General features: G+C 50.9%; 2 protein-coding genes and 1 pseudogene across 3 annotated transcripts; 2 read left to right on the forward strand and 1 right to left on the reverse strand.

The window, feature by feature from the left end:
* Positions 1-23,002: 23,002 nt before the first annotated feature.
* On the forward strand, positions 23,003-207,195 carry CACNA1B (calcium voltage-gated channel subunit alpha1 B). Of its 2 annotated transcripts, none has more exons than XM_059926165.1 (47): positions 23,003-23,286; positions 24,278-24,383; positions 27,808-27,947; positions 61,156-61,247; positions 63,002-63,154; positions 64,785-64,975; positions 77,973-78,076; positions 80,988-81,103; positions 81,442-81,498; positions 82,570-82,659; positions 91,279-91,488; positions 95,552-95,664; positions 100,472-100,584; positions 102,692-102,823; positions 103,008-103,080; positions 112,812-112,929; positions 114,834-114,901; positions 118,916-119,022; positions 125,740-126,558; positions 127,518-127,735; positions 151,668-151,794; positions 154,529-154,658; positions 154,894-154,953; positions 156,281-156,387; positions 160,825-160,921; positions 162,134-162,294; positions 163,644-163,781; positions 164,532-164,733; positions 164,940-165,104; positions 165,420-165,530; positions 165,891-165,974; positions 173,132-173,137; positions 176,649-176,765; positions 177,160-177,225; positions 178,570-178,661; positions 180,723-180,867; positions 185,992-186,119; positions 192,357-192,453; positions 195,294-195,402; positions 199,855-199,962; positions 200,460-200,572; positions 201,346-201,473; positions 203,911-204,046; positions 204,197-204,313; positions 205,576-205,783; positions 206,020-206,270; positions 206,659-207,195. In XM_059926165.1, the coding sequence occupies exons 1-47, from the start codon at positions 23,003-23,005 to the stop codon at positions 207,193-207,195; spliced, it is 7,044 nt and encodes a 2,347-aa protein (XP_059782148.1). The 2 variants fall into 2 exon arrangements, with proteins under 2 accessions (XP_059782148.1, XP_059782149.1); XM_059926166.1 differs by having other exon boundaries at positions 206,020-206,274; positions 206,826-207,115.
* Positions 49,056-50,885, reverse strand: LOC132367569 (ADP-ribosylation factor-binding protein GGA2-like). Its single transcript, XM_059926167.1, has one exon. The coding sequence runs from the start codon at positions 50,789-50,791 to the stop codon at positions 49,145-49,147; it is 1,647 nt and encodes a 548-aa protein (XP_059782150.1). The 5' UTR covers positions 50,792-50,885; the 3' UTR covers positions 49,056-49,144.
* Positions 207,196-213,165: 5,970 nt separating the features above from the next.
* On the forward strand, positions 213,166-213,974 carry LOC132368033 (phosphoethanolamine/phosphocholine phosphatase-like; annotated as a pseudogene).
* The last annotated feature ends 46,942 nt before the right edge of the window (positions 213,975-260,916 follow it).

The following is a 260,916-nucleotide window of genomic DNA, read 5'->3' on the forward strand; positions in this document are numbered from 1 at the left end:
GAGTCAGATCTGTGTCTGGACGTGGTGAGGCCGGGCCCTCTCCTCCTGCCGGACTCCAGCCCCAGAACTCATCGGGAGCCTCCGAGCACAAGAAGCAGCTTGAATGCTCTATTTTTTATACACAGACGTCATTCAGCTAGACATTTTCAGACATTTATCCAGAACCTGCATTTTGCAAACGGCGCAAACAGGGTGCCTTCTCTGTGGACGCGGATAAGGCCCGATGTGCGGAGCCAGGGGCCTGAGCTGTGACTGGTCCGCCCGAACAGCCCTTTCTTGCCAGAGGACTTGGGCTGGGTCCTCAGGGCTCGCTGCCTTTCTCTTCTGAGGGCAGCAGGACCACAGGAGGGGCTGTGCTGGCGGGGAGGGCCCACCTGCAGCTGGTTTTCAGGCCCTGAGACCCGCCAGCCCTGTGTGCCTTCCCCCAGCCCAGCCCTCGGGCTCCAAGCAGGGGACGAAGGTCCTTGTGTGTTGGCGGTCCGCCTGTTATGTGCTGGGCCAGTGTTGGTGTCCAAACAACTGTCTGTTGAATCAAGACAGTCTAGTTGCAAACCTTTAGGGTGCTGGGGAGGTCTGTGGGGTGAGGGGCCCCCACGAGGTGCTGTCTCGGCAGTGGGTGCTGGGCTGCTTCCTTTGTCAGCCTGTTCTGGGGGCTGGGTGGTGCCCCTCAGCGCCGGCAAGATGCTCCCCCACCAATCCTGCTGGCAGGCCTGGGGGATAGGCCTGGGTCTCTGCTCCGTGGGACGCTGACTGCAGATTCAAGGCTCTGAAGGGCTGGCTGGTGGGTGGGAGGCAGGCCAGAGGACTCCCACGGTGGCTGGGGCACACGTGGCTGCAGTGTGAGGGTCTCACCCGGCTGCACTTACTCCCCAAAGGCAAACCTGTCACAGCCTCCCGCCTGCCTGGGGGTGTCCCTGCCCCCGCCCCGCCAACTTTGGACAGTGGGCCCCTCCCACCCACTCTTCCCTGACAGCTGCGTCCGTTTCCACGGGGCTGGAAGGAAGAATCCTGAGCGTCTTTTTCTACTTGTGCGATTACCCTCTTAGAGAAGAGACCAAAGGGCACTGCAGAGCCACATTTTGGAACCTGTCGCCAAAACCCCATTCCTAAGACCTGCGCTGATTTCTGCCTCCTCGAAGAGGGTCAATTTCCCCACGTCCAGCACTGAGCACTGTCGGACTTCCTTTTCTAATGTCTAGAGGAAAAATGATCAGTGTGCTACTTCACACTTGTTTGGTTACTGATAAACGCGAATGTCTGTCTTATTTATTACAGGTGGGCCTTTCCTCCTGTGTGAATTGCCTTGTAAAATTTTATTGTGGTGTTTATATTTCTCTTATTGATTTGTATGGGCTCTTTATATATTGTAGCCTTTTACCCATGCTGAACCTAAATTTTTATGTGGTAAAATCTGTCTTGTGATTTCTGACTTTGTACTGTATTTAGAAAGACCTCCACCTCCAAATTATAAAAATATTCTCCAGTACAATTTCCTAGTATTTTATTTGCAAGTTTAGCTCTTGAGTCCAGGTGGAATTTATTTGGTATATAGTTTGAAATAATAAATATAAGATTTTTTTATTGAGGAATAATTTATATACCGTGAGATGCATGGCTCTTTTGCGTACAACTCAATAAGTTTTGACCAATGCCTTTGCCTGTGTAACCCATTCCTTAATCGAGACCCAGACTCTTCCCATCCCCCGGGAAATCTCTTCCCGTCCTTCCCAGCTGGTCCCTGCCTCCGAGACTCATTCCCTGTTCTAAACCTCATGTATGCGGGACATGTAGGTTACTCTTTCTGTCCAGCATCTCTTGCTTAGCTGTTTTTTTGTTCACATTTCGTAAAGCACCAGTTCATCCATCCTTTTTATTGCTGAGGAGCATTCCACAGTAGGAATATACCAAATCTGTTTATCCATTCTCCTGTGCATGCACATCTGTGTTGTCTCCAGTTTGGGGCTATTGTCAATAAAGCTGCTGCCAGCATCCTTGTACCAGTCTGTTTGTCTCAGGTAAATTCCTAGAAATGGACTTGCTGGGTCAGGTTGAGTGTTGGTCTTTTTAATCTGCCTGTCCTGGTGGCATCTCACTGTGGTTCTGATTTGCGTCCCTTGGTGACTCGTGCTGGGCACCTTTTAGAAGCTTTTTGTCCACCTGTGTGTCTTCCTTTTTGCCAAGTGCCTGTTAAGTCTTTTGTGTGTTTTTTAATTGGCCTATCTTTCCATTACTGAGTGTAGGAGTTCTTTATATGTTCTAGTGCACGTCCTTTGTCACATAGAAGTATTTAAATATTTTCTCTCATCTGTAACCTTTCGTTCATTTTCTTAGGAACAGTTTAAAATTTTGTGCACGTCCAATTTACATTTTTTCCTCCTTGACTAGTATTTTCTCTATCATCAAGTGTCTTTGCCTACCCCAACGCTGAGAAGATACTCTCTTGCTTTCTTCTAAAGCATGATAGTTTTAGGTTTAATATTTTGGCATATGACCCATCTTAAACTAATTTTCATCAGTAGAGTGAGGTAGATAGAGATAAATATTTGTTTTTTCCGATGTGGGTGTCTAGTTGTTTCAGCTTCAGCTGTTGATCTTTTGAGAAGATTTCCTTCTCCCGTTGAGTTGTGTCGGCTCCTTTGTAGACCATTACCTGCTGTGTGCATCTTTATTTCCGGGCTATTCTTTTCCATAGATCTGTTTGCCTGTCTTTATGCCAGCATCATACTGTCTTTATTACTGTAGCTTCATTTTAGGTATTAGAATCACGTGTAGTGTAAGGCCTCCCACTTTGTTCTTGTTCCTGAAGATGATTACAGTTGTCCCTCAGTGTCCTCGGGGCCTTGGTTGCAGGACCCCCTGTGGATACCAAAAATCCACAGACGCTCAGATCCCTTATGGTCGGCCCTCCATATCTATGGATGTGGAACCCGCGTGCACGAGGGCTGACTGTATTTCACTCTTTTGGCTCTTTCTATTTTTATATAAATTTTAGAATCGACATATCAATTCCTACAAAAAAGGCTGATGGGGGTTTTTAAGCTTTAAAAATCATCTTTATCGAGATAAAATTTACGTATCATAAAATGCACCCGTTTTGTTCCATGAGTTTTGGCAAATGTCTATACTCATGTAGCCACTGCCACAATCAAGACATAATGACCGTCTTCATTACCCCAGAATCCCCTGGTGCCCCTTTGTGGTCCACCCTGCCTGCCCCGGGAGATACTGATCTACCCTTGACACTATAGATGAACATCTCCTGTTCTAGAATTTTCTATAATTGGAATCACACAGCATACTCCATCGTATCTGGCCTCTTTGGCTTAACATAAACTTTTGAAATTTTGAAACAATCTCAGATTTACAGAAAACTGCAAGCACAGTACAGGCAACTTTTCTCTCTAAATCATTGGGGAACAAATTGCCGCCTTGATGCTCCATCATCCCTACAAGCAAGGCTGTTCTGCCGCATGACTGGATGCACCACCAGCTCCAGGACGACATTGCTCTGACCTGGCACTGACCCGCAGGTCCCAGGCGGCTCCTGCCCTCGGAGCATGTGGACCCGGTTCAGCCTGCTGTTCTGTGTGGTTATCGTGTCTTTCGTTGTTTCTGTCCGGAACAGGCCTGTCTGCCTGGTTTTCGTGGCCTCGGCGCGTGAAGATGACCGTCGGTTTTCTTGTAGAACGTCCTCAATTTGTGTTTCCTCAGGATCAGGTCTGGGGCTGCATCTTCGGCAGGAACATCGCGGAAGTGGTGCTGTGTCCTCCTGCGTCCTATCAGGTGGCTCACAAGTTGGGTTTGGTCCATTTATTGATAATGCAAACTTGAATCATTTGATTGAGATTCAGCCACCTTTCCCACCAGCTTTGGTTTTCTCATTGCAGGAAACGGATCCCATCCTTTTCATACTTTCCGGTTGCTTGTGGGAGTTACGGACTCATGACTTTCTACTTCAGCAGGTTATAGTCTGTTACTCTCATTATTCAGGTGCTGAAAATGTCAAAGGTTGGGCTGGTGGCACCTCCTTGAGATGGCTTCTTTTGCTCACCGAGCACATCTTACTTGATGGCACAAGACGTCCTGGGCTCTTTCCCTGCCCTTGTCCTGGAACAGCCGGGTTTTCTAAAATTTAAATCCACCATTTTGCTATTTTCTGCCTATCTCGTTTGTTCTTTGTTCCTTTTCCCCCTTCTTCTGCCGTCTTTTGTATTGAGTGTATTTGTGTAATCCATCGTTCCTACTGCGTTGGCTTATTAGCTCTACCCTTTTTGTTTTCGTTTTTTAGTAACTGCTATAGGATTTACATTCTGCATCTTCCGCTGACCGGTCTGCTCTCCCGAGGTGCTGACCATGTTACAGCGGATGTAAGAACTTCACAACAGAACAATCCCATTTCCCCAGTTGTCATACATTTTAGTCCCTATAGTTTATACCCCAAGTCGTTGTTATTGTTTTTGCTTTATTTAGCCAATTATTGTTGTTATTCTTAATTTGTACCTTGTGTACTCATTTTCTCACTGGTTTCCTTTTTTGTATTCAGTAACAGCTTTATTGAAATATAAGCCCATACCATACAATCCCATATCCTTTTACAGCTTACCATTCGGTGGTTTTTTAGCATGTTCACAATTACACGCAACCATCATCACAATCAAATTTAACGTTGTTGTGACCCCAGGAAGAACCCTGGGCCCATTAGCAGCCATTTCTCCCCTAGTCCCCCCTCCCCCCAGCCCCAGACAACCACTAATCTACTTTCTGTCTATGTAGATTTGCCTATTCTGGACATTTCATATAATACTGTGGTCTTCTGTGGCTTTTTCCACTGAGCATCATGTCTTTGAGATTCATCTGTGCTGTGCCATGTGCCGGTCCTTCCTTTTTCTGGCCAAATGATAAATATTCTGTTCTGTGGATGGGTTGTCAGTTGATGTGGATTGTTTCCACTCTTTGGCTCTTATGAGTAAAGCTGCTATACGCATTCATGTATTTGTTTTTGTGTAGATGTCTGTTGGATATATACCTAGGATTGAAAATGCTGGGTCGTGTGGAAACTCTCGTTTAACCTTTAAAAGAACTGCCAAGCTGTTATCCAAAACCGTTTTACAGTCCTCACCAGTAGTGTATGAAGGTTTTGATTTTTCCACATCCTCATCAACACTTGTTATCTGTAGTTTTTATTTGAACCGTCCCAGTGGGTGTGAAGTGGTACCTCACTGTGGTTTTGGTTTGCATTTCCCTGATGACTAGTGATGTCAAGCATTTTTCAGTGTTCTTATTATTGATCATTTGTATGTCTTCTTTGGAGAAACATGTATTCATAGCCTTTGCCCAGTTTTAAGTAGAGTTCTCTTTTTATTATTGAGTGGTAAGACTTTAAAAAAATATATATATATCCCAGATAGCGGTCACTTATCAGATATGTGATTTGCAAATATTTTCTCCCATTCAGTAGGTTGTCTTTTCACTTTTTTGGTGGTGTCTTTTGAAGCACAAAAGATTTTAATTTTGATGAAGTTCAATTCACCCATTTTTTTCTTTTGTTACTTGTTCTTTTGGTGCCATATTTAAGAAACTGTTGCCTAATCCAAGATCACAAAGATTTATACCTTGGTTTCCTTCTAAGAGTTTTATAGTTTTAGCTCTTACTATTTATGTCTTAGCTACTATTTAGTCTTTGACACATTTTGAGTTAATTTTTGTATAGGTGTGAGGTAGGGATCTCACCTCATTGTTTTGCAGATGGACATCCAGTTTTTCCAGCATTGTTTTTTTTATTTTTTTAAAATAAATTTATTTATGTATTTATTTTTGGCTGTGTTGGGTCTTCGTTGCTTGGCTCGGGCTTTCTTTTCTCGCTTTTTCTTTTTCTTTTCTCGGTCGGGCGAGCGGGGGCTACTCTTTGTTGTGGTGCATGGGCATCTCATTGTGGTGGCTTCTCTTTTTGCGGAGCACGGGCTCTAGGTGCGTGGGCTTCAGTAGTTGTGGCGCGCTGGCTTTAGTAGTTGTGGCCCACGGGCTCTAGAGCACAGGCTCAGTAGTTGTGGCGCATGGGCTTAGTTGCTCCGCGGCATGTGGGATCTTCCCAGATCAGGGCTCGAACCCCTGTCCCCTGCATTGGCAGGCAGATTCTCAACCACTGCGCCACCAGGGAAGCCCCCAGCACCGTTTGTTAAAGAGGCTATTCTTTCCCCGTGGAATGGTCTTGGCACCCTTGTCAAAGATCAATTGGCCGTAGATATTGGGTTAATTTCTGGACTCTAAATTCTATCCCATTGATCTATATGTCTGTTCTTGTGCCAATATCATACTGGTTTAATGAGTGTAGTTTTGTAGTGAGCTTTGAAATGGAGAAGTGTGAGTATTCCAGTTTTTTTCTTCTTTTGAAAGATTTTTTTGGCTATTCTAGGTCCTTTGAGTTTCCTTATGAACTTCAGGACCAGTTTATCAGTTTCTACAAAGAAGCCAGCTGTGATTCTGACAGGGATTGTGTTTAATCTGGCCAATTATCTTTTAAAAAATAGACTTTTTAAAGAATATTTTTAGATTTACAGAAAAATCGAGAAGATAGTGCAGAAGGTTTCCAAATACCCTGAACCAGTATCCCCTACTCTTAACATCTTATTAGCATATGGTATATTTGTTATAATTAATTAATTATTTAATATTGATACATTGTTATTGACTAACGTCCATAGTTTATTCAGATTTCCTTAAATTTTACCTAAGTTCTTTTTTACTTCCAGGATTCCTTCCATGATATCACATTGTGTTTAGTTGTCAGGTCTCCTTAGGCTCCTCTTGGTTGTGGCAGTTTTACTTGTTCCTGATGATCTTGACAGTTTAGAGGAGTACCGGTCAAGTGTTTCTTAGGATGTCCCACTATTGGAATCTGTCTAATGTTTTTCTTATGATACGACTGACGTTATGGGCTATTGGGAGGAAGACCACAGAGATAAGGGGCCATTTTTGTCCTGTCACATAAAAATAATCCTATCAACATGATTTATGACTTGATGTGGGCCTTGATCACCTCACTGAGGTGTGCTTGTCAGATTTCTGCCACTCTTTCCTCCCTTTCCATCCTGCTTCCTAGAAGGAGGGCTCTAGGCCCTGCCACACCTGAGGTCTGGGGTTAGGTCCCCTCTCCTTTGGGATAGAGTATCTACATAAATTATTTGGAATTCCTCTGCACTTGAGATTTGTCTCTTCTGGCTCATTTATTAATTTTTTTCAGTTATTTTTATCAATACGGGCTCATGGGTATTCATTTTATATTTTGGGTGTTTATTTATGTATTATCTGCTCAGATTGTTGCAGCTTTGGCCATTAGGAGCTCTTCATGTGGCTCCTGTTTACCACTGACACCCTCATCAACGTGGGTTGTGTTTGTGTGTGCCTCCAAGCACTTCCTTACTTTCTGGCACTGTGAGATGCTTCAGGCTCATTTTGTTTATTTTCTGCCTGAGTCCTAGACTTAGCCACTTCTCCATGGAGCCCTGATTCCTTTCATTGGGGGATGGTGTTAGAAACCGAGATCTGGGTGCTGGGGTGCTTGTTGCTACTGGAGTGTCTTTTCTGAAAGGCCCTCTCAGTTGACAGGGGAAAGAAAAATATATGTGTGTACATACACACAAATCTACAAATGTTTCTGTATGTGCCTATCTGTGTCTACATTAGGATAAACGTAAATTCACACTGACGTCTCCAAATGTAATTCCTTACAACATGGATCACCGTAGCCTCCTGTCCTTGCTTATCTGCAAGCTCCTGCTCCAGCCGTGAGAAACCCAGCTCTCTCCACCGTCTACTTACTTAGTTGTTCAGTTCCAGGATACATGCATAGCTGTATCAGAGTCGTTAACCAGTTCCCTATGGGAAACAACCTTATTGACCAGAGACAGTGTTCATGTGCAGCTCCATTTGCTTTACTCTTATGGACCCACTCATTTCCAAGGTTACTTAGGTTAGCCCCTTCTCCTACCCCTTCAGTGAGGTTGTTTCATACATTGTAATAGATTATCTTGTCACTGTCTGCATTCCTTCCTGGGGTCTTACGGCCTCATAAGTGACTTTTTTTTTTTTTATCAGCATGCATTAAGATTCATTTTTATGCTGTAAAATCAAGAAGTTCAGTTGTCTTTTAAAGAAGTTAAAGAATGAGAGAAAAGGTATTTTACATTTATATACATTTACAATTTCTGGTGCTCTTCATTCCTTTTTGTAGATAGAAATTTCCAACTACTGTCATTGAAAGAACTTAAATAAAAATTTTTAGCACAGATCTTTCTAGCAAAGAATTGTCTCATCTTTTGTTTGTTCAAAAGTATCTTCATTTCACCTTAATTTTAAAGGCTATTGCAGTGGGTCTAAAATTCTAAGTTACAAGTTTATTATCGCTTTTCAGCACTTTCAAGATGCAATCCCATTGCCTTCTGGACTGCTTTCTTTCTGATGAAAAATCAGTGGTTGTTCTGCAGTGTCACATCTTCTATTAAGCCCATCCAGTGAATTTTTCATTTTAGATACCATGATTTTCCGTTGTAGACATGCCATTTGGTTCTTTTATAGCTTCAATATCTCTTTTGAGATTCACTATCTGTTATCTCATTATATTCATGTTTTCCCTTAACTCTTTGAACATACTAATAATGGCTATTTTTAATCTCTGTATGTTAATTCTGTCATAACTGGTTTTATTTCTGTTGACTGATCTTTCTCCTAGTTCTGCCACCTTTCTACACTTCTTTTCATGTCTGATCAGTTTTAATTGGATGCTGGACAGTATGAATCTTGTGTTAAGTGTCTGGATTTTGTTTTCTTTCTCTGGAGAGTAGTGGGTTTTGTTCTGGCAAATAATTACTTTACTTTTAGATCAAGTTGATCATCTCAAGTCTTTTCTTTTAAAGCTTTTTTGAGGGAAGGTCTAAAGTAGCCTTTATTCTAGGACAAGTTTGACTCTACACATCTTATGATGTGGCCTTTCTGGGCCTCTGCTGAATTGCCAGAGTGTTCAGCAAGGTTTTCTACTCGTTAGGACTCGGATGACGCCTTGTCCTGTGTGAGTGTGGCATTTGTTCAGGTCACAGCTGCCCAGCATCCCTCCCGCCCCCATTTTGTGGGCTCTTACTGTGCACACGCACGGGTTCTTTTCAGCCAGAGACTCCAGGGCACTCCCGTATGGATTTCTGGAGCTCTTTCTCTGTTCAGTCCTTCATCTCTGGTGTCTGCCCCTCAAATTCCACCACCTTTGCTTCCCCGAACTCTGACCTCTGTCTTGTAATCTCGACAGGAGGACTTTGCTCTGCTTGGTGTCCTCACCTTTGTGCTACGATTGGAACATTGTCCCCTTCGGACAGGCCAGGGTGAGTGTGAACTAGTGTGCTTTGTGTTTTTCTTTTTCCAGGAATCTTTTTCCTGCACTTCCTGTTGTCTAATGTCTGAAAATGGTTTCATATATATATTTGCCCATTTTTACAGTTTTTATGACAGGATGGTTATCTAGTACCTGCTACTTCATTGTGGCCAGAAGCAAAAGAATAATAGAACTTTATTTTCTTCCAACTTGAAAGCCAATTATTCTAATACCATTTATTGACAAATCTTTCCTTTCCCACAAATCTTAAATCTCATCCACTACATTTAGGTATACACACACACACTCTTTTTTATTCTGTTGTACTATTCTATAGCTTTATTCTGTTCCTCTATGTATTCTATTTCCTTATGATTTTATGTTTTTAAATTTAAAAAGTCAATTGTAAATACAATACAGAAAGGAAAAAAGTTAAACCTCCACTCACTTCCAGTGTCTTCCTTAGATTAATCACTGTTTCATGAATATTCTCACATTTTATGTAAAAAAATATATCGATAAAAGAATAATATGTAATATTTTTAAAACTCTTACTGTTTTTTAACAAACGTAGTGTTTACCATATCCAGGTACTGTTCTAAAGTGCTTTACGTACATGATCATTTAATTCTCATGAAAATTCTGTATGGTGGGGGCTGTCCCCACCTTAATGGATGATAAAAAGAACACTAAGGACCTTGCCCAAGGTCACACAGCTCCGAGTGGCAGAGCCATGGTTGGGACCCCAGGCAGCGCAATTCAGAGTCCATACCCCCCCAGTGCTGTTTCCTCATTCTCATAAATAATCCCATTGGGTCCGTAAAGCTTCTAAGCCTTTGTTTGCTCACCTAAAATCCTGTCTTATTGCAAGTTCGTTCATGATTATCGGTGTCTTTCTCTGTGAGGCAACTTTACATGTCCTTTGCTTAGTTTCAGTGGAATTGTTAATCTTTTTATTATTGATCAGAAAGGGCTCTTTGGAAATAAAGAAAATTCATCCCTTGCCTTATGCACTGACAATATTTTCTAAATGTGTTTATTTACTTTGTTTATGATGGGTTATTTAAAAATATATATCAGCTTCTAGGTTCTTTTTTACTTCTGCCTTTCTAGAATTTCAAATTCTTCTGTAATCCAATTTGGCAACCTTTTCTGTTAAGCTGGTGGTTTTCAGCCCGTGTCCGTGTGGTGTTGTTGGCAAGACGTCCCAGGTGACTTCACTGTCAGCCACACGGAGCCTCCGGCCTTGGTGTCCCTACACTTTTAAGATTAAAAACCCTTTTTGCTCTCCTGAAATTTGACTTTGTATTCCCATCAGTATATCTAGAATTTCTTTCCCGGGTTGTATAGACTACACAATTTGATTTTTGTCTATTTTTATGTTGTTGGGGCTGTTCTTTTATTTGTCTCTATTTGTCCTCATCGTTTTATTTGCTCGTACTTCCAGATTAGCTTTTGTTACAAATTTGTCAATTTCCTTCCACTCATCTTTTTAAAAATCCCATTTCTCCTGGGGAAAATGTCTAGAAACAGATGGATCCTCAGGAGAGAAATCTGTACTGGAGATAAAGATTTGGGGACTACCAGGATAGCGCAGGGCCCTCACCTGGGGATGACTCTGCCCCCAGGGGACACTTGCAAGATCTGGGGACAGATTTGGTGTCACAGCTGAGGATGATGCTGAAGTCAGAGGTGTCCAGCAGGGCTGCTGCACAGCCCACAGTGCACAGGGCAGCACCCCAAGAGGAACGCCCTGTCTCCAGCCCTGGGATGGAGAAACACCTAAAGTGGGGGGAGGGGCAAGGTTGCTCTGAGGGGTCAGGGCAGTGGGGGCATCCTGGCCGGCAGGGAGTCACCAGTGAGGTGGCATCTGGCTGACATCTGAGGGGTGGACCCAGTTGTCCGGGCACAGGGACAGCACAGGGACAGCAGGTGGCACCTTTGAGGGACCTGCGGGCCAGCGGGGCTGGCGCTGAATGAGCAATGAGGCCAGAGCGGCAGGCAGGGCCGGCAGCCGTGAGAAAACCGCGAAGGGCCCCAGGCGGGCTGTGACATGGTCAAGGCTGCAGAGGAGGACAGGTGTGCGAGCGGGACAAGGCCCTGTGTTCACAAGGTGGCCACCACCACTGGCTGAACAACTTGGAAGGTGACCGCAGTGATGGAGAGTTAGAGGGGCCCAAATATCTTTATTTTTTAAAATTATTTACACTTTTTATTTAAATTTTTCTATTGAGGTAAAATTCACATAACATAAAATCCACCATTATAGTCATTTAAAAATGTACAATTCAGTGGCTTTTAATACACTCACAGTGTTGCTCACCCATCACCACTATCTAACTTCAGAAAATCTTCACCCTGAAAAGAAACCCCGTACCTATTACCAGTCACTCCCCACTCTCACCTCCTCCACTGGCACCACTAATCTCCTTTTGTCTTTGGATTTCCCTATTCTGGAAACATTTCATGAAGCAGAATCATGTATTAGGTGGCCTTCTATGTCTGGCTTCTTTTACTTAGCATGATGTTTTCACGGTTCATCCAAGATACAGATGGGATTAAATGTACCAGGATTTTATTAGATTTTATTATATGATGATGAATATACATTATTATTATTAGAAAAAAATTGGGAGGGAGTGAGGAAAGGCTGGCAGAGCTGTCAGACTATGATGCAGCTCTAACTTCTAGTGACGAGAACGGGACAGAAGGCCGGTGGGGACGTCCTGATCACCAAGCATCTACTCCGACTCGGTAAAGCCGCTGCAGAGTCCAGGACCCTCAGCACAGGAGCAGCGGTGGGCTCAGCACAGCAACAGGCCCTTTGCCAATCGTGCTGCAGGGCACATTTTCACGGCAACCACAACTGTCTAAAATAATAGTGTAGCGCGCACGCGCGCGCGTGTGTGTTTTTAAAGAAAGGCTCTAATTAATCATCCAACAGAGAAAGCAAATAAACCTAAAACAAAGGAGAGGGAATATAAAGAGCAGATATTAATGAATAGAAAACAAACATATGGGACTTCCCTGGTGGCACAGTGGATAAGAATCCGCCTGCCAATGCAGGGGACATGGGTTCGAGCCCTTGTCCAGGAAGATCCCACGTGCTGCAGAGCAACTAAGCCCGCGTGCCACACTGCTGAGCCTGCGCTCTAGAGCCTGCATGCCACAACTACTGAGCCTGTGCGCCACAACTGCTGAGCCCGGGCACCACAATGACTGAAGCCCATGCGCCTAGAGCCCGTGCTCCGCAACAAGAGAAGCCACCGCAATGAGAAGCCCGTGCACCGCAGCAAAGAGTAGCCCCCACTCGCCGCAACTAGAGCAAGCCCATGCAGCAATGAAGACCCAATGCAACAAAAAATAAATAAATAAATTTATTAAAAGAAAAAAGAAAACAAACATATGATACAGACAATCAGTGAAGCAAAAAATTGGTTCTTTGACAAGATTAACAAAATGGCAAACCTCGGCAAGATTGAGAGAGGGGGAGGGGGCAGAGAGGGAGGGAGGCGGGGGGAGAGAGGGAGAGAGAGCGAGAGAGAGGGAGGGGAAGAGAGAGAGGGAGAATACAAAGGGCATACAGCCACAGTACAACATAGATTAAAAAGATAGCATGAACAACTTTAGGCCAATACATTTCTAGAAAAGTATAACGGAACGAACACTGACCCAAGAGGAAATAGAAAACCTGAATAGTCTTATAATTCTTAAATAGTCAGCAATTAAAATCACAAAGAAAACATCAGGCCCAGTTAGTGAGTTCAGCTGAACTTTCAAAATACATATTCTCTATAGAAATGCTCCCCAAGGCAACCATAACCTTGATGCCAAAATCTGATAAAAATAGTGCAACAGAGGAAAACCACAGGATAATGTCATTCAGAGACCTACCTGCAACAACTCGACAGATTATTAGTAAACCAAATTTCAATAGTGTATAACAACAATAATCAGTCATGACCACATTTGATTTACCACAGGAATGAGAGGTTGGTTTAACTTTAGGAAATCAATTAGCATAAGCCACTACCTTAACATAAAGGAGAAAAATATGATCATCTCCAGTGCAGAAAAATGATTTGATAGAATTCTTCATCTATTCATGATAAAAGCTCCTAGACATTAAGACTAGAGGAGAATTTCTTAACCTGGTTAGGGGGTATCTATTTTTTTAAAAGAACATAGCAAACCTCATAATGGTGAAAGGTTGAAAGTATTTTATTTAACATGAGGAACAGGACAGGGTGCCCACTGTCCCATTTCTGGACTTCATTGTACCAGCTAGCACAGGAATATAAGAAAAAGAAACAAAACATCTAAGAATTGGAAAAGAAGAAATGAAACATTTTTCAATGTTATCTACATAGAAAACAAAGAAATCTAATGGTGAATTATTAATCAGAAAATTTAGCAGTATTGCTGTGTGCAGAGAACTGCACAGAATGTGAGCAACAGACAATGTAACTAGGTGGAGCCCTTCGTTATAGTGTGAAAACATGAAACACTAGGAATAAATCTCATATAAATGCGCAGGACCTTTATGGAGAAAATTATAAAACTTTACTGAAATAAACTAAATGAAGATACGTATTTTGCTCATGGGCTGGAAGTCTCAGTATCACAAAGGTGTAATTTGCCCCAAATTGACCTATTGATTCCATGCAACTCTTGTCAAAAGCCCACTGTGTGTGTTTGTATAATGCGACAAGTTGATTCTAAAAATTATACAGACGGGATTCCCTGGCAGTCCAGTGGGTAGGACCTGGTACTTTCACTGCCTTGGCCCAGGTTTGATCCCTTGGTCAGGGAACTAAGATCAGGCAAGCCACACAGCAGGGCCAAACAAATAAATAAATAAATAAAAATTATACAGACAAATAAAAGGTAAAGAATAGCAAAATTTCTCAAGAAGAAAACCAGGTAGGAATATTACCTTATTGTAAAGCTTTAGTAATTAACACAGTGTAGTATTGGCACAGAGATAGACAAATAGATCACCTGAGCAGAATTGAGAGCCCGGAAACCGACCCATATGTTTACAAAGTTTTGATATGTGACAGAGCTGACTTTGCAGTGGGGAAAGGATACCTTTCAAAAATGATGTTCTGACAGTTTAATTATATAAAAAAACAAAGTGGACTCCTGCCTGCCTCACTTCGTACAGAAAAATTAGTTGCATCTGGTTTAAAGTGCAAAAAGCCAAAAATGCAAATTTTAGAAGAGAAGGTAGGAGACTATATTCTCAACATTCCAACAGAATATACAAAAGGATATCTTCACAATGATAAATGAAGGAAGAATTTTCTATGATTCAAAAAGCACAAAACATAAAGGAAAATTTGAATATATTTAGATACATTATAATTAAGAACTTCTGCATATCAAAGAAGATTTTGCAACACACATATCTGACAAAGGTTCACACCAGAACATATAAGAACTGGTACAAGTGAATAAGAAAAAAATGATCCAGTTGGAAAGTGGACATAAGATTTGAACAGGCACTTTGACCAAGAGGAAGATTAGATAAGTAATAAATATATGAGAAGTTGCTCAGCTTCCTTAGTGATCAGGGGAATGCAGATTAAAAGCCATAGTGAGATGCTTTAAGTAGCCACCAGGTTGACAAAAATATCGATCACACCAGAGTGTTGGGAGAGTGAAGCCACTGGGACCTGTGAGGTGTTGGGGAGTGTGATCGGCCCACTGGCACTGATGGGGCAGCACCAGTCTCACCTGTGGCCCAGATACCAGGAGAACTAAATTAGATGTTCACCGCAGGACTGTTTGAAATAGCAGAAAATGTAAAGCAGCACAAACCTCCATCAAAGTAGAATGGACAAATAAATTGTCACACCAAAGACTAATATGTGTGGTGACAACAAATGATTCACATATGTGCAATGACGGACACACTGTTGAGGAAAAGCAAGTTGCAGAAGAATATCTACAACTCGGTTCTTTCTATGTATGTGAAGGTAAAAGTGTGTAAAACTGTACAGATATTGTGCAGGGGTACAATAGAGAGAGGATCGTGAGTACAGGATTCAGGACTGGGGAGGCCTCTGTGGGAAGTGGGGGTCTGGGAGGGGCACACGGGGGTTTTGCAGGATCTCCTGGGTCTGTTTCCTGGGCTGGTTGGTGGGTGCACAGGAGTTTGTGGTATTGTTATTCCTTAAGCCTTATACATATTTTATAATATGCATGTACTTATTGTTTGATTTTAAAAAGTAAATACGGAGGTGGGGGCCATTAGGTAGAGTGTCAGAAACAGGTGGCAGGCTGGAGAGGTGTATGGGGCCCTAATTCAGAAGGGAGGGGCTGCCCGGTGTTTGAACGCTGTGGGGATGCAGATAAGTTGGAAGTACAGGGGTCCCTCTCCTTCATGGAGCCATTCCTGGCCTCATGTACTACTTACCCTTATTGTTTTAAAAATTAAATGTCAATTCTATATGAAAATGAAAATTACTCCCAGTTTTCCCTCCCCAACTCTCCATGTGGGAACCCAACACCTAGTGGCAGAGGTGGGACTTAGAAAGGGAGGTATATCCCATTTACAATAACATCAAAAACAATAAAAAAATTTAGGAATAAATTCAACCCAGGTGAAAGAACTGTACCCTGAAAACTATGACACTAATGAAAGAAATTGAAGAAGATGTAAATAAATGGAAAGACACTGCACCCTCCCCCCCCCACTGACCTCCTGTTCATGGACTGGAAGAGTTAATATTGTCAAAATGTCAACTACCCAAAGCCATCTATAAATTCAACGTAATCCCTATAAAAAATTCCAATGGCATTTTTGGTAGAAATGGAAAAAACAGTCCTAAAATTCATATGGAACCACAAAAGACCTTAAATAGCTAAAGCAACCTTGAGGAAGAATAAAGCTGGAGGCATCACACTTCCTGATTTCAAGCTATACTACAAAGCTACAATAATCAAAGCAGTATGGCACTGGCATACAAGCAGACACAAAGACCAATGGAACCAAATCAAGAACCCAGAAATAAACCCATGTGTATATGGTCAGCTAATATTTGACAAGGGGAAAGGATACTTGAGTACTCAATGGGGAAAGGTTAGTCTCTTCAGTAAATGGTGTTGGAAAAACTGGATGTTGACATGCAAAAGAGTGAAAATGGGTCCCTATTTTATACCACTCACAAAAATTAACTTGAAATGAATTAAAGATTTAAATGTTAGACGTGAAACCTTAAAACTCCTGGAAGAAAACATAGGGGAAAAGTTCATTGACACTGGTCTTGGCAAAGATTTTTTGGACATGACACCAAAAGCACAAGCAACAAAGGCAAAAATGAACAAGTGGGACTACATCAAACTAAAAAGCTTCTGTACAGCAAGGGAAACCATCAACAAAATGAAAAGGCAGTCTATAGAGTGGCAGAAAATATTTGCAAACCACATATCTAATTAGGGGTTAATATCTAAAATATATAAGGAACTCACAACTTGGTAGCAAAAAACAAAAACAAAAACAAACAAACAAAAAAAACCCCAAGTAATCTAATTAAAAAATGGGCAAAGGACCTGGCAGACATTTTTCCAGAGATGATATACAAATAGCCAACAAGAACATCAAAAGATGCTCAGCATCACTAATCATCAGAGAAATGCACATCAAAACCACCGTGCAATATCTGCTAGAATAGCTGTCATCAGAGAACCTAAGTGTCCATTGACGGATAAATGGACAAAGAAGAAGTGAGATATGTATACACTGAAATATGTGAAGTACGTTCAGCCATAAAAAAAGAAGGCAATCCTGCCATTCGTGACAACATGGATGAACCTTGAGGGCATTGTGCTAAGTGAAGTAAGACAGAGAAAGACAAACACTCTATGATCTCACCTATATGTCAAATCTAAAAGAAAGCTGAACTCAGAAACAAAGCAGAATGGCGGTTGTCAGGGGCTGGGAGTGGGGGAAATGGGGAGATGCTGGTCAAAGGGTAATAACTTGCAGTTACAGGCTCTGAGGATCTTATGTACTGTGCGGGGTGACTATAGTTAATAATACTGTATCATGTACTTGAGAGTTAAGAGGGTAGATCTTAAGCCTTCTCCAAAAAAAAAAAAAAAAAACCAAAAGGTAAACTATGCGAGATGATGGATGATGGATGTGTTAAATGACCTTATTGAGTCGTCATTTCACAATATGTACACGTATCAGATCATCACATTGTGCACCTTCAGCTCATACAATGTTGTATGTCAACTGCATCTCAATAAAGCTGGGGAAAAAGGGGGAGGAGCTGAAGAGGTGCTGGAGGGGAAGGTGGGCCAGGGGCCGAGCTTCTAGGACACTGGAGCCTGGTTGCAGTGCCATTGCCAGCACGCAGCAGGACCAACTCAGGCCCCCTGAGGACTTCTGGGGGCACAGTGGGTGATACCCGTCTGCCTGGCGCGTGAACTTCTGCAGTGGCTGGAGCCTCGTGGGGGCGTCCCCGGGGGTTCGAGGTGAGTAGGACAGGGGGAGGGACCACGGACCCCTGCCAGCAGGGGTGGGGGGGGCAGGAGATGCTGAGGTCATGGGTGGGGAGCAAGCCCGCTGGAGGCCAGGGAGGAAGAGTAGTGTCACTGGGGCTGCCAGCTCAGCCCGGGTCCGTGCCCTGCACCCCCGCAGCTCCTCGCCCCCCTGGATGAGCCTTCACACCTGCTCCTCCTTCCGCCAACCTCGACGCCCCCGCTCCCTCTCAGCTCTGATCTTGCCTCTGATTTCAGTGAGAAAGTCACAATCCAGAGGTGGTCCTCCTCCCCCCATTAACCCACGTGTCTGCGGTCACGTCCTCCGACTGCCCTTCCGCTCAGCGAACAGGCTGTCTCATGTCCGACGGCCTCTGACCCAGACCGGGCAGCACATCCTTTCTCTCGCATCTGGAACCTGTCTTTCTATTGAGTCGTTCCAACTGGCACACAGAGTCCAGTGACATCCGCTTCCTTAAATAACCCACAAAACTCCCTTCATGCCCTGTGTCTCCAGCTATTGTTCCACGTGTCTGCTTCTTTGCAGGAAAACTCACCCAACAGGCTCTGTCCACCTGCTGTATGTACTTCCTCATGAGCCATTCTCTTTAATCCACTCGCCGCAGGCTGTTTCCCACTCCTCTATGGAAACTGCTTTTCTCAAGGGAACAGGCACGTCTGTCTTTCATGCCAGTGATTGAATGTCGGTCCTCATCTCACTGGATCTCTCCGCAGCGTTTGGCAGATGACTGACTTCTCTCTGGACACACGCCCCTCCCATGGCCCTGGAACACTGGACTCTTCTGTCCTCCCCTCTGAGGGCTCAGGCTGCTCCTCTGTCTCCCTGTCATCTACTCGGTCTTGCTGAGCACCCCAGGGGCCTCTTCTCTCTGTCTACACTTACTCCCTCAGTGATGATGACTGCTGATTCAGGCAGGGGTCTGGCACGTTCTAAGGGACTATCTACCTTGAATTGCGCAGGGCACAGTGAAACCTCGAGGGAGAGGACATTGCAGAAACAAGGGGAGGGGACAGAACCCTGGACCTGGAAGGAGAAAAAGGAGGGTGGAGAGGGCGCCTGACAGGAGCTGGGACCTTCATTTAGGGCTTACAGCCCACCCCAGGTGGTCAGTGGGAGGGGCTGGGGGATAAAGACCCTGACTTCGGTCTTTCCTCCCTCCAGGTGCTCGCCGTTGGCCCAGCAGAAGCGGGAGCCAGAGGTCAAGGGAATGAGCTATGTGGTCTACATGTAACCGGGCAGGACCCTGCGGGCTTTCCCAGGGACAGACCACCCTGTGTCCCCCGCCTCTTGTTTGTAGAAAAGCTTTAGCCTCCTAGGCCTTCTCCCATATCCAAAGAGCAAATTTAATCAGAGAAGTGAGAAAATGCAGAAACAAAGGAAAACAGACAATAATAATCATAGAACAAAGTCAAGGACCTTAGTTTCTCCTCAAGGGCTATAGATAACATCCTGAGACGTACCCTTGGGCTGTTTTGCAGCTACTAAAATCCCCAGCAGGTGGGAGAGGTTAACTGCATGCTGCCCACCAGCACAAAGACCCCAGATCCGCTGGAACCAGAAGGTTTATGATGCTAATTCTCAAAATGCCATCTGGTTACCTCACCACCAACCAATCAGAAGGACGAGCTGATCACGCACCCACCCTCTCCCTTTGCCTTGCCTTTAAAACCCCTTCCCGGAAAGCCTTTGGGGAGTTTGGGTCTTTTGAGCATGAGCTGCCCATTCTCCTTGCTTGGCCCCATGTTGGATGCCTTGGAACAAACGCTGCACTTTCCTTCGCCACAACCCGGTGGCGACAGATTGACTTTACTGCGTGCAGCCAGGCAGACCCAAGTTTGGTTCGGTAACAGGTCAGCACACGGCACAAAGTGGGAAGGGTGGAGAGGGTGGGAGGGTCAGACAGGAAGTATTCACACAGCTTCCAGATTCACGTCTTCAGCTGTGACCTCTCCTCTGAGCTTCCCTTGCGATATCCAACTGCCTACTCAACATCTCCACTTCTATGTTAAATGCAGAATCCTGTGACCAACAAGCTCTTCCCTCATCTCCTGTCTCAGTAAAGAGCATCAGTCCACAGTTGCTTAGGTAAAAAACTAAGAGCCTCCACTTTCTCTTTCACGTCTCACAACGGACACATCAGCACTTCAGTCAGCTCTACGATAGGGCCACTGTGCATCATGCCCCTGGTCCAAACCACACCATCTCTCTCTTGGGCTTCTGTTAAAATCTCCTAACCGGCCTCCCCATTTCTCTGTGTGACAGCCCTATTGGCAGCCTCCCCTGCAGTCTTCCCTTCCACTCCCAGCTAAGTGAGCCCTGATTTGGTTTGGAGCTACTGTTTGCCCACCTCCGCGGGTGATGGCACTCCTAGTCCTCTTTGCCATACGTTCACTTCCCCATCCTCCTGAAGCCAGGAGTGGTACATGGCCCAGGTCTGCCCAATGGAGTTTAAAGAGAAATGTGCCGGGGAGCCCCTGAGAAACCTTTCCTTTGTTATAAAACGATGTTGTATGTTTATTTTTTTAAATGGATGTCCTTACAGATGGCCAATAGGCACATGAAGAGATGCTCAGCATTGCTAATTATTAGAGAAATACAAATCAAAACTACAATGAGATACCACCTCACACCGGCCAGAATGGCCATCATTAAAAAGTCCACAAATAACAAATGCTGGAGAGGGTGTGGAGAAAAGGGAACCCTTCTACACTGTTGGTGGGAATGCAAATTGGTGCAGCCACTGTGGAAAACAGTATGTATGGAGCTTCCTCAAAAAACTGAGAATAGAGTCACCATTCAGCAGTGGGACTGCCAGCAGTCCCACTCCTGGGCATATATCCAGAGAAAACCATAGTTAGAAAAGATACACTTACCCCTATGTTCATAGCAGCATTATTTACAATAGCCAAGACATGGAAACAACCTAAATGTCCATCGACAGATGAATGGATAAAGAAGATGTGGTACATATATACAGTGGAATACTACTCTGTCATAAAAAAAGAATGAAATAGTGCTGCTTGCAGCAACATGGATGGTCCTAGAGATTATCATACTAAGTGAAGTAAGTCAGACAGAGAAACACAAATATCATATAATATCACTTATATGTGGAATCTAAAATATGACACAAATGAACTTATCTATGAAACAGAAACAAACTCACAGACAAAGAGAATAGACTTGTGGTTGCCAAGGGGGAGGGGGTTGGGGGAAGGATGGACTAGGAGTTTGGGATTAGCAGATGCAAACTATTACATACATATGTATAAATGAACCACTTTGCTCTATAGCAGAAACTAATACAACATTGTAAATCAACTATACTTCAATAAAATAAAATTAAAAAAATAGATGTCCTTTTTACACCTGCCTGTTCCTTCCTATCTGAGACGGTGGTGTAAAGACATGATGTCTCATGCTATGGCAGCCACCTTGGGCCATGAGGTGACAAGCATGAGGACAAAAAGTGCAGGTGGTGACCATAGGAGGGAAGAGGGATAGGAAGAGTCTGTGTTCCTGAAATGGCATACTTTATGACTTAGTAAGTGAGGTTAAAACTATTGTATCGTCACTGACACCTGGGAATTGGGTTGCTTACCTCTGAATACATCCTAGGTGATGCGCACACTGTACCCCTGCAGTCTGTTCCCCAGCAGCCAGAGGGATCCTTTTAGAACAGGAGTCAGGTGACCACCTGTCTGCTCAGAACTCTGCTCTGACTTCCCATCACACTGAAAACAGAAGCTGGAGCCCAGATCTTGGCCTGCATGGCCACCCCAGGGTCTCTGCACTCATTGTCCTGTCTCATTCTACAACGTTCAGGTCCACTCAAGGATCATTTCCTGAAAGTTGTCTTCCCTGACTGGGTAGTAGAAAAGCCGCCCCCTCTCCCCCCAACCCCGGCATCCTTATCTCCTTGTTCTGTTTTCACAGCGCTGCTACCTGGTGCTGCCGGCAGTATTGATTTGCTGTCCGCGTGCTGGTGGAAGGGACACTCGGCTTACCTCCTCTGCCACTGACTCGGGAAAGGCTTCTTATTTGGACGTTGTGAGGACCAGATGAGCAAATCATGTGTGAATCGAGTAGAACAGTGCCTGGCACAAAGTAAGCCCACTGTGAACATTGCCATTCCTTGTAGGAGAATGTCTGCTCCGTGAAGGCTGAGCTGGGAGCCTAGCGCCTGGCATCTAATAGGCGCTTGGTGGAGAGGCTGGTTGGCTGGCTGGATGAATAGCATACAACAGGCTCTCTTTAAATTTTTATCGAAGGAATGGTGGGACGCAGGAATCTCTGAATTGAGGTTTTGGAGCTGATTCAGTGTGTGGTGATGGGAAAGTCCAGGATACGACTGAGGGCGGAGGGGCCCCAGGACAGAGCTGTGCATCCTGAAAACCCAAGACCAGGGAGTTGAAAGCATCCTCTATACGGATGTCGAAGACCCCGAAAGGATGGCAGGAGAGGGCCGGGAGCCAACATCTTCTGGGAAGAGGCCGGTGTCCGCAGCGAGGGGGAGGGGAGTGGGCGATGTGGCCGCTGGGAGGAGTGAGGTGTGGAAAGAAACGTGGGGAGCTAGGGGCCTCACCCCCCCTTTGGGCTACAGCGTCTCGCCGATGGTGATGCCTCCTGGGGGGAAGGAGGGGTTCGTTTGTGCCGCTCAGCGAGCCGTCGAGGACTCCCAGCCCCGCCCAGCTCCTGGCCTGAGCCTCCCAGTTCAGCATCTGGCCAGCGGCCGGCCGGGCGCGAGGCGGGACGCGCGGAGGGCGCACGCTCACCGCTGCCGCCCAGCCCGGGCGCAGCCCAGGAGGAGCTGAGGGCCGAGGCGCAGCCCCCAGGGCCGGCGGCCGGACCCGGCAGGGGGACAGGGCGGGGGCGGCCGGCTGGGGGCGGGGCGGGCGGGAGCCAGGCAGGCGGGGCGGGCGCGGATTGGTCGGGCGCTGCCACGTGACCGGCCCCTTATAGGGCGTGGTGCGGGCGGCAGAGTCGGGTGCGGCGGCGGTCTGCCGGGCGAGGTCTCGTGTGGGTCCGGCGGCTCCGCGGCTGCTCCACTACGAGCGCCAGGCGCGCCCCGCGCCCTCCCATCTCCGCGGGGCCGCCGGGCCGGGGGATGCGCGCAGCGCCCGGGAGCCATGGTCCGTTTCGGGGACGAGCTGGGCGGCCGCTATGGGGGCGCCGGCGGCGGGGAGCGGGCCCGGGGCGGCGGGGCCGGCGGGGCGGGCGGCCCGGGCCCTGGGGGTCTGCAGCCGGGCCAGCGGGTCCTCTACAAGCAGTCGATCGCCCAGCGCGCGCGGACCATGGCGCTGTACAACCCCATCCCGGTCAAGCAGAACTGCTTCACCGTCAACCGCTCGCTCTTCGTTTTCAGCGAGGACAACGTCGTCCGCAAATACGCCAAGCGCATCACCGAGTGGCCATATCCTGCCGGGGGCCGGGCCGGGCGGGGACCGGGGGCCGCCCGAGGTCGCGGGGACGGCCACGGGTGCGGCGTCGGGCGTCCGCGCCTCGCCGGGTCTGGGAGGGGCGGCCTGGGCGGGGGGCCGGGGCGGGGGCCGGTCGCGTGCGGCGCCCAGTGGCCATCTTTCCCGGGGCTGGAGGAGGGTGCGCCCTGGGGAGAGGTGCATCGGGTCGGCTCGGCGAGGAGGGGGCGGGGCGGATTCCGGGCCCCCTCCGCGCGCAGCGTGTGCGTGCGTGTTTGTGTGTTTCTGTGTGTGTGTGTGTGTGTGTGTGTGTGGTCGTGGTGGCAGCGGCCGCGGGAGCGGGGTGGACGCTGGGCGGAGCCCCCTGCCCCTGGGCTCGTCCCTTCGCTTCCACGGTCTGGGCGCAGAGCGCGCGGCCAGCCTGGAGGGCACCCGAGGGCGAATCGGTGTCTGTGTAGGTGTGAGCACCCGGGGGACGCGAGCCCGTGCGCGCGCCTGGCTGCAGGTGCCTGCGTGTGTGCGGGCATAGCATGAACCCGGTGCTGCGCGTGCGTGCGTTCGGGACTCTCGGTACATGTATGCTCACGTGCCTGTGTAGGTACATGTGGCTGCGTGTGTCTTTAGGTGGGAGTGTGCGCCTGCGCGGGGTCCTTCCTCCAGCCGCGCGCTGGGGGCCCACAGCCCCCTCCCTCGGGGCGCGGGAGCCGGGCGGAGCCGCGGCGGAGGCGCTGTCCGCGGTGCTGACGGCCGCGGGGACGTGCTGAGGGGCTGGTGGCCGCGACTGCGGAGGCGTCCCTCGCGGCAGCCCCGAGGATGAGGGCGGGAAGGGCGGGGTGGACTCCGGACCCGGTCATTCTCAGCCCCTCCGGAGGCGGCCTGGCCCCGGCTGCTGCACTGCGCGCTGTCGGCCTTGGTCTCCTCGCTGTCGGCCTTGGTCTCCTCGCCTCTCCTCTTTGGCGCCTCCTGGCCAGTCCTTAACCCACGCACTCCGTTTGAGTACATGATTCTGGCCACCATCATCGCCAACTGTATCGTGCTGGCACTGGAGCAGCACCTCCCCGACGGAGACAAGACGCCCATGTCTGAGCGGCTGGTGAGTGCGGTGGCGGCCGGCCTGAGGGCGGGGCGTGGGGTGGCGGCAGCTTGTCTGATTCCACGACCCTTTAAGGATCCGTGATCGGGCACAGCTTCCTCGGGCAGGGTAGTCTGGGCAGCTGCCCCTCCTTCAGTGGAGGAAAAGGATAGAACCCGGGAAGCTAGCACTTCCCTGAAGGGCCAGGAGAGTGGGATAGCCAGCTCAGCCCCTGCTGGGGAAGGGTGGCTTGAGAGGGGCCATTTTAGCCGGCAGCTGCTCTGCCCAGTGCCACTAGCCACCCCTACACCTGTCCAGTCCACACGGACTAAGAAACTAAGAGCTAAAGCTGGGGTGTGGGAAGGGCGTTCATAATGGCCCAGGTTGAGGAGGGTCGGGCTCCGTGAGTGGGGGTGGGGCTAGCTGCCCACCCTTCCCTGCAGGGCTGTGATAATCTTCGGCCCCCGAGGTGCAGCCCTTGGTCTCAGGACTGTCAGCCTCTCCTTCAGAGCTGTCTTCCCTGGCTCTGCTTGGAGTTCCTTCCCTGTGGGCCCGCCGCTTCCCGTGGGAAGCACTCCTTCCCAGGCTTTCTTCCCAAACGTCCCGAATATCGCTTCCACCACTCTTGCCTGGAGCTCCCCAGACCCCTATGTTTTCCCGTGTTGGAGTACAGAACCCACAGGAGTCAGGATGCCAGGTCAAGGTGTCTGGAGGTGCTGGGGCAGGGGGAAGGGTGCTGCTTGAGGAGATGAGCCCCATTTCAAGGGTGAGGTTATGTCCCCTAGCCCCAGCCACCCCTGCTGCCCTGGCCCCTTTGCCTGGGCTTGGTGTGGGCTCCCAGGGGCCTGAGAGACCGAGCTTCAGAGCAGAGAGAAGGAAGAGCAGGTGCGGGGATTGGAGAGGGAGCCTGGGGCCTGGCTGGAGAGCTGCTGGAGGTCCTGAGGTCCCCGAGGAGGAGACACTTCTGGGGGCACCGGGCAGCCAGAGGCTGATCCCTCTTTTCCACACCCTGGCAAGTGACCGGTTCTGTCCAAGCTCCTTCCCTAACTTCAGTGGAGAAAAGCGTTGATGAAACAGGGCCTGTTCAGTGCTCTGCTCAGGCCTTGAACTCCAGGCCAAGGGGTGGGGAAGGGGAGACAGAGTAAGGCTGCCCTGGGGGTGCTCTCAGTTGGGTGGGCACCACGAGAAGGCAAGGAAGTGACAGCCTGGGTGGTCAGCCAGGAGATGGGGGATCACGGGGCAGTCGTTTCTCCAGGAGCAAGGACGGCCAGGAGGGGCTTCTGCTGTGGGGCTCGGGGGGAGGAGGAGTGTGAAAGACAGCACAGTCGGGCAGAGTGGGGTGTGGTCCCTGCGTGACTCTTGCCCAGGTGTGGAGCCGAACAGGGTCGCTCGCCTTCTTTGGGCCCCAGGTTCCTGCTGGTGTTGTGGGCCCCATGCCTGCCACATGCTTGGTGGTGGGGGTCCACTCTGGAGGCCGGAGAAGAGGGTGAAAGTGAGAGGGAACTGGGGTTTCCGGCAGGGAGCCTTGAACGCCAGGCCACAGGGCGTGGTCACATCTCTAAGGAAGTCCAACAGGGGTGGGGCCAGAGGGATACAGGCCGGGGTGGGGCGGGGGGCGGGGAGGCCAGTGTGCAAGCAGCCAGGCTCCGGCAGCAGGCTTGAGTAGGCCAGCCGTGTGTCCAGCCACGTCTGAGCTCCTGCCTCACAGGTGAGGGCGGGTTTGCTTTGTGGTGATGGGGGTCGGTATGCTTGTAGGAGGTGGGGGCTGAGCTGTGGGGAGAATAAGCAGAACGTGCCCCCCTGGAGGCCTGGAGGCCCCTGAGATGGATGGGAGTCCGGACGCAGCGGCCTGGGCGGGGGCCGTGTGGCACAGGGGCAGCCTGGCCTGGGGGTGGGGCTCCACAGCTCCCTGTCTCTGGGGGCTCCGCTTCCCACACACCCATCAACTTCCTGAGTGGCCTTCAGCTGGAGCCCTGGGCTTGCAGTCTCACCCCTGCCCTGAGCCAGCCCTCAGCCAAGTGTGATCAAGGGTGGGGCTGGGGGAAGAGCTGTGAGGGAAGGTCTGGGGAGGGGTCTGGGGAGGGGTCTGGGGAGGGGCCCCGCCCCGTCTCCTGGCGCTGGCTTGCTCTTCTTCTGTGAACATCTGTTTGCTGGGGCCCAGCTGTTAACCCAGGGCAGGTGGTCAGCGGCCTCTTCTCTCGGGGAGAGGGGACCCTCCAACTAAACCAGACCAGAAGCCTCCGGGGAATGATCCTTCGTGAGTCAGCATCAGGGTGGTAGGACAGGAGAACCGGGCCACGGTGGACGCCAGGCTGGGGGTTCACCAGGTCAGGTGGGAGAGCCCTGGAGGGCCAGGCTTCTCTGGGGAGGAAGGCTCAGGCTGCTGGTCCTGAGTGGGAACTGGCAACACCCACAGGGAACCAGTCCGGCCCTCCCCTCCCCTGCAGCCCCTGGAGGCTGGGCCCTGAGGCCCGAGCCCTCCCTGGCAGAGCAGCCTTCGGAGGACAAGTCCCCCCGTGGCTCCCATAGTCCTGAGGGCAGGACCTTCCCGCTGCCCCCTTGCCCACTTCTGTGTCCGTGGTCTGCACTCAGGCTGTTTGCCATGCTGACCCGCCCCCTGTGTCCCCTTGGTCCAGCTTGCGGGTCACCTGCACCGAGGCTCTGTCTGCCACCCTTCCCAAGTGCGTGACGCCCCTGGTCACTCTCCACCCCGTCTGTGTGTCTTCTCCCTGAGTGCACGCAGCTCGTCCCCACTGTGCTCGCCACCAGGGTCCCGGCCCGTGTCGGCCCTGCCCTCTCCTGTCCCCATTCTTTTGCTCACACTGTTCCCTCCGCCCGGAATTCCTTTCCTTTTCGCCCAGCTGGATGCCTCGCCCTCCAGAGGCTCCCTGAGGCCCGGCCATGCTTGCTCCCCCCAAGATGTACATGTTTTGCTTCTCCAGAAGGTGTGTGCTGAAGGGATGCGTGGATCCTGGGCTGTCCTCTCGGGAGTTGGGCCGTTGTCCCCGTAGCGGTTCGAGCCCAGGATCAGACCCAGGTCACCTCTGGGTTAGGATTTGTCTCTGCCTCTAGCGAGCTGTGAGTCTCCGGCCCAGTTCCTGACCTCTCTGTGCCTCAGTTTCCTCTAGGATGGGGATGAGAATAGTGCTGAATGCATGTGAGGTGTTATCATGAGGATTGTCCTAGTGATTGTGGGAAACCCCCCCCCCCCAATTTTGTCATTGTTGTTATTGCTTCCCCTGCTGCAGGGCTTCTGGGGGTGGGAGCCCCTTCCTACTGTGATCGGGTGTCGCTGGCTGCGGGGACAGGGCCACCTGCCCTGTTAGGGGAACTCAGCAGAGATCAAACAGGCCCGTGATGGAAGAGACGAGTCTGTGGGTGGTGGGGGGTTTCCTCGCCTGCCACACCCCGGGCGGTGGTGACCTTGCTCTGCGCTTCTCCTCAGGACGACACGGAGCCGTACTTCATCGGCATCTTCTGCTTCGAGGCCGGGATCAAGATCATCGCGCTGGGCTTCGTCCTGCACAAGGGCTCCTACCTGCGGAATGGCTGGAACGTCATGGACTTCGTGGTGGTCCTCACGGGGTGGGTGCTGGGCCCGGGGTGCCCTCTGTGAGGGGCAGGGTCGGGCACGCTGGAGGCCCCGGCTTCGTGATGGTCCTCACGGGGTGGGTGCTGGTGGGACGGGCATTGTTTCTCCCCAGGAGGTGCCTGGGCTGTGATCTTGGCTGAGGGGCCGTCGACGGTGCTCTGTCCTCGGGCGAGGCTTGCTTACAGAGCTGCTGGTGCCGTGGGCAGGTCACCAGGGCAGGGGAGGGCTCTGGGCCTTATTCTGTAAATCCTGGGCTCCAACCTTGCCTCTGTCGCCCCGTGACCTGGGGGGCACGTTTGTGTGTTTGGGTCTCCTGCCTGAAGGGTTCTCGGGCACGTCTTCCTGGAGCTGTGCTTGGATGAGCCCGTGCTGGTGTGTCGTCACAGTTTCTGGTTCCAGGAAGGCGCTTAATCAGTGTGTCCTGCCACCCACTGTCCTCCTCAGGTGGCCCTAACAATTGCCAGCTCGTGGTTTCCGAACAACCCAGGAGATCCAGAAAGTCAGCTTGGGCTGGGCTGCATTGGAGGGCGGGTAGAATGCCCTGCTCTTCATCATGGAGGCCCCAGCCTTCAGGGCCATAGTGTTTCCATCTGCCTGATGGGTGTTCAGGGCCTCTGCCCTGTTCCTCTGGCCAGTAGGCTGAGGCTGGGGCTGGGCTGGGGTTGGGGGTGAGCGGCTAGGTGTTTGCTCCACAGAGCCTGTTTGCACAGCCCAGGTCCCAGAGGCCCCGCCCTGGCGGACTGCAGCCGCTGCTTCTGGGACCTTGTGGTCCCAGGGAGGCTCGGAGCCCCACTGTGGCCCAGAACACTCCTTCCAAGGGACAGGAGGCTGCGGCCAGGTCTCTGTCCTGTGCCGCATGTGAGGACAAACAGACTTGGCTAAATGGCCTCTGGGCTCCCGAATGAGGCCCCCCTCACCCGCCCCATCCTGGGGGGCCTGCCCCGCTGTCTGCTCGAACTGCCGGTGGCTTGGCCCCAGAGGTGCCGGCAGCATGCCTGGCATGGGCCAGAGTTGAGGTGGCCTCGCCTTCAGAGGGTCTCTCCCTGGAGGTGACGGAGGGGCTGGTGGGCCTTGTGCCTCAGCTTCCCTTTCTGTCTTTGCACCTGTGGCACCAGCCTGTCACCGGCTGTGACGGGACGGGTGCCGCTGAAATCGGATATGATAGGCTTTCCGGGCATCTTGCTGTTTTCCTTTCATTTTTCCTAATGGCCGGGAAGGGAAGGGAGCGGGGAGCCGCGCGGTCCTGCGGTGCGGTGTGCGCCGCCCACACCCGCCTGCTGCCCTCGGTGGCGGTGGCAGCGGGGGCTTTTACAGAAAGCCCTCTGAGGTCCCACCGATGTTGCTGGTGGGGGTCTGGAGGTGGGCGTGGCCCCTCGGAGGGCAGGGTGCTCCCACAGTCCAGTGGGCACTGCGCGGGCTGGCGAGGAGCGTCGCTGGCTGTTTACATCTCTCTCTCCCTCTAGATGTGAGTCCCTGAGGATAAGAATGGCGTCTTATTTTTCTGGGTGTCCCCAGAGCCTAGCTCTGGGAGGGCCCCCAGGAGGGTCAGGGAGCATCTGCTGAAGTAATGGGCTATTGAAGCTAGGGTGCTCTGTGCTTGGGCCAGCTGGGAGCTGGGCGGGATGGTGGGACCCCGCCTCTGGGGATGCTCTCCATGGTGCTGAGTGTTTGGACTGCTGGGAGCAAGGCGGGGAGGCAGGAGCCCTCACCGACCCCTTGGCAGGACCCCTGGGTCTTCCAACAAACATGTCCTGATTCCAGGTCCAGGGAGCCCCGTCCCCCTGTGAGGGCTAGGAGAGACCTCCAAGGGTGGCTGTTCTCTCTTGCCATTGACGACACTCTCCGGGGCACAAGAGAGAAGAGGATGGGCTCACTTTCCTGGGAGCCCCAGCAGGGGGATCCCAAGGGTCCCGAGACCTTAACTCTGCCCCCAGCCCAGACTTGGAGATCCTGACCTCGGTCCATCTGTTTCTCCATCTCCTCTTTCCTACCTCTCCTCGCTTCTGTCTCTTCTTCTCGTGGGCCTCTCTCCTACCCCGCCAACCCTGTTTCTGTCTCTCTTTCCCTCCGTCCCTGTCTCCTTGTCTTACTCTCTTGGTCTTTGTCTCCCCATTTCTAATCTTCTCTGCCTCACTGACCCTTTATCTCTTCTTTGCCTTCTCGGTATTTCTTTGCCTCTCGACGTCTCTGTTTCTCTGTGTCTTTTTGCTTTTTCTCTCTCATTCTTTCTCTGTCTCTTTCTCTTTCTGCCTGTTCTGTGTCTCTCATCTGGGTCCTGGAGTCTCTGCTCTCGCTGTGAGTTGGCACCAATGGTTTCCAGGCCCCCTCTCTCTGCACCTTGTCCCCAGGGGTGGCGCTGGGTTGGGAGGGGAGCCCCCAGATGGGGAGGGTGATCTATGTCCCAGAGTCACGTGCGGGAGCTGCTCTGTTGCTCCTGCTTGCAGCACCCAGGGACTCGTGACCTGTGTGTGTACTCATGTATGCGTGCGCATGTGCGTCTGTGCACGTGTGTGCACCTGTATGTGTGTGTGCCTGTATGTATGTGCATGTGTGCACGTGTGTGTGTGTGTGTGGTGCGTGATGGAGGGAGGCCCTGGTCCATTTTGGGGTGAGTGCTTGCCCCAGGGAACCCAGGGAAGAACGCCTAACTCTAAGCCCTCCTGAGCTGAGGTCCCTGTGGGTAGCCATGGCGGGGGGGGAGGGACGTTATTTCTCCTTCCCTTTTTAAAAAATTAATTAATTTATTTATTTTTGGCTGCGTTGGGTCTTTGTTGCTGCACGCGGGCTTCCTCTAGTTGCGGCGAGCAGGGGCTACTCTTCCTTGCAGTGCGCGGGCTTCTCATTGCGGTAGCTTCTCTTGTTGCGGAGCACGGGCTCTAGGCGCCCGGGCTTCAGTAGTTGTGGCTCGCGGGCTCTAGAGCGCAGGCTCAGTAGTTGTGGCGCACGGGCTTAGTTGCTCCACGGCATGTGGGATCTTCCTGGACCAGGGCTCGAACCCGGGTCCCCTGCATTGGCAGGCAGATTCTTAGCCACTGCGCCACCAGGGAAGTTCCCTACTTTGTTGTTTTTAATTAGGGTTGACTTAATTGGTGCTCAGAGGGCCGGAGGCCCATGGTGGGGAGGGGAAGGGCTCTGGCCGGGGAGGCCCTGGTGCTGACTTGTCCCCAGAGACCAGCTGGGCTCCCTTCTACTTCTGAGGCTGGCACGCAGGTTGTGGGAGGGCCCTGATGGAACGAGGGCCGCTCCCTGCATCAGGGAAGCCTCTTAACCTCATGTCCTCACCTGTAAACTGCGCCTGGGTGCACGCTTGGCGTTGCAGGGGGCACAGCATCTAGTCCTGGCCACGGAGCCAGGTGAGGGGCTGCCCTGCCTGCCGCCCTCTGTCCTGCGTCCTGTCCACGCGTTTCCAGCTCCTCGAGCTGCCCCGCCCGGCACTGCCCCGCCCACTCACCGTCCCTTGATCACTCATTTATTCAGATTCAGTGAGCCTTTGCCTGGTGCTGAGGACACAGCAGTGAACAAGACCCCCAGGCGCCTGCCCCGTGGGCTGCGTTCTTGGGGGGCCCCGTCTCCCTGCCCCGCGCTGTGTCCTCTCTGTGCGCAGAGGCTCGGCAAGGGCAGGTCACGGCCGCATCACGGCGCCTGGGGGCAGGTGTGCCCTGGAGACCGCTCCTTCTGTGACGGTAGCGTGCTTCGTCTTCCCGTGTAGGAAGGGGCTCAAGGAGAACGCGGTGTGGACTGGGGGGCTGTTGCTTGGTGTCGGTGGTCAGAGGAGACTCACTAGTGAGGTGACTTTTGAGGGATGTGAGGGGATGAGCCATCTAGATACTTGGGGAGAGGGCTTGGCTGGCGGTGTCAATACCAGGACACAGGTGTATCTGTGGCCTTGAGAGCCTGAGACCGGACAGGATCCCCAGGGAGTGGGGAGTTTGGAGGAGAAGCTGCCCATGACTGAACCCCGGGACCCCAGAGCTGATACGTTGGTGAGGTGGGTGGGGACGGTGCCGAGGAGGCAGGAGCGAGAGGAGGATGGGCGGCTGAGCGCGGCGTTGGGCACCGTGCGGCTGATGGGGTCTCCCGAGAGCTTGCAGGGGAAGGTCCCGCGGGAATGGGAAGGGTGCGTGGTGAGCACCTGGGGCAGCTCTTCCACCTTTGAGGGAGTTTTACAGCAAAGCCGGCAGAGGACTGGGCCGTGGCAGTGGGGAGGGGAGGGGCGGAGGGTTTAATTAGGTGGGGGCCGGAGCCTGTGTGCAGACGGGCCAGGTCCGGGAGGCAGGGAGTAGCGGCGACGCAGCCAGAGCGCTGGACTCGTGTCCTGGGTGGACGAGGGGAGCCAGGGTCTTGCCACGCGGGGCGGTGGAGCAGGAGGCCGGGGCGGGGTGCGGTGAAGTTCCCCTTCACGGGGTCAGGGAAGGTCCCTAAGAAGGACCTTGAGCAGAGGTGTCCGGAGCCCGGGAGGGGGCGGAGGGTGAGGATGCAGGGAGGCCGCGGGGCCTGCTGGGGGGGCTCCGGGTGCAGGGGCCGGTCCTGGGCGGGGAGCAGTGCCCCAGGGAGGCGAGGGGGCTTGGACTGGGGTGGAGCTGCAGGAAGCACTGGTCTGGTTGATTGTCCTCAGGAAACCCGCTGGCACCCCCGAGTGTGGCACCCGCGTCCCCAGCCTGTCTGTAGCTGGTGTGTCCCCGCGTCACCACCTCCGCCCTCCCCATCCCGTCGGCAGCCCCCAGCCCACCCTGCGGTCCTGACAGGTTGATGGCAGCTGGGAGTAGGGGCAGCAACAGGGTCCCCTCAGAGCCCGGGGACCTCTTTGTGCTGGCAGAGGACCCCGAGGCCATGGGTGTCCCTGCCCCCGTCACAGCCCCAGCCCCAGCCTGGAGCCTTCCTCGGGGACAGCAGAGAAACGTGTCCCAGCTCAGACAGGTGACTCCCGAAGGGGACATTTCCAACCACAGCCTCTCATTTCAGTCCAAATTAAGCCGGGATTTCTCTCCAGGACCTGTAATTAGAGCTCAGGGTCCTCCCTCCCTGGCCTGGGCGTCCTGTGGCGCCGCTAGGGAGAGGCGTTTGCACTGGGCATGGACGCGAAGTTGGTCAGAGGGCGCGGGAGAGCGCTGTGGGGAGGCCGGGCCGCGGAGGACGTTGCCCTGGGTGAGGAGGGGCCAGCAGGTACGGGCCGAGGTGCACGGTGACCCTGTGTCCACGTGTGGCAGCCAGGGACGCTGTGCCCAGGTTTGAGGTGACTAGGGACACCGTGTCTGAGTGACCAGCGGCAGTGGGTTTGGACGTGGGCCGGCCCCAGGGCGTGTCCGAGCGCGGGCACTAGAGCTCGCATTCAGGGCTGGAGCCGCCGCCCGTGGGCTCCTCCTGCGTCCTGTGACTGTGGTCCTGCAGGCGGGGTCTGTGATGCCTGGTCAGGTTGGGGGTTTGCCGGACTTTCTCTCCCGTCCCCACCTGAGGCTGGAAGCGGTCGGGACAGAGGAGGGGCCTGAGGTCTGACAAGTGGCCCCTGGAGCGGCAGAAGGGAGCTGTCCGGCCCCCATTATTACGCTCCAGGCAGCGTCCCCGAGGCTTCACTGACGATTCAGAGCAGGCCCGGCCCCGGGCTCTGCAGGCCTCCTGTGCTGTGTGGCCGGGTCGGAGTTGGGGGGAGGCACCCTGTGCCCGGCCCCCAGGTGCCTGCCTCCTGCCAGTGGCCTCCCACGGGGCCTGTCAGTCCCTGGGGACAGGCCCGGAGCCCCGTGCTGGGCTGTGTGACCCCCGAGGCGGGCGGGTCGGGGGGGATCCCAGCCTCCCTCCTCGCGCTCGCCGCTGGGTGTTTACGGAGGAGCAGCTTACTCCCCTGCCTGTGTCTCTGCCCCCCGCCCCCCCGCCCCGTTCCTCCTCCCCCGTCTTCCTCTGATTTAGGGTTCTTGTCACTCTTCTGGGGGGTGTGGGGAGCCAGAGCCAGGCCCCTCCTGGCCGCTGCCTGCAGACCCCGCCCCATGTGTTGAGGGAGAGGCCCCACCGCCCAGCTCCAAGGGCCTGGGGGTCCTGGCAGGACAGGGAATGCAGGCTGCCCGGCCTCGGACCTGGAGCTCAGCCGCGCTGTGCCGCGCTGCCGGCTCTCGTCCCGGGTGCTGGGCCCCCTGGGGCTGCCGCCGCCTGGTGCCCACAGGATGCCAAGCCCCGAGTGCCTCTGAGAGGTGGCCCGGGGCAACTGCTCACCTATCCATGTATCCTGTGCCTGGTGCACCTGCAGAGGTCACAGGAGGTCAAGTTCATGCCTGGGGAGGGCGGGAGCATTTGCCCATGGGTGGTGGGTACACCTGCAGCTGTTTGGGTGGGTGGGGCAGTTGGGCCTTGGGCTCTGTCTTCCCGCTCAGCTCCAGGCGGCTCCCCTCACCCCCACTTCACACCGCTGAGCCCAGAGCTGCAGATTCACCTGGAGGTGAGAATGGTGGCTAATGTCTTCTTGGGTTACTAGGCCTGGAGCCAAAGCCGGTCCCTGGCCCGGGGAAGGGGACGGGAGAGCAAGTCCTTCTAGGGATGGGCAGGCCAGGCCTCATCTCCACCCAGGGCCTCCCCACCGCCTGCAGCCCATCTGCACTCACACGGACCTGGAACTCGCAGATCCCGCAGGTCACCTGTCACAGGCGCCTGGGTGTCCTGTTGCTCACGCAGCCAGCCGCCTCGCTGCTGCCCCACTGTGCCCCTCTTTCTCTGGGTCTCAGCCTCCCCCCGGGGGGCCACTCTCAGAGTCCCCGACACTACAGCCCCTCCTGGAGAGAAAGAGCCCGTGCGCACGGCTGGGCCCCCTGCTTCCTGTGGGATGGGCTGTGCGTCTGTCTTCTCTCAGCTCACCACCCACCCCCGTCCCCACCTGGCGGGCCTCTCTGCCCTTTCCTCGCCCCAAGGGGCTTCCCTACCGGCTGGCTCCGTGACAGCCCCTCCCTGCTGACGGACGTTCCCCCTGAGAGCTGTGTTAGTTCAGGCGCTGTAACAGAGGCCACAGACGGGGGTCAGGGGCTGAGACAGCAGACGTTCACCGTCTCACCGTCTGGACGCTGGACGCCCGAGATCAAGGTGCCCGCAGGGTTGCTTTAGGCGAGGCCCTCTTCCTGCCTGCAGGCGGTGGCCTTCCCACTGTGTCTTCACGGGACTGCTTCTCCGTGTGTGCAGAGGTCTCTGGGTTCTCTTCGTGTTCGGTTAGATTCATCCTATTAAATTAAAGCCCATCCTTTTGACCTTGTTTAAGCATTTACCTCCTAAGAGCCTCGTCTCCAAATACAGTCCCTCTGGGGGTTAGAGCTTCACACAGGAATTTGGGGCGGGGGGGACACAGTTTAGTCCATAATAGGCTGTGCTCAGACCCCAGGCTCCTCTGACGAGCGTCCGTTGGCCCCACTGCCTCGGTGCCCCGGTTCCCAGTGTGCAGCAAATACTGTGGGATTGGAATCCAGCTGGGAGAGCAGGGAGCCTGCCCCGGCCCCGATGGGCACAGGGTGCCATGTGACTGACCCCGGGCGATCGTGTGGCTCCAGGCCCGGCTGTGCTGTGGTTGCCATGTTGTGGGCCCGGGTGAGGCGGCTGTGGGGCCAGCGTCTTCCTCCCCACCTCACCTTCCGCTGGCCGTGGGCCCTTTCTCACTCCTCCAGGTCTGTTGTCAGCCTCCCGGGCCTGACAACACACCACAGCACCAGGCACTGAGGACGGGCTGAAGGCAGGGCTGCCCGCCCACCCTAGGACCCTCTCCAGCCTGGACCGGGGCAGGGGTCGGGGGGCGCTGCTGAGCCCGGGGGAGGTCCGGGGGTGTCCTGGGCGTGGTGAAGCCTCCAGTCTGAGGGTGGGAATCCCTGAGGGAGCCGCCAGCCCTGCCACCCCCTGTGTCTGCGGGCCCTGCACCTGCGATCTCGGGTCTGGGTTCTGAGAATGCAGTGATGGGGAGGGGACGGGCGTGAAGCAAGAGCTCCCTTCTTCCCGTCACCGAATCAATTCTGGGGCACAGTGTTTCCACTGGGGTACAGTCCAAGGCCGACCAGCCCTGCAACACACACTGATGCAAGGACACAGCAGAGGCACGTGCAAGACCCCTCCAGCCCTGTCCCTGCCCGCATGGCCTGGACTCAGTCTCCATGAGGGGCTCTTTCCAGGGCGTAAGACCCCTGGGGTGGTGCACTTACTTGTGCTTCTCTGGGTCCCCAGCCTGGGAGGTGGGCAGTGGGGGTGCAGAGCCCTCTGGTGAAAGCACCAGAGCAGGTGGGCAGAGGGAGGTGGGCAGCGTGAGCTCCTGAGACATGGAAGGGAGAACAAAAGGTACAAGCTGACTCTTCCATGAAGTTTCCTGCGTGCTGGCTGGTCTGCTAATGTAATCATCCTACAACCATCCTGGGCTAGATGCTGTTATTAACATCCCCTTTTAAAAAACTAAATATCTTATTTTGAGCTAATTGTAGATGCACAATATGCAGAGAGGGTTCTGAGGGTAATGTCCTGTGAAGCTGTAGCACAATTTCACAACCAAGATGTCGACAATGGCACAGTCAAGACACAGAAACTCCATCCCCACCGGGACCCCTCCTGTTGCCCTTTTGTATCTGCTCCCACTTTCCTCTGACCTCACTGCTTCTCAGTCCCTGACAGCCACAATCCAGTCTCCATGTCCATCATTTTGTCACTTTAAGAACATTATGCAAATGGAATGGTGCCTTTTGGGATTGGCTTTGTTCACTCAGGATGACTCGCTGAGGATGATTGAATCACGCTGTTGCATGTGTCTATACTTTGTTTCTCTTTACTGCCCATTGTCTCTTTAACTATTCACCTGTTGAAGGACATGTGGGTTGTTTCCAGTTTTTGAAATACCACCCACAAGGCTGCTCTGCACATCCATGCACAGGTTTTGTGTGAACATAAGTTTCCATTCCTCTGGGATGAACGCCCAGGAGTGCAATTACGGGGCTGTATTGCAGTTGCATATTTAGTTTTTTAACAAATTACCAAACTGTTATCCAGAGTGGCAGTACCATTTTACAGTTTTTTAAATTCCCACCAGGAATGTATGAGTGATCTAGTTTCTCCATATCCTCACAAGAGTTTGGTGTTGTCACTATTTTTTATTTTAGCTATTTTGATAGGTATGCAGTGATACATCATGGTGGTTTTGATTTGAATTTCCTTAATGGCCAATGATGTTGGACATCTTTTCATGGACTTATTTGCCATCTGTATCTCCATTTTGGGGAAGTGTCAGTTCATATATTCTGCTCAGGTTCTAATTGGATTGTTAGTTACTAGTCAGTTTTCTCCCAATCTGTAGCTTATTTTTTCATCCTCATAACAGGGACTTTTGCAGAGCAAAAGTTTTGAATCTTAATGAAGTCCAGCTTATCAGTTTTTCCTTTTATGGATAGGGCTTGTGGTTTTGAGTCTAAGAACTCTTTTCAGCCCTAGGTCATGATGATTTTCTCCTATTTTTCTTTTTTTCTGAAAGTTTTATCATTCTATATTTTATGTGTAAGTCTGGGATCCATTTTGAGTTAGTTTTGTATCAGGAGTGAGGCTTAAGTTGAGATTCTTTTCTGTTTGTTTTCTTCCTGTGCGTGGCTATCCAGTTGCTCCAGCACTTGCTGGAAAGGCTATACAGTGTATTTCCTCCACTGAAGTGTTTTGTGTCTCTGTCAGAAGTCAGCTGGGCATGTTTGTGTGGGTCTACTGCTGTTCCGTAGATCCGTGTGTCCATCCCTCTACCAGTTTCACGCTGTATTGATTACTGTAACTATTTAAGTCTCAAAATTGGGCAGACTCATTCCTCCCACTTTATTCTTTTTTTAAGAAAAGTGTTTAAGAGTAAATTTAAAAAAAAAAACTGTTTTAGCTATTCTAATTTCTTTGCTTCCATATAAATTTTGGAATAATCTTGTCAATGTATATGCAGAATCTTCACAGGAATTGTATAAAACCTGTGTGTTAATTTGTAGAGAATTGTTATCTTTACTATGTTGAGTCTTCCAATCTGTGGACATGGTACGTCTCTCCATTTATGTAGACCTTATTTGATTTCTTTTTTTTTTTGAATTTTATTTATTTATTTTTTATACAGCAGGTTCTTATTAGTCATCAATTTTATACACATCAGTGTATACATGTCAATCCCAATCTCCCAATTCATCCCACCCCCACCCCCACCCCCACCCCCCTCCGCTTCCCCCCTTGGTGTCCATACGTTTGTTCTCTACATCTGTGTCTCTATTTCTGCCCTGAAAACCGGTTCATCTGTACCATTTTTCTAGGTTCCACATCTATGTGTTAATATACGATATTTGTTTTTCTCTTTCTGACTTACTTCACTCTGTATGACAGTCTCTAAGTCCATCTACGTCTCTACAAATGGCCCAGTTTCATTCCTTTTTATGGCTGAGTAATATTCCATTGTATATATGTGCCGCATCTTCTTTATCCGTTCGTCTGTCGATGGACATTTAGGTTGCTTCCATGTCCTGGCTATTGTAAATAGTGCTGCAGTGAACATTGGGGTGCATGTGTCTTTTTGAGTTATGGTTTTCTCTGGGTATATGCCCAGTAGTGGGATTGCTGGGTCATATGGTAATTCTATTTTTAGTTTTTTAAGGAACCTCCATACTGTTCTCCATAGTGGCTGTATCAATTTACATTCCTACCAACAGTGCAAGAGGGTTCCCTTTTCTCCACACCCTCTCCAGCATTTGTTGCCTGTAGATTTTCTGATGATGCCCATTCTAATCGGTGTGAGGTGATACCTCATTGTCGTTTTGATTTGCATTTCTTTAATAATTAGTGATGTTCAGCAGCTTTTCATGTGCCTCTTGGCCATCTGTATGTCTTCTTTGGAGAAATGTCTATTTAGATCTTCTGCCCATTTTTTGATTGGGTTGTTTGTTTTTTTAATATTGAGCTGCATGAGCCGTTTATATATTTGGAGATTAATCCTTTGTCCATTGATTCGTTTGCAAATATTTTCTCCCATTCTGAGGGTTGTCTTTTCATCTTGTTTACAGTTTCCTTCGCTGTGCAAAAGCTTTTAAGTTTCATTAGGTCCCATTTGTTTATTTTTGTTTTTATTTCCATTACTCTAGGAGGTGGGTCAAAAAAGATCTTGCTGTGATTTATGTCAAAGAGTGTTCTTCCTATGTTTTCCTCTAAGAGTTTTACAGTATCTTGTTTGACTTATTTCATCAGTATTTTATAGTTTTCAGGATTCAAGAGCTATGCATGTTTTGTTAGATTTACATCTAAGTTTTTCTTTTATTTTTGCATGAGTACAAATGGTATTATATTTAAAATTTCAGTGTCCACATGTCCACTGCTAGTATATAGAAAAACAGTACATTTTTGTATATTTATCTCTAATCCTGCAACCTTGCTGAATGCACTTATTAGTTCCAGGAGATTTTTCTTTTTTTTTTAAGATTCTTTGGAATTGTCTATGTTGACAAGTATGTCATTTGCAAATAGGGACAGTTTTATCTCTTTCTTTCCAATCTGTCTCCCTTCTCATTCCTTTTCTTGTCTTATTACACTGACCAGGACTTCTAGTACTAAGTTGAATGAGAGTGGACACCTTTGCCTTGTTCCCAGTTTTAGGAGGAAAACATTCAGACTCTCCCCATTAAGTATAACGTTTGCTGTAGGTTTTTGTAGATGCTTTTTATTAAATTGAGGCAATTCCCCTCTATTTTTTTTCTGAGACTTTTTGTCATGAATCAGATTTCTTCTTGTCAGTGTCAGATTTCATCCAATGCTCTTTCTGCATTGGTATGATCATGTGACTCTTTCTTCCTTTGCATGTTAATATGGTGGATTACAATGATTGATTTTTGAGTATTGAACCAGACTTACTTCCTGGAACAAACATGGTCATGGTATATAATTCCTTTTTATATATTGCTGAATTGTATTTGCTAATATTTTGTTAAGGATTTTTGCATCTGTATTCATGAGGGCTATTGGTCTGTCATTTGTTTGCTTTGTTTTGTTTTGTTTTTGTTTTTTTTTTGGTACTGTCTTTGTATGGTTTTGATATCAGGATAATACAAGCTTCCAAAAATGGATTTGGAAGTGTTCCCTTCTCTGTTCTATTTTCTGGAAGCCATTGTGTAAAAATGTTGTGAATTCTTCTTTAAATATTTGGTAGAATTCTGCAGTGAATCCAACTGGGCCAGGAGATTTCTTTTTAGGGAATTTTAAACTTATGGATTCAATTTCCTTAATAGTTATAGGGATCTTCAAATTATCTATTTCCTGTTGAGTGAGTTGTGGTAGTATGTGTTTTTTGAGGACGTAGTCCATTTAGTCTAAATTGTCAAATTTATGTGTGTAGAGTTGTTCACAGTAGTCGCTCATTATCCTTTTGATGTCTGCAGGGTCTGTAGTGATAGCCCTTGTCTCATTTCTTATATTGGTAATTTGTGTCTTCTCTCTTGATCTCTCTCTTTTGGGAGGTTTAGGTTAGTCTTGCTAGAAGTTTGTCAATTTTATTGATCTTTTCAAAGAACCAGCTCTTAGTTTCAATGATTTTTTTCTTTCTTTTTTTTCAGTTTTACTTATTTCTGCCCTTATTTTTATTATTTTCTGCATTCTGTTTGCTTTGGGTGTATTTTACTCTTTTTTTTCTCAGTTCTTGTGGTGAGAGCTTAGATGCATGATTTGAGACGTTTCTTCTTTTCTAGTGTATGCACATGGCATATTAAATTTGCCTCTCAGTACACTTTAGCTGTGTCTCACACATTTTAGTATGCTGTATTTGCAGTTTAATTCAGTTCCATGTGTTCTTAAATTTTCCTCTAGACTTTTCTTTGATCTGTAGATTGTTTAGAAATGTGCTGTTTAGTTTCCAAATGTTTGGAGATGTTCCAGTATCTTTCTGTTATTAATTTCTAGCTTGATTCCATGTGGTCAGAGAACACACTGTATGATTTTGGTTATTTTAAATTTGGTAAGGTTTATTTTAAGCTCAAGATATGGCCTATCTTTGTTTATGTTTCATGGGCACTTGGCAAGAATATGTACACTGCTGTTTTTGTGTGGCAAGTTCTATAAATGTGGATTAGATCCTGTTTGTTGAAGGTGTTAATAAGTCTTCTGAATCCTTGCTGATTTTCTGTCTGGTTGTTCTGTCAGTTGTCAAGGTGGGTGCTGAGGTCTCCATTTATAGTTGTGCATTTGTCTATTTTTCCTTACAGCTCTATTGGTTTTTGCTTCACATATTTCGTGGCTCTGTTGTTGAGTACATACAGGCACACCTCATTTATTGAGCTCCACTTTATTGTAGATAATGCATTTTTTCACAAATCGAAGGCTTGTGGCAACCCTGCATAGAGCAGATCTGTTGGCGCCATTTTTTCCAAAAGCATTGGGTCACTTTTTGTCTCTGTGTCACATTTCGTTAATTCTTGGAATATTTCAAACACTCCTAAAAGATTATGACTTGTTGAAGGCTCAGATGATGGTTAGCATATTTTAGCAGTAAAATATTTTAAAATTAAGGTATGTACATTTTTTTAGACATAATGCTATTATAGCACAATTAGTTGACTACAGTATAGTATAAACATAGCTTTTGTATGCACTGGGAAACCAGAATATTCATGTGACTTCCTTTATTGTGATACTCATTTTATTGTGGGGGTATGGAACGAAACCCAAAATATATCCCAGGTGTGCCTGTGCATGTTTAGTGTTGCTGTGTCTTCTGGGTAGACTTTATTATTATATGTTGCTCTGTGTCTCTAGTAGTTTTATTTGCTATGAAGTCTACTTTATCGATGTTACTGTAGTCACTCCAGCTTTTGTTTGATTAATATGTGCATGAAGTAACTTTTTTTATCTTTTTACTTTCAACTTGCCTGCATCATCATATTAGAAGTGAGTTTCTTATAGACAGCATATAGTTGGATCATATTTGTTAATCCGTTATACCAATTCTGTCTTTTATTTGGTTTATTTAGACCATTTCCGTGTAATATAATTATTGCTCTGTTAGGGCTTAAGTCCACTATTTTAATTTTTGTTTCTGTTTGAGCTCTCTGTTTTTTATTTCTTTGATTTCTTTTTCCTGCCTTCCTGTGGGTTATTTGAATGTACTTTAGAACTCCGTTTTGATTTATCTATAGTATTTTTAAGTGTATCCTTGTAGAGGATTTTTAGTGGTTGCTCTGGGTATTGCATTATATATACATAATTTATCCCAGTCTATTGGTGTAGTTTTACCAGTTTGAGTGAAGTATAGAAATTTTATGCAACTTATGTCCCATTATCCTCTCCAATGTATAGTGTGATTATCTTAAATATTTCCTCTACATGTATTTATTTATTTTTAAAATTTATTTATTTCATTTATTTTATATTTTTGGCTGCACTGGGTTTTCATTGTTGTGTGCGGGCTTTCTCTAGTTGCAGCGAGCAGGGACTACTCTTCGTTGCGGTGTGTGGGCTTCTCATTGCGGTGGCTTCTCTTGTTGTGGAGCACGGGCTCTAGGCGCGCGGGCTTCAGTAGTTGTGGCACGCAGGCTCAGTAGTTGTGGCTCGCAGGCTCTAGAGCGCAAGCTGAGAAGTTGTGGCGCATGGGCTTAGTTGCTCCGTGGCATGTGGGATCTTCCCGGACCAGGGCTCGAACCCGTGTCCCCTGCATTGGCAGGCAGATTCTTAACCACTGTGCCACCGGGGAAGCCCCTCTACATGTATTTAGAACTGCATCAGAGAGTGCTATAATTTTTGTTTCAACCACAAGCATAGTTTAGAAAACATAATTTAGGAAACTGTATTGTATTGATATTTACCCTTATTTTTATTCTTTCCATTCTTCTTCCTTCCTTATGGTCAATGATTCCTTTTTTTTGATCATATTCTTTTTATTTAGAGAACTTTTTAAAGTCACTCTTTGAAAATAGGTTTGCTGGTGACAAATTCTCTTAGTATTTCTTCATCTGAGAATATCCTGATTTCTCCTTCATTCCCGCAAGATATTTTTGCTGGGTACTGGTGTCTAGGTTCACACTTCTTTTCTTTCAGCATTTGAAAATATTGTGCTACTTCCTTCTGATCTCCATGATTTATGATGAGAAATTCACTGTCCTTTGAATTATTTTCCCTTATAGGGATGTGTTTCTCTGGCTCTTCTGAATATATATATATTCATATATATATATATCCACTTCTATTATGAAAGTTTTCAGAGGATAGTTGGGTAGTACAATGAACAACGTATATGCTCCACCTAAATTCAATAAATTTTAATTTTGCAATCTTTTTCCTTCCTGTATTATATATTTTGCTGTGCCATTTAAAAGTTGTAGGTATTATGAAGTATCATCCCTAGTGTTCTAAGAATAAGGGCACTGGCCTATGTAGCTATAATAACATTATCATTCCTAAGAAAATAATTCCATTATCACCTAATTTATTCCATTTTAAAATTTCTAATTGTCACAATTAAGATTTTTTCTTTGTTTTTAGTTTTCAGAAGTTTGACTATGATATATTTTGTGGATATCTTTGAGTTTATTTTGTTTGGGAGTCACTCAATAGGTCCTTGAGGCTCCCTCCTCCCCCCCTTCTCTTCTTCTACTTCCCCTCCCCCCACTGCTCCTCCTCCATCTTTCAGCCTAATTTCTCTCTGTCATTCACATTCATACTGTACTGTTGTTATTCAGTTCATTGACTCTTTCCTCTGTTCCCTCTCTTCTGCTGTCAAGCCCATCCTCTTAGCTTTTTATATTGGTTATTGCAGCTTTCAGTTATAAAATTTTCATTTGATTCTTCTTTACATCGTTCATGATCCTTTCTGTTTTTTTGGTTTGTTTCAAATATGTTTGCAGTTGTTTGTGGTAGCACTTTTATCATCACTGCTGCAAAATCTTTGTCAGATAATTTTAATATCTCTGTTATCTTAGTGTTGGAATCTACTGATTGTCTTTTTTCGTTCAGTTTGAGATCTTCCTGGCTTTTTGATGAATGAGTTTTGATTGAAACCTGGACATTTCCACATGTTTTTCTGAGACTCTGGATCTTATTTAACCCTGTGTTAGCTGAGTCTCTGATCCTGACCCATAAGAGGCAGGGGTCTTCTGCCTTGTGACTTCTACATGGGGTAGAAGTCCCAGTTCCCTACTCGACCTTCATTGGCAGGACCCCTCATTACTGCAGGGAGTGGGTAACGCTCCCACTTTACAGACTGGAGACTGAGGAAGCTCAGAAATTTGTTCTGCAGGAACCAGTAAGGATTCCAGCTAGACTGAGCCGAAGTCCAAGCTCCTAACCACTAGCTACCCTGACCCTCAGGATATTCAGGAGGAGTAAAATTACCCTAAAAAGAGGGGTCTGATGGCAGTGACTTGGAGGCATCTCCTCCTGGGTTTCCATGGCTGCGGCGAGTGAGTGTCCTGGGTCACAGTGACCTCACTGGTTGGAGCTTTGCTGCACTTGACCAAAGTAGTAGGCCTCTTTCAAGCTGGACAGAGCACTTCAGGCAGTCTAAGGGCACAATGTCCACCTGGGGGCCATCTTTTCCCAGCACAGATTGGGGGTGGTGATGGTCAGGGAGGGTCTGTAGAGCATCCCTACGATGGTCACCCACTGTGCCCCAAAGAAGCTGGTGGCCTGGAACCCTTTCTGTCCACTCTGTGTGGTCCCCACCTGTCTTGTAGCCCTATTTAGGCTGGGGAGGGTGATCACATGTGGCTGGACTTTCCTGTGCTTTGGGCAGTGACTACGACAACGTCTGTTGCGTGTGAGGCTGACCTCAGCGTGGGTCAGTGTGTGTCACTGTGTGTAACCATGTGGGGCACGAGGCACTGGGCCATGTCCCAGCTCCACCTCTTCTTGGGTTGTGAGCCTGGACACTTGGATGTGCTCTCTGAACCTCAGTCTCTTCCTCTGTATGATGGGGCTAATGGTGCTGACCTCCGAGAGTCCCTGGCACGTGGTAGACAGCCCATGATGTTTTTATTTGAATGAGACGTGAATGTCATGTTCTCTGGCATGACGGCCCGCACATGCCAGGCCTGGCCCTTCTTCAGCCCTGCCTGGTGTCTCTGGGTGTCTTTGGAGCAGGCTCTGGGCCTCTAGTGCAGGGGGCCTGCGCTTCATGCTCAGCCCAGGGTGGGGGGTGGGGTGAGGAGGGTGGAGGAGGCTGAGACCCACAGGCTGTCTCCATGGCAACAGCCAGCAGCCTCCTGGGCAAGAGCCAGCACCTGGAAAGTCAGTGACAAAGCAGTTCCTGGAGATGGTGCTTCCCCTGCCACGCGTCTGCCCTCAGCTCCCGTGTCTCCCTGGGCCGTGGGTGGGTGCTGTGGGCACCCGCCCCCCGGGCCTGACCTGGGGACTCGGCACCTGCCCAGCGGGAACCGGGACTGGGGCGAGCAGGTGCTCCTGGCTTCCCCTGGAGCCCGCCCCACCCCCTCCCTGATGACGGTAGTAACGGCCCCAAGGACGCTGGTGCCGCTGCCCCCGAGTGCTGGTGGGTCCCAATGCTGCCGGGCACATCTTCTGAGTGTCATCTCGTAGCAGCGTCACCATAGCCACGGGACCCTCACGCTGTCACCTCCATGTCTCAGGTGAGGGACCGGACAGGCTGTGCCTTCCCTGTGACCAGGAAGACCCAGGCTTGGACTTGAACCCCGGCCACATGCTCCAGGGTCCTGGGTCTGGTGTCCCAGGGCTGAGGTCCTCCCAGGCAAGCCCTGCGGAGCCCGGGGTGCTCACCTCTGGGTGGAGAGGACATGGCACCCCAGCCCCCTGCTCGGCAGGGCCTGAGCTCCCTGAAAGGGGCTGAGCGGCACCGCTGAAATGCGTCCCGCCTGGGGCCCCAGCAGGGTCGGGGCCCTGCTCAGCTCGGCCGACTTGGAGCCAAAGCCACCACTGCTGGGGTCACAGCATCTCAAGGGGTCGGGTGGCCCCTGCACCCCAGGTCCTTCTTGCTGATTCGTTGCCCAAACTGAGGTGTTTTTGAGAGTCAGAGGGACACCAGTAGCAATTGTGCGGGCTCAGCAGTCCAGACTAAGGCTGTCCTGGGCGCCTCTGCTCCCTTTGCTGACTTGGTGGGTTGGGAGCCTCAGGGGGAGCCCCCAGCCTGGGGAAGGGCAGAGGACGACCCCCCATCGTGAAACAGAGGTTGAAAGGCAGCGTGACCTTCTAGCCAGTATGTTCCATATGCAGCTACAAAGAGCCAGCCGAGACCCCAGACTCTGGGCGGGTGGGGGGTGCCCGGGTCAGGGTCAGGGCCCCAGGCCAGCACTGCAGCGGGTGTTGCCACCTCTCTCCACCCCACGTGGCCGGGAGCACCCCCCAAGCTCAGGTGCCCGTGCGGGTGGGACTCCACACAGGACTGGCTGATGTGTGTGTGCCGTGTGGGCCTGGTATCTGTGGGCCTGGCATCTGTGGTCCAGGCAGTGTGTCCGTGGCTCCTGCTGTCCACCCTGGGCGCTTGGGTACCCATGGGGCTGTGTGTCTGAGCACGTGCCACGCGCCTGTGTGCCCCCAAGTCCCGGCCACGTCTTTACGCCCTGTTGCTCCATGTGCTGGGGTGACCTGGGCCTGGGGGTTGGGCTACAGTAGTCACTAGCTGGCCCCAGAGTGTGTGCTCTGGGGCCTGAGTCCCTGCATATTTTATGTAGTTGTTATCACAATTTGCATAAAACTTGCATTTTACCCTTTTTTATATAACAGCGTATTGAGGTAAAATTCACATACCGTAATATTCATCCTTTTATAGAGTACAATTCAGTGATTTTTAGTATGTTCTCAGAGTTGTGCAACCATCACTACAACCTAATTTTAGAGCATTTCCATCTCCCCGAGAAAGAAACGCCTTCCCATTCGTAGTCACGCCCCGATGCCCCTCCCCGCCGGCCCCAGTGGTCACTCATCTCCTGTTTGTCCCTGTAAACGCGTCTGTCTGGACACTGAATGTGATGCCATCATGCGATGAGTGGCCCTTTGTGTCTGGCTCCTTTCACTTAGGACAGTGTTTCTAAGGTTCATCCATGAATCAGTTCATCTGTTTCTTTTAATGTTATTTCACAAACACGTTAGGTCCGATGCGATGTGTTATTATTTGTAATGAGCCCCCAGGGTTCCACTGTCGTTGCACGCCAAGATGGTTCTACATGAGTTTTTTTTCTTTTTTTAAATGTATTTATTTATTCATTCATTCATTTACTTATTTTTGGCTGTGTTGGGTCTTCGTTGCCGCACGCAGGCTTTCTCTAGTTGTGGCGAGCGGGGGCTACTCCGTTGCAGTGCACGGGCTTCTCATTGCAGTGGCTTCTCTTGTTGCGGAGCACGGGCTCTAGGCGTGTGGGCTTCAGTAGCTGTGGCATGCGGGCTCAGTAGTTGTGGCTCGCGGGCTTAGTTGCTCCGCGGCATGTGGGATCCTCCAGGACCAAGGCTCGAACCAATGTCCCCTGCACTGGCAGGCGGATTCTTAACCACTGCGCCACCAGGGAAGTCCCTCTACGTGGGGTTTTAACCTCAATAGTGTGATGTCTATCTTTGTAACTTTGGTTTCTGAATTTTTCATTATTTTGATGGGACAGATTCCTAGAGCAGACTAATTGAAAGTGTTTAAGCGTTTTATGGCATTTTATTTTGCCAAGTTATTTTACAAGTGGGATGCATTAGTTTACATTCCCACTAGTTCTATTTAAATCATTAGTTCAATATCAACTTCACCACCACTGGGGGTTACATTTCTAAAGCTCTTGATAATGTATCGGGTGTAAGGCCACTCCTTGTTGCTGTTTTATCTTTCGTTTCCGTGACTGATGCTTTGGACATGTTTGCACATTACTGAATTGTGTTTACTTTTATGAGTTATGTGTGTGGATTCTTTGCTGTTTAGTTTTGGAAACGTCAGGGCTTCTTCACTAACATTTATTGAGCACGTACTTCCTACCAGGAGCCTTGCTGGGTGTGGGCTGAGAAGGAAGGCCCCCAGCCCCAAGCCAGCCCTGCCCCCCCCTGCAAGGACCTCCTGCCTTGCTTTCCAGGATTTCCTAGAGCCTAAGACTTTGGGAATAGTAGTCACCAAAGTCTTAGGCTCTAGGAAATAGTAGGATGTAGTAGGATGTATGCTAGTAGGATGTATGCTATAATTACCCTTTTGTTATTGTTGTTAATATAACATCTTTTTTTTTTTTATTCAATGACTTTCTATATTTAGTCATCACTTTTCATTGCTAAACTCACTTCATATCTCATTTGCATCACAGTTCTTCATCCTGGATTGTGAAGTCAACAGGCCAGGGCGAACCTGTTAGTTATGATTTACAATGACTGGCATGGCGTCACAATCAAAGAGCTCTGGGTAAATGCTTGTGGTGAAAGAGGATGAGGATGGAGATGAGGGTCCTGAGGAAGGGTCCAGACAGGCTGCCCAACCCATGGAACCTGAGGCCTGAATAATGCCTGGGGTCTGCTTTCCCCTCTGCCCTGAAGGGTCCATCTGTGGGCAATTCTAAGGCACAGTGGTGAAGGACATGATTGGCCCACCAAGCGCGGTCCTCTGGTCTAGTGGCAGCCCGTTGCCTAGAACACAGTGCAACAAGCATTCCATTTAGAAGATCCTCCTGAACACATGCAAGCAGCATTCGCTAATGGAAATGGAGAAAAGGTCTTTCTTGGAAGAGAGTGTCCCAGAAGACACTCTGCCCCAAGACCAACCAGGTCCCTTTTAAGGTCCCTGAGAACAGCAGCCTGGGAGCAACCAAGTCTTTCAAAGGCTGACAAGGCACAGAGTGGATGAATGAAAAGATAATAATACATGGAAAACAACAACAACAACTTTGGCTTATAAAACCTCCAACTCGAGGCAGGGACATCAGTGTCCACCAACATGCAAAACCAGGTATGATCGTAGCAGATGGTTATCAGAAATGCTTTAGCATTTCCCACACCGCCCACATCCCTGCCCCTCAGCCCCCGGGCCCCACACACACACACACACAATATCTGCAGAATAAGTCAGAGGTTGGCATCCAGAGCCTGATGTCAGGATAGAACTCTTGGCACTCTGCACTAAATCACCGTGATTAGTCCTATCTAGACAGCAAAAGTAACACTGGCCTAAGCTTGGATGGCAGGGTCTGTCCAGTGAGGAGTTAGGCTGCACCCAAGACTGCCAGGTCTGGAAAGTCTTTCACTTCTCCTACTTCGCTGAAAGGCTGTCCACCCTGGTTGAATGTCAGCTTATACCGTAACCGATGGGCTCTTTGTGTGGACTGTCAAGCAACAGCACCTGAGAGGTCACTGCTGGAGGCATCGAAGGACTGAAAGCAGGAAGCTTGGAGCTGGACGCTGGCTGTAGTTTCATTCTCACTGACTTTGGCACAGCTACTTGAAACATGATGTCCCAGACAGGCTGGGTGGCCGTGCTCATCATGGTCAACAGTAGCACCTGAACCTCTGGGTGGCCAGGGGCCCCAGTCTGGGAAAAGTGGAGTAGAATTCTGAATCCATTCCGGTCATACACGATAAGAGGAGGCAGGTTGCTGGGCTTAACAGACTCCAAAGGGACAAACACTTGAGCCAGAGGTGTATTCTGGGAAGACGGAGAAGAAGCCAATAGGCCAGCCTCCCAGGACCAACCTGGAGAGGACTTAGTACCTGGTGGCACTTCCTTGGGGATACTTTTCTGCGGAATATAATTCAGAGGTCCCGGAGACAACTGTGGGGAGAGGAGATCCAGCAAGTTCCTTTCCGCAGAAGGGCTCTGAACACCACCACCCGGCAGCGTGCTGGTGGTAGGGTTCCTCTTTTCCTGACCGCAATTCTGACTCGCAACCTTTTTGGTAACTGGGCCATCACTGATCCCTAAGGCTGCCAGGTCCTGATGCAGTATAGATGGCGCCACAGTCCCAGCCTGCTCGGGCCCACTGTCCACCTCCAAGTCAATCAGGGGGCAGTTCTTCATGCAGCCTGCTGGATTCTGAAACACTCTGGAGACAGGTATGTCTCCCAAAGAGCTGACCACTGTGTTCCCAAAGGTGACACGGCCCTCCATCACCTGTTTGTACAGCAGAACTCCCTGGGTGAGGAGGTCATTTGCCTGGAGAACCTCCGCGAGTGCATCGTCGTCATCGGTGGTATCGCTTGCCAGCCGGAACGGGGTGGGCCGCAGCTTCTCACACCTCTCGTACACGACCTGCAGGGCTGCCTGGTCTGGCGGGGCCTGCCCTGGCCTGCGGTACGTGCTCAGCCTTTCCTGCGGCACCTTCACGTGGCTCCGTACCTCCTCCACAGCACTGACTCTCTTGGACACCTTTTCTGATTTTTCTTGTTCCTCCTTGACCAAATTCTTGATCAGCCGGTTTGCAGCCTGAAGATCATCAGGATGGCTGCTCTTCAGAAGCCTTGTCAGAAGCTTTGACTTTTCTTCATCGGCCTCAAAGATGGAGCTCTTGGGCCAGGGAGAAGGTGGGGGCAAGATTTTATCCACTGGTAGTTTAGGGTCTTGCTTTATGATTCCTTGCTTCTTCAGCATCTGGTAAGCATCTCGGATCTTGATGTCTTCTGGAAACCAGACCGTCCAACTGAAGAGTATTTCAATGACTCTTCCTTTAACTTTCTCTGTGGTCCAGGAGCCTAGGTGCTTTGGGGACAACACTTTGATGAGCTCGTTCAGGAAGCGGAACTTGGCCACCTCATTGTGGAACTTCTCCCCACAGTGGTTCACACACACCTCCAGCGCCGTTAAGGCATAAAGAGCTTCTTTCTCTTGTGGAGACTGGATCTTGTGGGCCAGTAGCCAAGGTGCATGGGTTGAGCCATTGGGATCAGTGTTCACTTGGTCACAGAAATTCTGGATAGCTGACCAATCCTGTTCTGACATGCTTGGGTCTGTGGCTTTATTGAGCCACAGCTCCAGCGCCGCCGCCGGCCCCGGGGGCCCCTCGGCCGACTCGGCCCCCGCCGCGGCCCCGGCCCCCGCCCCCGCCGCCACCAACATCACCATCGCCGCCATTGGCCCAGCCCCGCCTATAACATCTTTAATTAAAGTACCTCCAAGTTATTTTATTATTTTTAAAAATTTCAGCGGAAGGTACACATTTTCCTTTTCTGTATAAATAAAAAATATTGATTTTCTCACTTTAAAATGCTCATATTGGAAAGAGTAAAAACAATGACCCACAATCCCACCATCCTGAGATAACCACTATTAATATTTTGAGCTATTTCCTTCCGAGCCTTTTCTATGTGTAAGTTTTTAAAATACACAGTTGGCATCATACTCCAGGGGCGTAGCGGCAGGCTGCCTCGTCAGCTGGGCAGGGTTGCGCAAGATGCCATGCGAGGGTCCCCGGGGGCCGCTGCACACAGGGGCCTGGTGTCTGCGCATCCTGCACAGCTGCGCACGCGCTGAAGACACGGTTCTTCTGCCGTGTGGACTGACCCCGGTCACCCCCTTATTGTTGAGCATTTAAGTTATTTCCAATTTTGCTTTTATAGAAAAGACCAAAAACCATACATCCATCTGTGCCACACCTCCGATTATGTCCTTGGGACAAATGCCTAGAAGTTGGATGACAGTAAGTCCTATTAAAGAACTCTTCGCTCTCCCGTCATTTGGTTGTGCTTCCTTTATCACATATTTGTGTGTGACAGGCGCTGCCTCTGCTTTGATTTGAACCCGTCTGGCCTGTGGTCTAGCTGTTGAGCTCAAAGTAGCATTTCAGTATCTCATGAAACAAAACCTTCTCTCTTTGCTCTTCTTTTCTGAATATTTCTTTATTTTTTTTTTTGCCTATTTAGTTTTCCAGATAACTCTGAAATCATGTTGCTGTAGTCCAAAGAATTCCTTTTGGGAGATTGTGTCAATTATTGAGAATCTCTAAGTCAATTTGTGGAGAATCAGGTTTTAAAAATCCATGTTTTGGGCTTCCCTGGTGGCGCAGTGGTTGAGAATCTGCCTGCCAATGCAGGGGACACGGGTTCGAGCCCTGGTCTGGGAAGATCCCACGTGCCGCGGAGCAGCTGGGTCCGTGAGCCACAACTACTGAGCCTGCGTGTCTGGAGCTTGTGCTCTGCAACAAGAGAGGCCGCGACAGTGAGAAGCCCGTGCACCGCGATGAAGAGTGGCCCCCACTTGCCACAACTACAGAAAGCCCTCGCACAGAAACGAAGACCCAACACAGCCATAAATAAATAAATAAATACTTAAAAAAAAATCTATTAAAAAAAAAAATCCATGTTTTTCTCCCCATCCAGGAGTAGCATGTATCTTAACATGTGTTTGACGCTCCCCTCCCAGTAAAGTCTTGTAGTTTTCTTGGTGTAGGTCACTCACATTTTTTAAAAAAAATTATTTATTTATTTATTTATTTATTGGCTGTGTTGGGTTTTTCTTTTTTTTTAAAATTTATTTATTTATTTATATTTATTTTTGGCTGTGTTGGGTCTTCATTTCTGTGCAAGGGCTTTCTCCAGCTACGGCAAGTGGGGGCCACTCTTCATCGCGGTGCGCGGGCCTCTCATCATCGCAGCCTCTCTTGTTGCAGAGCACAGGCTCCAGATGCGCAGGCTCAGTAGTTGTGGCTCACGGGCTTAGTCACTCCGCGGCATGTGGATCTTCCCAGACCAGTGCTCGAACCCGTGTGCCCTGCATCGGCAGGCAGATTCTTAACCACTGCGCCACCAGGGAAGCCCCTGCGTTGGGTCTTTGTTGCTGCGTGTGGGGTTTCTCTAGTTGTGGCGAGCGGGAGCCTACTCTTCGTTGCGGTGTGCAGGCTTTGGGCGGGGGCTACTCGGCTTCTCGTTGCAGTGGCTTCTCTTGTTGCAGAACATGGGCTGTAGGCGTGCGGGCTTCAGTAGTTGTGGCATGCAGGCTCAGTATTTGTGGCTCGCGGGCTTAGTTGCTCCACGGCATGTGGGATCCTTCTGGACCAGGGCTCGAACCCGTGTCCCCTGCATTGGCAGGTGGATTCTTAACCACTGTGCCACCAGGGAAGTCCCGGTCACTCACATGCTAGTTATTCCTCAGTGGTTTGTGTGTGAGGCCATTGCGATTGAGCAGTTTTGTTTCATTAGATTTCCGACTGGCCACGTTTGGTCCCACTCCGGCTTTGGGGAATCTGTGCTCTTGTCGTGCTCCCGGGCTTGGCCCCTGCAGGCCACTCTGAGGGGACTTGCTCTGGTCTCTGTTTGCTGATTGATGGTGAGCTTGCAGCCAAGCTTTGTTTTTTTTTCCAGCCCAGATTTCTCAGCACTGTGATGACAATATCTAAAGGTTGCTTTTCCGTGCCTGTTGTTGCTTTTCTATAATTGCTCTTGTGCTGTACTTTTCTCTTAAGGCTTTGTTCTACTTTCTGTCCTCTGTGGAAGTCGGGAGTGGAGGGTGAGACTTGCAAACCTGCAGGAAGGGGTTCAAGGTGATGTTCCTGACCAGCGGCCCGCACAACTTGAGTGGGTGTCAGAATCACCTGCAGGGGTTCCCTCAATCCTGGTGCTGGGCCCACCCTCCGAGGGCCGGTGGGTGGGGCCCAGAGTTCACACCTGCTGCCGGTCCTGGGATGGTGCTTTGAGAAACTCTACTCTCGACCAAGTTCCTGGGAGTTTTATCATTGTCTTCCAGAAATAGTTATTTTATCTATTCCTTCCCTTATGTCTTATTCACATTCTGTTATGTTAGCCAGAACTCTTGAAGGAAGATTAAATGAGATTTATGGTAGTAATTCTTATTTTATTATCTGATTTAAAAGGAACTCCTTCATGATACATGTGGGTTTGTTGGTACTCTTGAGAGTGGATTTTGTGCGTAGAAAATTTTTAATTTCTAAAAATCATCATTCAGTTTATTAACGTGACAAATCCAAAAATATAATTCTTTTAAAGAAATTTTAGATTCAATTTGTGACAACATAGATGGATCTTGAAGGCATTATGCTAAGTGAAATGAGTCAGACAGAGATAGACAAATACTGTACTTATATGTGGAATCTAAAAGAAACACATCCCACCAAACTCATAGGAAAGGAGGTCAGATTTGTGGTTCCCAGAGTGGGGATAGAGGGTGGGGGAGGAGGAACTGGAGGAAAATGGTCAGAAGGTACAAACATACAATTACGAGATACATAAGCCCTGGGGATGTGATGTGTGGCATGGTGACCGTAGCTCACACTGGATATGATCTACAAGAAAGCTGCGGAGACCGTAGATCCTAGGAGTTCTCATCACAAGGAGGAATTTTTTTTCTTTTTTTTCATTGTATCTACATGAGATAATGGATGTTAACTAAGCCTATTGCGGTAATAATTTCACAATATATGTAAATCAAACCACCGTGCTGTATGCCTTAAACTTTTTTTTTTAATAATGTGAGTTTTATTTTTGTTTTTGTTTTTTTAAATTATTATTTATTTATTTTTGGCTGTGTTGGGTCTTCGTTTCTGTGCGAGGGCTTCCTCTAGTTGCAGCAAGCGGGGGCCACTCTTCATCGCGGTGCGCGGGCCTCTCACTATCGCGGCCTCTCTTGTTGCGGAGCACAGGCTCCAGACGCGCAGGCTCAGTAGTTGTGGCTCACGGGCCTAGTTGCTCTGCGGCATGTGGGATCCTCCCAGACCAGGGCTCGAACCCGCGTCCTCTGCATCGGCAGGCAGATTCTCAACCACTGCGCCACCAGGGAAGCCCGCCTTAAACTTTTATAGTGACGTATGTCAGTTATTTCTCAATAAAACTGGAAAAAATATTAACTTTTTTTAGATTCAGCTTATGAAAAATTATATTTATACATTTTGCAATTTTTAACAATCACTTTCAAGGAGACTCTAAGCAGGGTTTTTATTCCATTTCATAAGCTTAATGTAAAACATTTAATATTTCATTTATACATTTATTGTAACTGGACTTTCCTAAGTACTTAAGTTCTGTATATCCAGCTAATTAGAGTGTAAATATGGTGATTCATACGTTTGCTTAAATGTTCCAATACTTTTTACAAACTTATGAAGTTTTCAACTTAAAATCACACGTCTAAATCAATTTTTCCATTACATTTAAAAATTAGAATCACAGGGCTAACGTGATGCTAAACGCAGGCCTGGTTAGCGTGTTAATGTGTTCTGATAAATTCTTTTAATCCTAACACCGTAATATTAACACAGAAGGTTTGATTTTCATAAACATTTCTGTATTTAATTATGATTCTTCCTAGGAGTTTAATATTGCTGATCCACTAAGGAAACTGTCATCTCAGAACAAATGAAACTGAATTTCCTTTATACTGATTTTTCATGTGGTGGATTACATTAATAATTATTCTACTATTGAATTATTCTTACATTCCTATGAGAACTCAGTTGGCCATTATAAACTCTTAAAATATGTACCTTTGAATTTGATTTACTCTAAATTTTATTTAAAATTTGTGTTCATAATTGAGATGTGTATAAATTTTTCTTGCCCTTTTCCAGTCTTTTAAAAATTTTTTATTATTTTTTAAATTGAGGTATAATTGATTTACAATGTTGTGTTAGTTTCAGGTGTACAGCAAAGTGATTCAGTTATACATACATATATATCTATTTTTATCAGAATCTTTTCCCTTATAGGTTATTGCAAAATATTGAGTATAGTTCCCTGTGCTAAACCATAGGTCTTTGTTGGCTGTTCTATATATAGTAGTGCGTATATGTTAATCCCAAACTTCTAATTTATCCTTCCCCTACCTTTCCCCTTTGGTAACCATAGGTTTGTTTTCTATGTCTGTGGGCCTATTTCTGTTTTGTATATAAGTTCATTTGTATCATTTTTTTAGATTCCACATATAAGCAATATCATATGATATTTGTATTTCTCTGGTTTACTTCACTTAGTATGATAATCTCTAGGTCCATCCATGTTGCTGCAAATGGAATTATTTCATTCTTTTTTTATAGCTGAGTAATATTCCATTGTATAAATATACCACATCTTCTTTATCCACTCATCTGTCCATGGACTCTTAGGTTGCCTTCATGTCTTGGCTATTGTAAATAATGCTGCCGTGAACACTGGGGTGTATGTATCTTTGAATTATGGTTCTAGTCTTTTTTTTTTTTTTTTTAACATCTTTATTGGATGGTTCCAGTCTTGATATCAAGATTATACCAGCATCATAAAATGAGTTGGGAGCTTTTCTTGTATTTTTATTCTCTGAAACAGTTTGTATAACATAGAATTTTCTGTTCTCTGAATGTTTGTAAGAACACACTTGTAAAATTGTCTGGATCTGATATTCTGGCAGAGGAAAACTGAATCCAAATTAATTCTTGTAAATGGTCCAAGATTCTGGTCCCCTGCCTGCCCACCTGCACAGTCATCTCCCCTTGCGTGCAGGCAGATCTTGTGGGTATGACGAGATATCACTCCTGTGGTTAGTCTATGAATCAGTTGACTCTGAGTTAACCAAAAGGGAGATTATTTGGGTGGAACTGACCTTATCAGGTGACCCCTTTAAAGGGACTGGGCTCTTCCTATAGTCAGAGAGTTTAGAAATGTGAGAGGGACTGTTGAGGGCCCAGGTGGCAAGGGTCTGAGAGTGGCCTCCAGGGGCTAAGAGAAGTCCCCGGCTGACAGCAAGGCAAGGGGACTCCATTCCTACTGCAAGGAAGTGAGCTCTGCAGACAACCTGAAGGGGCTGGAAAGCATCGCTTTCCCTAGCTTAGCTTCCAGACGAGGATGCAGCTGGCTGTTCCCTTGATTTCAGCCTTGTGAGGCCTGCAGCAGAGAATTTAGCCACGATGTGCCCTGACTTCTGGCCCACAGAACTGTGAGCGAATAAATGGGTGCTATTTCAAGTCACTAAATTTGTGGTAAGTTCCTACAGAATAGAAAACTAATACAATTGTTCATGGTTTATTCAGGTTTTCTACTTCTTCTGTCACTTTGGGTAATTTGCTTTTCAAGAGGATATATCCATTTCCTCAAAGTTTTAGCATCTATTGGCATAAAACTGTTAATAATATTCTCTTGTGATGCTAAGCACCTCTCCTGTCTGTAGTCGTCTCCCCTGTACTTTTATACATTCCTGTGCATGCGTGTACACATGTATGCACACACAAATGTATGAGTGTACATGTGTGCATGCATGCATATACCATGTGTATTTGTATATGTATCTTTTGTATGCATGTGTACATTCTCTTTTTCTTGATTATTCTTGCCAGAAGCTAGTTCATTTGATTAAACTTTCAAAGATTCAGCTTTTTATTATTTCTCTGTTTTCTATTTTCACCATGTCTACTCTTTATTATTTCCATTTTTCTACTTTCTCTAAATTTACCCTGCTATTCTTTTATAAGATCCTTGAGACATAGCAATACTTGGTTTATTTATTTTTAATCTTTAAAAAAATAAAATCAGTTAAGTTTATAAATTTCCCCTAAGGCATCACTTTGACTGAACCTCACACATATGATATGTAGTATTTTTGTTGCTGATGAGTTCTAAATATTTGGTAATGTCTTTAATTAATGAGTTATTTAGTTGTGCATTTTGAAGGTTTCTATAATGCAAGTTTTTTAAAATGTGTTTTTATAGTAGTATTCTTATTTAATTGGAGAAGTACAATAATATATGTTACTAAGTTTTTGAAATTTGCTGAGGCTTCTTTTGTGATGTAGGATATTTTCAAAGCTATTCCCATGTACTCCTAAAAATATATATTTTCTATTTGTTAGGAACACATTTTGTTAGAAAAATAGACAGATTATAGATGATAGATAGATGATAGGTAGGTAGATAAAGGTAATATATGAAAGATATAGAAGATTAGAACAATAAAATGGATCAAGGTGCTAATTCTGTTTTAATCTTTTTCAGCCTTACTAAATTTTGGTGTTTAGTCTTTCAGGTTCTGATGGGAGCTTTGTTAGGATCTTCCACTATGTTGGAGGAGTTCTCATTCTTTATCTGTTTTGAGTTTATGAGGTTGGGTGCATAAAAGTTAATGATGATCATATTCCTTGGTGTAAGTTTGCTTTCAATATTATGCATTATATCTCTCTTTAGCCTTAGGATTGTGTTTTGCTTTAAATTATATTTTGTCTTTAGTATTATATACCAACTTCCTTTTCTGTAGCATTTACTTAGTATATTCTTTTTAAAAATCTGTTTATTTTCAACATCTCTGTATTTTTTTCAGGTATGTCTTTTGTAGGTAGCAACTTTTTGAAAGCTGGACTTTCAGAAGCTCCAATCTAATCATGTATGATTTAATAGGAAATTAAAATTCATTTATATTTCTTATTATTACTTGTGTGTTTGGACTTAAGCCTAATATCTTATTTTGTTTTTTCTCTTTATATTCTTTCTTTGTTTTGGGGGAGTCTTTTTCTGACTTTTGTAGTGTGACAAAATATTCTCTATTACCTGTTTCCTACATACCTTTTTCACCTCTGATGGTTTTGAAATAGACTGTATTTCTATCCATTTACTGGATATCCTTAACATTTTAAACATATATTCGTAACTATACATTTGTCTAACACAGAGGACAGAAAATTATAGCCCATCTGTCTGGCAACCTGTGCTTATAAATAAAGTTTTATTGGAACACAGCCTTGTCCATTCATTTACATATTATCTGCTTTTATGCTACAATGATAGAGTTGAGTGGTTGTGACAGAGGTTCTATGACTCACAAAGCCTAAATATTTACTAATGGCCCTTCTCAGAAAATGTTTGCCAACCTCTGGCCTAATACAATGAAGAGTAATTTAGCCTCTGTAACATAATTTGATGCAACTACACATGGAACAACCCCTTCTGTAAATATTTTTATTATTGCCTAGGTTGTTAGTTTTGCATGTAGAAAATAATGAAAAATTGGACATCATAATTTTAAAAATCAATGATTAATTAAATTTAACTATTTAAAAAATTTCTGTGCCTACCTTTGCTCTTGTATACTGTGCTTTCCCTTTAGGTTCAGTTCCCATGTTTTACTGAAGATCTGGGGTGATGACTTATTTTATCTCTGAAAATATGTTTATTTTGCCCTCACTCTTCATTAACAGTTTAGCTGGATATAAAGTTCTAAGATGTCAATTATTTTCCTGCTGCTTTTTTGGAGGTATTACTTAATTGTCTTCTAGCATATTTTTTTTTTTTTTGCTGAGGTGAAGTTTTCTCTCCTTTTAATTATCCTTTTTTCCCCTAGATATTTCATCTTTTCTTTTTGGTAGCCTTTAATACTTTCTTTTTATCCTTGATATTCTGCAGTTCCTCACACCATTTCTAGTTGGATGTATTTTATTTATGTGATTGGTACCTTGTAATGCACTTTAAATTTGAGAAAGCAAGTCTTTAATTCTGGAAATTTCTCATCTGTTATCTCTTCAAATGTTGCTTCTTCACCATGTTCCCTCTATTCTCTTTTTCTGGAACCTACATTTGATGTGTGTTAGATATATGATCTAACCTCCATATCGCTTAATTTGTCTTTCATTTTTTTCTTTGTCTTTCCAATGTCTGTGAGTGATTCCTTAGTACTATTTCCTAAACCATTAATACACTCCAACTCTGTCTCCAGCCTAGAGTATGATTATTATTATTGATATTATTTTAATAACTATTTGTTTATTTCCAAAACTTCTAGCTAGTTTTTAGAATATCTACCTGTTTCTGCCTATTTTTGTTTCATAATTTGTTGATTTCATCTGAACAAAATTAATCTTCCAATAGTTGATTTTAGTAGTTGAATATCACTCTTAGTATTGGATTTTCTAATGTGCTATGGAATTTTGGTTTGTATAGATTTTCTTGTTGCCCTTCTTTTCTTCTCCCCTGACCATTTTATCTTATTTTTTACCCCAGCTGCATCTCAAATTTTATTCCTTGCTGCTCTGTGTTTAGAGTAGGGGGACAACAATCCTTTTTCACCAAGCATCCAGGATCCATTTTAAAGGTAGAGCCAACAGGATTGTTAGTGAATTGGATGTGGAGTGTAAGAGAGAGAGGAGTCAGGTATGAAGTCTTGGTTTTGGCTTATGAAACACTTGACTAGTGCTATTCACAGAGAGGGGGGAATACTGGGGAAGGAGCAAGATTGGGAGAAAGAATAAAAAGTTCTTTAGTCACCGTCGTGTAACAACTCTGAACTTAAAAAATACATGTTTTAATATTTACATTAAAGTTTTTAAAAGAATTCTTTAGTTTTATTAATGTTTGATATGCTTTTTTTGCTATCCAAGTGAAAATGTTAAAAAAGGCAGTTGGATGGATATATGAGCCCAAAGTTCCAGACTTGAGTTAAAGATATAAATTGGGAGTAGTAAGCATACGGTGGTATTCAAAGCTATTGTGCAGATCCTATATGGTGTGAGCCTTGAGGCATCCAATTTTTCAGTCTGTTAGAGGAGGCAAAGCTTGCAAAGAAGACCTAGAAGGGACTCCCAGGATGTTAAGAGGAAAATGAGAGAATTGACCAATGGGCAAGAGAAGAAACCATTTATAGAAGGAGACTTAACCATTGCAACTGGCAAGAAGCCTTGACAAAACATTTCAGTGGAATGGTGCGGGTGAGAACATAGTTGGACAAAGCTAAAGAGAGGCGGAAAGGTAAGGCAGTGGGGAGACCAAGGATTGACACTTTCAATGAGCTTTGGAGCGAAGGGAGCAGAGAAATGTGCTGGGGTTGGAGGCAGATATGGAATTTTCTGTTTTGTTTTAAGGTGGGAGACATTGGGCTATGTTCTTATGCTAACGGAGTCCTCTGAACCCTCTATTCACTTTCCCCACTGTTCGTTCCCGTGTTCTCCTGTGGTAAAGTGAGGGATAGGCCATGTGGCATCTGTTCAGAAGTCCCTCAAGTTCCATTCTACTCCTGCTCCTGCTATCACCACCTCTCATGAGGCAGCTTGGAGTGCAGCTGGGGTTGCTTGGGGACATGGTTCAGGCTTGGACTCAATTCAAGGACAGATTCAAGGCCAGGCCAGGGACCAGAGACCAAGTGTCCTCTCGGGGTGACGCCTGGAGGGATGGTTATGCCGGTAAAAGCCATTCCTAACATTGCTGGCGAGGACGTCTGAATTCAGTTCCTGGCCTCCCCTGCCTAGTACGTCCCCCATCCTGTACCAGCCCTGTGCTTGGACAGCGGGGGACACAGGCACGAAGGTGTCACTGCTCTTGGAAGACAGGACATGGGTGGTGGGAGGGGCGTGCCCTCTTCTCAACTCCATGCGGAAGCCCTTACTTCCCCCTTGTCTTTGTTCCTGCCAGGATCCTCGCCACAGCTGGCACTGACTTTGACCTGCGAACCCTGCGGGCTGTGCGTGTGCTGAGGCCCCTGAAGCTGGTGTCTGGGATTCCAAGTGAGTCTGGCAAAAGCAATCAGGCCCAGCCTACCTGGACACTGACCTGTCTCCCAACCCCTGTCATGGCCAGTTAGGCCCTAACAGTGGGCCCTTTGGTGACTCTGAGCTTGCTGCCCTTGACCCCGGGGAACCAGGCACGAAGAAGGGAGGAGCGGCCCTTCTCTAGTCTCTCCCAACTCCGTGAAAATCCAGAGGGTAACTTGGCTTCCCTACGTGGAAGCTTTGATCCTCCTCCTCTGCTGTATTTCCAGCTCTTTGCTTCTTTTTCTGGGGTTAAAGGGCAGGTGAGAGATCGACCAAGGCGGTGGGGCAGGATGCCTGAGAACATATTCAGAGGCTGCAAAGGGCCACCTGTCTTGGCTCAGGCTGGGCAGGGCTGTTGGGGCCTGTGGCCTGGTTAAGGCGTGCTCCGGGACTGGGCTGCTCAAGAGGCCACGCGAGGGCAGGGGGTGGCCAGGCTGCCTTGAGAGCCGGTGACCGCCTGTGCCCGTGTTCCTCCAAGCCAGTGGAAGTTTGGGTTTCCCTCAGGGCCTGGGTGGCAGGGCCCTGAGGCTGTGTCGCCCGAGCCCACTGCAGGGAAGACCCCTGGTTGGCTCCGTGTTCTGCCCTAAGAGCCTGCCAGGCAAAGGCTCAGGCCTGTACCCAGGAGCTGGGGTGAAGCTGGAAGTGGGGATAGTGGGGTTCAGCCTCTTCTGCCCAGTTCCTCTGGTCTGGACATACTCATGCCCTGCGGTCAGTGGTAAAACACTCCCTAGGAGTAGGCCCCCTGCTTTACTTTCCCTGAGGGGTGGGTCTGTCAGGAACCCCTGCTCTTAGTTCCCAGGATCCCCTGTTTAGTTCCCAGGATCCCTTGCTTGTCCCTCCCAGGATCTCCTGCTCATCCCTCCCAGGATCCCCTGCTCTTCCCTCCCAGTATCCCCTGCTCTTAGTTCCCAGGATTCTCTGCTTTTCCCTCCCAGGATCCCTTGCTTTTCCCTCCCAGGATCCCCTGCACTTTGTTGCCAGGAACTCCTGCTTTTCCCTCCCAGGATCCCCTGTTCTTCCCTCCCAGGATCTCCTGGTCTTAGTTCCCAGGATTTCCTGTTCTTCTCTCCCAGCACCCCCGGCTTAGTTCCCAGCATTCCCTGTTCTTCCCTCCCTTGATCCCCCGCTCTTAGTTCCCAGGATCCCTTGCTTTTCTCTCCCAGAATCCCTTGCTTTTCTCTGTCAGGATCCCCTGCTCTTCCCTCCCAGCATCCCCTGCTCTTAGTTCCCAGGATCCCCTGCTTTCCCCTCCCATGATCCCCTGCTCTCAGCTCCCAGGATTCCCTCATCTTTCCTCTCAGGACTCTCTGCTGTTGCTCCACCCTGAGCCCTCCATGGACTCAGAGATCTCACCAGAACTTCATACCGACACCCCCACACGCTCCTCCTCCCTTGAACTGGGACGGTGCTCAGTCCACTCCCCCCTGCCCCGAGACCCTATGCTTTGTCCTCCTCCCCAAGGACTCTCAGCTCTGCCCCATGCAGGCACTCCCTGCTCTGTCCTCCGTCCCTCAAGACTTCTTGCTTCCCCACCACTCCCTGCTCTGTCCCCCACTTTGAGGGCCCAGCTCTGTCCTTTGGCCTCATGAGTACTCATTGCTCGACACCTTGCCCAGCACTCAGCCCTGCCCGCCCAGGCTCTTGCTGTTCTGTCCACGCCCCCAGCCCACTGCCCGCTCTGCCCACTGTGCTCTCTGACCTGCCTGCTTTGCCTGCTCTGGCCCCAGGTCTGCAGGTGGTGCTCAAGTCCATCATGAAGGCCATGGTTCCGCTCCTACAGATTGGGCTGCTTCTCTTCTTCGCCATCCTCATGTTTGCCATCATTGGCCTCGAGTTCTACATGGGCAAATTCCACAAGGCCTGTTTCCCCAACAGTACAGGTGAGGCCTGGCAGCGCTCCTCAGACCCAAATGAGGACCACAGACTCATTCATCCTGGAGAGATGCAGTGTTCTGGGCCCTGGCGGGGGGGTGCCCTCTAGATGCCAGACAAAGGAGGTGGACCCAGACAAGATAAACACAAACACATAAAATAATTACAGATTGTAGTAACTTCTAGGAGGGAAACAAGAAAGGTATTTGCAGTAGAGTAATTTGGGGGCCTGCTCCACAGAGAGTGGCCCGGGGAGGCCTCTCTGCCAAGGTGACAACTGGACAGCGATCTGAGTGCCGTGAGAGGGGGCCTGTGTGGTCGCCTGCCAGAAGCTCCAGTTACGAGGAACAGTAAGAGTGAAAGGCTGGAGTGGGAAGCAGTGGGTGCAGAGGGGGTCCTGTGGGTTCAGGCCGTGCTAGGACTCTGAGTCCAGGAGAGATGGTGGCTGGGGCCAGGCTGTTTGGCAGTTAGAACGGGTCAGGTTCTGGGTCTATTTTGCATTGAGGCCTGCTGAGCCAACTGGGTTTTCTGCGCAATTGTATGTGGAGTAAGAGAAAGGGAAGAGTTAAGGGTGACACTAAGGTTTGTGTCTTTTTTTTTTTTTTTTTGGCCGCGTTGGGTCTTCGTTGCTGTGCGTGGGCTTTCTCTAGATGCAGCAAGCAGGGGCTACCTACTCTTCGTTGCGGTGCGGGGGCTTCTCATTGCGGTGGCTTCTCTTGTTGTGGAGCATGGGCTCTAGGCGTGCGGGCTTCATTAGTTGCAGCATGCAGTCTCCGTAGTTGTGGCTCACAGGCTGTAGAGCACAGGCTCAGTAGTTGTGGTGCACGGGCTTAGTTGCTCTGTGGCATGTGGGATCTTCCTGGACCAGGGCTCAAACCCGTGTCCCCTGAATTGGCAGGTGGATTCTTCACCACTGCGCCACCAGGGAAGTCCAGGGTTTGTGTCTTGAGCTACAAACACGTTAAAGGAGAAAATCTGTATGATCATCTCAATAAATGCAGAAAAAGTTTTTATTAAAGTTTAAATCATGCATAATTTAAAAAACCTCTTATCAAACTGGAAATAAGGGGAATTTTCTTAAACTCCCTAAAATTCCCTGCAAACATCATACTTTGTCATAGGTTTTGTGAGCTTTCCCTTTAAGGTCAAGAACACGATAAAGGCACACATGGTCACTTCTGGTCCATGTAGCCTTGGTGGTCGTGGCCAGTAACGTGAGGCAAGAAAAAGAACTCTATCAAGAATGTGAAAGGAGGAAATAAAACTGTCATTATTTACAGAGAATATGATTATCTACAAATAGAAAAGCAATGACTTCCTAGTCTTCTTTATGAGCATTTATTAAGATATTTTAAGATGAATGAGGCCTCAGCATGTTTACATAGTGATGGGCAGGTTCTAGTGGGGAAGGAGAGGTCGACCAGCAGTTCCTGAGAGGGTGGGTCTGAGGGTGGGTGGGGGCAGACCGTAGGCACGGGGACAGAGCCGGCGCAGGCGCAGGAGCGGCAGGAAGCGGAGTTTCCCTCGGTGCCTGACTCCTGTCCCACTGTGGTGAGGTCTCTGGGGCCCACAGTCCCAGCAGTGGGCGGAGAACTTGGTGTCTCTGAGCTCAGCCTCGCTCCCTTCTTCTCCTCGCAGACGCAGAGCCGGTGGGCGACTTCCCCTGTGGCAAGGAGGCCCCAGCCCGGCTGTGCGAGGGTGACACCGAGTGCCGGGAGTACTGGCCGGGACCCAACTTCGGCATCACCAACTTCGACAACATCCTGTTCGCCGTCCTGACGGTGTTCCAGTGCATCACTATGGAGGGCTGGACCGACATCCTCTACAACGTGAGTTCTGTCTTGGCCCTAAAGCTGCTGGGGCCCCGCTGACGCGGAGCTTCTGTTCGGCCCCAGGCTCCCTCCTCGCCCCACAGGATGGAACACAGGCTCCTTCAGGCGGCTCCGCCTCGGGGCCACTGACCTGGGTCCTGGGGTCTCCGGGACAGCTTTTCTTGTGAACGTAAAGCTGAGGGCCAGGAGGTCAGAAAAGAAAGTTCCAGAGAAGGTGCTCTTGCTGCCGCTGCTGACGACGGCCCACTGCGTGAAGAGCTCTGCCCCTGTGAACTCGTGGACGTGTCTCGAGAGCCCCGCGTGCAGACGATGGGAGTGAGGCCTGGAGAAGCTGGGCAGCTGGCCCTTGGCCCGAGGCAGCAGGTGGCTGCCTGGTGAACAGGGGAGGCGCAGGGCTGAGCGCAGGGAAGCGTCCCTGATTGCGCCAGGGTCCTGGGGGCGGGAACGGGCGTCGTGTACCTTTGTGTCCTTCCCACTAAGTCTACCTGGTTCTCTTTCCTCCAGTGTTCCCTGTCGTTAGGATCCAGCCCGTCCCAGCAGTGCAGGGCAGTCTGGGGGTTGGTGCCTGTGACAGAAGTTGGGTATAAGGCCCTCGGGGGCTTCCTGGTGACCCGTCTCACTCCCGCCTCCCCTCCACCTGCGGCTCTTCTTGGGGGACCTGCCATCGACTCCTGGGCGGACCTCTCTCTCTTTTTTTATGTGATGACCCCCTCACCCCTACAGAGCTTCCTTCTACCCCCTAGAGTCCTGTGAGCTGTGGGCATGAAAACAATTAAGTTAGTGGAAGTGGAGAAAGAAGGTGCACTTGAAACAGGAATTTTGGGAGGTCTGGCTGTTGGACTGCTGTGTTTTGGTAGCTAGAGGGTGTGTTGTGCTCGGGAGCTGTGGAGGGGGTGTCCTAGAGTGTGAGGTACTTCACCTTGAACCTGTCACTTGTGCACTGAGGGTGGGGCTCGGGCCACCAGCCCCTGGAGCAGCCACATGCTTCTGGCATGAAGGTGGGCAGGAGGAAGGGGACAGCCTGGGGCCCTCTGCTCTGCGCCCCTGTGGGTGTCAGGGCTGGGAATCCAGCAGGCGCTCGGTAAGTGCTGGCTGAGTAGGCAGATGGCAGAGGGCGAGTTAAGGAAAAGCCAGCCTGAGGTCCACTGAGCCAGAGCCCTCCTTGGAGCGGGAGTTGTGTCTGGTGACAGTCTCGGTTTGATCGAGGAAAAGAGGAATGGAGACAAGGGCGGTGATGAGGAGCTTGGCTGTTCTCTCCCTACAGCCGATCCAGGAACAATTTCCACAAAGATGAACCCTAAAAATAGCTGGAGCTGGCCACGTCCCTGCCAGTGCCACCCGAGCGGGGCACCGCGTGAGCAGCTCTCCACAGCCCTTCGTGCCATGGGGCTTGGCCAGGTGACTCAGCCTGGTGGGCCTGTGCCCCCAGGGGAGGGGTGGGCAGGAGCCAGACCTCGGGGCAGGAGGTGCCGGTCAGGAAGGGCCACAGAGGCTCACCCGACACATATTTCCAGGGGACCCACTGGGTGCAGATGCCGCAGGCACAGTGGTGGCAGGAGGCCTTCAGTAAATAAGGGCCTGGTAATGGCAAGCTGCTGTGAAGAAAACAAAGGAGGATGAGGGGCAGGGGCGACAAGTCAGGGGGCGCTGGGAAAGCAAGACCTGGTGGGGTCTGGAAGCCAGACGGGCAGACGCAATGGGACGGTGCCGCGGAGTCTGGCGGCAGGGCACCGGGACGCAGTGACGGGCAACGCAGTGATGGGCGTGGGTCGTGAGGCTGGTGCCCAGAGCCGCTGGCCAAGAACTGTTGGATCCGTCCTCCACACTGAGAGATAACAGGGTCGGTTGCAGGAGATCAGACAGGACTTTGGAAGAGGATTCTTTGGAGGGCGAGCCTGCCACTCCCCCAGCCCAGTGAGAGGGGCGTTCGTGGTCCCCAGACATATGCTCCTTGATGGAGCCCGAGCGACGTGCCTTCAAGGGCCGGAGCCATAGGCCTGCCGCAGCGGGGCTGATGCGGGGCGGTGAGCCCCTCTGCAGTCTGGGGAGAAGCCAGGGCCCTTTTAAATCCTGGCTGGAGGGAATGAGTGGGGTCTGGAGAGAGACCCAGAGACCGACTGCTAAAACACTGGCAGTGGTGGGCGGGTGGGTCCTCAGCCTGGAGGAGAGATGGTCTGCCTGGGTTTTGAAAAGTGTGGTCAGATGGGGTCCTGGAAGAGCACACAGCAGTGCCGCCAGGTCTGGGAGGTGGGTTATCTCGGGACAGTGAGCCCCGTGTGAGGAAGGGCTTGCCCCTCCCCCCGCCCATGGCTTCGATAGCGCTGGGGTCAGTGACCCAGGAAGGAGGAAGGGTGTGCGGCGTCGGGAGCAGAGAGGGGCCACACTGTCCTCTCCCTTTGAGAACAGCCGGCTGTGTGGGCCAGCTGAGGAGAGAAGATCTTCTCAGTGTGAAGCACGTCAGCGGGGACGGGACACTTAATTGTGTTTTATACTTGAGGTGGTTGTAGAATTTTCTATTGCCCAGAGTTATCAGAACAGTCACAGGACTTATCCACATTTTCGTCCCGGGCTATGTCTACGTTCAGAGTGTCGACTTAAAAAAACGCACAACGTGAGAGTTGCGAGTGAAGTTTATTTGGGGCAAAATGCGGACTGCAGCCCGGGAGACAGCGTCCCAGATCGCTCTGAGAAACCGCTCCACAGAGGCGGGGGGGAGGTCAGTATAGATGTGATTTGGGTGAAGGGGGAGTACATGCAATCACGCACACATTTTTTACAGAAGGTTTCTGCTAGTCTCGTGCAGGTCACTGCCAGTCATGCGGAGCAGACGTCGCCATGAAGGATTTTAGTGCTTGTCTAGATATGAGGAGATACAAGAATTGGGCTCATAAAATTGTCTCCTGAAAATATCCATCTATCGGAAGACCTGTTCTGCCAGTTTTACCCAGAGCCCAGAGGGCCTCAGTTCAGCTCTCCACCTGAACTCCTTTCAGGGGGTGTTGAAAGTCAGCAGCTGCAGCAGCACATGACTGAATCCTTGTACAGGTAGATGGCAAGTGCCAATTTGTACTTGACAAGAGGAACCGTAGGAGGTAAATAATGTGGGTTTATGGTTACATACATGTGGTTCTGCATCTGTTCATTGCACTAGTTTCGTAAAGATCTGAGGAAGGCGCGTTCAGATACGTAGGTGCAAAGGCTCCATTTTGAAGTTAGTGCAGACACAACCTGCTCGTTGGTTGGATGTGATATTTAATGTGAAAGAAAGAAGAATCAAAGATCGTGTGACTGGAGCCGTTGGGAAAGGTGGTGCCTTTTATTGAGAAGGGGAGAATGGGGAGCAGGGTAGCTGGATTTTTGTTTTAGTGGAGCGTCATGGTGGAAACTGAGAACTCTGCTTTGGCCCTGGAAAGCTTTAGACAACTGTTTCATCCAAGTGGAGATGCTGAGAATACAGTTGGGTGTATGAGAGGGGGTTCAGGGGGGACAGCAGGGCCGAGGGTGCAAGTTTGAAGTCATGGATGATGCTTAAAATTATGGGAGAGGATGAGATCGCTTGGGTGTGGATGTGTGGATGGAGAAGCAAAGAAGGCTACAGACGGAGCCTTGTCTGAACCTTTGGCTGTCAGGAGAATTCCAACATTCAGAAACCAAGTAGGAAAGAAGGAGGCAGCAAAAGAGAGCAAGGCGGGGACTTGCGGGGAGTAGGAACAGCAGAGCAAAGAGAGTTTCCAGAAAGCGATCGACCAGATCAGCTGTTGCTGAGAGGTCACAGGAGCTGTTGGTAAACTTGACAAGAGCGTTTCGGCAGTGGGGATAGAACCTTGGAATGTATAGGTTAAAGGGAGGAGGTATGGAAGTGAGGACGGCAAGTATAGTCAACTCGTTCAAGGGTTTTCCCTGTGAAGTGGAGCAGGGCAAGAGGAGGTAAGTGCAGGGAGATGTGGGAATTGGCTTTTTTTTTAAATGAAACTTTCTTTTGAGGTAACTGTAGGTTCACATGCAGTTGTAAGAAATAATGCAGAGAGAGCCCTTGTATGCGTTGCCCTTTTCCTGTAACGGTAACGACCTGCAGAACTAGTAGCTACCGGAACCAGGGCAGTGACACTGCTACAGTCAAGGCACAGGACGTTCCATCACAAGGGACGTTGTGCTGCTCTTTTACAGCCACGCCCACTTCTCTCCTGCCTTCACCCCTGGTAGCCACCGGTCTTTTTGCCGCATTGATAATTTTACCATTTCAAGAGTGTTATACAGATGAAACCGTACCCTATGTGACTTTTGGGTATTGGCTACTTTTCACTCAGCATAATACTCTGGAGATGCAACCAGATTGTTCTGTGTGTCAGCAGTTTCTTCCTTTTTGTTGCTGAGTGGTGCTCCAGGTGTGGGTGGACCACAATGTTTAATACTCACCTGTTAATGGACATCTGTCTCGTCTCTGTTCAGGGTTATCAGGAATAAAGTTGCTCTGCACACTTGTGGGCAGGTTTTTGTGCAAATGTAAGTTTTCATTTCTCTGGGTTAAATGCTCAAGAGTGCAATTTCTGGGTTCTATAGCCGTTGCGTGTTTAGTTCTTTAAGAAATTAATGCTTTTCCAGAGGCCTGTATTCTTTTGCATCCCCACCAGCAGTGTATGAATAATCTAGTTTTTCTGCATCCTCACTGGTATTTGGTGTTTTTAACTTCAGCCATTCTGACAGTGTGTAGAGATGTATCTCAGTGCACTTCCTAATGGCTGATGATGTTAAGCATCTTTTCATACGTATTTGCCGTTTGTGTATCTTCTTCAGTGAAATATCTCTTCATATCTTTTGCTCATGGTCTGGATTGTTCTTTCACTATAGAGTTTTTATATATTCTAGATATATTCTAGTTCTTTCTCAGATGTGTGGTTTGCAAATGTTTTCTCCTAGTCAGTAGCTTGTCTTTTCATACTCCTCACCTGGTCTGTGAAAGAACCAGCGATTTTAATGTTGATAACATCCAGTTTATCAATTGTTCCTTTTGTGGATTGGGCTTTTGGCATCAAATCTAAGAACTCTTTGCCTAGTCCTAAATCTTAAATATTTTCTCCTATATTTTTTTCTAAAAGTTTTATTATTTTATATGTAAGTCTGTGATCCATCTTGAGTTAATTTTTGTATAAAGTGTGAAGTTTAGGTTGAGGTACGTGTGCTCTCTCTCCCCTGTCCCTCCCTCCCCTTCCCCTCCCCCCTTCCTCCCTTCCTCCCTCCCTCCCTCCCTCTCCTTTTTCTTTCTTTCTTTCTTTCTTTCTTTCTTTCTTTCTTTCTTTCTTTCTTTCTTTCTTTCTTCTTTCTTTCTTTCTTTCTTTCCTTCTTTCTTTCTTTCTTTCTTTTTTTCTTTCTTTTTACTATCTTTGCCTGGTTTTGTTATCAGGGTAACACAAGCTTTATAAAATGAATTGAGAAGTAATTACTCCTCTTCTATTTTTCTAGAAGAGATTGTGCATAAGTGGCGTTAATTATTTTTTAAATGTTTGGTAGAATTCTATAATCTGGGCCTAGAGATTTCTTTTATTTTTATGTTTTCATATAACATTTTTACTTTTATTCACCTACCATGAAATTCACAAAGTGGTGAATGGCTCAGTGCTTTTTGTATGTGCACAGGACTGTGCAACCATTACCATTACTCATTTTTGAAGATTTTCATCAATCAAAAAAGAAACCCTGTACCCATTAGTAGTCACCTCCCATTCCTCCATTCCCAGCCTCTGGCAACCACTAATATATTTCTATCTCTTTATATTCGTCTATTCTAGACATTTCATACAAATGGACTCATAGAATATGTGGGATTTTGTGTTTTTAAGGTCCATCCATGTTGTAGCAAGTATCAGTATTTCATTGCTGTTATTATCAAATATGATTCCATTGTGTGGATATACCATCTTCTGTTTGTATTTCATCGGTTGATGGACGTTTGGGTTGTTTCCATTTTTTTACATTATGAATAATCCTGCTATAAACATTTGTGTACAAATTTTTGTGTGGAATATGTTTTCATTTCTCTTAGGTGTACACCTAGGAGTGGAATTTCTGGGTCATATGGTAACTCCATATTTAACCTTTTGAAGAACTGCCAAACTGGTTTCCAAAGTGGTTGCAACATTTTACATCCCCACCAGGAATGCACAAGTGTTCCAAATTGTCCACATCCTCACCAACACTTGTTGTCTATCTTTTTAATTTTAATCATCCTAGTAAAATTACAATTTAATTTTAATTTTAACCAACCAACCATGGACTGAAGTGGTATTTAATTTTATCTTTGATTTGCATTTCCCTAATGACTTATGATGTAGAGCATCTTTTATATGCTTATTACACCATTTATATATCTTCTTTGGAGAAATATGTATTCATATCCTTTGCCCATTTAAAAATTGGGTTATTTGTCATTTTATTATTGACCTATAAGATTTCTTTATATATTATGGACACTAGACCCTTACCAGATATTTCAGATGATTTGCAAATATTTTCTCACATTCTGTGTGTTATCATTTCACTTTCCTGACGGTATCATTTGAAGTAAAAAAGATTTTAATTTTGATGAAGTCCATTTTTTTCTGTTTTTCTTTTCACTTTGTACTTTTGGTGTAGTATCTAAGAGTCCATTACCTAATCAAAGTCATGAAAATTTACTCCCATGTTTTCTAGTTTTGGCTGTTATATTTAGGTCTATGATCCATTTTGATTTAATTTTTGTATATGGTGTGAGGTAGGGATCCAATTTCATTCTTTGGCCTGTGGATATCCACTTGTCCCAGCACCATTTGTTGAAAAGACTATCCTTTCCCCATTGAATTGTCCTGGCACCCTTGTTAAAAAAAATCAACTCATCATAAATGTAAGGGTGTATTTCTAGATCATCAATTCTATTTCATTGATCAATGTGTCTATCCTTTTGTAGGGGAAGTTTTAAAATCACAATATCACTTTCCTTAATAGTTATTGGACATTTATCTATTTTGTATTGGGTGAGTTGTAGTAGTTTGTGTTTTTGGAGAAATAGATCCATTTCATCCATGTTGTCAAATGTATAGAGAGTTGTTTGTAGTATTCCTTCATTATCCTTTTGATGTTTGTTGGTTCTGTAGTGAAATCCCCTGTTTCATTATTGATATTGATAAGTTGTGTCTTCTCTCTTTTTTTCTTAGTCAGTATTGCCAGAGGTATGTCAATTTAACTTTTTTCAAAGAACAAACTTTTTCAAAAATTGATTTTTTCTATTGTTTGCATTTTCAACTTTGTTGATTTCTGCTTTTATCTTTACTGTTTACTTTCTTCTACTTGATTTGGGTTTGTTTTGCTCTTCCTTTGCTTGTGGTGGAAGTTTAGATTATTGATTTGAGACTTTCCCTCTTTTGTAATGTATGTATTTAGTGCTATAAATTTCCTTCTTAAAACTACGTTAGCTGTGTCTTTCAAATTTGATATCTTGTATTTTCATTTTCATTCAGTTCAATGTATTTTTTAATTTCCCTTGAGACTTCCTCTTTGATCCATGGATTATTTAGAATTGTTTGTTTACTTTGTTTGGAGAGTTTTCTATTATATTTCTGTTATTTGTCTCTGCTTTGATTCTATTATGGTTAGAGAATACACTAAATTTGAAAAAAATTCAGTTCTTTTAAATTTATTGAGACTTATTTTATGGCTCAGGATATGGTCTATTTTCATATATGTCTTGTGGACACTTGACAAGAATGTGTATATAATGTGTTGTTGTGTAGTATGTGTATAAATGTCAATTATACATCCTGTTGGTTGATGGTGAGCTCTTTTATATCCTTGCTGATTTTCTGTCTAGTTGTTGTATCAATTTTTGAGAGAGAGGTGTTGAAGTTTCCAACTATAATTATGCATTTGTCTGTTTCTCCTTTCAGTTCTGTCAGTTTTTGCTTCACATATGTTATAGCTCATTTGTTAGGCATGTACACATTTAGAATTGCCATGTCTTCTTGATGAATTTACCCTCTTATCATTGTAATGTATCCCCCACTTTTCAAAAGTTCTCTTAATGCCACTTCACTTTTATGAAAGACCTACATTAATACCTATTTCCAGTAACCAAAAGAAATCCATGGAAGATTTATGCTTTTATGAAAAAAGGTGAAAAGAGAAAATAGTGTTCAACATTTGCTTTACAGTGAGCCATTATAAAGGCAGTGTGCGCCCCAAGCAGCAAGAGTGGCACTGCCAAGCTCCTTCCCTGGGAACTACACTCAGCATCTCAGCATCATATCGCCATAGCTCTATTGTATTTGTGAGCATCTGTGTTTTATCTTATTTTCTGTATGTGTTAGCTGATGTGTCCTATGGTGACTGTTTCTTTGCTTTATGCCTTTGTGGCTTAGGAAAGGTTTCATAGGAATGCACTGCTTTCAAATAGTGGGGGAAACTTGTATATGTTCCTCTGTGTCTCTAGTGAAATTTTTTTTGTTCTGATGTCTACTTTGTCTGATATTTATTTTCTGATATTAATATAGCCACTACAGTTTTCATTTGATTAATGTTTATATGATACTTCTTTTTCCATATTTCACTTTCAACCTACCTAAACTGTTATATTTGAAGTGAATTTCTTATAGACAAAACATAGGTGGGTCATGTTTTTAAAGTCACTAGCCAATCTTTGTCTTTTAATTGGTGTATTCAGACCATTTACATCTAATGTAATTATTGATATGTTAGAGCTCACATCTGCCATTTTATTTATTTATTTTTTGTTTACTATTTGTTCTGGTTTTTTGTTTCTTTGTTTTCTTTTTCCTACCTTCTTATGTGTTACTTGAACTTTTAAAAAAATTCCATTTTGATTTATCTAGTTGTTTTTGAGTATATCTCTGTTTGGTCTTTTAGTGGTTGCTCTATATCTTATTCCAGTCTACTGGTGTCATAATTGTACCAGCTCAAGTGAAGTATATACACCTTACCTTCTTTATATCTCTTTACCCTCCCCCATTTATAATACAATTATCTTAAACATTTCCTCTACATATGTTTATAACCACATCATAGCGTGTTATAATTTTTGCTTCCACTGTCAAACATAATTTAGGAAACTCAAAAGGACAAATAAAATCTATTTACCCCTATTTTTACTCTTTTTATTGTTCTTTCTTCCTTCCTAATGGTTAACAATTCCTTTTTTAATCATTTCCTTTCTGCTTAGAGACTTTCGTTAGTCATTCTCTTAGGGTAGATCTGCTGGTGACAAATTCTCCCAGTTTCCCTGGTTTTTATTATGAGAATGTCTTGATGTTCCCTTCATCCCTGAAGGATATTTTTGATGGGTGTAGGTGTCTGTTGACAGTTTTTTTTTTCTCTCAGCACCTGAAAAGTATTGTGCCACTTCATTCTGGCCTCCATACTTTATGATGAGAAATCTTTTGAATTGTCTCCCTTTGTAAGTAAGGTGCCCTTTTTCTCTTGCCACTTTCAAGATTTTTAATTTATCTTTAGTTTCCCTTGGTTTGACAATGAAATGTCTTGTGGATTTCATTGAGTTTATTCTGTATGGTATTCACTCAGCTTCTTGAATCTGTAGGTTTATGTCTCTTGCCAAATTTGGGAATTTTTCAGCTATCATTTCTTTGAATACTGTTCAGCCTTCTCTTCTTTCTCCTGTACTCTGCTCCTCTGAAAAATGAATGTCAAATATTTTGTCATAGTTCCCTAGGTTCTTGAGACTCTGCTCTGTTTTTTCTTACTTGTTTGATTTTTGTTTTTTAAGTCTATTTTCTCTCTCTTTTTTAGATTGGATAATTTCTATTATTCTTTTTCACCACTTACTGATTCTTTCCTTTGTTGTCTTTATTCTATTGTTGGGCCCTTCCATTGAGATTTTAATTTTGATTATTGTATTTTTCAGTTCTAAATTTTCCATTTTGTTCTTCTTTGTATCTTTTATTTATTTGATGATACTATTTCTTTGTTGAGACTTTCTATTTTTTCATGTGTTTCAAGTGTGTATACAATTACCCTCTGAAACATTTTTATGGTGGCTGCTTTAAAATCTTTGTCAGATACTTCTATCATCTCTGTCATCTTAGTGTTGGCAATCTATATCAGGCAGGGTTCTCCAGAGAAATAAAACCAATAGGATGTGTGTGTGATGTGTGTGTGTGTGTGAGACAGAGAGAGATTAAGAAAAAAGAGATTTATTATTAGGAATTGACTCCTGTGATTATGGAGGCTGGCAAGTGCAAATCTGCAGTAAATTTAGGCTGGCAGGCTCAAGACCCAGGAGATGCTATGGTGCAGTTTCAGTCTGAAAGCCAGTAGTTGGAGACCCAGTAGTGCCAACGGTACAGATGAAGTCTGAATTCTCTTATAGAGAATTTTCTCTTACTTGGAAGAGGGTCAGTTTGTTGTTCTATTCAGGCCTTCAACTGATTGTACGAGGTCTACCACATTATGGAGGGCAATCTGCTTTACTTTATCAATTAAAATGTTAATTTCATCCAAAAACACACTTGCAGAACCACCCAGAATAATGTTTGGCTAAATATCTGGGCGCCCCATGGCCCAGTCAAGTTGACACATAAAATTAACCATCACAGCATCTATCAATTGTCTTTTTTTGTTCAGTTTGTGCTCCTCCTGGTTCTTGGTATGGCAAATGAATATCAGTTGAAAACTGGACATTTTTGGCATTATGTCCTGGGACCCTGGATCTTATTTAAGCCCTCTGTTCTAGCTGGCTTCCTCTGACCATTCTGTCACTGGAAGCAGGGGTTGCATCCTTGCTACTGCAAGGTGGGAGTAGAAGGCTGGAAAGTTTCCCCACCTGGCCTCTGTTGACACACTGTGGGAGTCTTTTCCATACTGCTGAGTGGGATGGTAGTTCTGGCTCCCTCTTGCCTCTAGGATACTTACCTGGTTGGGAAGGTTTTGTGTGCCTCGTTTCTGCTCTCCACGTGGTCTCTGCCCACTATGGGGGTGGGGGGTGTGTGGCCTCATTACTGGGTGGTGGTGAAAGCCTGACTTTCTGGCAGCACCTCAGTGGGGAGGGGGTGGCGTGTCTCATTACTGTCACGTGGGGGTGGAAGTCCAGGCTCCCCGTGTGTCTCCACTGATACCACAGAGGTGGGGTGGGATGGGGGCCTCGTCAACCATCTGTCGAGGAGGACGTCCCACCTCCCTGCTTGTCGTTCTCTGACATCTCTGTGGTTTGGGGGTGTGGGGAGGTTGGTTACCTCATTACAGTCTGGGGAGGGTGGTCGCCTAGGCTCCCTCCTGGGTCTTTGCTGGCAGGGATGGAAGTTTCACCACAGTTTTTTCTGCCCTGTTTGGCTGGAGTAGTGCAGTTATTGTCTGCCTTGCAGGGTGGCCCCCTTCCTGGCCCTTTGGTTAGAGAGAGAGTGCTGGCTTTTGTTGGTGTGTTTTTTGTCTGTGTCTCTTGGCATTTCCAGGTTGTAGGCTTTAAAAGCCCCAGGTCTGGGATATATGAGGCAAAAACAAAACAAAAACACAGGGAACTCACCATGGGTCCAGAGGTCCCAGCTGATCTTCTTTCTTTTCTCCACTTTTCAGTCTTCTGTGAAATATATATTTGCTCTAGATGTAATGTCCAGGGTGTTAATTGTACTCAGTGGGAGAAATAGGGAAGAGTATGTCCACTCCATCTTCCCAGAAGTGCAAGTCCTTGTTTGTTTTGTCTTGTTTTTTAAGAAGAGAATAGGGTGCTTTGGCTACTGATGGGAATGGTCCATCAGAGGGAAACTGCAGGAGCCAAGTCCTCGAGTAGGTGAGAGGAGCTGAGGCCACGGCAGCACGTCTCTCCTTTTTCCCAGAAGGAGGCAGGTTTTGAGGGTGCCCTTTGGGGAGATTGGCGGCTTTGGTGGTCATCATAGCCCGTAGGTCGGAGTTGCATGTTGGGCTGGCAGAGGTGTGGTCTGGGAACACCGGCAGCATGTAGAGCTGGGGGTCTGAGTGTCTATTCTGGTCAAGGCCCGGGGGGTCTCAGCGGCCAGCCTGGAATCAGTGTCCCGGAATCAGAAGCCACAAGCGGCAGGCAGTCCAGGGGACTCAGGACTTGCAGGGGTAGAGTCCGCAAATCTGCCGAGGCCAGCAGACGCTGGAGGGCAGGAATTCCGACAGCAGCACCTGGAGGTCAGCCCCAGCCTCAGGGCAGTGCCAGGCCGTCTTCCTGCCTCTGTCCTGCTCAGGGCCCTGGCCCTTGGCTTGTGAGCCGCCTCTGAAGAGAGGAGCAGAGGGGCCAGGTGGTCACCTGCCCACAACACCCACCCCTCTTGGTTCACTTCTAGCACCAGACTCGTGGGGAGAAAGAGGCTCTCCACCCCTCTCAGCTGGGTCTACGGGGGGCCCCTGAAAACAGAACAACAGTGGAAATGAATTGGATTCAGAGGGCCTCACCCTTTTGTGGGCTGTGCTGTAAAAATCAAAAGGTCTGGGAAGAACTTTTGCGTTTGGTTATTTAGACCAGGCCCTGGTGCCGGGGTCTGTCTTAGGCCCAGCTGTTCCCTGGGGACTTGTGGGCTTGCCGTTGATGGGGGAATGCGGCACAGGGCTTACTGCTCTGAGCTGTGGAAACTGCAGGAGACAAAAAGAAGATCAGACTTGGGCCTTGGGGTCCGTGGGCTTCACAAAGGAGGAATGTCTTTGGAGCTGCCTGGTGTGTCCAGCAGCCTGGGAAGCAGAGGGAACGTGTCCAGGCGGGGTACCTGGGGCAGCCCTTGGCCCCCTGGGACTACTCCTGGGCTTTTCAGTGTTGCTGGCAGTGGCCAGGAGCAGGAAGCTCCTTGGTCCTTCGGGGGCCCCAGCCCCAGAGGGGGCTCTGTGGGGCAAGGGCAGGCAGGTGTGATGGTGGGTCCTGCCTGGATTACCTGTCTGGACCCGCCTGCACTTGGACTCTACCGGTGTGTGAGAAGGGCCGGGGAGCTTCCGTGGCCAGGGCTCTGTCCTGCCCACCGTCCTGCACATCTCCTCTTGCTTCCAGACCAATGATGCGGCCGGCAACACCTGGAACTGGCTCTACTTCCTGCCCCTTATCATCATCGGCTCCTTCTTCATGCTCAACCTGGTGCTGGGCGTGCTCTCGGGGTAAGAGGCCATGCGCTTGTGTGCCACCTTTGTGTTCGTAGCCCGCGGAGGGGGCTGATGGGGCTGGACACGGCCCGTGTGGTGGGGGAGGCTCGGCTCGGCCTGGCCCCGGGACGGTCACTTCCAGCGTCCTGAGCTCCAGCCAGCCTGTCCTTGGTGCTACCATTCTGACCTCTCCCTTGGTGGTCCCTGGCCTCCTTACCCCTAGCTCTTGGCCTCCACCCCGGCCTCTGAGTCAGGGGAGGGGCTGCTGCTGCCTCTTATCTGGGCTCGTGGCGGGGTTTCTGAGCAGCCCTGGGGACAAGAGAGCCCTTCTGTGTGACACTGGAGAAGGAATGGAGCGGCCCTGGGTCTCCACCCCAGCCCTGACCCCTGGCTCGCCTCGCCTCTCTGGTCACCTGTCCCTGCTGACCTCCAGGAGAAGACAAGGGAGGATGCAGGGCTGGGGTCCCTCCTGGGGAAAGGTGCTTCTTACTCTCATTGGTAGAGAGGTGTAGCACACCTGCGGCCCATAGAGTCCTCCTGTCCTGCATGGGGCCGAGGACCAAGGAAGTGCTGTTGGCTTCAGGGAACAACCGGGGCTGGTATCTGGAGCTCCTGCCCTTGTCCGGGGCCGAGGAAGCTGTGTAGACAGAGGGAGAGCGCGTTGGGCTGGCCTGCCTCCCTGCCCCCACCTGAGCATCAGATTCCCTGTGAGGCTGGAGGGTAATGTTTCCATTCCACCCGCCCTGAAGATTCCTGCTCAGGCCCAAGGCTCCTGAGGTCGTGACCCAGGGGCAGCTCTCATATTGGTCTGGAAAGGAACAGCCACAGCGAGGACGGCGGCTGGGCCCACGGGCTCTGTGCTGTGGCTCTGGCGCGCGTTCCTGCCTTGGCCTCCTCCTGTAAGACTCTGTTAGTAGTGTGTCTTTCTAAGCACCTCCGCCGGGAGCAGGCAGGCCCACAGCACAGGGGACCGATGAGAACTCCTATTCCGGGGGGGAGCTGTGGTCTGAGCTGGGATGGGGAAGCCAAGGGAGGCCTGGGGCTCAGAGAAGGCTCCTGGGGAAGGGGCAGCTCAGCTGAGGCCCAGAGGGGACCGGGAATGAGCTTGGCAAAGGAGAGGGGAGCGTCTCCCAGGCAGAGAATTGTTGGGGCGGAGGCACGGAGGGTGTGGTGTCTGCGATGTGCAGAGCTGGGGCTGCCAGCTGTGGGGGCTTGGCCAGGGGCCAGGCTCGTGAGGCGGGCGGGCCCCGTGCTGGGCGGCCTGGCAGGGAGACTGGCGGGACGCGAGTGGGTCCTGCTCAAGCTTACTCTGGAGAACGTGAGAAAGAAGCAGGGGTAGCAGCGGAGACTGGGTGAGGGGCCCCGAACTTTGTGTTTCCCAGCCCTGCCCCCACCTGCGGGCATCCTTGCCTCTGGGGACCAGGCGATACAGGCTGATTTTCCTAATGAGTCTCAGCTGAGCCCTCCCTCAGGCCTCCAGCTCCAGCAGCGGGGCCCCAGGGTTCTCTGCCAGCCCCGGGGAGGCTGGAGACTGCACGGCCCCTCAGGCCAGTGGTCAGCACACAACGTGTGGCTCTGCCACATCTGGAGGAGGGCTGCCGGACGGGCCAGCCTGGAGCTGGTTCAGCCTTGCTCCCCGCCACGCCCCAGGCTCTCACCCTCCCAGTGCCCAGACAAGCAGAATCGGTGGTTCCTCTCGCAGCCCTTCCTGCCAGTGGGGCCAAAGCCTGGGGAGGGCAGGCCACAGCCAGCCGCCTCCTGAGCAGTGGCTGCCCGGCGGCCAGGCCTTGGTCACCGCAGCGAGTTTCTGCTGGCGGCTCTCAGGCCAACCGGGCAGTATGGTCACGCCCCACTCCACCCCCAGGCTCTCCTGCCCTCCGGTGTGGTTGATGGCGCTGGCCTGGTGGGGAGACCACGAGGGGCCCTGCGTTCCTGCAGATTCAGGACTTGGTGAGAGGTCCCGGTGGGAGCCGTCTCCTCTCATCGCCAGGGTTGCAGCAGCTCAGGCCCTGGTGGACACCAGTCTCAGGCTTGGGGTCCATCCTGGTCGGAGCCAAGCTCTCCCTCTCACAGTGGCTGCGTGACAGGAGCCAGGCCTGCCGGGCCCGCCCCCTCTGCCAAGCCCAGAAGCTGCTTCTCCTGGGGGAGAGACAGCCGCTCGCTCGGCAGAGAACAGGCATTGCTGTTTTACCCTGAGGGTGTGCCTGCCTGCCCTCTGGGGACCTGAGCTAAGGTGTGTGCGCGTGTGCGTGTGTCTGTGCGCGCGCACGCGCTCTTGTGCCTGTGTGTGTGAATGGCTTCCTTCTGGCCTTTTGAGCCTCTTGGCTTCTAAGCTTGGCTGGGAGACTGGGGCGGTGGTGCTGAGGGCCCAGGAGGGCAGAAGAGCCTCAGTGGTTTGGCTGAGGAGCTGGGTGACTCTAGAGTGTCTCCCTGTCATCTCTGGCCGCCCTCAGCCGATCCAGTGCCTGCCCGTCTCTCCTCCTTCTAGCAATGGCTCTGGGTCTGAACCAGCAGAAGAAACAAAGTGGAAGTTCTCCTCTGGGGGATTGTTGTCCAGAAGCTCTCTGTAGCGTCTCTGTCCAGATGACAGGGCCCGGCCCTCGGAGGGTGCATGCCCAGGCCTGCTCTAGGCCAGGGGGAGGTGGAATTGTCCCTGCCATCTGGAGCCCCCTCTCTGGGCACTGAGGTGCTGTCCCTACGAGCTGCAGGAGCCTGAGGAGGGAGGGCTCACCTGGGCCTGCTAAGTGCTCGGGGTGGGGCGGAGAAGAGGCCAGGTGATGGGAGGCACCGGAAGGGGTGGCCCGTGGCCTGCTTCCCCTGTCCTGGCCTCTTCCTGAGTCCCTGTGCCTCTGGCCGCACACGGTGGGCCTGTGGGTGTGCTCACACCCGCCTGATCTGCTTCCCGCTCCGGCCTTGCCCATCACAGAGAGTTCGCCAAGGAGCGCGAGCGGGTGGAGAACCGCCGGGCCTTCCTGAAGCTCCGCCGGCAGCAGCAGATCGAGCGGGAGCTCAACGGGTACCTGGAGTGGATCTTCAAGGCCGGTGAGGACAGGGCTGTGTGGTGCTCCTGGCCTGGCCTCTGCCGGCTCCTTCTCCCCGGCACCCTCCCAGGCTTGAGCTCACCTGGGGCGGGGTCTGCTCTCGGGAGGGCGATTTGTGAGGGGAGCAAGCCAGGCCCTCGTCACAGGGCGCCGTCTGTGGGACCCATCAAGGGGTGTGTCTCGGTAGGAAAAGCTCAGCCATGGGCCCTGCCGGCTTCTGGAAGCGTGAGGGCCGAGAGGGCAGGGTCTCACCTCCTTCCTGCTGTGTTCCTGGGGGACGAGCCCTGCTCAGGGGTGGGCACAGGAGGGCTCTGGCCTGAGGCTGTGTCTCACTCACAGAGGAAGTCATGCTGGCCGAGGAGGACAAGAACGCAGAGGAGAAGTCCCCTCTGGATGGTAGGTGACCGCTGTCAGCACTCCTTGCCTGGCCACAGGGCTTTGGTGGCTGGGTGGGCGGTGACACGCGTGCACGCTTGCATGCGACGCATGATGCCCTCTGCTCAGCCAGGTGCCTGCGCGTTGGTCACTTAACACGGTCCTGGGCGGGGCCTTCCTGGAGGCAGGCCCTGGGAGGGTCAGCTGCACGCTCGTGCGGAGCTGCGTGCCATGCACCAGAGTGGGCGTAGCCAGCGGTGGGCTCTGCCTGGGGGTCGCAGGAGCCTGTGCTGAGGGCTGTGTTTTCCGGCATGGCAGCTGACAGCTGACACGTGACTGTGTGAGCTTGCAGGTGCGTAAGTTACAATGAAACGAAAGTGAAAATCCAGATCCTCAGTCTCGGCACGTTTCAAGTCGTCATAGAAAGTTGTGTTGGACAGCGCCGCTTCTAGAAGCTTGAAAACTGCTGGTTTAATCCAAGCTGTATCTGTCCCCAGGGCTCAGGGAGATGCCCCCAGATTGCTGTAGAAAGACCCCTAGCACAGCCTGGGGCCACGGGGGCAGGGACGGGGGCAGCACAGCCCCGGTGGCAGGAAGGCTGCTCTCTCTTCACACCTGCTGCTCAGGACAGGGCCAGACGGCATGGCCACGCGTGTTGCGGTCTCGCCTGGGCCCACACCTGGGGCCTTGAGCAGTCTGTGCTGGCCGCTCTGCAGCCTTAACCTGATTTCTCTGGTCTCCGCTGGCCTTGGCGTGTGGGCCGTTGGGCAGCCGGCTGCAGCGCTGGCCCCATCATCCTACGTGCAGGTTTCCTGGTCTCCACGGGAGCCAGGCCTTCCCCATGGACGTCATCGTGGAGAGAAGGACAAGCAGGGCCCAACCTCAAAATCCCTTGTCCCTTTTGCTCTGAAGACCGAGAGGGGCCCATGGGGGGCCAGGCATCGTCCTGCCTTCCCTCAGCTTCAGCTTCAGGAGAGATCTGGAAAGGCTGCCGGTTCCTGGCACGGCCCACAATGGCACCGCCCAGCCCTGAGGCAGGTCATCTGGAGGCCCGGACTCATGCTGCCTCCTCCCACCCTTTGTTTAAAGCAGTGTTGAAGAGAGCAGCCACCAAGAAGAGCCGAAATGACCTGATCCACGCGGAGGAGGGGGAGGACCGTTTTGCAGACCTCTGTGCTGTGGGTGAGTCTCTGTGGGCCTGTGGCTGCAGGCGGAGTGTGCACCCCGCTCCCTCCCTGTCACCTCGGCTTCCCTCCTTCCCTACCGCCCACACCGCCCAAGTAAGCCCGTCCCGTGTGTGTCCCCCCGACAGTGAGGAGTGCAGCACCCTGGTACTGGGGTTTCTGCCTGGGGCCAGCCCGTGGGGTGGGCTGCACGCACAGCTCCTGGGAGTTCCTTTTTGCTCAGGCCTCGCACGCATTCATTTCAGTACACTGCTGGCTGCTGGCTGTTCTTGGCTCTGCCGTCCTGTGTGGACGTGGAGCCCTTGGGCATATCCCCAGGCCGGAGGCTGCGTGTGTCACTGACTCTGTAGGGACCGAAAGTTTCTTGCCATCTCTCTTCTAAGCCCTGTGTATCTCCCACGTTCCTTGGGTCCTGCTGCCTCTCAGGGCTTGGCTTCATCCCCTGCTTCTCAGACAGTAAAAGGGGAACCTGGTTCTTTTATCTTTCATCGTTTTAGCGCCTCCTCTCAGCCTGGTACCGGAAGTCTAGCACCAGAAGTGCCCAGGCCTTTCTGCACTAAATGCCCTGTCATTGTGCATTCTGCGGCAAAGGAGGGCTCAGCCCTGGGTCTCCACCTTCGGCAGTGTGGGAGGGGGGCCAGCGCTTGGCAATGACAGCTTTTCATGACAAGGTTCCAAGTCACATCCAAGGCAGACCTCCTTGCTCTCCAGCGATCCTGAGTGGACTCGAGTTGGAAGAGCTGCTTCCCATTATATTGTTATGTTTATATACAGACCTCTCTAATAAGTCATTTGTGTATTTGTTTATCTGTTTGTTTCCACTTTCCCCTTCTTTGTCCCCAGTAAACGCATGTTAATAGCTTGGGGTTTATCCTTCCTTGTTTCTCGATAACACTCATACACTCACGCGCACACACACGAACATATACATGTTGTAGAGTTTTGGGGTCTTTTCATGTTACAGAAAAAGTTTCATACAAATTTTTTTCATCAGTGCCTCTTGGAAACCCCTCCCCATCAGTTGGTCTGATTTGAGTTCGCTCTTGTAAGTAGCTGTGTGGTGTTCCGTGGTGTGGATTCACTGTCAGGTAATCGGCTGCCCCCCAAATCCTATAAACATGTGTCCTTCCTCACCAGTGCTTTATGTCCCTCGTGGGATGGGTTCCCAGGAGCAGGGCTGCTGAGGTGAGGGGTGTGTTGGCACCTTCAGGGCTGCCGCCACACTGCTCTCCAGAAGGGCTGTGAATTCACATCCATCAACAGGGCAGGAAGACATCTGCCCTCGTCCTGCTTGGATGTTGCAGCTACTTTTGACTGTTACCAGTTTGAGGGCAATTGAATGATTATAAAGTGATATTTCAAGGGGACTTTACTTCTCATTTCACTCACTGCTAGTGATTTTGAAGCTCTTTTTAAATGTTTGTTTCCCATTAAAATTTAGGTGTTGGTGACTCTTCGTATACTCTGTACATTCTTCTATCGGGTTGTTTGTGTTTGTTCATAAGAGACCAATGTATGTTGTGGATCTGAATTTTGTTAAATTTTTTTTCAAGTTTATCTTGTGAGTGTTATATTTCAATAGTTCCCTCTGTTCCTATTTTACCTAGAGTTTTTATTCTGATTTTGTAAAATGAATTGGAGAGTTAAAAAAATCTTTTTCTATAGCTTGGAATAATTTAAATAACACCTAAATTTTCTATTCTTTAAAGGTGAGATAAAAATGTGAACCCATCTAGTTAAAAAATGAAAATAACTTGGACCAGTTTTATAAATTATATTTTGTTAGGAAATCTTCCATTTTGTGGCCTTTTCTAACTTGTTTCTATAGAGCTGCATGTAGAGTTCTCTTATATTCTTTTCATCTCTTCTGTATTCAGTCATTTGCTGGTCCATTCACTCAACAGATATTTACTAAGTGCCCAGATGTGCTGGGAAGTGCCTGAGGCACTGGGCTATGGCACTAAGCAAGATGCAGAAGCCTTTCATTTTTTGGAGTTTCCATTCCAGTGCTAGGTGTGAAAAAGAAAAAAAGTAGAGGAGGGGGCTTGAAGGGTCTAGGGGGTGTTGGAATTTTAAACAGAGTGGCCGCAGATGGCCTCGGGAAAGGTCGCCTTTGAGTAAAAAGCTGAAGGAAGTGAGCAAGCCAGCTCACCTGGAGACAGAGAATCCCCACGACAGGTGAGAGGACCCTGAGGCAGAAGAGTCCGGGAGGCCGGTGTGTCTGGAGCCAAGTGGAGGGGGCTGGGCGGGGCGCGGGGGCAGCAGGAGAGGAAATGACCGGGTCAGGGGACTCTGGCTGCCAGGGTGGTCTTCAGAGGGGAGGCAGCATCTGGCTCCTGCGGGGCGCTGAGGACAGACTGACGTGCAGAGAGGGCAGGAGCAGGACCAGGTCGGAGGCCGCTATGAAGACCCCGCGGCTGGTGGCAGCCATGGGGGTGGTAAGTGGTTGGATTCTAGATCTATTTTGAGGACAAGCCCACAGGATTTGCTGACCAGTCGGACGTGGGTGTGAGAGAAAGAGAGAGACATCAAGCACAGCTCTGCAGGAAGTGTCCACAGAGTAGCCCTCCCTGGGAGGAGGGGATCTGGGACATGTGCGTTCTGGGGGACGACGTCCGGAATTCGGTTCAGAGGTGCTGAGTTTGAGACGCATGTTGGAGATGCAGTGGGGTGTCAGGTGGGCGCTTTATGTGTTGGGCTCTGGCATTCAGGCTGCAGAGGCTATTTAAAGCTCTGAGACTGACTAGAGTGTGTTGAGTTTGGTTTTGCTTTTTTCCAGTTGTTAGTATGTTTACCTTTGCTTTCTATTTTCTGAATTAGGATCATATGAGGTTAGTCTGTATTAATGATCATTTAAAATAACCAGATTGTAGATTTCCTTTCTTCTACTTTTTGTTTTCAATTTTATTATTGTTATTTTTAATCTTTATTAGGTTTATCTTTTTACATTATTTTTATTTATTTTATTATTATTTTTCTAACTTCTGAAAATGTGTAACTTGTTCTTTTTTCTTCTTTAACAGCAAAAGCAGTTAAGGCTGCATATTTTCCTCTGCACAAAGCTTTGCTGTGAAGTCCCCCTCTGTACTGGTTTCCAGATAACAATTTCTTTACTTTCCTCTTGAGGCAAAGGTTATCTGCAAGTGTGCTTCTTAATTTATAAGTAGCAAGATACTTTGATCATGTTTTTATTATATCTAATTTTATCAGATGATGGTTGGGAAATGTGGCCAGTAGATCTCTAAGTTTAGAAATTTTCAAACTCTAAGTTCATGACTGATTTTAAAAAGTTTCACTGACGGAAAGTGTATGCTCTGTTTTGGAGAGTTGTCAGGTTGTATGGGCATCTCTTAAAATCAAGTTCATTGATTGTGTTCTCCAGTTCTTTAGGCCTTTGTGTTTTATCACTAGATCTGTTCAGTTCTGAAAGACGTGTTTTGAACATTGCCACTTCATTTTATTTTTTTATTAGTCAGTTTCTGTTGTATTTTTTTTCTTAAAATTGTGTGTGTGTGCGGTAGGAACACATCATGAGATCCATCCTCTCCAATTCCAAGTGTACAGTGGATCACCGTTGACGGCGGGTGCTGTGCTGCTGGGCAGCAGGTCTTCAGGGCTTGTTCATCCTGCTTAACTGAAACTCTGGGCCTGTTCATCACAGCTCGCCATCCCCGCCCAGCAGCCCCTGGTCACCACCGTCCCGGTCTTTGGTTTTATGAATTTCATTATTTTAGATACCTCATGCGCGTGTAATCAGTCATGAAGTATTTGTCTTTCTGAAGGTAGCTTGTTTCACTTAGCATGATATCCTCAAGGTCCATCCGTGCTGGTGCATGTTGCAGAATTTCCTTCTTTTTTAAGGCTGAGTAGTATTCTGTGGTACGTATAGACCACATTTTCTCTATCCATTCATCTGTCAGTGGACGCTTAGGTTGTTTCCACATCTTATCTATTGTGAATAGTGCTGCAGAGAACATGGAGAACTCAGATCTCGTCAAGATTCTGATTTCAATTATTTTGGAGATCTCTCTCTCTCTCTCTTTCCAGTAGTAGGATTGCTGGATCATCAGGTAGTTTTATTTTTAACTTTTTTGAGGACCCTCCATACTGTTCTCCACAGCGGCTACACGAGTTTGCATTCCCACCAACAGTGCACGAGGGTTCCGATTTCTCCACATCCTCGCCAACATTTGTGTTTTGTCTTTTTTGGAAATAGCCATCCTGACAAGTGTGAGGTGATAAATCATTATGGTTTTGATTTGCATTTCCTTGATGCTTCCTCCTGTATTTCTCATGGCTTTTGTTTATGTATTTAACCACTATATGCTTTGGTAGATGTGGAGTTTATGACTGTTATTACATCTTCTTTGTAAATTATGCTTTTCATCATCACACAATACCTTCTTTATCCGTTTAGTTCCTCCACTGGACAGTTCCTTGTCTGACAGCAAATGTCATACTTTCTGTTACTACCATTGGTTTTGGTGTTTAGCTTGCATTGCTTGGTATCTTTGCTTTCCCTTTCATTTTCAACCTTCTTTATCATTTTAAGCATTTTAAGTGTTCTTCTTACATGCAGTATTTAGCTGGGTTTTGCTTTTTTTTTTTTTTTTTTTAACCCAGTCTTACGGTCTCTGTCCCTAATGGAGGGATCCAGTCTGTCTCTGTTCAGTGTAAGGGCTGACATCCGTGACTTCTTCCTTCCTCATTCCTTCACATTTGGTATCGATATTTCATGCGGTGGTCTGTTTTTCCCAGCTTTGCTGCTTTGATCAGGTTACTGTTTATTACCCTCTCCTCCTTTGCTGATTTCCGGTCCACAAATGGTTACCTTCCCTGCTCCCAGAATTAGAAACATTTTCTTTACTATTTTAGCGTATTCCTCTACCCTCTTTACCACCAAGATGCATTATTTCCATAACCAAATCGCCCTATTTCCCATCTCTCCGCCCTTAGCCCCAACCCAATAAGATGAGGCCTTTGCAGTATTTCCCCTCCTCGCTCCCCACTCCTGGTTTGAGTTGTTTGTGGGATTTAGTTCTTGGCTGTTGTTAGTCCCTGTGTTTGCCCCGGGCGCAGAAATCCTGACTTAGCCTTTCCATCACACACGTGGTCACGTAGAGGTTCTCACCTTGCAGTCGCTGCGCACCACACAGCGGTTTGCTTTGTCTCAGCTCTGCTCTGTCATTCCTTATTGTCCCCCTTAGATGGGTGTGTAGGTGGGGGACTGGCTTCCGGTCATACTCAGGTGTCCTCCGTGGTTCTCAGGATGAGAAAACTTTTGCTGCTGTGGTCATTGTCTCTTGTTCTGTGGGTGTCACTGCCCTGTCCTCTCGTTTCCTGGCTGCAGACAAGGTCTCCCCTGTAACTCCCTTTGCCTGGGGTCAGGAACCCAGTGGGCCTCAGCCTGCAGGCTCAGGTCTTCCTACATGAGGGATGTTTTCTCCCATTTGTTCAGTTACTCAATCTCCTTTCCTTGTTCCTTTTAGTCCTGGAGTCCCTGTTACTTCATGTGTATCTTACTTTGTTCCTTTGTGTCTCTCGTCCTTTTCCTCATGATTTCTTCCTCCTTACGTTTCCTGTGTTTATTTAAGATTGCTTTGCTGCATTTTTGAGGCTACTAGTTTGGGGTTTTTAAGAGGGAACTTCTTTCCTTTCAGGTGCTGAATGATTTTGGGAGGGAATTTTATTTTCTCTCTCAGTTTTATTTTGATTGGTTTGGTGCTGTGCCAGATCCTGGGACCCTGTAGACTTTCCCCCGTGGCCCCGGCAGAGCCCAGGCGTCTCCTTGCACTCGGGGGCCCTCAGGCTTGGCAGCTGTTGGTTCCCACGGGTCTGGACATGGGGCCTGGCATCTCCTGGGTTCTCCCCCTCCCCGCCCCCTGCTGGCTGCTGGTTGGGGCCCGGTGGGCTGGCCTGCATGGTTTCCTTTAACCCCGAGACCCTGTGAGGCACGTGTGACCCTGGACCTGTTTCCAGTAGGGACTCTCTAGCCGCGAGGGTGTACCAGCCACGTGCCTGGTGGGCAGACGGGGTTCACGTCCACGTGCCTGGCGTTCAGCCCACGTCACTTCCGCTCCCCAGGCCCACAGAGGCAGCCACTAAGCCGGAAGGGAACTTGCACTTCCTGCCTGTCACCTGTGATCTGTGACCTGTGACCTGTGACCTGGCAGGTCGTGGCCACCCTGTGTTTCTGTGCCCCGCTCAGGGCGGTTCTTGAAGGGTGGGCGCTAAGCAGGACTGGCGTGGGCGTTATACTGACTAACGAGCCCCTGTCTGGGCACAGCGCGAAGACACCCAAGTGTTGTGGGCACCCGCCTCGTCCTAACCAGTGCCCAATTCTGTTGTCATTCAGAGTCCATTCCATTCTCCATTGCCCCCTAGCTTGAAGATATGTATTTTTCTTGAAATAAGCCTTTTCATCATAAAGAATATATGCCGATTAAGTTAAACCTGAAAACTGTACAAAGCCAAAAAGAAGTCCCGATGTCTCATGTTTTCCCCACCCAAAGCTATGATTCTGGATGTGACATATTTTCACTTTTACTGTGAACTGGCTTGAGCACAGTAAAAGAGAGCTGACGTGAGCACACAGGAGCTGCTTGCTGGGACCCAGGCCCGGAACGCCCTGGGGCCCCAAGGCCCTGGCGGACGTGGCCAGGCACCAATGCGAGGGCAGCAGCCCTGAGACCCTTCTCGTGGCCGGGCTTGGCTGGCCTCACAGGGCTTGTCCAGCAGGGATCTCTGTGGAGAATGTGCTTCTTGTCTCCCCGGCCATGGGTATGCACAAAGTGGTTTGCTTGAGTCAAGTGTTCTCTTGACCTCCCTTCCCAGAGCGGGCCTGTGTGTGTTCACAGGTGTGTGCCTGTGTGAAACCGAGTGTGTCTCTGGGGGGTTTGGTCAGCGTCCGGGTATGCTGTGTAGCACGTGTGTGTGACTCTGTTTCTCAATGGCTGTGTCTGGGGTTTCTGAGCATGGGGGTTCACAGGGTGGGTCCGTGATGGCTCTGCCTGTGTGGGGGTTTCTCCTCGTCTTGTCTGTACTGGGTGCCTGTCTTCCTTCTGTGCCCCACGGCTGCCTTTGAGGAGGGAGCAGGTGTGTCTGGCTGTGGCCTTGGCATTTTGCAACCCTTGGCAAGGCTGGCCAAGAGGTTTCGTTGAATGAGCCAGCCCTGAATAATCGGCATTGGCTGCTGTCTGGCCGTGGATTGGGAGGCTGTGTCCCGGCGTAGCCAGAGGCTGTGATGGAGCAGTGTCTTCCGTGGGTGTGGGTGGGGTGTGGCATCTAGAGTGCCAGGAACTCCGTGTTAGGGCCCTGCACGCCCCGCCCACCACAAGGGCTGACTGACGGGTGCTCCTCGGGACGGCTCCTCCTGTGTCTGGGGCACAGCGTCTCCCTGCCCGATGCAGCTGCTCAGCTTGTGGACAGGTCTCTCCAGAGGCCTCGGCCCATCTTCATTTAGTGAATCCAAGAAAACACCAGCCTGATAATGCTCTTGTTGTGCTGTTGAGAGTCTGGGTGTGGACACGCACACAAACCTGTGCAAATGCGCCCACCATCACGGAACACACACTCACACGCTTCTTCCCCAGGGACTGACGGCCAGGCCAGGTGTTCAGAGCCAGCTGGGTTTGAACACTCGGAGGCACTCAGACCTTCCAAGCACCCACAAAGTCTGCTCGCTCGTTTGTCAAGTGGCGCGAGGGGTTGGGTGGTGCAGAGGGTGGCCCTGTCCCCCCAGAGCTCAGTGTGGCCTGGCGGTTGGGCACGGAACAGGCCGACAGGCCGACACAGTGCAGCTGTATAAGGGTGCGATTGTTGGGGGGCTGGAGACCTGTTAGCTGGAGCCTAAAGAAGGGCGGTATTGACGCCGGGACGTGGAGCTGAGAAGGAGCCAGTGAGGGAAGCGCTTCTCGGTGGGGGCAGAGCAGAGGTGCCGCAGGCATGGAAATGAGGGAAGGCAGTGGGTTTGGCGGGTGAGTCGGGGCAGAGGAGCAGCTTCCTTGGCAAACTTTCTGGAGACTGAGTTTTGGGGGCTCTGGGGACCACACTTAGCTCTGCGGACCACACTTAGCTCTGCAGATGGGCCAGCTGCAAAGGAGCTTGGCTGTGTTCCAGTAAAACTCCTTGAAAAGCAGGTGGTCAGTGGCTGCTGACCCCTGAGCTACAGAGGGAGCGAGGGCCAGAAGCAGCAGGACTCCCCAGGCCGCACGGAGGAGTTGGAATGGCCTGGGAGCATCGGGGCTGCCCTCCTGGAAGGTGGCCGGGGGCGCTGGGGACCAGAGGCCGGTTCCAATCCCGGACTCGCAGCCAGAGCCCAGCAGCCATGGAGACCGCCGAGGCTCTGGGTTCCCTCATTTGTGAAGCGGGGGTGGGCTCAGGACCCACTGCAGGGGACACAGGTCATTAGCACAATGTCGGTAGCGGGTCTGACACACTTGGTGCCTGTGATGGAAACTGGGGCCTCGAGCTGGGCCAGGGCTGGGGGCAAGCGTCCTTGTGGGGTGGGGGAAGCATGTCCTCGAGGACGCATCCGCGGGGCTCACAGCGGCGGAGGGCGAGCGTGTCCTGGGGCCCACCTGTCCCCCACGTCCTCAGTGAGCCCCTGTTCCCGCAGGGTCCCCCTTTGCCCGAGCCAGCCTCAAGAGCGGGAAGACGGAGAGCTCGTCGTACTTCCGCAGGAAGGAGAAGATGTTCCGGTTCTTCATCCGGCGTCTGGTGAAGGCGCAGAGCTTCTACTGGGTGGTGCTGTGCGTGGTGGCCCTGAACACGCTGTGCGTGGCCATGGTGCATTACAACCAGCCCCAGCGGCTCACCACGGCGCTGTGTACGTAGCCGGGCCCGGCCCCGCCCCGGCCCCGGCCCCGCCCCCGGCCCCGCCCCTGCCCCCGCCCCCCCCTCCGCCCCGCCTCCGCCAACCTCTTCTGAACCGCTTCCGGTCCACAACCTGTTGCTTTGGGATGCCCTGGGCAGGACCCCTGCGCTGACTGAAGTGCTCCAGGGGCCTCTGCTGGGGGCGTGGCTGTGCCCCAGGCCTGGGCTCCCCATCCCAGGGCCCCCCAACAACCTGGGCCCGGCTTCCAGAGAGCCCGGCTGATCTGGTTAGACCCCCATCCATCAGGGTAGTGGGAAATGAGTGAGGGGTCTGGGGCACCGGGGTCATGTGTCCTCCCCCATAAGGGCTTTAGACCCAGGCAATGAGGGACCCATCTGCCCTGGATTCCTGAGGGGAAAGAGTCCTGGCTCCCAGGGATCTCGCAGGGCTCTCCTGGTTGTTTGTGTTTTTCTTCTTGGTTGGTTGAATTTGGGTGTGTCCATGACCAGGGATGCCCTGCGAGCCTGTGTCCGTGAGCCTCAGGCCAGGCCAGGGGCTCTGGGTCATGACCTGTCCGGCCCTGGCTACAGTTCCAAGGAGGCAAAGAGCTGAGGTCCCTCCCCAGGGACCAGGCTGACCCTTCGCACCCAAGGGCCCTGCAGGGCACATGCAACTGAAGGTCTTGCTTTGTTGTCTTGCCTCACAAGAGCTCCAAAGACACTGCATGAATGACTTCTGTCCTGCGGTCAGTGCTCCCTCCTTCCCCTTCCCCAGGGTCAGCCGCCTTCACCCTGCTCGTGTCTGTGGCTGATCTGGAAACAGCCTGTTCTGGGTTCCCACAAGCGCCTCCCTCTCTGCTCGGAACCCTGCGCGCCTGCAGTCACCTAGGTGGCCAAGAGAGCCATTCTCCAGAGAAGAACCCTCCTGGCTCCCAGTTCTGGACCCTGACGGGCCAGCCACACTGAGCCTGGGCAGCTCCAACTGGGAGCCTGGGAAGCTGCTGAAGGGTTCTTGTGGGCCGTGGACAGACGGCTCCATAGGCCACTTGGAAGTGGGGGTGGGGAGGCCTGTGTTGGGGGTGGGACTCCAGGCTACTGTTTCCCAAACTTCGATTGAAATCTTTGCTGGTGTAATGGGAAAGGGCACAGAGAAAGGAGAAGCAAGAGGGGCCCAGGGAGCTTCTAGCAGACAGGCTGGCTTCCCGGGAGAGGGCGGGTTACGGAACAGAGTGTGCACGTTGAACTGGTGCCCTGGCCCCTGAATCATGTGTCCTGGGCCCGTGGTTTGGGACCGAATTCAGTGTCTGCCTTGAGTCCTCAGGCTGCAGTCTCCGCGCCCTCGGGGGCTGGGTAGGGCGCGGGGAGACAGGGCTTCCTCCTAGCTCGGCCAATGGCGTGGCTGTTCCCTGGGGCGTCCTAACCAGGCCTTTTCTTCCCTCGGAAGAAGAAGCCGGTGGTGCCCAGTCAGTCCTGTGGTTACTCCCTGTTTCCCGGGGGTTTGCCAGCTGAGTGGGCTGGGGGTGAGCCGCATGGCCTGGTCGCTTGTCTGACGTGCAGGAGCGCGAGGCTGGAAGTGTCCGGGTGCTGGGCCAGGCCGCAGGTATCCCTGCGGGGAATCTGCCCCCTCACTGCCTTGCCTCCTCTGTGGTTTCCTGGAAACGCCTGAGTTCATCAGCATTCCCCGGGGAAAATGGCTGGAGGGAGGGGTGGGTCTATGCTGGCTCTGGATACCTCTGCTCAGTGCCCGTGACAGCTGGGCTGGAGCTGAGACAGGCTGACCCAGCAAGGGAGGGCAGGCCTTGCAGGAGGCAGACACAGAGGTGGGGACTCCCCTTCCGGACCAGCTTCATCAGAGCTCGCCATGGGACTCTGGCCTGAGGCTGGCCGCCCTGCAGAGAGCGGGTACTGTGCACCTCACTGTCTGCCCACCAAGCACACCGCTCCCAATGCACTCAGGACCCCGAGACTGAGGCTTGGATGGTGAAGCAGGGATGGGAGTGGATGCTGTCACCCCGTGAACCCCCAGGCCTCACGGGACAGACCTGGCCACCCTCCCCTCTGTCCCTCTGTTCCCACGGTATGCTGTCCTCCTGTTATAACGCAAACACCGTTTAACTTACCTGCTCTGCTCCCCTAGCCTGTGAGCTCCTGGGGAGAGGGGTCAGCTGTCTCCCGGGCCAGCTCAGAGGAGCGCCGGTGCCTGCTAGTTGAATGAATGCGTGAACACCCTTTCTTGGCCTCTGAGGGGAGGCTGAGCACGTGAAGCTGAGGGTCTCCTCCTTGGGAGAGAGAAGGAGCCGGCAGGGCACTGGGGGCTCTGCTCCAGGTGTCCCCTTTCTCCGAAAGCTTCCCCTTCGGCAGCTCCTGTGCTCGTTCATGCAAAGGGCTCCCGCTTTGGTCTCCTGGGGAGCAACATGGACACCCAGGCAGTGTCAGCTGCAAGGTCTGCCCTGTGGGTGGCTGGGGTGCCCATCTCCGTGGTCTCTCCTCCCAGGACCTGAGCTCCTCTCGTGGGGTCCTGAGGGGCAGCGGCCACGGGGCTTGTGTTCCGACTGGGCTCAGGCACAGCCTTCCTGCGTCTCCGGGAGGGCTGCTTTGCCGTCTCATCACTCGTCCCGTGCTCGGCTCGGGTGCCCTGCTGTGTTTTGACTGGTTTCAGAGGCCAGGCAGGAGCTGGCTGTCCACGTACCCTGGTCCCCTACCCGAGACCTTCCAGGGCCGTATGGACCGTCACGTGTGTGTCTGTGAGGCACGGAGCCCAGCGGGCAGTGGAACTGATGTCTCTGCTCGTTCAGGGTCTCGGCTGCCGCAGACCTGCCCAGTGAGGCCGCTGCGTCTGTGCGGCACTTGGTGGAGAGCCGTGGGGGGAGTAGCTTTCGGGGTGCACAGGGAGGGCAGGAGGTGTGTGGCCCCCTCTTCTACCACCTGTTTTAGCATGAGCTGCTTGAGGTCCAGTCTCCCAACCAGCCTGGATGCCAGAGGCCCTGGGGAGGCTGCGTGGGCAACTGCCTGGTGACTGGACCCCTCGGTCCCTGGCCCTGCGTGGCGGGCTCTGCCCTTGGTGCTGAGCTGCTTCCCTGGCTCCTGTGCCCTGGGCTCACTGTCTGAAATGATGGGTGGATTCCAGCTTTGGGAGGGGATCAGAGACGGTGGCCTTGCTCTGACGTCCGGGATGCCCGGTCTGGCAGCCGTCAGCGGCTGGGCTCGGCTGCGTCTCCTGCGGTCTGTGGCCTCGCACAGCTTTTGCGCTGTTTCTTCTTGCTCTGACCCTGTCTTCTGCTCAGGCTGGGTTAGGGGTAGCGTCTGTGTGCGCTGAGTTCGCAGCAGGCCCAGTGCAGCCTCCCTTAGTCCTGCCAGCCAGGTCAGCACTGCCGTGGCGGGGTCCCTGGGCTGAGGCAGGCCCTGCTCACCACTGCTGCCTGCCCGGCCCAGCCTGCGGGAAGCTGAAGGCACCCCGCCCACAGGGCTCTCTGTATGACTCCCCAAGGCCCCCAGCAAGCATGGGTGCCTCCTGGGAGACTCGTACTGCGGGGGCCTGGGGGTGTCAGGTGGTAGGGACACTCGCCTTTAGTGGGGCGAGCCTGCAAGCACGGTGCTGCTGTGAGCCCAAGGGGCTCAGGAGGTCCTCGCAGAGGGACGGGGGTCCTGGCCGGGCGGCTGAGGGATTCCAGCCGCCGTCAGTGCGGAGCGCGGAATGAGACTGAAGGCAGGACAGGCTCAAGGCCGTCCAGCTTTTCCACGGGGCGTGGGCGCCCTCTGCCTGACGCCTAGGTCCTCCTGGGGGGATTTGGGCCCTTGACCCAGAACTCCCTCTTGAGCCCATTCCCGGGAGGCTGCCGCTGTGTCCCACGGCACCGGGCGCTCAGCTTTCAAGCTGGGAGGAGCACTGCTCTGCGACACCCCCTGTCTGGTCGCGGGCTGTTCTGTCCTGGGCTGAGGTTGGAGCTCAGGGGCCACCGACCGGGCCTGGAAGCCCCACCCTGGGTCGGCCCGGAGGCCTGGTGTCCTCCTGTCTGGGCTGGAGCCGGGTGGGAGGAGGACGCGAGCTAATCCCCCTCTTCTCCGGCTTCTCCTAGACTTTGCAGAGTTTGTTTTCCTGGGTCTCTTCCTCACAGAGATGTCCCTGAAGATGTACGGCCTGGGGCCCAGGAGCTACTTCCGGTCCTCCTTCAACTGCTTCGATTTTGGGGTGAGTGAGCCGCCTCGTCAGGGACGCCTGCTGGGGGTCCAGACGGGTCCGCGGTGTCCTGGCCGGAGAGCGATGCCGTACCCGGTGTGAGCTGGGCCTGTGGAGCAGAGCCGGGCGGCTGGGGCACTGTATCCCCTGTGGGTCAGAAAGGCTGCTGGCAGGCCGGGGAGGCCTGTCCCGGTCAGGCCCTGACTGGTGCGGGTGCTGGCCGTGGGCAGCCTCCTTCCCTCCCCGGCCCTGTCTGTAGAGTCTCAAGACCAGCTCAAGGCTCTGTGGCCTCCTCCGCGCCTGGTATGCGATCTTCTCAATGTCTGCTGTCCCGTGGAGGCTCAAGGGGGCTGTGGTCCTGACCCCCATCTTTCCTGCGGGTCTGGTCCTGGGCACACGCAGCAGTGCTTCCTGGGGAGGCCAGAGGGGAGCAGTGGGCCTGGGTCCCTTCACCAGCCCCTGCAGGTGAGGGAGGCCTGGAAGGCAGGTGTTTCTGAGGCTCACCGTGGACGAGCACGGGGCCGGGGCAGCGAAGAGTCCCCTTCCCTGGGCCCCGCAGGCCATGCAGGATGCCTCCCTGTGTTGAGCCCGGAGCCTGGGGATGGGGCGCTGTTGGCACCTGCCCAGAGGCTGAGTTCTGACCTGGTGGAGGCTCTGAGTGAGAAGCGGCCGGGCCACAGCCCGAGGAGGCCTTGCACCTCTGCGGACTTCTCAGTACCAGGGAGGAGGCCGGACCTAGGTCGAAGGAAAGCTTCGACTTGGGATGCAGTTTAACTTTACCTTTTCCTCTCTGCGCTGCGGTGCAGCTGACAGTGTCTACGACTTTGTCAGATCTTCACGACGACTCGCTTCATACATGAATAACTGGAGACGTCGTGTGATGGGCCCAGGACTGCGCGGCTAGCGTGCGGGGAGTCAGCGCTGGAGCCCGGGGCGGGCGTCGCACACCCGCCATGCTGCCTGAGCTCTGGGCGGGGGAAGGCAGTGGCTGCCCAGGTGCTCTCTGGGGCACGTGGGCACCTGCGGTTTTCACAGATGGTTGGGGGGAAGCCAACGCTTCTGCCCCTTTGCCTTCCCGGTTACGAAGAAAGCTGTGGTGCACATAGGCAGAGGGGACCCACAGCGGAGGAGACTTCAGAGTGGCGGTGTCTGGGAACCAGCTAGGCCCCAGGGCAGGGGAATAATTTGCACACAAGCCAACAAATTTTTCCAAAACTTAGCAGCTTAAAACAAGCATCTGTTATCTCACAGATTCTAAGGGTCAGGAATCTAGGCGTGGCTTTACAGGGTACCAGTGGCCCGGGATCTCTCACGCGTTTACAGCGCAGCCGAGGCGGGGATGCAGTCATGCCAAGGCTTGATTAGGACAGCAGGGTTCCTCAGGGTTGTTCAGGCTCGTCACAGGCTGTTGACAGGACTCGCTCGTGGTTGGTGACCGGCCTCGCTTCCCGGTCCCGTGGCCTCTCCACAGGCTGCTTGCGTGTCCTCACTGTGTGGCAGCTCGTGATGCGAGTACCTGAGAGGCTGCAGAAACCAGTCTCAGGAGAGACAGCGGTCAGCCTTGCTGTTGTATTAACATTTGTCAGGAGGGAGTCGCCGGGCCCACCTGCTTTTCATGGGGAGAATGTTACCCAGGGATGCGAACACCAGGAGGCAGGGGTCCTTCGGGGCCATCCGGAGGCTGACTAGCACAGTCCCCTGTGATCCAGATTCTTCCCAGTGTAAGATACACTCACCTCCACTCCCAGTTCCCAGACGCACCCCATCACAGCATCAGCTCAGCGCCCCGAATCTCGTCATCCAAATCGGACCCAGGTCTGGCTGAGGCTCCTACAGTTTCTTTCAATCTTAGAGCCGTGAACTGAGAGAGACAAGCTATCCACCCCCACACCCCGCACACAGCAGTGGGACGGGCAGGGGGTAGCTGCTTCAGACCTTCCCGTTCAAAACAGGGCCAGTGGGATGCACAGGAGGGCCGGCTGGAGTCCAGCTGGCCAGCAGGCAAGTGTTGGGAAAGCCCTGATTCGTTCTGGGGCCTGGGAGCCCTCGGGCTCTTGGTTTTACCCCGAGTCCCCTTTCCTTTTCGTGAAAAGTAGTAAACGTTTTCAGCTGAGGTTTTCTTGGCCTGCTTCCTACTTAGTAGAATTTTGGGAATCCAAAGGCCTCATTTTGGTTTTTGCATTTCAACCCAAGCTGGTGGTATTTTTGTGCATGTAAGCCTTTTAAGAGCATTGTGGGTGTGTTGTGAGTCTTCCCAGAGTTCACTCCATCGGACGGAAGCCGTGCCCACAGCTCTCTTAGAGGTGAGCCCTTCTCGAACTGAGCTGCTGCTGAGATGACCAAGGTCAACACCCTTCCACGTCCTGGAGGACTTACTGCTTCGTGAGGCCCATTTGCGAGGCTCACCCTACATCCCTTGAAGGGCCGGAAAGCGGCTGAATATGCTCTGAGGCCCCGCCTTTGATCTTTTGGGATCTTCCATACCAGCCCCAGTCGTGCCCTTGGCTTCATTTTTAGGCCATGCCATTTCTTAACGTTGGCCTCATTTGGTCTCTGGAGAGGCTGAGCATTTCCCAAGCTAGCGAGTTGGGGCTTCTCTTTACTTAGCAGCGCTTTGCTCAGTTCCCGCCCTCCTCTCGCCTCTGACCGCGAGTGGCAGGAGGCCGCAGGCAGCTGCACTGCTCTCTGCTTGGACGGCGTCCCCTCCGCCAGAGCTCCCGCTCAGGAGGCACGTCTCCCGCTCTCCCTGCGGCTGCCCGGTGGCTCTCTGCCCGCTCCCTTCCTTAGTCTCCTATGACTCCTCACTCTCCTGCAGACCTTTCGGGCGGCATCTTCAGAGTCCAGGATCCCCGGAAGAGTGGGTTCAGGGCGCATCAGGCCTTCACGGATGTGCTGCTTGGTGCCGCTCCCTGACTCCAAAAGCGCCCCCACACCTGGGGCTCTTAGTTCAGCAGCACGGCACTCCTGCTTCCGGAGTCGGTATTGGTGTTTTCTTTCTGGGTAACAAGTTACTCCAGGACTTAGTGGCTTAAAGCAGCAAATGTTCGTCCTCTCATTCCGGTGGGGGCGCCGTCAGGCTGTGACTCAGCGGGTCCCTCACGAGGTTCAGTCCTCGCAGGCTCCGCTGGGCTGGAGAGCTCCCTTCCAAGCTTGTGCTCGTGGCTGTTGACAGACCTCAGAAAGTCATCCTCCAGCCTCACTCCGGGGGCTGCTGGCAGCCTCGGGCCTGGTCACGTGGGCCTCTGCACAGGCTGCCCCAGCGTCCTCACAACCCGGCAGCCGTGGCCCAGGAGAGGGCCGAGAGCACAAAGGCCAAAGCCTCAGTCTTCTTGTGACTGTTCTCCGAGGTGCCAGCCCATCACGTTCGTTGTGTTCTGTTTGCTACAAGTGGGTCACTAGGTCCAGCCCCCCCCTCCAGGGGACAGGGGTGTACAAGGGGGTGAACCCGAAGCAGTGGGGATCGTGGGGGCCGTCTTGAGAGGCCACCTACATTGTGACCCAATGCGAGCAAATTTTGAGGATTAATGGAGAATAGGAGACATGTTGGAAGAGTGACAGTGAGAAGAAAGTAGACTTAGAAAACAATAGTCTTCAGCCCTGGGTACGATCTGGGTGCTGTGTGATGCTGAGACAAATTGGTGGTGATTGTCGGGGGACCAAGGACAGACGCGACAAGCTCGTCCCATTTGCTGCCCTGCTAGGGTCGTGGTGGGTGCAGCAGCTGTGGGCAGGTCTGAACTCCTCTGAACGATGTGCTTGCGTCCAGGGCGGGGAAACGTGCAGTGGAAGGTTGTGCGTTTGGGGCGATGTGGAGCTGGTGCAGCCAGCAGAGCAGACACGCAGGGTCGTGGACCAGTGCTAACCCGCAGGGGCCGCTGCCCTGGCACAGTCACCGTTTGTCAGCTTGGTGAGGATGTTGGTGTCGAGCTGATCATGTTTACAGTTGGTACGAAAAGGCGGGAAGTGACCGAAACCTTGGGTGATGTGTGAGCCAAGCGAAGCCAAAGGGAATTTAAGAGATTGATGTTCGGCAGTGGAGTTCTCCGCGCCAGCTGCAGAAGCCCGCTTAGAAGGAGTGGGCATCAGCCACACGCACGAAGAGCACACGAGCGCCGACCGCAAGCCCGCGTGTGCCCTGTGAGGCGCAGTGGCCAGGGAGGGAGTCCTGTCGGGGTGCTGTGGGGTGAGGCGTCCGCTGTGCCTCAGCCCTGCTGCCCTGGCCTTTCTGAGTCCCTCACGCGAGACACTGACGCTGAGGAGTGGCTGGAAGGAGGGGCAGGCCTCTTGCCCGCGAGTCCCGGTCCACCAACGTGGACGGCGCCCGGGATGACTGTTGGTGAAGCGAGGGGCGGGCTTGCCCCCATCTGTCCTTGGTGGTACTTGCTGGCTCCCGCTATTCGGAAGAAGACAAGATGCAGTTATGAACTGGAACATCTCAGAGGTGGCAGGACCAGAAAGGGGTTGTTACAAGGTCTGTGTGAGAGCAGCCTAACAGTCAAAGCTGTCGAGGCGGTTTGCCGGCCCCAGAGGGGTCACCGGGCTGTGAGGAAGCACAGAGGAGGCATCAGACGAGGAGGCTTTAAGATCTGCCAGGAAAGCTGCAGGCCCAACTCGCTCGTGTTCTGTGTCCTCCTGGTGTGTCTGGGTGGGGGAAGGACGGACACCGTCTGCAGCTCCCGGGGGCTGCAGGGGCTCAGTGTGAGGCGTGGGCCTCATGTTGCCTTCTGTGGCTTGAGCTGCGGACGGGGTGGGCGGGGCAGATGCTGACGGAGAGAAGCAGCCGCGCACGCGCCCCAGGCTGACCCCATCTCCGTTGCAGGTCATCGTGGGGAGCATCTTCGAAGTGGTCTGGGCGGCCATCAAGCCAGGAACCTCCTTTGGGATCAGTGTGCTGCGGGCACTCCGGCTGCTGAGAATCTTCAAAGTCACGAAGTATGTCATCCGTGCGCTTTGGGGGGCGGGGGCGCAGGCAGTGTGGGAGCCAAGCCAACACAGGTGCCGCTCCTGGGGATGTGTGGCATGGGTCTTGCCCTCAGCTGCCTGGAATCTCTTTCTGTGGGTTATAACTGGTTAAAAACAGAAGACAGTCACAAAGCAGCCCATGCAAGCGAGGGCCGCAGCCCAGCAGGACTTCGCGTCGGCCCCGGGAGCCCGTTTACCTTCAGCGCCATTTGCAGCCTCAGCGCTGCCTCAGCACTTCTGGTTCTCTCGTTAGCTCGTTCCCCACAGTTTCACCCTGTGTCCTCTCTTGAAATCAGCAAGCCCACCTTTCAACCTCAGAGGATGACTCTGCTCCAGAGTTAATGGAGAAAACACAGGTTATCAGATGGATGTTCCCCATCGTCCCGCCCCTAAGTCTGCTCACCTACCCTGCACCCCTGCTCCCGTCCTGGTCCCGACGGGACCCTGACCTTCTGACCTGATCTCCCAGGCCTGCCTTTTCCACTCGGGGCCGACGCTGCCTGGCCTGTCCTCGGTGACAGGACGGGGCCCTGACCGTGTGTTCAGTTTCATCCCACTTGGCTCTTCACAGCCCTGGAAGCAGGTCTCTCCCTTTTGCCCACAAGGAGGCTGAGGCCCAGGCCAGAATGCGACGCAGGCCAGACCTCCCCGCTCTCTGCCAGAGCGGCAGCGCCGGGAAGGGGGGCCGCCCTCGTCCGCAGCTGTCTCGGCAGCGGCAGAGCTGCCCGCACCCCAATGGCCATGGCCGTAGGACTCCACAGCGGTACCCGAGCCTCCCCGAGGCTCTGAGGCGCCCACCCCACGAGCGGCTGGAGCGCGTGGCCACACGTGCCTGGCACCGGCCCCCGCGCAGCGTCCCTGGTGGCCCGCGTCACGACGGCCGTGGGACGGTCCAGACCGAGCCTGCGCAGGTGGCTTGGGCTCCAGGCCCCCGCTGCAGTGACCTCCCCAGCCTCCTGGTCTTTTCTGTTCTGTTTTAAATCCAACCCTGAGGCCATTCGAGGTCACGACAGTTTAACCGTGGAGGAGCTTTGGACAGGAGTTCGGTTGGCTTGGCCCACAGAGGCTGCCGGGTGCCCTGCGCCTCCTGCCCTCCATCCTCTGCTGGTTCTGCGGGAGAAGGGGCTTCAGGAGGTGACGGCCGGCGCTGCCCTCACCTTGGTCGTGGGCCTGGCATCTTAGCAGCTCCATTTCCTCCTGGAAAGCGGGTGGCCCCTGTCCTGACGTGGGCTGACCTACACCCCGCCCATCCTAGGAGAAGGCTGTTTGGAGTCTTCCAGCCCATCTCCCGTTAACTCTCACCTACCTAGTCAGAGAGCCCAAGGAGGATGGTGGGCCTCTGTGAAGCAGCATTAGGGACAAGGGCCCAGGGATGCCCCAGGCAGATGCCCTAGGCCAGGGCAGGGGACAGCAAGTGCAAAGGCACAGAGGCACGTGGTACGTCCGCCTGGGCTCTCCTGGGGGTCGCAGCTGGAGGGGACTCATCACCCAGCGGGCCGGCAGCAGCTAGGCCGTGGGCAGACCTCAGGGGGCCTGTGAGCCCGGGGGGGTCCAGCTGAATGAGAGGGACAGAGTCTCGGACCCCCAGGAGCGTTGGAGGGGTGGGGTGGGAGGGAGTCGAGGCTGGAGGGCTGCTCCGCGCTGCGTGGCCCTGGCCCTCCGGGAGGGACCGCTGGGGTCAGCGTCTGCACCCCGTGCCCGGCCTGCTCAGCGGAGGCTCTTTGCGCGGGACCCGCGTGCTGAGGGTGGCGATGCTGATGGATGCTCCAGTGCGGCCCCTTCTCCTGCGTGGCCGTGGCCCGAGGGGGGTGAGGGGCGAAGGCGGGCGTGGTCGTGGGGGAGGGAGGCTGGGGAGGAGGTGTAGGAGGCGATCGTGAGCTCAGCGCTGGACCCTCGGCGTCTGCTGTCCCCGTGGGCGGGGGGCGGGCGCGGTCCAGCAGGTGGTCTGGACCCCTGGAGAAAGCACTCTCCGCGCACCGAGTGTGGGGCCCTCAGGCCAGAAGGCGCCGGCAGCCGCAGGCGCGTGCCGTCCGTGTCCGGGCGTGCCGGCGCGCTCGGACCAGGCCGCTCCCCGCAGGTACTGGAGCTCCCTGCGGAACCTGGTGGTGTCCCTGCTCAACTCCATGAAGTCCATCATCAGCCTGCTCTTCCTGCTCTTCCTCTTCATCGTGGTCTTCGCTCTGCTCGGCATGCAGCTCTTCGGGGGGCAGTAAGCGAGGCCGGGCCCCCGGGACGCAGGGCTCAGAGGGGGCGGTGCCGCCCCGGGCTCCCCCTCCGCGCCCCTCCCTGAGGGTCCCGAGGCGGGGCCGCTGACACCAGACGCAGCCCGGCCAGGTGCCGGTCCTCCTGGTCCCGAGGGGGCTGCCTCTGTCCAAGACCCTTGTTCCTCTCAGGTTCAACTTTCAGGACGAGACTCCGACGACCAACTTTGACACCTTCCCCGCTGCCATCCTCACTGTCTTCCAGGTAAGGCTCCCGGCTCCCGGCTCACTTCTGGCGTGTGGGGCCCTCCCTGCCGGGTGTGAGGGTGCGCAGCCTTCCTCCCCCGTCAGCCCCTCCCCAGCGCCCGTGAGGGGACAGGCACAGCAGGTCTCTGACGTGCGGCGCCCCCGCTGGGGCCGGGTCGGGAGGGAGCTGCCCGAGGAACAGGTGGACACCTTGGGAGGCCCCGGCTTCAGGTCGCCACTTACCGCTCTGCCCCCGAGACCTGGAACCGATCACAGCCGTCGTTGTCCGTTGAGAGTTGAGTGGAAAGCACTCCCCAGGCTTCTCCCTCCAATGGCTTGGCCCCAGCGGCCCCTCAGTTTCCCTTTGTGTCTGGAAACACGCCGCCCGCAGCCCCTGGGGACGCTGAGCCTTGGTTCCCGCTTGAGGACTCCCCGGTTCAGCGCTGTCCCCCTCACAGAGCCGCGGCCCCTGGGGCCCCACAACTGGCCTCACCAACGTGATGAAGCCCGCTGCCCCACGAGCATCCTCCGCCACGTCTGAGGCCGAGCAGGACTGGCGGCGGCGGGGGGGGCGGCCCGCGATGGCACCTAGGGAAGCCCGCAGGCTGCAGGCGCTCTGGCCAGGGCCCTGCCTGCTCCTGGCCTCCGGGGCCGCTGGCGCTGCCCCCCAGCCAACGCTGGAGCCACAGTGAGTGTAGGAGAGGGGACCTTTGGGGCTCCTCTCTCAAAGGAGGGCGTCTTTCCAGCTGACTGTTAGAACCACACTAGACGCTTGCTGACAGGGTGACTCAGTCTAGTGATCTCGCCCGCAAGCCCCCCTCCCGACCTGGGTGGAGCAGAGCAGCTCTTTTCCCAGAGGCTCGTCTGCTCCCGGCCTGGCAGGACTCCAGACCTCGGGCTGTCATCGTTCTGCTTCCTGTCTGACCCCACTTTCGAGTCCTGTGGCTTCACCGTCCTCTGAGCTTTAAGGATTGGGCTGCCCATCAGCGTACTACCCTTCGCACCTTCTCCATCAGAAGCATCGCCAATGGCTTGACTGACTCAGAGCTGGGGAAGCGTCCAGCCCTTTAAGGAGGCTGAGAGAGTGGTTGGTTGAGGCTGGAGGAGGCTGAGAAGGTCGCCAGGACCGACCGTTGGCCCAGCCGGGCCTGTAACGCCCGCAGGATGACACTGGGCCGAGGGCCTGAGACCCAGGCTGGAGCCCCTGCTTCTGAATGGGGTTGGAGAGGGCACAGGGAGGCATGTGACCAGGGGGAGAACAGCTTGAACTCTGCTCCTGGTGAAGCTGCCCGACCACGCCCACAGGTGGGGGGTGAGCCGCTCCTAAGAAGCGGCAGCAGCGTGCTAATGCAGGCGCCTTTAACCCTCAGAGGGCACGAGGGAGCGCTCAGCGCAAAAGTAGGAAAGCGTGCTAATGCAGGCGCCTTTAACCCTCAGAGGGCAGAAGGAAGAGCTCAGCGCAAAAGTACAGAAGAAGGGCACCTGGAACTGAGGATCTCTGGTTAACGCGAAAGATAACTACGTAACAATCCTAGAAGTAGAAGACACAGCTGTTTAAATAAAAAGTGGAGGCTGAACGTACGCTGACGTGATCCTCTCAAGAACGCGGAGGACCTGAGCCAGCTGCGGCTCAGAGGCGGAGAGAGAGGGTGCCAGCGATGTTCCAGAAAGAGCTGAGACCTGGACACAGCCTGATACAGAGAAAATCTTAAAATCTGTTCTAGAAAGACAGATCTCCTGCAAAAGAATGCCAGTCTGATGGCAGGCCTCTCGTGGCAATGATGCCAGAAGGTCTGGGAAAAGCAACTTTAAAATATTGGAGGACGGTCCCTGTTGGCCTGGAATTCCCACTCAGAGAGCCGCAATCCGAGGTGGAAGAAAGACACATCCAGACACAGATTCTGAGAGTCACCCCCAACTGCTGAAAGCACTGCAGACACGGATACGGATACGTTTAGGAAAGCGAATAAATGGGGGGAAAAGTGCATTAACCCAAGGAGAAGCAGAAAACCTGGGCTATTTCAGAAATTGAATAATTTCTGAATAATAATTGAATACTTGAAAAGTCTACCTGCCCTGGAGACCACGCTGACAGTTTTACAAGTGAATTCTGTTGAATATTTAAGAAAGGTTACTCCAATTTTATACAGACGACTCCAGAGAAGTTAAAAAGGAAACAACCACCCTTTTATGAGACTGGAATAACCTTGATATGAAAACACTAGGCAAGGGCAATATAAGAGAAGGAAAATATAGATTACTATCACACACAGAGAGACAAAACATCCTGAGGGAAATAAGAACTAATCCAATCTGGATGTACTTAAAGATCATCTTTATGATCAACTTGAATTTATTCTAGAAATGCAAGATGATTTAACATTAGAAGGTCTATTAATGTAATTCATCATCTTAACAGATTAAAGAAGGAAAAAAACCATGTATGATCAGAAAAAACATTTGAACTCTAGCAAAAGCCCAGCCAAGCACCAGAGAGAGAGGCAGATGAAACAAGACTGGCAAATTGTGTTGATTGTTGAAGCTGGGTGATGAGTACGTAGGGGTACATTACACTCTCCACTTTGTATGTTTGAAACTGTCCATCATGAATTTTTTTTTCTAAAAGAAAATCCCATGATAAAACCCAACACTCCTTGCAAATAAAAACCCTTAGCAGATTATGCTAGTATCAGTGGTCTTAGTGCAGTAGAATAAGAAAAAAATGAAATAAAATTTCTCAGGATTGCCAAGGAAGAAAGAAAAATGTCATTATTTACAGAAGAAATAGTTGTATACACAGAACACTCATGTTGTCACTGCAGATGGAGTGGGACAGTTTGGTTATCCATAGACAAAAACGTGGAGTTGGATTTCTACCTTGTAGCAGATTTGAATATCAGTTCAGATGAATTAAGACGTAAATGTGAAGAGCAACTCTGAAATTTTAGAACATACAGGAGAGTAATGTTACTGACTGAAGGCAGGGAAAGCCTTCTTAAGGAAGATGTAAAAAAGCACAGATCATAAAGGAAAGCTTTGACAAATTTGGCTATTGAAATACAAATTTCTGTGCATCAAAAGACACCATAAAAAGGTCAAACAAACACGTCATAGGCTGGGAGTAGATGTTTCCACAGCATTGGCTAATAACCAACAGCCAGAATAAATAACCAATAACCAGAATAAATCGAAAACTTCCACAAATCAAAAAGGAAAGACAAATAATGCAGCAGGAAAGGGCAAAGTGTATAAGCAAGGAACTCGGGACAGGAAATTGGGCTGATGAGTAGACCTGTAAAAACCATCATCTGTTTACTCGTAGTCAGGAAATGCAAAGTAAACCCACCTGTCAGTTTAGTTGAAATTAAGAAATCTAACAGTCTCAAGTTTTAGAGAAGATGTGGAGAAATGGGGATTCCTTTATGCTGTTGGTGGGTTGGTAGAACCACTTTGGAAAGTAATGTCACTGTATCTAACCCACCGGAACTCACACAACAGCAGTTCCTGTTGTGGGTACATGCTCCGGAAGGTCCCTGGCCGGATGCACAGAGACCTGCGAGACCATCGCAGCAGCATCGTGTGTGACAGCAAGACACTGGAAACCTCTTGATTGTTCATCGTCAGGGGAATGGATAAGGAGAGGGTGTTCTATCAGTGCAGCAGGGCCGTGAATGACCTAGAATTAACTCTATTAACATGGGTCGCAAGCAATGTTAAGCTAAAAAAAAACAAAGCAAGACTTGGAATAATACAAAGCATATGATACTACTTATTTAACTAATTTTTTAAATTGAAGTATAGTTGATTTACAATGTTGTGTTAATTTCTGCTGTACAACAAAGTGATTCAGTTATACATACATATACATTCTTTTTTCCATTCTTTTCCATTATGGTTTAGCATATGATACTAAATATTTAATAAGGATGAAAACATCTTGTTTCAAAACATATTGCATAACAATATTGTTTATGGTATATATGGAAGTAAAGGTGTAAAAGATTTCTATTCAGGGAACTTCAGCTACATTTTAAAGTTTTATTTCTTAAGCTGGGTAATGGGTACACAGAGCTTTAAATATTATTCATTGTACCTTTCTGAATGTTTGAAATATTACATAATTTAAAATTAAATGGGTACAAAAAGATAAACTAAGTAGACCTTAACCAAAAGGAAGCTGGTGTAATGTTAACATCAGCCAAAATAGAAGTGAAAAAGAAGGTGAAAAAAAGCTTTGGTAAAAATAAGGAAGTATATTACGTAACAATAAAAGGAAGATGCAGCCTAACAGCACGGCTCAAAAAACATACCAAGCAAAAGCCGACAGAATCACAAGGAGAAATCAACAGTCCACCCTCTTTTAAGAGATTTATATTTCTATCAGACTGAAGGATGAAGCTGATAAGGGTTAGACAGGATGTAAAAGAACTCATGAGCACGACCGTCACAACTCGGCTGATGCATACAGAACTCGCCAATTGATAGCGAATAAAATAGTCATTATCTGGGGCACAGGAACATTTACAGAAACTGATCACGTGTTAAGTCACTCAGGAAATTTCTACAAGCATTAAAGAATCGTGCTCCTACAGCGCACATTCTTTTTTTAAAAATTTTATTTATTTTGTTTATTTTTCTTTGGCTGCGTTGGGTCTTTGTTGCTGTGCGCGGGCTTTTCTCTAGTTGCAGCGAGCAGGGGCTACTCTTCGTTGAGGTGCACAGGCTTCTCATTGCGGGGGTTTCTCATTGCGGAGCACAGGCTCTAGGCACGTGGGCTTCAGTAGTTGTGGCTCGCAGGCTCTAGAGCGCAGGCTCAGTAATTGTGGCACACGGGCTTAGTTGCTCCGTGGCATGTGGGATCTTCTGGGACCAGGGATCGAACCCGTGTCCCCTGCATTGGCAGGCAGACTCTTAACCACTGCACCACCAGGGAAGTCCAGCACATTCTTGATATTACTTAAATAAATAGAAAGCACTAGTAAACAGTCACTTAAGATCTTCCCCATATTTGAAAGCTGAGGGTTTGAGTTAAAGAAGACAGCACAGTGGACACTACAGAATATTTAGAACTGAACAATAATTAGCAAAACTCATAGGATGAGTCTGAAGCAATACTTAGAGGAAAATTTAGAGTCTTAAAAGCAATTATCAAAATAAGAGAATGACTAAAAATAAATAAGTTAAGTACTTATCTTAAAAATCTAGAAAAAAGAAAGAGTAAACCAAAGAGAAATTGAAAGCAGGAAAAAAATGATGCTAAGAGCAGACATTAATGAAACATAAAACTAAAATACCAAGATAACAAAATCCTAAAAAGCTCATTCTCAATAAGGCTAATAAAGTAGATAACTTTATAGCAAGACTGATCAAGAAAAAAAGCACAAATAAAAAGTATAGCCCAATGCAACAAACTAGTGAATATAATGAAAAAGAAGCAGACTCACAGATAAAGAGAATAAAAGAGTGGTTACCAGTGGGGAAAGGGGAGAGGGGAGGGGCAATATAGGGGTAAGAGGTACAAACTATTATGTATAAAATAAGCTACAAGGATATATTGTACAATATAGGGAATATAGCCATATTTTATAATAACTATAAATGACATATAACCTTTAAAAATTGTGAATCACTGTATTGTACACCTGTAACTTACATAATATTGTACATCAACTATACTTCAATAAAAAAAAATTTTTTTAAAAAGTATAGCCCAAAAGGGAGGTATAACTACAGAAAAGGGAGAAATTTTTAAAATCCCAAAAGAATATTATGGCAACTTTATGCCAATAGGTTTGAAAACTTAGATGAAATGTGCACTTCTATAGGAAAACATCAGTTACTTAAATTAGCTCAAGAAGAAAAAAGAACTAGATAATTTTATAACCATTAAAGAAATGGAATCCCTAGTCAAAGCTCTCTTCCTGCCTTCCTGCCTCCTGCCCAGGGCTCGGGGAGTTATAAGGTGAGCTTTGCCACGCCTTTAAGGAACAGATGATAATGGACTCAGACGCTTCCAGAGAAGGGGAGAAACCATTTCATGGGGCTAGGACAACCTTGACCCCACAGCCCGGCCAAGACAATGTAAAGACAGCAAAATGCAGACAGAGTGTGAGCTCTGTCAACCAAAAAAAGCTGCAGGAGGCTGCAAATAAGAAGTGTTTTGGGATCTTAAGAACTGCAATTCAAGAGACACAGATTTGGCTAAAATAAAAAGAGTGTCCTGGGGAAGGGAAAGAGTCGGGGGCTTGTAAGACAAAAGCCACGAGGCTGTGCTCTGACACAAGAAGGGAAATGTGTGTCCTTCAGGGATGGCTGTCACCAGGCGTTTTAGGGTAGGTGTCTGATAAGTGTCTTGAGTTTCTGACAGATGTTCTGGAGGCCTGCATTAGGACAGTAAGTGGTCAAAAGGTCAGATTCCATCCAGGCCTCCTGGCTCCATTTCAGAGAGCTCTCTGCTTCCACAGATCTGTGAGGCAGGGGCTTTGTTTTGTCTACTGAGGATCTCAAGTGCCTGAAGATTGCCTGACACACAGCAGGCAGGCACTCTAAGTGTTCACTCAGTGAAGGTAGATGCAAATAGCCTGAAATAGAATATTCAAAAATCAAATCCAACTGTGTGTAAAATAGAACCTCATGGCTAAACTGTGCTTATCTCAGTAATACAATAATTTGTCAATGTAATTTCCTGATCTCTACAGTTTAAAAGAGAAAAATAAGCATATCAATAGATTTAGAAAGATAGAATATTGATATTATGATGAAAAACATGTTATACAAAGAACTTAAAATACTAAGGACTCAAAAAAAAAAAAAAAAACCCAAAACAAACCCACAGCTAGTTGGGTGATAGCTAATATGGATGGGTTTCTTTTTTTGAAGAGATGGAAATAAAATTCTAAATTCAGAATTCTAAATTCTGAATTTAGAATTCAGTTCTAAAATTGTGGTAATTGTTGCACATATTTGTGAATATACTAAAAACCATTGAATTATACACTTTAAATGACTGAATTATATGGTATGTTAATTATATCTCAATAAAGCTATTGTTTTACAAAGACTGTAGCAAACATCACAGATAAAAGATTGTTGATGGTTAATTTTACGTCAACTTGACTGGACCATGGGGTGCCTAGATTAAGCATTATTTCTGGGTGTGTCTATGAAGGTGTTTCTGGATGAGATGAGCATTTGAATTTGTGGACTGAGAAAGCAGATGTGGAAGCCTCACCTAGTCCGCCGAAGGCCTGAGTAGAATAAAAGGGCTGAGTTAAGGGAGAGTCCACTCTCGCTGCCCGACCATCTTTGAGCTGGGACATCCGTCTTCTCTTGTCTTTGGACTCAGAGTTGGGCTGAAACTTACACCATTGTCTCTCCTTGTCAGCTGTGGGTCTTGGGACTTATTCTCCATGACCACAAGATATACCCAGACATCTCCTCTTGGTTCTGTTTCTCTGGAGAACCCAGACTAATACAGATTGAAAGCATAACCAAGGATATCTAGTATTCAGGCAGTTGAAGTCAATGTAATAAGAAAAAGAAAGAGGTAGAAGGACTGGAAAGGAATAGACAAAATAGTTATTATTTACAAATGGTGTGATTATTTACATAGAAAATTCAAGAGAATCAATTAGAAATAATAAGAGAATTCATTGTTGCTGAACACAAGATCAACATAGGAAAAATAAAGCTTTTCTATATAACAGTATCATTCAATTAGAATAGTCAATTAAAATGAAAGATTTCATTTACAGTAGTAACAAAAGCTATGTTATCCAGAAATAAATCCACAAAAAGCATACAAGACTTTTACAGGTGAAATTATAAATTGTTATTAAAAGACCGAAAGAACGGAATACCTATGTTTATAAATGGGACGCCTTACTGTGGTAAAGGGATCAGTTCTCCCTAATTTAATTTGTGATCCAAATCCCAACAGAACTGCTCTTGGAATTCAGCATATTGATTCTGTGGAAGAGTAAATGGCCAAGAATGGCCAGGACAGTTCAAGAAGGAGTGATGTGCCCTTCCATATATCAAGACTTATTATAAAGCTACAGTAATGAAGATTGTGAGGTATAAAGACAAAGTATCAAAGAACAGACCAGAAAGCCCAGAAACATGCCCAAGCCTATGTAAGAAGTTGGTCATATGAAAAAGATGGCATTTTAAATCAATGGGAGGGGGATGGGATGGTCAAAAAATGAGCCTTCTGTGTGGGAGAAAAGTAGGTCTTCATCCTCAGGTGTGCACAGAACAGTAACCACAAGCTCTAGTTGGATTAGAGACCTAAAAGCCGAACTTTAAAATGATTTGAAGAAAATATAGGAAAATTCTTTATGACCTTGGGATGGAGAGAGATTTCTTAAGGGGCAAAAAGCAGAAACCATAAAGGAAAAGACTGATACATTTGATTTCATTAAACTTCTTTATAATACAAAAAAATTAGTTAAAAGCAAAAAGGAGACCAGCAGAAGATTTTTCCAGTAGACATTGCAGATAGAGGACTAGTATATACAAAAATACATAAGGAAGTCTGTAAGAAAAGGTGAGTTATCAGCAATACAAGCCAAAGAGTTGAAAAGGCCACAGAAAGGAGATCTGAGCAGCCACTGGATACAAGAGAAGATGTCCCACCTGAATGGCTCTTCCGTTCACCCCGCCGGCCGGGAGCTATCAAAGGGTGTGACTGTGCTCAGTTTGGGACGAGGGTGTGAGGAAGACACAGCCTGCGTTGCTGGTGGGACTGTAATTTGGGATAAGCACTTTGAAAATGTCTAGTGAAGTCAAAGGTGTGCAGAACCTACGATCCAGCAGAACCAGTTCTAGACAAACTTCATGTTCACAATGGGACACACCGGCAAAAACCTTGGAAGTGCCTGTTGAGGAAGATGGGTGAGTACATGGAAGGAATCTATGCAGCACCTTCCACGACAGTGGGTTTTTATGTGTCCACACGGGTAAACTTCAAAGATAAAAGAGTGAATGAACGGAATGATGAGGTAGTCTGACACCTGCCCATGCATGTTTAAAACACGCGTGATGTATTTCGTTTATAGGTGTGTGTGTGTTGTGTGGTGTAGGACCACAAAGACGGGAGGCCCCCCAGGTTCATGGTTGGGGTTGCCCGTCGAGGGTGATCGTGGGCAGTGGGACCTGATGCGAATATGACAAAATGTTAGCAATTTCCATTCTGAGTGGCAGACACACGAATGTCTGTTACCTTATCCCCTTGTACTTTCCCCAAAATACAAGTGAAAAAGAGGCACGTGTTTCCCGATGGGGCAAGGACGGCATTTAGCCGCCCTCGTGGCCTGGACCCCCTGGGCGAGGGGAGACAGGGACCCGGAGGGTCAGAGGCCCTGCAGCTGTTGTCTGGCCGTGAGCAGCTTGCGCCCCTCTCTGAGCCTCAGTTTCCTCACCGGTGCGGCAGTGACCAGGCGGCTCTGGGACGTGGAAAGCTCTGCCACGGTCTCCTTGCCTTTGCTCACCTTTCTCTCCTGCTGGGAGCTCCCTTTCCATTCTTGGCAGAAACCCAGAGCCTATTCATCTTATAAGGCCTGACCCAGCCCAGCAGCCATGTCCTTCTGGAAGTTTCTCTGGAGGCTCCTGGGCTGCCTTGACCATCATCCAAGGACCTGTGTGTGCACACTCGTGTGCCCATGGGCTCGTGGGTGCGGGCGTGCGTGTGGACGCGGGTGGCTGTGGGGACATGCCCCGGCTGCTCTCCCTCCCTCCCTCCCTCTGCAGATCCTGACCGGGGAGGACTGGAACGCGGTGATGTATCATGGGATCGAGTCGCAAGGTGGAGTCAGCAAAGGCATGTTCTCGTCGGTTTACTTCATTGTCCTGACGCTGTTTGGAAACTGTATCCTTCTGCCGTCTGAGCGAGGGGGTCGGTGCTTCCTGGGCCTGCTCTCCCCTCCCTCCCCAGGAGGACGGAGCCAGTGGGGTGGTCGGCAGGAACGTGAGGGTGGCTTTCCCATGGAGGGTGGACCGTGACGCGCCCCTGCCCAGGAGCAGCTTGAGTTACAGATGCAGCCTGAGGTCGGGCCGGAGGCCGAGGAAGCCGAGGAAGCGTGAGCAGCTCGTGGGGTGTCCCGAGGCAGGCAGCGAGGTCGGAGGCGGGAAGACGTGGGCTTTGAGCCTGAGGGCAGCCATCTATTTTGTTTTCACTTTAATTGAATTCAATAATTAAGTTGTGGCACTGGGCTTTTAAAAAAACCTTCGCCCATGGAAATGTTTCACCTGCAGAGAAGCGCAAAGGAAGGCCTTGTGCGGAGGGCGCTCCTCGGCCTTGTGTTGCAGGGTCTGGCGTGCGGGACTCTGCGGCATCAGGGCAAGCCCGGCCAGGGGGGCTCTGCCTCAGGCCCCCCGACCGTGCTACCCAGCTGGAGTCTGTCCCTGTGGCTGGGCCCCAAGGGGCATGGCCTTCGTCCTGCTCTCGGCGTGGCGAGCCCTCTGAGGGTGCCCACAGCTGTGCTCAGTGCCAGGGGGCAGCAGCCGACCTTGGTGTCCTGTCCCGTGGGCCCCACTGGGGCCCTGAGCAGGCCTGTCTGAGGCACTGCCCTGGGATGTGGGTGCCCCCTGAGTCCCAGGGCACCTCCTTGCCAGACAGGGGGCCTGACCCACAGGGGTCACCCAGAGCCAATGGCTGCTTGAGCCTGGCACTGGCCCAGAGCCCCTGGGACAACATGGGGCACAGGGCTGTCCCTGGGCATCTGCCCCAGGACCAGCAGAGTCTGAGACGGCTCGGCTGTCACAGCTGAGGGGAGGGGGCTGCTGGCATTGAGCGGGCGGAGGACACCCCATGGCAAAGGACTGCCTGCCCGTCGGCAGTGTGCAGGGCACTAGGTGACCGGGAGGGCACCCGCCCGCGGGGGCCAGGGGTGGGCCTGGGTGTGCGGGGGCAGTACAGGGGTGAGGCACCGAGGGCTGGGGACGGGGCGGGGGGCGGGGGGCAGCGCAGGGAGGACGGTGCTGCCTGGCGCTGAGGTGGGGAGAGGTGGCTCCCGCGACAGGCAAACTGAAGGGATTCAGGTCAGCGGCAGCACGAGGGCCTGAGCCTGCAGAGTTCAGATGGGCAGGGCAGGGCCGGGGCAGGGCTGGGGCAGGGCCGTTGGGGCCCCTGACCCTGGGACCCGGGGGAGTTACCTACCCTCTGTGGCCTTTGTTTCCTCATTGCTGACTGGGGGTCACAGGAGCGCCTTGTCATGGCTCCCAGGGGGCACAGCGGGAGGGGGCTTTGGAGGCGGCGGCCGCCTGCTGGGCACTCCCGTGGCATCTGCCATCAGCGTGCTGCTGCCGCTTCTCTGGACGAGGGGCACCTCGAGGGAGGGGTCCCAGGACTCGGCTTTGGTAAAGGAAGCTGGGAACGAAGCCAGGCACGTGTCCGTGAGCCTTGCCGGAAGCTGGTCCATCGGTGGTCTCTGCTCACGGGACCCAACGGTGCTGGGGCCCACATGCAGCCTGGGTGCTTGTTGGGAGAAGTGGGGGCAGAGTGGGCAGCCCTTGTGCCCTCCTAGGAGGCAAAGGCAGGTTAATCCAACACAGCGTGAGCTTCCGGCCTGGAGCGTCGGCCCTGAAGAGGTGGCGGGGGGAAGGGGTGGTGTGGGCTTTCGAGGAGGCCGGGCGTTGTGAGATTGCATGAAGGAGGCTGGGTGGAGGCCAGGGGGCCGCAGGGAGCCCCTGTGTTGTCAGAGGAAGCCGTGGTCTGACCCTGGGAGAGTCTGTGGGTCAGAAGGCTTCCCTTCCTTAGCTGGAGCCAACCAGACACCCTGCTGAACGTCTTCCTGGCCATCGCTGTGGACAACCTTGCCAACGCGCAGGAACTGACCAAGGTGTGTAGGTAGGGACCCACCTGCAGCCTAGGTATGGGTGGGGTGGGGGGTCAATCTGTGTCACTCTGGATGAGGCTGCAGAGCCATGAGGAGGGCCAGGACCTGGGTTAAGGACCATGTGACTGCTGTCCAGGGGTGTCTCCTCCAGGCCCTGGACAGGCAGGGCTGTGGGGGAATGGCACCGAGGAGGTAGGGAGAAAGAGCATGCCGGGAAGGCAGATGACCATGAGGGCAGCTCCCAGGAAGCAAGACCTGGGAAGAATGACCAGAAAGGCAGGAGGAGGTGTGGGAGCAGGTGGTGGATGGCAGAGAGGGGCCTGGAAGATGGGGCCCAGGCTGCCCTGGTCTCAGGAGTGAGGGGCACGTGACTGTGCGGAGTGGGGGACGTGTCCTCTCAGGAGTGAGACGGACCAGGAGGGGGGCCCGAGGGGACATCCAGTCTGAAGACCCGAAAGGGCAGTAGGGACCCCTGCGGTCATCGCCCGGAGGTGAGGGGACCCCTGCGGTCATCCCCGGGAGGTGAGGGGACCCCTGTGGTCATCGCCGGGAGGTGAGGGGACCCCTGTGGTCATCCCCGGGAGGTGAGGGGACCCCTGTGGTCATCGCCCGGAGGTGAGGCCACCCCTGCGGTCATGGCCCGGAGGTGAGGGCACCCCTGTGGTCATGGCCCGGAGGTGAGGGGACCCCTGTGGTCATCGCCCGGAGGTGAGGGGACCCCTGCGGTCATCCCCGGGAGGTGAGGGGACCCCTGCGGTCATCGCCCGGAGGTGAGGGGACCCTTGCGGTCATCCCCGGGAGGTGAGGGGACCCCTGCGGTCATCCCCGGGAGGTGAGGGGACCCCTGTGGTCATCGCCCGGAGGTGAGGGGACCCCTGCGGTCATCCCCGGGAGGTGAGGGGACCCCTGTGGTCATCGCCTGGAGGTGAGGGGACCCTTGCGGTCATCCCCGGGAGGTGAGGGGACCCCTGTGGTCATCGCCCGGAGGTGAGGGGACCCCTGCGGTCATCCCCGGGCGGTGAGGGGACCCCTGTGGTCATGGCCCGGAGGTGAGGGGACCCCTGTGGTCATCGCCCGGAGGCGAGGGGACCCCTGTGGTCATCCCCGGGAGGTGAGGGGACCCCTGTGGTCATCGCCCGGAGGTGAGGGGACCCCTGCGGTCATTGCCCGGAGGTGAGGGGACCCCTGTGGTCATCGCCCGGAGGTGAGGGGACACCTGTGGTCATCCCCGGGAGGTGAGGGGACCCCTGTGGTCATCGCCCGGAGGTGAGGGGACCCCTGCGGTCATCGCCTGGAGGTGAGGGGACCCCTGCGGTCATTGCCCGGAGGTGAGGGGACCCCTGTGGTCATCGCCCAGAGGTGAGGGGACCCTTGCGGTCATCCCCGGGAGGCGAGGGGACCCCTGTGGTCATCGCCAGGAGGTGAGGGGACCCCTGCGGTCATCCCCGGGCGGTGAGGGGACCCCTGTGGTCATCGCCCAGAGGTGAGGGCACCCCTGTGGTCAGTCTCTGGTGTGGATGGTTGAGCTCAGGCTGTCACTGGGCAGTGCTGTCCTCAGAGTCTGGGCCAGGCTGGTGCTGAAGGAGCAGTCTGTGCCTGTTCTCAGCAAGTCCGTGCCCCAGCAGGACAGCTTTCTTTCCAGGCTGTACCCAGTGGGAGTCGTCTAATAGTCATCTCTCATCCTTGAGCCTGGTGGGGGATGTGATTACACATGTCTCCCCTGTGGTTTCCCTCCAGATGACACAGCCCCCTGCCTGGTTACCGTCACCCTCTCTGCCCTGGACCGTGCAGGCGGCCCGCTGTTTCAGCCTCAGGCTGGCGCTTCGACAAGCCCGGCTCCCGGTGCAGAGGGCGCTCCTGCTGGTCAGGGCGTCTGAGAAGGCGCTGCTCCCTGCAGGCACGCGCGTACTTGCTCTGTACGCCGGGCCTATGCCTGTGCGCGGACCTGTGTGTGTGGGTGTCTGTGCGCTCGCGCCCGCCGTGCCTGACAGCCTCCCACTTGTGTTGCACCCACTCCAGTCTAGCACACGCTAAGACTCTTAACACTGTCCCCGTTCTGGGGCGTGACTCGGGCCTTCCCTGAGGAAGGCAGGCGACAGAGATGCAGGTGTGCCACGGTGCTCCTGACAGCGCGCTCTACAGGCGCCCTGCTGCCGCCCGGCTCCCTGGGAGGAGTGCTCCCCGGGGGCGGCCCGTGCAGCGCCTCCCCTGCTTCTCCTCAGCCCCCCCCCCCCCTCCCAGCTGGGCTGGGGCAGTGCCTGTGGGTGTGGACTCCTCCCTTCTTCTGGGCGCTGGCTTCTGAGGATTGGGAATCCCACTGGCGTGCCCATTTCTGTTGTCAGCCAGTTCCTAGACTGAACCTCGCCACTCAGGAGGGGCTGGAGAATGGCCCAAGCCCCTGGCTGGGGAGACCGTGCAACCACAGAGCACTTCTTGGGGTCAGGGTTTACAGGCCCGCGTGAGCATGGGGTGCCCAGCAGCATCGCTGGTCTGGCACCAGCTGTCCTGGGCTGGGTGAGCTTGAGTTCAGAGCTCTCACTGCCCCTTCGGGGTTGTCAGTGGGTGAGGGCACACTGACAGACCATGTCCTTGGGGCCCTGTATCCATGCACAGACCATGGGTGGTGGCCCCTTTGGGCAAACCGCCCTAATTCAGGAATTTCCTTGCTTTGGGAGTTGGGGCAGGTGGACGCCTGTCTGTGTCAGGCTATGGGGCATTCCTGGGCTGGCCAAGAGACCAAAGGGCGGACACTCCCTCCTTTACCGTCCCACAAATATATGGTAGCATCATTTATTTTGAAGTGGAAATAAACTCACATCGAGTTTGTTTGTAGAACACCAATTGGAGTGATTTGAGGGCTGTAAACCAGGATGGAGCCCATAGCTGGAGGAATGACGTCTCTAGGGTGCTCCGTGGTGGGTCTAGCTCTGCCTCCCCTCTGGGGCCTGAAGTTTGAATGTCTCTTCTCTATGGTGGGAAATCTTCAGACAGCTAATAGGGGGCTTAGTTGCCATTACCATGCCTCTAAAAGCAGATTCAAGGACACTTGGGACATGTTGGGAATGCCAGCTCCCAGGGGAGCCAGGTGGGCCCGGGATTGGGGTAATGGGGGATATAAGGGTGGTCTCAGCGATCTAGCTGGACGACACAGAGACTAGTTTCCCTCCCAGGGCCTGTAGACTCAGCCTAGAGCTGTTTATCTAGATCTGAGGAGCAGATCATGTTGGTTTTGCCTAGTGACACGGGGTCAGGGCTGGAGGGTCTGTCTGGATGTCCACTCCCTTCCCGTGGAGAGGGCAGGGGCAGGGAGGGGTGTCTGCGCAGGTGCGCACACATGAGGACACGCTATCCCGGGTGGCAGAGAGCCGTGGGGCTCCTCTCCAGGAACTCAGCGGGGAAGGGAACACAGGGCCGGGGAAGGGAACACAGGGCCAAGCATGGTCACAGGTAGACAGATGTGACCCGATGGGTCCAGGTGGAAAAGCGCAAAGGCTGCAAGGTGGCCCTGCTAGACACGTTCCTGGTGACGGCTCCTGTGGGTGGTGCGGGGCGGGGACCCAGGCTCAGGGTGGGGAGCCTGCCCCTCGCCCTGGGGCAGCTCTCTGGGGCGGAGGCTGACTTCGTTCCAGTGTGACAAGTGCTCTGGGGTGCGGGGGGTGGGGGGCGGGATGGGGGAGCAGGTGGGAATAAAGGAGGGGGGTGGGTTTGCATTTTGACGGAATAAGACTGACACGCAGAAATGGGTCCCTGGGGCTGGAGCTCTGGAGTGGGGTTGTCAGCTGTGAGCGCCCTGGGAGGGGGTGCTGACACAGAAACCCTGGGGACTGTTGCCTGCAGAGGTGGGCGTAGCAGGGGGGTCTGGAGCATGGGTGGGTCGTGCTAAGGCAGGAGCTGGCTTCCTGGCCCCGCTGGCTCAGGGGGCAGGAAGGACTCAGAGGCTCCAGGCTGAAGAGCTGGTGGCATCGGAGTGGACACAGCACTCTCAGGCTAGCTACACGTTTCTGTCTGTCCAAACAGGACGAAGAGGAGATGGAAGAAGCAGCCAACCAGAAGCTTGCTCTGCAAAAGGCCAAAGAAGTGGCTGAAGTCAGCCCCATGTCTGCCGCCAACATCTCCATCGCCGCGTAAGGCTCTCGGAGTGGGTTGTGGGCGGTGGCGGGAGCAGAGTCCAGCTCCCCCGGGGCCTCCGCAGGGGCCCTCGCCTTGGCTGGAGCTGTTAGGACACAGCCCCTCCCCAGGAGCTGAGATGCGGGGGAATGGCTCTCCCCCACTGCGGGGGCCTTTGAGCAAAGAGACCACCAGGTAAAGCCTCCCCGCTTCTCCCCGCCGGGGTGAGAGCGCGGTGTGGCAACGCCGTGGGTGGGAGTGACCGCGGAAGGCGGCCCCCTGGATGGTCTTGGGCAGCGCCAGCGATTCGGTATGTCTGACTTACACACCGCCTTTCGGAAGAGTGTTTTGTGAGCCGGAAGATTCAAGGGGTTACTTCAGCAGCCCAAGAGACTTAACGCGGTTTCCAGTAGTATCGAGTTCTGGTGTTGGGACAGGGGTCGAGAGGAGGCGTCGCTGATGAGCAGAGGTGCAGGCGGGGCCGGGCCTTCCGTCGGGGACTCTGGTCACCCCGGGCCAGCCGAGAGCGCTGCTGGGGCCGTTATGGACTTCCGAGTTGGGACAGAACGCCCCAGCGCAGGGCCGAAAGCCAAGGAGGAAGGGAAGGAGGCAGGAAAGTCTGGCCCAATCCCGGTCCCTGGGAGGCCGTGAGAGAGCACAGAGGGGCTCGGGGCCAGACTGAGCCCGCCCCGGAGCTGCTGCCCCTGCCTTCCGCCCCGCTCAGCAGCCCCCGCCACGGCTCCCACTCGCCACGCTGCTCCACGGGCCCAGCTCTGCAGCTGCTTCCCTCTCCTGTGCACACTGTGCTGCGCGGTCGGACCACCTCAGGCCCGTCTGTGGCGACACAGGCGTTGGCGCTGAGAGCGCGCTGGCACGCGGGTGCGTTTGTGGGAGCGGGAGGGTGTACACGCACCGGCGAGGGTGCACCTTAGCAGCCCCGCTCTCGCCTGGGAGTCACAGGGCCATGGCCTGTTTTCTAGGAGGATGTTTGCAGAGGACCTGTCTCTAAGGTGAGCAGAAAGTGCTGGCCTTTGGGGGAGAAGAAGCAAAGGGAGGTCCCAGGCCCTGGGAGTCCAGGCAGGGGTGCAGGGGGCCTGCAAGGAGCCAGGCAGGACACAGCCGCCATCATTCCAACAGCTGCTGGCGGCTCAGTGCCCAGTTGTTCTGGAGTTTTGTTGTCTGGCCAGTGCACCTGCTCCGTCTGCTTGGTCCTGGGCTTGCTGTGACCCGGTTACTTCCTGAGCTGCGTAAGCTGCTGGCGGTCTGCGTAGAGGGCGTGGCTGGTGACTCAGCCATTTATTCACATGGGCCCTGTGGAGTTTCTGTGTAACTTGCCTTCCTGCTGTTCTGGAGGGGAGTGTGGTGTCCTGTGTCCCCTGCTGCCGCCCAGGGCTGCCCATTCCTTGGGGATGTGCGGCAGGGTGTCCACTCCCACCTGGGCTGAGACCTCAGGGGGAGGGGCCCTCAGCACAGCCACGGGGAGCTTGTCAGGACACCAGAAAGGGAAGTCTGGATGTTCTTCCTCTCCCTCCGCCCCCGTCCCCGTTTGGGACACTGCTGCGCAGGAACCAGGCTGTAGACCTGCATCCCCCGCTCCTGGGGGACACTTGGTGCTCTCCCTCACAGCAGGCCCTGAGCTCGGTGCCGGCCCTTCCCTGTCACGGCCAACTGGGGTATGTCCAGGCATTGGCCCTTGCGTCCCCCTCTTGGGCCAGCTGTGGGTCCTGCAGCCTCCCCCGGGACGCGGCTTTGGGCCTTGTCCTCACCCCATCTCTGCTGCACGCACAGTGGGTCTGATGTGACTCCTGGAGATCCCACTCCCAGGTGTGGAGGGTGGTGGGTGTGAGGACCACCGTGCGTGGTTGTTTGCTTTCCTCCACTGAGCTGAGACATCTGAGGGCAGAGCTGTCTGCGCCTGTCTGTCCTGTCTGCCCCGACGGTTCCCTGCTCTGCTGGCAGCACCAGCCTCTCCGTGTTCACGTCTCCGCCCGAGCCTCTGAGGCGGTGGGAGAGGCTGTGTGTGACCCCGCCCTGACCTGCTCCCGCAGCGGTGCTGTGTGCTCTGTGAGACGGGGGCCTGGCCGAGATGGGCTCTGTGAGCCTCTGATGCCCAGGGCGCCGTTAGTGTCCATGGTGTTTGAGCGGCTCCACTGGCCGTGCCCGAGCGGACGGAGGCTTCGTGACGGACCCTCCTCAGAGGGGCGCCCGAGTCCCCTAGAGCCGCTGGGGCTCCAGTGTCCTTGGCCTCAGGGGACAGTCCCCTCAGCCTCCTGGGAGGGAGGGACACTCAGGCTGATGCGGCCCTGCTGGCTCTCGGCTGTGTCGGCCTCGACACCACTGGACTCATGAGTGCCGGTGCCCATGGCCCCTCCTGCATGCGGGTTCACACTCACACACGCTTGCTCTGACCCTTGTTCTCTGAATGTTCACAGTCTCAGTCACGCTCACACCAGCTCACATGCTCATTCACAAGCTCGCACACTCAGTCATGCACACCGCTTTGCTCACTCTCTTGTATACACATGCCCGTTTGCACGCAGGGCGGGCAGGCAGGTGAGCTGCTTTGAGCTCCTCACAAATGCTTGTGGACTCAGCCTTGAGAAGGCAGCGCTGGGGACCCGCCTGGTCCTCCCCTGGGAGGGAAATGACTGTAAAGAGATCTATGGTTTCTCTCTATTGATTTTGGAAAAGCTTCCAGAAAGACACTTCCAGAAGGACACTCAAGGGAAGATGGGCTGGTGGTAGGACCTGTTTGCCCCTGGGGAGGGCGGTGGTGAGCTGGTGGCACTGCCTTAGAGCCTGGGGAGCTGAGGGGCCAGGGTGGCTTGGGGGCTGAGCACGGTGGTCAGGAAGCAGGGCCCAGGTGAGGCTGGAGGCAGGCAAGGCCCCTGTGTCAGCCGGCTCTGCTCTGTCTCGAAGGCCAGGGGACCACAGGGGTGAGCCCTCCCTGGCGCCAGGGGAGTGGGGCGCCAGGTCCGGCGGGGGCAGGGGGGCTGATCAGAATGGCGGACGAGTGGTGCCCGCTCTTTCCAACCCCACTGCCCGTCCGGGGGCAGTGTGCGCAGAGCCGCGCTGGACGGCCTGAGCTGACCCTCTTGCCCTCCAGCCGTGGGGGTCGCTGCTCTGTGGTGCTCTTTCTCTCTCAGCTTCTCTTTTACCCCGAGGTCTCGGCTGGCCTCGTTCTGATGGAGGCATCCCTGGCCTCGTGCCTGGACGCACACCGCAGCCCGTGCCCCGACCCGACGCGGCTCACACCGTTCCGGCGTCTCTTAGAACTCTCTCTGGTGTTCTCACTTCTGTTTTGTTTTGTTTTTTGCATGTGCAGTTTTGTAAAGCAAACTCGAGGTACTGTATCTCGCAGCTCATCTGTCTCCAGCGTAACCTCACCGTGAGTCTCTCTGCTACAATTTCCATCTATGGCTTCGTGATAACTACACGCCAACGCCTTCTCTCCGCCCCTAACTCTGCTTCCCACTTCAAGTCATTCGCTTCAGGGGCAGCTCCAGGCCCACATCCCGCAGCCTTGCCGGGGACGGCGGGCACACTTCCTGATGCCCTCACGTCCTGCTCGCGGGGTCAGGCTCTCTGGGCTCAGCCCCTCCTCCTCTCCCTCCTGGTCTCTGTCCTCCTGCCTGTCTGTCCCTGTGCTGTCACTCTGGTGTCTTGAGCAGATCTGCTTCTCCTGAGGTGACCCCCACTGGGTGCCACTGGGGCTGTCTGCTTGTGGCTCCCAGGAGGTAGAGGCTTGCTTAGGGGCTCAGGACATCCGTGGGGTCCTCCTGTTTCACCCTGCCTGGCTGGGGAGGGGGTGCCTCTGTGACCCTTAGGAAGTCTTGTTCTCGCGAGAGCAGAGCTTCTGCCTGCTCGTGAGGCTTCCGGAGGCCAGCCAAAGACTAAGGTAGAGCCATAGAAACCCCAGGGTGGCCCTGCTGGGGGTGACACCAGTCTGACTGTCCCAGGAGCTTCTTCGTGCAGGTGAGAAGTCCCTGGAGATGGCCAGGTGCCCTCTCCGTGTCCTGGTGGTGACGGGCGCTCCTGCCGTCCCTGAACCCCTGCCCCCCGTTACTTGGCCAGCACAGAGCTGGGCTCGGTGCTCTCACGAGCACGCGGACCTGCTGGCTGTTGGGCCCCCGACGTCCATGGGGTAAGAAGGCTGGATCCTGAACGACTGATTCCCAGGGTGGCATAAGATGCGGGCGTAGGTACCAACGGTGTTGCACCCGGGCTGCTTCACATTGTCACAGCTGGGGGTGACTGAGGGATGGCCGGCTTTCTCGGCACGGAGACCTCACAGCAGGGCCACGCCACAGAGGCTCCTTCTGAGTCCTGTCGGCACGTCTGGGTCAGGGCGGCTGAGCCGGGCTCTGCCTGCGAGCCGGGCTGGACGCGGTGGGGGGGGCCCTTCCCTGTGCCCCCTTCGGGAGTGCTTTTAGACGAGGCCTTCGCCTGGGTCGGAGCCGTCCGCCACTCTGCACTGTAGGTCAGAGCGCGGCCCGCCCCCCACATTCTTGAGCCGCTTGCGAGCTCGGTGGAGACACACAGGGTGAGAGGCCAGCGCCGGCCACGCTGCGCCACATGCCAGGCAGAGCGGGGACAGAGCAGCAAGCAGGTGGGCGCAGGCTGCCGCCCCCCAGCGAGGCTCAGAGGCAGAGACACGTCCAGAGAGGCAGCCTGCAGGAGCGGGGCTGGTGGAGCCGCCCTGGGAAGCTGTGAGGGGAGCCTGCCAGCCCCACGCAGCCTGTAGCCCAGCAGGCACCCCGCCTCTCCACGGACTTGAGCTGGTTCCTGGGCGAGACAGAGCCGCGTCTGAGGGTAAGGCTGAGGGCAGAGCTACCGGCTACCACGTGTCCCCCTCGTCTTTACTGCCTGCCTGTTTCTGTTCTGACGGGCGGGTCCCCAGGGCTCACGGCTGTGTCTGAGGAGGCCACCACCTGCCGCCCGATGGCTCCGCGTCCAGCCCCATCTCGGCCTGCTGGGCTGACGGGGAAGCCTCACCAGTGGCCGGCTGTCAGCCCTCACGGGTTCCTGCACCGCTGGGGAACGCCCCTGGTGGCTGTTGTCCACTTCACAGGGCTCGGCATAGTTCAGCGTTGGGCCCTTTGTTTTGGTGTCAGCTGGCGATGGGTAGGTCCCCAGTGGCTCTGGGTTGAAGCCAAGGAAAGAGAAGGTGGGTCTGTTGCCAGGTGACCTTGGGAACGGGGCAGCAGGTCGGGGCCTGGGGTGGCAGCCGAAGGTGTGGGTCAGCAGATGGTCAGAGAGGCTGACAGCTGTCCCCCACACGTTGCCCTCCCTGCCCCCCGTCTGGGCCCCCAGGGACAGGCATCAGGCTCTTCTGCTCTCATACTTTCAAGGTGCTTCCCTGGAAATGGCTCCCCACCCTGGGGGCAGGACTCAGTGTGGTGCTCAGTGGCTGGGGCTCAGAGCGGGGGGTGGAGACCTGCCCAGCCTGGGCCCCCAAGGCCCTCAGGTTGTGGCTCTAGGCTGTGCGGTCAGTGCAGCTGGAGTCTGGCGGAGGCCTCGCGTCTCCTTTAGACACTTTTTTCCTCTTGCCCTTGCATGCGTCCGATCCTGGCTCCGTCAGTGACTCGCTGTGGACCCTCTGTGAGTCACGTCCTCTGTGCTCAGTGTGACATGGGGACAAGAGCAGCACCGAATTCCTGAAGGGGTTGTGAGGGCTGGAGGAGGTGGCCGCTGATCCAGGTGTCACAGCCATCCTCATTCTCGTGCTGCCACTGCTGCCCCCACAGTGGTCCCAAAACCTGCAGAGGCTGCAGGACGAGACTGGCCTCTGAGGAGGTTTCCACTTGGCCGAGGTGGTGCCAGCTCGCCAACTTTGGGGTCTTGTTCAGCAAATATCCCAGAATGCAAAGGGCTTCCACGCACCCTGGGCTGTGGACCCCACCTGTGACCGTGTGGGTGAGCTTGGGGGGCGGTCAAGGCCTTTAGAAGCCTGTCTAGTGAGGGCTGAGCCTGGACCACAGGCCACTCCTGGCGCTGGAGAGCTCTCAGCCCCCGTGGAGCCAGGAGAGAGGAGGGCACTGCTGACCACAGGACGTAGTGTCCAGCCGCAGACCTGCCTGCTGCGCTCCTGGGCATTCAGCAAATGGTCACTGAGCTGAGTGGCAGCTGCCCAGATGGGGCTGACCACCGCAGGGAGAGTCCCTGCCTGACTCCTGCGAGGGCCAGCCGCCCCCGGGGCCCCTCGCTTCCTGGGTAACTGTCCCCTCCGCTCCTGACGACCCGCCTCTTCTCGGGTTCCCTCTCAGACACCCTGTCTTCCTCTGGCCAGTGGCTCCCCTCCTGGAGGTGGAGGTGGAGCAGCCCCTCCTTGGGCAGCCTGCTTCCTACCTCCTCAGTCCTGCTCCACTGGGACGTTGCCCCCCTCCTCGCCCCATTCTGGCCTTCCTGGCGGGCAGCCCACCTGCCCGGGAAGCCTGTCTGCCACCTCATGCTGGTGCCTGTCATTCCCACTGCTCTGCACCCCCACCCCCAGGTCCGGCTCTCACCATCTGCGGGCGCCCCCCGGGGGCGGGGAGGAGGTCTGTTTCCCTGGGTGTCGGCCGCCACCTCTGCCCCCCGACTCTGCTGGGGTTGCCAGGGCTCCTGCCGCCCCCCGCCCCCCCACTGCGCCCTCTGCCATCTCTCCATCGCTGTGTGTCCATCCGTGGCTTCCCCTGCGAGGCAGAGAGGTGGGGGGCGGCTTGGGGGCGCGGCTCACGCGGGTCTCCCCACAGCAGGCATCAGAACTCGGCCAAGGCGCGCTCGGTGTGGGAGCAGCGGGCCAGCCAACTGCGGCTGCGGAACCTGCGGGCCAGCTGCGAGGCGCTGTACAGCGAGATGGACGCCGAGGAGCGGCTGCGCTTCGCCACCTCCCGCCACCTGCGGCCCGACATGAAGACGCACCTGGACCGGCCGCTCGTGGTGGAGCCGGGCCGGGACGGCGCGCGGGGGCCCGCGGGGGGCAAGGCCCGGCCCGAGGGCGCGGAGGCTGCGGAGGGCGCGGACCCGCCGCGCAGGCATCACCGGCACCGCGACAGAGACAGGGACAAGGCCGCGGCCCCGGCCCCGGCGCCGGCGGGGGAGCAGGACCCGGCGGACGCCCCGAAGGCGGAGGGCGCGGAGCCGGGGGCCCGGGAGGAGCGGGCGCGGCCGCGCCGCAGCCGCAGCAAGGAGGCCGCGGGCCCCCGGGAGGCCCGGAGCGAGCGTGGCCGCGGCCCGGGACCCGACGGCGGCCGGCGCCACCACCGGCGCGGCTCCCCGGAGGAGGCGGCAGAGCGGGAGCCCCGGCGCCACCGCGCGCACCGGCACGTGCCCGAGCCGGGCAGGGAGGGCGCGGCGCCCGGGGCTAAGGGCGAGCGGCGAGCGCGGCACCGCGGCGGCCCCCGGGCCGGCCCGCGGGAGGCGGAGAGCGGAGAGGAGCCGGCGCGGAGGCACCGCGCGCGGCACAAGGCGCCGTCCACGCACGAGGAGGCGGAGAAGGAGGCCGCCGCGGAGAAGGAGGGCGAGGCGGAGGATCGGGGAAAGGACAAGGAGCTCCGCAACCACCAGCCCAGGCGAGTCAGCGCGGGGGGCGTGTGGGGAGTGGCGACCGGGCCGGACGTGCGAACCAGCCCGTGAGCGGCAGGCTGGGCGGGTCACGCAGGTCAGGGGTGCGGACCTGGCCGGGCGGCCCAGCCCGCTGTCTCAGCCCCTTTCTGGAGTGGTGACAGTCCTTGCCTTGTTGGGGCGGCGTGTGAGATGTTTACACCTGCGTGGTGGGGAGCGTTGCTCTAAGGCGCCCGGGAGGAAGGGAGGCTTAGGGTGAAAGTGCTGGGACTGGTTTGGGACACAGAGACTTGGAAAAGGTGCCCCAGGGAGAAGAGAAAAACGTGTAACCCCACGAAGGAAGGCGAGTCAGGAGAGCCTGAGGGAAGCCTGAGGAGGCCACAGGACTAAATGGTGGAATGGGAGGGGGCTGGGCTATGCGGCCATGACGGAAAGGACCCCCATCCCAGGCCAGCCCAGCCTGGTCCCTGGCTGGGACAGGATCTGACGGTGACTCTGTGAGAACCCAGGGGTAACAGGAGCTGTTAGGCTGAGGCCAGCAGTCTCCCTGCTTGCCAGCGACCACCCAGAACTCATGCAGCCAGAGGCCACAGCTCAGGATCAGCCCGACCTGGGCACTGTCTTTGTGTGCAGAGCTCTGTGCTGAGCCTTTGCCCTGGTGGGGCCCCAGGTGGGGTGGCTTAGGGTAACATCCTCTTCCAGGCTTCTTCGTTCTGCAAACAGTTCTGTTATATACGCATAACGTGATATCTGCCATGCCTGGCCTTGTGCCAGGGACAAACAGGTGAGTCAGCCCTGTCCCTACTTTTCAGACCTAAAAACAGGAATGTATAGGGTGATAAAAACCATGACAGAGGAGGTGATCAGGGATTTATTTGATCTGGATAGGGGTTTAAGAAGCTGGGTTTTGCAGACTGAATAGGAGTTTGGCTCTTCATCAGAATCTGATGTGCATTCTTGGTTGCAGGGAGTTGCACTGTGACCTGGAGGCCAGTGGGGTAATGGGTGTGGGCCCTGTGCATGCCCTGCCCAGCACCTGTCTAGAGAAGGTGGAAGAACAGCCAGAGGATGCAGATAATCAGCGGAACGTTACTCGAATGGGCAGTCAACCCTCGGATCTGAGCACCACTGTGCATATCCCAGTGATGCTGACTGGCCTTCCTGGGGAGACCACGGTTGTTCCCAGTGAGTATCTCCCCAGAACATCAGGGCAGGGCCCACCTTGTGCAGGCTCGGTTTGCTCTCCCCCCTTCCCTCCTGCTCCACGGCAGCCACCTGGGGACGGAGCTTGCCTCTGTGAATTGTTCCCCAACTGGAAAGTCTTTGCTGTCAGCATCTGTGCCTCGATATCCCTTTGCTTTCCAGTGCCCTGGAGGAGCACTATTGCTATTACATGTCACTTAAGTTCTAGTCTGCTTCCTTGCAACGATATTTGCAAGTTACCAGGTAAGTGCCAGGCATGGTGTTAGAGTGCAGGGGGCACGGCAGGAGGGGGTGGGACTGGGCTGCCCTCGTGGGGCTCAGAGCCTCGTCGGGAAGACAGACCACAGCATGGTCACGGCTCTTCATGGTCGCACAAACGCTGCTAAGGACTGTGGCCACAGACCTGACTGAGGTCGGGAGCTAGTGGGTGAGAGGAGGAGGGTCTCAGGGTGGTGGTCTTCCACCCACTTACTTATGGTCCTGGCTCTGCAGTTCCTCCCAGGCCTTTGCCTGAGCTTCCCTTTTTCTTCCCCTCCCCTCCCCCCTCATACCGTGTGTGAGGTCATGATGGAGCAGCCACTCTACAACTGACTGTGTGCGGGCGCTGAGGGCACAGTGTAAATAACATGCCAACCTGCAGGTGACAAAGACAGGCCCCTCACATTGTGCGCAGGTGCGCGGGCGTTTTGTGAACACCAAGGATAGAAGAAAACATTCCCAGGGGCAGAGGTGACTTGGAATTCCAGACGAAGATTCAGCCTTAGGCAGACCCAGGTGCTGCCACACGCTTGCCTGTCTGCAGACGTGTCCACACACAGACACGTGCACGCGCCCGTTCCCTCTCACTCAGGTACTCTCGCCTGGGGCCGATGTACAGTGCACAGCGCCAGGTGTAGCAGTGGGGGTGGCTGGCCCTGCCCGCTGAGCCTCCCCTTCCTCGTTGCTTCCTTGGAAGAAGGCTTTCCTGGTCCATTCTGTCGTTTCACCTCCCATGGCAATAGTGTGTCTGTCTTCCCAGACTCCCGAAACCAGCCCCCGGGTCTGATTCTTTCTGGATTAGCTTGAGGGTCCCCACATGGTTTTTGTCCCCGGGAGTCGAGGTGTGGCCCCTCCTCCCCAACCCTGGCAACCACTGATCTTTTTACTCTCTCTGTAGCTTGCCTTTTCCAGAATGTCTTATAGTTGGAATCACCTAGTACGTAGCCTCTTTAGATTGTCTTCTTTCACTTACCCATGTGCATTTAAGGTTCCTTCGTGTCTTTTCATGGTTTGATAGCTCATTTCTTTTTAGTGCTGAATAATATTCCGTTGTCTGGATGGACCATGCTTTATTTATCCATCCACCTATTGAAGGACACCTTTGTTGCTTACAAATTTTGTCAATTATGAATAAAGCTATTATAAGCATTCGTGTTCAGGTTTTTGTGTAGACATACATTTCCAACTCATTTGGGTAAATACCTAAGAGCATGGTTTTTGGATTGTGTGGTAAAACTACATTTAGCTTTGTAAGAAACTGCTCTAACAAACTGGCTATATCATTTTTACATTCCCACCTGCAATAAATGAGAATTCCTGTTGCTTCACATCCTCTCCAGCATTTGGTATTGTCAGTGTTTTGGATTTTCGCCTTTCTAATAAGTGTGTATTGATTTCTCATTGTTTTAATTTGCAATTCCTTAATGATATATGATCTTGAGCTTCTTTTAATATGCTGATTTGACCTCTGTATATCTTCTTTGGTGAGGTGCCTGTTCATATCTTTTGCCCACTTTTAAATTTTTTTATTTGAAAAAAATTTTAGAGACAAATTTTTAAAGAGCAGTTTAAGGTTCAAAACAAAATTGAGAGGAAGGTAGAGAGATTTCCATATACTCTGCCCGCACACATGCATAGCCTTCCCTATTATCAGCATCACTCATTAGAATGGTGCTTTTTTTTTTTTTTTAAACCAAGGAAAAAACTACATTGACACATCGTAATCACCCAAAGTTCACAGGGTACATTAGAGTTCACTCTTGATGTTGTACATTCTGTGGGTTTGGACAAATGTATAATGGCATATATCCATCATTGTAACATGACACACAATATTTTCATTGCCCTAAAAATTCTCTGTACTCTGCCTATTCATCCCTCCTCACCTCCCATCAACGTCTGGCAACCACTGATCTTTTCATTGTCTTTGTTCTTTTGCCTTTTCCAGAATGTCATATAGTTGGAACCATACAGTGTGTAGCCTCTTCAAATTGGCTTCTTTCACTCACCAATATGCATTTAAGGTTCCTCCATGTTTTTTCATGGCTTAATAGCTCATTTGTTTTTAGTGCTGAATAATATTCCACTGTCTGGATGTACCTTCGTTTATTTACACATTCAACTACTGGAGAACATCTTGGTTGCCTCCAAATTTTGGCAATTATGAATAAAGCTGCTATAAACATTTGTGTGCATGTTTTTGTGTGGACATAAGTTTTCAACTCCTTTGGCTAAATCCTAAAGAGAGTGATGGTTGGATCATATGGCAAGAATATGTTTAGTTTTGTAAGAAACCGCCAAACTGGCTGTACCATTTTATGTTCCCACCAGCAATAAATGAGAATTGCTGTTGCTGCACATCTTTGCCAGCATTTGGTGTTGTCACTGTTCCAGATTTTGGCCATTCTAATAGGTGTGTCATGGTATCAAATTGTTTCAGTTTGCATTTCCCTGATGACATTCGCTGTGAAACATCTTCATATGCTTATTTACCCTCTGTATATCTTCTTTGGTGAGATGTCTGTTAAGGTCTTTTGCCGATGTTTTAATCAGGTTGTTGTTTTTATTTTTGAGTTTTGAGAGTTCTTTGTATATTTTGGATAACAGTCTTTTATCAGATGTGTCTTTTGCAAACATTTTCTCCCAGTTTGTTGCTTGTGTTATCATTCTCTTGATGTCTTTCACAGAGCAAAAGTTGTTCATTATCTCCTAGGAGTGTTATAGTTTCGCATTTCACATTTAGGCCTATGAGCCATTTTAGGTTAATTTTTGTGAAGGGTGTAAAGTCTCTCCAGATTAATTTTTTTGGCATGTGGATGTCCAGTTGTTCCAACACCATTTGTTGAAGAGACTATCTTTGTTCCACTGTATTGCCTTTGCTCTCGTGTCAAAGATCAGTTGACTGTTATTTGTGGGGGTCTGTTTCTGGACTCTCTATTCTGTTCTGTTGATCTATTTGTTCATTCTTTCCCCAATACCACACTGTCTTGATTACCGTAGCTATATAGTCAGTCTTGAAGTTGGGTAGTGCCAATCCTGTAACTTCGGTCTTCTTTAATATTGAAGTTTTGGCTATTCTTAGTCTTTTACATCTCCATATAAACTTTAGAATCATTTTGCTGATATCTGTAAAATAAATTGCTGGGATTTTGATTGAGACTGCATTGAATCTATAGATCAAGTTGGGAAGAACTGACAACTCGACAATGTTGAGTCCTCCCATCCGTGAACATGGAACATCTCTCCATTTATTTAGTTCCTTTATTTCAGTCATCAGAGTTTGTAGTTTTCCTCATAGGGATCTTGTACATATTTTGTTAGATTTATGCTTAAGTATTTCATTTTGGTGGGGTGCTAATGTAAATAGTGTTGTGTTTTAATTTTAAATTTCACTTTTCATTGTTGCTATATAGGAAAACAGTTGACTTTTGTGTGTTAACCCTGTATCCTGCAACCTTGCTAAAATCAGTTATTAGTTCCAGGAGTTTTTTTGTTGATTCTTTCAGATTTTCTATATGGGTGATCAAGTCATCTGCAAACAAATACAAGTTTTTAGTCTTACTCCCCAATCTGTATAGTTTTTTGTTGTTGTTGTTGTTGTTTTTTGCCTTATTGCATTAGCAAGGACTTCCAGTATGGTGTTGAAAAGGAGTGGTGAGAGGGGCATCTTTTCCTTGTACGTGATCTTAGTAGGAAAGCTTTGAGTTTCTCACCATTAAGTATGATGTTAGCTGTAGGTTTTTTTGGTACATATTCTTTATAGAGTTGAGGAAATTCCCTCTATTCCAATTTACTGAGAGTTTTTATGGTGAATGGGTGTTGGATTTGTCAAATGCTTTTTCTGCACCTGTTGATGTGATCATATGATTTTTCTTTTTTAGTTTGTTGATGTTATTATGGATTACATTAATTGATTTTTAAAAATAATTTTATTTATTTATTTATTTATTTTTAATTTAATTGATTTATTTGTCTGTGTTGGGTCTTCATTGCTGCGCGCGGGCTTTCTCTAGTTGCAGTGAGCGGGGGGCTACTCTTTGTTGCGGTGCGCAGACTTCTTATTGTGGTGGCTTCTCTTGTTGCAGAGCACGGGCCCTAGGTGCACGGGCTTCAGTAGTTGTGGCATGTGGGCTCCGTAGTTGTGGCGCACAGGCTCTAGAGCACAGGCTCAGTAGTTGTGGTGCACGGACTTAGTTGCTCTGCGGCATGTGGGATCTTCCTGGACCAGGGATCGAACCCGTGTCCCCTGCGTTGGCAGATGGATTCTTAACCACTGCACCACCAGGGAAGTCCTGCATTAATTGATTTTTGAATGTTGGACCAGCCTCACATGCCTGGGATTAATCCCACTTGGTTGTGGTATATAGTTCTTTTTATACTTTTTTTGGTTTGATTTGCTAATGTTTTGTTGAGAATTTTTATATCTGTATTCATGGGAGATATTGGTCTATAGTTTTCTTGTGATGGCTTGTTTGGTTTTAGTGTCAGGGTAATGCTGGCCTCCTAGAATTAGTTTGAAGTATTCCCTTTGCTTCTATCTTCTGAAAGAGATTGTAGAGAATGGGTATGATTTCTTTCTTAAATATATGGTAGCATTCACCAGTGAACCCATCTGGGCCTGGTGTTTTCTGACTTAGAAGGTAGTTGATTATTGATTCAATCTCTTTAATAGACATAAACCTATTTAGAAGAAATAGATATAAACCTATTTAGATTATCTGTTTCTTCTTGAATATTGGCAGATTGTGTCCTTCCAAGGAATTGGTCCATTTCAAGTAGTTTATCAAATTTGTGGGCATAGAGTTGTTCATAGTATTAATTTATTATCCTTTTAATGTCCATGGGATCAGTAGTGATGTCTCCTTTTTTATTTCTGATATTAGGAATCTGTGTTTCCCCTCATTTATCTTAGCTAGCCTGGCTAGAGGCTTATCAATTTTACTAATCTTTTCAAGGAACCAACTTTTGGTTTCATTGATCTTCTCTGTTGATTTGCTGTTTTCAGTTTCATTGATTTCTGCTTTAATTCTCATGATTTCTTTTCTTCTGCTTACTTTGGATTTAAGTTGCTCTTTTTTCTCTTTCTAAGGTGGAAGCTTAGATTATTGATTTGGGGTCTTTCTTCTTTTCTAATTTATGCATTCAATGCTACAAATTTCCTTCTAAGCGTTGCTTTTGCTGCATCCAACAAACTTTGATAAGTTGTGTTTTCATTTTCATTTAGTTAAAAATATTTTAGAATTTCTCTTGAAATTTCTTCTTTGACCCGTATGTTATCTAGAAGTGTGTTGTTTGAGCTTTACATATTTTGAGATTTATCTTTCTGTTATTGATTTCTAGTTTGTTTCATTGTGGTCTGAAAACAGACATTTTGCCCACTTTTAAATTGGGTTGTTGTTTTCTAATTGTTGAATTTTTAGAGTTCTTTGTATAATTTTGATAAAGACTTTTATCAGATATGTGATTTGCAAATATTTTCTCCCAGTTGGTGGCTTGTCTTTTCATTTTCTTAATGTCTGGTGTTTTTGATTGTTACTGGTGGGAGGGTTAATTTGGTCCCTGGTATTACTTCTGCTAGGAGCAGAAATCTAGGCTATTGACTTTTATATGTTAATTTTGTATACTACTACTTTTCTGTATCTTCAAATTGTTCATTAGTTTTAGCATTGATTCTCTTTGGTTTTTCTCAAGTATATTATGCAAAATTTTGCAAATACAGTTGTAACTATTCCTTTCCAAATATTAGGTCTTCCTTCCTTCCTTCCTTCCTTCCTTCCTTCCTTCCTTCCCTCCCTCCCTCCCTCCCTCCCTCCTTCCTTCCTTCCTCTCTCTCTCCTTCCTTCCTTCCTTCCCTCCTTCCTTCCTTCTTTCCTCCTTTCTTCCCTTCTTTCTTTCTTTTGCCTGATTTCACCAGCTAATATACTAACATTGGAGTTACTAGGTACCCTTACCTTGCTTCTGCCTACACTAAGTAAGATTCTGGTTTTGGGCTTGAGAGGTGTGTGTCTGTGTGTGTATAAGATCATGTTATAGTGTTCATTAATTTCTTTTTCAGTAAGTATTTTTTTATCTGGAATAGATGTTGAATTTTGTTGAAGGTCTTTTCGGCATCCATAGAGATCATATATTTTCCCCTTAAATATGGGGATTTATACTAATAAGTTTTCAGATCTTGAACTATCTTTGCAATCTTAGAATAAACCCCACTAGGTTATCATATTTATTTTTTAATGTGATGCTGGATTCTGTTTGATAATATTGATACTTTATGGAGGATTTTTGGATTGAGATGTATTTTAGGATATTGAGATGTGTTCTGTAGCTTTCCTATATTATGTTCAAATGTCATAAGGTTTAGGTATTAATGCTATATAGTTATCTCTTCCTTAACTTCATTAATCCATTTCTGAAAATCACATGTTGTAATGGGAGTCCCATTTCCCATTATTTTAGATGGAAAAAATTGTAATGCACTATAAAAATTATAATGTATTATAATTAGTTGTACTCAAAATCCCCAACCAATTTCTTAAAACAGAACTAAAGCACAGTTAATCACAGAAAACACTTAATACATTGTTTCTTGATCACCACAGTTAAAATAGCTGTTAACAAGCAATTGCTTTGGGCACCTCCTTCAGTGAAACTTGCACTTTTCAAAAACATCCACACATGATTCTGATAGCTAACCAACTGACTTTGGAATCTTGCCTGACAGTTTTCAGTGTTTTGAGTTTTGGGGATGTATACATTTTTCCTGCATAAACAACAAAGTCAAGAAAGCCTCAACAACGTTGTAATGAGAGATACATATATTCTCCTGAGGTGTGAGTATTGTAAAAACTAAGAGGTGCTCTGTTGAGAAATTTTACCTGAGGAGATGTTCTGTAGGATGTACCTATTATTGATCCATAAAAAGAATTAGAACATTTGCTTCTTTTCCTTTTCTGGGGTAGTGTAAGTAGCATTAGGATTACTTGGTCTTTAAAGATTTGGTACAATTCCTTTGTGAAATCATCTGGGTTTGGTTTTTGTTGTTGTTGTTAGGATAATTCTTTGATAATTTATCTGTTTCTGTATGGATATTGGTCTGTTTAAACTTTCTTATCTCCTAAGATCAGTTTGGTAAACTGTAATGATCCATTTGATCTAGGTTTTCCAACTTATGTACCTAGAGCTGTGCAAAGAAGTGGCTTAAGTTTTTAAAACAATTTGCTCTGGCTCACTGTTTTTTTTCCCCCTTCTTATTTTTTATCCTGTATATTTTGTGTTTCCCCCTTATGTTCTTGATTAAATTAGTTAGAAGTTTATACATTTTGTGGATTTTTATAAAAAGAACCAGCATCTTTGTTAGTTCTACTATGGTTTTCTTTAAAAATCATTTTTTTTCCAATTTTATTTTCATTATTTCCCTCCTTCTGCCTTGTTTTACTTTGTCATTCCTTTTCTAGCTTCTTTAGTTGGAGACTTAAGTTTATTTTAGTCTTTAGTTTTTATTATATGATTATTTAAGGCTCTGAATTTTCCTCTGGTTACTAATTTAATTGTAGCCTATAGATTCTGATATTTGGTGTTTTCATTTTCACCAGATTTTAAAGGAATTACGCAATTTTGGTTTGTATTTCCCCTCAGTGTTTGTAGATTCCTTGGGATTTAGTATATAGAGAATCAAGTACTCTGCAAATGAACAGTTTTATTTTTTACTTTCTGATATGTATGCCTTTTATTTCCCTTCTTCCCTTGTGGCGCTGTGACTTCCAGTACAGTGTCGGATAGCAGTGGTGAGAACTGACATTCTTCCCTTGTTCCCATCTTGTGGGAGGAGGAAGCACTCAGTCTTTCACCATTAAGTATGATGTTAGCTGTTGTTTTGGGGTTTTTTGTTTTTTTTTTTTTTAAGATGTTCTTTATCAAGTTGAGGAAATTCCCCTCTGTCGCTTTTTTTTCTAAATTTTTATATTAAATGAGTGTTGAATTTTATCAAATTTTCTGCGTCAATTGATATGATCATGTGGTTTTTCTTCTGTAACATGGTAGTTTACACATTGATTGATTTTCAAATATTGACCTGCCTTGCATCCCTGGGATAAACTCTGCTGGTCACTGTGTATAATTATCTTTATATATTGCTGAATTCTGTTTGATAATATTTTGTTAGAGAGTTTTGCCTCTGGATTCATGAGGGATATTGCGCTACAGTTTTCTTTTTCGTACTCTTTGTCTGGTTTTGGTATCAGAATAATACTAAATTCATAAAATGAATTGGATAGTGTTTCTTATTATGTTTTTTGGAGGAGACTGTGTAGAATTGGTGTTAATTCTTTAAATCTTGGATAGAATTTGCCAATGAAACATTTCTTTTTTTGAATTTAAAAATTATCCTTAATAGGGCTATGTTATGTAATCATACTGGGTGAGTTGCATTAGTTTGTGCTTTTGAAGGAATTGGCCCATTTCCCTTAAGTTGTCAAATTTATGTGTGTATAGTTGTTTGTAGTATTCCCTTATTATCTTTCGATGTCTTCATGATCTGTAGTGACTGCCCCTGTCTCATTCTTGATATTGGTGCTTTGTGTCTTGTCTCTTTTTTGTCCGTCTTACTAGAAATTTGTTACTCTCATTGATCTTTTCAAAGAAACGCATTCTTGTTTCATTGATTTTCTCTATTTTTCTGTTTCCATTTGCATTTGATTTCTGCTCTTTATTATTTTCTTCTTTCTGTTTGCTTCGGGTTTATGTTGCTCTTTTTTAGTTTCCTGAGATGGGAGCTTAGATTAAGTCTTTTCCTCTTTTCTAATGTAAACATTTAGTGCTATAAATTTTCTTCTTAGTACTGCTTTAGCTGTGTTCCACAGATTTTGATATGTTATCTTTTCATTTTCTTTCAGTTCTGTTTTAAAAATTTCTCTTGAGACTTGCTCTTTGACTCGTGGTTTATTTAGAAATGTGTTATTTAGTTTCCAAGTGTTTGGAGATTTTCCTGTTATCTTTCTGTTTGGTGTCTAGTTTGATTATTTTGTGGTCAGTGAACACACTCTGTATGATTTCAGTTCTTTTAAATTTGTTAAGGTTTGTTTAATAGCCCAGGAGATGGCATTTCTTGGTATGTGTTCTGGGTGTGCTTGAAAGGAATATGTATACTGCTGTTGCTGGGTGGAGTATTCTGTAAGTATAAGTTAGATCCTGTTGGGTCCTGTGGAGTTCTGTGTGCATGCTGATTTTCTGTCTAGATCTATCAATTGTCGAGAAAGAGATGTTCCAGTATCCAACTATAAATGTGCTTCTTAAACCCCTATCCAGATCAAGTGTCTATTTCTTTCAGTTTTGTCTATTTTTGCTTTACATATTTTTCAGCTGTGTTGCTGAGTACATACACATTTAGAATTCTGTCTTCTTGAAAGATTGACCCTTTTATCATTGTGTAGTGTGTCCCTTATACCTGATAAATTTCTTTGCTTTGATGTCTACTTTATCTGATATAAATATACCCACCCTTGTTTTTTTAAATTAATATTTGCCTATAAGATGTATATCTTTTTCATCTTTTTACTTTTAAACTAGCTATATAGGTATATTTTAAGTTAGTTTCTTGTAGACAGCATATCGTTGGGTCATGTTTTTCGTCCACTCTGTCAGTTCTTTTTTTTTTTTTTTGCATATTTAGACAATTTATGTTTAATGTAATTATATATTATGGCTTACATCTGCTGTTTTATTTTTCCTATTGTTTATTTTTTCTATTTTTTATTTTTTATTTTTTGGCTGCACCACACAGCATATGGGATCTTAGTTCCCCAGCCAGGGATCAGACCCACGCCCCCTGCATTGGAAGCGTGGAGTCTTAACCACTGGACTGCCAGGGAAGTCCCCCTATTCTTTCTGTTTTTTATTTTTCTGGTTTCTTTTTCCTGCATTCCTGTGGGTTACTTGTTTATATTTTAGAATTCCACTTTGATTTATCTATAGTATTTTTGAGTGTATCTCTTTGTATTTTTTTTTAATGCCTCCTCTAAGTATTACATATATATAACTTGTCTCAGTTATATATATGTAATACTTAGAGGAGGCATTAAAAAAAAATACAAAGAGATACACTCAAAAATACTATAGGGTTGTCATTTACCAGTTGGAGTAAAGTATAGAAACTTTACCTCTCTTTTTCCTCTGCATGTATAAAATAATTAAATGTTTCCTCTACATATATTTAGAAGCACATCATTGTGTGTTATAATTTTTGCTTCAACTGTAAAACGTAATTCAGAAAACTCAAGAGGAGAAGGAAAGTGTGTTGTATTTTTACTCTTTCTATTGTTCTTTGTTTCTTCCTTCCTGATATTCTAATATTTCTTCTTTTATAACTTTCTGTTTGGAGGACCTTCCTTAGCCATTCTTTTAGGGTAGGTCTGAAGGTGACAAATTCTCTTAGTTTTCCTTCATCTGAGAATGTCTTGATTTTCCTTTCATTCCTGAAGGATATTTTCACTGGGTATAGAATTCTGGGTTGACAGTTCTTTTTTTTTCAGCACTTGAAAAAACGTGTGCCTCATCCTTCTGACCTCCATGGTTTCTGATGAGAAATCCACTGTCATTCGAATTGTTTTCTTCCTATAGGTAAGATGTTGTTTCTCTCTCGCTGCTTTCAAGATTTTTTCTTTGTCTTTGTATTTCAGAAGTTTGATTATGATGTATTTTGGCATGAGTTTCTTTAGGTTTATCCTGTTTGGGGTTCACTCAGCTTCTTGAATTTGTAGGTTTATGTCTTTCTGCCAATTTTGGAAAATTTTCATCCATTATGTCTTTGACTGCGTCTTCAGCTCTGCCCTCTTTCTCTTTTCTTTCCAGGACTCTGTTGACGTGAATGGTAGATCTTTTGTTATAGTCCAGAAGGTCCCTGAGGCTCTGTTTACTTTTTTCAGTCTATTTTCTCTCTGTTGTTCAGATCGAGTAATTTTTATTGTTCTGTCTTCCAGTTCGCTAATTCTTTCCTCTGTGCCCTCCATTCTGCTGTTGAGCCCATCTATTAAGTTTTTAATTTCAGTTAGTGTATTTTTCAGTTCTAAAATTTATGTTTGGTTCTTTATATCTTCTTTTTCTTTGCTGAGATTTTTTTCTCATTTGTTTCAAATGTGTTTTTAATCATCTGTTGAAGCATTTTTATGATGGGTGCTTTAAAATCATTGTCAGATAATTCTAACATCTGTATTATCTTGGTGTCTTTTCTCATTCAAATTGAGTTTTTCCTGGTTCTTGGTATGACAAGTGATTTTTGATTGAAACCTAAACATTTTGATATTATGTTATGAGCCTCTGAGTCTTATTTAAGTCTTCTGTTTTTGCTGGTCTGCTGTGACAACACACCAACAGGGGGAGGGTTGGGGAGCTGCCTCATTATTGACAAATTGGGGTGAAATACAGGTTCCTCACTTGCCCTTCATTGACACCCAGTGGGAGTGGGTTCCTTGTCCCAGCTGGGTTGAGCTGGGAATTCTAGCTCCCCGCTGGGCCTCCACTGATACCGTCTTGTCTGGGAGAGAGGGGAAGCCTTGTTACTGTTCCCTACATGGCCTGCATTGACACAGTAAGGGTTGACCTCATTACCTCTGGGTGGTGGTAAAAGTCCCGACTTTCCACTAAGATTCACTCTAGCAGATAAAGGGAAGGGGATGCCTCCTTACCTCTGGGTAAGAATCGAAGTCCAGGCTACCCATGTAATCTTTTCTGATACTGCATGCGTTGGGAGTCCTATTATTACCACAGGGTGGGTATGAAAGTTCCTGCACTCACTTGGCTCTCTCTGATACCACCTCAGTAGGGGCTTTGGATACCTCATTACAGACTGGTGAGGGTGGAGGTCTAGGCTCCCCACTTGGCCTCTGCTCATATGAGTGGAAGTAGGGCTGTGGTTTTTTTCTGTGGTGTTAGTAGAGTGGTTATTGGCTATAAATTTCCCACCTGGTTAGGCTCTACCTTTCCTGGTCCTGTCACTAGGGAGAGCTGGCCTTTAAAAATCTTTCCTGTTGGCATTCTGGGTTGCTGGTGGCTTCTCCAGCACCAAGGGTATATGAGGCATAAAAAAAAAAACCCAGAAAAAAAACCTGTTGTTGTGTTGTTCCTCAGTTTCCAAGATACCAGCAAATCTGCCTTCTTTTCTCCACCTTTCAGAATCTTCTTAGGTTGGCCTTACATATGATGTCGAGGGTTTTTAGTTGTGCTTAGAAGGATGAATGGAAGAAGGTACCTCTATTCCATCTTTTCAGAAGCTGAAGTCTTGAGTTAATTTTTATATATGGCATGAGGTAAGGGTTGAGGTTCTCATTATCCACTCCCCCACCACCATTGATGTCCATTTGTTCCATTACTGTTTGTTGAAAACGCTGTCTTTTTCCATGGAATACTTTGGTACTTTTGTCAAAAATCAATTGATAGGTGTTATTTCATTTCAGGAAAAATTTGTGGGATTACAGTTTTAAATGTTAGTTCTATTACATTGTTTTATTTTTGTTTTTCAGACATTCCAGTTATACAGATGTTAAATCTCCTTTGCCTATCTTCTGTATGGATTTCTCTCTTACCCTTCTGAAAACTCATTCTTCATTTCACTCCTAAATTCTTTTTCCCTTGCTATAATTTCAGTCATATCTATTTTCCCTTGGACTTATCTGTTGTCTCCTTGTGATTTCCAAGACAATTTTTTCTCTTTAACTTTATTTCTCAGATATTTTTGTCTTTTTTTTCAATTTCTCTCCTGTTTGGTCAGCTCTCATCTCATATCACCTAGTTGTCCATACATTTTTATTTTGAGCTTTTGAATCTGATTTGTGGTGTTTTTTCCTTATCAACAACTGTTTGTTTAATTGTATTTAATTCATGTTGGAAAGTTGTGTAACAGTTTTCCTCTGCTTTGCAGTTGTTTTTTTGCTGAGTATTTTTATTACCTGAAAGGTTTTCATCCTTACTTTCTATGTTCTTATGTAGAAGCTTTGTATGGTTGTTGGGTTCATTTTTCTGATAATGAGGAAGTATGTTACAGTCTCCTGGACCAAAAATTACACGTGATTTTGTGAAGAGTAGGGGAGGGGTTTGGGCAGCTTACTTGATTTCTAGTTCAAGAACACCTTCTTATTTAGTACAGTGAAACCCAGTTTCTTTTTCAGTGGTGCCTAGTGGGGAGTGTTTGTCTAGTTCTAATTCTGTGATAAAATCCTATCTCTGGAGGACCCTGGACCTCAGACACTTGTTTCTTCTTTCCCTACATCACTGAGCCACTGAAGTCACGTCTCTCACCGTCTTCTCCAGGTTGCCATCTCCAGTGCCTTGTACTTTCCAAGCCCCTCCTTCCAAGTCCCCAGAAGCAACACCCTGACCTGGCAGGTCTCAAACCTGTTCTCATTATTTCCCTGCTTGACGGGGGGTGGCGAGGGGTGGGGGGCTTCTCTCCTGTGGATGAATGAGTTGATGTTGTCTGTGTTCCAGCATTACTAGGACCCTCCTCACTCTCCCTTCTCCATACAATCCCTGTCTGATTCTGCAGGTCTGGGGTTTGTTTTCCCACTTACATGTAAATTCAAGTTTGTAGTTTTCTTATTTCCCATATGCTGTAGGCATGGACTGTGGATGATTTTATCACCTCTCCTTATCAACCACATGGGTTATGGAGCACGTAGGGAGAAATCTGAGTGTGGGTGACTGCTGTTGTCTATGGGAGCCAGCCTCTTATCTTTTTAGTTTCCGCTGGATTTGTAGTTATGGCCACATTACATTTTTAATTTCCTTCCTTCCTTCTCTTCTTCTTTCCGTCCTTCCCTCCCTCCCTCCCTCCCTTCTTCCTTCCCTTGATAAACCCTTTTTTTCCCCCTAAAGTTCTGTCCATCTTAATAGGCTACTGAAGTCTCAACTTTGGCCTTCTTGAGCTTCTCTATCATATCTTTTTCTGTTTCATTAGTTCTTTTATTTTTTGGCTGCGTTGGGTCTTCAATGCTGCAGACGGGCTTTCTCTAGTTGCAGCAAGTGGGGGCTACTCTTTGTTGTGGTGTGTGGGCTTCCCATTGCGGTAGCTTCTCTTGTTGCGGAGCATGGGCTCTGGGTGCGCGGGCTTCAGTAGTCGCAGCACACTGGCTCAGTAGTTGCAGCACGTGGGTTCAGTAGTTTTGGTGCGCGGGCTCTAGGGCGAGTGGGCTTCAGTAGTTGTGGCACGCAGGCACAGTAGTTGTGGCTCAAGGGCTCTAGAGTGCAGGCTCAGTAGTTGTGGTGCACGGGCTTAGTTGCTCTGTGGCATATGGGATCTTCCCAGACCAGGGATCAAACCCGTGTCCCCTGCGTTGGCAGGCAGATTCTTAACCACTGTGCCACCAGGGAAGTCCTTATGTTCTTATTTATTGTTTCTTTTCTTCTGCTTTCTTTTTTATTTATTTATTTATTTATTTATTTTTAGCTGTGTTGGGTCTTCGTTTCTGTGCAAGGGCTTTCTCTAGTTGTGGCGAGCGGGGGCCACTCTTCATCACGGTGCGCGGGCCTCTCACTATCGCGGCCTCTCTTTGTTGCGGAGCACAGGCTCCAGCCGCGCAGGCTCAGTAGTTGTGGCTCACGGGCCCAGTCACTCCGCGGCATGTGGGATCTTCCCAGACCAGGGCTCGAACCCGTGTCCCCTGCATTGGCAGGCAGATTCTCAACCACTGCGCCACCAGGGAAGCCCCCTCTTCTGCTTTCTTATTGTAATCTCTTTCCCCATTTATTAGTTGAATACTCAGCTCTGACACAAGCCTTTCTACTTTGCCTAGGGTGTTTAAGGCTTTAACGTTGACTCTAAGAATTATTTTAGTTTTATGTTACAAGTTATGAAATGTCATATTTTTTAGTTCTAAATCTTTTTCCAGGTTTCATTATGATTTACTATTTGATCCATTAGTTATTCATAAGTACAATTTTGAATTTCCAAATGGCAAAGTTTTCTTTATTGGTTTAAAAATTTTTTTCCTGTTGATTTCTTTTTTTTTTTTTCTTGTATTTTATCACCCCTTGTATTTCAGATCATCCATTTGGCTTTTTTTCCCTTCTGCATGAAGAACATCTTTTCTAATTTATTTTAGTGAGGTTTGATGGTGGTAAATTCTCTCAATTTGCCTGAAAAATCTTTTTGCCATTGTTTGTGACAGTAGTTTCAATTTGTATGGAATTCTAGTTGGTTCCTTATTTCCTCTCTGTGTTTTGAGACTATTCCACTGTCTTCTGCCTCCTGCTGTTTCTGTAGAGAAGCTAATCATTAGTCCAAATGCTTCCATTGTGTGGCTCTCTCTTCTCTCTATGGCTGCTTACATAAAAACCTTTTTATTATGGAAAATCGAAACAGTGTAAGTAGAGACACAAGTATAATGAACCCCTATTTGCTGCCATTCACCCTCAAAGCAATTATTCACATTTTGCCAATCATGTTTCACTTTTTTTTTCCTTTTAATCACTTTAGGTATAACTGTGTCTGTAAGCATCTCTAACAATTAAGGATTTAACAACCACAATAGCATTATTACACCTAGCAAAGTTGATAATAATTTCTTAGTATTATCTAATACCTATCCCAAGTTCAAATTTTACCAGTTATCTCAAAAATAACTTTTTACTATTGATCTGTTTGAATCAGGATCCAAACAAGGTTTGCTCATTTGACTTAGCTTAATCTGTTTACATCTGTTTTACTCTGTGACTATTTTCTGCATGCCATTTATTTGTTGAAGAAACTGTAAACCGTTCTGGATTGGGTTGATTGCATCATGGTGTCATTTAACACATTTCTCTGTCCTCAGTATCTCCTGTTAACTGATATTTAGATCCTAAAACAGGCCGTCTGAACCTTGGCGCTATTGAAATTTTGTTGGTGGTGGCTGTCTTGTGCGTTTTAAGATGTTTAGCGGCATCCCTGACCTTTCCCCTCTAGATGCCAGTAGTACCCTGTAGTTGTGACAACCAAAAAAAAAAAAAAAAAAAAAAAGTCTCCAGACGTTGCCAGGTATCCCGAGGAGGCAAAATCACCCTTGTTTGTGAACCGCAGATCTTGACTGTGATCAGGTTAAAACTCTTTGGGGAAGCTTCCTAGGTGGCTGGCTGTGTGCTTCATCTCACGTTCCATCCGGAGCCACATACCATCTAGTGTTTTCCTTTGGGCAGTGTTAAGATTGCTCGGTGGGTAGAGCCCTATCCGTCCACTGTAAAGTTCTCCACCAACCTTTCCCCTAGTGATCTAGTAGGCACTGATGATGGTCACCCAGATCTGTGATTTTATTTGGCATTGCACAGTTGTGAATTTATAATTCTATCATGCTCTCTGCATTAATTATTCTGACATTTTCTATAAGGAAGAACTTCCCTCATCAACTCTTTGGTTACCCTGAAATACAGTTTGTATTTGTATTAGCAAGATACACGCTTAATTCCGTCCCTTTACATATGAGTTTTCAAAATAGCGAGTTGGTACACTAGGAACTCCGAATACAGTCATCGAGAGCTTTAACAAAATTATTGTTATGAATCTTTGGATTTTAACGTGTTTGGTGTGTTTCAGTCCTTTGGACTCACTCTTAGTTCTGATGCTCAAATTGTCCTGTCTCTGGATAGTGGGAGCCCCTTAAAGTTGGCTTTTTTACCTTCTCACAGCCTGTTGTCTTTGACAGCTTTCTGCTTTCATCTGTGACAAAACGTTCCAGGATCATTGTGTACCTTTCCTGCCCAGACCTGGAATCGGCCATTTCTCCAAGGAGACCTGTGTCCTGGACACCTGCTGTTTTTCCAGATCTCCCTTCCCTTCCTTCAGGGTCCTTTTGCCTCCAGTGGCCTCACCTTCAGCTCCTCTTTGGAGGGCTGCCCTTGACCACTAGAGGTGCTTCCCAACACGTGGGGGATGGAAGGTGGAAGTCCCTGAGGGTTGACGCCCCCAGGTGGCCCTCACCAGGCACAGGAGTGCGGGAGGTGAAAGCCCAGCCCTCTGGCTTCAGGTCTGACAACTCTGAGGCTTGGGTCAGACCCCAGGGTCCCCCGAAGGAGCAGCTGACGCTGTCGCAGGACTTTATCTGAAGCCGCCCCCTCTTTTGGCCCCCTTCTCTGCCCTGGTCTGCCTTCTTGCTCCCTTCCAGTTCCTTCTGGGAGTCCGTCCTTAGTCAGCCACTTGCACATGGACCCTCATCTCATGGTCTGTTTCTGTAGAACCTGATCTGAGAGGCTGTGGTTCCTTTGGTGAGAAATGTTATTATTTACCAATATGGTCATTGCTACTAGATTTTTACTGCTTTCAGGCTTTTTAGGACTTTTTTTTTTCTTTTTAAAAAAGAAGAATATACCATGTATTCTTTTGGCGTTTGTAATTCAAATGTAAGATTATAGGATTTTTACCTAACTACTTAGATTTTATATTTGTATTTCTTTTCTGTTACCCTGAAAAATTTGTATTTTTGTCTTTTTTTTTTTAGAGCAGTTTTAGTTTCAAAGTAAAATTAAATGGAAAGCACAGAGACTTGCTGTACACTCCCTGTCCCTGCACCGTCAGCCTCCCCCACCCAGTGGTACATTAGTTACGGTCAGTGAGCCTCCATGAACCGCCGTTGTCGCCCAAAGTCCAAGGTTTACAGTAGGGCTCACTCTTGCTGTTGTACCTTTTAAGGGTTTGGACAAATGTATAATGACCTGTGTCATTATAGTATCATACAGAGTAGTTTCACTGCCCCAAATTCCTTCTTTTGTCTTTTTACTTATTCTGTTTTTTAAATAGTATTGTTTAAAAAAATTGTATTTAAAAATTTTTTGCCCCTACCATGTAGAAATGCAAGCAATTTTTGTCCTTCAGTTTTGTGTCCAGCCAGAGTTGCCAAACAGACTCTCTTACTCTAAATAATTTTTCTGCTGTTTTCTATGTAGACACATTTATACTGCCTATGATATATAATTTTTGACCCATGAACTATTTAACGTCTGTTTTTCAATTTCCAATTGTAAAATTTAAATCTTAATTAATCTTTTGGTTTCTGATTATTGCCTTAAATTGCAACTTAATTGTACTGTGATTAGAGGACATGACCGGCTTGAGGGTCTTCTTTGAGACGAGAGATTTACGACTGCTTTATGGCTTAGCATATGGTCAACTTTTGTAAATGTTTTATGTATGCTTAAGAGGACTATGTTTTCTCTAATTTGGGGAACACTCGGCTTCTTACATTTGTCTGCTAAATCAAGTTTGTTAGTTGTGTTGCTGAATATTCTATATATTCACTAATATTTTGCCACACTGACCCATCGATAATTAAGAGAGGTGCATTGAAATCTCTTTCTGTAGATCTGTCAGCTCTTGCTTTGTGTGTGTGTGTGTGTGTGTGTGTGTGTGTATGTTTTTTTTTAAGTTTCTATATTTAATGCAGTTATTTTGAATAGTTTGAAACATGCAGTTCAGTATAGGAAACATTCTAACAGATGACCAAGTACTATTGTGTATGTTTCTAAAATAGTAACTATGTGTTTCTGATTCTCTTTTGTTAGGCTTTTTCTTTTATTTATTCTTTTTTTCAAAAAAAAGCTTATGTTAAAATATATGTGTTTGCTTTCTATGTTTTAAGCCACTTTATGTATATTTAAAATTGCTGTGTCTTAGTGGAGCTGAACTTTTTGTCATCTTCTGCTGACACGCTTTAACTCTAATAATGATTTTTTCTTATATTGTAATTTTCTGATGTGAATATATACCTGAGTTTTGTTTTATTTTGTTTTTTTAATGAACATTTGCCAAGTGTATCTTTTCCCATCTTTTGACTTCCAGCCTTGATGTGGCCTCGATTTTAGGCTTGTCTCTTGGAAACTAACAGTTATATGTATAACGGTATTTTAAAAAATTCCATCTGGGTGATCTGTGTCAGTCAGTAACCAGGTTCCGTCTGCTTGTATGTATTGTGATTATTAGTTTACTTGGACTTGTGACATTTGTTCCATTTTTCCTATTTTTTTCCTCCTTTCCTTCCTTTTTAGTATTGAATAATTGGTTGTTTATTTGCTTTCGTGTCACATTTTTCCCTCTATATTAGTTTATAAACTATGAATTATTTTGGTTTTTTTTTTAAAGTGGTTATCCTTATAATTCTATCATGCATGCATAACAAAATCTATAGTTATTTTATTAAGTTCTAAGACCTTAGAACAGCAGCTGCGATCACATTTCCCCCAACTTCCTTGTTAGCATCCAGCATTTTAGTCCTTTTCTCCCCCACAAAATAGATATTACTATTGTTCTGACTTTGTAGGCGTTCAGGATGAACCCTCCCCAGAATGTGTCACTTTTGCGTGAGGATTATTTTGAGCTAAGGGCAGTCGAGTCCCTGTGGGTTCAAGAGAAGCAACTGCCCCTCCCTTAACTACCTAGAAAAATTTAAATTGGGGATTTTTCCCAGGAAAGAGTTATTACCAGAGATAAGTGTTATCTAAGTGGCCCCCATCTGTTTGGCAGGGCAAGCATCTAATTACCAAAAACCTGCCCTTTTTTATATTGTCCTATGAATGACGCTCCTGTCCTTGGAAGCCCCAGGCTCCTATCCCATTCCTTAGCTTAAGGTGGTGTATATACCTCATTTTACCCTTCTGTCTGAACCTCTCACGTATGTGTGGTTCCGGTATGTACGAAGTTAAATTTGATTTTCTCCTGTTAATCTCACGTCAGTTTAATTCTTAGACCAGTCAGAAGAACGTAGGAATGTAGAGGAAAAGCTTCTTCCTTCCTAACAACTTTATAGAGACTGTGTTTATTTACTGATAGATTTACCAATTTCTTACATTGCAGACCTTCCTTTAATATCATTTTCTATCTTCCTGAAGTACAGACCTTCCTGCTATAACATTATGTATGCATTTCTGAAAATGCGATGCATTGAAAATAATAGGCCTTGTAGAAAAAGTATGGTTAAGAGCGAATTATTCAAGATATGCAACTCTTTAACCAGAACACTAACAAAAACAAGAACAATCCGAGTGCAAAATGATAGCGAAGTTAAATCTCTGTTTGCATTTGCACCCAGTATCAAGTTCTTCAGCCCCGCATCCTCCTCGAGGCCCTTTGCTTCTGGCAGAGACCAGCCTTGCCTTGCTCTTGTGCAGCAGTGACTGGAGGGGAATTAATCGGGACCAACAGAGGGACTCACTTCTATGCCCTGCTCTCCTCTCTGGGATTTTGCCCCTCATTCCCAGACACTGTGTCATCCTCAAGCTCCAGTCTTTTACTCCTCCTCCCAGTAGGCGTGTTGCTTTCTGCTTCTAAAAATGGGAAAATGGCCCCATGTGCACAGGGGTCGCCTCGTGCCTCCTTTCTCCCAAGGATTGTAGCTTCTCAGGTTCTGTCCGTGTCAGCTGGTTCCCTGTGCCTTTAAACAGTTATGTATTTTTTTCAGCTTTTATAGTTGTTTTTAGTAGGAGGGTGAGTCCTTTTTAAGCCTCTCTGTCATAGGCCATGGAAATGCTGGGTCAATTTTATAGACTTCTATTGCTTGTTCATTTTTTAAAGACTCATTTTTTTTTTATTTCTTTACATATTTATGTTTAGTTCTTTTATAGTCCTCATCTAAAGGTACTTATATCTGAAGTCCATTGGGGGTTATATATATATATTACTTGTTTCTGCTGTCTTTCACCCACCTTGTATGGGGATGATGTTTGTTTTCTGGTCCTTGTATGTTTGCTGATGTTTTTTGTTTTGGGTTCATATATGACTGACCGTAATCCACCCTTTCTGAAGTGGGCTTTGTTTGATAATCAAGCCCTACAGAAAAAGAATTGTTTGGTTGCTTTTTCAGTTCTCCCAAGGATGGTACCTAGCTATAGGAGAGAAATTCTTTGTACATGGTGGATGCCTTGGGACATTAGGCTTAAGTTCTCTTCAAGTTGGAAATGACTGCCTTGGCCGGTGGGGATTCTGTGGGCCAGATGAGGGCCGTTCTTGTCCGAGGACTCAGCTGTGCTTCCCTGGAAGCCCCGCGCACCGCCCGCCTGCTCTCCCTTCAGTCCCCTGGAGGGAGCAGTTCAATGTGGTGCCTCACCCCAGCTTTGGTCGGTAATGTCCCCACAGTGTAATTCCTCCATTCAGCCTCAGTTTCTTAATCTGCAAACTGGAGGTAATAATACGTGCCAGTAAGTGCCGCTGTGAGAATAAAGCACCTGGACCAGGCCGGCACATGTTGTTTTCAGTGAAGTTCTGTTCCTTTCTTTATCCACCCCCCTCCCCCATATCTGGCCATCTGGCTGATTGTCTTCTGTTTCAATGACTTAATTTTTGTTACTGTCTAGTCTTTTTTTATTTTTATTTTTAAACAGCTTCCAACAGGATATTTTCTTAGTCTGTTGTAGTTCTCGTTTTGATCCTCTCCCTCTATTCCTGGTCTGTTTTGACTTAATTGATGATTTCTGCTGTTGTTGTAGTAGTAAGTCTATTTCAGGAGAAATATTTCCATCCAGGCTCTGGCATCTTTGTTCCACTTCTTTTGAGCAGAAAAATTCTTCATTCAGTGTATATTGGTTCCTTTTTCCCAGTTTACTTGTCCTTGGGTTTGCTTAATTGTTATTGTGGAAGAGTCTGAAAAGCTGTGGTTTTAAAATAATAAATGTTTCTTAATTTAAAAGTTACACATGCTCATCACAGAAAAAAAAATTTTAGTGTTAAAAGTATAGTGAAGAGAATTAAGATCATTATCAGAAAGCCTTTCGGAGATCACCACAGTTACTGTTATTTTGGTGTTATTTCTCTCCCTGTATATGTTATTTTTCATAGTTGAGCCCATCTGGGATATACAAGTGTGTAGCCTGTCTTTTTTTTTTTTTTTTTTTTAACTTACCTTATCATAAGCTTCTTCTTTAAAGCTTATGATAAGTCATTTAAACTATTTGTATGCATTTTTAAAAAATTATTATTTATTTATTTATTTTTATTTATTTATTTGGCTGTGTTGGGTCTTCGTTTCTGTGCAAGGGCTTCCTCTAGTTGCGGCAAGCAGGGGCCACTCTTCATTGCGGTGCGCGGGCCTCTCACTATCGTGGCCTCGCTTGTTGCGGAGCACAGGCTCCAGACGCGCAGGCTCAGTAGTTGTGGCACACGGGCCTAGTTGCTCCGCGGCATGTGGGATCTTCCCAGACCAGGGCTCGAACCCGTGTCCCCTGCATTAGCAGGCAAATTCTCAACCACTGCACCACCAGGGAAGCCCTGTATGCATTTTTAGTATTCATAGTATGATGCTTCCTGTAAGTATTGCACACTTAGTCGATCTCCTATGGTTATACTTTTCATAGATTTTGTTATTGTAAAAGAACTTATATAAAAAACACCTTTGTGAATACAGATGTTTGTGTGCATGCTTGATTTCCTTAGGAGATAATTTTGTACAAATTAAATCAATAGACAGAATTTTTTACTTTAAATAAGTTTGCCCGGTTGCTTTCTTAGAAGATGCTATAGTTTATGCCTTCAGCCGGGAATTGAATGGTGCCGGGTGGTGGCAGCTGACAGTCTAGGAAGCATCGTAGCTGCTGTGGCTCAGGCTGGTTTCACGGTCAGGTCAAGGCTGTTTTCTCTGGCCCGGCTGTTCCCTGCAGGACTTCAGAGTGGCCAGCAGCCAGGGGAGAAGCTTAGAGCCTTCGTCTTCACACATGCTGGAGGGAACCTCCCTCATTTCTGCCTTTATGCTTCTTCCAAGAAGTAAAAGTGAGGTGGACAGTGGGCATTGGCTCCAAGTCACTGCACTGTCCTCCCTGGCGTCCCTGGGGTCTCAGGAACTGTTACCCGCAAGAATGGAAAGGTACATTAGGATAGTTAAAAATGAAACACTGTTGAGAGAAACATACTATGCAGAACAGCAAAATCTACTTAAAAACAGTGGTCACAGCCGTGTTAACCTGGGGACTTTGATTTGTGGGTGCCGAGTGGAGGAGGGGGTGCTGATAGCGCAGAGGATGGGCCTTAGGGAAGGGGGGGGATGAAGAGCGAGGGACAAGGGCCAAGCGGGTGTGTGGGCGACGGCAGTGCCCGCGTCCGCCCTGGGCCAGTGTCCTCTGCGGGCCCTGTGCGCGGGTCAGGCCTGACCAGCAGGTTCAGGAGAGCGGCTTCAGGCCAGGCCGGCCCCTCTCCTCGCTGCCCTGTTGGCCCTGCCCCCAACCCCTGCAGCGACCGCGGGAGCTCTCACCAGGCAGCCCAGGATGCGTTCTCTCGAGGGGTGAGCCCTGAACTGGGGTGGGGGAACCTACTGGCCTTGGTCTCTGGGGCTGAAGGCGGCTTTGGTGTTCTTAGAACATCTAGATTTGTGGCCCCTAGGGAAGCAGAGAAGTCCACAGCCAGGGACGCCCGCCAGGCTTGGCGCTGCTCCCCCAGCGACCCTGGTGAAGGGAGAGGTGAGGAAGGGTCTCGGGATCTCTGCGGCAGACGGCCCAGATCCTCAGCGCCGGCACGGCCCTGCCACTGTTCGCCTCAGTGGCGGCCTGACGGTGATCGGAGGGGTCTCATGCGAAGCTGTGTTCTTAGCCGCACGCCCTTCCCCGGGTGGGTCCACGAAGACCTGTGGGGTTGGAGCTGGGAGAGTGCCTGTCGCCCCGGGGCGAGACCTGCGTGATGTGGGTTTATGAGCCACACCCCTGACTTGGTGGCCTCGTGTCCTTGCAGGTGGTAACGTGGACCTGGAAGGCCAAGCAGAAGGGAAGAAGGAGGTGGAAGCTGATGATGTGATGAGGAGCGGCCCCCGGCCCATCGTGCCTTACAGCTCCATGTTCTGCTTAAGCCCCACCAACCTGTGAGTCTTGTCACCAGCCCGTGCCCTGTGCTGTCCTCTTGTCCGTGGCCCATGATCCACGTGTACACGCCACCAGCGTGTGCTAGACGCGACCTGCCCCTTTACGTGTGTTAATATCCTGATTGATCACCACAGCATCCCACAAAGCACACACTACTGTCACCTCACTTTGCAGATGAAGACACGAAGCCACAGGGAAGGCCGGTGTCCAGACACACAGCCCGTCCATCTCGGTGGCGGAGCTGGGATTTGAACCCAGACCGTTGGTCCCAGGGCCTTGTTCTTAACCCGCACTGCAGCCTTAGTTCACCTCTGCACACACACACCCAGTTTACATCCATCGTGCATATGTGCTGCCCTCCGTCCACCTTCCATCAGGTGGTGCGTCACAGTCACCCATGTGTCTGTCCACGTTTTCTCCCCTCTGTTTACGCCACCATGAGTCTCATCCACTCATCAGTCCACCTGCCTTCATTAGCTCAACCAATATTCATGTACCAGGCAGCGTTCTAGGTGCTGGGAATATGCGGTCATGAGCAGAACGGACAAGGGCCCCGTCCGTTCTTAAACTTACAAGCGAGTGGAGAGGCAGACAGCAGACAGGACGTTAGGGAGGGGACATGAGATGGTTCATGGAGGGAAGGGCTAAGAAGAAGCACAAAGCGGGGACTGGAGATGTGGACGGTGGGGCCTGCTGACATGAAGTGGGATTGGAACCGAGACGTGGCGGGGGTCGTGGGAGCCCACCAGGCAGAGACGCAGGTAGAGCAAAGGCGGAACCACACCACCCAGGGGGGCAGCGCAGCAGGGTCTGAGGAGCTCGTGCTCTGTCCTTTACCCACGTGTCCAGCCAGCCCTTCTGCCCTGGGCATCCAGCAGTCTTTCCACCAGTCCCCGTCGTCCATCCTCCCCACGTTCCTCCTTTCAGCATACGTCTGTGGGGAGCTTGCTCTGCTAGGGGCTTGGAGTAAGATGGCGGTAGAGACGGATAAGGCCTCGGCCTCCAGCACCGACCGGGTGGTGTCCGTCAAATGAGTACAACGTGGACGGTAAAGCAGGGAGGTCTGGTGTCTTGGAGCAGGTGGGGAGAGTCAGGGGAGCCTTCCTGGAGGAGGTGAGAGATCTCAGGTGAAACCTGAAGGGTAAAGAGTTAAGATGAAGAGGGAGGAACCAGTATTCTTGGAGGGCGGAGAGAACTTAGAGTGGTCCAGAAGTGAAAGACATCAGGCTCAGAATAGCCAACAACAGTTGGATGGAAAAGCGCAGAGGTAGACAGCGCTGTTGTGTGTTCTGTGGAGAAGTAGAAGTGACACCGAGAGCCCTAAGAAGCTTGAGAGGTTGTAAACAGTTGGGGGTGAGTGGTGACTTGGTTAGACTGCACTTCAGCAGAGCCCTTTGGTGGGAAGACTGGAGACGAGACAGGGAGACCGTTTAGTAGGTGGCCGCGGTTTTCAGATGGTGATTTGATGAGGATAGTCAGAGTGGAGAGGTTTGGGAGTGAAATGCTTGGGGAGAAATTTTGGAGGCAGAATCTGCAGGATTTGATGGCAAATTAGATGTGGAAGCGGATGGAAATGTGAAGGATGACAGCCAGGGTTTCTGCTTGACGGCTGTGGGCCCGGCCAGGCTGGGGGGTGGTGAGCACAGACCCTGTGGAGCCCGGGGCAGCTGGCAGGTGGCACATGGCTGGGGGACTTGGGGGTCTGAGCGAGGGTGGAAACTCAGCCACAAGATGGACCAGCAGCTGTTGATCAGAAGGAAGGGGGCTGGGATGGAAGAGGGCCCGAGATGGAGCGTCGTGGAAGTGGAAGGAAAAGCGTCTCAATTAGGAGGGAGAAGTGCCAGCAGGTCTCTCGGGGGCCTGGGAAGGGCAGCTCCGGGGAGTGTGCGGGCTGGAGCTGGACACTGGTGGTCGGGATGAGGAGGAAACAGGCATAAAGTCCAGTCCCTTCCAGGGACAGAGAGACGTGGGTGTCCTTGGGAACACTCTGCGTTGGCGAGAGGAGCAGGTTGGACGGGCTGGGGGGCAGCGGTTGGGCCAGCAGAGGCAGGAGGGGGGCCCCCGTGAGCACGTCCCTCGAGGTGGCAGGAGCGACGTCTGCCTCGTGCGCTCGTCCCCCAGGATCGGCTTCACTCTCCCCCTGCGGGGCCTTTGCTGGCCTCCTGGTCACTGTCTCCTGCTGAGTCGTAGTGTGTGTCAACACCTGAGCATCTCCTGTTGCTTTACGTTTACTGGTGTCTCGTTCGCCACTGTGTCCCAGCCCAGCATGTGCCTGAACAGAGCAGAATAGTGGTGAGTGGAGGCGGGCAGGGGCACACACGCAGCTCTGGTGGCTCCGACGGGGGCACCGCGCCCAGCACTGGGGCTCGAGAGGCGCCTGCTCTCCACGGGACTGTTGGTGCTCGGCCTCTTCCCCCGCCACAGCAGAGCCGGAAGCCCGTCCAGGGCACGGCAGCCCCACAGCAGGTAGACGAGCAGGCCTGGCTGGGCCCCAGTGGAACTTTATGTAGCGAACGGGCCAGACCAACTAGGCCTGCAAGCCGTGGCGGGCTGGCCCTGCCCAGGGTTTATGCAGCCTTTCCGCCACCTACCCTCCCAGGAATCTGGTGCCCACCAGTCACCTGGCCGCTCTCTCCCGACCACAGGGACACTTCCCAGAACTCAGCCCTTCCTACGGGGAGGGGCCAGCCCAGCCCTCCGTGGGCCTTCGGTGACCCGTGCTTTGCCTTCCAGGCTCCGCCGCTTCTGCCATTACATCGTGACCATGCGGTACTTCGAGATGGTCATTCTCGTGGTCATCGCCCTAAGCAGCATTGCCCTGGCCGCTGAGGATCCCGTGCAGACAGACTCGCCCAGGAACAACGTGAGTGCTGCCACTGGGCTGTGGAGGCTCTGGGGACACAGAAGAGTGGCGACGTGCCCGGGACGGGAGGGAGGGCTGCCGCTGCAGGGGTGTGCTCCCACAGGGACACTGGCCTCCCCTCCCCTCCCCAGACCCTGCCCACAGGCCCCAGGCCAACGGGTGGTCTGTTCAAGCTCCTGCCCCCGCTCGAGCTTCTGGCCTCGCCTTTGAGAAAAGCCTTTCCTTTTGGTTCCAGGTGCTGAAGTACATGGACTACATCTTCACAGGCGTCTTCACCTTTGAGATGGTGATAAAGGTGAGATGTGTGGTTGCCCTGGTGACCACAGGGCTTTGCTCATCCCCCTCGTGACTGAGATGAAGGCACGTGGCAAGTGTGCCCGGGGCGTGCACACACGTGTGGTGACATGAGGGCACATGAGCCCTCAGGTAGAGGTTGTGTCTTGTGGAGACACAAGGCCACGTTTGTTAAGGATTCGCCACAGCATCACGTCAGCCTTCGGAGAGCTCGCAAGCGCTGGCCCTGGTCCCCACTACCTGCTCATGGAGACCCTTCTCGCTGAGGGGACAGGCTTTCCTTACTGTGCGGTGTGAGCCCAGCCCATGCAGGGTGGTCTCAGCAGAGGGGGGAGGCCGGGACCTCGGCTGGAGGAAGGAGAGCAGGGACAGGGCGGTGGCCTCAAGGGCCGAAGATCACGGCAGGTGGGTGTAGAGGACTCACTAGTGTTTGATCCTAGATGGAGAATGACCGTGTTGTTGTGACCTTTATTCCTTCTCTAGGTGTTGCCAAGTGGCCTGTGCTTTCCACACAAGTGCGCGGGCAGCGCAGCTGGTGGGGGTGGGGGGTGCCCACGTGCTGACTCAGGGTGGCTTCTGTGTACACAAGCACTCGCTTCAATTCTCTCCCAAATTCCTGGGGGAGGTGTTACCATTTCATTTTATGAACGAGGACACGGAGGCCCAGAGACATTAAGGTGCCGCTGCAGGAGGTGCAGAATCCAGCAGCTCTTCCTCTCGCCGCACGGGGCTGGCACTCCGAGGGTCTGGCAGGCGGCGTGCTCCGGGCAGCGTGTGCCTGCAGCCCAGCGATGGAGGAGAGACTCATTCAGGCTCCACAGGAGCTGGGGGCCGGGCAGGATCTCGGCCAGTCATGACCATGCAGGGTCGTGGGGTCAAAGGCATGGAGATCCAAACACCCCTTGAGGCTCTAAGAGGCCATTACCTGAGCTGTGTCCGCTCCCCTGACAGGGCGTGACCTGAGCCGTGACCCCTCCCCTGACAGGGCGTGACCTGAGCTGTGACCCCTCCCCTGACAGGGCGTGACCTGAGCTGTGACCCCTCCCCTGACAGGGCGTGACCTGAGCTGTGACCCCTCCCCTGGCAGGATGTGACCTGAGCTGTGACCCCTCCCCTGACAGGACTTGACCTGAGCCGTGACCCCTTCCCTGACAGGATGTGACCTGAGCCGTGTCCCCTTTCACAATAGGCATGATCAGGGCTGTGTCCCCTCCCCTGATGGGACGTGACATGAAGAGGCACCCTTCCCGTAACCACGTCTCTGGGCTCTGGCTCTGCCTTTCTTTTCTGAAATATTCTGCTCATTAAAGTGTGTTGTTCCCCTAAAGATGATCGATTTGGGACTGCTGCTGCACCCTGGCGCGTACTTCCGGGACCTCTGGAATATTCTGGACTTCATTGTGGTCAGTGGGGCCCTGGTGGCGTTTGCCTTCTCGTAAGTACCCAGGTCTGCTCTGACTCTTGCTGGACTGCAGTCCCCAGAGCCGTGATGAGTGTGGGGGGTGAAGGAGGAAGGGGCCCAGTGGCCTCCATGGCGGTCTGTCGTCGGTCCCTCTGTGCCTGGGGCTGGGCTGTGGGGCTGGGAGGACCTCAAGGCTCGTTTGTCCCTGACACACCCCATGGCTCTGAAGTTGGATAGGCAGGCCTCTGCTTGTGGTGTCTGCCTCTCGGGTCCTTCAGGAAACTTTTCGTGCCCTAACGCAGCTGCCCTGCTTGGTCAGCCAGTGTGGGCGGGCGCAGCTGGGGGTCTCTGCCATTTTCTGTGGCTCCCTGGTGAGCGGCGCTCAGCCCTGTTGTGGCTGGGCCTGGATTGGCTCCCTCAGACCCTATGCGGTGGCGGGCGTGAGGGCAGGCGTTGGGTGCTCGGGTGCAGCAGGGGGGAGGTCTGGGGCAGGTGGTGGGGGGAGATCCAGAGATAAGTAAGACCCTCGATGGACGCGGATACGGAGGGACGGGGTCACCTCTGAGCCCACGGGGAGGCCTCCTCTCTGACTCTCTTCTCTTTGTCTCCTGTTGCTGGCCTCTCGGTAGGAGCTTCATGGGGTAATGCCTTCCCTCTGTCCCCACATCACAGCGCGCCGCGACCCCTCGTGGGCCGTTTCATCACCACGCCTCACCTCCGCTCATTCCCCTCCACCCTCTGGGCTGCATGCTGCCCGGAGCCACGTCCCCAGGGCCACATGTCCCCGCCTCACCTCGGGGGGCCGGGTTGGGGGCTGGAGCTGGGCGTGGCCCCCCCTTTGGTGAGCAGGGAATGCTGACTGAGTGCTGGAGGCTGGGTGCCTGGGCCCGGAGGGCAGTGCCCGCTCTGGGTGGGAGCTGCGTGACCGTGGCTGCCAGGATGTTGGCTCTCTGAGGCACTTTCCCGCGTGTCTCCTCTGGAAACAGGGCTTTTTTGCTCTTTCCTTTCCACAACGCCTCCCTGAAATGCCCAGCATCTCCGACCCTCTATTGTCATAAAACAAAATTCAACTGAGTAAATCTGAAGGTCTAATTGGGTTTATTCAGTGATTCATGAAACAGGCAGTATCCCGTCTAGTAAGTAGAAAGGCTGTACGCGATGGAAGCTGTACAAAATTGAAGGCCTTTATAGAAAGGGAGCCAGGGAAGGTTATTAACAAAAGAAAAGAAAGGATTGTTTCAGGCAAGGTTACCTCACTGGTGCTGACCAGGGAGGTCCAGAAATTCCGTTCCTGGGAAAGGCTGAAACTGCAATTCAGTCCTGGTTCGCTGTCCTGGGGGCGAGTGGCTCCACTCTGGACCTGTTGTTTCTTTTTATTTTTCCTTCTTCTCCTTTTTCTTCCTTTTCCTCTTTCTCCTCTCCCTCCCTCTCCCCCTCCTCTTTTTTTTTTTTTTTTTTTTTTTTAACAATTCTCCCCTTCTGATCAAACTGTCAGCCCAACTGAGAGATGTGATCAAAATTTTAGGTGTGTCGACTAAAAAAACATTCACAACCTAGAAGTTGAGAGTTTCGTTTTATTTGGCGGACAAAACTGAGGACTTAAGCCCGGGACGCAGCGTCTCAGACAACTCTGAGGGCGGCCCCAAAGAGGCGGGGGGGGGGGGGGGGCGGGGGGCGGGATGTACAGGAGTTTTCGCAACAGAGCCCAGGTAGTCGTAATGTCAAGAGATTACTGTTAACTAAAGAAAACCAGGCATCTCAAGGTAAGGGATTTAGTGCTTTTCTTTATATGGGACATGCAAGAGTCTGGGCTCATTGAATCATTCCTTTGATATGTACCTCAGCTGTCTGGGCCAGTATCCTGTGCTTCTCACCCTGAGTCTCCTGAGGTGCCCCGTGGGAAGGGGGGTAGCTGACAGCTGGATGGGGGGGGCATCCTGCCTGCATCCTGAGTTCCCTCAGGGCTCACCATCTGGTGGCTGGAATGTGATGGCTTGATGGCTGCAACATCCTTTGTTTACTGATACGGCAGGCAATATTTTTTATTCACAGGCATTAGCACCACTCTTAGCTCCTGCTGTGTAGTTTTTGCAGCTTTGATCTTTGATGTGGTATCCATAGATCATGATGTGTTTGCTTAATGCCTATGACATTCACGGATCACAGTTCCAGGTTCATAATCCTTACGTTGGTCATTTTCTTTGCTTCTTTTCTGACATTCCAGTCAGAATGGAGACCGTTTACTTAGTGGTTATCAGCTACAAACGTGTATTTAAAGGTTTTGAGAGAATACGACAAACACAAACACATCAGGGGCATGATGAGCAGGATAATTCCTAATGTTTGAAGTGTACTTTGGAGCCATGGTCCCCAAGACCCAAACCAATCAAAGAAAAACCCCATGAAGAAGTCACACATTTGAGCCAAGTAGCTGGCTCAGTGATCTTACGAAACTGATTTTCACCTTCCCCGGAAGTGTCAATCCAGGTACTGTAGGTAGTGTTGGCCACAGCATAGACAACTCCTTGCTCAGTTGAAGATAACCAAGGGCTGTCCTATTATTAGGACCAACTTTGGCCAGAGAGTCTAAGGATATTTGCAGGGGAATCTGCAATGTCTTCAAGAGTTAAGGAGAGGTTTCTGATCATATCTTGTGCATATTTACTCCTAACCTAACTCCTTGTGCGTATTTACTTGAAACCAAGTGATGGATTTATTCACAGCGTTTGCTATGTTTACCCATTTAAGCCAGGGGTCAGTCAGGTTTTTAGTGTATGTGGGAGTAGAATCTCCTCCCCTGAAATAAAGAGCCTTCCTAAATGCCTTGCAAAGATGGGTGCTGCTGGTGGGGTCTCCTGGTGAGTGGAGACAAGTCTGATCTAGATAGTCGGGATAGGTCGGAATCTTTGGTGACGAATCCAGCAGTCTGAAAAGCTAACCCCATTAGTAATGGTCTGGGAGATAAAGATGAGGGTGTGATCTTTCCGTGCCAGCGCGGGAGTAATGGACAGGAAAAGGAGAGTTTCACAATTGAAGTGTAAAGTCATGATCTGTCATCTTGGGCCGAAGCAGTCTACGTCCACGTCAGCTACTTTTCTTCCTCTCAATTCGATTCGGAGGTCTCCAGCATTTGTACACGATGAGATGGGGGTTTTTGGTTTTGTTTTGAAGGATGACTGAGGCTCTGGGTTCCCACAGAGGGAGGGGGAGGGGAAAGGCAGGCGGGGAGGTGGCCTCATCCCTGAGGGAGGCTCGGAAATGGATTTTCTCTGTGACATGTGGGTGGCAGGTGAGGTGAGGTGAGTGGGGGCAGCACGGAGGGAGCTGGTCCTCGCCTCAGCCAGCCTGGCCGTGCAGAGTCCCCGGGCTGGGCAGCAGGGCTGAGGCGGTCCCAGCTTCACCGCGCTGGGGACCTGGGAGCTGTCCAGCATGGAGCCTGCTGAAGCCAGCAGGGGCTTGGCCTGCAGGAGGCTCTGCCAGGGGCCCTCTGGGGCCCGCTGCCCCTCTCTGCTCCAGGGCTTGAGAGACCAGTGTAGGGGATCAGGCCAGAGAAGGGAATGCTGGGGCTTCTTCAGCTGCAAAATGTTTATCCAAGGTTCAAGTCCCTGAAGTTTACTGCCATCTGGGTAGTGAGAAGGACCTGGTGCAGTCCCTTCCAGGGAGATTTCAGGGCAATCGTTGTTCTGATTGATTTCAAATCAGAGAGGTGGGAGAAAATTGGAAACATTAGTTTGGTAAGTCATAGCCAGATATTTGAGGAAACTGGAAGGATTCAGGGTCCAGCCTAGTTTACAGGTATATAACAAAACCTTAAAGATAATTATTAGGATTAGAATCTAATATCTCTAAAGGGACAAACATATTTTTTTCTCTCTACAATACCCCCACTTTTTTACCAAAGATAATCACAGTAAAACTAATTTGTTTGTATTAAACTTGGCCTGATTATTTGTATAAGTGCAGCGAGAAGAGTGACTGATCATTTAAGTTCTTTTTAAGGCTGCTATGTTACAAATTTTCCTAAGGAGTCTCAGACTGAACTCTCAAAAGCCTTCAAAGCCAGGAAACCAAACCAAGGACATGGCCATCAGATTTGACCTGCAATACCTTCTCAGTCAAAGCCCAGCCCCGGCTGGGGCTGCAGTCCTGGCGCGGCCTCCCCGCTTTATTCCCACTGGGGGTCTCAGCATGGTGTCTGGAGGAAGCTGGTGTCGGGGTGGGTGGGAGTGCTGAACGACATGGCCCGGTGGGGAGGGGCTCTTCCCATCCAGAAGCTCAGCTCTCCTTGGACACCAGGTGCTGCTCACCTGGCCCCGGCCCTTGTCCACTCTGAGGAGGCCTTGGCAGGCAGCCCGTAGGGGTAGATGCACTGGCTTGTGGTGCCTGCAGGGCCGAGGCTGCCCTGTCCCCGGGTCCTCTGGGCACAGGTGTGCACCCTGCCTGTCTACATGGGTGGCTTCTCCCTTCTAGAGGCTCCAAAGGGAAAGACATCAACACCATCAAGTCCCTGAGGGTCCTGCGTGTGCTGCGGCCGCTCAAGACCATCAAGCGGCTGCCCAAGCTCAAGGTGCGAGTCTGGAGTGGGGCCTTGGGGGGGGCGGTGTGTGTGCTCATGTGTGCGTGTGGGCACACGTGCACATGTAGATTGTGCGTGTGTGTGCCTGCATGTGCACACATGTACATGTAGGTGTGTGTTGTGGGGTGCACATGTGTAACTGGCCTGGTCCCCTGCAGCTTGCTGCGTGGGGTGGGGATGAGCGGAGCTGAGGGGAGGCCCCACACTCGGGAGGCCCTGTGTCGCGTGCGTGGGGTGGGCTCTCAGCTCTGCGACCCTCCCCAAGGGGGCTCATTCTCCGCAGTGTCCTGTAAGGCTCCTCTTCCTCAACCCAGGGGCGCCCGATGGGACAGCGGGTTTCATCAGCAGCTGTAGTGCAGGGGGAAGGGCTGCGGAGAGAGGTGGGCTCACAGGGAGATGCGGGGAGGGCAGGGGTTCCCTGAAGCGTGGGTGTGGCTTTAGAATTGTGCTACAATCTAATTGTTGCTGAGCTTGTACTAAACTCACTCAGCCCTCCAAGACCGTGTGCAGTAGTGTTAGGGGCAGCTTGGACACGCGGGCCGTGGAGACACTGAGCCATGTGGGATTACGGCAGGCAGTTTGCTTAGAGCCGCCTGTGAAGGGGCGGCTCCGGGGGTGATGGCGGCTCCAAGGGTGGATGGGCAGGGTCTGCGCTGCCAAGGCAGCTGCTTGTGTCTGGAGTGTGCCAGGTGGGGTCTCGGGAGATGGTTGTGGATCTGCCATTGTGCAGAGCCAGCAGGAACCAGGGCCAGGGCGGCAGGGAAAGGTTCACTGGAGAACAGTGAGAGCCCCTGAGAGGAGGCCCGGGCAGTGGTAACAGACGGGAGTCACCTCTGGTTCGTGGACATGCCCCACATCCCTGTCCTGAGCTGGCCTCCGCGTCACCGCTCCCGCATCCCACTTCCCACCGATGGGCAAGGGCCAGGCATGGTCCTCGGCCCGGCCCCGCCCCTCCCCTCCACGTCAGCTCATGGCCCGGCAGAGTGGCCTAACCCCGGCCCCAGCGGCAGGTCCCCCTCGGCATCTGGCCCCCCCGCCTGTGCTGCCTTCTCCAGCCCCTCCTGCCCGCCGCATCCAGTCCAGGGTCACCCTTCTAGAGGAGGACGGCGCAGGCAGCTCCCACACACGGCAGCGGGCCCGGTCCAGACCCTTGCGGGGGCCACGGGCCTGGGCCCCGCCCCTCATGGCTCCACCCTCCCCCAGGCGGTGTTTGACTGTGTGGTGAACTCCCTGAAGAACGTCCTCAACATCCTGATTGTCTACATGCTCTTCATGTTCATATTTGCGGTCATTGCGGTGCAGCTCTTCAAGGGGAAGTTTTTCTACTGCACTGACGAGTCCAAGGAGCTGGAGCGGGACTGCAGGTACTCTGGGCAGGGCGGCCCCGCTGTCCCCAGCGCCACACCTCCTGGGCAGGACAGGCCCTTCCTGCCCACACACCCAGGGAGCTCAGCGTGGCCACTGCCGGGCGCGCTGTCAGCCCGCGAGATCCAGGCTGGGCCCGAATGTCAGAGGGCCGCCCCGGGGTTGGAGCCACTTCCCCGTGCCCCTGAGGCCTTGGGCCCCAGCAGAGCAGACAGGAGAGGCGCCCTCAGGGAGGAGCGAGGGGGAGGGTGGTGCCGTGTGGATGCCGTCCTGGACACTGCACGTAAACGGAATCATGTGATCTGGGGTCTTGTGTGCCCCGCTTCTACCACTAGTGCTGTGGCGGTGCCTCCTGCTGTGGCCCGTGCAGTGCTTCGTCCCCTTTAATGGTCAGACGTTATTCCTTCTGAAGTTACACCTCACTGTACTGATCCATTTCATTCATCTGTTGGTGGACATTTTGGTTGTTTCCACATTTTGGCTGTTGTGGTTACTGCTGCTTTGAACATGTGTACAACTTTTTCTGTGGATAGGTGTTTTCATTTCTCTCGAATATAAACGTAGAAGTGAGATTGCTGGGTCACATGGTGATTCTCTTTATCAGTTTCAGGAGCTGCCAGACTGTTTTCCAAAGTGGCTGAACCATTTTGTATTCCCACCAGCAGTGTCTGGGAGTTCTGATTTCTCCACATCCTTGCCAATACTTGTTATTTTCCTTTTTAAAAATGTAATTATAGCCGTGCTAGTGGGTATAAAGTGGTATCTCATTGTGGTTTGATTTGCATTTCCCTGATGATTCATGATGTGGAGCCTCTTTTCATGTGCATATTGACCATTTGTATGTCTTCTTTGCAAAAATGTCTATTCAGATCTTTTACCCATTTTTTAAAATTAGGTTGTTCATCCTTTTTATAACCGATTGTAATTGTTCTTAATATAGCCCTGATACAAGTCCCTTATCAGATAGATGATTTTCAATATTTTGTCCCATTCTGTGGGTTGATGATGTCCTTTGAAGCACAAAAAAAACTTTCAATTTTGATGAAGTCCAATTTATCTGTTCTTTTCTGAGGCCCCCTGTGTTTTCTTCTAAGAGTCTTATAGTGTTAGCTCTTACATTTAGGTCTTTGATCCATTTTGAGCTAATTTGTATACATGGAGTGAGGTGGGGCCCACATTCATTTTCTTACCTATAGATACCCAGTGGTTTCAGCACCATCTGTTGAAAAGACTGTTCCTTCTCCACTGAATGGATGACCCTTTTCAAAATTCAGTTGACCGCAGACACAGGGGTTTATCTGGATCCTTTGTCTTTAACCTCTGACTTCCTCTGTGCTCCCACCCCCAGGGGCCAGTATTTGGATTATGAGAAGGAGGAGGTGGAAGCTCAGCCGCGGCAGTGGAAGAAATACGACTTCCACTACGACAACGTGCTCTGGGCCCTGCTGACGCTGTTCACGGTGTCCACGGGGGAAGGGTGGCCCATGTGAGTGCCCCCTGGCTGGTCAGGCTAGAGCAGAGGGGCAGCCAGAGTGGGGAGCTCAGGCTCTGCGTCCGTCACTAAGCAAATACCCGCCAGGCTCTTGTACTTACCGGCTGAGCCATGGCCCTGCCCTTCAAGAGCGGGCAGCCTGGGGAGCAGGAGGGGATTAAGCCAAGAGCACAGCATTGTGACCTCCTGAAAATCCTTGTTTAGTGGCTGGAGGCCGGGGGGAAGATGGGCCCTTTGGCGTCTCCCTGTGCTGGCCTCTGGCCGCAGTTAAGGGGAGCCCAAGGGGTGCATGTGTTCAGTGCCACACTGGATGGCAGGGGCTTCCTTTGGGGCTGAGAAGACCACCCTTCAGAAGGTAGGATCGATGCTCTGCCAGGATAACCTGCTCAGCCCAAGGCTTTCTGGCAACAGGTGAAGCTGGGTGTGGGCAGGTTACCTGGCGTGAGGTGGGAGAGAGCCGGGCAGCGCAGGACTGCTGGACCTCTCCCACCTCTCCTCCGGGGGATAGGACCTCAGGCACACTGAGGCATCCTCTAGGAGGTCCCCCCAGTAGCCCTGAGTATAAGCCCTACTGGTGGGACAGGCCCCGCCGGCAGCCACGCCATTCTGAGGAGCAGGCCTGGCCGCACATGGCACCGTCTCCGGGCTCAGCCGCAGAAGCCTCAGCTGTGACATGGGCCTCGTCTTTCCCGGGGCCGTGTCCTCCTGGGCTCCCCTGATGCCTGGCGTTGGTTCTTGGCCCAGGGTGCTGAAACACTCGGTGGACGCCACGTATGAGGAGCAGGGCCCGAGCCCTGGGTACCGCATGGAGCTGTCCATCTTCTACGTGGTCTACTTCGTGGTCTTCCCCTTCTTTTTCGTCAACATCTTTGTGGCCTTGATCATCATCACCTTCCAGGAGCAGGGGGACAAGGTCATGTCTGAATGCAGCCTGGAGAAGAACGAGGTAGGCGCCTCCCCTCCCACTCCATCTCCTCGCGGGCTCTCCAGTGGGCAGTGTAGGCAGGGGCCCTGGGCGCCCCTTCTGCGTGGGAACCACTGGCCAGCACAGGGCAGGGAGGGCTGCCCGGAGGAGGCCTTCTGGACGAGGGCGGGGGGTGTGCAGGGGCTCCGCAGGGTCCAAGCTCCCCCTGCTGCTTCCTTCCTATGCAGAGGGCTTGCATCGACTTCGCCATCAGCGCCAAACCCCTGACGCGGTACATGCCCCAGAACAAGCAGTCGTTCCAGTACAAGACGTGGACGTTCGTGGTCTCGCCGCCCTTCGAGTACTTCATCATGGCTATGATAGCCCTGAACACTGTGGTGCTGATGATGAAGGTGCGCGGGGCCCGCGTGGTGGGTCCCGGCGCCCGTGGGGCGGGAGCCCGACTCCAGCCTGGCGGAGGGCGGGCCTCCTCCTGGGGTACGCGCGGGAGTGGGCGTCGCCCCGAGTGCTGGTCAGCTCAGGGTGCCTGCGCAACCCTGGGCCCCCAGTCGTCCGCGGGCTGAGATCGTGAGAAGGTTCTGGGAGACGAGGGGAACCGGGAGGGGGTCCCCGTGCAGCAGGCATGTGTGACAGGAGGTCGTCGTGGGCCCCGTGGGGTGTCGCAGGGCAGCCAGGCCTGGGGCCAACGGTGCCTCTTCCCCGGGCAGTTCTATGACGCGCCCTACGAGTACGAGCTGATGTTGAAGTGTCTGAACATCGTGTTCACGTCCATGTTCTCCATGGAGTGCGTGCTCAAGATCATCGCCTTCGGGGTGCTGGTACGTGCCTTGGCCCCTCCTGGCCTTCAGGTGTCTGCATTCTGGCCCCGCCTCTTCAGGGGACCTTCGGGGGCCCACCGTTTGGAGCTGGGGATTCCCTGAACCCCCAGAACACATGTGACCCCGGAGGGGCCCCAGGGAGGGGGCTGCCGGGGTCTGCCCGCACCTCTGCGCCCACCCTGCTCCTGGAAGCGGGTGGGGCCGGGCTCCTTCCCTCTGGATGCGAGACCTTGTGCTCTCCCACCTGAGGCGGCGCGTCTGTCCACTCGCCGCCTTCTTGACTAGAAGCCATCTCCTGCAGCTCCTTGTCCGGCAGAGCCCTCACCGGCCCCAGCACTAACTGCCCCTCTTTCTCTCCAGAACTATTTCAGAGACGCCTGGAACGTCTTTGACTTTGTCACTGTGTTGGGAAGTATTACTGATATTTTAGTAACAGAGATTGCGGTAAGTAGCATCTCCTGCCCCCGCAGGGCCCCAAGTGGTTTCCTTCCAGAGGTGTTCCCTCACTGAGCCTCCAGGCCCTGATGGTGTTAGCTCCTCCTCCGGAGCAGAATTCCCCACGAGCTCTGGAGATGGAAGCTCCTCTCCAGAGGCGAGTGTGGGGATGAGTTTGGGGGGGTGGGTATCCTCTCGGCAAATGCTTTTTCTTGGATAAGAAATTGGTTCCCAGGAGGTCTTCCAGGCTGGTGGCCTGAGAATCACCTGGGAGCTCCATGGTAACAAGTGACCAGGAAGATAAGGATCTTCTAAATTTGTGGGTATCTAATGCGTACGCTTCTAACAACTGGTGCCAACAAGATACAAACTAAAACCAGTAAGAGTTTAGAATATTTTAAAGTATTAGGTTTGTTTTACATATACGTGGGGTGTGTGTGTGTGTGTGTGTGTGTGTGTGTGTGTGTGTGTGTGTACACATGCTGGAGATTCTTATTCTTACTAAAATACATGGATTATATCTAAAAACGGACTGAGGGCTGGAACATGAACTTGTCTCAACAAATTTGAAAGAATCTGAGTCATAAAGCGGTATTCTTTTTTTTTTTTTTTTTTTTTTAACATTTTTTGGGGGGTTTGTTTGTTTGTTTATTTATGGCTGTGTTGGGTCTTCGTTTCTGTGCGAGGGCCCTCTCTAGTTGTGGCAAGCGGGGGCCACTCTTCATCGCGGTGCACGGGCCTCTCATTATCGCGGCGTCTCTTGTTGCGGAGCACAGGCTCCAGACGCGCAGGCTCAGTAATTGTGGCTCACGGGCCCAGTTGCTCCGCGGCATGTGGGATCCTCCCAGACCAGGGCTCGAACCCGTGTCCCCTGCACTGGCAGGCAGACTCTCAACCGCTGCGCCACCAGGGAAGCCCAAAGCGGTATTCTTTAAGCACAACACGTTAGGTTAGAATTAAATGGCAAAAACCACATTTATTTTTCTTAGGTTGAATTCTCTAGGAACAGACACCAAGGTGAGGATTCTTGTAAAAGTTATGTCTTAGGACGTGTTCTGAGGCAGAACCCGTGGAGAGAGGTTTGGGGAGGTGGATGGGGAGAGAAGGACCAGAGGTGCCGGTGAATCGGGTCATCCCCCAGGGGCTCTGGAGACAGGGCGGGTCACACCTCAGAGCTGCAGAGTTCTTGCCTCTGTGCACACCAGTCCTCGGCTAAAGGCTGTGCCCGGGGCGTCGATTGCCAGACACCCGAGTGCCCCGAGGGCAGGCGAAGCAAGCTCTGGCCGCCTGCGCTGCTGCGGGTGAAGGGCCACGTGCAGGGTGGGGGCATCTGCTCGCGGCCCTGGCTCAACCTGGCTCTGCCCACACCTCACGTCGGGTCCCGTTGCTGTCTTCAGGGTGGTGCTAGTCACGACTTCTGGGAGGAGAGGGTTGATAGGAGGAGCGGGGCACCTGCTGCTGTGCTGGGGATTTGCGTCATCGCCGGCGTCCCCTCACCTCTGGCCAGCCCTCTGCTGCTCTGGTCGCTGGTCTTGCCAGGTGACCCAGCCGTCTGTGCTGTGCGGACCGGGCCCTGCTTGCCATACCCCGTGTGGCTCTGGCTGCTGTGATGGTCCAGGCACAGTTCAGACTGGTCCCAGGAACCTCTAGAAAGGCCCCGGGGGCCGCTGATTTCCAGACAGACCTCCCTGCCCCTGTGCAGGGGCAGCTCTGCCCTTCACACCCTGGCCAGCGTGGAAACTCTGGGGAACCCAGAGCGACAGGAGCCACCACGGCCTTCCTGTGTCGCACAGTGGAAGTGGTCTCCGGCCTGTTTGAGTCAGGACCCCGAGATGCGCCTAGCCTGAATTTGTGGGGATGGTGACACAAAGTCCCAGCGGGCTGCTGGAGTCATGGTGACGGGGGCCACCTCCGCTTTGGCCCCTTGCTTCCTGGATCCATGCGGTTTACAGGTCGGGCACCCAGTATGTCTGTTGGCTGTCAGTTCATTTTGAAGTGCAGCACCCCAAACCCCCTGAGGTGCCCCACCAGGCCAGCTCTTTTCTGTGCCTGTAAGAGGCCATCTCAGCATTTTATCAGAGCGACACCTCCTGAGTGATGTGGAGTGTGACATGCCGGTGGGTCCTGGGTCTCCTGCTCCTTTGCCCCGCCTCCGCTTGCTCTGAGTTGATGGCATGTGGCATCCCCTGTTGGTAAATCTCTGACGCTAGTGCATCAGCAGAGGCAGGCCCACACCCAAGATATGAGTGATCCCCGTTGAGACAAATCACTGTTGTTTCCAGGTGAAAGGTTCTCAGGTAGGCAACGTACCGCCAAGTGGCTGAGTGACAGCTCCAGGCGTGGTTCCCTGTAGAGGCCTAAAGGTGGTCTCTGCTCACAACGAGCTGGTGCTCAGTAGCGGCCGTGGCTGGATCAGCCTTGCCAGGCACAGCCTTCGTCCCAGCCGTCACGGTCACTGCCTTTGTGGGTCTGCCGTGTGAGCGGGGGCTGGGAGGACGGCGGCTTGCTGGCACCTGTTGTCCGCACAGCCTAAGGCGCATGGGGTTTTCATGTCCCTACGGCTGTAGGTGTCCGGGGTGGACGTTAACATGTGATGCCTAGACCTGCGCATGGTGCCCATTCCCACATCCAGAGGTGGCCTCTGCCACAAACCTTGTTCCCTCCAGAGGCCTGACCAAGCTGTAGTCTTTGCCTAGGACCCTGTGGTCCTTACCACCAGCAACTTCACGCACATACACACACGCACACACACGCACTGTGGCGGCTTGGGCACATCACCAGAGCTCTGCCTCACCGCTGTCTTTCAGGCCGACGCTGCCTGGGGCTCTGGTGAGGCCTGCACCAGTATATTAAGCCAGTCCCTCCATAACCAGGTTGGAGTTTTTCCTCGACTTTTAGTGACCATCCCGTGATGTGCTGGGGAGGGGTGAGCTGAGGAAGAGACAGTGGTGCCACAGAGGCGAGCGGTGTGGGGGCCAGGCCAGCCGTCGTGTGACGGTGCCCTCTAGGCTTGCCCAGGTGTGGCCCCGGATGTAGCACTTCCACGGTGCACTGGGTTGTTGCTGGGCTGGTGGCACACGGCCCATGAAGACGAGCCGTCTATGGATGAAATCCAGAATAATCTAAAACAAATTAAATGTGAGATCGCTCAAGTAAGTTTGCTGCGTTTCATTACGGCGCCAGCAGTCCTGACAAACCTAACAAGGTACGCGTGCAGGACCTCTTTGTGGAAAATTACTGAACTTTATTGGAAGATGCTAAACAAGACTTGAATAGATGGAGTTATACATTATGTTAATTAATAAGTAGTGTCAGTGTCATAGAGATGACAGTTTCTCCCAATTGATCTGTAGATTCAATGCAATTTCAATAAAAACACCAATGATTTTGTTTTTCTTTTTGTTTGTTTGTCTCTTTGTTTTGGAATTTGACAAGCTGCTTCTAAAATTTATAAGGAAGAGCAAAGGCTCCCAAATAGCCAAGATACTTAATAGTAGAAGGTGCTTCTGGGGTGCTGTGCCAGGGAGGCGACTTCCTGCAAAGCTGTAGCAGTTTAGACCGTGTGGAGTAGCCCAAGAGCCTGGAATCAAACCCACTCGCGTGTGGAAACTCGGTGTGTGACCGTCTGTGGGCGTAACTGATGATTAGTACAGGGAAAAAGAGGAATTGGATCTTGGTTCGCACCATTCGCAAAAATACTGCAAATGGATGAAAAGACTTAAATATAAGAGACAAAAACTTTAAAACTCTTAGAAGAAAATACAAGAGATTATTTTTAAGACCTTGAGATAAGTAGTGATTTGTTAAGCAAAATATATATAAAGCACCAGCCATAACTGGAAAAAAATTGTATAACATAAAGTTTCTGTGTATCAAAAGGAGGAAGGCCAATCCATGAACAGGGGAAGGATATTTGTATCACATTCCTTCATTTATACACGTTAAAATATTTATGCAGTGCCTATCATGTGCTAAGCACTATTCTAAGTGCTGGGACAAAAGATGAAAATCCCCGCTCATGCTAATGGGAAAGACACATGGTGTCAGACAGTGACCAGGGAGAAGGCAAAGCAGAGGGGGTGTGAGACACTGGGGAGCCGTGATTGTGTGTCACTGAGACGGCGACCCCAGGTCAGGAAGTCTGGGCTTGCAAGGAATCCGAGCAGGTGACAGCTGGGGGGCAGCGAGTGCAGAGACCCCCCAGGGGTGAAGGAAGGGTGGCGCTGTGGCTGCACACTGAACACCTTGCAGTCGGTAAACCTCGGCTTTTCTTTTGAGTGAGATGGGAGGGTTTGGAGGGTTCTGTGGGGAGGAGTGACACGATCTGGCGTTTAAGACCACAGCCCTGGCAGCTTTGTTGAGAACATTGTGCAGGGCACAGGCAGAGGCAGCGAGACCAGTCAGGGCTGTCTTAGCCGGGTTCCCCCAGAAACAGACCCTGAGACAAGAATGTGGTGCAAGTCGTTCATCTGGAAGCGAGCGGAGAGGCAGGCAGCCCGGGAAGGGCGCTATCAAGTCAGCTACCGTTACTACTACCCCGGGGCTCTCCCAGCAGCCGCTGTCTGCCGTGGGTTGAAGGCTGCTGGGGAGAGGGGGCCAGAGAATTATTTTTTCAGCAGTTCACCCTTCATTAATGTTAGGGCCTGGGTATTGTGTCCTGGCCTGGGAAAGCTCTCAGAAACAAAGATGTGAGTGCTGACAACTGGGTAGTGGGCCTTGGAGGATGTGTGTGCGGCCGAGCGTTACTGCTGTGAGCCGGGAGAGGAGCTGGGAGCTGGGATGCGGTCAGACATGGTCAAGTTCTGGGTGTAATTACAAGGCAGAGCTGCAGATGGGTCGGACGTGGGTGTGAAAGATGAGGCAAGGATGGCATCAAACATTGTCGTCTGAGCACTTGGAGAAGTGGATTGTCATTCACCGAAAAGGGAGGGAATTGTGAGGGACAGGATTGCTGAGGACGGTCCAGCTGCACTTTGTCCGTGTTAGAGTTCAGTCCTGCTCTCCTCCCAGGAGTCGTCCAGCGGGCAGCCGGAGGAGACGCGGGCCAGTGACGTAAGGCTAGGAATCGTGAGCCTGTAAGATGAGACGGGATGAGATGCATGGGGGAGAAGAGCGTGAGGCCAGCAGGTAGTGAGCAAGGCTGGAGGGCGGAGGCCTTCCCGGCTCGCCGTGGAGGTCAGTGTCCAGAACGTGCCAGGCTCCTCCGGGAGCAGGAGGTACGGTGGGGCATCTTGCGAAACGGAAGACACAGATGGCCACAGAAAGATACTCAACCTTACCTGTAATCAACGAAATACACAGTGAAACGGCACTGAGATGCCGTTCCACACCCAGCGTTCGTCAAACAGAAACCCTGAGGTTGCCGGCTGTAGGCGAGGGTGTCGGTCGGCGCGGCCTCTCTGGAGGGGCGGGCGTGTGTGCTCCGGCACCCTCCCAGGTGCAGATGCCCAGGGTGCCTGGCAAAGGAACCTGGAGACGTTTTCACACTGATGTTCATGGCAGCGTTGTTCGCAGCAGCAGAAGTGGTCTATTGACACAGTGAATGGCACCCTTATCAAGAGGATGCTTCTGAAAATCGGGGTTTGCTCAGAGTCAGAGCACAAGTTTGCCTGAGCCCGAGAGGGCTGCGTACAGTCTAATCCCGTCACAGAGTTAAGGACAGGCAAGTGTAAACGCATTTTAAGAGTTTGAGGTAAAACAGTGAAGAAAAGCAATTACTGACAAGAATTAAGGTTAGTTACTACATCTGGGGAAGAGAGAGACGGGAAGGGCTTCCAAAGCGATGGTGACATTCTGTTTTTTAAGCTGGGTGATGAATATATGGATATTTTATTACCTTCATTTAAAATACGTGTGTGTACATATACTTGCACGTATTCTTTTGTTTATGTGAGATGTTTCATGGTTTTGAAAAGTCAGTGATCTGAATAATCCAGGCAAAAAGCTGAAAGCTGCTATTTTAACAAAAAAGCAACGTTATTTGTTCCACCGGCTGCTGGCCTTGCAGCACTGCCCGGGCGCTGTCCCTTTGCTGTGCACCTCTTCTCACCAAGAAATAGTTCCCCAGTGTGGTTTCTGCCAGGCGCTCCACCTCCTTGGGCACAGGAGTCTTTATGCCCCAGATAAAGGCATCCAGACACTGGGCTCCCAACTGCAAGGACACAGCCCTGGGGGTCGGCAGAGGGGTGACGGCTGGGAGGGCACCCACAGGAGGGGCAGGCCGGGGTGCCCGGCTGATGTCACAGACGCGCTGTCTCCCAGGGGCACCTCCCCACAGAGAGGCCCCTCAGCTGCTGGAAACTCGAGGGAGGGCGGCTTGCAGATGTTCGAGAACTTAATCCCAGCAAGACCTCCAGGGTAGCCACCACCAATCCTGGGCGCCCAGCAGGGCTGGCGGGAGGGCTGAGAAGCTGCTTGGTCTGAAAGCTCAGCTGCCCCGGCCACTAGTGATTTCAGAGGGCAGTCTTCACCCTGTCCTGCGTGGAGGAGGAAAGGTGAAAGGAAGCCGTCTTGTGGATTTCGGTGTCTTTTTTTCTTTCTCCATTGTAGTCACTTCATATGTTACTTTGTGGATGCACTTTTTTTTTCCGTAGGCAAAAATATGAGTGTCAGTTCCCACCTCCGACTTAAAAATCACCATAGAGCAACCGTCTTAACCAGGGTCACGTAGAGAACACATTCTAAGCAAGCATAAAACTGACATTGATTTCTTTGCCTGGAAATAAAAAAATAAGTGTCTGTGAGTCATCTTTGGATTTGCATTACAAACAGAAATGCAAATGATGCCCCTGTCTGCATAACCTACAGATTTCAAAAGTGTGTTTTGATTTGGTACATTTTAAGCAAAATATGCAAAGTTTACCAAAATCCTAAAAATTTCCAGTGAAGTATTCAGAGTTTGAGTTTTGCTTGTGTTGGTGACTCATTTTCTCTTTTGTTTTCTGTTTCTGTTCTTGATTTACCCTCACCTACCTGCTGACTCACATCACGCAACCAACATACAACGCGAAAACCATGTCTACCCTCACCTACCTGCTGACTCACGTCACGCAACCAACATACAACGCGAAAACCATGTCTCCGTCTGCATGTTGTGCGCCTGCTGTTCAAACATCCCAATTTGTCAATAATACGCAAATATCCATCCATGAAAACATCACATGTAGGAAACGGTTGGTTTCATGACTTTAAATGGTTCTTAAAGCTCCTCGCTTTGCTTGCTCTGGTCCCCCTCTCTCCTGCTTCCTGTGGTCCCCCTCTCTCCTGCTTCCTGTCACCCCTCGCCACTGCCCTCCTGTGCTCAGAGCCCAGCTGCACCCGCCCCTCTGGCCTCTCACGCACTCTCCCGGCTCCTGGGGTCCAGCAGGGGCTTATGAGGGCCCCCCAGGGACCATCTGACCACAGGAACTGGCCTTGGGCTGAGAGAGGAGGTAGGGGCTTCTGAGTGAGAGGCAGGTAAGTGATGAGACGGGCTCAGAATTGGGGAGGTTTTGCAGGATGTGAGTTTGGACCTGATCCCCGAAAAGTCCATGGTTTCTGCTGCACAGTTGTCTCCCCTCTGCTCTGTCTCCACTGGCAGACCCAGTGGCCTCGGCTCTGCCCAGTGGCCTCGGACAAGGTCTCCTGTAGGGTCCTTCCTGGACGTATCTTCCGTGGGGGCCTGGCTGGGGGGCACCAGGCTGGGGGGTTGGCCTGAGTAGAAAGAGGGGCTCTGCCCCAGGAGGGAACAGAGGGCTGGGCCTTCATCCAGCGTCGCTGATTCTCGTGTGCCCTGGTCAGCGAGCTTGTGTGGAACCCGTGCAGGTGGTGTGGACGGAGCCTCCTTCCGGGTGAGGGGGCAGAGAAGATGCGGGGAGCGGAGTGAGCTGGGGCCGTGACTGCAAGTTCATGCAAAGTAGCAGATTCCGAGATTTCTGCTACAGAAAGTGAATGCTTGTGATAAAGCGTTTCACAATCGGAGCAGAAAAGCTTGAGTTTTGAGAAAAGGCTGTTCGATGCTGCAGAAATACCAGGCCACATCTTTCGCACAGGCTCTGCTCATGGCACCAGGCCCCTGCTCAGCCCTTCCCGTCCACCCGCTCTGTGCCCTCCTCTGCCTTCGTGTCAGCGGCCAGGATACTGTGCGTGTGTGGGCTTTCTCCACAGGCTTTCTCTCCTTTCTCTCTGTCTCTCCCCCGTCGTCGGTCCCCTTGAGAACGAAGCTGAGTAGGAGAGCAGCTCGTTCCACGCTCTGCTGCACCTCATCCCTGGCACGTGTGTGGTCCCCCGACACGTGCACAGTGTGAGGGGGGGGGGGCGCGTCATTGTGCTGTGACTCTGACCAGAGGCAGTGATGTGCTTGGATGCAGGAGACGTGGGCCTCGGCCTGGGCTCCGTTTGCCTCTGTGGTGGCGTTTCAGTGCTCAGTGCACCGTAAGTTCCTTTTCTCAGGGGTTCCTCGCCCCTGGGCATGATGTCCTAACGCCTCCATCGTGTGGCGGTGGAAGCTGGCGCTCAGTGGAGCTGGGGACCAGTGTCCCCTCAGCGTAAATCAGCTCCGTGTTGAGGGCTGTGAAGCTGACCTTTCCTGGCTCAGAGGCAGGGGCCATAAGGAGGGGCCTGGCTTGGAAGTAGGTGGGGTTGCTCGTGGATGCAGCAGAAACCATGGACTCTGGGGGGTCGGGGCAGGTTGCATCCGCCTCCAGGGGGTTGGCTGAGGCCAGGGGTGACGGTGCTCAGCCAGGGGGAGGCCGCTGTGTGCTTGCTGCCCCTGCCGTCCCGCATGCAGTCTGCATGGTGGTGTGTGGCGGCTCGCGCCCGGCTGCAGCCGTGGTGCACTCAGCCTGTCACCCTGTGCTTGCGGCATCTGTGGCCGCCGTCACCTCTGCCCTCACGGCTCTCTAGGGCTGTCCGTCTGTTGGCACCTGCACCCTCTCCTACGTGCCCGTGGAGCCCCGAGAGAGAAGCTGGGGAGGTGGGGTGGGACCTGGTTCTCAACAAAGTAAGAAGGGGCTGCGTTCACGCATCCAGTAACTGGAACGAACAGCGCCTTCCGCTGCCCGCTGTGGCATCCGTCTCTTCCTTCTTACCCAGAAGCTTATATTTCCCCCCAGTATTTTCAGGAAATCTTGTCTGTCCCAACGGTCTGAGCAAATTGCTTTGGTCTTGGCCCCTCCAGACCCACCTGCGCAGGTGGTTTGAAAGCAGACACCCCTGAGGTGGCAGCTCCTCCCTTGCTGTGCTTTACTGTCTTGTACAAAGGGTCCCCTGGCACTGTAGGCAGTCCCCCCTTCCATCCCTGTGCCCGTCCTCCTGAGGCGACTGGCTCACCTGAGAGTCCTCAGGGCCCGCGGGGCTCAGGTAGAGAATGTGGGTATGTCTCATCCGTCCTGTCTACCCCTGAGGTTCTCTTGCCCCAGCACGAGCCGGTGAGGGAGCTGCAGGGAAACGAGTACACCCTCCAGGGTCACACCCCGAGGTCCACTTCTGCCTTCTTGCTGATCTGGACCACAGTCGCCCCTCCTCGTGCCTGCCAACTGCCCCCTCTCCCTGTGGCACTGTCCAAAACCTGGGAGCCGTCCCCCAGGGTAGCTGTAAGTCCCTCGCCAGCAGAGAGAGTCCAGAGTCCCTGGTGGGAAGCAAAGAAGCCAGCCCCTGAGACAGGCAGTGGAGGGGCGGAGTGAGGCCCGTCTCTCCACCAACGCCTCGTCCCAGCCAAGGCCAGATGGGCAGCCCTGGAGGGAGGACGCGGCTCTGCCCAGGCCCTGCCGCCTCCTGCGTGAGCTCTGCCGCTGCACCCGTGCTCTCTTTTCTCTGTATTTGACCACTGCATCTGGCAACACAATGTGTCTAGCCTGAGCTGCTTGCATATTTTAAAGCAGCCAAGTGTGGGGAACCTGCCCTCAGGCTGCGTGTGGGCACCTGGTCTCCAAGCAGACGGGCAGGAAGCCGCCCAGGCCCGCGAGCACCCCGACCTACTCACGGACGCCGAGCAGGGCCGTGCCCCCGAAAGGGATGCCAGGAATTCAGGCGCCCCTGGGCCAGGGTGGAAGCCTCGCTCCCAGGTCATCCGCGCAGTCCAGAGACGGTTGGGTTAGTTTGTGCCTGATTTCGACCCTTTGGATGAGGGAGCCGTGCGAGATGGCTTGGGTTCTCTGGGGTAGACACCGGGTAGTGGGTTGCAGAGGTGGCTTCCCTGGCGTGAGCAGCAGGGCCGACGCCACCTGCGCCTCCTGCGGTGACCTGTGTGCGGGCACCTGCCCAGGCCCGGAGGAAGGGTCTGCCTCTCGGCTGGGCCCCAGGCAGGCCGGGGCCTTGCTGGCTGTGTGGTAGCCCTGCCCCTGGGCGGCTCGGCCTTGCCCTGTGAGAGGCCGTCGGTGTTGGAGGCCTGGCCTCAGGCAACCTGCCCTTCCACCTGGCAGCGGGGGCTGCTTCATGGGACTTTTCTCTGTCCCTCCCTGTGGAGGACGTTTCTCTGATTTGCTGCATGAGAAGCGGTTTGCAAAGACAAGCTTCACTTTTGGAAGGTTTCCTGGTGGCTGATTGCTGCTTAGACTGTGAAGCGGTGACTTTTGTTCCGTTCTCTCTCTTCACCCGCTTTTCTTTGGGGCACAGTGACCTGGGGAGGTGGGGTGGGGAGTGGCCGCCCTGCGCCCGTGGGAGGCTGGTCTCTGAAAGTCAGAGTACAACCTCTCTTCCCTGCAGAACAACTTCATCAACCTCAGCTTCCTCCGCCTCTTCCGTGCTGCCCGACTCATCAAGCTGCTCCGCCAAGGCTACACCATCCGCATCCTGCTCTGGACCTTCGTCCAGTCCTTCAAGGTGAGGCTGGGCATGGCCAGGCGCGGCCTGACCCCTCCCTTGTCGTGCAGGCTGGGGGGCTTCTGCCGCCACCGCCCGAGTGCCCTCCTCGGGAAGGCCGGGGCGGGTGCCCACACCTCCCGTGGTCCCCGTTGTCCCGTGATGGTTTGTAAGGACACTTTCAGTTTTACGGAGAGTATCTTGTTTATGCTCACAAAGGGCTGACGTGGCTTTTATGACTTGATTTGTAGATGAAGAAGTTGACAGTAGCTTGGTGGTCAGTGGGGTGGGTCTGCAGTCAGCTGAGGCCAGTGTGGCCCCAGAGACCCGGCCACCATCCGCTCTCCAGACGAGGCTCAGGCAAGGGGGCAGGCGGCTCTGCCGGAGCTGACCCGTCCCCCCTGTGTCTCTGCAGGCCCTGCCCTACGTGTGCCTGCTCATCGCCATGCTGTTCTTCATCTACGCCATCATCGGCATGCAGGTGGGTGTGCACGGGGCCGTCGCACGGTAACGATGCAGGTTCGCACTTGGCAACGTTTCTATGAGCCAGGTGCCGTTCTAAGCGCTTTATGAACTTAATCCTCAGAAAGACTCTTCTGTGGCTGAAGCCAGGCAGTGCCACCCGTTGTGGGCAGATGCCCGGCCCTGCTCTCTAGTGGAATCCTGCTGGGCTGTGCTAGGGCGCCGGTGGGCACGATTGCTTGGGTGCTGGGCCCCCACGGTGGTGGAGTGTTTGAGCACATCTGCAAGACGCCGAGCGGCCTGCGGCGCAGCAGCTGGTCACTCTTTTGGCCCAGAAGCACTTCTGAAGGACAAGCGTCCCGATCCTGTACAGGAGATTATATACTGTTGAAGGAAAAAGTCAGCAGGATCATACCAGGTCACTGTCCTGGTCAAAGTTAGCTTGCATAATTTATCTTTATTTTGTCAAAGAACGCCCTGTCAGCTATTTGGGAAAATGTTTAAAATACACAAAGCAGCGTCCCAGTTGATACCTTTGGCATCTGGCCACTTTCCAATAGTAGGGATGGGAGATGGACTCAAATGTTAATTTGTAGTGGAAGGAGACAGTGTCTAAAGGTTAGCTGAAAACTGATTTTTAAACTCTATTTTCAGGGGTTGAAAAGTTGTCTTGCTTAAAATTTGCTGAGATCTGATGCTGTTTAAAACAAATATATTTTTTTTTCTTGCTTTGGTCTGTGGGCATACAAAGACATATGTCACTGATCTTTATTTTTGATGTATATATGATGATTCATAAATTTTCATCTGGATTCCAGATTTTAAGCTACTTAGAGTTAGGGACTCATTTGCATTTCTAACCTTGAAAGAAAGAAATTAAAATGGATAGAAAGCCCATTGTGATGTTTGCACAGAAGTGCAAAGAGAAACGTTCAAGTGACGTATCGGAACATCAGTATAATTACTGGTTTGGAGTCATTGACGACAGAGTGAATTTTAAAACGCTTCCCTTCTTCTGTCTGGCAGAGCCCACCAAAACTTAGCTCTGGGTCCCCCTTTTACTAGTCACGCTGGCAGATCCCTGGACAGGCTCAGAGCCGGAGCCAGCGCACGCTGGGCCGTGGGACAGGGATACATTTGCCTCTCCAGAGGTTTTCTCTACCCTGGAAATGCACAGACGCTGCTGAAGCTGGAAGCCACCAGCCCCGGCAGCAGTGGTGGCGGCGGCTTCTGTCAGGGTCCTCTGGCTAAGGGCAGCGTCCTGTCCCGTGTGGGCGCACACGTGCACACACACCATCTCCTGCCCGGCTGCAGCTCCTGAAGACCCAGCAGCAGTGGTCTGCAGCCTTCTTCTCCACTTCAGGTGTTTGGAAACATCGCCCTGGACGACGACACCAGCATCAACCGGCACAACAACTTCCGGACGTTTCTACAAGCCTTGATGCTGCTGTTCAGGTGCGCTGTGGGGAGGTGGGTCCAGGCTCAGTGGCTTCTTCACTCAGGGTGGGACCACCCCGCAACCCTGGTCACACTGGCTTCTCCGCAGTGGACCTTTCCAGTTTCTCCTCTTTTTCTGCTTGTTCTTCCCTAAGGGCTCCTGGGCCTCAAGACAGCCTGAAGGGAAGGCCATGAGGAGGTCAGCCTGAGAGCGCCAGGCCGGGCCCGCCTCCTCCACCTTGTCTCTGCTCCCCGGCGGCAGCCGCAGGGCCTCCAGTGGGGCTGCAGCCCGAGAGGTCTGGGAGGACAGAAGGTGTCCAAAGGGCTTTTCTTGGTGTGCCAGCCCCAAGCTTCCCGTCTGCTCACCTTAGTGATTCCGGGGATCTGTGCTGTCAGGAGAAGCAGGGCAGTGGAGAGCTGCTGTCAGCAGCGTGTACCCACTCAGTGGCCCAGGGAACCCAACCGGCCAGAAGTGCCGTGCTGATGGGAGCTGCAGTTCCTGAGGCTCGGGGGTGCAGCCAAGGGGAGCACCGGGGGGTGCCTGGAGGAGCACAGGCTTGTGTTAGCTCAGAGGCCTTCCTGCGAAGATGTGTGTGGGACGGCTCCCCAGCCATTGCTGTCAGGCGTGGACACCCGTGGACTGGGGCTGTCCACCCCCGTGGCTTGAGAATGCACTTGTGGGCGGAGGCCAGAGAGTTGAATGTGTCTCCCTCCTTCACCATGACCCTAGGAGGGGAGAAAAGAGCTCTTTGTAGTGATTTATGGTGGAGGGGTCCTGACAGCACACCCTGCCTTGGGCCCTTTCCTGAGGTTTCACCATCTGTGTTCACTTACGTAAATGCATCGGGCGGGCTGCTGCCAGGCCCACCCTTGGGGACCCGCAGCACATCTGGCCCAATGCAGATGCGTTTTGGGCACCGTGGGAGTTCTTCTTTATATGGAGGGTGAGCTCAGATCAGGCCTGCTTCACTGAGCTGCCTGGAGAGAGTTTTTGACTTGTTCTTTGCAGCAGATGAACAAGTATCCTTAGGCTTACACTTTCCCCAGATAGTGTCGTTTCTCTGGACTTTAGCTATTGCATTAACTTTATTTCTTTGTTGATTAATAGCCTGCCTTGTGCCACAAAAGATATGAAGTGAGCCTTGGTTTTAAGCCTTTGATCTCAGAGATCTCTCTTCCTTCCTCATCTTGGTGTCACATGTGGGCACCCTCATCATTCAGGCCTGGCACGGGCTGAACCAGCCGTTGTCAGTAGGGAGTGGGCCCAGCTTCTGCCCAGGGCTGACCACATAGGGGCACAGGGGGGACCCAGGCCTCTGGCCCACCTGCAGGTCTGGTGCACATCTGGCCCCTGGTGCTGGCCTCACGCGCAGAAGCAAAAGTCCACACAGGAGGGGCCTCTGTAGCAGCTGCTCAGGGCGAGGGTGTTCTTGATGTGTTCGAGAAGCAGTAGAAGCTGGGGTGGCTGGTATGGAGTGAGTGGGGACCATGGCAGGGGGTGAGGCCAGGGAAAGGGCAGGCTGTGGGCAGTCTTGTGGATTTTTAACTTTTGCAGGGAGTGAGGGGGTCATTGAGGGGTCATTGATCTTATCCCTGGGCTGCTGGTGGGGAGCGAGCACCAATTAAGAAGCTGTTGCAGCAGCCCAGGGAGGTGGGGGTAGTACGTGTCTGGCTGGTTTGAAGGCCGATGAGCTGATGATCAAGACGTGGTGGGCGAGGTGGCGAGGGTGACTCCCGCGTATTTGGCCTGAGCAGTGGGAAGGATGGAGTCGCTGTGTCCTGAATCCAGGAAGACTGGGTGGCGTTCTGGGGAGATCAGAGCCCACAGAGGGGAGCTCGCCATGGTGCTGACTTCTGGTGCGGTGGATTCTTTCCCGTAACTAGGGCTTTCCCAATTATGATCAGCTTGAAAAGCTAATGCCAGAGGTTTCTTTTTAAGAAGCAACATCTGATACCCAGACCTCACACATGTGCAGGATCCCTGTGGGAAGGAACCCAGCTCTCCTGAACTCCCAGGCTCCCTCCCAGGGCCGGTCCTGGGCCGTCCTTCCTGGGCCTCACGCTCTGCCCTCTTCTCAGGAGCGCCACTGGGGAGGCCTGGCACGAGATCATGCTGTCCTGCCTCAGCAGCCGGGCCTGCGACGAGCTCGCCAATGCCACTGAGTGTGGGAGCGACTTCGCCTACTTCTACTTTGTCTCCTTCATCTTCCTCTGCTCCTTTCTGGTGAGCCCTGGGCATTGTGCCCATCCCATCGCCTGCATCTGCCTGTCTCAGACCACCTTGGGTCCCCCTAGTCTCTTGCTGGTCCCTGATTTTCATCCGTGTCACATGAAAGCTGATTCCATGTTGATGGTCCTCGTTTCCCCAGAGATGAGGACCTCATTAATCCTGAAAGGACCCCCTGGGTAATGAGCTCCTGTGGGCCTGCCTTTACTTCTGTGGAAGGGGTTTTCAGTTTCTGTAGGGCATTTGTCCCTCAGTTCTCAGCTTCTAGAAGGACTTGCACCGTGGTGATAAGATACGAAGCAGCAGAATTCCAGCCAGCCTGCCTGTGGCCCATGAGCTACGGAAGCTTGTGGGGTCAGGTTGGAGGTGTCAGCGGGCCAGGTCCCAGGGTGCGGATTTTATTACAAGTCAGCAGAAGGCTCTGGGACACTGTGAGCAGTGACGTCATCTGCTTGACATTAAAACCTCACTCTGGCTTCTGGCTTCTGGTCAGGAGGGGCTGTAAGTGAGCAGGAGGTAATCGGAAGTGACAGTTGGAGAAGGTGGGTGTGAAAGAAGTTGTGTGGACTTGGGCTGCATTGTAAAGGTAGAGCTGACACAATTGATGATTGAACATGAGCATGAGAGCAAAAGAGGGAAAAACGCTGCCTTCTGGGGTTTGCTGGGGTGATGGAGTGAGTGGTTCTTCCCCCGAGGTGGAAAGGTTGGGGAGCCGTGGGCATGAGGATAAGGAGGGAGCGGGTAGAGACACGTGGGGGCCTCTGGGCTGGAGATGTGAATTCGTTGTCATTAGTATTTGGTGTATCCATCAGGCTTGATGATACCCTCTAGGTCCCTGTGTGGTTCAGAGACCCACGGCTTAAATATCGCCTGAGCACTGGTTAGAAATGCAGATTCCTGGGTCCCTTCCAAGACTTGCTGTATCAGGATCTCTGGGAGAGGGACCCAGGAATCAGTTTTAACAAGCTCCCCGGGTGATTCTGTGTGTGCTAAATTCGAGGAGCACTGACCTATGGAGAGTGTGAGTGCTGAAGACTCAGCCCTGGGGGCATTTAGGAGACAGAAGGGAGCATGGGATCCAGAAGTTGGTAAGGAGCAGTGAGGCAGGTGAGAGCCAGGAGAGGGCAGTCCCCTAAAAACCAAGGGAAGACAGTGTCCCTAGTGGGAGGGAATCATCAACCACGTGAAATATTGTTGGGAGGTAAAGTAAAATGATGACTGAGAATTGTTCATGGGGTGTGGAAAGGTAGAAGCCATGGGCGCCCTTCACAGGAACAATTTCTTTGGAGTGTTAGGATCAAAGCCTTACTGCAGCAGGTTCAAGAGATAATAAGAAGCAAAGAGCATAGCAAGAGTGGACAGCTCCTTTCCACAGTGGGCAGTGCTGAGCAGACACTTCAGATTTACAGTCATAACTTTCACGCAGGACCAGCCAGCACAGTTTGTGCTTTTCTCGGGCCATATTCTCTACTTGGCACCATGGGTAGCAAAGTGCATTATTCAGATTTGGGATTTACCAGACAAGGGTAAGGAGGGAGAAAACGATGTGTGTAAAAGTATCATTTTAGTGCTGGATGTGGGATCAGGCCTGGGGACAGGAGGGAGGGGAGGGGCTGGGCCACTGGATCAGAGGCCCCCATGGGACACAAGTATTAGATGTAGTGAGCCAGAAGCATAGGAAATGTGGGCAGAGAGCGAGACATCTGTGGTTAAGACTTTGGAGGTGGTAACGGTAATGTTCATTGGTAGTCACTGGTAATGAGTTGTTTTGCACAGCCATACGAGTAAGGGGCTGAGATGATGGCGGGAGGCTGGGGGGAGGTCAAGGATCAGAGAGGCCAGGCAATAGTTGACCCATCTCTGTGGATATTAGCAGCAACAAGAGTTAAGAGTAGATGTGGGGACAAATACAGCAAGTCAGGTGCACATTTCCCAGGAAGCAGGGGGAGGTTGGTAGACCATGAGCCTTAAACGGCACGCTTTTTTCTTAAGAGGATGGAGGGGGATATCAGTGTTTCACCTAGAGCAATGGGAAATGAAGAACATTCAGGTAAGATGAGGATAAAAGAATTTCTGTTGATGGTGAACTGTGAGTTTTGGAAGGTACAGTAGAAGGTTGGGGTAGTTGGGAAAGGTGTGCATTTGAGACATATGAGCTTGCATATTGATAGAAAAATACAGAAAAATCTATGAAACTAGTGTTTCACTAGTTGCCAGAAACCAAGGAGAGGATTTGCATGTTGGGGTCATTCCCTGATACCTCAGAAGACCCACTGTGGGCAGTGGGGAAGGAAGGCTTTCTGGAGAGTCACCCATCTTGTAGGTAGTGGGGACATTGGTCTCTATGAAGTTCAAAGACATCTGGTGCTGCAAGAGCCAGCCAATCCATGGGCGCAAGGTTGAGCCCACCAGGTTGGCTTCACTGTGCTCTGGCTGCAGAAATAATGTTCCATAGAAAGCCACATTCATGATGCCACACCATCCACAGGACCAACACTCCCTGGACATGTCAAGGGTGAGTCGAGGCATGACATTGTTCTATTGATTCCATTCATCCAGCAATTCCACTTCTGAGTATATATCCAAAAGAAATGAAAACAGGGTATTGAAGCAATATCTACACTCCCATATTCATTGCAGCATTATTCACAATAGCAAACATAGGAAACAACCTAAGTGTCCATCAACAGACGAATGAATATAGAGGATGTGATACACACACACACACACACACACACACACACACACACACACAATTGAATAGTATTCAGCCATGAGAAGGAAATCCTGCAATTTGTGACAACATGGATGGACCTTGAGGGCATTATGCTAAATGAAATAAGCCAGACAGAGAAAGACAAATAGTGCATAGTATCACTTATATGTGGAATCTTTTTTTTAAGAAGTCAAAATCATAGAAACAGAGCAGAAAAGTTGTTGCCAGGGCCTGGGGATTGGGGAAATAAGGAGAGGTTGATAAAAGGGTACAAACTTTCAGCTATATAAACAAAGTCTGAGTATCTGATGTAAAACATGGTGAGTATAGTTTTTAAGACTGTATTATATAATTGAAATTTGCTAAGAGAGTAGAACTTAAATGTTCTATCACAAAAAGATAAACGTGAGGTGATAGATGTGTTAGTTAATAGATGGCGGGAATCCTTTCACAATGTATATGTATATCAAATCACCACAATGTACACTTTAAGAATCTTACAATTTTGTCAATTCCACCTTAATAAAGCCTGGGGGTGGGGGACAATGTGGTGCTGGCATAAGGATAAATATATAGAGCAATGGAATAGGATTGAGAGTCTAGAAGTAAACCCAAACATCTATGGCCAATTGATTTTTGACAAGGATGCCAAGACCTTTCAATATGGAAAGAACAGTTTCTCTAACAAATGGGGAGGAGCTAACTGGTTATCCACATGCAAAACAATGAAGTTGGACCCTTACCTCACTCCATGTAAAAAAATTAACTCAAAATTGATCAAAGACCTAAGTGTGAGAACTAAAACTGTAAAACTTTTAGAAGAAAACATAGGGAACCAATCTTCATGACCTCAGATTTGGCAAAGGATTCTTAGATTTGACATCATAATCACAAGCAAGAAAAGAAAAAAAATAGATAAATTGAACTACTCAAAATTTAATACTTTTGTGCATTAAAGGATATTATAAAAATATGAAAATACAATAGAAGGAATGGGAGAAAATATTTTATAAGGGGTTAATATGCAAAATATATAAAGAACTCCTACAACTCAACAACAAAAAGAGAAACAACCATATAAAAATGGACAAAGAATCAGAATAGTCATTTTTCCAAAGAAGATATTCAACTGGCCAGCCAACAAGCACATAAAGACATTCAACATCCTTGGTCATTAAGGAAATGCAAATAAAAACCACAATGAGATACCATTTTGCACTCACGAGGATGGCTAGAATAATTTTTTTCTTTTTTTTAAACAGAAGATACCAGGTGTTGGTGAGGACATGGAGAAATAGGAACTTTTGTACATTGCTGATGGAAATGTAAAAAACAATAGCTTCTGTGGAAAACAGTTTGGAAGTTCCTCAAAAAATTAATCATAAAATTACCATATGACCCAGAAATCCCATTCCTAGGTATGTACACAAGAGAAATGAAATTATATGTCTACACAGAAATTTGTCCATGAATATTTATAGCAGCACTAACCATAACAGCCAAAGGTGGAAACAACCCAAATGTCCATCAGTGGATGAATGGATAAACAAATTGTAGTACATACCTACAAAGGAATATTATTCAGCCATAAACAGGAAGGAAGTTCAGACAAACGCTGCAACATGGATGAACTCTGAAAACATCACACTAAGTGAAAGAAGCCAGACACAAAAGGTCATACATTGTATGGATCTTTTTATTCGAAGTATCCAAAATAGACAAATCTACAGGTACAGAAAGGAGATTGGTGGTTTCTAGGGAATGGGAGGATGGAGGAATAAGGAGTGATTACTTAGGAGTGCAAGATATTCTTTAGGAGTGATGAAAAAAATTTGAAACTAGGGAAGTGGTGGTTGCACAGTATTGTGCGTACACTAAATGCCACTGAATTGTAGACTTAAGTGTATGTTAAGTGAATTTCAACTCAATTAAAAAAAAGAAAACAAAATACCTGAGCTGTAGTTCTCTAGAGCCCAAACTATTAAGTCCAAAGTTGCTACTTTCCTTGAAGGTTTACCTGAGAAGGGGAGAGGGTGGGGACCACACAGTGGAGAAGATTAACCTAGACGGCAGGACAGATCATGGACAGGAGATGCTGGGCCTGAATGAGAATGGGGTGGGAGAAGTAGAGAACAGAAGCCTTCAGAGGACAAATACTGGGTTGGGGTTAGCCTGTGGGACCTAGAACTGGGGAAGGATGCTGCTGGTGGTGGTGGCAGTGTACAGGGGGCCTGGGAAGCCCTCTGCAAGGCTGTGGAGGGAGCAGGTTGGGCAGGCGCTGCCTGAGTCAGTGACGTGTGCTGCCCTATCCGCCTCACACGGAGACTTCGGCTGCAGGTGGAGAGGTGGGGGAGGGGGCAGGCTGAGGTCTCTGGATGTCACCTCTTTTCCTTCCTGTCCTGCAGATGTTGAACCTCTTTGTGGCGGTGATCATGGACAATTTTGAGTACCTTACGCGGGACTCTTCCATCCTAGGGCCTCACCACCTGGACGAGTTCATCCGGGTCTGGGCTGAGTACGACCCGGCTGCGTGGTGAGTGAGCCCCCATGCTGCGTGGTCCTCGGGGGTGGTCCCTGCCACCCACGGATGTCGGCACAGGGCTGGTGGCTGCAGACATGTTTCAAGTGAGCGTTCCCCCTTTGGGTTTTGCTTGGGAGTTAGGGTTCCATCCTGCTCCCCGTGGGGTGCTGCTGAGCCCCCTCCCAGGGGGTGCGCTCATTCTCACTCTCGGTGTTCTTGTATACAGCTCCCTGCGCTGAGAAATGCTCTTCTCAGACCCTCAGTCCAGCCCTTTGGAGGTTATCTGGGGGTCATGGAAGGTTTTCAGGGGGTTGTGAGACTCAGGGTTCCTACTGAACGGGAGCTCACTGTCTTCTCACATCTGGGGTCGTGGAGAGCGTGTGGAAACAGAGAAGGACCTTCTCTCAGGGCCTCGCCATGCTTGTGAAGCTCTGAGGCCTCTGTGGGCAGAAGTAATGTGGGGCTTAGGACATTCTCCTCTGTGGACTCAGGGCTCTCCCTCCCTGCCACCTCCTTGACGTCAAGAGCCAAGTGCACCTCTGTGTCACCAGCCCAGGCTGCGAATAGAGGGTTCTTGGTAAAGTTTTATTGAAATCAGATGAGCTGCCAGGAAGGGTCTAGTGTGATTGAGGCCCTTTGGTCTTGGTAAAAAAGGGTTACTGTGCTGCTGTTGCGTGAGTGAGGGGCGATTCGCTTCCAGACAGAGCAAGGGTGTCCTGTAGGGAGTGGCTTGGGGTCAGGAGGCGGTGGAGACTGTGTTTCGTCGGAGAGTCTTGCGCACCTGTGACGTTTCGTCCTCGGGGTCAGCACGGCAGCGCGGGCCCACCATCTGCCCATTTGTCTGTTCCTTCATCGCTCACTCATTCCCTTGCTCATTTATTCATTCACCCTCTCGATCCGTGACTTGAGGAGTGACTAAGGGTGTACTCTGCAGCAAAACACAGGACACAGAGGGCCCGAGAGATCTGGCCGTTGGTCAGACCCAGGCCTGCTCTGCGCGCCACTCACAGTGAGCCCGGGAGTGAAGTGTGCGCCAGGGCGGGGGCTCCAGGGGGACGAGAAGACCATGGGGCTGGGGTGCAGCCGCTTGCCGCCTCCTCTCCCTCCGGCTCCCCGGCCTGCCCGTGTCCCTGCGGCGCAGCTCCGTGTTTGGTCACCCTTTGTGTGGTAGAGGCCTGCAGGAGACGGGCAGTGTCCTCGTGGGAGGATCCTGTTGCCCACAGAGCAGCTGGGACTCTGAGTCCAAGTTCAGCGGGGGGAACGCTCTGGAGCTTTCCGACCCTCCAGGCCCCGAAAGCCTGGGAGCTTGGCTGGGCTCCCGTACCCACTTCTTATGCAGTCCCCATGGATCCCCCATCCCATCACAGTGAGGGTCCGGAAGGTGCTATGTGAGGCCCTTTCCAGTCCGGGCAGCACCAGGGCCTTGGGGCTCTTCCAGGCCCAGAGCATCTCTGAGTGTGTTCCAGTGTAGTGAAAAATTTCCAGTTTTCACACAGTGTAGAACGATCCTGGCTGTTATTTGTGGTTTGTGCTGTATGTGATTTTTCACGGTCTTGGAGAGTCCTGTCATTTTTCTGATGCGTCAGCACATTTGCCCACAGCACATGCTGGAGTCCACTGGCTCGGGGTATTCCTGGGTTCTCTGGTCAGGAAGGCCCAGCCAGATCGGAGGGGAGACTGGCCACACCCAAGGCCTGGCCCTTTCAGGCAGAGGGCGGGAGAGAGTCCAGCTGAGGCAGGACTGAGGCTCATTCCAGGAGGGCCGTCCTGACCGTGGTCTAAGGAGATGCTGCTGCGTCTGGGCATAGTTTTTTCTAGAGGAGAAAACAGAGGTGGTTGTGCAGAGCGTGGCTTGGCCTAACAGGCAAAGGCAAGTCAGCGCAGGCCCGCGAGAGGGGGTAGAGGAGAAAACAGAGGTGGTGTGCAGGGCGTGGCTTGGCCTAACAGGCAAAGGCAAGTCAGCGCAGGCCCGCGAGAGGGGGTGGAGGAGAAAACAGAGGTGGTGTGCCGAGCGTGGCTTGGCCTAACAGGCAAAGGCAAGTCAGCGCAGGCCCGCGAGAGGGGCATAATGTCTCAACAGAGATGTTGTACAGAGCGTGGCTTGGACTAACAGGCAAAGCGCAAGTCAGCGCAGGCCCGCGAGAGGGGGTAGAGGAGAAAACAGAGGTGGTTGTGCAGAGCGTGGCTTGGCCTAACAGGCAAAGGCAAGTCAGCGCAGGCCCGCGAGAGGGGGTAGAGGAGAAAACAGAGGTGTTGTACAGAGCGTGGCTTGGCCTAACAGGCAAAGGCAAGTCAGCGCAGGCCCGCGAGAGGGGGTGGAGGAGAAAACAGAGGTGGTGTGCAGGGCGTGGCTTGGACTAACAGGCAAAGGCAAGTCAGCGCAGGCCCGCGAGAGGGGGTAGAGGAGAAAACAGAGGTGTTGTACAGAGCGTGGCTTGGCCTAACAGGCAAAGGCAAGTCAGCGCAGGCCCGCGAGAGGGGGTAGAGGAGAAAACAGAGGTGGTGTGCAGAGCGTGGCTTGGCCTAACAGGCAAAGGCAGGTCAGCGCAGGCCTGCGAGAGGGGGATCTTTATGGACTGTAGACCCAGCTCCTCCCCGGTCAGCCCCAGGTGGAGCAGAATTAAGACATACAAGAAGTGGACTTGGGTCAGACTGCAGCTGTGTGATTGTGCATAGAGACGGCTGTTTCCCAAATCCAGGGTTCTAGAACTGGGGCCTCTGGAAGGCATAGGCATTCAGGAATATGGTGAAGTGCTTATGGAAGAGTAGATAGCAAAATGTAAGCCTCGCCCCAGAGCAAGATACCATGCAAGATAACACAAGACCCCCAGTCCGGAAGTCGCACAGACATGACCTGCAACTGACACTCAGACTTGCTTCTCCCACGAGCGGCTGGGGCAGCAGAAGGCTCGGCTGAGGCCGCTGAGCAGGCTGGGTCTGTGCCCCACGACTGGGCAGGACAGAGCGTGCTTTGAGCCTTCAACTAGCCTCTGTGACAGAGGCAGGGCCGTGACCATCTTTATTTCCCAGGGACCATCTGCTGTCTCCTCATTCTTGGGGAGGCTGAAACAAAAACAAACTTTGTGAAATTTCTTGAGCTTTTGTGTGTATGTGTGTGTATTATGTGAGTGTGCGCAAGCATGTACATGTGTGTGCTGTCTGTGCACAGGTCTGTGTACACCCGAGTGCATGTGAGTGTGTTTACGTGCAGGCAGGCACATATGTGTGTATGCACGTGTTTTTGCATGTGCAGCACGTGTGATTGTGTGCATGTGTGTATGTGACTGCAGTGCATCTTTGCGTGTGTGTGTGTGTACACGTGTGTGAATGCAGGTATGCATGGGCGTGTACGTGCACATGTGTGTGTACACATGCATGCTGTGGGGGGAAGAGGAAGGCATGGAGTTGTTGCTTTCTGGTGCCGCCTTCCCCCACCCTCCCTTTTGTTGTTGCCTCAGCACTTTGTGGCGAAGTGTAGAGACTCAAAAGGAGGATCACGACCCCCTACCGTGAGTGACCTGTCTGCTCATCCTCATGTCATCCGTCTGTCCAGTAAACATCCCTGAGCCTGTGCCATGTGCCGGGCCTGGGGTCCACAGTGAAGCAGGCGTGTGCTCTTAGCTCTGCTCAGCCCAGCCGGGCGTGGGGCAGAGGAGCTGCAGGCCGGGTGTATCTGAGGAGGCAGAGATTACATCTGGCTGGTGAGCCAGAGGAGGCGGCAGCTGAGCTGAACCGAAGGAGCAGGGGGGACGGAGCGCGCTCCAGAGGCGCGGTGGGGGCAGAGGGAAGCGGGAGGGGCTGGCTGCCTGGCGAGAGGGGAGGGCGCGTCGCAGGGGGGCTGGAGGGTGGCTGAGCAGCTGGCTTTGACTTTGTTTTATGGACGGAGAGAACAGTTTTGGAATCAGAGTGACAGGATCAGGCCCACACTTTTCCTCTGGTGGCGGCTGAGGGGTTTGATGGCAGAGGAGAGTTGATGAGCCGAGTGGGAACAGGGGTGACTGTAGGGGCTGTGCCTCCGCCAGGCTTCCAGCCTCCTTGTGGTGGTCCCTCGGGCCCACAAGGTTAGCAAGCACCTTGCGTGAGGCCAGAATGGGGCTTCCTCTTCATTCCCTCTTTCCCAGAAGTAAATGCAACACAGTTTGGAGTTGGTTAGACTGAGGGGGCCATCTTGCAGGAAAGGCAAGCGTCAGCGTTGGCCGGGGTGCCCACCCGGGGACAAGGGGGACCCTTAGCCAGACCCGCAGACCCCAGGGAAGGACACGGTGCGCTCAGAGAGGCAGGGATAGTCAGGAGAGCCAGGTGTGCAGAGAAGGCTCGGCCACGGGGGCCCTGGGGGCTCAGGCACTCAGGGAGTGAGGGGAGGGGCGGCCAGACAGCCGTGATCGAGGCCCAGGGGTCGACAGACCAGCGGTCGTGCTGTGTGCAGGGTGGACACACAGGGCCCGACGCTGTTCTGTACGGAATGTCTCCTGCCTGCAGCGGGCTCTGGAAACTGTCTGCGGGTTGCCGCGCCTCCTGGGGCTCTCCGGCCCAGGCCCCAGCCGGGAGCTGCATGTCCAGCCTCCCCCGGCCCCGCCTCCGGACGGCGCAAGCCTGGGCGGGCGGGACGGGCTCCTGGTGCCTCGGTTGCCATAACTTGTAACATTTCCTTTCCAGTTGCCGGATTCATTATAAGGATATGTACAGTTTGTTGCGTTGTATTGCGCCCCCCGTTGGCTTAGGGAAGAACTGCCCTCGTAGGTTGGCCTACAGGGTTTGCTACTTCCGAGCCTCCGTGTGACATACTCTTCCCTGCCCGACGTGCAAACACAGCACACACTCCCTGCCTGGCTGGGAAGGATGACACCTCACCTCTCGCTGCTCCTGCCCTGCCCGCGCTCCAACCTCCTGGACGCTTTGGTTCCCCATCTAACTCCCGACCCCTCCAGCTGGCTGGGGACAGGCAGCCTCATGAGACAGTGCACACAAAGCTTTCTGGCCGGGCCATGAGGATGGGGGCCAGGCCCCACCTGTGCCAAGGAAGCAGGCATCTCACCCGGGTTTGCCTCTGGGCTCTTGAAGGTGGACTGAAGGTCAGACAGTCCAGAGGCCAAGGGCCCCAGAGGAGGCGGGTGTGGGCTCAGGTAGACCAGGAGCAGCTGCCCCTCTGGTCAGGAGAGTCCAACAACCCAGGGGTTTCTGGTTCCTGGGGGGAGGAGAGGGCAGAGGCAGTGGGGGCCCAAAGACAGGTCCTGCTTCACCTCTGGATGGATCCACTCAGCTGAGCCCAGGAGCCCTGGGAGGAGGGCCAGACCCTGGGGTGGATCCACCTGCCACGAGAAGGATGTCCCCCTTCTCTCTTCGGTGGCCTGAACCCACCTGTGTCTCTGGGAGCCCAAGCAGGTCCCGTAGGCAGCCATTCCAGGGGTGGAGGTGAGGCTTCAGGACTGGTGGCCCGTCTGCCTCAGAGGAGACACAGTCAACAACCCCTGGACACCTCGCTGAGTCTGGAGCCTTATCCCTTATGTTGGTCCCAGCCCTTCCTGGCGTGCTGTCAGGAGGGTACAAGAGTGGCACCAAGCCACATCTCACCCCAGCTGCCCCCCCCCCACCCCGCCAGCAGTCTCCCGTTTCCCACCCAGCCCTGACCCAGCAGCAGCCCTGCCCCGGGCTGGCCTTGGGTGTCTCTGGGCCTGGAGCTGGCCTTGCCCCCGTGGACTTCGTCTCTGGAGCCTCGGGGCCTCTGCCGAGCAGCGTGGCTCTCGCTCTAGTTTTCTGGCCTGCTGTAGACTTCTCTCCACTTTCTAAGCCTCTTGGCTAACTTGGAAGCAAATTGAGCATGAAGGCAAGCTGATGTTTCTGCTGTGGATCTCCAGCCGGCCTTGTTGGTCACTTAACTTGACCAGCTGCCCTGGCATGGTGAAACAGCTCTTTTCCAATTTGGCATTATCCGTGGCTTCTGAAAGTATAAAATCAGAGTTGACAACCCAAAGCCGCCCCGATGCAGCCTGTCATTCCCTCCATGTTCATTAGCTCAGATGCCCCCCTGCCTGCTCCCTGCGTGGGACCAGAGTGCGGAGGTGAGGCTGGGGGCAAGGAGGGGATCGAGCCCAGCAGAGAAATCCCTCATTTTACCTGTTTTGACTTTTGGCATTTAATCCGACGCTGGTTAACTGGGTCTGTTTTCTTGTCTGCTTCCTCCCCCTTCCCTCCTGCTGCACCCCTCCCGTGGACCCCACTCTGCCTCTGTCCTGTGGGCCGGGCCTCCAGTGGGCGCATCAGTTACAATGATATGTTTGAGATGCTGAAACACATGTCCCCGCCCCTGGGGCTGGGGAAGAAATGCCCTGCTCGAGTTGCATACAAGGTAGACCCCACGCCCACACCCCGCAGGCTGTCTGTGCTGGGGCCGGGCTCCCGTGTCTCTTCTGGGGCTTGTCCATCTGTTTGTCTGCTGCTGTGCTGTCTCACTGTTTCTTTCTTTTCTCTGCCCCGACCATCTCTGCTTCCTTCCCAAACAGAGGGAAGCAGACACCACAAGGTGTCTCTGCACTGGCCCCTTGTCCCCCAGGGCTGCCCCTCTGAGAGTCCCCGGGGGGGCTCAGGAAGATGGAGCTGGAGCCCACCATCTGCCCTTTCTCCTTCCCTTCTCTTCCCTAGAAAGGAGGGGACAGACCAGCTTTTTTGACGGAGCCTGTTTTTGTTCTGAGCTCAGGACCACCCTCTGCTCCTCTGTCCCCTAAGCCCCTGATGTGGGTGGAGTTGTCTAGCCCTGAGAGTCTGACCCTGGGGGAGCAGCGGCCTGCAAGGCCTCTACAGGGTGTACCTGAGGAGCCCACCCCCAGCTCCGCATGTGCAGAACTTCCCGGGCTGGGGAGGGAGTGTTGTCTCTAGGGCTTCGTGGGTTCATGGAGCCTTAAGAAGGAAGGGTGCTGGAGAGAGGCATCCTGCCTTCATTCCTGGGGCTCTAGAGGGCTCTGCGGGGTGAGAACAGCCTCTGGGGCCTGGGTGGTCCCATGTCCCTCCCACCCTGCTGCTGAGGGCCCAGCGGGCTGAGCTGCAAGGAGCGGGGTAAACTGAGGACACCGCCAGGCCTCCCTCCCGGGTGGGCAAGCAGGCCACATGGCCCCACCCCCAAGCCTGCTCCCACCTGCCCCTGCATCCTCCATCACCCCCTTGGTGAGTAGGCACCTTCCATCCCTCCAGCGCTCCACGCTCTCAAGAGCCCTCCTGCAGCCCTCAGTTCTCCCGAGACTCAGCCAGCGTGTGCCTGGGGCCTGACTGCTGTCTCTCTCTCTGAGCAGGCTTCCCACCAGAGCTTCCATCTTTCTGATTCTGTCCACGCTGTCTGTCTCTGTGCTCCGATTCTGGGCTTGCATCTATCCCCTGGCTCAGCACAGCCTCTGGGAGCTAAGTGGCTCCTCCAGGCCATATGCAGACGCCTCTAGTGTCTTCCTCGGTCGTCCCCTGCCCGGCATGCGAGTCAAGCCTGCCTGGAGGTCCTGCATGAAAGGCTGTGGCTTTGTCCCCAAGAAGGAGAGCTGTGTCCACACTGACACCTGGGGCCAGGGTGGGCAGCCAGGGCCGTGACGGGGTAGCCTTTGGAGTTCTTCCCCAGGTGTGCTGGCCAACTCCAAGGTTCTGGCAGTGAAGAGACCAGGTGAGGCCTCGTGGTGGGTGGGAGTGGATGGGCTTGGTGAGCTGGGGAGGGTCCAGGAGATGCAGAGAGTGCCATGTCCAAGAGGGTCTAGGCCCAGGCAGAGACTCCTGTCTGTTTGCCCTGGTCTTGCCCCTCTGCTGCTCCCTGAGATTCCTGGCTCTCCGGGGCCTGGGCAGGCAGAAGGGGCTCTGGTAAAGGTGCCCCGGACGGAGCTCTCCTCTCTTGGAAAACACCTGCTTGCCCCTCCTTCCCGCTGGCCCCTGACTCCCTGACTCCCCTGGCGTGGAACCCCTCTGCCTCTCCCACTGCCATCGGTGCTGGTCTGCAGGGACACCGTGCTCTGGGAAGCCGTGTGTGTCACACAGGTGACCAGCAAGGTCCTAGGACCATGATTGGAGGTGCCAAGTGGGGCTTTGCCAGCATTAGGGGATGGAGTCTGGGCTCGTGTCTCTAGCCACCTACCCTCCATCAGGCTGAAGACTGGATTTGGTGCCAGGATGCTGGGGGCGGGCCTGGGGGCAGAGACGGGACAGAGAGGCTGCCCTGTCACAGGGTGCAGGCTTGGCAGAGGGCAGGCAGACCCCAGGGAGGGGCCCTGTGCCCCCACCTCTAGCTCCCATACTGGATGGGAGAGGACAGGGGGCTCACGGTGCCCTGAGGGCTCTACTTGGCAGGCGAGGTGGCCCCCCGATGCTCAGGACGTTCCAGACACACCTGAGACCCTTTTCCTCCTGGAGATCGCATAAGTTCTCAGAGCCTCAGGGACACACCTGTCTCTAGCTCTTCTGTCCTGGAAAATGGAAGAGAGGAAAGGGGGCTGTTCAACTGATGGGGAAACAGGGAGCAAGCTTGCAGGGCCCCCAGTCTGGTCTGAGCACTTGTCTTCCTGTGGGATGGCCCTGGGTCCCCATGCAGCTGGCTGAGCCCGAGGCCCTGTGCAGTCACATCTGTTTGGGTCCTTGCCCCTGGAAGGAGCTGGTCTCTAAGGCTTCCCTTGCTGCCTTGGGCTGGGGGTATCAAGCATCTGTTCCTGGCCCCCTAGCTGGGTGGTGAGAGGCAGAGGCCTTCCCGGGGCTGCGGGTCTCCTCACTGGGAACTGACCTCCGAGCCTGTGGTCTTGGCTGCCCCACCCCTCGTCCAATGCGCCTGTCTGTGGGCTGCCTCAGGGGTCCTGCAGCCCAGACCCCTCTTTAGCCTACGCCACACACTTGTTCTATCATGGGCAGTGGACAAGTGCCCCTCTGGCTGAGACATGCCTGTTTTTTCAGAGGGATCCAGGCTTATGGCCTGGCCCCGTTGTACAAGATGTACGTGGACCTCTACTTTTCTGTAGCCCAGGGAACCCTCAGCTCAGATGAGGGTGGGGGTCCAGGGGTAGTGTGAATGCTGGCAAAACTCCCATCCAGCCAGCCTCTCTTGGTCCTGGGCACCTGCAGGGAACACCTCTGGGAGGCCAAGCCCAGCCTCCAGGGCCCTCGAGCACTGTGTAGCCCTGTGGCGGGGGGACCCTGGGAGGCCTGGCGCTGACCTGTCCCTCCTGTCCCCAGCGCCTGGTTCGTATGAACATGCCCATCTCCAACGAGGACATGACCGTCCACTTCACGTCCACGCTGATGGCCCTCATCCGGACTGCACTGGAGATCAAGCTGGCTCCAGGTGAGCAAGCCAGCCTTGAGGGAGGGCACGAAGCCAGGGCTGTGTGACCGCCCCCGAGAGCCACCCCAGGCAGCTGTGCAGGGGCGGGAGGAGGGGCCTGTCTGGACTGGATGGAGAACGACTGCCTCTGGCACCTCTGTCAGACTGACCTCGTCCCCTGAAGCCATCCTGCACGTTAGTGCTGCAATGATCCCATTTTCACGTGAGGAGCTGGGGTGGAGTGAAATTGAATGACTCCAGATTTCCCAGAGTTCTGCAGTGTTGGAGCCAGCGTCACATGAGCCAGTACCCCTTATGGGGTGAATAGTCTGCCCCTTCCCCATAGTGAGCCCACTTCCCCCATCAGGCCCTCTCCGGAGTTACTGATAGAACTACACAGCCTGAGCCAAATCAAGGAGGAAATGAACCTCCCGCTTGTCCTCCCCTCCACACTGCGTGTGATGACAGCTTCTCCTTCACAGAGAAAATGAGTCACCAGAGGGGCCCTCCCTCCACATCGCCTTCCTCCCTGCGTCCGTGCCCTTGAGCTTCGCCCTTTCTTGTGTAACGGATGAGCAGAGGCCAGTCCTCCCGCTTGCACACTCTGCCCTGTTTTCATCATCTACCCAAGGATGTCATGACAGAAATTCTGTATTCTATTTCTTGCCCTGTGAACTTTCTCTCTCTGCTGGATTATTTCTATCAATATGTAAATGTGCTGTTATTTTTCCTATTTTTAGAAAGTTTTTCTCTTCCCCCTCCATCGACTTCTCTCTTTTTCTTTTTTCCTTCTTAGCAACAGGAGACACAGGTCTGCATTGCCTCTGATTTCTCCTTTCCTAGTCTGCAGTCCATCTTTCACAGTGCAAAGCTTTGCTGGAACTGCTCTTGTCAAGCTCCGCAGGGACCTCCCATTCTCAGCCCTTGCATTATGGACCTGTCCACAGCCTTTCCGCAGTGTTCACTCCCTTCTGTGTGAAACCCCTTGTGTCTCTTTTTCTGGCTTCTCCCAACCTCTGAAGGTCACTGTGTGCCTCAGGCATACATTCTCACCTTTTCCCATGGCTTTCAATGTTGTGAATTCCAATTTTGTATTTTTACTCCAGGCCTGCTCCTACACCCCAGGCTTATATACCCCACAAATTATTCACCGTCTGTACTTGGAGGCCCATTGAGCATCCAGAGTTCACGTGCTGACTCTTGAGTTCCAGATACTCCCCAGATTCCTCCCTGTCTCCCATCAGTGGAAACTGCTGTTAGAGTTGCTCAAACCAAAACTTTTGCAGTCATTTTTATCTCCTACTTTTTTTTCTTACCCTACTTCTGATCCATATCTGAACCCTTATAATATCTTCTGACTCCACCTTCAAAATACACTCAGAATATGATCACTTGTCTAACCTTTCCTACTGCCACCTCCTGGTCCAAGTCACTCCTGTTCTTCTTGACTGGATTGTTGCGGTAACCTTCTAACTGGTCTGCTTCTGCCCTTGCCTCTTTCAGTCTACCTTCAACACAACAGCCAGAATGATCATGTTAAAAATCAAACCAGTAAAATTATTAAACCTCTAGCTAGCCTGATCACGAAAAATAGATAAAAATAACCAATATAAGGAACAAAAGAGGGAATGTCACTGTAGATCCTGCTGACGTTAAATGGATAACAAGGAAATTTTATAAACAACTTTATGTCAATAACTTCAGTAACTTAAATGAAATGGAAAAATTCCTTGACACAAACTATGAAGCTCATTCAAAAATAGGTAACCTGAAAAAAAAAGGAAATAGATAACCTTAGTAATACTGTATATATTAAATAAATTAAATTCATAGTTAAAAATCTTCCAACAAAGAAAATCGTGGGCCAAATTTGTTTCACTGATGAAGTCAACCAAACGTTTAAGGAGGAAATAATTCTATACAAAGTCCTCTAGACAGTAGAAAAAGAGAAGGTATTTCCCAATTTCTTTTACGAGGCCAGCATTACTCTGATACCAAAACTAGACAGAGACATTACAAGCAAAAAAATTACAGACCAACATTCCTCATGAATACAAACAATAAAATTTTCAACACAACTTTAGCAAACTGAACATGGTGATTAAAGTAGGGTTTATCCCAGGAATGAAAAATGCCAGGTGGGTTCAAGTTTAAAAATCAATCAATATAATGTAATATATCAAGGAGGAAAAACTATATGATTATCTCAATGGTTGCAGAAAAAGCTTTGACAAAATTCAACATCCATTTATGATACATAAATTCTATATAAACTAGAAATTAAAGCAAACTTCCTCAATCTGATCAAGGTTATCTATGATAAACCTACAGCTAATGACATGCTTAACAAAGAAAGCCTGGCTCCTTTCCCCCTAAGATCAGTAACAAGGCAAGGATGTCTCCTGTCACCATTTTTGTTCAATATCATACTTGAGGTTCTAGCCATTGTAACAAGTCAAGAAAAAGAAATGAGGTGTACCAATTAGAAAGAAATAAATAAAATTGTCTCTATTCATGAGTGACATGATTATCTATACAGAAAATCTTAAAGAATCAAATAAAAAGTTAATAAAACCAAAGCATCTACAAGCCTAGGAATACCAAGGATTGCTGGGAACCACCAGAAGCTAGGAAGAGACAAGAAGCGTTCTTCATTAGAGCCTTTCAAGGGATCACAGCCTTGTCGATACCTTGATTTTGAACTTCTGGCCTCCAGAACTGAGACAATATATTTCTGTTGTTTAAAGCTGCAAGAAGAAGTTACTAAAACTAATACCTGAGTATAGCAAGGTCAGTATATGAAAAGCAAATGTATTTCTATAGATTAGCAATTAACAATTGAAATTGAAAAAGTTCCATTAAAATTGCACCAAAAACATCAAATAACTGGCTAACTCTAAAAATATATATGCTAGAGTGTATGCTGCAAATTTCAGAATATTGACCAAAGGAATCTTTAATAACTAAACCAAGCACTATATCATGTTCATGCATTGGAAGACTCAATATTGTTAGTTCTCCTCATATTGATCAATAGAATCAGTGTTACGCCAATCAAAATCCCAACAGGCTTTCTGGGTTGAAATTTATAAACTGATTCTAAAATATACGTAGAAAAGCACACAAACTTGAGTAACAAAAACAATTTTGCAAAAAGAATAAAGTATTTTAGCCATTTGAAAAATGACAATATTTAAGTACTGATGAGAATGCAGGAAACTCGAATTCTCGTGTTCCTAGTGTGGATACAGTGGTACAGCCGCTTTGGAAAACAGTTTCACCGTTCTTTATCGTGTGGCCCAGGCATCCCACTCCTAAGGGAGATGACATGAAAGTATACTCGCAAACAAAAACCTATATGCTAAAGTCTGTGGCTTTATTCATAATCGCGCCAAACGGTAAACAACTCAACCATCAGCCAAATGGTGACGGATAATCAAACTGTGGTGTGTCTGTGCAGTGAGACGGTTCTCACTCAGCAGCAGAGAAACAGGCCGCCCGTATGCTTGACGTGGGTGGGGCTCAGATGCATCGCGCTGGGTGAAAAGTCAGACTCGGCAGCATGTTGTGTGAAGCCATTTGTATGACATTCTGAGAAGCTGAAACAGTTGAGACAGAAAACACATCGTTGATGCCAGGGCCCTGGGAGAGGGCGAAGGGGTGGACCACAAAGGGTACGGCGGGAGCTTGGCAGGGGTGCCGTGCTCCTGCCTGGATTGTGATGGTGGATCCATGGTCATATGCATTTACCAAAGTTCACAGAGTGGGAGAAGTAACAAGGTGAATGTTTATGTACGTAAATCACACTTTAATAAACATGATGTTTAAAAAGAGATGGATCAGAGTACTTTATTCCTCTGCTTGGCCCCTCTGCTGCTTCCTGTCTCAGCGGCCCCCACCTGCATGTCCTCTCCCTCTGCTCCAGCCTCGCCCTCCTGGCTCCCTGGCCCCCTTCAGGGTCCCGTGAGCCCTTTCCCGACCGTTCTGTCCAAACTGCAGCCCTCCTCATAGTTCCTGTCCCTCCCCTCTTGGGTTTTCCTGTATCCAACGTACTGGACTTCTAACTTACTGCTACTTCATTGTAGATTAAAATCATGTAACTCCACAAGGGCAGTTTCTTTTGATTTTGTTCCATCACCTAGAACAACACCTGGTGTTCGGTGGGCGCTCAGTAACTTTTATGGAATGATTGATGAATGGCTGGAACACCGCGGTGTGCCTTCCGAATCCCATCGCCACCCACGCCTACACGCCCTCGCACCCTCGCCACTGGGCGGCTCAGCTCCCACACCTCTTTAGACAGGTTCTGGCGGGAGCTCTCTGACCAGCCTCCAAGGCAGTGTTTCTCCCCCCTGCACCTTTCCTCCAGCATGGGGTCTCTCCCCGCCCACCCCAGCTCTGCCTGTTCCCCCAAGGGGGCTGTGGGATGGCTCCTAACATCTCTCCTCCCTTCCCACCCTTATCCTGCCCCAGCTGGCACAAAGCAGCATCAGTGTGACGCAGAGTTGAGGAAGGAGATTTCCTCTGTGTGGGCCAATCTGCCCCAGAAGACCCTGGATTTACTGGTGCCACCCCATAAACGTAAGTAGGGTGAGAAACTCCCCCTGCCCACCCCTCTTTTGTTGCACCCAGAGGCAGAGCAGGGAGTCCTGGGTGAGGGCAGTTGTTGAGTCACCTTGGAGAGGAGGGCTCACGTCCTTGATAGCCCAGAGCACTAGTCTCCAAGGTGGGAGCCAGGGACTGTGGGAGGAGATGTCTGGGCCGTATTCCGTTGGGCAGAGTCACCCACACTCCTAGTGTGGGGAATTCCCTTCAGAAAATCCAGAGAAAAGGTAGGGAGACGCCTACAGTTGGAGCTGGCAGAAGGATGAAGTGTCTGGGGTTAGACTGAGCTGTGCTGTGTTGGGTGGAGCACAGCGGGGCCTGGGGGAGAGTCAGTGCAGCTCCAGACGGGCCAAGCCCCACGGTCCCGCCCGCGGGTCCAGGAGTCCTTGTGGTGGGTGCTGGCTCCTCACCCCAGCCCACCCCACATGTCCCCTTTCTCTTGTGTTCCCTCCTTTGCCTGCCGTGCTCTCCAGCCGATGAGATGACAGTGGGGAAAGTGTACGCAGCTCTGATGATATTCGACTTCTACAAACAGAACAAAACCACCAGAGACCAGATTCACCAAGCTCCTGGAGGCCTGTCCCAGGTACCAGGTTCCAGGAGTTCCAGGAAGTAATCCCGAGACTCTGCCACCTTCTATTGTTTGGTAGCAGAGGGGACCCAGCCCCTTCTTGAAGAAAGTGCAGCGGGAAAAGGAAGATGAGAGTTTCTTGCGGCCGCCTCTCTGGCCCACAGAGTCAGAAACCCCATATAGCCTGTGCTTCCGTTAGCGGGAGGTGCACACAGGCAGGGCCCAAAGAGGTTCAGACCGACTGCGCAGGGTCATGTTGTGTCCCACTCATGCCTCTGGCTGGGATAGTTTGGAGGACTTTCTTCCAGAGGTCATCCTTCAAAGATGACGACTTCACCACACAGCCAAAACCTTTGGTGACCGTGTGTAGACTCTCATCTATAAAGTTGTCCTGTGTCCAGCACTCAGGACGTTCACCCCCAGGGTGCGAAGTGTCTGGTGCCCACACCCCAGCCCTGAAATCTCCTCGAATTCTGCTCTACCTGGGACTCTGGCAGCCTCTACTGGTCAATCCAAGTTGATGACGAGATGAAATCTTTTTGCCATTTGTAATCAGATCCAGTCCCCAAATTGTGTAGGAAGGGAAACTGAGGCTCCAGGAAATGAAATGACTGTCCTGAAGTCACTTACAGGCCAGACTGGGAATGGGCTTCTGATGGGCGAAGGACAGGCCCAGGGATCCCCATCCTGCCCTGGGGGTTCCGGATAGGTGGCCGAGCACCTCGGTGCCTGGGGTCCATGGGGCATCCCCGGCCTCAGAGACCCTCCTCCTGGCGCCCCTTCTGCAGATGGGCCCCGTGTCCCTGTTCCACCCTCTGAAGGCCACGCTGGAGCAGACGCAGCCGGCCGTGCTCCGCGGAGCCCGGGTTTTCCTTCGGCAGAAGAGCTCGGCCTCCCTCAGCAATGGCGGGGCAGTGTGAGTACCACTGGGCAGGGCGTGGGACCTTGGCGGGAGGAGGGCAGGGGTCCCCCTGGAGCTCCCGTGGGCAGTGCTCCAGGACAGGGAGCCCTCGTGTCTCACCGCCACCCAGCCACACCCACCTCCACCCAGATGCTTCGCTGTGGGTCCAGCTGGTCCAGTCTGCCGCCGGAGCTGGTTCTGTGGTGCATCTGAGGCTGATTCCTCTAACAGTAGACAGGTGCTCTGACGGCACTGGGGTCACCTGATTTAGACAGTCTGTTATTCCAGCCCACGCCTCCCACTGTGGGAACCTGTTTCTCTCTCCGGTGAGGGCTCCCCTCTGCTTCCTCGCTGGCCTTCGGTGCCTGCAGACCATTCAGAAGGTATCTGTTTCCACCTCAGCTTCTCACCGCTTTTTGTTAACGGCCTGTTAGTGTTCTCATCTTCCTTTAAGACACTTTCCCTCTCAGATCTCCATTTTGATATTGATGTCTGTTTTGTAGACAAATTGGCAAGGTCTTTCCATATCACGTAACTCTTGGTAACGACCCCAAAACCAAGTGATCCAGAATAGCAATCACTGTGGCACTCTGAGGGGTGGTAGCTGGTACCAGGCTGAGCTGCACTGGAGGGCAGGACCCTCTCAGCCACCGCCCCCAGTCAGAGGGGGGTGCCCCACATCTGCTAACATCCCGTTGGCCAAAGCAACTCATTGGTTGAGCCCAAAGCAGGAATGTGCGCTCCGTCTCACCGGCAGGGGCTGAGGGTGGGCCTCACGCCTACTTGCCGTCCTGGAGAACCACAAGGCCAGGCAGCAAGCATGGCTAGGACTCCTGGTTTGTTCCTCTCCTGTGCATGTTTTGGACACTCTTTTTGAAGCCTGATTTTGGGTCATGGGCTGTGAATCAGGTAGCTTTTGCTGAGTAACAAACTGCCATACTTAGGGAGCCAGCCCTAAGTGCTTTGGCAGTGCTTTGGGCCTGGGCCCCGGCCAGCTCCGGTGGGGCCGGTGGGCCCAGGACAGCATATTGTCACCTCCTGTGTCTGGGCTTATCGGTGTGGAGAGGCCGGAGAACAGCCCGAGGGGAAGGCCAGGGTGCAGGTGTTCAGGCCTCTCCTTGTGCCCCATTGGCCAAAGCAAGTCACCTCCCTAGCCCGAGCTCATGGGACAGGGGTTGACACTGCGGCGGCACAAGTCCAGAGGTGGAGAGGCCACAGGACACTGGGAGAATCTAAGCCACAACTGATAACGCTCCCGTGCGAAAACCGCACTCTTGAGTGCGTGCAGGCCTCCCAGCCCCTGGGAGCCCCCGTGTTCCCACACTCTCCTTTCTCCATGCTGGCTACGATCCCATTTGTGCATTTAAAGTTAAACAGTGGATTCTGAGTGTCCATGTGTGTGTCGGAGGGGATGGGGTGGGGGTGTGTCTTTGTGGACTGATCTGAGCTGGGCTTTCGGTTCCGGAAAATGAACGCCACTTATTTCCGTGGTTATAATCTCTACACAAATCAGTTACCACCCCTTTTTGTTGCATGTGAGAGAGGGCCCAATCTACCGGGGCCAGGCAGTGGGGGCATTTACTGAGCCTTCTGATGGCTGGTGTAAGTGCCCACCCGGCCTCGGCATGGTGTGACCTCAGAGGTGACCAGGCCTTGGGGCCAGCGTCCATCCTCCTGGCCATGCTTCCTCTCAGGGTCAGCCTTTCCTGAGGCTAGAGCAGCTCCAACAGCACAGTGCAGGGGAGACGCTTGCAACTTGAGAAGATGAAGGATGTTCTCAGAAAGCCCAGTGCTGGTGGGTCTGGTCATCAGTGTGGCCAGCTTAGGCCATCAGGCTTCACCTCTGAGCTCAGAGTGTGATTGTTGCCACTCAACCTGGGTGACGGGGAATGTATGTGATACCTCATTGTACAGGAGAACGAGCAGAAACCCAGGCAGATGCTGGGCTGTTTTGGTGCCACTTGGGAGACACGATAAGAAAGACAGACACTGACAGGGAGAGGGCAGGCGGTTAGGTTGCGTGTGGTGGGGAAGGCCTCCAAAAGTGGTCTCACCAAAGGGGACACTTGTGCCTAGACCTCAGGGCAGGAAGGCCTCGGTGGCTGGGGTCAGGGGAGTCGCGAGGAGCCGTGGGCCATCAGGGCTGACTGAGCGGCCTCGCAGGCTGGATGCCTCGGCCGTGTGCGTGTGTGTGGCCTCGTCCCACCACACGTGTGAGCCCCTGTCTAGGCCAGATGTCCCCAGACTAGGGTCCCCTCTCTGCCCATCAACTCTGAGCGCGCACGACCATTGCTGTCCCTGCACTGGAGGGTGGCCACACTCAAGGGACCTCCTTCCTCTGGGCTCCTTCTAGCCCAGAACAGGGTCAGGGTGGAGGTTTCTGGCAGGTGGGAGCCAGGTTCTGTGGCCCATGAACCTCCAGGCCCACAGGACAATCCTCTCTCCTCCACAGACATACCCAAGAGGGTGGCATCAAGGAGTCAGTCTCCTGGGGCACTCAGAGGACCCAGGAGGTGCCCTGCGAGGTGAGGACACCCCTGGAGCGTGGCCACTCCACGGAGATCCCGGTGGTGCAGACAGGAAAACCGGTGAGGGCTCCCAGGGCTGGGGGGCCGAGTTAGGGATCGGGTGAGAGTGGGAGGGTGAGGGTGAGAGCAGGATGGGGGGGAGGCTGGGATGGGGGAGAAAGTGAGAGTGGGATGGGGGTGGGTGTGACTGGGGGGCTGCTGTCCCCCCAGGCTGTGGATGTCCAGATGCAGAGCATGGCCCTGAGAGGCCCTGACGCGGAGCCCCAACCCGGGCTGGAGAGCCAGGGCCGAGCTGCCTCCATGCCCCGCCTGGCAGCGGAGACTCAGGTGGGTGGTCTGGGAGGGTTGGGGTCATGGGAGGGGGGTTGGGGGTGAGGAGACTTGGCATGGAGGAGCTTGTGTCCCACACGCGGGCTTTGCTGGGGTGGAACCTCCCTGAAGGCACTGTAGCCTGGGCACCACCAGTCCTGTTTGGAACCCTCAGAACACGATGCTGGCCTCGAGAGGTGTGGCCAGGCCAGCAAGCGTCCCCGCTGCCCACTGTGCTCAGCTGCCTGTCGGGGCACCAGGGCCTCCACCCCACGGCCGCGTGTCACCGACCCAGCCCTTCCCTGTCTCTGGGACACGCCTCTCCCACTCCAGCTCTTCACTCCCCCAGAAATCACACACAGGGCCTCCTCAAGCCACCCTTTTCCCTCATGTCCTCTCGGAGACCCTGGGGGTGACCCTGTTCTCTCTCTGGACACTGGAGGTTCTTTCTCTGGGACTCGCTTGACCACCTGGCAGGAAGCCCCTGGCCAAGGGGCTGCGGCACTGTTTCCCGGGCTGAGCCCTTGGGTTCAGCATTCCTCTTCCAACCCCTCACTCCCTTGTCTCTGCCCACTGCGCCTGGTGCCCTCCTGGCCTGGCCACCTCCCTTCGGCGCCATGCTGGCACCTCTTCTCCCTCCTTGATGCTTGAGCCCGAGCAGTGGCTCTGGGTGAGCCCATTTCCATGGGTTGTGCTTTCAGCCCTGGGGGACCTCACGGTGCTGGATGGACGGAAGGGCTGGCACAGTGGCCTCACCGTGGCCACCGAGGCAGCTGTGGGCCCCACCCGGGATCCTTCCAGCCAGGCCCATGGCCTCCCTCTTCCTGGCACCCTCCCTGTCCTGTAGGGACGCTGAGGCCAAGAGGCCTCCTGGGCCCCGCCCGGCCTGGGAGAGACAGGCACACAAACACCATTTTGGGCAAAGAGTGCTTCTGAAGAAGCGGTGGGTCTCGTGTGGGCAAGAGCAGTCCAGGGAGAGGGAAGGGCTTGGTGGTCCCGGAACCCCAGCCCCTCAGTGGGCCTCCCCAGGGACCCTGCCAGACGGCAGGCCAGGCCCTCCGTGGCGCCATGCTCCCCCCCTACCCCTAGCCCCCTGGGGCACAGCCTGCCTTGTCTGGGGAGATGCCCCAACTTCAGGGATAGAGTCCCAGGCCCATTCCTCCCGATGGGACGTGTCCTGTGGTCTGCCCAGCCCCCGTGTCATGGCGGCTTCCCCGCCGCCCTGGGCCTCCCTGGACCCCACTCTCAGGCCGTGCGCCCACCCGTGTCCCCGCCCGCAGCCGGCCCCAGACGCCAGCCCCATGAAGCGCTCCATCTCCACTCTGGCGCCCCAGCGCCCCCCCGTGGCTCGTCTCTGCAACGCCGCCCTGGACCGCGCTCCGGCCAGCCAGGCCGCCCCCCACCATCACCACCGCTGCCATCGCCGCAGGGACAGGAAGCCGAGGTCCCTGGAGAAGGGGCCCAGCCTGTCCGCAGACACAGATGGCGGTGCGTGCGAGGGGTCTCTCGAGGGGCGGTGGCTCGAGTTGGGGGTTCAAGAGCACACGGGAACCCTCTTCCTTTCTGCACCCCACAACCCCACAGCCAGCCCTGAGCCTGAGACCAGGCAGGAGCGCCCCCCAGCTCTTCCCTGGGGTCCTCTGCTGGCCCTGGGGGGCCAGGCCGGGGTGGGGTCTGTCTCGCCGCCGGTTTGGCTGTGCTGACTTCTCTTCTCCCCCCGCCAGCACCCAACAGCGCCGCGGGGCCGGGGCCGGGGCCGCCCCCGGGGGAGGGGCCAGCAGGCTGCCGGCGGGAGCGCAGGCAGGAGCGGGGCCGGTCGCAGGAGCGGAGGCAGCCCTCCTCTTCCTCCTCTGAGAAGCAGCGCTTCTACTCCTGCGACCGCTTCGGGGGCCGTGAGCCGCCCCAGCCCCAGCCCCCCCTCAGCAGTCACCCCGCGTCGCCAACCTCTGGGCAGGAGCCAGGACCCCCGAGACAGGTACGTGGGCCTCAGGACCCTGCCTCGTCCCCGCTCCCTGGGGTCCGGGAGGGAGCCCCTTCCCGGCCTGGTTCCTAGGCCCAAGCCTGCGCTCCTCGCTTCCTGGCCCTGTTCGTCCCGCCGAGCGGAGCCCTGGCCCTCCCGCTGTCCAGTCCCTTCTTCGCTTTCCTTCTGACTGAGGTGGGCTGGGCTGTGGTCTCCTGTTCCCTGGCCCTGTGCCTATCCCTTTCTGTCACCACCATCCGCAGACCGCCATCCCACCCTCCTGGGGCCGCCCCGGGTCCATCCCAGCTGCCCCCCGGCCGCCCCCCGCCGTGGCTCTCCCCTGTGCTGTGCTCTGTTCGCCCTGTCCTTTGATTGGGGTTTGCCGTGTTCCCGTTTCCTGCAGGGTAGTGGTTCAGTGAACGGGAGCCCCCTGCTGCCAACATCTGGTGCTAGCACCCCTGGCCGCGGCGGGCGGAGGCAGCTGCCCCAGACCCCGCTGACCCCCCGTCCCAGCATCACCTATAAGACGGCCAACTCCTCGCCCGTCCACTTTGCTGGGGCTCAGACCAGCGTCCCTGCCTTCTCCCCCGGCCGGCTTAGCCGTGGCCTTTCAGAACACAACGCCCTGCTCCAGAGAGACCCCCTCAGCCAGCCCCTGGCCCCCAGCTCTCGGATCGGCTCTGACCCGTACCTGGGGCAGCGTCTGGACAGCGCGCCTGCTGCCCGCACGCAGCCTGAGGACACGCTCACCTTCGAGGAGGCCGTGGCCACCAACTCGGGCCGCTCCTCCCGGACTTCCTACGTGTCCTCCCTGACCTCCCAGTCCCACCCCCTCCGCCGGGTGCCCAACGGCTACCACTGCACTCTGGGGCTCAGCTCCGGCGGGGGCGGCCGGGGGCGGCACAGCTACCACCACCCCGACCAAGACCACTGGTGCTAGCCGCACCGCGACCGGCGGGCGCGTCCCAGGTGATGAGTTCTATCATCCGCGCTGGGCTCCGGGGCGCTCGGGCGCTGAGGCGGGGGCAGCAGCCCTGGGAGGAGAGCCTCGGCCCTGTGTCTCCTGCTTCACGCTGGGTGGAGCGGTTTGTAGAGGGATGTGGCTCCCTCTGTACCCCTCCCGCGCTGCCTCCCTGGGTGTCACAGCTCAGAGCCTCCACAGGACGCGGCTGCGTGTGCTGAGCGGGACCGGGTGAAGGCCCCAGCGTCCGGGCTGTGTGCTGGGAACGTTTTGCAGGAGGTCTGCATCTTGTGCGGATCGTCCTTTATCCAAACGTGTGGTGCAGAGGAGCAGGCGAGACCTCAGAACAGAGTCGATGGTGAACCGAGCAGGTCTCGTCAGCCTCCTCACACCAACGGTCCGGTGGCGCCCTTCGTACCTAAAATGGGAAATAGGCACTAGAAACGCACGCAGATGCTCTGTCCTCTCCCAGACACAGTCAGCCCTGACAGGGACCAAATCTGGACCACGTTCTTGCTGTTGGTTTTGATTTTTAGTCACGACACCCTTCACTCGTTTGTTGACTCTATATACTTGATCAAAAAATAAAAATAAAAAACCAGAATAACGGGGAAGGGAATGTTAACATGACTGTAACACCTCAAACCTATAGGAGGATCTCAGCGTTTCAGGATGTGCGTTGTTGGCTTGCTCGAGGAGATGCTCTGTGTCCAGTCCAGGCGGCCAACCAGACCCCCCCCACCCCGGCTCCCGCTGTTCTCGACCAAGTGCCTGACCTCCCAGCGCCTCGCGCAGGCTCCCGGGGGCGGGACGGGAGGCCTGTGTGAACTGCGAGTGGGCTTTGTGGAAACTATTCCAAACAGCAACTGAGTAGAAAGTGGATGTAATGGAGAACATGCAGAAAACATCCAGTAGGTCCGTCGTTGTTGGAATGAAGCGGCCGTTTGCCCCTTTTCCTCGAACCAGTAGAGGCCGCAGGGCATGTGTAGCATGGCCCGCCTGGGCCGGTCAGTCTTTCTACACCCGATTCTCAGGGACAGGGTGCCTGACAGGCAGGGCGCAATCTCTGTAGTTGTGCAAATTTCTTTTCACAGAAGACTCATCGGGGAGAGGCTGGTGGGAAGTGGGGGAGGTTGGATGGGGTGGGGGCAGGAGGAGCGCCCGCATCTGAGCAGATGAGGGCAGCTGGGAACCAAACTGAAATGAGGCCGGAACTCGGAGGAAGGAGCAGCTCAGCTGCAGCTGCTGAGCTGGGTACCTGAGCCCACACTCTTTCTGGCACAAGAGGTGGGAAAGCAGGCAGCAGAACGAAGTCCAGCTTCAGGGCCACGTTCAAAAGAGAAAGACCACTGTTAGGATGTGGTGCATAAAACACTGGGAGACCCTTTGTTTTGTGAACAAAAGGAGCATTTAGATGAGTAGGTTCTGGTGTGTCCTCCATAGTTTGAAATGTGAGATGATCTCTTTGCTGGATCATTTGAGTGTTCCCATTGGCTTTTACCCCATGATTCTCCTAAAGAAACTTGGAGTGTGATGTGTGTGTGCGTGTCTGTGTGTCCCCGTGAGCGGATGCCATTAACCCATAGGGCTATGCAACAAAAGACACACGTTTAATATTAGAAATAAAACACACAAGACCGCCACCTGTTCTAGGGTTTGAGCATGATTGTGACCAAACCATTTTATAGAATTTCCTTACTCGAAGGCACAACACTCTGAAACTTTAAAATAACAGAGTATTTTACTCAAATAGGATATAATTAAAATCGGAACCTCGGACTGTGCATGTCATCACTGGCTCCTGTTGCAAAGCAGAAGGATGGTACTTTGGTACTGATGTTTTGTCTCTGGTCCCCCAGCCCATATTATTTTGAATGTATTCATTCTGTGCAGAACCACAGCTGCTTCCCCAGGCCATGTTGGGCAGAGAATCCACTTTTCCAGACCCATACAGCCATGCTGGCTTGTCTGGATTCTTCTAGACACTGGAATTGGTGAAAATTACAGAGAGCGGGGGATATACTGTCTTGTTTTCCCGACTCTGCGTTTTGTTTCTGTACTGTCTCTTCTCAGCTGTCACGTTTTCCCCAAAATCTCACAGTTGCCAAATTTGAAGTGCATCAACCAGTTGTCTGCATCTGGAACCAGTCAAGCAGTGGCTGTAGTTTGAATAAGTTATGTGTGCATGTAAAATATATACATATATACATATATTCAAGTATGTGCATGAAATGTATATCTTCGTACTTTTTGATAAAATGTATTCATTTGTTAATTTTTAATTATATTTGATATAAATCAAGGGTTTGTTGCAAAACTTTATATTTAAGAACAGTGTTTAAAAAAAACAAAAACCAAAAGAGAAGTCCCAACCATGCAACACAACTGGGACTTGCTTTAAAAAAAAATTCTGTGATTGACTAGTTTGCTGCCTGAGTAATATTTATCAGCCAAACTTTGGATTCTGCTATTGTTTCTACAATGACATTTTGTATGAAGCAAAGTCCTTGGATTAAAATAAAACTTAGCAAAAAATCAAAAACAAAACCCCACCATGCTGCTGGGTGATACATGCAAGGGGTGCGGAGCCAGGCGGCTGAGCCATCTCTGTGGGTGCGGGGCTCGGGGGCGGAGTGCACAGGGCTCAGAAGAAGATGAGACCCTCTTCAACTTGCTCTGGGCCTGATAGGATGCAAGGGTGGATTGGGCCCAGCTTTATGGTGAGGATCAGGGTAGGCTTGTGGCTGGAGGAGCCTGGATGAGGACTCACAGGGGATGTGGTTATGTTTTAGGGTTAGGAATATAGTTTGGGGTTGAGCAGGCATTGGCTGAGGTTTGGGGTGGCTGTGTTGGGTGGGTTAGTGGTTAGAGGTTAGAGTTAGGTTTGGGGTTGAGGTTGGGGTGTAAGTTAGAGACAGGGTTAGGAATTAGAGGTTAGGGTTAGGTATAGGCAAAGGGTTTGTCTATATAACCACTAACAGTGTAGGGTTGTGTGGGTGTAAGAATTAAGGTTTTGTTCAGTTTACATTAGAGTTCATTTACAAAAGGCATAATTGAACAGGCTTAGGTTTCAGACAAAAATGAAAATTATGGTTCTGATTACACTGGGAAAAGGGATTGGAGTAGGGTTCAAATGTTTAGTCTGTTCTGATATGGGCCTATATTTGGATTAGGGTTAAGGGTGGTGTAGGATCATGGTCAGGCTCAGAGGTTAGGGTTAGGGAGTAGAGTAAGGTTCAGAGTTAGAGGGTCAGGAGTAAGGATAGAAATTCAGGCTCAGGGCTCAGGGTTAGAGGCTCAGGGACAGAATTAGAGGGTACATTAAGAGGATGAGGGGCTTCCCTGGTGGCGCAGCGGATAGGACTCCGTGCTTCCAGTGCAGGGGGCCTGGGTCCGATCCCTGGTCTGGGCCCTAGATCCCACATTCATGCCGCAACTAAGAGTTCACATGCCACAACTAGGGAGCCCGCATGCCACAACTAAGGAATTGGCAAGCTGCAACTAAGGAACCCACGAGCCACGACTAAGGAGCCCTGGAGCCACAACTTAGGAGCCTGCCTGCTGCAACTAAGACCAGGTGCAACCAAATTAAAAAAAAAAAAAAAAAGAGGATGAGGTTTTGCGGGATTAGAGTTAAAGGATGCAGGCTAGAGGGTCAGGGTTAGAGGGTTAGGTTAGATGGTCTGAGTCAGGGTCAGGGTAAGGGTTAGGAGTTTACAGGTCAAGGTCGAGTATCTAGGGGCTGGGGGTTAGGAGTATTAGGGTTTAGGTTTAGAGATTAGGAGGTTAGGGTTAGGGAGTTGACGGTAGAGATTTGGGCGTTAGGGTTAGTGGGTTAGTGTTAAGCATAAGTGGCCCATGACCCCCCTAACCCCACACCTCTGAGTCCTCTAGGATGGACAGGACTTGCCCTGGGTCACTCATGAGTGTGGGGTTCACCTGGACCACTGGTTTTCTACCCCCCGTCCTGGAACCTGATAGTAGAAGAATGAAATGTCTGCTCTGGTCACTGACTGTTTCAAATCCAACTCAACCTCAGTCAACGGTTGTTAGGGCCTCAGAAGTACACAGGGTTTCCTCCTACCATCTGAACTGGAAAGAGTAGTGCTGGCCCCACTTGGCCTGGGCAGCCCCGGTCCAGCACAGGCCTGGCCGAGGTCACTCCATGGTCATGTTATGAATTTATACAGAACTTGGTGCAGCGACCTACAAGCCCCCAGGTGCTGCCTCCTGAGGGCTGGTGGGGCCCTCCTGGGACTGCAGGCATCCTTTGTCCCATCTGAGTGGGCATCAATAGACATCAAGTCTCAGGACAGCCCTTGACCTCTGACCATCCAGGCAGTCATCTGTGGTCCTCCAGCTCAGGCCAGTCTGGTCCCTGTCAAGCCTCTGTGGCCAATTACTGAGCTGACCATGCTGCTGGGCAATTGAACAGCTACCTGGGCAGCACAGCAGCCCTTCGGGATGTTTCAGTTACTAACATCCATGTGGTTGAGAAAAGGGCCTCCCCCTCACAGGCTCATAGCCTGCCAAGAGAGGTAATAACTGTCTAAACATTTGAGTGTGTCCCTGACACAACAACCATACAGCAGACCATGGCCTTGCAATCCTCTGGGCTTCCAGCTGTAACAAACTTTTGATATTCATACTCATTAAGAGTCAAAGATACGGGAGCAACTGGGCCACCCAATGGACAGTTTCACACTGAGGCTGCATGGTGTTGGAGAGCCACGTGCACCCATGTGGGCTCTGAAAGCTGCCAATTATGGATTCCATGATACGGAATAATCCTTGAGCCTCCCACTGCTTCACTGAGCAAGAATTTCCTAACCACCATAACATTTAGTCTCTGCTCTTTGTAAAGGAGGGAGGAGACTGGATACATGAGCAATACTGTTCTTGGGGGATGGGTGAGTAATGTGGCTGGGGGGCAGGTGTGACTCCTGGGCTCCCACCACCAGGGACATCAATGAGGGCTGTGCCTTTTGCAAGAGGAAGAGCTTCTTGCTGTCGTGGGAGGACAGCAAGGGCCCTGGATGGGTGGCTGCAGCCCTGACCCTAAATCAACCCCCTCCTTCCTTGGCCTTCAGACCCCAGAGCTGGGCAGTGGGCTGTCAGAGACGTGGAATATGCTGCATTCCCCGAGCCAGCCTCTGTTCTCATGCCAAAGTCCAGAACCTCAGCTTTCCTTTGGGAACTTCTTACCTGTTTCCAGTCCAAACAGTTCCAGAGGGCTGACACTACGTTCCACCCACCTTGAAGATAGGCGTATGGCCCACATCTAGCCAATCCTGTGTTCCATCCTATGGGTGCTCTGATGGGTTCAAGGACGATGCTGTGACCCAAACCAGGCCAATGGCGTTTATTTTATTTTATTTTTTGGCCACGCTGTGTACGCGGGATTTTAGTTCCCCAACCAAGGATCAAACCTGTGCGCCCTACATTGGGAGCACGGAGTCTTAACCACTGGACCACCAGGGAAGTCCCATCCCCTCATTTTCAAAACTGCTATGGATTTAAAGCACACAAGATGATTGTGATATGAGTGGCCTTTTCAGTATGACTTGTTTGACTTAGAATGTTTTCCATGTTTATCCGTGTTGTAACATGTATCATCAGTGCTTCATTCATTTATTTTTTATTGTGGTTAAAAATACATAACATGGGGATGGGGGGCAACTGGAGGGAATGGCCCAGATGCACATCATCCACGGACCCTCTGGACTGGAGGGACTCGTGAGAGCCGGAGCCCAGAAATCCGGGGATGGATAAGACACAGCGTCCCCTCCAATTCCTGTAAGCACCCCTTGCTCCATCCTGCGCCCAAATACCTCAGCTAGGCCCTCTCCACAGTCTTTACACTGCAAACTCAGCCGGGACAGACCTCTGCAGCAGCCGCTCCCCACCCTGCAGGAGAAGCTCAGAGGTCCTGTCCCCCTTTCCTCTGAGGGACTCTTTTTGGTGACCACAAAAGGATTTGATCGCTCAGGACAAAGCTGGTAGAGGACAGCGGGATGGCTGCGCTGGGCGCGCCGCGCTTGCTCCTGACCTTCGACTTTGACGAGACTATCGTGGACGAAAACGGCGACGACTCCGTCGTGCGCGCGCCGCGGCGGCCCAGCGGCTGCCTGAGAACCTGCGTGCCACCTAGCGCGAGGGCTTCTAGAACGAGTACATGCAGCGCGTCTTGCAGTACCTGGGCGAGTAGGGCGTGCGGCCGCGGTACCTGCGCGCCATCCACGAGGCCATCCCCCTGCATGGGCGAGCTGCTGCAGTTTGTGGCCAAGCAGGGCGCCTGCTTTGAGGTTATTCTCATTTCAGACGCCAACACCTTTGGCGTGGAGAGTGCGCTGCGCGCCGCCGGCCACCACGGCCTGTTCCGCCGAATCTTCAGCAACCCGTCGGGGTCCGACCCCTGGGGGCTGCTGGCGCTGCGGCCCTTCCACGCGCACAGCTGCGCTCGCTGCCCCGCCAGCATGTGCAAGCACCAGGTGCTCAGCGACTACCTGCGCGAGCGGGCCCACGACGGCGTGCACTTGGAGCGCCTTTTCTACGTGAGCGACGGCGCCAACGACTTCTTTCCCATGGGGCTGCTGGCAGGCGGCGACGTGGCCTTCCCGCGCCGCCGCTACCCCATGCACCGCCTTATGCAGGAGGTGCAGAAGGCCGAGCCCAGCTCCTTCCATGCCAGGGTGGTGCCCTGGGAAACCTCCACCGAAGTGCGCCTCCACCTGCAACAGGTGCTGAGGACGTGCTGAGGACGTGGCCTACAGGGGGCACCCGGGCGGGGAGGGGGTGGGGCGGTGGGGGTCGGGAAAGAGAAAGCTAGTTTTATTACTCCCTTTCCCTTTCGTTTTGGTATATCCCTCCGGGATTTCCCGGAATCCCAGGTTGGTCCATTTGGGGAGTGGAGGAGGGAGTTGGGAGCTGTCCCCGTCTGTGCAGTTAACCCAGCTCGGCTGCCTCCCCCAGTTCCACGGCAAGCGAATTCCGGAGTCTGGCCCCACCCAGGTGGCGCGCATATCTGAGCAGGCAGCCGTGTTTGCAAAAACCTTGACCTCCCAGCTGGGAGGACGGGGTTCCCTGTCAGGGTAGAGAAGGAACATCTCCCGCCGCGTTGCGGTTAACTGTTGCCTTGGGCTTCATGACCTCTTTCCCCTAGTCTTCTGTCCAGGGGACCCAGGCCCCGAAATATCCCCCCTCCCCACCTCCCCCGCACCGGACTCCCCGCGGAGAGAGGTGGCGCTCTCTGCCGACGTCCCAGGCCTAGATCTTGCTTTACCTGCTGTGACCCTACACTACACTCCTTGCCTCCCTCCCCCCCACCCAGCCTGTCAGCATCCCCACAGGAAAAAAAGCTAGAGGGAACAGACACCTCCTGGTGGTGGAATGAGGTAGCACACTGTCCCGGGGCTCGGGTCTGGCCAGCCAGGGACCTCACAGAGCCCGCGAAGATGTCTCCTCGCACCCCAGCCTCGTCTATGCAGCAAGAAACCAGGGACTTAACCAAAGTCGCCCCACTGACTGGGCCCTCTGAGTCCCCCTTCTCCCGTATGGAACAGAAAGCCATGATGTTTTAAAGCAGAGCCAGTGGAAACCCAAGGCCCACCTCCCTCTTTTGGTGTTTCAGAGCTGTGAAGGAGGTGAAGGGGCAGAGGTGAGTGAGATCTCTCACTCTGCAGTCTGAGGGATGAGGGTGAGGTGATCTCTGCTCTCAGAGAGCCCCACTTAAGTGAGGGAACTGGGCCCCACTCTGGGAGGAGCGCGCAGCTTGGGGAACCAAGAGTGAATACATACCAAAGCAGGCAAGAGGCAGAAGAGCAGAGTGCAGCCCATCTTCACAGAGGGGCACAGGGGTCTAGTGTGGAGGGCTCAATGAGCACCGAGGAGATGGGAGATCCTGCTGCTTAGGGCAGGCAGAGGAGGCTCAGTTAGCGGGAGCCTTACAAGTGGGTTGCCTTTCAGTCCCTCGGCCCGGTAGCCCTGCAGGGCAAACATCAGGAGGTCATCAGAGTTTTACTCAAAGTTGGCACTTGCAGCTGGAGACCCCGTCTTGCATGGCGTAAGGGTCCCCTGTGGATAAGGTCACCAAACTCCTTGGCTTCCAGTTCTTTCCTGTCTCCAGCAGGCCTCTTGGTACCTCCTCTGTCTTTACCAGGACCCCTTCCCACTGCAGTGGGGGGAAGGAACAGACACGGCTCACAGCCCAGGAGGCATGCAGGACTGGTCCAGTCTTGACTGGAGCTGGCATTGGTGTGGGACTCAAGAGGCTCACTCAAGGCGGTGCTTGGGTCAGCATCCCAGAGAGCCCAGGCTGTCAGCAGCTAGGCTGCACATAGTTCCCGGGGAAGAATCCAGACCCCTCTAAGCCGATGCCCTCACACCAGCCATCGGAGTAGTGGCAGGATGCAGATAATGGTGCCCTCAGAGAAGGAGAGTTCGTTGTCCTTCTGGCGGGTGTATGGGTACAGCGTCACTACTGCAGGGCGGGAGGAGAGGCGTGCCATGAGATGTGCCTCCTGCCCCGCCACAGGGATGCTTGTGCCCACATACTGGACTCTAGGGGGCAATGTGGGGGGAGTGGGGCAGGAGATGCCTTCTTCAAAGCCCCAGGACTCCTCCCCAGCTGAACTAATATTCAGTGTCAGGCCAGCTGCTTCCCTCCTCTGTGGGGGTGGGGTGGGGTGGGGTGGAATAAAAGGCTCCACAAGTGTGACACAGGCTACCCCCTCCACTCCAAGAAACTTCAGTGTTTGAGAGCAGGGCCTCAGGATCTACCCATTTTTTGTAATCTGCTTTCAGGCCCCGTTCATCCTGGTCCTCCCACAATGTCTCTAGCAGGTGCTGGAGGTATTGCTCAGTAGGTGCTCTAGTAGGTGCTCAGTAAATACAGTAACATTGAACAGTGTAGACTTGGCCGAGTGAGCCTTGGGCAAGTCACTTAGTTTAACCTCTCAGGCTCAGCTTCATCTGCTAAATGGCAGTGTGAAGATCCTAGGAGGTTAAGTAAAAGTGAGAAAATGGATGAGAAGCTTTGACTCTGAGGTCTGGTATAAAGCAGGGGCTAAATTATGTTAAAAAAAAACCCCACATAACATAACATTTACCATTTAAATCATTTTGAGCATACAGTTCTCTGGCATTAACTACATTCACGTTGTTGTACAAATATTCTCAGTATCCGCCTCCAGAACTTATTCATTTTCCCTATGGGAAATTCTGTATCAATTTCTCTAAATTTTTGCCTACATTTGTTATTTTTAGTTTTCTTGATTTTAGGACTTCTAGTGTTTGGAGGGGTATGGCATTATGGTATTAACTTGCATTTCATCATGACTAATGATGATTAACATCTCTTCATGTGCTTGTTGACCATTTGTATGTCTTATCTGGAGAAGGGTCTTTTCAAGTCCCTTTTCCATTTAAAACATTGGGTTGTTTGCCGAGTCCCGCCAAGCGCTCCTGCTGGCGGCGTTGGTGTCGGTGAGGCCAGCCTGGAGCGGTCTCCGCGCCGCAGGGGCCCGCGCGCCGGGGTATCGCTAGCGGCCTCTCAGGGGCGCCGCTTCCTGCCTCGCGCTCGCAGGAGAGGGGACGCCCGACCCCAGGCGCCCGCGCCCGGAGTGCCGAGATCGTGCTGTGCCGCGCGGACGCGGCGCCGGCGGGGCGGGTCTTGCTCGGCATTGGCTGCGGCTCACCTGAGCGCGCCGGCGGTCTGCGCGCCTCTCCCGGAAGTGGGCGTCCCGGCCAGAGCGCACCTGGCGCGGGGCGTCCTCGGGGCTCCTCGCCGTCGGCGCCGCGCGAGCCGGCACGGGTCCAGGGAGCCAGCGCGCAGCGGCTGGGAACGACCCGTCCCGTGGGTCCCTGGCACCCCAGCGGCATCCGAGCGCGGAGCGGAGGGCCACGGACCGCAGGTAAGGGGACAGGGGTTGGTGGTGGTGGGTGGAGGAAGGAACGACGAATTACACCAGAGCTGTTTGGTACAGTCGCGGAGCTCCGTAAGCTGGCGGCAGCAGGAAGGGCTCGCCTTTGGATTAAAGGCTTTGAGGACGAGCCCGAGCCTACCCACTCCCGTTTTACAGAACATCTGCAGGTGTAAAGCTCACTCGTGCGCGGTTTTTCTAAGCAGCCAAGTGCCCCTCCCCCGCAATGTCTGCAAGCAGAACCTGAGAGGGGCCGGGTGCCTTGAGAGACTCGCCCTTGGCCCATGGGAAGTCCAAGGGATTTATCCTGCATGATGATTTCACCTGCTGGGACTCCCCCCCCCCCGCCAACCCCCACTCTGGCCAGGTGGCTCAGCCCTGGTTACTGCACTTCTCCAGCCCCGGCCGGCCCTTGGCCACCTGCTGGGATGGGAAAGGGAAGGGTGTCAGAATTGCACCTTAGAAACTTGCCAGGGGGCGTGGATTTAAACACATAGTGGTCACCCTGGCAGAAGAGAAGGGAGGAGGGCACCTTGTTGCCCTTTCGTTGTGGAATCGGTGGTGCTCCCGGTGAGAGGGACCTCTGCAGTGTTTGGTGTATTGGAACTGAATAATTAGAACTTGTACAATTTTCAAATTATGTGGTATTTGAATTTAAAAGCAAAACCCCTAGAACCTCTAAGTGTTTTATAAATTGAGGTCTAAAAATTGAAGGTCTGTTTTGCTTCCACTATGACATTTTGTTAAGAAATGTGCGTTTATTGAGAAGAGAGTCAGAAAAGGGAATCAAACAGAAAACTCAGAGGTACCACTGCAGAGGCCATGGGAGTTAATTTGTAAATGCTGCTGGCTTTCAGTAGCCTGCAGCCATTTTCTTCCTGTAGCTGATGGGATACAAAACTCTACTGGGTTGTTCTTTGCACGGGATACTCTTGTTTTGTAGAAATTCAGCTCAGAGCCATCTCTTGATGTATAAGAATTTCCCAGATTCGGTCCCCAGGCAGATCCTGGAGGGCCAGGGGGATTCCTTCCTTCATTATACCTGTCTGTTGGAGTGGAAAATAGCAATGACATAGTTTTCTTTAAAACTGGTTTTTGGTCTATCATCCAGAGCTTAGAGTACATTTTTCCCCTCTCCCTCAATAGGCTTGTGTTCCTGGAATGAATTAGAGTCAGATGCCCTTGTTTTTACAGGTGAGGGTGAGGGTGAGGGTGAGGGGTTAGGGTGAGGGTGAGGGTGAGGGTGAGGGGTTAGGGTGAGGGTGAGGGTGAGGGTTTAGGGTGAGGGTCAGGGTGAGGGTTAGGGTGAGGGTGAGGGTTAGGGTTAGGGTTTAGGGTTAGGGTGAGGGTTAGGGGTTAGGGTTAGGGTGAGGGTTAGGGCTAGGGTTAGGGATTAGGGATTAGTGTTAGGGATTAGGGATTAGGGTTAGGGATTAGGGCTAGGGTTAGGGTGAGGGTTAGGGTTAGGGTTTAGGGTTAGGGTTTAGGGGTTAGGGGTTAGGGTTAGGGTCAAGGTCAGGGTCAGGGTTTAGGGTTTAGGGTCAGGGTTTAGGGTTTAGGGTCAGGGTCAGGGTTTAGGGTGTAGGGTCAGGGTCAGGGTCAGAGTCAGGGTCAGGGTCAGGGTTTAGGGTTTAGGGTTTAGGGTCGGGGTCAGGGATTAGGGTTAGGGTCAGGGTCAGGGTCAGGGTCAGGGTTTAGGGTTAGGGTTAGGGTTAGTGTTGGGTTAGGGTTAGGGTTAAGGTAGGGTTAGGGTTGGGTTAGGGTTAGGGTTAGGGTTAGGGTTTAGGGTTTAGGGTTAGGGTGTCCAGCCTTACGTCCCATTCAGCTGTGAGTGTAGATGTGGTCAGTCCAGTTGCATCACAGCCCCTGATTGAATTTTGTGAGAATTCCTCTCTCTCTCACTGTCTTTCTTTTTTTATAATTAATTTTTATAATGGGGTGTAGCTGATTTGCAATGTTGTGTTTCTTCGAGCTGTACATCCACTTGAGTCACTTACAGAGAGACATCAATAAATTCTTTTCTAGTTTCTAGTAGTCAGATATATGTTTTTTCTGTGAATAGAGTGTGCTGAGTCCAGTGACTTGAACAATGAGTATGCCTTGGCGATTACATTATTGGTGTATGGAACGGTATCTGTGCCAATTTCAACCTCCTGGTTTATGCATCACCGCACCACACTTTTCCCCTTAAGCAGCCATAAGTGTGTTTTGTAAATGTGTGATGGTGTTCTGTTTGTAATTCAGTTCATGGTTGGCGATTTTTCGATTCCCTTTATAAGTGATATCTTATGATAAGTTTCTCTTGCTGTCTAACTTATTTCACTCTCAATGACCATACATAAGTCCCCTTGAGTTGCTGCAACTGGCCTCATTTCATTGATTTCAGGGCTGAGTAATATTCCGTTGTGCTTAAGTATGAAATGTTCTTTCACCATTTTTTCCTTCCAAGGACTATTAAGTTTTACCCAAGTCGAGGCTGTTGTAAACATAGCAGCAGTAAACGGGGTGCCTGCGTCCTGTGGATTTTTGGTTTTGCCAACATATAGGCCCATGAGTGGAAGCGCCCTATGCTTTGTAGCTCTGTTTTTTAGATGTTTCAGGAAACACAGCACACTTCTCCAGAGTGGCCGTTGGCAATTTACATTCCCCCCTTCAGCGTAACAAGGCTCCCTTTTCTCCTCTCCTTGTCCTGCATATCTGGTTTTTACCCTTTGTGAGGATGGTCCTTTTTTCTGATTTGAAGTGATACCTCTTTGTAGTGTTGATTTGCATTGCCCGCTTCTTTGGTTGGCCAAAAAGGGCGTATGCGTTTTTCCTGAATATATTCTGGAAGTTAAATTTGAGAGACAGCTTTTTGTTTTTTTAATTGATGAATTAATTAATTTATTTTTGGCTGTGTTGGGTCTTCGTTTCTGTGCGAAGGCTTTCTCTAGTTGTGGCAAGCGGGGGCCACTCTTCATCGCGGTGCGCGGGCCTCTCACTATCGCGGCCTCTCTTGTTGCGGAGCACAGGCTCCAGACGCGCAGGCTCAGGAGTTGTGGCTCACGGGGCCTAGTTGCTCCGCGGCATGTGGGAGCTTCCCAGACCAGGGCTCGAACCCGTGTCCCCTGCATTAGCAGGCAGATTCTCAACCACTGCGCCACCAGGGAAGCCCCTTGAATAGTTTTGTATTTAAAGTTTGTCTGTGGGGACTTCCCTGGTGACGCAGTGGTTAAGAGTCCGCCTGCCAATGCAGGGGACACGGGCTCGAGCCCTGGTCCGGGAAGCTCCCGCATGCCGCAGAGCAACCAAGCCTGCGCGGCACAACTACTGAAGCCTGCGCGCCTAGAGCCCGTGCTCGCCCACAAGAGAAGCCACCGCAATGAGAAGCCCGTGCACCGCAACGAAGAGTAGCCCCGCTCGACGCAACTAGAGAAAGCCCACATGCAGCAACGAAGACCCAACGCAGCCAAACATAAATTATAAACTAAAATAAAATTTGCCTCTGAATAACTTTGAGTGAATTTGGTATAAGTTGTAAAGTTTGCATCTACATTCACTTCATTCCAAATGGTTTCCAATTAATTGTTCCTTAACTACTTTTAGAAACCTTTTGGGATAGAGACTCCATTTTCGTTTGAATTTCCAGTTTAATGGATTCAGCAGTCCTGTCAGTAGGGCACGCTGCCTCCAGTGACCTGTGAGGGAGGCGCGGCCTGCACTTCCTGCACTGACCACAGGGTGGCGCCGAGTTCGCCTCTCTGACCCACAGCGCATGCTCGTTCCATGGAACTCGATTGTGAGGGCAGCTGAGAGGAGTTGAGCCTCCTCAGGCGCGGGGGCGGGGGCGGGGGCCTTCGGGTAGGACGCCCGGCTCAGCGTCTCTGCTGAGAGGAGCTCGGTCTCCGTCTCCCCAGGACGCGCTGGGGTTTCGGCTTCAGGACAAAGTGGGGCTGCGTCCACGCTGACTAGGGAACTAGGTTTCCTGAGGACCCAGGTGATGCCTGAGGAAAAGGTGAGGAGACGGTGAGGAAAAGTGGGGAGAAGCTTCCTGTGGGCGACTGACCGTTGAGGGGGTCCGTCTTCGTGTGAGCGAGGGAGGGCTTGGCGTGGAAAGCTGGGTGTTTGGTCAGGTTTGTGTGCAGGGTAGCCAGCGTGAGTTATGGGGCGTCCAGTTTTCCCAGCACCATTTATCGTGGGGAGTGTCGTGCTCCTTGGTGTGTCCTTGGTCCCTGTGTCATAAATTCACCGACCCCGTCCGTGTGGGTTGAATTCTGGGCTCTCTGTCCTGTTCCTCTGGTCCCTGTGCCCGTTTTGAGCCAGTTCCACACTGTTTTGGTGACTGTAGCTTCTCAGCAGAGTGTGACGTCAGGGAGGGAGATGCCTCCAGCCCGTTCTCTTTTTTCAGGGTTTCTTTGGCTATTTGGGGTCCTTTGTGGTTCCCCACAGATATTAGGAGGATTTGCTCTATTTTGGGGGAAAATACCATGGAGTTTTGGGAGGGATTGCATTCACTGTGTCCACTGCTTTGGGTAGCATGGATATTTTAACAATATTAATTGTTCCATTCCATGAGAACAGGATATCTTTCCATTTATTGGTGTGTTTTGCAATGTCTTCATCAATGTCTTAAAGTTTTCAGTGTGCAGGTCTTTCACCTCCTTGGTTGACTTTATTCCCAGGTATTTTGTTCTTTTTGATGCATTTGTAAATAGGGTTGCTTTCTTTCTCTTTCTGATGGTTCATTATTAGTGTTTAGAAAGGCAACTGATTTTCTGTGTATTGATTTTGCAACTTTACTGAATTTATTTATTAGTTCTAATAGTTTTTTTGTGGAATGAAGTGGAAAATTGGAATTCAAAAATCCCACTGCTTCTACCATATCCAGGTCGTCCACAACACGGAGGACAGCGGCTCCTAATATAACCTTCCCACAGTGCCTCTAAATGACATGTGGACTTTGGGTGAACTGGATCTGGGTAAGGCTTGGCTTCTATATGGAAGTTTGATGTTTTCTCTGCTTTTCTGGCATGCTGTTGACATACATGATGTTTTGAAAAGTAATTGACTTTCCAGTAATTTCAAACATACAACTTTACATACATAAAAACAAGTCTTGTACCTTGATTAAATATACTCCTAAATATTGATGTTGACGTTATTAAAAATGGAATTGTTCTCATAAATTCTTTTTCAGATTATTTTTTGCCAGCGTATGCATATAAGATAGATTTTCATGAATTGATATTTTGTTCTATAACTTTGCTTATTAATTAGTTGATTAGCTCAAATAATTTCTTTGCTGATTATAGGTAGTTTTATATATAAGATGATGTGACCTATGTTCTGTGAAGAGACACGGTTTTAATTTTTCCATTCACCCACGGATGCCTTTTATTTCTTTCCTCAAGATTCTGGGTAGAACTTCCAGTACACTATTGAGTAACGGTGATGAAGGCCAGCTTCCTGGCCCTGTTCCTGATTTCAGGAGTAAATCTTTCAGTCTTTGACGTTGAGCATGATGTTTGCTGTGGCTTTTTGTACTACTCTTTTCCATATTGAGCAAATTTCCTTTTATTCCTGCTTTCTTGAGTGTTTTTCATGAAATAACACTGGATTTTCATTGTAGATTTTTTGCATTAATTGATATGATTATGTGTTTTTACTTCACACCATTATTGTGGTTGAATACATTGCTTACTTTTAATATGTTGAGCAACCTGAAATTCCTGGTGTAGAGATACTTGCTTATGGCATTATCCATTTAAAGTTCTGTTGGTTTCATGTTGCTATTATTGTGTGATAGATTTTTACATTCATATTTATAAGTTGTACTGGGGTAGTTTTCTTGTTTTTTTCCTTTATTTTTAAAATCTTTTTTAAAATAGTGGTTTTATTTCATTTTAATTATTTATTTATTTTGGCCACGTCCCATGGCTTGTGGGATCTTAGTTCCCCAGTCAGGGATCGAACCCGAGCCCTTGGCAGTGAAAGCACAGAGTCCTAACCACTGGGCCACCAGAGTATTCCCCAGTTTTCTTTTTCAAGATGTATTTGTATAATCTGATTAGACTTGGCTTGGTGTAAGTGGTTTGGAGGGTTAGCATTAGGGCTGGGGCTGGTGTGAGGGTTGGGGCTGTGTAGGGTTTATGGTTGCTGTTATGGTTTAAGTTTTATGGTTAATGAGTTATTTATGGGTATGGTTAATGAATATATTTTATGGTTTGGTTATGGTTATGGTTTTGCTTATTGGTTAAGGTTCATGGTTTTGGTCTCAGGGTGTTAGGGTTCTGTGTTAGAGTGGGTGTTAGGGTATGGGTGAGAATTGGGGTACAGGTAGGATGCGGGTAGAGCATGGGTTAGGGTAAGGTACAGGTTTAGGGTACGGGTTAGGCTAAGGTTAGGTCAGGGCTTAGGGTCAGGATCAGAGTTCAGGGTTAGGGTCCATGTCAGGATTAGCGTCAAGGTTGAGCGAGGCCATTGTCTTCTGCTTCTCCAGTGCTGGATTCTCATTGATAGATGAATGAAATGTCTGCTCTGGTCACCCACTGTTTCAAATTGAGCTCAGCCTTAGTCAAGGGTTCTTAGGGCCTCAGAGGTCATGCAGGGTTTCCCTCCACCCTCCCTCCTGGGAAGGGTGATGCAGGCCCCACTCTGTCTGGGCAGCCCCAGGTCCAGCATGGCCCTGACATGCAGGATACTAAGTAGACGTGATGGAAGACTTGGTGCATCAGTCTGCCAGCCCCCAGGTGCTGCCTTTTTTTTCTTTTTTCTTAATTAATTAATTAATTAATTTTGGGCTGTGTTGGGTCTGCATTGCTGCACGGAGGCTTTCTCTAGTTGCGGCGAGTGGGGGCTTCTCATTGCGGTGGCTTCTCTTGTTGCAGAGCACAGGCTCTAAGCGCGTGGGCTTCAGCAGTTGGGGCTCGCGGGTTCTAGAGCGCAGGCTCAGTAGTTGTGGTGCACGGGCTTAGTTGCTCCACAGCATGTGGGATCTTCCCGGACCAGGGCTCAAACCCGTGTCCCCTGCATTGGCAGGTGGATTCTTAACCACTGCGCCACCAGGGAAGTCTGGTGTTGGCGTTCTTGAGGGCTGGTGGGGCCCTCTTGGGACTGGGCGGATCCTTTGTTCCATCTGCACGGGTGTCCAAGCAGGTCTCAGAACAGCCCTTGGCCTCTGAGCGTCCAGGCAGGCACCCACGTTCCTCCAGCTCAGGTTAGCCTTGGCCCCTGCAGCCCCCGTGGCCAGTTACTGAGCTGATTGTGTCTTTACTCTTTAAAATTAAATCACTCTCTCCAGGTGGGCGAGAAGTTTACTTGTGAACTTAGTTCCCTCTTCTCCATTCTTTGGCCACTGAATTAAGCCTGTGCTCTGTCGGTCTCAGCTTTGGTTTCGTTATTCGCCTATTTGAACCAGAATGGAAAAAGGAAACGTTCCCTGTCGAGACAGTGATCCTCAGCCAGGCTAGGGCCCGAGTATGGTTCATATGACTTGATTTGGTAACAGTGTGTAAGGGAACGGTGGTCTCCGCCCGTGGCTGGTGGAGGGCACACCTATAGCCACAACACTGGTTCCGTGGACAGCATGGTCCCCTGTGGGCCTGGACCGTGTGCTCTCGTCCCCCCATGCCCGACACCACCTGACGGTCATGACGTGGTGACATTGGCTGCTGGGCGTCCAATCAGGAGGGACCCAGAGGCAGCTCCTGGTGCCAGACCAGACGTGTCTTTTCATGGGCCATGGACATACTGGGTCTGAGGACTTTGCTTTGTGTCTAGAGAACAAACTGAGCCGCTAGCAGCTTATCTGTGCTGTGGATTTGAAACTCATGGGCAGGGCAAGAGCTCCCACTGGACACTGGCTCGGAAGCTTCCGCACGGGTGATGACCACACCAGTGCTTCCTGCCTGAGCCCTCCAGGCTTCCCGCCTTCCTCCTGGGGCCCCAGATACTGGGCTGATAGGGCTCAGTGGCTGCTGGGACTTGAGGTCCAGATGCTCCCAGGTGTGGGGTAAACATGCCACTACCCACTGGAGTCTCCCTTCTCTGAGGTTCAGGAAACAGGAGGACCCACCAAACTGAGCCCATCCCTGGGCTCTGCTGCAAGTCTGCTCAGATTTGCTCTCCTGATCCTGAAGACAGACCTGCGGGAAACAGGGACTGTGATTCCCATACTGATGGTGTTCTGTGGAATTTCCATGGGACCCCTTTCTACCCTGTTCTGAGCAAATTACTAGTCAATCCATGCTACTGTCACCCGATGAACAGACTGGGAAGTTGAGACTCCAAGAAGCCAAGTAACCTACGCAGAAGCACAGATGTGGGAGCAGGAAGTGGGGTCCATGCCCATCTCCCGCCCAGGGTGAATGAGTGCTCCCAGCAGGTTCCATGTCCCCCCTCTGCGGGGACTGGCTCACAGGGCCTCCTCTTAGGCGGATTCACTTTGCAAGCCTTCCCTTCAGCAAGATTCCTGTTACAAAACCTTCCTTTTCTGGGATTCATCTCACAATCCTGTTTTTGGGGTCACCCGGGAAGTTTATATCACCCTGAAGCGTGTTCAGCCTCACGTCACCAGAGCAGCTTTCCTGGGTGATACTCACCACCTGCCCGTCCACTCCCAGCTGAGACCCAGAGATGCCCCCTTGGGCCCCAAGCCCCACGGCTCTGCCTAGGTGCCCACTCCCCTCCTGCCTGGTCCGTCCCTCTCACGTCCCCTTGCAGGGTCACCAGGAGCTCCCACTCATCCTGTGCAGGCTGTCCGCTCTGTCCTGGGGCGGCCTCCGTGGTGTCAGGTAGAAGAAACAAGAGGTACTGGTGGGGCCTCCCTCACGCAGCACAGCAGCCAGCAACCGCCTACTGACCTCGTCACTGTGGCTGGACCTAGATAGGGGTTCAGGGGGCCCGCAGTAGCTCCTGGTTCTCATCTCACCCCAGCACCGCCCACAGGGAAGTCACTAAGCAACTCTGTGCTGGCTGCATAGAGAGGACGCTCATTCACGTGCTCCTCCCAGCAGCCCCCGGGGCTCTCGTGGGCAGACCCCTCCCAGGGTATGGAGCTCACCTGGGCAGGCACCCCGCAGCCCCCGGGGCTCTCGTGGGCAGACCCCTCCCAGGGTATGGAGCTCACCTGGGCAGGCACCCAGCAGCCCCCGGGGCTCTCGTGGGCAGACCCCTCCCAGGGTATGGAGCTCACCTGGGCAGGCACCCCGCAGCCCCCGGGGCTCTCGTGGGCAGACCCCTCCCAGGGTATGGAGCTCACCTGGGCAGGCACCCAGCAGCCACCGGGGGCTCTCGTGGGCAGACCCCTCCCAGGATATGGAGCTCACCTGGGCAGGCACCCGGCAGCCCCCGGGGCTCTCGTGGTCAGGCCCCTCCCAGGATATGGAGCTCACCTGGGCAGGCACCCGGCAGGGCTGGGCACACAGGAACCGTGCACGTGGCCCTCGTTGCAGAGCACCCCAGCCCACCTGTTGGTCAGAGCTGACCCTGAGCACCTCAGAGCAGGACCTGAACTAACAAACAGCAGCTCCGACAGGTCTGTGACCCTGGGCTTCACTCTGTGTGGCCTCGGTCCACCTGGTCTTCCGGGGGCTTCCACTGCAGCCGGGGCACCAGGCCTCTGTCTCCACCCACCATCCCTCCTCTTCCTGACTCCTGGGTTCCTCTCGTGTGGAGAGGGTCTTCTTGAAGTTGTTTCCTACTCATGAGCCAGTTAAAGTGATTAGAAAATCAGCCAGAGTTGTAGCCCCATGTCAATCCTGACCCTCAGGACCCCACACCTGTTCCTTGGGCCTGGCCGGCACAACAAGGCCCGTTTTCTGCAATTATGAGCCCCTGAGGGGCGAGGATTGGCTGACCTGGGCAGCCTGACCCTGCCGGCCAGCCCTCCCCAGGTGTGCCTGGGCTGAGGTCAATATAAACACCCCTCCCGGCAGCAAGAGCCCCTGCAGCTGTGCCTGACGCCATATTCTCTGCCCCGTCAGCAGTCTCAGGGCTAGGCTGGTGGGAGGGAGGGAGGGGCCACGGCCTTGAGGGTGGCCGGGTCTGAGTGGGGCTCTGCTGGAAGTTGTCCCCGGGCAGAGGTGAGGAAGCGAGAAAAAGGCAGTGGGGCCAGGACAGGAGGGGTAACTCGGGTAGGGGAATGGAAAGCTTCCAGAAGAGCAGCCGGGGCCAGGACCGTCCTGTGTGACGTGCAGGAGCCCACGTAGCACGTGTGCTGTCACTGGGGTGGCTCCAAGCCCTTTCCTCCAGCCTGTGAGGTCCTTGCACATAGTCAGGCGGCTTTCCTGGGAAGGGTGGATAAAGTTCAGGAGCAGCTGGCTTGGAGGTCAGCTAACGTTCACAAAGAGACGCCTCCGCACAGTCCAAGCAGCTTTCCAATGAGGATGGTCCTTGTGGGGGGCTGCTGGCAGCATGTGAGAAAATGCCCCGCCTCTGACCAACTTCAGAAATTTTCATCAGTGTAGCAAGTATCTTGATAGGGTTTTCCTCTAACTAGTGGGTTCTTAATTAGCAACATGAATGGTGACATTAAATGTCCTCAGTCAGGATTGAAATACCCCCAACATGTACCGGTGTAAGAAGCTCGGGAGGCCGTGTGCAACCCGCACCTTTAGGGATGGGCTTCCTACTTGACCCCTCAACATTGTGGTGTCCAGCCACTGATTTAGGGTTTCTGGGGGCCCAATGCTGACTCTAAGGCTGAGTGGTGGTCTCAGCATGAGCTGGGGTTTGAGAAAAGTGTGATGAAGTTAAGTCTGACTTTCTGTGACAGCTGGGGAGGGGTCTGTAAAGCACCTTGGCTTTTAGGGCAAAGGTTTGTTACTGGAACAAAGTGTCCCCCCCAAAATGGGCTGAAGCTCAAGATGTCTCTGTCCCTTTCATGTGAGAGTCCAGGGCAGGTGGGTGGCAGGGCCCAGACTCTGTCCACCTTGTTTCTCCTCCCTGCTTCCAGGTGAGGGCTCCAACCAGCAGGGTGGGGTGACCAGGTGGGCATCATGCCCTCCGTCCTAGGATGCAGTCTGGCCAAGGCCCTCACCACCTCCACCTCTCCCCCTTGGTAACATGAGACACTGTGCCCCAGCTGTAAGGGGTGGGAAGGCTGGGAGGTGCAGGGTAGCTGTGAACAGGAAAAAGGGAAATGGGATCAGGTGGGCAGCTGCGCGGCTCTGCTGTGAGGGTCACCTGGACGGTAGCGCACAGCCTCTGGGTCCTGTGAAGGTTCGATGCTTTGTGGTTCTGGAAATCCTATAGGAGACGGTCCACAGCAGGTGAAGCTAATGCTCTCAGTGGAGGTGGTGAAGCCAAAGATCTGCAGTTCAGACTGAAGGTGCCGATGTGGGCGTACATACAGGACAAACCCATCTCGTGTGAATGGATTTCAGGCACGTTTAACACGAATGCAGTCGTGTTAATGCCTGGCATCTTCTATCTTGTGCCTCTCCTCAGGGACCCCCTCCTCAGTTCCTGAGGATCCTGTAACTCCCGTACAGGGGGATGGAGAGTGAGCTCTGTCCAGTCTGAGCCCTGAGTTACCCTGCGTGTGAGTCTGCTCAGGACCGCCGTAACAAATACCACAGACTGGGCAGCTTGAATAACAGACCTATCATCTCCCAGTCCTGGATGCTGTCTGAGATCAAGGTGTGTGCAGGCTGGCTTCTCCTGAGGCCTCTCTCCTTGGTGCTTAGAGAGCCGTCTTCTCCCCAGGTCCTCACGTGGTCTCCCCCTGTGCCTATCTGTGTCCTAATCTCTTCTTGTAGGACATCAATCCTATTGGATTAGGATCCACCCTAGTGACCTCATTTTTACCTTGATCGCCTCTTTAAAAATCCCATCTCCAAATACAGCCACATCCTGGGGTCCTGGGGGTTAGGGATTCAGCATGTGAATTTGGGGGGATGTGACTGAGCCTATCCCTTCCTCCTTAGGAACCAAGTGTGCCTCGGTCCTTCCTTCCCTCAAGTCACACGAGGTGATGTAGTGGCTCACGGAGAGGCCACTCGTGCAGAGTCTGTGTCCCAGCTGGGGAGCCCTTCTCTGCTCTCTCTGATCAGGCCGTGGCCATGCCAGTCCCCTCCTGAGGTGAGCGGTTCTGGGGTTTCCTGCCATGTTGCCTGGCCGGCTGAGGTGCTCATTGTCAGGGAACCCAGGAGCCAGCAGCCTCGTGGGGATGCCGGAGACTCTCAGGGCCTTGGCAGATGTCTCTCCCAGCAGATACCCTAGCGAAAGTGGGGAAACATTTGGGGGATTACAGGTGGGAGAGAGTCACAGTCTTGTTTATGCTTCAGAAAGACCACGTTGGGGTGGGATATGAGGTACACCATGCGGGCAGGGAGTTTTGTCAGGGCCTGATGGAGGAACCGGGCACAGGATCGGGCTTGGGCCAGGGCTGTGGGTGTAGAGGGGAATTAGTGTGGGAACTGGCCACAGACTGTTGTCGAAATCTCGGCTTCCCTGTGCACTGAGGCCGAACAGAAATACGGAGACAGGGATTTTGGAGGAAGAGAGAGATGGCTTTATTCTTCTGCCAGGCAGAAGGGAAGACACAGCCGGCTAGCGCCTCAAGAACTGGGCACCCCTCCTTGAGAATCAGGGAAGGTTTTATATGTGGGGCTCTCGCTGTCCGGGGTATAGGATGAGGATCAAAGTAGTGAAGGTCTTGTGTTCCTCCTTTTCTTTGCATTATTTCAAAACAGTCATAGCTGGCATCAGGCCGCCCGGTAATTGGGGTCCGGCAGTTTGGTAATTGCGTCCGTTTGCCTCTGGTTTATCGGCCGGTGACCTTGTTTCTGAAATGCAAAGACTATAGGGGGTGATTTGTTATGAGGGGCATATAGAATGTAAGTGCTGGACATAATAAGGTTAGGGAGTGAGAGGCAGGGGATGTAACTCACACAGAGTTAGGGGTGATGGGTGCCAGAGGTAAATTACATATTGTCAGGGAGTGAGGTTAGCTGTGTAAAGTACAAATCTAGTTACTACAAATTAGTGACAAAGTAAAACGAGTGATTAACTCTTTCAGGCCAGATTATGTTTCTTCTCTAGCCTATTCACTGTTCCCTTTGTTTTCCTTGTTCTCAGGGGAGGGAGAACTTCATTTCTATTTTTGCTGCAACAAGACTCTGGAGGAGCAGATGACAGTCAGTGGGGCACAAAGAGAGTGGGAGCCTGGGAGACCCCAGTGTTACCGAACAAAACTTGGGTCCGCTTGCCTGAGTGCAGTAAAGCCAGTCTGCTGACACTGGGTGTGGTGAAGGGAAGTGCAGCTTTAATTGTAAAAGTGCCAATACAAGGAGAACAGGCGGCTTGTGCTCTAAATCCCCGAACTCCCTGAAGGATTTCAGCACAGCAATTTTAAAGGCCAGTTGAAGGAGGGGGGTCGCAGGGTATGAGATCAGCTGGTGCACAATTCTCTGGTTGATGGTGAGGTAACAGGCGGTTAACACTCTAAATTCTTAGGCCCCAGAAGTTCCGGGGCTACCTGTTCAAGATCATCAGGTAGTTAATTTCTTCCGTTTGGTGGTGGTTTCAGCATCTGTAAAACAACTCAGGAAGCGTGCATCAGATGCTGTTATCCAGGTACTTCAGAGAGGAGCTACAGCAGAGGATGTGGGGGAGGGCTCTGTCCTGGGAAGGCCCCGTAGGGTCCTGCTCGGTTACACCCTGTGCCTGGGCTCAGCAACCTGGGAAGGTGGGGCTGCTCCTGGGTGTGGGGAGCTGCAGGATCCCGGTCCCCTGAGTGCCCTGTTAGCCCCCAAGGTGAGATGGGGGTGCAGTGACTGGACAGAGGCGTCTGGCCTGGGAGAGGGGTCCAGGCTGGAAATGTCACAGGACTCATCGCAGGGAGGGAGAGGAAAGGCCAATGGGGGCAGGTAGGTCACAGCAGACTACGTGCAGGTGACTGCGGTCCTGTTGGAAGCAACTCAGAGCCAGAAAGGAGTGGCCGTCAGGGGCTCAGCTCCATTCTCGTGTTCCTTTGTAAAACCGCTGTGTCAGAGTTTGAGTCACTGCCAGGAGATGTCTGGGGCCAGTGCTGCCATGGCTTCATCAGAGGGGTCCAGGGGGAGCACAGAACCACTGCAGACCCCGCCCATGTCCACACTGGGAATGAATCCCATCGGGGCTCCTGGGCTCACAGACTTGAGGGAACCTCTGTCCTCAGGACTGGTCTTCCTCCTTCCTCTCACCTGCTGGTCAGAGGCCCAGGAACCCCCATCCTGGCTCCACCCCCAGGGCCTGGATTCTGGGACAGCTTAGGGGAAAGCAAGAGCCTCATGCTCCTTTATCTGCCTGGGCGTGAGAATGTCTTAAACGCTGCAATTGACTGATGATGGAGGGCTGAGTGTTTCCAGCAGGTATGGGTGGAAAGATGGGGCGTGAAGTTCCTATGTCTGCAGGGTCTTCCCAGCGTGAAGATCTGTGTGTTTCCCCCGGCCAGTCAACATCCTCCCAGGAAGCCCAGATCCAGGATTACGAGGGCAGTGGCTCTCCCCTTGCTTATCTGTAACTTCCCACTCCCACAGCAAGGAGCCTGGCTCCCACCATCTGCCAGTTATGTATGCATTGCTCCTTTCCAGGTTACACGTGCAGAGGTTTCAGAATTGTTAGCTACTACACCCTGGAAAGAACTTTGTAAAATGAAGCCCACTGTATATGTACGGTCCAGTTTGCCTTTAGTCTACAGATTCCATTCATTTCCAAAGGTAACTTAGGTCAGCACCTTTTATCCCATCCCCTACAGTGAGTTGTTTCCATATATTTCTAATACAGTTAGACTCTGTCACATTATGTATTCCATCCTGCCACACTCCTACATCCTAAATAACTAAATTTGAATAGATTATGATTGACCCCTTGGGCTATACACATCTGTGAGTTTAGACAAATGCATAGTGACAGGTATCCATCCTAGAGTGTCACATGGAACACTTCAAACCCCCCACCGCATGATCTGCTTATCATCTGTGTAGCTTTGCCTTTCCCAGAGTGTCACCAATGGGGTCATACTGTGTGCAGCCTCCTCAGCCTGGATGCTTTCACGTAGCAGTATATACTGAGGATTTATCCATGTATTTCCATAGGCTGATGGTGCATTCCTTTCTGCTGAGTAGTATTCCACTGCATGTGTATGGGCGGAAAAACAATTTTCCCTCTACTTTTCTAGGTTCTTGGTTGAGGCCCCCCTGCCCCTGTAATAAAAGACAGATTACCAGGAGAAAAACAGAAATTTAATAACATGTATACCTTCTGAATACAGGGGGGATACCACGGAAAACTGAGTCACTGCCTGAAATGACCAAAACCATCCCCTTAAATACCGTCTTCAGCTAAAAACAGAAGAAAGATGCTGGGGAAGGGGGGAAGGCCAGTTATGGCAGGTTATCATGCAAAGCACAGTAAACAAGGGTATGATTGTTTGCACATTTAAGTCAGGACTTCTCCATTGAAAAGAGTTAAGATTTAATTATCCTTCTATTTTTGGTGCAAAGAGGGACATACCCTTATAAATGGAGACTTCTCTATTGTAAATGTCCTTCATAAAACGGCAATCTCAGTTTTCTGAGATTTTTTTTTGAATAAATTTATTATTTTATTTTTGGCTGCATTGGGTCTTCGTTGCTGCATGCAGGCTTTTCTCTGGTTGTGGCGAGCAGGGGCTACTCTTCATTGTGGTGCGCAGGCTTCTCATTGTGGTGGCCTTTCTTGTCATGGAGCACAGGCTCTAGGTGTGCAGGCTTCAGTAGCTGTGGCACACGGGCTTCATTGCTCCGTGGCATGTGGGATCTTCCCGGACCAGGGCTTGAACCCGTGTTCCCTGCATTGGCAGGCGGACTCTTAACCACTGAGCCGCCAGGGAGGCCCTTTTTTTTTTTTTTTTTTTTTTTTATAAAGCAGACCAATAATCCTTATGCCAGAGAGACATATTTTGGGGTGGCATATTCTACTCGCCTTGACATGGATGTACCCCAATTTGCTTATGCATTCATCTTTTGAAGGATATCCTGATTTCTTCAAGTTTTTAGCCATTATGAAAGTGCTGTTGTGCATAATTGCATCCTCGTTTGCATTTGGGCATAGATTTTCAAAGCAGTTGCCTAAATGCTGGAAGCGTGATTGTTGGATCCCAACGTGAGACTTGTTTAGCTCTGGAAAAAACTGCCAAATTGTCTTACAGAGTGGCTGCACATGCATCCCCCAAGCTATGAGGGAGAGCTCCTTTTGTTCCTCACCCTCTAGCCATTGGTATTGTCATATTTTTGGAGCTTAGCAGTGCTAATAGGTGTGCTGTGATATCTCACGATTTTAATTTGTAATTCCCTAATGGTATATGATGTTGAGCTTGTTTCTGTATGACTTTTACTCTCTGTGTATCTTTTTTGGTGGGATGTCTGTTCAGATCATGCTGTTCACGTTCACGCTGAGAGGAGCCCTGTCTCCTCAGGACCCGCTGGGGCTTTGGCTTCTGGGACACGCGGGTTGCGTCCACGCTGATGGCCAGGCTTCAGGACAACCCGGGGTCGAGTCCACACTAACGGAAGCCGGGTCTCCTCAGGACCCCCTGGGGCTTCAGCTTTGGGACACTGTGGGGTCCAGTTCATGCTGAGAGGAGCCTAGTCTCCTCAGGACCTGCCGGGAGGTGATGCCGCTGAGGGAGAAGGTGAGGAAAAGTGGGCAGAAGCTTCCTGTACGTGGCTGACCGCTGAGGGTGTCTGTCTTCAGAGGAGGGGCTTGATGTGGAAAACTGGGTTTTTGGCCCCTTTTGTGTGTGGTGTAGACAGAGTGCAGTGTTGTTCTTTGGCGTGTGGCGTCTGGTTTTCCCAGCACCGTTTATTGAGGGGACTGTCCTTTCCCTGGTATATGTTCTTGGTTCCTTTCTTGTGAATTAACTGATCACATACCTGTAGGTTGATTCCTGGGCTCTCTGCTCTGTTCCTCTGGTCTGTGTGCCTGTTTTTGTGCCAATTCCACACTTTTTTGGGACTGTAGCTTCGTAATGAAGTGTGAAGTCAGGGAGCGAGATGCCTCCAGCCCATTCTCCTTCCTCAGGGTCGCTTTAGCTCTTCTGGGTCCTTTGTGGTTCCACACACATCTTAAGATTGTTTGTTCTGTTTCTATGGAAAATGTCATTGCACTTTTGGTAGGAATTGCATTGAATGTGTACATTAATTTGACTAGGATGCATATTTTTTTTAAATTAAAAAAAAATTTTGGGCCACACCGTGTGGCATGCAGGATGCGGGATCTTAGTTCCCCAACCAGGGATTGAACCTGTGCCCCCTGCAGTGGGAGCACAGAGTCCCAACCCCAGGACGGCCAGGGAAGTCCCACCTTAGAATGCATATTTTCACACTATTCTTTTTACCCATGAGCACGGGGTATCTTTCCATTTATTTTTGTCTGTTCAGTTTCCTTTATCAGTGTCTTCCAGTTTTCAGTGTGCAGGTCCTTCACGTCCTTGGTTAAATTTACTCCTGGTTATCTTTTTGGATGCAATTGTAAGTGGGATTTTTTTTAAAAAATTCTTTTTCTGATGGTTCATTATCAGTGTATAGAATCACAAATGATTTTTGTGCATTGCTTTTTCTTTTTTTGTATCCTGCAGCTTTACTGAATTCATTTTTTAGTTGTAACAGTTTTTTGGTGGTTGAATGTGGAAAACTAGAATTCAGAAATCCCACTGTTTCAGCTACATCCACGTCACCCACAGCACCCAAGACATAGTGGCTCCCAATGTAATCTTCCCACGGTGCCTCTCGTAGTATGTGGACTCCTACGAGGGTGATTGGCGTCCCCACTGCGGGTGAGCTGGATCTGGGTAAGGCTTGGCCTCTATAACAGAGTTTGATGTCTGTATTTCTGGCGTGGTACGACATGGTTGTTTGATAAGTACTTTATTTTCTAGTAAATTTCCAGTGTATAAAAAACTTTAAATAGCAGTATCAAGTTTTCCACATTCACAGAATACTCCAGTTTGTTTTACCCTGTGAGAGTGGGAGGGCCACTCTCCCAGGGAACCAGCACATAACCCCAAAGTGAGGAATAATTATGGTTTCCACATTATAATCCTATCCACAGACCTGCTTCAACTTTCACCAGCTGCCCCAGCTTTGTGGAAATGTATTTTCCCATTCGAATCCAGTTTTCTTTTCCTGGAACCATCACTGGGGCTTTTCCTCACTTTAAAAACCTTGCTGGATTTAAAGTGTACAAGATGAGCATGATCTGGGTGGTTTTTCTGTATGGCTTCTTTCACTTAGGAAGTTTTCAGTGTTTATCCACATTGTAACATTGATCATTATTTCATTCATTTTTTCCATCGTGATTAAAAACACATAACATTTACCATTTAAACCATTTTTTTAAAGCTTTTTTAAAAAATTTATTTTATTTTTTATTTTTTGGCTGTGTCGGGTCTTTGTTGCTGTGTGCAGGCTTTCTCTAGTTGCGGCGAGAGGGGGCTACTCTTCGTTGCCGTGTGTAGACTTCTCATTGCAGTGGCTTCTCTTGTTGTGGAGCACGGGCTGTAGGCGCATGGGCTTCAGTAGTTGTGGCACGAGGGCTCAGTAGCTGTGGCTCGTGGGCTTAGTTGCTCTGCGGCATGCGGGATCTTCCAGGACCAGCGCTTGAACCCATGTCCCCTGCATTGGCAGGCAGATTCTTAACCACTGTGCCATGAGGGAAGCCCCATTTAAACCATTTTTAAATATACAGTTCTGTGGCATTAACTACATTCACATTGTTGTAAAAATATCCTCACCATCCATCTCCAGAACTTTATTTTCCCCATGTGAAACCGTAGCCATTAAACACTAACTCACCTCAACCCCTGGCAACCTTATTCTACTTTGTCTTTGAATTTGACTTATCTGGATACCTCATACTAGTGGAATCATAGAACGTTTGTCCTTTTTGTGTCTGGCTTGTTTCACTTAGCATAATGACGTCAAGGTGCATCCACATTGTAGCATGTGTGAGAATTACCTTAGTTTTAAAGGTTGAATCATATCCCATTGTGGATATAATACACTGTACTTATCCATTCATCTGTTGAAGGATGTGTTGTGTTGCTTCCACCTTTTGGCTATTGTGAATAATGTTGCTATGAATACGGGGTACAAATATCTGTTCCAGTCCTTGCTTTCTAATATTTTGGGTGTACACCCTGGAGTGGAATCAAGGGCTCATACATTTTCCATGTTTTTGAGGAGCCACCATAGAGTTTTCCATAGCGACTGTATAATTTTACTTTATTCCTTTATATGACAGAATAATGCAGCTTATGGATCTACCTTATTTTGCTTATCCATTTACCTGCTGATGGACATTTAAAACTTTTCTACCTTGAGCTGTTGTGAACAGTGCTGCTATGAATAATTGGTGTACAAGTTTTTGTTTGAACACCTGTTTTCCATCTTTTGGGTATATATCTAGGAGTGGAGTTGTTGAACCACATGGTAATTATATTTTATATTTTTGAGTAAATGCTAAAGTTTTGTACACATAGACTGCACCATTGTACATCTCCACAAGTAACTTTTAAGGGTTTCAATTTCTCTACACTGTTGCCAACATTTGTTATTTTTATTTATATATTTTAAAATGTATTTTAAAATTTATTTTTATTCTAGTGTGTGTGAAGGGGCATCACACTGTGGCTTTAATTTGCATTTTCATCATGACTACTGATGTTTGACATCTTTTCATGTCCTTGTTGACCATTTGTATGTCTTGCCTGGAGAGCAGTCCATGCAAGCCATTTGTCTGTTTCATAAATTTTATTGTTTGTCTTTTTGTTGATGAGTTGTAAAAGCCCTGGGTATATTCTAGGTAAAGAGTCTTATCAGATATATAATGTGCCAATATTGTCTTCCATTCTGTGGGCTGTCTTTTTACTTTCTGGATAACCTCTTTTGATGCACAAAGGTTTGTAATTTTGAGGAAATCCAATTTATCTATTTTTTTTTCTTTCATTTCTTATGCTTTACTGTCAAATCTAAGAAACCATTGCTAAATTCATGGTCAGGAAGATTTAATTCCTTGGTTTATTTGAGAGTTCATACAGTCATCCCTCGGTACCCACTAGGCCAGGCTTTAGGCCTGGGGTTGAGTCAGTGTGAGGGTTCAGGGGTCACAGTTTAGGGTTATGGGTCATTGTTGGAGAGTCATGGTTTGAGAGTTATGGTAGAGGGTTGTGGTTAAAGGGTCAGGGGCGAGGGTCTGGGGCTAGGGTTGTTAGGGGGTTAAGGTTAGAGGTTAGGGTTCTTAGGGTAAAGGTTAGAGTTAGGTTTAAGCACAGTTGACCCTCATTGCCTTCCCCTCTCCTTCTCTCTGAAGCCTCCAGAATGGATAGGACTTGCCCAGGGTCAAACAGGAGTCAGGGAGCTGAGGTCAGTAGCTGTTTTTCTGGCCTCCCTTCCCCCAGTCCTGGGCTCTGAGAGAAGAATGAAATGTCTGTTCTTGTCTCGGACTGTTTCTCATCCAACTCAACCTCTGTCAAGGATTAGGGAGGGTGTCAGAAGTCATGCATGGTTTCCTTCTGCCCTCCCACCTGGGAAGGGTGATGCCGGCCCTACTCTGCCTGGGCAGCCCCAGGTTCCAGCACAGCCCAGACAGCAGGGCACTCAGTGGGCATGTGTGGATTTATACAGGACTGGGTGCAGTGACCTGCCAGCCCCCAGATGCTGCCTTCTTAAGGGCTGGTGGGGCCCTCCTGGCACTGGAGGCATCCTTTGTCCCATCTGAGTGGGCATGAATAGATGATCAGGTCTCGGGCAGGAGAGCCCTTGACCTCTGACTATCCAGGCAGACATCTGTGGTCCTCTAGCTCAGTCCAGCCTGGGCATTGTCAGGCCCTCATGTACAGTTACGGAGCTGACCAGGATGCTGGGCAATTCAAGAGCTACCTGGTCAGTGTAGACATTCCCTTGAGAAGTTTCAACTACCAACATGCATGTGGTTGAGAAAAAGGCCTCCTGCTCACAGCCTCATAGGCTGCCAAGAGAAGTAATAATCCTCTAAACATTGGAGTGTGTCCGTGACACAACAACCATACAGCAGACCATGGCCCTGCAATCCTTTGTCCTTTCAGTCGTTAGAAACTTTTTTTTTTTAATTTAATTTTTATTTATTTATTTATTTATTTATGTCTGTGTTGGGTCTTCGTTTCTGTGCGAGGGCTTTCTCTAGTTGTGGCAAGTGGGGACCACTCTTCATCGCGGTGCACGGGCCTCTCATTATCGCGGCCTCCCTTGTTGCGGAGCACAGGCTCCAGACGCGCAGGCTCAGTAGTTGTGGCTCACGGGCCCAGTTGCTCCGCGGAATGTGGGATCTTCCCAGACCAGGGCTCGAACCCGTGTCCCCTGCATTGGCAGGCAGATTCTAAACCACTGCGCCACCAGGGAAGCCCCCATTAGAAACTTTTGACATTCATAGTCATTAAGAATCAAAGATATGGGGGCAACTGGACCTCCCAGTGGAAGGTTCACACTGACACTGCATTGTCCTGGAGAGCCGTATGCATCCACGTGGCCTCTGGAAAGCCTGCCAATTATGGGTGCCATGGCTTGGAATAATTCTGGAGCCTCCCATTACATCATTGCACAAGAGTTTCCTTACCACCCTAGCATTTGGTTTCTTCCTCTTAGTAAAGGAGAGAGAAGAAACTGGAAAAGGAGCAGTATTGTTTTTCAGGGATGGGCAATTAATATGGCCATGGAGATGGCATAACTCAAGGGCTCCCACCTCTCAGGGGCAGGAATGAGGTCTGTGTGTCTTCTGAGGGCACATGGGCTGTTCTGGGCCAGCCTCTGAGATGTGAGGACCTGATGCCCAAGGAAAGAGACTTGAGTTGACCACCACCAACGATCCTGATTTTTCAGTAAGTGAAAGAACTTCTTGCAGTCTTGGGAGGACAGTAAGAGCACTGGATGAGTAGCTGCAGCCCCTGACCCTGAGTGAACCCCTTTCTTCCTTTTGTGTCAGATTCTGTGCTGTGCAGTGAGCTGTCATTGACTTAGAATCTGTTGCTTTCTGCCAGCCAGCATCTGTTCTGAGGCCCAAGTGCCTCAGTTTTCCTTTGGGAATTACATCTCACCTGCTTCCAGTCCAAACAGTTGCAGAAGGATGAGCCCATGTTGCACCCAGCTCGAAGATGGGTTTACAGCCCACATCTAGCCAGTCCCACTTTCCATCTTCTGGTGATGGGTCAAGGATGAGAATGCAACCCAAGCCAGATCAAAAGCATTTAAAACCATGACTTTCTTGGAATCCAGGAAAAGGAGAAACTCTTTCTCGGAGAATGGATGGTGAGTGGTTGTCAGCCTAGAATTGCTGTTGGCCCAAGGGCAGTGAGAGAGCCTGTGCCTATGAATGGGGTCCCCCAAAGGCACTGAGCAGGGCAAAGTTTTGGAGAGAAGCAAGGTCACACTGAGACAGTGTGAGCCACTGGACCTGCCAGGTCCAAACCCATTCTTCAACTTGCCACTTGCAAGTATTAATTTATTTCTACCCTTACAATAAATACTAATTTATTTTACTTCAGTAAGTGTGTCCAGTCGCTGGGAAAAGAAAAAGTCCTGGTTGATACATCTGAAACAATAATCCCTGATCCTTCCTCAGGTGTCCTCACTGGGTAGGCATGGCTGGGGGAGATGAAGACACTGGGTGGGGTCAGATACTAGGGGAGCTGCCAAACAGCTCTGCCCCTGCTCCTTCCCTGTCCCGGGAGAGGGAAACCCTGGAACAGTGATAGGATAACCAGTATGGGGAAGAGGTTCCTCAGTGATTAACTGGTCTTTTTGTATTTTCCTTAATTTAGGGTTCATTTTGGTAATGTGTTTTTACAAAGAAATCCCCCTTTTCCTCTAGATTTCCAGTTTGTTACAGTAGGTTTCTCTTATTTGACTTTTAATATTTCCTGTCAAATTTTCTACAGAATCATGACAAATAATGAACAAATATTGATACTTTATTATTAAGTGAAGTCCCTATTTATGTGCCCTTTGTTATACCTTTCCTTGTTCCAGGATCTCAAAGGACATGGGGTCATCATGTCTGTTTAGTCTCTTCTGGGCTTTGACAGTTGCTCAGACTCTCCTTGTTTCCATGACCTTGCCAGTGTGGAGGAGGACTGGTCAGGTATTTTATAGACTGCCGGGCACTGGGATTTGCTTGGTGGTTTTGTCGTGGTTAGACTTGGCTTTGAAAAAGCAGACCACAGAGGTGAAGTGCTTCCTCTTCACTATATATCGAGAGAACAGGCTATTAAGGAAACTTCTCACTTATATTCTTAACTTTGGTCACCTAGCTGAAGTAGTGTGTGTCAAGTTTTCCCACAGTGAGGTTAATTTTTTCCCCATGTCCATCCTGTGTGTCTTATTTAGGAGGAAGTCATAATGCGGAACCCACACTTGAGGAGAGAGGGGTTAGCTTCACATCCTTGATGGACAGCTGAGTGGCTATATACATTGCTTAGAAGCTTTCTGCATAGGAGATTTCTATTTAACACCATTCATCAAAAACTATGTAATTTATTTTACCAGTTTGGACACGTGAATAATTACTGTAAACTTTTGGTTATAATCCAGCACATTATTAGACTGCTTACTTAATTCTTGCTTTGGCTGTTGAGCGCTTTTTCCATTTGCTCCTGTTTTCATTTTACATAATTTTTCTTTTGTGGGTTTTTAAAATTTTGGTACTTTTTACTTTCTGATATTTTAAGATTATCCTGCTTCATATATTTACTGTCTCAGTCCTAGCATCAGCCCTTGCTTCAAAGAGCCCTTGTTCCTTTTATTAGAGAATGGTATTAAAAACTTACACGTGGGAGCTAAATATGCTCAGCTGACAGTGCACGGAAATATGTGCATGTATCCCAGCCTATGCATATACCCATAATTATAAAGATTTCCATGTGGAACTATGTGTATCTCTATTAGGCTAAAGATAGTTTATACTGATGTCTCCAACCGGATCTGTTATGACATGGATATTGTAACCTTCTCCCTTTGTTTGACTGTAACATCCCACTCCGGTGGTAAGAAACCTGGCTTCCACCATTTGTCATTTATTAAATTCAGTGCCTGTTCCATTCGATTACTGATATAGTAGTTTCGGTACTGTTAGCTACTACCCCTCATGGAAAGAACACAGAGTCCACTGTGTATGTATGGCACATTTTGTCTTTGGCCTACAGATTCTGTACATTTCCAAAGTTAACTTAGGTCAGCCCATTTGTCCCACTACCAACAGTGAGTTTTTTCATACATTTCTGAATTGGTTAGATTCTTTGTTACATTCTGTATTCCAGTCTTTGACACTCCCATATCCTAAGTAGCTAAGTTTGAATAGATTGTAAATTACTTGTTGGGTTGTAAAAATCTGTGGGTGTAGACAAATGCATAGTGACAGGTATTCACCACTAAAGTATCATATGGACTATTTCAACCACATATTCCATAAACTGTTTACCATTGTCAGTTTTGCCTTTTCTAGAATGTCATATAAATGAGGTCATACAGTGTGTAGCACTTCAGACTGGATTCTTTCACTTAGCAATGTAAGTGTTAGATGCATCTTTTTTTTTTTTTGCACGGGTTGATGGTCCATTCCTTTATATCTCTGAATACTATTGCATTGCATGTATATGAGAGGAAAAATAGTTTTCCCTCTACATTTCTATGTTCTTTATTGAGATCTCCCTTGTAATGAAAAAGAGACGAACTGGAGAAAACAATCAGAAGTTTAACATATACCATGCGTACCTCCTGTATACTTGAAAGATACCCAGGAAAACTGAGTCACTCCCTGAAATGGCCCAAGCCATTACCTTACATGCTATCTTCTGCTGAGAACAAAAGGAAGATGTTAGGAAATGGAGGAAACCATTTAAGGGATGTTATTAGTCAAAGCCCAGTAAACAAGGGTATGGTTGTTACACAGATTTACATCCAGGCCTGTTTCATTGACAAGTTTTTTTTTTAAACATTTATTTATTTGGCTGTGCCGGGTCTCAGTTGCGGCCTGTGGGATCTTTAGTTGCGGCATGCGGGCTCTTAATTGCAGCATGCGAGATCTAGTTCCCTGACCAGGGATTGAACCCTGGTCCCCTGCATTGGGAGCATGGAGTCTTAACCACTGGACCAGCAGGGAAGTCCCAACAAGCTTTTCTTGATATTTAGCCATCATTCAATTCCTCGTCCAGAGAGGGACATACCCTTACAAATGGAGATATCCTTAATAAATGTAAATTTACCTTCTAAAAGGGCATTTTCTACTTGGTTTTGAAAGATTCTCCTGGGTCTGCTGTTTCTTAAATTAATCAGTCCAAAATAATCCTTTTGTCAAATGGGCATATTTTGGGGTGGTGTAGTCTTCTCCCCTTGACATGTATGTGCCCTAATGTGCTTATGAATTCATCTACAGAAGGACATCCTGATATCTTTAAGTTTTTAGCCATTATGAATAGAGCTGCTGTGCATTACTTGATGCTAGTTTTGGTTTGAACACAGTTTTTCAAAGCAGTTGTCTAAATACAAGAGGTACACTTCTTGGATCCTAAGGTGAGACTTTTTAGATTTGGAAAAAACTGCCAAACTGTCTTCCAAAGTTGGTTGTACGTGCATTCCACCAGCATCTTGAGTATATTCTTGTATGCTTATTTACTGCCTGTTTATCTTCTTGGGCCAGGTGTGTGTTTCAATCTTTACCAAATTTTAATGGCACTGTTGGCATAATTTGAGTACAAATCTTTTATCAGATATGTGTTTTGGAAATAGTTTCTTGCAGTTTGTGGTTTGTCTTCCGGTTTTCTGAATAAGGTCACCAGACCCAAAGTCATGTAGATTATCTCTTTTTTTTCTAGGACTTTTATAGTTTGGTAATTTAAATTTGTCTATGGGCAGTTTTGAGTAAATTTTGGTTTAAGTTGTAAAGTTTGTGTCTACATTCATTTCATTATATATGGTTTGTAATTAATTGCTCCTTAAGCATCTTTTGAGAAGATACAGTGAGATACTTGGCTCCATTTCAGTTTGGATTTCCAAGCTTACTATATACAGCAGAACTGCCTTCCGGATGAGGCCTCTGGGTTTGTGAGTGCGGCGCTCCCGGCACTTCTCTGACGTCCCACAGGGGGCGCCGAACCCACCTGTCTGACCCTGGGGGCACAGGTGCACCCTGCCCACAGACTTTGCTCCGTGACAAGCAGACAGGAGCTTTGTCTCCTGTCAGGGCTTAGGTTTCTGGACCATGAGGCATTGTCCACACTGACAGCAGCTGGGTTTTCTCAGGAACCACTGGTGAGGAGACTCCACAAGAGGAAAAAATGAGCAAGTGTGGAGAATCTTCCTGTGCAGCTGACTGCTGGGTGGTTGGGGTGCATCTTCAGGGGCCTCAGGAGAGAAAGGGTTTAATGTGGAATACTGTGCGCTTTTAGTTAGTTTTATGTGCCGTGTAGATGGTGACCAGTGTCGTTCTTTGGAGTCTGGTGTCTAGTTTTCCTGGCACTGTTTGTTGATGGCTTTGGGTAGAATAAACATTTTAATAGTAGTAATTTTTCTGATGCATGAGCATGGAATATTGTTTTCTATTGTGTGTTCAGTTTCTTTATCAATGCTTTATAGTTTTCTGAGTATAGGTCTTTCATGTCCTTGGTTAAATTTATTGCTAAATAGTTTGTTCTTTTTGATGGAATTGTAAATGGGATGGTTTTCTTAATTTTTCTTGCTGGTGGTTCATTATTAGTGTATAGAAACAAAACTGATTTGTGTATATTGATTCCATATTTTGCAACTTTACTGAATTTATTTTTTAACATATTTTTTGAAGTAATGTGAAAAATTGCAATACTAAAATCTCAGTGTCTACTGCACCCCAGGTAATCCACAGGACCCAAGACATGGTAGCTACTAATATACTCTTCCCACGGTGCCTCTTAATACCATGCGGACTCCTACAAGGGAAATAAGTATCACACCTTTGGTTGAACTTGGTCTGGGTGAGTCTTGGCCTCTATAACAAAATTTGATGTCTGTCTTATCTGATTTTCTGGCATGATACTGACATGGTTGTCTAGAAAAGTAATTTACTTTCCAGTAATTTAAAATGTACAGAAAAGTTGCAATAATGGCAAAAAGTACTCACATTTGCCACGTCACACAAAATGCTCAGTGTGTTTTGCCCAAAGAACCAGCACATAACCCCTAAATGAGGAAATCCTGATGTCCACATTATAATTTAATACTCAGCCCCACTTCAACTTTCACCTGCTGTCCCAACTGTATGAAAATGTCTTTTTCCATCCTGATCCAATTTTCTTTTTCTGGAACCATTACTGAGTTTCCCCCTCATTTGGACAACCTTGATGGATTTGAAGCAGACAAGATGAGTATGGGATCTAGGTGGCCTTTTCTGTATGGCTTTTTTCACTAAGAATGTTTTTAATGTTCATTTTTGTAACAAATATAAGCGCTACACTTTTTTTTTCTTTGCCCTTAGAAATACAAAACATGACTTTAGCATTTAATTCACTTTACGTATACAGTTTTGTGGTATTAACTACCTTCATATAGTTGCACAAACAAGTTAACTAACATGTGTACCTCCTGTGTGCATGGCAGATACCCAGGAAATTGAGTAACACCCTGAAACGGCCCAAGACATCACCTTAAACACCGTCTTTATCTAAAAGGAAAAAAAAGGAAGGCTATAGTTGTTTCTGTCTGCATTCATTTGATTGTATATGGTTTCCAATTGATGTTGTATAACTAGTTGTGGAGAAGTCATGGGATAGGTGGCTTCATTTCAGTTTGAATTTCCAAATTTCGTGGACTCTGCAGGCTTGATACAAGGTATACAAACTTCATATTGGATCAGGACATCCCATGGTGTAACTGATACTCATGGTTTGTTAAACAGTTAAAGTTCTGTGTGATATGAGTTCATCCCGGAGTAATCCAGGTTAGTTTCTGTTATACATTTGTCCCAGGATGAAAGGACAAGAGAAATAAGGCCTGATTTATAAAAGTGCCTTCAAACTAATTGATACTGAAGTATAGTTGACCTACAATGTGGTGTTAATTTCTACTGTACAGCAAAGTGATTCATATATACATACATACATATATACATATTTTTCATATTCTTTTCCATTATGGTTTATTACAGGGTATTGAATACAGTTCCCTGTGCTGTACAGTAAGACCTCGTTTATCCATCCTATATATAATAATTTGCATCTACTAATCCCAAACTCCCGATCCATCCCTCTCCCCTGTCTTCCCCTTGACAACCACAAGTCTGTTTTCTATATTTGAGAGTCTGTTTTTGTTCTGTAGATAGGTTCATTTGGGTCTCATTTTATAATCCACATATAAGTGATAGCATATGGTATTTGTCGTTCTCTGTCTGACTTACTTCACTTTGTATGATAATCTCTAGGTCCATCCATGCAGCTGCAGATGGCATTGTTTCATTCTGTTTTGTGGCTGAGTAGTATTCCATTGCATATATGTACCACATCTTCTATGTCCGTTCATCTGCTGAGGGACACTCAGGCTGCTTCCATGTCTTGGCTGTTGTGAATAGTGCTGCTGTGAATGCTGGGGTGCGTGTATCGTTTCAAATTATACTTTTGTCTGGATGTGTGCCCAGGAGTGGGGTTGCTGGTTCATATGGTAATTCTAGTTTTAGTGTTTGAGGAACCTCCATACTGTTTTCCATAGTGGCTGCATCAATTTACATTCCCACCAGTAGTGTAGGAGGGTCCCTTTTCTCCACACCCCCTCGAGCGTTTATTTCTAGACACTTTAATGATGGCCATTCTGACCACTATGGGGTGATAACTCACTGTAGTTTTGATTTGCATTCTCTAATAATTAGCGACGTGGAGCATCTTTTCATGTGCCTATTGGCCATCTGTATGTCTTTGCAGAAATGTCTATTTAGACCTTCTGCCTGTTTTTTGATTTTTTTTCTTTTTTGAGTTGTATGAGCTGTTTGTATATTTTAGAATGAGGCCCTTGTTGGTTGCATCATTTGCGCGTATTTTCTCCCAAACAGTTAGCACAGGTTCTGGAACGACTGGATACCCACATGCAGAAGAATAAACTTGGACCCTTACCTCCCCTCACCCTGTATACAAAAATCAACGCAAAATGGACCAAAGGCCTAGATGCAAGAACCAAAATTATAAAACTCGTAGAAGAAAACGTGAGAGTAAATCTTCATGACCTTGGATTTAGTCATGATTTCTTAGATCTGCTACCAAAAGCACAAGCAACAAAAGACAAAATAGATGAATTGGACTTCCTCAAAATGAAAAACAGTTGTGTATAAAAGGAGCAAGGAATAAGATAATCCACCATCCAAAATGGCACAAGATGTTTGCAAACCATGTATCTGCTAAAGGACTGTAGCCCACCAGCCAAGCCCCCGGTGGTCCAGTGGAGTGTCTGTGTGGTCCCTCCCGTCCTCGGTGATCAGGGGATCTCAGGCCCCACAGCACCCGAGGGGTGGACACTGGTCATCCTCAGCACCCTCAAGGAGTGAGCGCTGGATGGTCTTGAGCCCAGATGCACTCCCATTACTGCCCTCAAAGGCTGACGGCTTCAGCATGCCTCCAGAAGGACACAGAGTATTTGCAAGTCTTTGAGAACCAAGAGAACCATCTTCACTTTTCTGAAAAGGGCATCTTATTATTTCACAGCATGACCATTTTCAACCTGGCTCTCAGGGGTGCCCTCCCACCTTCTTTATTTCTCTGAGAGTGGCCATGGTGGTTTGGCTGTCCCCAATCCCCACACCAGGTGACAAGGCCGGTGGGGCCAGATCCTGGTGGTCCTTAGCTTCATTGGAGACTAACCCAGACTCTCAGCATCCTGCTTCTCCCCATCACCAATCCTCATCTCCTCCCCTCTCTCTTTTCCTCTTGCTTTTCAGTCTCAGATTTACCTGATGGTCACCACTCACAGTTCCCGCAGAGCCCAGAGATTTCTCCTTGAAGGAAAGGTTCTGGAAAATCAGAGGGATAAATAAAGAATGCAGCTGATTCCCGCCTTGTGCTGACGCCCAAGAGGGTGAGGAGAGTGAGTGTTTTCTCATTAGAATTTTAAATCCTCCAAGTAATAGATCATTTGGGGGGGGGGGCATCCGATATCTTCCTGCTCATTCTAATAATGTCATTCCTGTATTTTAATGTGGTAAATAATTTAAATCATAAATATGCTGAGGGGGAGATCCATTTAAAAAATGTTAGAGGTAACTCCAAGGGATTTACAACAAACAAGGACACAGAACCTTGTGTTCAGACGCTGGCTGAGAGATTCCTACCCTGAGCTGCAGTCCCCTGGAGGGCGGAGTGGCCATGACTCTCCTCCCGCAGGTGAGCCTACACAGGCACATCCCACGTGGGACCACTGCATCGCAGAATCTTAGAGTGGCCAATGGTAGGCAGCTGGCTAGAGATGCGGACAAGAGAAAACTGCCCAGCAGCCTGGGACAACCCCGGGGTGAGGCCTTAGGAAGGGCCAGTGTCAGAGCATCAGAGATAACTTGAAGAGAGTTCAGGCTGTTAGGGACATCGTCAGAGATGTACTTAGGGACATATTCAGGGCCTTAGTTATGGACAGGATCAGGGCATTATTTAGTGACAGCTTAGACTATAAGGGACAGCGTCAGGGCCTAAGTTAGGGACAGTGTCAGTGCTTCAGTTAGAGATAACGTGAGAGCCTTAGTTAGACACAGTTCAGGCTGTTACTTAGGGGTATCTTCAGGGCCTTCGAGCCAGCATCATGGCCATAATTAGAACCAGTGTCAGGGTGTTAGTCAGGGCCAAAACTAGGGTGTTAGTTAGGGAAAGAGTCAGGTCATTAGTACAGACAGTGTCAGGGTTTTAGGTAGGGACAGCGGCAAGTCCTTAGTTAAGAAGAGTGTTGGGGCCTCACTTAGGGGCAACGTCAGGATGTTAGTTAGGGGGAGTCAGGACATTAGAATGTCAGGTTCTGAGATAGAGACAGCATCAGGGCCTTAGTTAGGGACAGCGTCAGAGACTTACCTAGGGACATATTCAGGGCCTTAGTTATGGACAGGATCAGGGTGATACAGAGGAATACCTAAGGGTATTAGGGACATCTTCAGGGCCTCAATTAGGGATAGCATCAGGGTGTTAGGGAAAGAGTCAGGCCATTATTATAGATAGTGTCAGTGCCTTAGGTAGAGAGAGCATCAGGGCCTTAGTTAAGGACAGCGTCAGAGACATACTTAGGGACATATTCAGGGCCTTAGTTATGAACAGGATCAGGTTGTTATTGAGAGATACATGAGGCTATTAGGGACAGCATCAGGGTGTTAGGGAAAGAGTCGGCCGTTATTATAGACAGTGTCAGTGCTTCAGGTAGAGACGTCATCACAGCCTTAGTTAGGAAGAGGTCAGGGCCTTGGTGAGGGACAGGGTCAGGCCAACAGTGAGGGAAATCTAAGGCTATTAGGGACATCGTCAAGGCCTTAGATTGGGTCAGCATCAGGGCTGTAGTGTCGACCAGTGTCAGGGCATTAATGAGGGACAAAATTAGGGTGTTAGTTAGGGAAAGAGTCAGGTCATTAGTTACAGACAGTTTCAGGGCCTCAGGTAGAATCGGCATCAAGGCCTTAGTTAAGAAGAGCATCAGGGCCTCAGGTTCAGCATCAGGACATTAGTTAGGGCCAGCAACAGGGCCTTCGGGACAGTGTTGTCAGGCCCTCAGAGATAACGTGAGGGCCTTAGTAAGAGACAGTTTAGGCCGTTAGTTAGGGACACTTCAGAGACTTTCTTAGGGATATATTCAGGGCCTTAGTAATAGAATCAGGGTGTTATTTTGTCACCGCTTAGGCACTAAGGGGCAGCATCAAAGCCTAAGTTAGGAAGGGTGTCAGCATCTTGGGGATAGTGTTAGGGACTTTGTAAGTTATAGCTTAGGCCATTAGCTAGGGACAGTGTCGGGCTTATTAAGGGCAGTGTCAGAGACTTAATGAGGGACATCTTCAGGGGCTTAGTTATGGACAGGATCAGGTCCATACTTGGGACCAGTGTCAGGCCGTTATTTAGGGGCAGTGTCAGGGCCTTCTGTAGAGACAGCGTCAAGGCCCTTAGTTAGGAAGAGGGTCAGGGCCTTAGGACAGGGTCAGAGACGTACTTAGGCACATCTTCAGGACCTTAGTAATGGACAGGATCAGGACCACAGTGAGGGACATCTAAGTCTATTAGGGACATCGTCAGGGCCTTAGATAGGTTCAGCATCAGGGCCGTAGTTAGGACCAGTGTCAGGGTGTTATTTAGGGGCAAAATTAGGATGTTAGTTAAGGAAAAAGTCAGGAAATCAGTTACAGACAGTGTCAGCTTCTCAGGTAGAGACTTCAGGGTCTTAGTGAGAGCATCAGCATCTCAGGTAGGAACTGCATCAGGCCATGACTTAAAGACAGTGTCAAGGCCTTAATTAGGGAGAGTGTCAGGGCCTCAGAGAAAACTTGAGGACCTTAGTAAGAGACACTTCAGGCTGTTCATTAGGGACATCATCAGGGCGTTAGTTATGGACAGGGTCAGGGTATTAGTGAAAGACAGCTCAGGCAATTAGGCACACCATCAGGGCCTTGGTTAGGGGCAGCGTCAGGGAGTAGTTGGGGAAAGAGTGAGGCCGTTAGGTAAAGACAGACTCAGGGCCTTAGTTAGAGACAGTGTCAAGTTCTTTGTTAGGGACACTGTCATGGCCTCAGTTAAAGATAACTTGAGGGTCTTAGTTAGAGATACTGTCAGGGACTTAGTTATGGACATCTTTAGGGCCTCAGAGGTAATTTGAGGGCCTTAGTAACAGACATTTTGGGTCATTAGTGACATTGTCTGGACCTTAGTGCCGTCTTCAGTACATCATTTATGGGCCGCATCAGGGCATTAATGAGGGACAGCTCATGTTATTAGGGACCGTGTCAGGGCCTTAGTTAGGGACTGTGTCAGGGCCTTTGTTAGGGAAAGAATGAGGCCATTAGTTAAAGACAGACTCAGAGCCTTAGATAGAGACAGCCTCAATCCTTAGTGAGGGAGAGTGTCAGGGCCTCAGTTAAAGATAAGTTGAGGGCCTTTGTTAAGGACAGCCTCCAGGCCTCAGTTAGGGACAGGGTCATGGCCTCGGGACTAATTTCAGGGCCTTAGTTAGGGACAGCATCAGGGATTTAGTTAGCGTAAGAGGCAAGACATTAGCTAGGGACAGGGTTAGGTTAAGGTCTAGGGATAGTGTCAGGAAATGAGCTAGGGATAGTGTCAAGACCTTAGTTACTGAGAGTATCAGGGCCTTATTTAGAACCAGTGTCAGGGCTTCAGGTAGGGCCAGCATCAGAGGCTGACTTAGGGAGAGCGACAGGTACTGAGTGAGGCCTAGCGTCAGGGCCTTAGCTGGGGACCCTGTCAGGTCATGACTTAGTAGCAGCATCAGGGCCTTGGCTGGATAAGCATTAGGGTATCTTTAGACATGATCAGGGCCTGAGTTAGTCACAGTGTCAAGGCCTCAGTTAGGGATAGTTTGAGGGCCTGAGTTAGGGACAGCGACAGGGCTTTCTTAGGGACGGTGTCAGGACCTTGGTTAGAGATGGGTCAGGATATTAGCTCAGGATAGTGTCAGGGTTTTAGTTATTGCCGGCAGCAGGGCCTATATTAGAGATAGATTGCGGGCCTTAGTTAGGGACAGTGTCAGGGCCTTAGTTAGGACTAGTCAGGGCCTTAGTTATCGAGAGCATTAGGGTTTCAGTTAGGATAAGAAGCAGGACATTAGCTCCAGACACAGTCAGGTTCAAGGCCAGGGAAAGTGTCAGGAAATGAGCTAGGGATAGCGTGAGGGCCTTAGTTATTGAGAGCATCAGGGCCTTAGTTAGGACCAGCGTCAGGGCCTTCATCAGGACCAGTGTCAGGGCTTCACGTATGGACAGCGTCAGAGCCTAACTAAGGTACAGCAACAGGGCCTAAGTGAGGCCTATCTTTAGGGCCTGAGTTAGGGACAGTGTCAGGGCATGACTTAGGAGCAGCATAAGGGCCTCTGTAGGATCAGCATTCGGGTCTTCGTTAAAGACATCAGGGCCTCTGTTAGGGACAGCCTCAGGGCCTCACTTAGGGACAGCATCAGGGCTTACTTTGGGACAGTTTCAGGACCTTGGTAAGACATGGGTCAGGATATTAGCTCAGGATAATGTCAGGACTTTAGATATTGACGGCAGCAGGGCCTTAGTTAGAGACAGTGCCAGGGCCTGAGTTAGGACTAACATCAGAGCCTTTGTTAGGTACACTGTCAGAGACTGAGTGAGGAGTAGTGTCAGGACCTTAGGGACAGTGTCAGGGACTGAGTTAGGTGTAGTGTCAGGGCCTTAGTTAGGGACAGCATCAAGGATTTAGTTAGCATAGGAGGCTCGACATTACCTAAAGACAAGGTTAGGTTAAGGTCTAGGGATCGTGTCAGGAAATGACCTAGGGATAGTGTCAAGACCTTAGTTACTTAGGGCATCAGGGCCTAATTTAGGACCAGTGTCAGGGCTTCAGGTAGGGATAGCGTCAGAGCCTGACGTAGGGAGAGCGACAGGTACTGAGTGAGGCCTAGCGTCAGGACCTTACCTAGGGACAGTGTCAGGGCATGACTTAGGAGCAGCATAAGGGCCTCTGTAGGATCAGCATTCGGGTCTTCGTTAAAGACATTCTCAGGGCCTCTTTTAGGGACAGCCTCAGGGCCTCACTTAGGGACAGCATCAGGGCTTACTTTGGGACAGTTTCAGGACCTTAGTAAGACATGGGTGAGGATATTAGCTCAGGATAATGTCAGGACTTTAGATATTGACGGCAGCAGGGCCTTAGTTAGACACAGTGTCAGGGCCTGCGTTAGGACTAGCATCAGAGCCTCTGTTAGGTACCGTGTCAGGGCCTGAGTTAGGAATAGTGTTAGGGCATTAGTTAGGACAGTTCTGGGCCAGATTTCGGACGAGCATCTAGGCCTTAGTTAGGGACAGTGTCACGGCCTTGGGACTAAATTCAGGGCCTGAGGCACAGCATAAGGGCTTCAGTTAGCGTATGAGGCAGGACATTTGCTAGGGACAGGGTTAGGGTAAAGTCTAGGGATCGTGTTAGGAAATGACCTAGGGATAGTGTCAAGACCTTAGTCACTGAGAGTATCAGGGCCTTATTTAGAACCAGTATCATGGCTTCAGGTAGGGACAGCGTCAGTGCCTGACTCTGGGAGAGCAACAGGGCCTGAGTGAGGCCTAGCGTCAGGCCCTTAGCTGGGGACACTGTCAGGGCATGATGTAGGAGCAGCATCAGGGCCTTTGTTGCATCAGCATTAGGGTCTTAGTTAAAGACATGATCAGGGCCTGAGTTAGTCACAGTGTCAAGGCCTCAGTTAGGCATAGCTTCAGGGACTGAGTTACGGACAGCCTCAGGTCTTCACTTAGGGACAGCAACAGGGCTTTCTTAGGGACGCTGTCAGGACCTTGGTTAGAAATGGGTCAGGATATTAGCTCAGGATAGTGTCCGGATTTTAGTTATTGCCGGCAGCAGGGCCTATATTAGGGACAGTTTCCGGGCCTTAGTTAGAGACAGTGTCAGGGCCTTAGTTAGGACTAGTCTGGGCCTTAGTTAGGGAGAGCGTTAGGGCTTCAGTGAGGATAAGGGGCAGGACATTAGCTCGGGACAGAGTCAGGTTCCAGGCCAGGGATAGTGTCAGGATATGAGCTAGGGATAGCGTGAAGACATTAGTTATTGAGAGCATCAGGGCCTTAGTTAGGACCAGCGTCAAGGTTTTATGTAGGGACAGCGTCAGAGCCTAACTAAGGTAAGGCAACAGGGCCTAAGTGAGGCCTATCTTTAGGGCCTGAGTTAGGGACAGTGTCAGGGCATGACTTAGGAGCAGTATAAGGGCCTCTGTAGGATCAGCATTAGGGTCTTCGTTAAAGACAGTCTCAGGGCCTCTGTTAGGGACCGCCTCAGGGCCTCACTTAGGGACAGCATCAGGGCTTACTTTGGGACAGTTTCAGGACCTTGGTAAGACATGGGTCAGGTATTAGCTCAGGATAATGTCAGGACTTTAGATATTGACTGCAGCAGGGCCTTAGAGACAGTGTCTCAGCCAGAGTTAGGACTAGCATCAGAGCTTTTGTTAGGTACAGTGTCAGGGACTGAGTTAGGTGTAGTGTCAGGGCCTTAGTTAGGGACAGTGTCAGGGCCTGAGTTAGGACGAGCCTCCAGGCCTCAGTTAGGGCCAGGGTCACGGCCTCGGGACTAATTTCAGGGTCTTAGTTAGGAACAGCATCAGGGATTTATTTAGCATAAGAAGCTCAACATTAGTTAAAGACAAGGTTAGGTTAAGGTCTAGGGATTGTGTCAGGACATGACCTAGGTACAGTGTCAAGACCTTAGTTACTTAGGGCATCAGGACCTAATTTAGGCCCAGTGTCAGGGCTTCAGGTAGGGATAGCGTCAGAGCCTGACTTAGGGAGAGCGACAGGGCTTGAGTGAGGCCTAGCGTCAGGGCCTTAGCTAGGGATAGTCTCAGGGCATGACTTAGGAGCAGCATAAGGGCCTCGGTAGGATCAGCCTCAGGGGCTTTGTTAAAGACATTCTCAGGGCCTCTGTTAGGGACAGCCTCAGGGCCTCACTTAGGGACAGCGTCAGGGCTTGCTTAGGGATAGTTTCAGGACCTTGGTAAGAGATGGGTCCGGAAATTAATTCAGGATAGTGTCAGGACATTAGATATTGACGGCAGCAGGGCCTTAGTTAGGGACAGTGTCAAGGCCTTAGTTAGTACTAGCATCTGGGCCTCTGTTAGGTACAGTGTCAGGGCCTGAGTTAGGAATAGTGTTAGGGCCTTAGTTAGGGACAGTGTCACGGCCTTGGGACTAAATTCAGGGCCTGAGGTAGTCACAGCATAAGGGCTTTAGTTAGCATAAGAGGCAGGACATTTGCTAGGGACAGGGTTGGGGTAAAGTTTAGGGATCGTGTCAGGAAATGACCTAGGGATAGTGTCAAGAGCTTAGTTACAGTATCAGGGCCTTATTTAGGACCCGTGTCAGGGCTTCAGGTAGGGACAGCGTCAGTGCCTGACTCTGGGAGAGCAACAGGGCCTGAGTGAGGCCTAGCGTCAGGCCCTTAGCTGGGGACACTGTCAGGGCATGATGTAGGAGCAGCATCAGGGCCTTTGTTGCATCAGCATTAGGGTCTTCGTTAAAGACATGATCAGGGCCTGAGTTAGTCACAGTGTCAAGGCCTCAGTTAGGCATAGCTTCAGGGACTGAGTTACGGACAGCCTCAGGTCTTCACTTAGGGACAGCAACAGGGCTTTCTTAGGGACGGTGTCAGGACCTTGGTTAGAAATGGGTCAGGATATTAGCTCAGGATAGTGTCCGGATTTTAGTTATTGCCGGCAGCAGGGCCTATATTAGGGACAGATTCCGGACCTTAGTTAGAGATAGTGTCAGGGCCTTAGTTAAGGAGAGCATTAGGGCTTCAGTGAGGATAAGGGGCAGGACATTAGCTCGGGACAGAGTCAGATTCCAGGCCAGTGGTAGTGTCAGGATATGAGCTAGGGATAGTGTGAAGACCTTAGTTATTGAGAGCATCAGGGCCTTAGTTAGGACCAGCGTCAGGGCCTTCATCAAGACCAGTGTCAAGGTTTTATGTAGGGACAGCGTCAGAGCCTAACTAAGGTAAGGCAACAGGGCCTAAGTGAGGCCTATCTTTAGGGCCTGAGTGAGTGACAGTGTCAGGGCATGACCTAAGAGCAGCATAAGGGCCTCTGTAGGATCAGCCTTAGGGTCTTCGTTAAAGACATTATCAGGGCCTCTGTTAGGGACAGCCTCAGGGTCTCACTTAGGGACTGCGCCAGGGGCTTAGTTTGGGACAGTTTCAGAACCTTGGTAAGATCAGGGTCAGGATATTAGCTCAGGATAATGTCAGGACTTAAATATTGATGGCAGCAGGGCCTTAGTTAGAGACAGTGTCAGGGCCTGAGTTAGGATTTGCATCAGAGCCTTTGTTAGGTACAGTGTCAGGGACTGAGTTAGGAGTAGTGTAAGGGCCTTAGTTAGGCTTGAGACTCCAGGACCTTCCCTGAGTTCCAAAGGGCAGATTCGAATAGTTGCTAATCAGGGAAGGGAGGGGATGCAGAGACAAGGGAGGAAGAGCCAAGAAACAGCAGTGCAGCCTTGGGGCAGGATCCTGGTTTTGCCTCAAGGGATACACTTAAGAGTATCTTTGGGCGCTTTACCAACCTAAAACCCCCACAAAATAGAAGATTTTCATGTTCTTCATTCCAGAGAAGCTCATCAAGAGACCATCTGAGGCCAGATTAAAGTGAGTTAAGGCCCTGTGCACACACTAATCCTTAGGATCAACTGTGTCCTTAAACCATTTCTGTAAAACTCCTCACCAGATCCTCCTGCATTGGGACGCACGGTTTTTGAGGGCACGAGTTTTCTGTGTCCCCCTTTGGCTGCCAAAGCAGTAAAGCTATTCTTTTCTACTTCCTCCAAACCTCTCTCTCTGAGATTCGATTTGGCACTGGTGCACAGAGGTCGAGTTTTCGACATCAAATTTAGTACCCAGTGTGGGACTGACTTGGGGATGGCCCCTGTGGGTCCCCTGACTTGATTGGACACTGAGATTTTCTCCACGCCAGCCTCTTTCGAGAGAGTGTAGGGTTGGAGAATTCCTTTAGAGGCCAGACCACGTGGGACCCTTGCCTGGAAAGGCCAAGCCCTAGTCATCCCAGCAGTTAGAACTCTGGGGCAGGAGTAGATGGTGGAAGAGGGACCACCCTAGCAGCTGCCGAGGCTGTCTTTGCCTTGAGGACATTCCTCTCTTCCTCCTGCCTGGACTGCCCGAATGTCCTACTCCGAGGGATTATTTTGGGGAACCAGAAAAATAGCATTTAGGATGTTGCAGCACCTCAGCCAGCATGTGGTAACTCCCCTGGCAGGCACTCTGAGGTCCTTTTAGCCCTGTACATTTGGGGGAACCTTGGTTCCCATTTGGGTGACTTTTCATTCCAGGAAATCTCATTTGGAAGGTGCACCACTTGGACAGAGGTCACAGGCTAAGTTGAGACTTGGAAGCTGATTTGAGTCTTGTGCTGTTTGGTTTTTGGTTTCTGTTTGGTTTCTGGTTCCTTTGGTTTGAGGCTTCCATTGGTGGTTAGGATTTTGTTTTGTTCTTAGCCCGCATTTGAGTGTTCTATGGTTCAGACATAAGAAGTGCTTCTTCTTCAGTTCCATCTGATAGCCAATGGGCAAAACCCTGGCAGACTGGTCAACCTATAGTTGTAAACCTAAGACTAAGAAAAGAATGAAATTCTGTTGTAATTTTGTCTGGCCAGTGTATGGATACATTCTTGAAAAATGCGGAAAGGTGGTCTTTGAATGGTAGCCTAAATGACTATACTATCCTTCAGCTAGTTATTTTGTCACAGGAAGAGAAAGACAGAAGAAGTTCTGTATGTTCAAGCATTTATGAAGCTACGTAATAAAGAAAGTGAGCGGCTAGGTAACAGGCTGATGGTACAAAGAGAAAAGAAAGTCACTTTGTACTAGAGCTGGTTGTGTCTGAATGTGGAAAAAAATAAGGGGCAACATAAGATGGATACAGAAGTGATGAACATTTGTGAAAAGGGAACACTGAGGAAAGAGTTGTGCATGACCGGGATTTTCTAAGATGGATTTTGTTGGAAGTGGGTTAGGGCAAGCCTGGATTTGGTTTCTCCCTCCAAAGTTTTCTTGGAATGCTGTGTTTGATTGTGGACAGCTTGTGAGTTTCTTTGCCTGTGTCTGTGATCTGTATTTTTGTTTGAAATCTCTTTACTTTGGTTCAGTGAATGAGTGTTGTTTGGCCAATTCTAACAGTTCTTTTGATCTCCAGCTAACTTGGAGATGCTTTAGAAGGCCCTTGAGCCATCTCAGAGAGAAATGTTTGATTAGTATGTTAAATTACATGGAATTCCTAAAAATCTAGTATGTCCTGGTAAAATTTTATCAGTCATAATTCTAGTTATTTTTAAATGTTGTATGTCACAGCAATAATGGTTTCTTTTGTCATTTACATTGTGATCAAATGTTTAACCATGACCTTTTAAGTCTTTATGTGATTTATAGATAGTTACTGTTGTGCTCTAACACTTTGCAAAACTGCTCCATCTTCAAGAAGATCTATGTGAAGGACCTTTTGGCAAGCACGGGTCTCTGATAAATTTCATATCATAATGCCAAACTGGGTAAGAAATGAAAAATCTTAATGGAGAATCGGATGGCTTCATAAAAAGTTAACAAAAGGATTGGTTACTGAGTGAACTGGTGAATATGGTTATAATGTTTTTGTTTTTTTGTTACTGGCTTTGATCTGTGTTTCCCAGACACAGGGAAGTCCTTCACCTGAAACTACTTAGGACTTGGAGCAATTGGGTAAATGACACCTCTGTACTGAAGTGTGTGTTTATGAAAGTTACTGTGTTGGCTTCATTTTGCCCTGATGTTTAAGAGGAAAGGAAAATTACCTAGTGAAGTTATCAGAGTGTAATTACTCATGATGTATCACTGTTTGCTTTAGGTCTACTGCTAAAAGCACATGTACAATGCTTGTGTGACAATTGGGTATGAATAATAAAATGTATGGCCTATATAAAGCGTTTTCTCATTAACATACCTCTGAGCATGTTCACGATACCTGATCAGTATTCCCCCAATGTGGATTAACTAGGCAAATATAAAGGAGGCCTAGCGCTGAGGGCCATGATCTACACCTGGGCCAAACAGCTGAATCATTCTGGCACTGACGGATTGACATTTTGATCATCAATGCTTTCTATTGAAAGACTTGTAATCAAAAGGGAAAAAAACTCTTCACGTATTGAGGTGTGAGGAAGTCACTCTGGCTTCTACATGGTTTAACTTAAATTTTACTGACCAAAGTGGCCTGTGTTTTGGCCTTTTGGATATGAATTGTACATCTGCTTTGGCATTGAGGAGGGGAATGCATTTGACAGTCAAAAAGTAACTATGGTTCAGACATCCAAGATAAACCTAAGTGACCATTGTAGATGTGATTCAGATGCATTCCTGTATTTTTTTTTTGTTTTTAAGTTTTTTTTTTTTTGGATGTGGACCATTTTTTAAGTCTATTGAATTTGTTACAATATTGTTTCTGTTTCATGTTTTGGTTTTTAGGCCACGAGGCATGTGGGATCTTAGCTTCCTGCCCAGGGATCAAACCGGCACCCCCTGCGTTGGAAGGCGAAGTCTTAACCACTGAACCACCAGGTAAGTCCCCGTGTTCCTGTATTGTTGAAATTGAATTTCTGAGCTATATCAGACTCAGGATGCCACTAGCCATTCTCAAAACAATGTCTGCTCGTAGCTGCAACCGTACGTTTTCAAGGACTCCTCTCTTAACGATTAAATTTCAAACAGTGATGTTAGATCAGATACTAATAGAAAGATGAGACATATGTGTAGTGGTCAATAGCTCCTGTTATGGTACATCAATACTACATCAGAAGTTAAAACCTACTTAGGTAGAATTAGACAACTGGCTGCGAAGCCTCTCTGAAGTGCCAGTTCCAGACCAGGTTTCAGACTTATTCTCCTGAATTCCTAAGGGAATGAGATCTATTTTTACTGTTAAAATTTCAGTTGTTACCCCTCCTATTTTAACTGGATTGGTTACACCAAAATGGGGGACCAAGGGACTGAGATCTTAATCATACGAGTCTCAGGTACAGGACTTGGAACTCAAATATTTCTAACTTGGTATCCATTCCCCTAGATTTAGGCAGGACTGCGCCCCATTTAAGCGAGAAGTAGCCAGAGCAGTCATCACCCTGTTCCTTGAAGGATGTGGGGAAAGATAAAAGTGAAGTGGGGATTAAAACCGAGTCCCCTTAAAACCGAGTTCCTGTGCCAAGTTTATGATTAATGTCTCAATCTGAAATGATTATTCCTTTTCTTGTCAAAAATCTGTTCTCCTCAAGATTGAGGAGTATCCAGAAGAGGAGGAGTGAAACTGAGAGGGACTCTGTGGTCTCCTGGGCACAGAAGCCTTTCTGTGTGCCTCCTAACTTGTTTGTAGGGAATAGACTAGAGACTCCAGGACCTTCCCTGAGTTCCAAAGGGCAAATTCGAACAGTTGCTAATCAGGGAAGTGAGGGGATGCAGAGACAGGGAGGAAGAGTCAAGAAACAATAGTGCAGCCTTGTGGCAGGATCCTGGTTCTGCCTCAAGGGATACACATAACAATATCTTTGAGCTCCTTAAAGAACTAAAACCCCCAACAAGTGGAAGATGTTAGCATTCTTCATTCCAGAGGAGCTCATCAAGAAACTATCTGAGACCAGATTAAAGGAGTGCAGGCCCTGCATACACACTGATCCTTATGAGCAACCACACCCTTGAACCATCGCTCTAAAACACCAAATCCTCCTGCATTGGGACACACAGCTGTCGAGGGCACGAGCCTGCTGTGTCCTCCATTGGCTGGCAGAGTGATAAAACTAATCTTTTCTATTTTTCCAAAACACTGTTCTCAAGATTTGATTCAGAATCGGTGCAGAGAGGCTGATTATTCAGTATCAGTTAGGTCCAGAGTCAGGCAGTTAGTTAGAAACAGTGTCAGGTCTATAGTTATGGAAAGCCTCAGGGAATTAGGGAGGGAGAGACCAAGATATAACAGACAGCATCAGATCCTGAGCTGGGGAGAGTGTCAGGGCATGACGTAGGACCAGCATCAGGACTGTAGTTAGGATCAGCATCACGGTCTTAGTTAAAGTTATTGCCAGGACCTGAGTTAGGCAAAGTGTCAGGGCCTGAGTTAGGCAAAGTGTCAGGACCTGAGTTAGGCAAAGTGTCAGGGCCTGAGTTAGGGACAGAGTCAGGACCTGAGTTAGGCAAAGGGTCAGGGCCTGAGTTAGGGACAGCTTCAGGGCCTGAGTTAGGGACAGAGTCAGGACCTGAGTTAGGGACAATGTCAGGGACTGAGTGAGGCCTAGTGTCAGGATCTTAGCTAGGATCAGCATCAGGGCCTTAGTTAAAGACATTATCAGGGCCTAAGTTAGGTACAGCAACAGGGCTTCAAAGGGACAGCCTCAGGGCCACACTTTGGGACGGCATCAGGACTTTAGTCGGGACAGTGTCAGGACCATGGTAAGAGATGGATCAAGATACTAGCTTAGGATAGTGTCAGCACATTGGTGATTGACGGCAGCAAGGCTGACGTTAGGGACAGCTTCAGGGCCTTAGTTAGGGACAGTGTCAGAACCTGAGTTAGACCAAACATCAGGGCCTAAGGTAAGACTAGGGTCAGGGCCTTTGTTAGGGACAATGTCAGGGCCAGGGTTAGGCCTAGCATGAGGGCCTGAGTTAGGCTGGGCGTCAGGGCCTTAGTTAGGGACAGCCTCAGGGCCTCACTTAGGGACAGTGTCAGGGCTTACTTAGGGACAGTGTCAGTACATTGGTAAGAGATAGGTCAGGATATTAGCTCAGGATAGAGTCAGGACTTTAGTTATCGACAGCAGCAGGGCCTTAGTTAGGGACAGTGTCAGGAGCTTAGTTAGGACTAGCATCAGAGCCTTTGCTAGGTACAGTGTGAGGGACTGAGTTAGGAGTAGTGTCAGGGCCTTAGTTAGGGACAGTGTGAGGGCCTGAGTTAGGACAAGCATCCAGGCCGTAGTTAGGGACAGTGTCAGGGCCTTGGGACTAATTTCAGGGTCTTAGTTAAGGAGAGCATCAGGAGAGTCAGGAAATGAACTAGGGATAGTGT

This window comes from Balaenoptera ricei, chromosome 6 (genome assembly GCF_028023285.1).
Source record: "Balaenoptera ricei isolate mBalRic1 chromosome 6, mBalRic1.hap2, whole genome shotgun sequence".
NCBI lineage: Eukaryota > Metazoa > Chordata > Mammalia > Artiodactyla > Balaenopteridae > Balaenoptera > Balaenoptera ricei.

Excerpts from the sequence above, each read along its gene's own strand:
- CACNA1B (XM_059926165.1), top strand. The coding sequence starts at position 23,003 with ATGGTCCGTTTCGGGGACGAGCTGGGCGGCCGCTATGGGGGCGCCGGC. Across the intron at positions 103,081-112,811 it reads CCATCCTCACTGTCTTCCAG|ATCCTGACCGGGGAGGACTG; the intron begins GTAAGGCTCCCG and ends CTCCCTCTGCAG. Across the intron at positions 200,573-201,345 it reads CTCCTGGAGGCCTGTCCCAG|ATGGGCCCCGTGTCCCTGTT; the intron begins GTACCAGGTTCC and ends CCCCTTCTGCAG.
- LOC132367569 (XM_059926167.1), bottom strand. The coding sequence starts at position 50,791 with ATGTCAGAACAGGATTGGTCAGCTATCCAGAATTTCTGTGACCAAGTG.